The 288,358-nt window shown below is 40.4% G+C and overlaps 6 protein-coding genes across 10 annotated transcripts; 3 read left to right on the top strand and 3 right to left on the bottom strand.

Annotated features, from left to right (window-relative positions):
• The first annotated feature begins 17,313 nt into the window (after window positions 1-17,313).
• LOC139454154 (protein CBFA2T1-like) lies at window positions 17,314-145,298 on the top strand. Of its 5 annotated transcripts, XM_071235685.1 has the most exons (11): window positions 17,314-17,413; window positions 55,213-55,302; window positions 137,801-137,935; window positions 139,718-139,956; window positions 140,364-140,453; window positions 140,628-140,809; window positions 141,249-141,505; window positions 141,671-141,741; window positions 141,879-142,092; window positions 142,570-142,760; window positions 143,009-145,298. In XM_071235685.1, exons 1-11 carry the CDS (start codon window positions 17,314-17,316, stop codon window positions 143,375-143,377), a joined length of 1,938 nt encoding a protein of 645 aa, XP_071091786.1. In that variant the 3' UTR covers window positions 143,378-145,298. The 5 variants fall into 5 exon arrangements, with proteins under 5 accessions (XP_071091786.1, XP_071091788.1, XP_071091789.1 ...); XM_071235687.1 differs by lacking the exons at window positions 17,314-17,413; window positions 55,213-55,302 and adding an exon at window positions 131,958-132,374; XM_071235688.1 differs by lacking the exons at window positions 17,314-17,413; window positions 55,213-55,302 and adding an exon at window positions 131,958-132,374 and having other exon boundaries at window positions 139,739-139,956.
• Window positions 145,299-147,527: 2,229 nt separating this feature from the next.
• LOC139447621 (conserved oligomeric Golgi complex subunit 7-like) lies at window positions 147,528-177,006 on the bottom strand. The gene is made up of 24 exons (XM_071229031.1): window positions 176,910-177,006; window positions 175,121-175,213; window positions 173,475-173,519; window positions 172,969-173,024; window positions 172,069-172,153; window positions 170,578-170,667; window positions 169,321-169,389; window positions 168,791-168,826; window positions 167,415-167,535; window positions 166,686-166,768; window positions 166,133-166,243; window positions 164,761-164,919; window positions 163,566-163,620; window positions 162,111-162,241; window positions 160,781-160,855; window positions 159,692-159,757; window positions 158,740-158,881; window positions 154,033-154,144; window positions 152,896-152,999; window positions 151,018-151,148; window positions 150,495-150,578; window positions 149,796-149,910; window positions 148,625-148,756; window positions 147,528-148,121 (listed from the first exon to the last, which is right to left on the bottom strand). Exons 1-24 carry the CDS (start codon window positions 176,910-176,912, stop codon window positions 147,955-147,957), a joined length of 2,265 nt encoding a protein of 754 aa, XP_071085132.1. The 5' UTR covers window positions 176,913-177,006; the 3' UTR covers window positions 147,528-147,954.
• Window positions 177,007-187,851: 10,845 nt separating this feature from the next.
• On the bottom strand, window positions 187,852-191,074 carry LOC139453370 (mucin-22-like). Its single transcript, XM_071235053.1, has 2 exons — window positions 188,443-191,074; window positions 187,852-187,877 (listed from the first exon to the last, which is right to left on the bottom strand). The coding sequence occupies exons 1-2, from the start codon at window positions 191,072-191,074 to the stop codon at window positions 187,852-187,854; spliced, it is 2,658 nt and encodes an 885-aa protein (XP_071091154.1).
• Window positions 191,075-195,724: 4,650 nt separating this feature from the next.
• Window positions 195,725-211,968, top strand: LOC139447628 (acid phosphatase type 7-like). Its single transcript, XM_071229042.1, has 9 exons — window positions 195,725-195,788; window positions 202,856-203,070; window positions 204,758-204,862; window positions 205,253-205,405; window positions 206,471-206,546; window positions 206,883-207,006; window positions 207,767-207,970; window positions 210,071-210,264; window positions 211,586-211,968. The coding sequence occupies exons 1-9, from the start codon at window positions 195,725-195,727 to the stop codon at window positions 211,966-211,968; spliced, it is 1,518 nt and encodes a 505-aa protein (XP_071085143.1).
• Window positions 211,969-224,102: 12,134 nt separating this feature from the next.
• Window positions 224,103-234,459, bottom strand: LOC139447637 (kelch-like protein 13). Its single transcript, XM_071229051.1, has 5 exons — window positions 234,383-234,459; window positions 228,848-229,968; window positions 227,025-227,202; window positions 225,965-226,179; window positions 224,103-224,426 (listed from the first exon to the last, which is right to left on the bottom strand). The coding sequence occupies exons 2-5, from the start codon at window positions 229,961-229,963 to the stop codon at window positions 224,103-224,105; spliced, it is 1,833 nt and encodes a 610-aa protein (XP_071085152.1). The 5' UTR covers window positions 229,964-229,968; window positions 234,383-234,459.
• Window positions 234,460-234,656: 197 nt separating this feature from the next.
• LOC139447650 (cleavage and polyadenylation specificity factor subunit 5-like) lies at window positions 234,657-284,459 on the top strand. The gene is made up of 7 exons (XM_071229077.1): window positions 234,657-234,784; window positions 238,887-239,087; window positions 240,450-240,513; window positions 242,372-242,461; window positions 245,112-245,187; window positions 248,465-248,579; window positions 283,996-284,459. The coding sequence occupies exons 1-7, from the start codon at window positions 234,657-234,659 to the stop codon at window positions 284,015-284,017; spliced, it is 696 nt and encodes a 231-aa protein (XP_071085178.1). The 3' UTR covers window positions 284,018-284,459.
• The last annotated feature ends 3,899 nt before the right edge of the window (window positions 284,460-288,358 follow it).

Genomic DNA, 288,358 nt, shown 5'->3' on the forward strand with positions numbered 1-288,358 from the left:
CATTCTATAGCCTAAGCCCACAGGTCTCAGTATTTACCATTATATACAGTAAGGGTGAACCAGTCTATAGCCACAGCTCACAGGTCTCAGTATTTACCATTATATACAGTAAGGGTGAACCATTCTATAGCCACAGCTCACAGGTCTCAGTATTTACCATTATATACAGTAAGGGTGAACCATTCTATAGCCACAGCTCACAGGTCTCAGTATTTACCATTATATACAGTAAGGGTGAACCATTCTCTAGCCACAGCTCACAGGTCTCAGTATTCACCATTATATACAGTAAGGGTGAACCATTCTATAGCCACAGCCCACTGGCACTCAGTATTTACCATTATATACAGTAAAGGTGAACCATTCTATAGCCACAGCTCACAGGGCTCAGTATTTACCATTATATACAGTAAGGGTGAACCATTCTATAGCCACAGCTCACAGGGCTCATTATTTACCATTATATACAGTAAGGGTGAACCATTCTATAGCCACAGCCTGCTGGCACTCAGTATTTACCATTATATACAGTAAGGGTGAACCATTCTATAGCCACAGCCTGCTGGCACTCAGTATTCACCATTATATACAGTCAGGGTGAACCAGTCTATAGCCACAGCTCACAGGTCTCAGTATTTACCATTATATACAGTAAGGGTGAACCATTCTATAGCCACAGCTCACAGGGCTCATTATTTACCATTATATACAGTAAGGGTGAACCATTCTATAGCCACAGCCTGCTGGCACTTAGTATTTACCATTATATACAGTAAGGGTGAACCATTCTATAGCCGCAGCCTGCTGGCACTCAGTATTCACCATTATATACAGTAAGGGTGAACCATTCTCTAGCCACAGCTCACAGGTCTCAGTATTTACCATTATATACAGTAAGGGTGAACCATTCTATAGCCACAGCCTGCTGGCACTCAGTATTTACCATTATATACAGTAAGGGTGAACCATTCTATAGCCACAGCCTGCTGGCACTCAGTATTCACCATTATATACAGTCAGGGTGAACCAGTCTATAGCCACAGCTCACAAGTCTCAGTATTTACCATTATATACAGTAAGGGTGAACCATTCTATAGCCACAGCTCACAGGTCTCAGTATTCACCATTATATACAGTAAGGGTGAACCATTCTATAGCCACAGCCTTCTGGCACTCAGTATTTACCATTATATACAGTAAGGGTGAACCATTCTATAGCCACAGCTCACAGGTCTCAGTATTCACCATTATATACAGTAAGGGTGAACCATTCTATAGCCACAGCCTGCTGGCACTCAATATTCACCATTATATACAGTAAGGGTGAACTATTCTATAGCCACAGCCCACAGGTCTCAGTATTTACCATTATATACAGTAAGGGTGAACCATTCTTTAGCCACAGCCTGCTGGCACTCAGTATTTACCATTATATACAGTAAGGGTGAACCATTCTATAGCCACAGCCTGCTGGCACTCAGTATTCACCATTATATACAGTAAGGGTTAACCATTCTATAGCCTAAGCCCACTGGCACTCAGTATTTACCATTATATACAGTAAGGGTGAACCATTCTCTAGCCACAGCCCACAGGTCTCAGTATTTACCATTATATACAGTAAGGGTGAACCATTCTATAGCCACAGCTCACAGGTCTCAGTATTTACCATTATATACAGTAAGGGTGAACCATTCTATAGCCACAGCTCACAGGTCTCAGTATTTACCATTATATACAGTAAGGGTGAACCATTCTATAGCCACAGCTCACAGGTCTCAGTATTTACCATTATATACAGTAAGGGTGAACCATTCTATAGCCACAGCTCACAGGTCTCAGTATTCACCATTATATACAGTAAGGGTGAACCATTCTATAGCCACAGCCTGCTGGCACTCAGTATTTACCATTATATACAGTAAGGGTGAACCATTCTATAGCCACAGCTCACAGGGCTCATTATTTACCAATATATACAGTAAGGGTGAACCATTCTCTAGCCACAGCCCACAGGTCTCTGTATTTACCATTATATACAGTAAGGGTGAACCATTCTATAGCCACAGCCTGCTGGCACTCAGTATTTACCATTATATACAGTAAGGGTGAACCATTCTATAGCCGCAGCCTGCTGGCACTCAGTATTCACCATTATATACAGTAAGGGTGAACCACTCTATAGCCACAGCTCACAGGTCTCAGTATTCACCATTATATACAGTAAGGGTGAACCATTCTATAGCCACAGCCTGCTGGCACTCAGTATTCACCATTATATACAGTAAGGGTGAACCATTCTATAGCCACAGCCCACAGGTCTCAGTATTTACCATTATATACAGTAAGGGTGAACCATTCTATAGCCACAGCTCACAGGTCTCAGTATTCACCATTATATACAGTAAGGGTGAACCATTCTATAGCCACAGCTCACAGGTCTCAGTATTCACCATTATATACAGTAAGGGTGAACCATTCTATAGCCACAGCCCACTGGCACTCATTATTTACCATTATATACAGTAAGGGTGAACCATTCTATAGCCACAGCTCACAGGGCTCATTATTTACCATTATATACAGTAAGGGTGAACCATTCTATAGCCACAGCCTGCTGGCACTCAGTATTTACCATTATATACAGTAAGGGTGAACCATTCTATAGCCGCAGCCTGCTGGCACTCAGTAATCACCATTATATACAGTAAGGGTGAACCATTCTCTAGCCACAGCTCACAGGTCTCAGTATTTACCATTATATACAGTAAAGGTGAACCATTCTATAGCCACAGCCTGCTGGCACTCAGTATTTACCATTATATACAGTAAGGGTGAACCATTCTATAGCCACAGCTCACAGGTCTCAGTATTCACCATTATATACAGTAAGGGTGAACCATTCTATAGCCACAGCCTGCTGGCACTCAGTATTTACCATTATATACAGTAAGGGTGAACCATTCTATAGCCACAGCCTGCTGGCACTCAGTATTTACCATTATATACAGTAAGGGTGAACCATTCTATAGCCACAGCTCACAGGGCTCATTATTTACCATTATATACAGTAAGGGTGAACCATTCTCTAGCCACAGCTCACAGGTCTCAGTATTCACCATTATATACAGTAAGGGTGAACCATTCTATAGCCACAGCCTGCTGGCACTCAGTATTCACCATTATATACAGTAAGGGTGAACCAGTCTATAGCCACAGCTCACAGGTCTCAGTATTTACCATTATATACAGTAAGGGTGAACCATTCTATAGCCACAGCCTGCTGGCACTCAGTATTTACCATTATATACAGTAAGGGTGAACCATTCTATAGCCACAGCCTGCTGGCACTCAGTATTCACCATTATATACAGTAAGGGTGAACCATTCTATAGCCACAGCTCACAGGGCTCAGTATTCATCATTATATACAGTAAGGGTGAACCATTCTATAGCCACAGCCCACAGGTCTCAGTATTTACCAATATATACAGTAAGGGTGAACCATTCTCTAGCCACAGCCCACAGGTCTCAGTATTCACCATTATATACAGTAAGGGTGAACCATTCTATAGCCACAGCTCACAGGGCTCATTATTTACCATTATATACAGTAAGGGTGAACCATTCTATAGCCACAGCCTGCTGGCACTCAGTATTTACCATTATCTACAGTAAGGGTGAACCATTCTATAGCCGCAGCCTGCTGGCACTCAGTATTCACCATTATATACAGTAAGGGTGAACCATTCTCTAGCCACAGCTCACAGGTCTCAGTATTTACCATTATATACAGTAAGGGTGAACCATTCTATAGCCACAGCCCACAGGTCTCAGTATTTACCATTATATACAGTAAGGGGGAACCATTCTATAGCCACAGCCTGCTGGCACTCAGTATTCACCATTATATACAGTAAGGGTGAACCACTCTATAGCCACAGCTCACAGGTCTCAGTATTCACCATTATATACAGTAAGGGTGAACCATTCTCTAGCCACAGCCCACAGGTCTCAGTATTTACCATTATATACAGTAAGGGTGAACCATTCTATAGCCACAGCTCACAGGTCTCAGTATTCACCATTATATACAGTAAGGGTGAACCATTCTATAGCCACAGCTCACAGGTCTCAGTATTTACCATTATATACAGTAAGGGTGAACCATTCTATAGCCACAGCCCACAGGTCTCAGTATTCACCATTATATACAGTAAGGGTGAACCATTCTATAGCCACAGCCCATAGGTCTCAGTATTTACCATTATATACAGTAAGGGTGAACCATTCTGTAGCCACAGCTCACAGGTCTCAGTATTTACCATTATATACAGTAAGGGTGAACCATTCTATAGCCACAGCCCACAGGTCTCAGTATTTACCATTATATACAGTAAGGGTGAACCATTCTATAGCCACAGCTCACAGGTCTCAGTATTTACCATTATATACAGTAAGGGTGAACCATTCTATAGCCACAGCCCACTGGCACTCATTATTTACCATTATATACAGTAAGGGTGAACCATTCTATAGCCACAGCTCACAGGGCTCATTATTTACCAATATATACAGTAAGGGTGAACCATTCTCTAGCCACAGCTCACAGGTCTCAGTATTCACCATTATATACAGTAAGGGTGAACCATTCTATAGCCACAGCCTGCTGGCACTCAGTATTTACCATTATATACAGTAAGGGTGAACCATTCTATAGCCACAGCTCAAAGGGCTCATTATTTACCATTATATACAGTAAGGGTGAACCATTCTCTAGCCACAGCCCACAGGTCTCAGTATTTACCATTATATACAGTAAGGGTGAACCATTCTATAGCCACAGCCTGCTGGCACTCAGTATTTACCATTATATACAGTAAGGGTGAACCATTCTTTAGCCACAGCTCACAGGTCTCAGTATTCACCATTATATACAGTAAGGGTGAACCATTCTACAGCCACAGCCCACAGGTCTCAGTATTTACCGTTATATACAGTAAAAAGGTTGTTATTTCTGTCCAAGGGCGTTCGTTTCGGCCCTCGGATGGTAGCTCAGGGTGATGACGGAAGACAAAACTCAGGGGTGAAGTTTAAGACGACAGCAGCCATGTTTATTGTTGATGGTTGAAAATGAGTCGAAAAGGTACATGTTGATAATAACGTGACAGAACGCACACCGGGACCGAGTGGCCAATCTTCCCGGGTGGGAGAACCGTTCTGTCACTTACCTTCTGGCTGTTCTCTAGGCTGTCTCCCTGACTGACCATGTCAGTCGGGTTTTGTAGAGCGAGGTATTACGTAACGTGTGGCAAGGTCATTGTCCCACGTGTATGTATAGACGTAAGATCCGGCGACGTTAGGAGGTGTTAATTGAAATTTATAGACAGCCCTGGAGATTAAGGGTCCTGCCCGGAGGGGCTTATGATAAGAGGGGATACGTCGAATGTTTGCTGAATATATTAAACAGACAAAGGGCATAGAATTCGGTGCACTTGGAAACATATTGAACCAGTTATGGAATTTAGATAAATGAAATGTTAAATAAAAGTATTGAAACGATTTACACTATTACAATACCCCTGAACGTCGTGGAGCTTTTGTCCTCAAAAGCGTTTTAAAAATAGTGACAATATGGAGTACAAGTACAGTACAATGCAAGTGACATCGACCGGTTGGCAAGTAGTTGCTTCATGCAGTACACTTGACTGAGATGAATGAGATGACATTAGATAAGATATACAGGCGTGTAAAGTAAATAAGTCAATCATTGTCAATATCAGTGAAACAATTATACATAACATTAACAAGTTGAGCGGAGGTACCGGCTCGTACGAACAAAATACAGATGAGCGAAGATTCCGGCTCATACACAAAGAACCTTGGACGAGTTTCCACCGAGCAGCACATCCTGCTCGCGGTCGCCCTTGCAGTCGGAATACCAGACTGCTAGATCACAGGTATCACATTGAAACAGACAATACACATTGTTGAAGTAAAGAAGACGGATGACGTAGGGACAAAAACATAATGTGGGTAAAGCGTTGTCGTTTGCATATGAAAGTAATATTTTCATGATAACAGTAAGATCCTTGAAATTGGGAGTCTTATATTGTGAGCCTAGACTCGACAAGGCTAGCAGATGTGAAGTGTGATCTGCGCTAAAAGGTAGAATGTGTATGCAAAACCTAACCAACTTCAAAAGTCTAAACTGGAATGTAATGAAAAATTCAATCATGTGAAATTGTCTCGAAGATATTTGAACGAATCGTATTTTGTGTGCCAGAGACCATTAACGGTTGATCGCACGAATATACATAATTTTCGCCGGTATCATAATTAAGCACAAAATCACTTTGGCAAAACGAAGAAGTAGGATATAGACTGTATATACAATCTCCACTGAATAAGCTTGGTAAGCAACGAGGCTCCCTAACTTATTATACTTCTACAAACGCTGCTACTACATCGATTTTATCAGTTTTCACAAAGAGTACAAATAATTTCAGTGCTTACATACTCAAAAAGGAATAAATGAAGATATAAGCAGGAAATTTTAGGGTATTGGATAACTTTTTGAAAGCTATTGTCTATAGTAATGGTTATAGGGCCACAAATTAAAAGAAAAATCCTTGAAACCGGGAGTCTGATTTGTATGGGACGACTCGGAACCCGCAGATATCGTGGATCTGCACTAAATGCGTATAAGCGTAGGGTGTAGGACATGAATAGAGTAAGAGCCTAGCCGATTTCAAAAACTTAATCTGATAAGGATGTACCTCTGATAACAATACATAGATTGCAATACATACTCATTATCGAAAAACATGACGAATTTTAAGACAACGAAACAATAATGACTTCATTACATAACATACCTTATATGAACAAGAATGTCCGTGAGAATACGTATGAGCACAATACACGTTGAGAGTTGGAACGAAAGTTCAATTATATTGTCACACGCACATACATCGGTTGGTACTTGCAAAAGAATCTTGACGTTGGTCGACTTGATCTTGAGTGTTTGTAGCATGGTTACATGAATATTGTCTGGATGTCGTTGTTGCTGACGTTCGGGTAGGCTGGGCTGCTGTTCGTTGCTGATAATCGGGTTGGCTGGGCTGCTGTCTGTTACTGACAATCGGGTTGGCTGGGTGCTGTTCGTTGCTGATAATCGGGTTGGCTGGGCTGCTGTCTGTCATCTTCTTCGTTTTCCCGTCAAGATGGCGGCTGGCTTGACGCTGCTTTTGTCTCATATCAACTCTGTACTACCATTTGCTTTGCTGCGAGTTAGGGTAGGGGGATCGTGCGTGAGTCACAGCAAACTCACGCTACCCGGATTATTCTCCATCATCTGTCCAAGGGCGTTCGTTTCGGCCCTCGGATGGTAGCTCAGGGTGATGACGGAAGACAAAACTCAGGGGTGAAGTTTAAGACGACAGCAGCCATGTTTATTGTTGATGGTTGAAAATGAGTCGAAAAGGTACATGTTGATAATAACGTGACAGAACGCACACCGGGACCGAGTGGCCAATCTTCCCGGGTGGGAGAACCGTTCTGTCACTTACCTTCTGGCTGTTCTCTAGGCTGTCTCCCTGACTGACCATGTCAGTCGGGTTTTGTAGAGCGAGGTATTACGTAACGTGTGGCAAGGTCATTGTCCCACGTGTATGTATAGACGTAAGATCCGGCGACGTTAGGAGGTGTTAATTGAAATTTATAGACAGCCCTGGAGATTAAGGGTCCTGCCCGGAGGGGCTTATGATAAGAGGGGATACGTCGAATGTTTGCTGAATATATTAAACAGACAAAGGGCATAGAATTCGGTGCACTTGGAAACATATTGAACCAGTTATGGAATTTAGATAAATGAAATGTTAAATAAAAGTATTGAAACGATTTACACTATTACATTTCTATCTTCAACTCATTGTACTACCACATTGGCCAAGAGGAACAAGGTTGTATTTGGCCTGGCCTAAATGTGCACAGATTGCTCAACTGCATGTACAGCATGTAGCAAGATGTTGTATGTCAATATTCCATTGCCAGTATTTGATAGTGTTTTTACACAAAGCATAACTCATTCTTTACAAAACAGCCTTTTCAAGGGTATGTCTGCTGTGTTGAAACATGTGTTGCTAATCAAAGGTTTTTTTTACTTGATATTACAGAACAATCAAAAATGTAAATTTGAAAAGTTGATGGTAATCGTTGATAAGAAGTTATGTTTCCACGTCACAGTTTGGACAAGAACAGATAACTCTGAAACAATCCTTTCAATCATAGACTAATTTTAAAACAAATATTACAAGCAGGTCTTAAAATGAGTGAAAAAACATTTCATGAAAAGAATTTATGTACTTTTTCAGATCTTTGCATCCATTGACAAGCAATCAGAAACAACAAAGACAGATAATCTTCTCAAGGTAAGATACATATTATGGCCACTATAGAATGAAATATGACTTTTTGGGTGTGAAATTTCATCCTTTTCCGAGGCTTATCTGTCAATACCATTTATTCTGAGGATTGGTTTATTTCCTATCATTCATTGCCAATCATGCCAAGTATTTCAGTGACACCAAACCAGGTATAATACTTGCTGCAATAAATTCTCTGCCGTCATCAAGACATACAAGCCTGAAGTGATTGATGGTCAGGCTGTAGCGTAGGCCATATCTGTGGTGCACACGTGTGGTAGCAATGTGGTGGCGGCAGGATATAGACCTCTGCTGGCGCCATCGGTCTCTGCAACCAGCTGTACAAACCATGTTGAGAAACACAGCACCAGCTTAATTGATCCAAGACCTAAGCGGTTAACTGTACACTGTTACATTAGGGACAGGTTTCTCTTCCAGGCTTGTGGGCATGAAAGAAGGATGACATGGTTGTAGATGGGAGGATGGAGAAGGAGAGGGGTGGTCAGTGGAATTTTTACCATCTCCAGAAGTATACTGCTTCACTGCTCTGGCTTCTGTAATATTAAGCAAGACTCACTCACTCACTCACTCACTCACTCACTCACTCACTCACTCACTCACTCACTCACCAGGGATGGAGAGAGTGAGACTAAGAGACACTTTATGAATGTCATGAACACCACAAACCAGTGATTGAAAGCAGGAGCATCGGTTCATGCCTTTTTGGAATACTGACGTTCAGTCTTGATTCGGTTGAAGTAATGCAAACAATCACTTGGGAATCTACAAGGAGTTATAATTGAACTGAAATTGTAAGTCATCTTCAAATTATCTACCAGACAGTCGGACAGATGGAGGAAAATGTCATGCAGCCCGACAGAAAAGTTAGCAGCCACAGGCAGCAGGCAGTTATTTCAGACATGGTGTATGACTGACTGAGGTGGAAAGTGATGGTCAAGATGATGACTAGAAAATTTTGAGATTACATGGCAGGACTTTTACTAAACTTGGTATATATTGGTTATTGCAAGATTTCAGACTGAATACATTTCGGATTTGTTCAATGTCAGGATTAACAATCTTTCATCAAAACCTCAATACCGGTAGGTGGAAGTAATGAAATGAGAGTTTGTATTTAAGTCAGGAAGTATTATTGCCAGTGGGTTTCAGAAACTCTGTATTCATAGTCACATCCACACCCATCAGTTTCAGCATCCATTATTCACCCTTTCGTATATTTAACTTGAGGAAGACAATGTTTGTGTCTTGTTGTACATTTCATCTTTGTCATTTTGCAATTGGTTCACAACACTCGGGAAATAATAATTTGAACAAATGAACAAAGAAATGTTTTTACAAGAGGATACTTTCAATTAAACGTAATTATATTTCTAGATATTTTTACTTGATCATTTTAGTAAGTTCATCTGTGAAAAAACCCAAAGATTGGTCTGTCCTCAGCTAGTATTACTAGACTTATTAGTGCCCACTTGTTGTTTTTACTACACACAAAACAGACTTATTCCACAACAGTTTCTCTTGGTGTAATGTTTGCTCAAATATCTCCTGTGTTTCCAAGTGAATTCCCCAGCTCATCTCCAAGATGGTCTTATAGTCACTATACCGGTAGTATCCCTAGTGCTGGAAGCTGATGATGCCAGACTTCATCAGCCAGATATTGTCTTTCTTCAAAGATCTGTAAATACTTTAGTTTAACAGTATCATGATGATGCTTCAACTGGCACTGGTAGAAGACATTATGGTCTTCTTGTCTGGAGAAGATTCTTCTGGGAATTGTCTTCAGAAAGTACTTCATTATATTACATCTTGGCATGAAATCAAAATTTACTGCAGCATAAAATAACAATAAACAGGTAATGTATTTTTAAATAAATCCTGGCTGCTGGCAAAGTGTTTTCAATATTGAAGCCAAGTGTTGGTCAAGAGGGCACTGCAATCAATGCCTCTCAGATTAATGTTTATATTAGTTATTGATGCAAGTCATTAAAACGATCACACTTAAGGATATATATATAATACAGATTTGTATCACATGAAGCCATCAGATGCAAGGGTGGCTGTGTTGTCTCTAGCTCTGCAAAATGCAATGCAGAGTTAAACCAATTGGCAGAGTGTTATCAGCTGAATTGGTTAAAACCCAACATCTATAACTTTCATCACTTGAAGCATTTCTTTGTGTTAAGCTGACACACTATTATACAAGCCAGGATACACCTGAGATTTTTGGATGCAAAAATGCTGGCGCATGAAAGAATGTGGTTTTGTTAAAATATATGTCACCAAATAATTCAGTTGTATGATTACTTTATATGTCAACATTATTGGTATACATCAAAAAGGGATCTGCATATGTTATATAGTTAAAATATTGTTAAAAGCAATGTTAAATATAACTCACTCCATCATCTACACATGTCAATCATACTACATCCAGTACAAAGTAAAAATAGCAGTGATTGTCATCACACAAATCTTCTCATCCATGTTATATCATCACACACATCTTCTCACCCATGTTATATGTTCACACACATCTTCTCACCCATGTTATATCATCACACACATCTTCTCACCCATGTTATATCATCACACACATCTTCTCACCCATGTTATATCATCATACACATCGTCTCATCCCTGTCATAGCATCACACACATCTTCTCACCCATGTTATATCATCACACACATCTTCTCACCCATGTTATATCATCACACAGATCGTCTCACCCATGTTATGTCATCACACAGATCGTCTCACCCAAGTTATGTCATCACACACATCTTCTCACCCATGTTTTGTCATCACACACATCTTCTCACCCATGTTATGTCATCACACACATCGTCTCATCCATGTTATGTCATCACACACATTGTCTCACCCATGTTATGTCATCACACACATCTTCTCACCCATGTTATGTCATCACTCACATCTTCTCACCGATGTTATGTCATCACACACATCGTCTCACCAATGTTATGTCATCACCCACATCGTCTCATCCATGTTATGTCATCACACACATCGTCTCACCCATGTTATGTCATCACACATCTTCTCACCCATGTTATGTCATCACACACATCGTCTCACCCATGTTATGTCATCACACACATCGTCTCACCCATGTTATGTCGTCACACAGATCGTCTCATCCACATTATGTCACATATGTTATCTTAAAGTTTACTACTGCCACCCAACTTCATATACATACATCCACCCTTTACTGACTTTCCTGATTCTGTGTCTCTGTGCACCAACTTTATGGATTGTGTCTCATAGTACCAACTACCAGCTTACCTGGCCAGATAAACACCATTGATATTCTTGAGTATTCATTCACTCCATCCCCAAACCCCCTGTATCCAGGAACACCACCCCAACTCTCTGATGACTGTGTCCCTCCATTCCCCACCCCCTGTATCCAGGAACACCACCCCAACTCTCTGATGACTGTGTCCCTCCATTCCCCACCCCCTGTATCCAGGAACACCACCCCAACTCTCTGATGATGTCTCTCCATCCCCCACCCCCTGTATCCAGGAACACCACCCCAACTCTCTGATGATGTCTCTCCATCCCCCACCCCTGTATCCAGGAACACCACCCCAACTCTCTGATGACATTGTCTCTCCATTCCCCACCCCCTGTATCCAGGAACACCACCCCAACTCTCTAATGATGTCTCTCCATCCCCCACCCCCTGTATCCAGGAACACAACCCCAACTCTCTGATGATGTCCCTCCATCCCCCACCCCCTGTATCCAGGAACACCACCCCAACTCTCTAATGATGTCTCTCCATCCCCCACCCTTGTATCCAGGAACACCACCCCAACTCTCTGATGACTGTGTCCCTCCATTCCCCACCCCCTGTATCCAGGAACACCACCCCAACTCTCTGATGATGTCTCTCCATCCCCCACCCCCTGTATCCAGGAACACCACCCCAACTCTCTGATGATGTCTCTCCATTCCCCACCCCCTGTATCCAGGAACACCACCCCAACTCTCTGATGATGTCCCTCCATCCCCCACCCCCTGTATCCAGGAACACCACCCCAACTCTCTGATGACTGTGTCCCTCCATTCCCCACCCCCTGTATCCAGGAACACCACCCCAACTCTCTGATGACTGTGTCCCTCCATTCCCCACCCCCTGTATCCAGGAACACCACCCCAACTCTCTGATGATGTCTCTCCATCCCCCACCCCTTGTATCCAGGAACACCACCCCAACTCTCTGATGATGTCTCTCCATCCCCAAACCCCCTGTATCCAGGAACACCACCCCAACTCTCTGATGATGCCCCTCCATCCCCCACCCTTGTATCCAGGAACACCACCCCAACTCTCTGATGACTGTGTCCCTCCATTCCCCACCCCCTGTATCCAGGAACACCACCCCAACTCTCTGATGATGTCTCTCCATCCCCCACCCCCTGTATCCAGGAACACCACCCCAACTCTCTGATGATGCCCCTCCATCCCCCACCCTTGTATCCAGGAACACCACCCCAACTCTCTGATGACTGTGTCCCTCCATTCCCCACCCCCTGTATCCAGGAACACCACCCCAACTCTCTGATGATGTCTCTCCATCCCCCACCCCTTGTATCCAGGAACACCACCCCAACTCTCTGATGACTGTGTCCCTCCATTCCCCACCCCCTGTATCCAGGAACACCACCCCAACTCTCTGATGATGCCCCTCCATCCCCCACCCCTTGTATCCAGGAACACCACCCCAACTCTCTGATGACTGTGTCCCTCCATTCCCCACCCCCTGTATCCAGGAACACCACCCCAACTCTCTGATGATGTCTCTCCATCCCCCACCCCTGTATCCAGGAACACCACCCCAACTCTCTGATGACTGTGTCCCTCCATTCCCCACCCCCTGTATCCAGGAACACCACCCCAACTCTCTGATGATTGTGTCCCTCCATTCCCCACCCCTGTATTCAGGAACACCACCCCAACTCTCTGAAGATGTCCCTCCATTCCCCACCCCCTGTATCCAGCAACACCACCCCAACTCTCTGAAGATGTCCCTCCATTACCCACCCCCTGTATCCAGGAACACCACCCCAACTCTCTGATGACTGTGTCCCTCCATTCCCCACCCCCTGTATCCAGGAACACCACCCCAACTCTATGATGATGTCCCTCCATTCCCCACCCCTGTATCCAGGAACACCACCCCAACTCTCTGATGACTGTGTCCCTCCATTCCCCACCCCCTGTATCCAGGAACACCACCCCAACTCTCTGATGATGTCTCTCCATCCCCCACCCCCTGTATCCAGGAACACAACCCCAACTCTCTGATGATGTCTCTCCATTCCCCACCCCTGTATCCAGGAACACCACCCCAACTCTCTGATGATGTCCCTCCATCCCCCACCCCCTGTATCCAGGAACACCACCCCAACTCTCTGATGATGTCCTTCCATTCCCCACCCCCTGTATCCAGGAACACCACCCCAACTCTCTGATGATGTCTCTCCATCCCCCACCCCCTGTATCCAGGAACACCACCTCAACTCTCTGATGATGTCCCTCCATTCCCCACCCCCTGTATCCAGGAACACCACCCCAACTCTCTGATGATGTCCCTCCATCCCCCACCCCCTGTATCCAGGAACACCACCCCAACTCTTTGATGATGTCTCTCCATCCCCCACCCCCTGTATCCAGGAACACCACCCCAACTCTCTGATGATGTCCCTCCATCTCCCACCCCCTGTATCCAGGAACACCACCCCAACTCTCTGATGATGTCTCTCCATCCCCCACCCCTGTATCCAGGAACACCACCTCAACTCTCTGATGATGTCTCTCCATCCCCCACCCCTGTATCCAGGAACACCACCCCAACTCTCTGATGATGTCTCTCCATCTCCCACCCCTGTATCCAGGAACACCACCCCAACTCTCTGATGATGTCTCTCTGTGCCCCACCCACTGTATCCAGGAACACCACCTCAACTCTCTGATGATGTCTCTCCATCTCCCACCCCCTGTATCCAGGAACACCACCTCAACTCTCTGATGATTGTGTCCCTCCATTCCCCACCCCTGTATTCAGGAACACCACCCCAACTCTCTGAAGATGTCCCTCCATTCCCCACCCCCTGTATCCAGGAACACCACCCCAACTCTCTGAAGATGTCCCTCCATTCCCCACCCCCTGTATCCAGCAACACCACCCCAACTCTCTGATGACTGTGTCCCTCCATTCCCCACCCCCTGTATCCAGGAACACCACCCCAACTCTATGATGATGTCCCTCCATTCCCCACCCCTGTATCCAGGAACACCACCCCAACTCTCTGATGACTGTGTCCCTCCATTCCCCACCCCCTGTATCCAGGAACACCACCCCAACTCTCTGATGATGTCCCTCCATTCCCCACCCCTGTATCCAGGAACACCACCCCAACTCTCTGATGATGTCCCTCCATCCCCCACCCCCTGTATCCAGGAACACCACCCCAACTCTCTGATGATGTCTCTCCATCCCCCACCCCCTGTATCCAGGAACACCACCCCAACTCTCTGATGATGTCCCTCCATCCCCCACCCCCTGTATCCAGGAACACCACCCCAACTCTCTGATGATGTCCCTCCATCCCCCACCCCCTGTATCCAGGAACACCACCTCAACTCTCTGATGATGTCCCTCCATTCCCCACCCCCTGTATCCAGGAACACCACCCCAACTCTCTGATGATGTCCCTCCATCCCCCACCCCCTGTATCCAGGAACACCACCCCAACTCTCTGATGATGTCTCTCCATCCCCCACCCCCTGTATCCAGGAACACCACCCCAACTCTCTGATGATGTCTCTCCATCCCCCACCCCTGTATCCAGGAACACCACCCCAACTCTCTGATGATGTCTCTCCATTCCCCACCCCCTGTATCCAGGAACACCACCCCAACTCTCTGATGATGTCCCTCCATTCCCCACTCCTGTATCCAGGAACACCACCCCAACTCTCTGATGACTGTGTCCCTCCATTCCCCACCCCCTGTATCCAGGAACACCACCCCAACTCTCTGATGATGTCTCTCCATCCCCCACCCCTGTATCCAGGAACACCACCCCAACTCTCTGATGATGTCTCTCCATCTCCCACCCCCTGTATCCAGGAACACCACCCCAACTGTCTGATGACATTGTCTCTCCATCCCCCACCCCTGTTTCCAGGAACACCACCCCAACTCTCTGATGATGTCTCTCCATCTCCCACCCCCTCTATCCAGGAACACCACCGCAACTCTCTGATGATGTCTCTCCATCCCCCACCCCTTTATCCAGGAACACCACCCCAACTCTCTGATGACTGTGTCCCTCCATTCCCCACCCCCTGTATCCAGGAACACCACCCCAACTCTCTGATGATGTCTCTCCATCAGTCACACTGCATTCTCTCCCCTGCCCCACTGCAGGAGACATTATTGGCCCTACACGCTGGACGATCTGCGTCTGGTCCTGCTATTGATGTAGCATGTTTCCCTCCTCGGCAGCTGGGTGCAGTAATACTGCTGCTCCCCACACAACAACCAGGAGATGGTGTAACATGTGTTGCTGCAGATCACGTGTCAATCATCCAGGTGGGCGGGGTCAGGAAGGAGTGAAGGACACAGTGTACACCTGTCGGATTGATCGAGAGATGGACTAAGTGGAGTAATAAACTCCCCATGCCATCGCCATTCAATGAATGCTCATAGTCATTAATTGACGATACTTGCTATATTGTCTACTTACTGTTTAAATGGATGATATGTGAAATCAGCCAGTATGAAATATACATGACATTAAACAGCAATTATAAGCATTCCAATGGATTCTGATATTGACCAGTTCCTGAGAGGATATGAGAGGGCTTCTGATTCTGTAAAACAGAACAGGTGTATTTTAGCCTGACAAGTTGATGGATATATCTGAAGTTGATATTGAAAAATATTTGAAAGATATATAACTGCTGACACTGTGGAACTAGTAAATATAAACAGTCTCATGATATGACTGGCAAGGAAGGAACTAAAGTAACAGGAAATATGTGCCCTAGAACAATGGATTTGTCAGTGTCTTATAGTAAAGGATGCATGTGACCTGTGATATTGACATGATATGTACGAGTATATATACGATGGTGGAGGGAAGTATACTGTGTCCTACATACACACTGTAGATACATACATGTGATAGACAGATGGAAACAACAGCTGTCACTCAAGTCCTGACAGCCTATCACAGACATTTAATGCTGAAATTAATATTGATTTATTCGATCAGACTGTAACAATTGGGAAGTGATAGCAGATGATAAATGGATGGACAGACAGACAAACTGTGATAAGTGAAAGTGAGCAATAGGACAAAAGAAAGCTTCACACTAATCCTTCCTGCTGTAGACACTGATTTGAAATGATAAATATTTGATGGTATACTGTGAAATGCTTGTATGTAACTTAAGACCCACTCACCCTCATGGAATCTTTTGCTTTGTTTTGTCAATAAGATGGCCAATGAACGTGACGTATTCCAAGACTGCAAATAGCTAAACAGCAACAAACAACCAACCTTTTTTAGTGTCAAATATAGATTATTATTTTTAAATATTCATCAGGTGCACTGAGGAAGACTCCAGAAATGCATCTTCTCTTTTGTGAGATGTATGTAAATGTATTGGTAAAATGTAGTTAATTCATTTTTTTCACCCTGATCGTGATTGTGACAATTGTAGAGCTTCCTTGTTGAGCATCGGGAAATCAGTTTAACTGACAACCACAGTTGCCTCATCGGTTTCACTGGAGAATCTTTGACAGTGTTGGACTGACTGAAATGGGGGAGAGATTGAAGCCCCTAAGCTTGATGAATCTGGTTAAATCAAGCCCCCAGCGATACAATCGGATTCCCTCTCATAGGCAGTTCAACCGAAGAAGTAGGTAGATTTATAATTTTCCACACTGATTTTTTTGTATGAGTTAATGTTTATTTTTTCAAAATTAAGATTGAACAGTAGCATGGCTGTAAGGTAAGAGAAGGCGATGATGATTGTTGTTTGTGACGTTTGTGATGATGATGACTGTTGTTTGTGACGTTTGTGATGATGATTGTTGTTTGTGACGTTTGTGATGATGATGATTGTTGTTTGTGACGTTTGTGATGATGATGATTGTTGTGTGTGATGTTTGTGATGATGATTGTTGTTTGTGACGTTTGTGATGATGATGATTGTTGTTTCTGACATTTGTGATGATGATGATTGTTGTTTGTGATGTTTGTGATGATGATTGTTGTTTTTGATGTTTGTGATGATGATGATTGTTGTTTGTGACGTTTGTGATGATGATGATTTTGATATTGATGGTAATGTGAGATACAGTATTTCACTGTCGTGTAATGTCCCATGTTTACGTGTGTATAGGAGATACAGTATTTCATTATCACTGGCCTAGAGATCCGGAGTTTCTCACTTTTGTTGATTCAATATTGGGTCAGCTGTATTGGGGAATGTACTTCACATTTCGAAACAGAACATTTACTCAGAAATATGTCATGATCTTTGTGAAATCTGTTTTGGCTGTGAAGTAGTTTTAAAGACATTAAAAAGATGAATTAGCATTGAAAACATGCTTGAGTTGAGACAGTCATTATTGTACTGTAATATTGATGTGCTGGGAATATTCTATTTAATATCAGACCAGTAAGTGTTCTATTTTTATAGATTTTCTCAAATGCAGAAGATAACGAAAATGAAGTATTAGTTTACATTGATTATCGCTGAAAAAAAGATAATGTAAAGTTATAAACTCTTCAAATTTTATTCATTTAAATTCTGTGATGTGTTAATATGATACTAGCTCTTTAAATCAAATGTAACAAAAGTTCCTAAAAGTAAAGGTATCAAACTTACTTGCTATTATAAATAAAATAGGAATGATTTTACCTAGGGTAGTTTGTCTATAAAATAAATAAAACATTTACTCAGGCAAATGAAAATAACTGTTTTTGCTGTTTATCTTACAACACCATCAAATCATGGAACGACACAGAATCTGCTCAGAGACTCACTTGTATAGAGTTGGCACCATGCTTAAGATGATCCCAATGATTCTGACAGGTAGTATTACATGCAGAGGATTCCTACTGGTGGACTACCTCTTGAAAGGTCATACTGTTAATGGCTGATGAGATGCTAAACTGTTTAGGCAACGGCATGAGAATATCAAGGTTAAATGTTAAGGAAAACTCACTAGAGGTGTGTTCTGTGAAGACAATGTACCTGTGCACAATTCTGTTGTCACCGTGGCAAGTATGATGCAAGTCAAGATGACATCATTTCTGCTGTGGTGGACTTTTTGCACCACCATGAGAAAGATTTCTACACAAGTGGGATCCAAGCACTTCAGGATTGTTGGCAAGAGTGGGTGGGTGGATGTTAAAGGGGATTAACTTGAAAAATAATTCCATCAATGCTGTCCATCATAGTTAGGCTCAGAACTTTTCAGCCTCCTCTCATATCATGGGTTTCGTCCCAGACTCGCTCTGAATCTGTTTCCCCCATCACTTCAGGCTTTCCTCTCACACACTCACTCACTCACTCACTCACTCACTCACCATGCAATATATAGGACTTACAATCAATTGATGAGTACATTGAGCCTGTTTAAGTTGATGGTTAGGTCTGGGTCTGTTTAAGTTGATGGCTTGGTCTGTTTTAGTCGATGGTTTTGTCTGTTTTAGTTGATGGCTGGGTCTGATTTAGTTGATGGTTGGGTCTGTTTTAGTTGATGGTTGGGTTTGATTTAGTTGATGGTTGGGACTGTTTTAGTTGATGGTTGGGTCTGTTTTAGTTGATGGTTGTGTCTGTTTTAGTTGATGGTTGGGTCTATTTTAGTTTATGGCTGGGTCTTTTTAAGTTGATAATTGGGTCTATTTTAGTTGATGGCTGGATCTGTTTTAGTTGATGGTTGGGTCTATTTTAGTCGATGGTTGGGTCTATTTTAGTCAATGGTTAGGTCTGTTTAAGTTGATGGCTGGGTCTGTTTTAGTTGATGGTTGGGTCTATTTTAGTAGATGGCTGGGTCTGTTTTAGTTGATGGTTGTGTCTGTTTTAGTCGATGGTTGGGTCTGATTTAATTGATGGCTGGTTCAGATTTAGTTGATGGCTGGGTCTGGGTCTGTTTTAGTTGATGGTTGTGTCTGTTTTAGTTGATGGCTGGGTCCATTTTAGTTGATGGCTGAGCCTGATTTAGTTGATGGCTGGGTCTGATTTAGTTGATGGCTGGGTCTGTTTTAGTTGATGGTTGGGTCTGATTTAGTTGATGGTTGGGTCTGTCTTAGTTGATGGTTGGGCCTGATTTAGCTGATGGCTGGGTCTGATTTAGTTGATGGTTGGGTCTGTTTTAGTTGATGGCTGGGTCTGTTTTAGTTGATGGCTGGGTCTGTTTTAGTTGATGGTTGGATCTGTTCTAGTTGATGGTTGTGTCTGTTTTAGTTGATGGTTGGGTCTATTTTAGTTGATGGTTGGGTCTGTTTAAGTTGATGGATGGGTCTATTTTAGTTAATGGCTGGGTCTGATTTAGTTGATGTTTGGGTCTGTTTTAGTTGATGGCTGGGTCTGTTTTAGTTGATGGTTGGGTCTATTTTAGTTGATGGCTGGGTCTGTTTTAGTTGATGGTTGTGTCTGTTTTAGTTGATGGTTGGTTCTGATTTAGTTGATGGCTGGTTCAGATTTAGTTGATGGCTGGGTCTGGGTCTGGGTCTGTTTTAGTTGATGGTTGTGTCTGATTTAGTTGTTAGTTGTGTCTGTTTTAGTTGATGGCTGGGTCCATTTTCGTTGATGTCTGGTCCTGATTTAGTTGATGTTTGGGTCTGATTTAGTTGAAGGTTGGGTCTGTTTTAGTTGATGGCTGGGTCTGATTTAGTTGATGGCTGGGTCTGTTTTAGTTGATGGCTGGGTCTGTTTTAGTTGATGGTTGGGTCTATTTTAGTTGATGGCTGGGTCTGTTTTAGTTGATGGTTGTGTCTGTTTTAGTTGATGGTTGGTTCTGATTTAGTTGATGGCTGGTTCAGATTTAGTTGATGGCTGGGTCTGGGTCTGTTTTAGTTGATGGTTGGATCTGTTCTAGTTGATGGTTGTGTCTGTTTTAGTTGATGGTTGGGTCTATTTTAGTTGATGGCTGGGTCTGTTTAAGTTGATGGATGGGTCTATTTTAGTTAATGGCTGGGTCTGATTTAGTTGATGTTTGGGTCTGTTTTAGTTGATGGCTGGGTCTGTTTTAGTTGATGGTTGGGTCTATTTTAGTTGATGGCTGGGTCTGTTTTAGTTGATGGTTGTGTCTGTTTTAGTTGATGGTTGGTTCTGATTTAGTTGATGGCTGGTTCAGATTTAGTTGATGGCTGGGTCTGGGTCTGGGTCTGTTTTAGTTGATGGTTGTGTCTGATTTAGTTGTTAGTTGTGTCTGTTTTAGTTGATGGCTGGGTCCATTTTCGTTGATGTCTGGTCCTGATTTAGTTGATGTTTGGGTCTGATTTAGTTGATGGTTGGGTCTGTTTTAGTTGATGGCTGGGCCTGTTTCAGTTGATGGGTAAAGTATCAGTTTGTGGTTGGATTTGTTTTAGTAAATGATGAACTTTTCCACTCGTCCAGCTTCTTTACACAGAGAAGGGTATCTATAATACCCTTAAAACTACTCAACCTCTCGTATTTGTCCGCATTATATTTCATTACTCGGCATATGTGATCAAGGATACTTTTGACCCTGTGAAAATGAAGTCTGCAAGCACCTTCAGCACAAATCGAAGCCTTCTATTCTGCTACAAGATGCAAAAACCCTTTGTGACACTTGAGTAGCACACTTGTGAACACTAAGACATTAAAGAACTGAATCACTTTTTTATCTCCTCATTGTTGGTAATTTTTTATGAAACGAGTGAAGTTCATACTTTGTAAATGCCAAATGATTGTTGGTGTTTTGATATTGTCAGAGTATTTATTGTCAGCTAGGATGGAAGTGACAGTGAAGATGTTTGCCAGCATCCATGGCTCGTGGTAGTGACCAGGGGGAGATGCTGCAACATAGCATCATTTTGCCCTAATCTTATCAAAAGTGTACACGATGAAAATGTTAAAATAGAATTGTTGTTATGCTATTTACTTCTTTTACAAACAATTCTTTTTCATTGTCTTTATTCAATCACATCAAATAGACTAAAAAGAGATCCACTTATCCAGATGTCAGACATCTAGAAATCCCATCTGACAACCCCAATGAGAATATTACTTTATCAAAAAAGTATAATTTGAATTTTATGATATTTTTCAACCAAAATAATTAATTATATAAAGGATAAGTCACCTTTTACAGCAAGCATGGGTTGCTGAAGACCTATTCTACCCCGGATGCTGCCTAGAACAGTACATTCAAATGTACTTGGGCGGGTTCTTCCTGTGGAGTGAAACACTGAAGTGATACACGTCATGGTCAACTGAATCCCACAATCTATAGTATGGTTCTGACCATCAAAGATGTGGAATTCGAACTCCCAATATGCAGATATGGACAAGGCCAGGGGAAGCAACTCTTCCTCTTTTGTCCAAAGCCAATGCAGGGCATGCAGTTTAACTGCTCTGATGGACAGTGAGTGAGTATGGTTTTACGATGCAATATTCCAGCAATAACACCATAGGGGACACCAGAAAGAGGCTTCACACATTGTACCCATCTCGGGATTTGAACCCGGGTCTTCGGCGTGACGAGCAAACGCTTTAACCACTAGGCTACCTATCCCCACCCTGATGGACAGAAAAAGTGAGATAGACAGACAAGATAAGCAACAGGTGGGAGGACAAGAACAAAGCAAGAAGTTAAACCAAGTACACAACACAAATATCATTCATTACGTGTGAAAAATGCATGATTGGCGGGTTTGGAATCAGCTGCTCTCTGCTGATTAAGTGATATCTAAAAAATCTGACATTTCTGCTTGCCTAATCCATTTCTTCCACCTTTTAACATAGAGAACAATTATGAATGATTTGGTTGAGCAGCAGCCAGCTTGTCGGGCAGCATCCAGTGCATCAGGCCACACTGAGATGCAGCTCCAGCCATGGCCTTCCATCACGGCACAGGAGCAACATGCACAATCTCTGTGGTATATCGAAATGATCTTTAAACATGTTGATGGAGATAGGGTAGGGATGCTTTGTGAGTCTTCTTGAAAATTTTGGAAATAGTTGTGATTATGTGACCTTTAGAATATTGTTAGGACAAAAAATATATTCAGGATGATTATGAATGAGTGTGTGAATGTTGTTTAAGGTCAGTGATACAGTTCATCTGTATGGTGACCTGTAAATAATAGACAAACCAGGGATTGATATTATGAGCAATATTTCACCAACTAGTACTGTCAGTAGCCTTGCTCCAAGGCTGTACTAAAAGATAAGTCCATGGATGTGTAGTAATTCTATCCTTATATAGGCATGCAAGTCTAGATAAGTGGACAGTAGAGAATGCCATTCTCTTATAAGGACAACTTGTTCTTATTATTTATACAATCTAGAAATTGTGATTTCAACTAATACTTATTGCCTTAGAGACTTGTGCAAGTCTATCCTGTCAGGTGCTGGGAACCTTACGATTCTAGCCTGTGTTCCCCAGTAGGTGGGAGAGTCTGTATCTCTGCACTGGATGGAGTGTTGGCATTCTATATGGATAACTGTGGTTATATTTTATACAGATGAAAGTGCTTATATTTTGTGTAGAAAAAAGGTTCATTTTTTGTAGAACACAGTTTTTATGTTTTAATACAGATGAAAGTGGATATATTTTCTTACAGATGAAAGTGGATATATTTTCATATAAACTGAGGAGCAAAGAAAGTATGCCAAGTTTGTTTTTGATTCAATCGAAAATTGAAAGAATGGTTGATGGATTTGCAACCGCATGACCCTACCATGTTTGAAATATTGTAAATTTGTGCTGAAAAAAGATAAGACGACGAAGATAACCATCAACAGTTGTGTGTTATGAGGAATTTCTTTTTTCACTTTTACAGTTTTAAAGCAAATTGTACTTTAAAAAATAAAGCCATGTACAAGTAATCTTTGAGTGCTAACTAATGTCAGTACAGTTCATTTTTGGGATATATTGCTAACTTGGTTTGCTAACTGTTGAAAATCAGATGTATGATAAAATCAACTGAGAGGTATAGATCTAGTTTCTTTTGCTCTTCAGTTTAGATGAAGTGGTTTTATTTTGATTAGACAAAAGTGGTTACATTTTTATATACCAGTAGATGAAAGTGGTTATATGTGTGTGTAGAACACAATTGTTATATTTTTACATAGATGAAAGTAGTTATATTTGTGTGAAAAACATGGTTGTTATATTTTTACATAGATGAAAGTAGTTATATTTGTGTGTAGAACACTGTAGTTATATTTTTACATAGATGAAAGTAGTTATATGTGTGGGTAGAAAATGTTAGTTATATTTTTATTTAAATAAAAGTAGTTATATTTTTGTGCAGAACACAGTGGATATATTCCTTATAGTTGATTGTGGTAATAGTTCTGTATGGGTGACAGTGGTTATATTCTTCAATAGGAGGCAGTGGATATATATAAGCTGTTTTCTATATTGTATCATCTGATGTATATTTCTTTATCTGTGTCTGTAGAACAGCCTCATATGAGTTGGTATCATTTTTATGATTAAGCGAGCTATAAACTGATAGTAAGTGGTATAGATTTCAGGGGTTGTGAAATGTACAGCCTAATAACAGCTGTGAAGTGTTTATTTTGTAAAGTGAAATTGATTTATTATGGCTATGATTGAAGAGTAATCCTGTGGCAAGTAATAGTGTTATGAGACTTTAAAAAACAAACGGATCCAAAAGCAGTTTAATTCATATTGTTTTGGTGTTCCTATCTATTAACTCCTACTTTTAATAGAAATCACTCCCGAAATAATAAAAAAAGTTAGACACTACGACTTAATTCATATATCTACTTTTAGACTAACATTTAGCCTCTGTAATGAAAATAGTTCAGAATAGTTAGCCCAGATAATCTCTTTTTATAGTTTTATAGTTTAAAAAACACACAGAGTTTTTGCTTACCATTTGGCTTGGGTAGGGCAATATGAAATTAAAAAAGTATTTATCTAGCTCAATATATATTCCCATCTAGTATGGTTGGTTGGTTAAGTTGGAAAATAGAAGATAATGCTATATCAAGGATGTTTACCATATTTACATGTATGTGTATTTATATTTGCCAGAGAAAACTTTACTGTGCTTTTAATTAATTATTATTTCCAAAGTTCACATTTACGCACTTGATTGATTTAATAAAACACAAACAAAAAACATGGTTGAACAAATATAAATATTTTTCTTTTAATTTTTGATTATTTTCTTTGACGAAATAAAAATGTGTCGCATAGTGCAGAAGGGACATACCGGTATTCTACGACCATTGTGTAAAAGACATATTAGGACTGTTCTTGCAGAAAAAAAGTATTGTAGAGCTACCTGTGTAGAAGGAAAATATTCTATACTATTTCAGATATTCCATGGCTTATAATGCATGTAGGAACCATTTTTTAAAATAATTCTTCAGAAAAGAACCATGCTATAACTATTTTAATGGAGAAATAATCCCTTTAAGGCTCACAATCACAAATCACCTAATTTCGTTTATCCAACAGACTCATTAATCCGCCATAATCATATGCAACCAACCATGACGGATTAACGAGACTTGACTGTATCATATATCACCGTCTGTGAAGCGACCCCACCTATCAGGCAAGCACCTTGCCCCATCTACCTGCATTTCCAGCCCATACACAATCCCTACATTTACAATAAAAACATCCTTATTCAACTCTATAGCCTCTCATAAAGACCCTGAAAGAAACATATCCAATCTCCCAAGCAAGTCTGGCAATGTAGATTCATATTCTGGTCTCCTTTCTATAATATTTATAACATATAGGAAGACATTTGAAAGAAGAAACATTTGAAAATATTTCTATTTCAGTGACTAAATGTTAGTCTATAAATCTAGGTTACAAATAGGCTAAGCAATAGGGCATCCTCGTCCCCATACTCCTCCGCATCTTCATGCATGCAGTGACCAGAGCCACCTTGATAGTCACTTACCCATCACCAGCAACCTGCTGTGTGCATCACACAGACTTAATGGCCAGATTATGAAGCTCAACACTCTCAAGTGTTTAAAGAAGAGCTATTTACTCAACTGACCAAATGCCTTGATGTGAGGTACATATGTAGCAGCTGACCACTGATTGATATTCAAAGGGGATGTTTTGTTAAACAGGCTTTGTGAAGCGTCACTGGGTTTAGGCTTAGGAAGACACGAGCTGCTGAACACCTGGAGGAACTAAACATACCAAATGTGTTTTCACGCCACAAAATAATGCCCTGACGGATTACACTTTTACTTATAATTATTTTAGTTTAATTTAGTTTAATTTAGTTTAATTTAATTTAGTTTAATGTGATTAGATGTTAAAATAACATTTTCCCTTTCGTAAAAATATTTTCTTCGGCATTTTTCTACTCTATGTGGATGTTTTCTCAGATGATTTCTGACCTTTGAGATAAAGGACCTTATGGGTGAACACAGGTTTTTACGACCACGATATTATAATTCATATTTGTTACACAGAGACATGGCATCAAACATTTGGTCCTATTTTCAAACTTATAACTGTTGATATAATAATTGCAGTTTTTAGATATAATGTCTGATTAATTGAAAGTAGACATGTATGCAGAAGTTTTTTAATTACACTGCAAACTATCAAGAGAAAAATAAAATATTATGATATATTTATGTTTTGTATATTAGTAAGCTGACATCTAATGTCTTTCTTTATGACACCACTGCACAATTGTATCCCAGCACCATAATGTCCCTTTACTCCTGGTGGGTTCTTGTTCATTTTAATGTCTTTGTCTGAGGATTTGTTGGGATTCTGAGTGAGAGTTGGTCCTCAGCAGCCTGTGTTTGTTGTAAGAGGCATCCAAATGGATCAGGTGGTCAGACTTGGTGGTCTGGTTGATTGTGTGTCATTGTACCAATACAGCGTGGATCGTTGCTCATAATATCAATCACTAGTTTGTCTAGTCCAAACTTGGTTTTTGACAGACCGCCATGACATGGCTGGAATATTGAGGAGGGTGGTTCAAAATAACAAACAAACAACAGATGAAGGCAGTTGACCAAATCACGATTCCAAGACCTGGCTGATTCACTGTCAGATTTTACTCTTAGGCCATTGGTTTGCCTGCTCCAGACATGAACTCTAATACCTCATACACTGCTTAGTAGCATGCACCATTATGATCAACCTCTTCTCTAATATGTAGGGCGGTCGGGTAGCCTGGTGGTAAAAGCGTTCGCTCGTCACGCCGAAGACCCGGGTTCGATTTGGTACAAGGGTACAATGTGCGAAGCCCATTTCTGGTGTTTCCCGCTGTGATATAGCTGGAATATTGCTAAAAGAGGCGTAAATCCATACTCACTCACTCACTCTGATATGTTAGTGATCATCTCTCCTATGGCACTGTCTTGCAGCAAGGCAACAATGGATGCCACAGTATACATTAAGGCCCATCAACAATTGGTAGAAAGGCGGACATTTCTTGAATGTGCAGCCTAGAACATCTCCCTAATGTATTGTTTACAATTTGTAATTTCAAATAGGTTTCTTTCTGATTTAAGCTAATTAAAACAGTACAAACAGAGGTACTGGTGGTAATTTAATTATCTCCAGATAACGTTGGACCACAGAACAGACGGACAGGTTTCTCCTCCCACTTTGTGTTCCTCATTCCTCCAGTACCTGTCACAGGAAGCGTGGTGGCCTGGATGGGGGTTGTTAGGAATTAATCTGTTAACATTTAAGTTCCACGATGAACATGTTTTCTTGAATATTTTCTAGCTTTAAAAATTTGTATGATCAGATTTTATTGCTGATCTATTTATGATCAATTAAAACCAAATTTTAAAATTATTTTGAAATCTCTGAAACGTTATGATAGATTGTAGGAATGCTTCACAGTTCAACTGAATGTAAGTAACTGCAAACATGTTTTGTTGTTGTTGTTTTTCTATAAAATTCAATAAAAATGAAAAATTTGAAATTCATTAAATGGTGAATAGTAGAACTAGATTTGTTTAAAAAAAATATATCATAAGTTTGTCATTCTCTCAGTGCCGAAACAGTATGATAGCTTGGCGCCCCTTTAACTGGCCCATCTAGGCGGCACCAATAGCAGGGTTGCAGGCAGTCTGGCAGCGCAGTGTTACAAGTGTATGTATGTGTGTATCGCTGATGGAAGGCAGAAGGATCCGAGGCCCATGTGTTAAGCAGACTGGCAGAGTTTGGTTTCGCAAGCTGTTTGCCACAATCAAAGCCACATGTTAGGCTTGTACACACTGGCGCCAGCCAGTCGCAGACAAATCTGGAGAATCACTCCTCCTGACCTCAGTCAAAACAAAAATTCTAACCATATGAGTTTGCCATGCCTTTCTAATGGTTAAATACTATACGAGTAATTGGAAAGCCACATGGCCTCGCCTATCTGTTCTCAAGTACAGCACTTGTGCCCCACTCACTGCCGTTCACTATACCCAAACGTACCTCCCGAGGTGCACATTCATCGAATTCTACCTCAATATTGCTTGTTGGCAGGTTTTTTAAGTTCGGGGTATTTTGGTGGGGAGGGAGGAGGGTGTTTTTGTGGTATTTGTGTCCTCTTTGGCGCCAGGAAGAGGCATATCAGCATGCTTCATATCAGATTTTTCACAAAATGTATAAATATGCCGACATTTCTGTCTGTTGGGAAAATCAAAATGATATGATTGAAATGCATTTGTAAATGATAACTTGGTGTCAAGACCACACCTTTGGAGTGTCGTTCACCTGTGTCTGTCATTATAGATAAGAACAAAACGATGGTTGTAATTCACAGGTTTTTTGTACATGGTATTCCTCATGGGTTTTATACTTTGCACAAGCAATTTTCCTTGTCCGGACTCCCTATTCTCATCACAGAAACCGTATGTAGAATTTTCTGTTCTGTCATCCCAATGTACATTGTTATCCAACAACCTGATTATCACACTGAACAACATTGAGGGATGCTGTTGTGATGAATGATTTGTTGAAGACAAGTCATCTTCAATCTATCAGAGGAGTCCCCCGTGTCCTGTTGGAGAGAACACATTCCGAAATGTGGTCCAGTTTCACTAGCAGCAAGTGTCCACAGTCATACAGCTAATCAACCACTGCCGCCATGTGGCCCTGCCAGACACACCTACCATTGCCCCTCCCCCTCCCTGCCTGTCCTGGAATGTCCTGTGGGGAGGGGGTGTTGTGGTGAATTACCCCATCTTGTTTGACAGGGCACAGCTCTGCTTGTTTATGGCAGTGGTTGCTGGTGTGGCGGCTCTGAGGTCACTGCGTCTGTCTCCAGTCAACATTCTGTAGTCTTGAGGTCCAGGGCTATCTGCAAAGCCTGTGTTGTCTTGATGGAGGTCCTGGGCCTGTTCACTGTCATATCTTCTGTTCCTCTGGGTTATAAAGGCCTCTGTTCGCAGTAAGGCGGAACATTGAAATTGGAGGGCAGCTGTCATCAGTCGGATGTTACGTAGTGGATCACTATCTCAAGGTCGCCATATGTTTATGTCTCTGATCGTGGTTAACATTATTGTCCTGTGTGAAGAAACATACAAGGTCACAGGAGTATTTTGAGAGGTTTGTGGTCAGATGACAGAGGTGCCATCAGGGTGAAAGAACATGATCGGGATCAGAAGTGGGCTTGTAAAATTGAACAAGGAGAGTTTGTTATTTGACAGGACCATGTCTGGAAAGTAAGTTTGTTAGAGTTTCCAGGTCTGTTTTGAGGTAAAAAAGTTCTTCCTTCTGTAAACCAGGAATTCAGTTCGACTAACACATTGTGTATGAAATCATTTATTACACAAAAAATTGTGTTTAAAAAAACCCAAGTCATGGTGCAGGGTTTGAAGACTTCCTGTATGTAGTTATGTTAGAGTATGGGAGTTACAAACTCCTTAGCACGAAGAGCTCTTTGTGGAATGAGGCCTAGAGCTATAGGAAGATGTTTGAGTCTGGTTTGAGGTTGCAAGAGGTCTGTTCCCGTGAAGATCCGGGATAGAGCCCATGTGTCTCCTAAGGGGCCACTATGCTTGTCATAAGAGGTGACTAACAGGATCGGGTGGTCAGGCTTGCTAATTTAATTAATTCATGTCATCGTATCCCAATTGCGTAGATCGGACTCAATTATTTACAGACTGCTGTCATTTAGCTGAATATATGCTGAGTGTGGCAGTATACAACACACAACGAACCACAAGAGGTCTTCCTTCTGTACATTAGGAACCCAAGGATTTGTCAAAAGTCAACAGTTCCAGCATCCTGAATGAATATAGAGACTACACTCGAACGTTCATTACAAGTTGGCAGTTTGATTGGAGGGGACATTTATCCATGACAGATGAAGAGTCAGAGGGTGGTTCAATAACGCATCTATCAACAACAAACTTTGATATCTAATCAGACCATCTGGTGATTTTCAGATGTGTATGAAATAACACAACCTCTGGGCAGAGCCAAATCAGAACACATGGGAACACTTGACTATAATATATAACGTTATATCTGGTGACATATATCTGGTGTCATGTGTGCACAAGCCAGCTGCAGTCAGACGTCAACTTTTCTGCAAACCTGGGACGTGGTTGGATCACCTTGAATGGTGGACTAACACTTACTCTATGAAAACATTTTGTTAAAATAGTTGTGATTCTCTTTTTTCAATAGAACCTTTACTCCCTGCTTGAAACTAGACTTGCATTAGTTTGATCTGGATGCCTAGACTTTTAGTGAAAAATAATTAAAACATGATCAATTCCACAGTCATGGTGAAGGACTTGGAATGGGTGTGAATGTGTTATTAACTATGTGGTCTGGGGGGTCTTAAAAGAGTCTGCTCAATCTTGACAAAGTTTAACTAGGCTAATGATCCATTGCTTGACCTCACCTAGTTTCTTCAGTGAGTATGTTCAGAAGGTGTTCTTGGACAGGTTACCGGGACATCTTTCGAACGCGCCAGCTTCGCGGAATCGACCGAACGTAACCTACTTCGCGGAATTCGTATGTCTCCTTGGCAGGTTGAATGTAACAAGTGATTCCTTGAACGTGGCAGATGAGATTTAGGCCTGATAGGAGCAGGACGCATCCCGAGATGCTTCTACTCATAGCTTGCCTGTTTTCAGAGCCCTGCTTGGGCTATTCTTCCATGTGCATACTTCCATACCAGGGAAGTTCAATTTGTACATAATGTGTTTATTGTAAATATCTTGTGGGTTTATTAAAAGCGTTGAATTTCCGTTTTCAGTTAGTTTTCATTCGAGGGGCTTCTTCTCCTCAGAGTGAGTTGCTGGTTCAGTTGTATTCATGGACACATCATCTAGACCTATACAGGTGTCTGTCAGTGCACAGTCTGGTCACTGTCAGGTATTCACAGGCCTGGTAACATGTGTTGCTGCATGGTTGTGGGACGCAGCTGAACCTGGTGTCGTATGGAGGCCAGAACCAATGTTCTCTCAGCAGCTGGAAGATTTACAAGACTATAAAGCCTTCACTTGGAAATTGTGTACCTAATGCCTTCCTGGGATTCATAAATCATATTAGAATTGGTCTCCAGCAACCCATGCTTGACATAAGAGGCGACTAACGGGATCCGGTGGTCAGACTTGCTGACTTGTTTGATGCATGTCATCGTATCCCAATCGTGTATATTGATGCTCATGATATCAATCACTGGATTGTCTGGTCCAGACTAGGTTTTTTACAGACCGCCGTCATATAGCTGGAATATGTTTTTGAGTGTGGCGTTCAACTACAAACAAACAAACAAAAATAAATCATGTGTCAGTTAGATGATTATGTATAGATGAAAGAAATTACAGATTTATCATCCTTGTGAAATAATGGCAAGAGTTCCCAGCCTTGTGACATCAGAATGCCTAAACCTCAGAAATCTGAAATCATCAGACAGCTGGTCTTCTATGGTGCCACAATTTGCTGTACAGAGTTAGGCTTGCCAGGGAGGTGTGCTAGAGGGGCATGCATGGGTTCGAATCCCAGATTCTCTGTGAATATGTTTATTGGTGTGTCAGCACCATACCCATTCTCATGGGTTTTACCAAAGTGGTAAATGTTTGAGATCTGCATCACTTTGGACTTTCCTTCCCAATCAAGCTGACACGTAGACTTGCCCATGTCTGTAAGGCAATAATGATGTTCAAATAATAATTTCTAAATTATTCAAATAATAAAAACAAGTCCCTATAAAATACTGGTGTCCTTAGTACTGTCTGCTTATTTGGACTTGCCAATACACGGATAGAATTGCTATACACCTATGGACTTATCATTCAGTACAGCCTTGGAGCAAGGCTAGCTGACACACTGTGATATAACTGGAGTACTGTTCAAAACAGTGTTAAACCAAACTCGCACACTCAAAATATCGAAAACTGTTATTTCTGAAACCGCTAATAAATTCATGTAAGAGTGGTGTCCCCTCATATTTCCAAGTTCCCATATAAGTAATATCCTTAATATTAGGTGTGTTGACATCTGGATTGAAACACATATAGTTTCTGTAGGATGCTAGATTTAGAAGAACTGTATGTTGCCTTGATGTTCAAGGGTAGCCGATCTAAGTGTCACATGACCTCAGGATAACATGGATGGCAGACATTGAGGTCTGGACATGCCATCTTTTGGGGATACCACTGGATCACATATAACATGGGTAGGAGATACCACTGGATCATATATAACATGGGTCAGAGATACCACTAGATCATATATAACATGGTTTGAGTATAACACTGGATCATATATAACATGGGTAGGAGATACCACTGGATCATATATAACATGGGTCAGAGATACCACTGGATCATATATAACATAGTTTGAGTATAACACTGGATCATATATAACATGGGTTGGAGATACCACTGAATCATATATAACATGTGTTAGGGATACCACTGGATCATATATAACATGGGTCAGGATACCACTGGATTGTATATAACATGGGTAGGAGATACCACTGGATCCTATATAACATGGGTCAGGGATAACACTGGATCATGTATAACATGGGTCAGGGATACCACTGGATCCTATATAACATGGGTCAGGGATAACACTGGATCCTATATAACATGGGTCAGGGATAACACTGGATCCTATGTAACATGGGTCAGGATATCACTGGATTGTATATAACATGGGTCAGGGATACCACTGGATCTTATATAACATGGGTCAGGGATACCACTGGATCCTATATAACATTGGTCAGAGATAACACTGGATCCTATATAACATGGGTTGGGAATACCACTGGATCCTGTATAACATTGGTCAGGGATAACACTGGATCCTATATAACATGGATTGGGGATAACACTGGATCCTATATAACATGGGTTGGGGATAACACTGGATTCTATATAACATGGGTTGGGGATAACACTGGATCCTATATAACATGGGTTGGGGATACCACTGGATCCTATATAACATGGGTCAGGGATACCACTGGATCATATATAACATGGGTCAGGGATACCACTGGATCCTATATAACATGGGTCAGAGATAACACTGGATCCTATATAACATGGGTTGGGAATACCACTGGATCCTGTATAACATTGGTCAGGGATAACACTGGATCCTATATAACATGGATTGGGGATAACACTGGATCCTATATAACATGGGTTGGGGATAACACTGGATCCTATATAACATGGGTTGGGGATAACACTGGATCCTATATAACATGGGTCAGGATACCACTGGATTGTATATAACATGGGTCAGGGATACCACTGGATCCTATATAACATGGGTTGGGGATACCACTGAATCCTATATAACATGGGTTGGGGATACCACTGGATCATATATAACATGGGTCAGGGATACCACTGGATCATATATAACATGGGTCAGGGATACCACTGGATCATATATAACATGAGTTGTGTGTTGTTTCACCCAAACAATGTACATGTGCAAAAGTCTGTTGTTGCCATGATGGTGCTTTCAACTCTTCGAACATCCTCCGTTTTCACCAGATTCCCACCACCAGATTCCCACCACCAGATTTCCACCTCTCCCTCAACTTGAAGAGAGAACTGCCCGGCAAGAATTATGCAAATTATGTACCTTCTGCCGTCTGCACCAGTGGGATCCAGGCAAGAGTGTGCGGACCTCTAGTGGGATTAAGTTGACAAATAATTAGCATTTTATCCAACTCCATCAGCAAAATCCATCATAGTTAGGCACCAAACTTCTCAGCTTTCTCTTGTATCAAGAATCAGAGATACCAAGGATCAGAGATACCATGGGTGAGAGATACTTAGGGTTGGGGGTACCTGTTTCAGTGTATTGGATATGGACCCAACAACAAGAATTAAGATACGGAACTTTAGGGTTAATGTTTGCTTGTCAGGCTTTTAGGTGTATGTAACATCGGCCTAAGGGATGAATGTACTTCTTGGTGAACCCTGCAAGCTGTGATATGACTGCCATGTTGTTATCACTGCAGGAAACATGCATGAAGACATTCATGCACTGCTACACTGTTATGCTGGTGGCTATTTGATATGTGATAATCAGCTAGTGGAGGTAGGCCACAGCAAATTCACTTTTTGTTCAGATGATTCTCATTCCTTTTAAAGAAAACAAATTGGACTACCATTTGGATTATGGGCGAGAACTGATCTTAAGCCCCTATGCTTGTAAGAGCCAACTGAAGCAAAGATCTGGTTGTTACATTTCTTACCTGTATTATCATTTACAGACAACAATGATTTAGCTAGAATATTGCTGACTGTGGCTTAAAATTACATTCAGGGTCTGATTTAGACAAGCTAGCCGCTACTTGATTACCTCAAGTCTGGCTACAAGTGGTTAAAATGATATCCTTGGGATTGTCTCTTTAGGAGTGAGTAAGTAAAAGTTTTATATCACATCGGCAATATTTAAGCCATATAGCGATGAAAACAAGGTATTCAGTCTCTTCAGCAAAAAGATCCAAAGAACTAACAATCATGTTGTTGCAACGGTATTGAAAACGTGTTATGTAGCACATAACTGAAATCTTATTCTTTGTTCACACCTCTTATAGATATTCTCTGAATGATACTTATCGGATCATTGTGACTCAGTTTGAGATGTATAAAATGTTGATTTGAAGAGCAGGGATACTTTTTGACATAATGTGTCCAATACGTTACATTGGCCACATAAATCTGAGTTAATTCCATTCATGCGGATGCAACTGCAGTGCACACAGTAATAACATGTGTGCAGAATGTGAACGCTGTGATCGGCCTGCAATACATTTGCAGCACATATTTTGTAAATCCCTGTGACTTATATCTAGAAGATAAACGTCAGGTTGCAGAGGATGGATTTCAGTCTCTCAAGAATGAAGAAAATAAAAAATGCACAAAGTCTTGATGCCTGTCTTGATGTAGCTCTGACAGGAAGTCAGCCAGTTAGCACATCGACAGAATTTTGCAAGCAATAAACATGTTCTCCTGTGTGGGTGAGATTCAGTATTGGTAGTGTCAGGCAGCATGGATTACACACCTGTTCAGCCACTACCTTTCAAAAGTCTGTTATTGGTCGTCAGCGGGGTTGTTGCAGCCTTTCATCATGGTCTGGTTAATATGCGAACACCTGGTGTCATCACTGATTTTCAGTGATCCATTCATATCATTTTCACAGCTATTTACCCTTTTATGTTCAATGGAATCTGTTTCGGCAGATAATTGAGTTATTCTCTGGCATTGGAGTTATATATTTAGGGATGCCTAGCAGAATGTTGGAGACAGATTCCAACCTGGGTTCCCACGGGATCATCAAATTTAAGTTAGCAGACAAAGTGATTTGTGGATGTCTCTAAACTTGCTAGGACTGCCAATTAGACACAGCGTAGTTCCTCTTTAAGGGTGTTCTGTAATAAGTATGGCCACGGTTTGATCTGGTAGACATTCATGTTGTAATCTAAGACAGGTTTGAACTGGATAGAGAGTGATGGTTTATGAATCCTTCCACTCACATAAATCACAATCTTCCTTTTCCGCTTATTTTACGAGAATGGACAATTAAGAAGCATCATTATTATTTCAAATGGACCATTTCCAGAGATGATTATCCTTACCTACATTACAATTTGATAATTGTAAGTTATGAGTTTAGAAGTTTCTGTATAATGACTGTAATAGATTGAGGGCCATTACGCCCTGATGGTTACCTCAAATACCTTAACCTTCAGTCGGGCTTCCAATCAGAAGTGAGTGATTTAGGTTTAATCTGATTTTAGCAATATTACAGTAATATAATGGTGGGGAACACCGAGAAAGGGCTTCATAAATTGTATCCATCCAGAGACTTAGGGTGAGGTGAAATAGGGTTTAGCGTCGTGTCCAAGATTATTGCACTTACATTGTGACGTGTATGTATGTGTGTATCTACTTATAATGGTCTGGACCAATGCTGACTTTATACTGCTAGCCCACTGAGATATCATGCAACAGGCTCCAAACCGAGGCTTTAAGTCCATGGAGACCACCTCCGTGGTCTAGTAGTAGAACGTCTTCCCGGAGATTGGAAGGTCTGAGGTTTGATCCCCAGCTGCATCATACCAAAGATGTTAAAAGAGGATAATTGTTGTTACCCTGACTGGCACTTGGCATTAAAACAAGGACTGGTTCAGAGTCAGTATACTGTGCCTGAGTGGGGTATTCATGCTGCATGATATCTCAGTAACACTATAAATAAATCGCACGCGCACACACACATTTTGACCAATCTGATGCATTTGATCATGTAAAATATGCCAAATGTACATGTGTAAGAAAGAAAAATTGTTTTATCATATATGACAATTTTCATACAAATAAGGGTCAGTGGGGTAGCCTAGTGGTTAAGGCGTTTGCTTGTCAAGCCGAAGACGCGGGTATGATTCCCGACATGGGAATTTCTATTGCTATTAGCGGCATAAAACCATTCTCACTCAATTCATACAAAGTTTTGGTAAATAAAATAAATAACATTTCCATCGGGCCCAAATTATCTATATTATCAAGTGCTCAAGTTAATAACGGCTTAGGGATGGTGGGGCAGCCTAGTGGTTAAAGTGTTCGCTAGTCACGATGAAGGCATGGGTTTGATTCCTGACATAGGTACAATGTGTGAAGCCCATATCTGGTGTCCCCCACCGTGAATTTGCTGGAATATTGCTAATAGTGAGTGAGTGAGTGAGTGTGAGTTGGGTTTAATGCTGCTTTTAACAGTATTCCAGTTATATCACAGCATGTCAGCTGAATGTGGGATGAAAGCCCGAAGTGATGCAGGTGTCAGATGCCTTCCACTTCAGTGAAACCCAAAACCACGGGTATGGTGCTGACAAACCTAGAAATGTAATCATGGTGAACCGTGATTGGAACCCACAATCACAGGTTTCTGGCGTGCCCAAGGGACGCAACTCTGCACAGCAGAATGGGCGCCTTAGATGACTGGGCTACCCATGCCCCCCACTCACTTTTAACAGCTTAATGGGGACAATGAAACAATCGCTTTCCATTTTTGAAAATGTTAATTTCTTAAATCAAATCCTCATGTGGTCTGGTTATAAGTCATGAACATACATCGCACTGCCGCTGATAGTTGGGATTGTACAATAACACGCCATGTGTATTTTGATATACTTGAGAATGTGATGTACTTGTATCAGTCAGACTCCCATCATAACACACAGAAGTGTAGCATCATCATCAAGATGGTTTGAATTCATAGAAATATCTTGCAGCCACTGCAGCTGCTGAAACCTCTTTTTCTGTCTCCTGAACTAGGATGAACCTCCTTGTAAGAAATGATATCCTTTCTGCAAAGGAAGAAGCGAATCACATTCATTGAAGTGGGCATGAGGCTCAAGCCTAAAGCCAAACATGAATCATACATCTTTTTCTTTCTCCTTGCTCACTTAGTCCTACAATGTCAAGCTGTTTCACAATTACACAACAAATCTGTTTGTGGCTTTTCGTCAGTTGTTACTTTTAACCTCGTGTCGCAGGGGTCCGACTCGAGAATGGCAGTAGACGAGGGAAGAATTAAGAACGGTTCCTGTAATATTTGCACATTGAAACAAAATTGACTTTGCAACAACCCCTACAACAGAAGCATATGGTGTCGGCATGGTAGCAGGACTTGTCCTCCAGGCCACTCTGGGAACAGTTGTCAGCACATATTGCCCGACTCTAGTCCGACAATGCAGATTGGCGTTTTTCTAACGTAAAGCCACTTGAATATGTTTGTTAGTGTGGGCATAGCTCCTTGATGGTGTTCTAGATAATGGTTGATATAACAGTTTAGAAAACAGCAAGGGGGCACTCAAGGCTCTGGAAGTCAGTGGCAGCACAGATGGTTGGCCATCTGGGAAACCCTTTACTCTGTAAAAGGAAATACTATATTTCATAATGTGTGAAATTATTAATTCTGTCCTGTCACATAATTTTTGTATTCTGAGTTTGTTTTTTCCAATTCTTCTTGTAATGAAATCATATAACTTTATGTAATTCATTTATTTTTTGGAATAATTATGGAGTAATTTATTTAGGGAAGGACATTGAGGTCAAATTCATCCAATAATGTACATTAATTTGAAAGTCAAGGTCAGTATTTTGATGTGTGTTCATCTGTGATTTTAGTTTGCAAGAGGGAATACATCCTGCATAATGTATGTTTTGTAAAACATTAATTTAATATTGATAAACAATAATGTTAATTATTTGTTTTCTACGGATTTTCTGTTTATGTACTTTATTATAATGCTTAGTACTCATTTGTCATCAGATATTGTTTGAAAATCACATTATTTCTGCATGTCAATAGCGAATTAGTGATTACTTGTAATATGCAAATGAATCTTCAAGGTCATTGTTGTCGGTGTGTACTTTAGTAATCCTTATTGATGACTGGGCTTAATTTAGAAAATTAAATTTAAATCCATCAGCTGCTGTGTTTGAGCCCGACCATCCAGCCTGTGAAACTGAATGCTAAATCTTTGAAAAAAATGTCACAAAATTCTCATCAAAGACTTAATTTTACTGCAGAATTTCGTAGGTAGAGGCTGCCAGTTTAACTGAAATAACTTCATGGCAAAAAAACATTGTCGCTCTTTTCAACGTGAGGACAGAAAAGTGTCTTCATTAGTCGTATACCAGCTGATCCCAGTTAAATATTTTTCGAATGAACCTTGTCGTGTTTAAACACCTGGGCCCCGTGCCTCCAAGTGATCCAAGCGCTCCCACTATGACCACTCTATATGTTAACATGGTCTTGAACTGGTTGTAGCACGTTATATAAGGGATATCATTTTATGAAATTGTGAGCTGGCCCTTTATCCTATGCATACATATGTATGACTGAGGCTTCAGTGCAAGAAATGACACAGATGCTCGCACATTTCATATTGAAACTGACAAGGGTCTCAACCTATTTAAAGTATTCACATGGCACCAGATGACACATGCAACATTAGAAATATTCTTTTGTTTATTATCAGAATTTTGCCACTTTGTTCAAAAATAGATTTAAATAATAGATAAATTGGCCTTATGAAAGTGCAAAAAAAGTCAGATCACGTGAACAAGGACACAGATATTTCATGGGCTACAGGCATATGTATATAATATTAGGAAAGTTACAATGATATTCTATATTATCAGAAGATGAAATTTGACGTTTTACTGGATTAGCTCCCTCAGTCTCCATGGTAGGCAGAGCTTCTGATGGGGGAGGGGATGGGGGGAGGGGATGGGGGGTAGGGTGGCATGGTGTCCCTGTCGTCTAAGGTGCTGCAGTTCGCTGTGCAGAATTGTGTCCCTTGAGAGCACCAGAAACCTATGGTCATGGTTGTGAATCCAGGTCGCCCTGATTATGTTTCTCATTTAGTCAGCACCATACCCATGCTTGTAGGTTTCACCAAAGTGGTAAACGTCTGGAACCTGCATCACTTCGGGCTTTCCTCACACTTCAAGCTGACATGCCGTGATATAGCTGGAATACTGTTCAAAGCAGCGTTATATATAAACTCAACTCACTCACTCCATCTTCTGACAATATCAGGGGAGAATGGCAGCCAATGGCTGTGTTGACAGTGGATGGATGAAGATGAAGATGAAGGTCAAGATGAGGTTGATCATCAGTGTCATTTGGAGATAAGTGATGAGCTTGCATGTAGACTGGTGGGGATTCTGGGTAAAACAGAATACTTGTGCCTCAACACATCCTTGTGCTGACTTCTGTAACCTGGGTCATTGTACTCCAAGCATGTCCTGTCAAGCACTTTTTTGTTTGCGTTGAGAGTGTAGGTCTCAAAGCTGTAGCTGTAATAGTTCTGAGTGCAACATGAAACAACCTTTTAAATGTGTGGATTGCATTAAAAAAAGTGCTACATGGCATTCAAAGCCTAGAATTCTTCTGGATTTTTAAGTGCATTTGAATAGATTTCTTTAAAAGCATGATTGCTTTCTATATGCAATTTGAAAATGAATATATTATCTGGATTCAATCTGATAAATATCTAACTCAATGGCTTATTTTTGGTTGATATTTCGAGAAAAACGAGCTTGTAGGAATTATGGATATCTGTCCCAACTAGGGGGGCACGGGTGGCCCAGTCGTCTAAGGCGCCACGATTACCTGTGCAGAGTTGCGTCCCTTGGGCATGCCAGAAACCTATGATTGTGCTTTGGAATCCCGGTTTGCCCCGATTATGTTTCTAGGTTTGTCAGCACCATACCCGTGCTCGTGGGTTTCACCGAAGTGGTAAACATTTGAGACCTGCATCACTTCGGGCTTTCCTCCCACATTAAGCTGACACACGGTGATATAACTTAAACTGGAATACTGTTAAAAGCGGCGTTTAACCCAACTCACACACACTCACTCACTGTCCCAACTAAATAAATGGTGTAAGTCCCAAGCCCTTAGTGAGCATTCATTTACAAAGGACAGATAGTCTGTAATTCTGAGTTCCAGTAGGTTATTGTATGTTTTACTCTTTGACATTTTTATAGAAAAAATGAAAAGAAATTTATGGAATGTCAACCCCATTGATCAACCCCACAGACAGCCTATTGTTCAGATGACACCATGTAATTAATTTGTGACGCCATGAACATTGGATGATATATTTTTCTCAACAATGAAACACTGTGATGTATTATGGTTTCAAATGACCAATCAGCATTGAGAATCGAATATGTGCACATGTGCAAGTATAGGAACTTATGGGTAATATCTCAGTATTGTAATAAGGGTATTGTTCGTTTGTCTGGGATGCATATGACATCATTGCATACCTAGTGACATATTGTTTCTACCTCATGGCTACTTGTGTTCACCTAATAACATGAGTGCTGCTGTAAATAACCAAAGACTTTTTTAATTCTGTGTTGATAAACATGTTTTCTTATTTGTTGGTGTTTGAGTATTTGATGCTGTAGAATTTCATTTGGAACCAACAAGGAGATTCAGAGGGAGTGTTTGAAATTTAAAAACATGACCAGGCTGCCATCAGGATCCGCAGACTTTACAAGCTGCAGACGCTGACTAAACTAAACCTGCTTATTGTGACAAATACATTGACACGTACATTTACTGCAGGCCATGAGGACCCATACAGTGTGGAAACTACTTGCCCGACACAAGTTCTGACAGCCACAGGCCTCAGGCCAGCGCATATTTCGAACACTAGTCACAGGTTTTAAATGTTATAATTTCTTCGCATCAAATACTGAATAACTCTTGGCAATCTAAAAACATATAATATTTATCTCCTAAATCACTCGCTCAATTCACAGTGAGGGTCAGTGTCCCCTTCAGTCTGGTAATTTTTGGTTTGCCCGCTCCAAGACTAGATTCAAACTAGCACAATAAAGTTGACTGTTTACCTACTTAGCCATAAAACCTCATTAACTCTCAATCTGCGTGTTACATGTGGACTTGTAGATCTGGATAAGAAGAATGTGGCGCTGGCTTCATGTCATCTGGTACACACATCTCAGTTTTCGTCACATTTTTTTACGAAAGAAGTGAAATGCTTTTATTTACAGTTCATAAAATATTAACATGGCAAGTTTAAGTACTTCTACATTCATGCAGAGAAGTAGTCAATATAATCAGCTTCTAAACAGACATATCTTTTTACAACGACATGAGTTGGACGGCTGTGAAACAACATTGCATGAGAAGTTCCTGTGCTGTTCAGATTATTAATTACTTTGTCGATCTTGTACAAACAATGTCAGAAATTAGAAACACTGCTTCAGTTCTGTCTACTTGAGATAACAGGGAAAAACCTACTATATCAGAGTATCCAATGCATCGTGGTGACATAACTTGGCTAACGGAAATGGACAAGTGCTTATGAGGAACCTGTGCTGTTTATCACCGTGTATATATACTTCCCCCTTTCGTTGGCCCTCTGGACCAGGGCTGAACCACAGTCACATGACTGGCAGGAAGTTGCAGCTTTCCGTTGGTACATCGGCTTTCCGTAGATAGCAGCTGTAGTATTGGATTGTTCAAGCTGATTGTACCATAATAATTCTGTTTCAAATATAAACTTGAAAATATTTCAACTTAGCTCTTATTGTAATTAAGAATTTTCATGATTTTGAAATGAATTTAGCTCTTTAGGCCCTGATGTCTGTTTTATTGATTTGAGGATGATCTTTAACACCATCAGCAAATTGTAAATGCTGTTTGATTGAAACTATGCTTTATATGTTCAAGATGTTTTTAGTATTATTTGTGTTTTAATTTTAAAATATTCCTTTTCAGGAAATTAGTTTCAAATCAACACTGGCAACCAGAAATGTTTCATTTTGCCCCTTGCCTCATGAGATATTGACCACACAAAAACGTAAAACAAGAAATTAAGTTTGTCCTAATGTTTACCAAACCATCACTAAACCTGGAAAAACAGCCTGTTAGTAGTTCACTCATCTGGCACTTCTATATGATCAGACTGCCTCCATGGTCTCGTGGTAGAGCGTCTGCCCGGAGAGGGGAAGGTCCAGGTTCGATCCCCAGCTGCATCATACCAAAAGGCGTTAAAATGGTACTTGTTGTTACCCTGTCTGGCGCTTGGCATTAAAGGGGCTAAAACAAGGACTGGTTGGCTCGGAGTCAGTATACTGTGTCTGAGTGGGTTATTCATGTTAAACTGCGGCATGGTATCTCAGTGAGCTAGCACTATAAATCGGCATCAGTCTGGACTAGTACAAGCAGCCACACATATGCATGCATGCACGTTGCTATTTAAGTGCAATAATCTTGGACGTTAAACCCCATTACATCTCATCATCTATATGATAATGGATCAGGCAATATAATATCAGACAAACAGAAATCATCTATAGCTGTAATTTTTCACAGGGCTACCTTGCCAGGAAATATAAAAAAACTTCAATGTTTGTGCTATAACAAGGTCTTTTTACATATGTTTTTTTTATATTCTTTTGGTATTAGTTTCACATAAAATGAAACATCCAAAATTTATATTTAACTAGAAAAATCAGTATGGGTGTTCACGCGTTGGAAGAAAACTCTCTAAAGGGAACCCCTTTGTTTCTTCAGATTGTTCATGTTGTCAGAATGATTACTAGTTACTTGTAGGCGCTATCAGAAGCTGTCCGTAGCTTTCAATTGCTCCCCTGGGGTTGATGCTTTATGAATATATGCCATGATAATGTATTTTAGGCACTTTGGGTTAATTCATGATCTGTTTGATTGTGAAAATTGCTGTATTTATGAATATTAGAATACACAGTAGCTAGAACTAGACAGTGCTACATATTACTGTTATTAGAATTGATTTGCAATGTAAAATTAATATCAGAATATTTATGTCTTAACAAAAACTAAAGGTCTAGGTTAGTTTGATATGAATGACACTTATGGTATTGCCGGAAACACATTTTAATCTCTGTATTCATCTTGAAAAAAGGCACTCCAGAATGGAGATTACTGGGAGATGAGATGAGACTGGTGAGAAAGGCTTGTGGTCAGTCTTTGAACTGGGCATACACAGTAAACAATTAAACTAGGTGGTATTTGTATGTCGAAATTTTCGAAAAAATACAATGCTTTAGATATCAACACTGCAGTACTGATGTAAGATAAGAAATATAAAAATGGTAATTTGTTAAGTTTTTATTTGGAAGATCTAAACATCTACTGAGGAATACAGATGAGATACTGAAATTTACAATGAATAAAAACACTTACGTCTGCAGTGTACATAACAAATATGTGCTGATGCGGTGTTAAACAATAATCACTCACTCACTCAACAAATATGTGCTGATGCAGTGTTAAACAATAATCACTCACTCACTCAACAAATATGCTACTTTCATGGGTACACCAATTCTAAATAAAAGCAACAAAATTCTCTCCATAATCATAAGAAATCTGGACCCGTAAAGATCCGGGGTAGAATAAGTCTTCAGAAACCCATGTTTGCCGTAAAAGGCGACTATGCTTGTTGTAAGAGGCGCTAACGGGATGGGGTGGTCAGGCTCGCTGACTTGGTTGATGCATGTCATAGATCCCAATTGTGTGGATCGATGCTCATGATATTAATCACTGACTCGATTATTTACAGACCGCTGTCATGTAGATGGAATATTGCTGAGTGCGGCATAACAAACCAGCCAACCATAAGAAATCTGTGCTAAAATGTAAGCATACCCTGTCTCATAGAGTCCCCCATTACAAACCTATTAGATTCACTGGTTATTTTGGTCAATAATTATTACCATTCAGATATTTGGCAAATATTGTAAAGAAAATGTTTATTTTCAATGGATATTGTCAGGAAGGGGAGATTTCTGGATATCTGGGGTCCGGATACCGTAAGTGGATTTGTACAGTTCCTCTGTTGCGGAAAGACTGTTCTTATCGTAATGTTCAGACAGTCAAATCCTGGGAGGAACATGTCTGTCCTATGCCCTTTCCCCAAGGCCAGCTGATGTCTGCCCATCTGAATGTTACAGGAAAACAGCTGCAGATCCCACAATGCTAAATAAGTAGCCTCCTTCTCTACCCTACCTGGGGGACCATCTGATGAAGCCTTTATCACTGCACTATTTGTGTCTATGGATCGGCATGAGGATGGACTTGCTTTGGCTATATATAGGGGTCACTTTTGTCCTCACTGAACCACTGCTGTCCCCTGACCTGGTCAAGTGTGACCTCTAGTGACCTGTGACCTGAGCCCTAAGGACCCAGCTGTCCTAGAAGTTCGTTTAAGGGAGGGACTGTATGGTAATAACCTGGAGTGTCCTTATTCTGGTTGATTGATGTAAAATCTGTTTGGAGAGGACGGAGAGGTCATTGCGATGCTGGTGATGTTGTTGGAGACAGTGGGGAATAATTTCAAGGAGGTGGGGTGGCCTTGTGGTTAATGCATTCACTCATCATGCATGTTGAAGAACTGCTCTTCATTCCTTAGAGGTGTATATTTAGATTAACATTTAGTCCCAGAAATAATGTTATCTTATTAAGAAATATGTATCTACAAAATAAAATAGAAAATAAAATCCAAATGGAGCCCAGAACAATGCTTAGAGAGCTGAGGCAGTCTAGACTTGCCAAGTGATTATTGACTTGAGTTGGATTCCTTTTTTAATTTATAGTTTGGGTCTGGGAGACAGACCAAGGTGTAATGTGTGGAGCCCTTTTCTTCCCAGGCATAATATTGTTGGAATATTGCTGACAGCCATTTGTTGGAGAAGTCTGAGAAGAGTGATGATTGTGCCAAGATACTTATGCAGATGCTAATGACTGTCCTGAGAGAGGGAACAGAATGATTTTGTCAGTCATAATGGAATATATTATTTTGACTCACTCACTCACTCACTCACTCACTCACTTACTCACCTGTCAATGCATCATCCACCCCATCACACCTCTCACCCCCCCATCACACCTCTCACCCCCCCCCCCCCCCCCCCCTGCTCCTCCATCGCTCTGGTTGATGCCTCATCCACCCCTTCACACCTCTCAACCACCCCCCCCCCCCTGCTCCTCCATCGCTCTGGTTGATGCCGCATCCACCCCTTCACACCTCTCACCCCCCCCATCACACCTCTCACCCCCCCCCCCCCCCTCCTCCATCCCTCTGGTTGATGCCTCATCCACCCCATCATCACACCTCTCATCCCCCCCCCCCCCTCCCCCCCTGCTCTTCCATCCCTCTGGTTGGTTGATGCCTCATCCACCCCATCACACCTCTCATCCCCCCCCCTCCCCCCCCTGCTCTTCCATCCCTCTGGTTGATGCCTCATCCACCCCATCACACCTCTCATTCCCCTGCCCCACTCCATCTCAGTGATCAGTGCCTCCTCCTCATCCCCCCATCATCCCCCTGCCCCCCTCTTCCCCCTGCCCCCCTCCAGCCCTCTGATCTGTGCCTCCACCACCCCCACCAGCTGCTGAGGCAGATGGGGAGCAACTCCAGTTCATTATCACCATCATGTCATCAGTGACTGTGGTCACTTTTGTTGCCCTCAAGAGGACCTAATCTGGACACGGGTCAATCACAATCAACCTCTTGTGTCACCAACTGGACAGTCATTCACCCATTGTCATAATTGCAACTTTTCAAGTCAACTAATACAATTTTTATGGCTAATTGACTCCATTTATGGGATTAGATGATGAGGAACTGTCGAGATTTAACACCAGCTAAATACTTGTAATAGCCTTCGGTTGTAGAATTACCTTACTTTCTTGAGTATAGTGCACACCCAAGTATAATGCACACACCCCTCTAGCGGATTCAGTATTTTGGAAAAAAGAATTTGAATATTATGCGTCGAAAAAAATTACACTGTACCCCTTCAATGAATTCTGGTAACTGAACGGGTGATAAGAAACTTGGTCAGTACAAATTTGAAATTTGAGGTACAAAATCACCAGACATGTTGATCTACCAATTATTATTTTCTATGAATTTCAGAAATTATTTTCCGCAATATCTACTTTCTTTCTAAGTGGCATGTAATTATTGTTATAGAAGTTTGACCTTTTCATACAGGTTTCATGAGGTGTATTCATTGTGTCAAGTTATGAAGAACTTGGACAAATATCGCTGAAAAACAAAGGGCCAAGTTTTGTTCAGAGAAGGGAAGCAGATAAGCTCTAGGCATGACACTAGCCTACGTGATTTTAATAACCTCAGTAAAATACACTTGTATGTTTCTGTAAGAATCAGGCCTTTCCGTGGTTTATGTCACTGCTGTCATGACAAACTCAATGAATCTTCTTGGTGTAGCAGGGCATGGAGTTATCCCACAGATCATATCCTTAGTTGTCAGTTAACCTTTCAGATTGGATTCGGATATCTGATGGCTGTTACATTGGCACCCAATGTAGGGGTGAGCATGTTCAATTTTCAGCAAAATTAGTTTCAGTACACCATGTGGCACAGGACATGCCTTCTGTTGACAGCAGTGTATGTAGAAGGCGGTGGAGTGATCCTGCAGATGACATCCTTGTCTTGTCAACTAGCATACAGGATTGACCTCTTCCTTATGTTTTCAAGGCAACAGACCTCAGATCAGAGAGTCTGTGCTTGATTCCCAGGACTGATCAGAGAGTCTGTGCTTGATTCCCAGGACTGATCAGAGAGTCTGTGCTTGATTCCCAGGACTGATCAGAGAGTCTGTGGCTCGATTCCCAGCTTACATGAAAGAGACTGAAAGTCCCCAGCACAGGATCCAGAAAAAACATTGCTGCTACAATGGCTTCAGACATTTATATGGAGGAGTATGAATGTGATTTAGGTTGATGTTGAGGAAGGACCCAACCTGTGCACTTATGCAGAGACACAACTTGCTGCCCTTGGGGTAGTGAGTATCAGTTGTAGTAGCTGAAGGTAGTAGAAGCTTATTTGCGCCCATGGGAAAGAAACTTTAGTTTTAGAGTTATCTCCCTCGGCTGGCTGTACTGAATGTTCATTTGAACTCTTTTTGTACTTCAACAGTTATGAACCATGGTTTACCCGGAGCTCTGATTTCAACTCAGGGTATGAAAACAGCAGTTTTTGAATTAGGTTTATGTTCAAACTAAAAGCAGATAGCCACAATGAAAATAGTTGTACCCCGTCCCTCTCCATTGACTCAAGAACCTGGGGAACCTGACCCCCATAGACTCCAAGCAGAGCTCAGGTTTCTCAAGTTACAATCAAACAGTGCCCAGTCTGTGACAGGTGAAAGTGTCACTATTCTATAGTGTTGTCATCACAAAGTTTACTGAGTTTACTAACTCCACAAGGGTTTCAGACCTAGAATAATGTAATTGGATCCAAATAAGCCCTGATTGGACAATGCACCTCAAGTGTCGACACACAAACACATTGAAATCCTTGGTCTAACTTAGCTTCGTAACTGGGTAGGCGGGTGCGCTACTTAATCCACCCCGTGTTGGTGAAGAGGGGTGTAGGGAAGCCTCGTACGACAAGATAAGGAGGGGGGGGAAAAACTGCGAGTGTCTATACTGATCTCGGTCGCCATTGGTGTTTGTTTTACAACATCTCACAGACAGATGTGAGAGGGCCTCGGTGAATTTTAATGTTATTTTGATAATCTCAAGCTGTTCTGTACCTTACACCTTTAACAATACACTCCGAGTCTGGCTACTCACAGCTTTGACTTACCCTTCACAAAATGGGTTCGTTTTCTCAACAAGATGGATGTTTTAATGCTGATTTAATGGCCACAGAGTTGTTACAATTAATTGAGGTTGTTATGAAGGTGATTTAGAAGTGAGTGAGTATTTTTTTATTTTTTTTAGGAGACTTTGGATAAGTCTGTTTTGTATGGGCTCAACCTCGGGGTCACATGACTCATTATCATAGTTTAGACAATCAGATTATTGACGAGACTGTCGCTTGCTACTGGTGGCGAACAAGAAGTTGGCACCCTCACCATTTTTTTTTTTTTCATAATAATTTTATTGACAATCTTTTGGGAGTCTCAGTTCGGGGAGCTGTCAGGCTGTGTAAGCAATACCCATATACTGAGCCAATTAATTAGTAGCGTCATGCTTGTCGTAAGATGCAACTAACGGGATCCGGCGGTCAGACTCACCTGACTTGGTTGATGCATGTCATCATACCCCGGTATCCCAATTGCGTAGATCGATGTTCCTGATGTCGATCACTGGATTGTCTGGTCCAGACACGATTATTTACAGATCACCGTCATATAGCTGGAATATTTCTGAGTGCGGCGTTAAACAACAAACAAAATTAGAGTAGCTGTGTGTCATAGATTGTATTTGTAATGTTCTATTTTGTAACAAATAGTCATGCCCGAGGTCGAGTTGTGATTCAAAAACAATATTCCAGTCATATTTCTATGGGTACTCAAGAAAGCGTTGTTTAAAGCGGCGTTAAACCCCACTCACTCACTCACTCACTCACTCACTCACTCACTCACTCACTCACTCACTCACTCTGCTTATGAAATATTGATTCTCAAGGAAGCTAGGTGCTAGCATTCAGAATAAGCATTTGTTATTATTATTTTATCATTAACTTGAAGGATATACTTTTTTAATTGGATTAAAGTAACAAATTTACTAATTTTTTTATACATAATGGTTTATTGAATAGACGTTTTTGACTTCGCAGTATAAAAAATGTCAATATGTTTTATTGACATTTTCAGATCAGGTTCAGTTAAAGAAACATGATTTGAGGTTACTTTTGATTGTAGCTATTTGTAGTAGAGGAAATCTACCATGACAGGGTGAAATGTCTGTATTAATCGTTACAACACAATCAACAATCATTATAACACAAAGGGAAAACTGCAGTGTAAGCCAGTTCAGACTCCAGCATCTCAAGGATGTGACATCTGGTGTGCAGTCTAAGACATTTTCAGATCCCTCCATGTAAATAATTGACAAATTCTACACAAAGGCCATGGCCATGTCAATAATTAGAGACATCATTATCAAAAACAGTTATTGATAATCAATTCTAATTTTTTAAGGCATATCTTCGAAAGAACCCCAACAATATATAACGACAAACACTTTTTTTTAATTACTGAGTAAACATCTTGACAATGATGACATTCTAGATCTGTGTTGAAAAAGAAAGGAAAACAGTTCTTGTAGGGTTTAAATATTTTATACGCCAACTCTCAACGGTGCCTCGATTGGCTAATTATAATGGTTATAATTTACAACAATGGGTGGTGCCTCTAATTCTGTAGGACATATTGCAAATAATTACCGTGTCATGTATATTTCAACACTTGTCATTCTAGTTCTTATTGGGGTGTGGTATTATTACATTTGCTAATTAATAGATTTAACGATTTTTGTGTTTGACTGTTGTTTGCTTATAATTGATCAGATGTAACTGCATCTGTTTTACAGCAAAGATTAATGAGTACATTTTAGCTAGAGGCTTTCCAAACGATTGGCTATGTTACAGAATATGGCCATGTCACTAAACTGCATGGTGCTACTAAAGAAAGTGTAAACTAGAAAATTGTACTTGACCAAAAAATTAAAAAACTTTATTAAAACATTACTAGGCTGAAAACAGTCACACAATCACTGCAGACTGTATGTCCAAAACATGATACCCATATCAAATACACCACCATCAAATAACCATTCTTGGTGTGTACTTTCGTTTGCCTAGCAGTTTAAGTAAACATGCAAATCTATATGAATTTGTGTCTTTTTATGTTTTATGCATGTTTTCACACATAAACCATAAATATGTATGCCACACAGTGTCACAAATATTAAACCATATAACGTATTCTGCAGAGTGTCACAAATATTAAACCATATAATGTATGCCACACAGTGTCACAAATATTAAACCATATAACGTATGCTACAGAGTGTCACAAATATTAAACCATATATGTATGCCACACAGTGTCACAAATATTAAACCATATAATGTATGCCACCCAGTGTCACAAATATTAAACCATATAATGTATGCCACACAGTGTCACAAATATTAAACCATATAATGTATGCTACAGAGTGTCATAAATATTAAACCATATAATGTATGCCACACAGTGTCATAAATATTAAACCATATAATGTATGCCACACAGTGTAATAAATATTAAACCATATAATGTATGCCACACAGTGTCACAAATATTAAACCATATAACGTATGCTACAGAGTGTTCACCCTCCTAGACTGAATTCCATGATGTGTCAAAGTGTTTAGTGGATACTGTCAACATCAACATTAAAATGCTGATGACTTTACATAAACATTTTTTGTTCTAGAAATTTCAAGGAAAATGTCACTGAAAAGAATTAGATCTGTATTATTTTTTAAATGAGCAAATGTTTCCTGTGTTTGATGATGCCAAAAATCCACATGTTCCATGTCATATATAAAAAAGTCTCTTCTCAACGATTTGAACATATTTGATCTTTTTCCTATCAATATTTCAATGTTCATTTGAATTAATTAATAGCATATTTGAGTAAAATGATATTTTTATTGTATATAATTTTAATGTTTTCGTTTTGTATACTTCTTACCATCAGCATTAATAGTAAGAATCTCTCACACTATGGAGTATATAAACTGAGTAAAAAACCCGAACGAAGAACGATATTGTTTACAGCAGTTTGTGGGAATTCGTATGAGCTGCATGTTTAAAGTGTGTTTTGATGCAGATCAAGGAGAGAGAGCAAGTGTTATGGAGACATAAACTAAGTGATGTGAATAAGTGCTGGGCCTTTCAAGCAAACAATACCACCCTCGCTATCAAGCTGATCGCAATAGAAACAGCACAATAGTGTTGGACCATGAATCCTGTGCCACCTCGATATTTCACAATGGGGTCATTGTGTGCTGACATGAGGCGCGTGTCGACGTTTCACCCAGGGTCAGCTGGGGTGAGGATCCATGATGACAATTATGTTCCCTGATCAATTGAATCGCCAGCGTTTTTCGCAACAGACTAGCGAGGGCTGGTGGAAACAGCTGGTCTGTCTTTGAGTCGGCCATCATTAACACCTGGTGGTCTGTAGGTTACGAGAGGGCTCTAGACCCAAGGATGGAGGCTGGTTTTGTTTTAACAGCTCTGCAAATCATGGAGGACGGTCTCTGAATTTGTGTATTTAGCTAAATCTGTCCTTAATCCAGATTTGTTTGTTCATATATGCTGTTGATCATTGATTAGGGCTTATTTAGGAGGATTTGATGGTTTAAATGTGCACATTTTTTTTGTTCGGGATTGATGTGAGAGAATTAGCTGGAACAAAATGGTTGGTTAAAAAAATGAATTAAAACATATTCTGAGACTTTGATACATGGAGCTATTTCTTGTCTCAGTGTCAGGGTTTGTGTGTTTGTAAAAGATAGACATATATAACAGAGACCTATTTCCTTTATGAACATAAACAGCCAACTATTTTCGGTTCGATCCATGTTTAGAGGCACTAAGATACCAAAAAGACCAAAAAGCAATATGGTGGTTTGTTTTCTAAATGGACATGAGATATTGTATACTGAATCAAAAGTCTCTCTTACAGATCCCAGAGCACATTTAATCAAACAATCAAAACATTCCATTCTCATTCCATTCTCATTCCATTCTCAGCTCCGGCAGCCTGTTACTCAACGCATTCTCAGCTCTGAAATTATAAGACTTGAGAGTTCCTTAATCTCGAGGGATCCATTATAGAATCATTTATATTTAACCTGATACTTGGCTTTATTTCAGGGCTTTTAGTTAGTTTATAAATCAAACAGTTTTCCAAATTCAATTTACTGATTGTCCTGACTTGAAATGAGTTGTGGAACTCTCCTGTTCTGTGGAGCAATTCACGGTGTGGTGTTACTTCCATCTTCACAATACAACATTCCTCATAAAAATAAACACTGGTCTGTCAGCACTATACCCTTCGCTATATCACCTGCATCACTTTGAGCTTTCTTCTCTTCGAAATGACATGCCATGATATAATAGAAAACTTTCATGGTTTAATAACCAAATTCACTCACTTACTCTCCTGTATCAATTCATCAGTTAGCTATTGGTCTTGACAAATATGTACTTGAAATAAATAGGGTTGACCAAACCAAATATGCAATTTCATATCTTATCTAAGTGTTTTTTTAATATAGGGATAACTTTTTTATAAATTTAATAAAGGATGCCTGTTAGAACAGCCTCTGTTGATTACAAAGATAACTTTTTTTAAAGGTTTATTCAAGTGGGACCAGGACCAATTCTAATGCATACAGTATTACTGCAGATGTGCACCTATGATCCCTCTCTGTTCTAGCCACTGGGTCTTACAGGGCCATACCTACCGGTAGTTTAACCAGTGAAACTAAGAAAACCAATAGTTTTTTGTTTACTCTAAAACAGGAAAAACTATAATCCAAGCTTTATGAAAATTTGGCCATAGGTCTGCCAAAATTTAGAACTGATAATATACTACTCCACTTTTGATAAGGGTGATCAGATATGTCGTTCTATTTAAATATACACTTGACATATTATGAGAATCGTGTTTGTGTATCGCGGAAAGATAACAAATATCCCTATCACAAGGGGAATAGTGTTATGGAGAGATTTCACCACGAATAGAGTACCAGTAAACAATTGCTGATGAAATACCATGGAAGATTTTACATTACAGTTAATCAGTACATTATTTTTCACCAATTCAGAAATAGTGAAGGAGTGAGTTTGGTTTCACGACGCTTTTAGCAATATTCTAGCAATATCACGGTGGGGCACACCAGAAATAGGCTTCACATGTTGTACCCATGTCGGGAATCGAACCCTGGTCTTCGGCATGACGAGCGAACGCTTTAACCACTAGGCTACCCGACTGCCCCCCAATTCAGAAATAAAGAATACACAAATGATCGTTCTTCAAATTGATTACCAAGCGTGAAGAGCATGTGTAGGCTTCTGCAACATGACAAATTCACAGCACACTTTGAAATGCCCAGCCTCGGTGTTTAGTGGTATTTAATTGACACCTATCATCATGTGACTCCCTGTTCAGGTGTCGGAGCGATGCATCATCGTGAATTAATCACTCGCATTTTCATACCATGACATAACTGCTCCCTTGGGGGCCCAGCATTGCTATCCATCACTGTGAGGTCCGTGGTCAGCGTTTTGACTGTGAAATGCATTACAGTTCATAGTGTTCCTCATGAATAATACACCATGTATATATACATGTGTGATGCTTTATATAGCAATAAATATTGAAATTGACTCCTGTCAGGAATATACATGGTGTCAAATGACAGGGTGGTGCGTGTACTAAGTGACTGCGCCAAGGTTATGGAACTGACTGAACTGATGTTTGTGTGTATGTTATGAAGATGTTGGTTTCTTAATTATTTATGATATTTTGGTCAATTTGGTCACTGGGGTCACGGGTTGCAAAGCAAGATAAGTTGTCTGTATGTTATGAAGATGTTTATTCGTTGGTTTCTTAGAGACAGTTATAGATGAAATAAATGGCTACAATGTAACCAGTTCTAATCATCAACATCAGGTTACACAAAACTTGATTTAACAAACATTGTTAATAAAATACATTGTTTCTGTCAACCAATATTCAACAAACATCAAACTGATCTCAGTTTCCGTCAAAACAAATCTGAAAAGATTCATCAGACTTTTCTGGTAAATAATGAAGTTAAATGATCTGATGAATAACATTTACTGACCATTTTTGGAAATAATTAAATTTTTTGTTATATAATATTGTTTTCAGTAATTGAAATAACATATATGTATTCTAACTAGACTTAATAATATATCTGTAAATTTATCTTAAACATTTTAATTTGGAGATCATTTATGAGTTCTCAATATTCACTCGAGAAGATTAGAATCCTTACTTTGTTGTTTCACATTTAAATGTTAAGGAGATGAAAATGATTTTTTAATACAGTTTAAACATCTAAATTCAAACTCTTGTACCCTATGATCTTTGATACTATCTTGGTTGACTTGAAATAAAGACGGTTTCAGATTAAAAGGTCTTAAAGTAACCTATTAGAATAAATGATATACAGATTGAAATAATTCATAGATTAATATTTTCATGTTAGAACACGATAGATATTAAAAGGTGTTTCTCATTTTGAATTCACTGGCTTCCGTAGCCTGTGTTTAATAGTTTAATATAGTTGCCAGTCTACTCTTACCTAATGAAAAAATGACGAAATGATGAAAAAAGTAGAAAAATCAGTCACCCATGACAATATCCTTTCATCAGTTTCGCCTTATACTGCAGTCAGCATTTCACACTTCGTCGCACAGTAACAGCAGATATCCGATCACGGGGCAAATCTATTGACGATAACCCTGATAATAACAAAAAGCTTCTTCCTATGTATTCTACCATAATGAGTATTATCTGTGGGATCGTTTTGTGTTTTCTAACCTTCATCTGCCATCAAGTCGACACTTTGAATAATTTACGACTTTGACTGTTTCAGTTTGGTTGAACTACGCTGACCAGACGGGACGGAGCGGATATCCACTGTTCCGAGGACAAACAGCAGGTCCAACAGCCGGACAGCCAGATTGTAGGTGCTCTTGCTTCATTATTGATGTGATTACGTTTGATTAGTTATTCATAGGCTGGACGACCAACAGATAACATTTGGCTGCAGGCTTGGTGGCGGGGCTGGCTTGGGTGGGGGTGCTTTCAAGGGGCGATGGAACGTGACCAATCAGGTCTCAGCTGACATCTGGCGAGCAGAAGTGTGTCTGTTTGTCATTACAAGGTTATACATTGGTTATTGTTATCGTAGTTATCGTTGGTAAATATAATTTTCTTGAACACATTTTGGGACAGAGTTTACTAAGTGATGAGGCTGAAAAAATTGGAAGAGGTTTTAAATCAGCCGTGTTCATTATATCTGCCTGAAGGATACGGAACATAGAGATGCCATTTAGTAATCCTTGCGTAATGATGGCGATCTTTGATGTAGACTGTTTGATGATGTCATGGCTTTGGTGATGATTGTGAAGGATATTTAATGGTTATGATCATTGGGGGTTTTAAGTTCATACATTTTTAAACAAAATTTAATCCCTGCACTGAATTATTTTCAGATTCAGTTTTTGCAGTTTGAATATTGGTTTCAATTGTCAATAATTGGACTATGTTTTCGTATGATTTCATCATGTGCGAATTGCCAGTTGTTTAGGGCGCTATGAATCACTGTGTGCAAGGAGCGTCAGTGATTAAAGTGTTTGCTTACCACGCCAAAGTCCTGGGTTTAATTCCCCACATGGGTACAAAGTGTGCAGCCAATAGCCTTTCTATTGCTGTAGTGGCATTTCACCCAACTCAGTCACTGAGCAGAGTTGTCCCCCTTAGCTGTTTCAGGAATCACAGATTGTAGGTTTCTTGTCTCTTGACACCATAGCCATGCTTGTTGGGGTCTACAGTACTTTGTCTATGACTTGCCTCACTTTGGCCTTTCCTCGAATCTCTACCCAACAATGGAAATAACTGAAATATTGAATCTGATCGAAGCTGGTTTGAGATGCTTCTATGATGTTTCAATCCCAAATCTGTTCAATGCGGATGTATGTCCTTTATTCTTTGGAATGGTTGATACAAAACACTTTTATCAGTGACATTTAGTGCTTAATGTATTGGAAGGATGCACTTGAAGGTGCAAGATATCATTTCTGTTGTTGTTGTTTTTTATCAAAGATGTAATGGGGATCACTACATGGCCACGGACTTGTGAGTCGTCATTATTGAACACAACCAGCATCTGCATCTACACATAATGCCGTGATGCAACCCACAAAGACACAAAACAGTGACATCATGTCTGTATGTACCGTATATGACCGTAGATAAGCTAATCTCATAGATAAGCCGGGGTATTAACTTGGTCCTTGAAATCTGTATCAAAGTGTTCTGTGCGGTAGATAAGCCGTACCCCCAACCTAAAACTACTTCTCGTCATGATCTGTCATTGGAAATAAAAATATCAACAAATCCATATTGAATTACGCAAGTTAATCCTGTCGTTACACCATCGGTAATAAAAAGTGTTTAATTGTATATCTAGACTCTATATTTGTAATCTACATAATCTTTTCAATTAATTTTAATCAAACTTTCATTCAATAATATTTACATTAATTTCGGTGTCCACTTTAACAAACTTATTTACAGCAACCATGATCATATTACCTCTGTTGACACCTTAAAACAAACCTTACTTACCAGAAAATGGATACATATATCGTAACTGCCATACTTTGACTTGTTAAAAGTAATATTTGTTGTAGTTTGACGATTAAATGTCAACATATTGTTTCTGCGATGGAAATAGCAAGATCGCGCGAAACCTTCACGTTGATTTGTCAAATTGTTCCATGCAAAAGAGTATCCGACAATGCACAAAAGTGCTACCACAAAACCCTGGTAATGGTTATCATTATTAGAAGATATATAGTAAAACCTGCAATTGGAATAACACGATATCAGAATAAATTATTTGTAGAAAAATAGTGATTTAAGAAACTATTTTTCCCGCTCATTGCATCAAAATTCTTTTCCGTTATATTATTTGGTATGTTTTAACATAATCACCGGTAGATTGGGAAAACATGTGTACAGCTGATTGCTATTTCCGGCTTAGTTTACGCGACAATACACGTGGTAATCTTTTTCTGTGCATATAAAACAATGCCTAGCATAACCTGAAATACAAATGAAATGGTAAATCTTCATGTCTGGTGGTGTTTAATACCAAATTTCACATTTTCAAAAACAAAGTTTGTTTTAGCATTGTTCAATCACCTGAAGCGATACAATGTAGTTTTTTGACCAACAGAACAAAGGTTTGATGAAAGTGTAACCCATACATAAACCGACCCCCTTTTACAGAATCTTTTTTCTAGTCTTCAAAATTTGGCTTATCTTCGGTCATATACAGTACACACATTATAATGACATCATGTTTGCATGTACACACAAACCAGTGACATCATGTCTGCATGTACACACAAACCAGTGACATCATGTCTGCCTGTACACACAAACCAGTGACATCATGTCTGCATGTACATACAAACCCATGACATCATGTCAGCATGTACACTCAAAACAGTGCCATCATGATTAGTGGTGGGACTGGTATTCTAAACTTAAGATTAAACTGCTCCCAATGAATACTCTTTGGCAGCCTATACCTCTCTCCCTCCCTCCCTCCCTCTCTATCAGAATTTAAAAAACCTGCATATTCTTAAGAAAACTAATGTGTATTTGATCATGCATTTTCAATCAAGTTAAATATAGTGATACATTGAGAGAAAAAAAACAAAAAAACTTCAAGTGCAACAAAAGACATTTCCCAGAAACATGTTTTTTGCTGCTAAAGCAGTAGAACCGCTAATGGTAGTCTGAGCAGGAAACTTTAAAACTCAAAATCTAATTACAATTGTAATAGAGAACCAAGAGAGTAGGATGAGTTTGGTTTATATTGATGGTTGATTGTTCCAGAGTATTATGAAAATCATCTGCTCTGAAGTACTGGCAGCTCAACAGGAAGTTTTTGTTTTGTTTGTTTGTTGTTTAACGCCGCACTCACCAATATTCCAGCTTTATGACGGCGGCCTGTAAATAATCGAGTCTGGATCAGACAATCCAGTGATTGACATCATGAGCATCAGTCCAAGCCATTGGGATCGATGACATGCATCAACCAAGTCAGCAAGGCTGACCACCTGTTAGTCGCCTCATATGACAAGCATAGTCGCCTATTATGGCAAGCATGGGTTGCTCAAGATCTATTCTACCCCGAATCTTCACGGGTTCAACAGGAAGTAGAGTCATTACATCAACTTGATGTTCAGAGAGATTGACCAATGTCGTGCGCAGAACACACCCACCTCATCTTCATGCTGTCCATTGCTGGCCTGTTTTCAGCAAGGACAAAGATTTTTGTGAAAGTGGGATGCATGATGCTTCGGGTGCTTGACGAAACTAAATAATTCATGAAATAATTTGTAGTCATGGTATTTTTGTTGAACACTTAACATCAAATGAGTTGGTTGTGTTTGATGTTTCTTTCTAAGGTTAGATGTCATGTTTAAAGGGGGAGTGCATCCCCCTCCATTGGGTTTCTGTGTCCTCTGAATCCATGACATAGTTGTAATCAATCTGACATGAACTTGTAAAGTGATGCAGCCAATGACCCAAGACTGACGTATCAAACAAGAAGTCATTCAATGTTCTTTGTATGGCAGGCCCTGAAGCAACAGTGACAGTTGTAGTGGATGAGAAATAATACTGTCTGCTGTAGAATTGATAATGTGGCATCTTGGTTGAAATGTAATTGGTTTGAAAAGACTTAAAATGGTTTTTTTTAACAACTTTAACAGCACGTGACGAGTGTGAGTTATTTATAGTACATGTACAATAAAACACTGCTGGGAGAATAAACCATGAAGGGTGCATCCCGCAGTATTTTATTGTGTAATAACCGAATGGCCATGATACGTTTATTTCTTATATGGGATGTCAACATTATGTACAACCTCCTTAAGGATGTTAGTAAAATGTAAATGCTTTGCAACTATTTACCCGTATTTATATAATGCTGACTCCCTTAATAGAATCCGACCATGGCAACGTCGGACAAGTCCAGTTTATGAACAGTGGGGTTAACATTGGTCTTTCCCACATATTCTGTATATCTGTATCTTTTCTCCCAATACAGATTGTCATATCTCTCCCACTTTTGGTAGCCATCTGTCGGCCACTGCCTTTATCTGCGTAGCCCAGCTACATCTATGGGGAACAACTTACTTGACACTTCCCTCTCAAAAATAACATTGTCCAAAATATGACGTCATGAAGTCGCGAGCGGAAATTTGAATTTCAAGAAAGGACGTCATGATTGAACAATGTTTTATTGTGAAATTAACCACACTTCGTTCTTCACTGCGATTTATCTCATAGCTTCTTATATACATGTATGTATACATAATGAATATAGATATTGGCCAAATATATTGAGTCCTGATTGTGTTGCTTGTCAAATGTAACCCATGAAATTGATATACTACTATCCTGATGATTGGCTCATGCCAGGGGATAGTTATAGAAAACAGTTTTCTGCATATTGTAGTCAATGTAACAATAATTTTTTATATGAGTAAAATTCCAAACATGATTGAAATAAATGAACCATGAAACTTTTTAAAACCATTTTCTGCTGCCAATTAAGAGTTCTGTTTGCATTATATGCACATATGGTGCTAGAACAATTAAGTATGTAAAATAAGTTTTGGGGGCAACAGCTTGGCTGCAGTGTGTGTGTTGCAAGGACAGCACATAATGGTCTATAATGAAACAATGTTCATGTGCAAATGTGCAAGGCAACATATGTTTCTTTCTGAACAATAACATGGGACGCAATGTGTATATGGTGTTTGATTTTACATTTAATTTGAGTATATCTGTATATGTTATAATATTGGCATCCACAGGCTGTGAAACTTCATTCAGACCTGATTAAAGTATACTGTTTATTTGGGTGTGGAATGTCGACAGGTGGGCAAGTTGGCTGAGAATTGTCAGGTGAAATTTGCATGATATTAATGTGGCATATTGTACATTGATATCAGTGTTAGGACACAGCTGCTAACTAGATAGAAGATATGTAGTGTTGTCACCCTGACTTCGGCTGCGCACTCCTCTTAAATTGAAGAGGATTTGTTTGTTTGTTTCTTGAAGGTGTTATGTAGTGATTTGTTTATACACCTTTTACAATTATCATTAATTTACTGGCCGACATATTGTGTATTACTCAGATCATAAATCTAGCTTCTTTTAAATTTTAAAAAGTGGAAAAATGAAAATGGTTTTGTTTGTTTAGTTTGTGGTAGGGCTGGGATGGGTAACTCTGGTACTAGGATTGGGTGGTAGCCACGGGACTAGTCATGTGATGTATAGTTCAATGACAAAAATTCCCTATGACACCATGGTTACATTGCAAGCAACTATTGTTCGCATTTCTTCCGGAGTATGCGTGCATTCCTTCTGACTTTAATATGTTTGAATAAGATAAAGCTTCAGTCAACTGCAGTGTATGCATGACCAGATGGTAGGGTAGGGTTGGGTAATAAGGGGTCGGGGACCCGGGTAGTAAATCTGGACCTGTTTCAGCACTAGTTTGTGGCTCCTGACCTAATGTGTCCATTGTGTATATAAATTGAGTAGAGACACACAAAATGTACATTGTGAGCCCTGTTTCAAGCCAATTCACTCACTCACTCACTCACTCACTCACTCACTCACTCACTCACTCACTCACTCACTCACTCACTCACTCACTCACCCACCCCACCCCACCCCACCCCACCCCACCCGCCCGCTCGCTCGCTCGCACGCCTGCCCGCCCGCCCACTCACTCACTCACTCAACCACCCCCCCACTCAAGATTCCAGGGTAGAATAGGTCTTCAGCAACCCATGCTTGCCGTAAAAGGTGACTAACCTTGTCGTAAAAGGCGACTAACGGGATCGGGTGGTCAGGCTCGCTGACTTGGTTGATGCATGTCATTGATCCCAATAGTGTGGATCGATGCTCATGATATTAATCACTGGACTCCAGACTCAATTATTTACAGACCACAGTCATATAGCTGGAATATTGCTGAGTGCAGCGTTAAACAACAAACCAACCAATCCACCCGCCCAAACGCCTGCCCTCTCACTCACTCACTCACTCACTCACTCACTCACTCACTCACTCACTCAGGACATCTTTCATTTTATACTCAGGTTCCAGATAATGAGGTTTGTCGGAAATATTACGTCCTTATCTTGACTTTCAATTACATCACATTAACCACATATCTTTCAAGGGTATAATATTTTCTGGTTACTCAGTCAAATCACTCTTTTTAGTGTTACAATATCACATAAATCGCTTATATGTATATACAACATTTACTTACCAATTCCTTACTGTTACGTATATTGACTTATACATGTATATGGTTTATGTCATCACTTCAAGGCTGAGGGTAGCCTAGTGGTAAAAGCATTTGCTCCTCACAATGAAGGCCTTGGTTTAGTTCCCCACATGTGTTCACTGCCTTGATTTTGCTGGAATATTGCTAAAATACTTACTCACTCATAATTTTCGTCATTTTATATATGGCATATTTTTATTAACTCTCTCATACGGTCATAATTATAATAATTGATTAGCTTTACTTCTAGTCTTATATATTTTTTTATCAATGTAAAAAGGAAGGTTTGAATAAGTTCATTTCCAAGACAATTTTTGTATTTTTTTGCACCCATTTACTGTAACTCGGTGTGAAGGGTCGTCAGGAAGGTGGCAGGCGTGTGAGTGTTTGAATGTGGAACTGTAGTGCAAACTTGATGAGGGGCGCTCTGGATCAGAGTGGTTAATTTTGCTATTCAATTCATGTCACGCTCATTACAGTGCAAGGAAATCAGCGGCAATTCTTTCAGCAAGATAGGTATCGACGTGGACCTAGCTTGATGGTGATTTCAATACCAGTGGAATTATTTTGCCTAAATGAGAAAGGGGATTTTTTTCGTCTTTTGAGATTGATCCCAAATGACGAGTGAGATCGTCAGATGTTTCTGTCCCCTTTCACGAGCCATGTCCGGCCCAACGTTGGTTGAGAACACTGATTGCGTAGTCCGGGCAGAACACTTGTATTTCCTATGGGAGAATACCACAGCTGTGGTCCGATGGATTTCTTCCTCTGCTTCTAATAGGAGCCCAAAGATTGAACTCACCACTCCAAAACTGTTTATTTGGGGCATGTCAGGTGCAAGAAAGAAGAATTTTCTAAGCTTCTAATCAGAAACTTGGCTAATAAATAATAAATTCTCTGACATTTAATTTTGTTATCAAGGAAGCTTGTCGTGCTTGGTTTTCAACCTGCATGGTGGAAGTGCGTCACTTCAGTGAGTCCAGCTCAGCTGGCCTCGGCGACACATCTGCAGCAAAAAGAATAATTCCTCTCAGTTCCATGTGCTCCTTGCTGGATTCTGATTGGCTGAGGGGCTTTGGGAAGAGGAACTGACATTAATGTTGGGAGATGGTTGCTGTAAAAAGTAACATTGGGTGAGAAATGGGATCTGTTATGAAATGGCCACACCGTAACTTATGTTCCTTCTCATGACATGATACAACTGGAGAGTTTCATCTGGTTCATTTGTTAAAATGTGTACCAAATATAGTTTGTTTGTTCAAATATGTCAAATATTTTTGAAAAATCATTTTACTTTGAATTTTGTAAAAAGAGAGTGACTGTTGTGCATTTGTCGTCCATGTCGACCTGTTCTCATGTCTCCTTTACCTCTCACCCCTTGCAATTGTGTCTGTACCTCTTTTGACCTGTCCCCCCCCCAGTCGTACCCCCTTTAACTTGTTCCCCCCAATGTTGGTTCCTCTGTTGGCCTGTACCACCAATGTCGGTACCCCTTTTGGCCTGTACCCCCAATGTCGGTTCCTCTTTTGGCATGTCACCCCAAGTGTCGATGCCCCTTTTGACCTGTCCCCCCCATTGTCGATACCCCTTTTGACCTGTCCCCCAATGCCGGTACCCCTTTTGACCTCTGTCCCCCCCAATGTCGTTACCCTTTTGTTGACCTGTCCCCTCAATGTCAGTACCCCTTTTGGCCTGTCCCCCCAGTGTCGATACCTCTTTTGACCTGTCCCTCCCCCAATGTTGATACCCCTTTTGACCTGTCCCCCCCATGTCGATACCCCTTTTGACCTGTCCTCCCAATGCCGGCACCCCTTTTGACCTGTCTCCCCCAATGTCAGTACCCCTTTTTGACCTGTCCCCCCAGTGTCGATACCCCTTTTGACCTGTCCCCCCCCAACGCCGGCACCCCTTTTGACCTGTCCCCCCCCCCCCCCCCCCCCCCCCCCATGTCGGTACCCTTTTTGACCTGTTCCCCCAATGTTGGTACCCCTTTTGTTGACCTGTCCCCCCAATGTCGGTACCCCCTTTTGACCTGTCCCCCCCATGTCGATACCCCTTTTGACCTGTCCTCCCAATGCCGGCACCCCTTTTGACCTGTCTCCCCCAATGTCAGTACCCCTTTTGACCTGTCCCCCCACCCCCCCCCCATGTCGGTACCCTTTTTGACCTGTTCCCCCAATGTTGGTACCCCTTTTGGCCTGTCCCCCCAATGTCGATACCCCTATCGACCTGTCCCCCCAGTGTCGATACCCCTTTTGACCCGTCCCCCCAATGCTGGCACCCCTTTTGACCTGTTCCCCAATGTCGGTACCCCTTTTGACCACTTTCCCTTGTACATGTTCCTTTTTCCCCATGTCCCCTTTTTGTCTGCCCCCTTTTTTGCCTTTCTATTGTTTTGCCTGCACACACTGATGGGGTCTATATGTTTCCATTCTCAGCTGTGTATATTTGTAGATATTACAAACCAATCGATACACTCACAGAGTGCATTGATCAATCGATTGGCTATTGATTGATTGATTGACTCCACTTGTGGTGTACTCACCAACAGGCTTGCATTCTAAGAATATTTGCTGTTGGCAAATGAATTTATTGAGTGCGAAGGCTTAGACTTCATATACCCAAATGTACAGTATTTCATAAGTACTTAGGTGTCATTCCTTGCAGTACAGCTTGTCATAACAAGCAACATGATGATTATTATCATTATACAGACAGATAAGACAGGCGGAATAGTTTTTAGCTTTGTTGAAAGTGATGAATATGATTTACCATTTACCTTGAGTAAGTACATTACTAAAGGGGAATATAATTATTGATAATTTATAAAAACAGTATAATCATTCATTATAAAAATAATCGGTTCCCGAATATATAAAAACAACTTGCTTTCGGGTTTTGCTCAAAATAAATCAATGATTTACAGGACATGGCAGATTTTCTAAAAGATAATATGTTTTGAATAAAAAAATATATGGTTTTTTTCCCCATTCCATTTTGAAGCATTGACGAGAAAAATATTCTGTATCTAAAGCATCTGTAGCACCTCCCCCAGAATATTAAACACTACTTACACCTGTCATAATCTGCCTTTGGGGGAACTGGTTTCAGCTCTTCAGTGTCGGTGTAATTTGTTGTGAAACAGACAACCCATGATGAGATTGGAGTTCTAGTTCTAGTAATAGTCTTCACAGACTTAATTCTGGTCAGAGAAGAGCAACATGGCTAAGTTTGCAGGGAAAGACTGATTGCTAATTACACAATTTGTGGCATATATTATAATGTGATGTGCTGGTTCTCATTAGACTTTTTTGGTTTAAATTGTACTTCATAGGGCATGTGTTTCCAAAACCAGACCTGTGTGATTAGAAGTGACGTCATCACACTGGTAATACCTTTACGGTCCTAAAGTTAGAGGCAAGGTATTTACAGGTAATCTGGGGTTGCAGTGTTTAGGCATGCACTTTACTGAAGGTAACAGAAATAACATAGAGCGACATGGACGTGTGTGGTGGCATGGAATGATTTCGGAGGACTTGAATGGCGGTGAGGGGCTGCTTCTGTTTCAGTAAATTTCAGTAAAAGTTTCATCTAAGTGTGAGACTGACATGACATCATTTGAAGGCAATGGTGTTATCAAATATTGTATGACGTCATATGATTCCATGACAACATAACTGCCTAGACAACAGTTATCAAAAAAGTAAGATGAGTGTTTTGTGTCAAACTTTTATTAAATCGATACCATGTTTTCACATTTTGCAACAGGTCAAAAATGGTATTTGACAAGAAAAGCATTAGGGTGGCTGAAGGGTTCTGAGTCTAACTATGATGGACTGTGTAGATGGTGTTGGTTGCTAATTGTATATCAACAGAATCAGCTCTGAGGTCCACCACGTCTGTCAAGGATGCTGAGTGCCTGGATCCCACTGGTGTAGAAGGCTTCCTCCTGGTGGTCTAAAAGGTCTTCCACAGCACACATGACGTCATCATCCTTTGCATAATGCTTGCCAGATAGGTCTTTCGTTAAGTTTATGAAGAGGTGGAAATCTGATGTAGGGAATACGGAGGATATTCATTGAGTGCAAAGCTTTGCAACCATGGCGACAACAGACTTGTGCATAAGCAGATTAACATAATATTGGCCATTTATGGTCTAACCTCTCGGGAGTACCCCAGTCGGATTCTTTTTGAATCCCAGAAAACTGAAGTCATGACCTTGCCGTTGGATGGAACAGACTTTGCCTTCTTTGGAACAGGAGACATAAGATGTGACTGTTGTTTTGTCTCTGGCTGATAGCGGGGCATCCACGACTCATCCGTGGTTACAAAAGCTCAATAAAATCAGCTGGGACTGCTTCAAACTGATGTTTTCTTACTGGAGATGATGAACCTGGAGCTGTTCTGATCAGGAGTCAGAAGCCTTGAAACCCAGCATACTGAACCCTGTCATGCCCCGTTCATTCAGAATGTTCTCAACTCTGTCATCAGAGATGCCTACTGTATTGGCGGCTATGGGACGTGTTGTGAGGATCACCTTCGAGGCTCTCTCATTTCTCTTCTTGAACTCACCTGCCCACCCGTTACAGTAGCAGAGGAAGGAGCATCATCCCCCAAAGTTGACACCGTCTTCGGATGCCTGGCTGTTGGTGTTTTGCCCTTCAGTGGGTGATGCTTGACGGTGTGATTGCCATTGTCCATTTCCATCAACAGAGAATACCAACAGAAATATGCTGCTTGGTTCAAATGCAGCCTGTAAGCATGGAATGTATTCAATCTCATTAAAATCAAATCTTAGTTCTCGCTAGGACTAAACAAAGATCTGGGGACCATTACAGGTCACATCAGAACGACCTTTCATCAGTCCAATCAGAGTGTTGCTTACCAGATCGCGAATGTTTTGTAATCGTGCAACCTCATTATGGGCTGTATGACTGATTTCGAATGCTAGACATCAACTATCTCTGGCTTCAACGGGATAAACATTTACAATGGAAGAGACTTTCCATAACCAGTGGGAAGTACTGACATACAATCTGGACCATTTGTTAGACATTCAAGAATCTTCTTTGGTTCAGTTTTCAAATTTTGAATCACAACAATGTGGGAACAAACATTGTATGAACGTCGTCGCTAACTCCATCATTCATACATTTTAGCCCTCCTGCTATGAAGGTTCATACTTCAATAAACTCACACAAAGTGAAAGGAGAGGAGTCTAACCTTATACGACAACATATTTGGCAACTAAAGACACCATGAACACACAAATGCCATTTAGAAAGTGGTCAAATGTAAGAAATGTTACAAGTTCTCGTACCTTTTTTTTCACCATCCGGGATTCAAACCAACACTGACACCTAATCGTCAGCTTACAAAATCCACTAAGCCACCGAGACTTGTGTGTGCTGGCCATTATGGGCCTCCACAGTCTGGGTTCGAATCACGGACTCAACCAAACAAAAAAAATATGAGAATCTGTACTTTACTAAGAAAGCGTTATCCAAAATATAACATTTGTTACAAATAGTCACCATAACAAATTTATTTGATGGAAAATTTACACTATCCAATATTTTGATCACACATGTCATGTCAAAATGAAAACTTGACATTTACAACCGGTATAAATGACAGAACAAGTGCATGTTTCCGATACAATGCTTTAATGGATATGTAAATGCAAACGTTAACAATGGAATATATAATGCACTAAGTTTAAACAAGTATATTAAAGCTAAAAAAGATAGGAATTTCAATAGAACTACCCATATGTTATCAGAAATCTGTGGACTACTGTAACATCACAGCAGCCTTCTATTCCCTAACAACAGGCGGAGCGGTCGGGTAGTCTTGTGGTTAAAGCGTTCACTCGTCACGCTGAAAACCTGGGTTCGATTCCCGAATGGGTACAATGTGTGAAGCCCATTTCTGGTGTCCCCCGCTGCGATATTGCTGGAATATTGCTAACAGCAGCGTAAAACCATACTCACTCACCCTAATGACAGGCTGCTATCTATTCTATTGTTATGTGATATCATTGGTGTGCCGTTTCTTGGGCTTCTATGGGGTCACCAATTCTGCTCTCTGATTGGTCAATCTCACATTGAGGCATAATAAACACTGATATATATATACACGTGTAGTGATATATAAATTGATATAAATTCAGTGATAAGTATGCAGTGATATATATAAAGTGATATATGCAGTGATATGTATATGGATATATATACAGTGATATATGTATTGTTTGTTTTTTAACGCCTTACTCAGCAATATTTCAGCTATATGACGGAGGTCTGTAAATAATCGAGTCTGGACCAGACAAGTGATATATGTAGTCACTGAGATATATATATATGTAATCAGTGATATATACAGTGATATATCATTCTTTACAAATATATGCCGGATATGATGATAAACGGCATTATCAATTTGTATTTGAACACCTGAGTTGAGATCAACAAACACATGTGAAATAATACAAGCCTGTTAATGATTCTGTGATGTTTGCTGATACCAGACCATGTCTAACCAATAACCAGTATATAGAATAAAGATTAAGTATACACACGAAAACATGCAAGAAACCTGTTAAGTTTGTGTATTTTAAGTTTTTGTTCAGAAACATTTGGGTCTTAATCAATAACTTTTTCAATAATTATAAGACTATTTGTGTAGCTAGCAATTTCCCCACCGTCGCATGAAGGGCCATGGTCCTCGCGATACAGGGAAATCCATCAAAAGGGTCAGAGAGATTCGGAGCATATGTTTGGCCCCCACGGAAATCGGCAGATAGGAGACACAGGCAAGGAGTGATGCCAATAATCTTCCACTATCAGGACAGATCAATTTATGCAAAATTAATAGCCTGCTATTGCATGGGCCACCTTTGTATAGCGTGTGTTTGCTGTTGGCCTGGCGGGGCGATATTGCTGTGAATAATTTACAGAACACCTGGTGAATGCCACCAGTTTTTTCTGCAAATAGTTTTGAGAATGCAAGGTTCCCAACCTATTGTGAAATATGCCGATAATGTAATGAGTTCAATAAAACAAAATTCTCGCCTTGATCAATCGGGAGTCTTCAGGCTGAAAAATTGGAGAATTGATTTTTAATACCTGATGAAACTGACCAGACCATACCTTGTGATATCAACAATGGTTCGTTTCATGATTCTTGCACTAACGAGCATGCGTAATTAATGTTTGATTAATTTTTCCTCCTTTGTTTTGGAAACAATTGATGACATATGGATGGTGGGGCTTGTAACGGAACTTGCTCAATGACGCCCATTACCATCCTTGCTTGTCATGGAGTATAAACATAATGCAATCAGTTGTCATTCATGGCTTGTACATTGCATGACAGCATGTTTGTTACAGGTAGCTATTTCACAGATGCTGTTGTATGTTTCCCTTGATTGGTTGTTTGCCCTGTGCTTGACTCTGGTCATGCATGTGCCCCTTGAGGGCCAGCTAGCTTTACGGAATTGATTACAGGGCTCGTCTTGTTTGATGCGTGATAATCGGTCACCAAACACATCGGAAAGGTCCACTTGCACAAAAACATCTGTGGATCACATAACTAATAAATCAGCCTTGGAACCTAGATTGGTTACCATTTTGATTTTAATTTTCAGTTGCTTTGGGGAAATAATATTTGTAAATTCATGTAAACCAATTCTGTTAAAATAGTCAAAGTAAAAGAGCGTAGTAGAACGATAATCCAGATATACTGTTTGTATTAATGGTATAAGTTTATGTTCAAGATTTTTGTCATTTTTCATCTGGGTCTACTTTATTTGGGAAAACAAGTTCATGATATGATATTTCCATCACTCATTCTTTGAAAGCACATGCCCCCAACAGGTATCAGCTAAAAATAGGTTTATAGGCTTAAACAGTAAACATGATAAAGGAAGTCTGTGTACACATAGACCTGTACTTGTTAGAAAGACATGACAGTGGATGAGGATAGGTTTTGGTGTTAGGTTAACACAAATAGTTTTGTATGAGGACATACGAATAAATATAAGACATATTTATATCCTGTGTTCACCTTTAAATGAGTTTCCAGATAAACAAAACATGGCATCTGTAGATTTGATGCTTCTTTATATATATTCCCTGGGCTTGTGTGACGGCATTGTGGCTGCATTTAGAATGGGTGCTAATGACATCTGTTTATTGTTTTGGTTTTCTGGTTACAGTGTATGGGGGGTGGTCAGGTACCCAAGTGGTTAAAGCGTTCACTCATAACGTCGAAGACCCGGGTTCGATTCACGACATGGGTACAATATGTGTGAAGCCCATTTCTCGTGCCCCCGCCGTGATATTGCTGGAATATCGCTTAAAGCGGCGTAAAACTTCACTCACTCACCCACTCACTACAGTGTAAGGATCTCTTACAGACTACATAACATGTGTATCCCCACTATTTGACTCCTGTGTGTGAAGGTAGAAAGTTTGGGGGTGAAGGTAGAAAGTTTGGGGGTAAAGGTCTTTCTTCATTCCCTTTATCCAGTCTTTCATATCTCCATTTAGTTATGATATATATCATGGATGCTTAAAACAGACATCAAATCAAATTACTCTGTTCTTCAGGGTGAAAGAAGCAGCAATATTACCAGTATGCAGCCATGCTTTTGCGTGCTATGTCTTCTAGAATAAAGAACCCCCTCCCACTGTTTTAGTACTCAGGAAAACATATCTTGTAGCTAAAATATCATTCATAACAATCTTGTGATATGATTGAATAAATGGGGGCTTGCTCGGTCAAGGTCACTATTGTGAATGTCGATCTATGCTGTTTACTTTATAAACGTTCATTATGAGTGAGAGATAATTGTGTTAAGTTAATGATGAGAGCTGGTGAGCTCCCTTCCCAAACAAAGGTAGGGTGACGAGTGAGTCCAAGGTGTATATGTCTATACATCATGATAGAAAACAGACACGGGGTGATCTAGGGGTTCTTATGATTGTTTTCTTGTTTCATCTCGCAGTATCTTGGGAATAATGTGTTATGATTTCCTTCCACTAGATGATGCAGATTTGAATGTTTTCTACAACACGGTCTACTATACATGTATACAGAAACTGATTTCTTTTCAGTGAAATATACCAGCAGATGTGATTTCTTGAATAAAGGCACCTGCTTTGTTTGTTTGTTTGTTTGTTTGTTTGTTTGTTTGTTTATTTACTTCACAATATTCTAGCTATATGATGGCGGTCTGTAAATAATCGAGTCTGGACCAGACAACTCAGTGATTGACATCATTAGAGTAACATCTAGTCTCTGAAATGAACATATTTGACAGAAAATAAAAACAGCAGTTGTTAAATTATAGTTCTAAAATATAATAAAAAGGAGCCCGGAGACTCTCATATTTTCAGAATGCCCCAAGATATTTATTATCCCTAACTTTTTGTATTCAGTATAAATTATTCATTATGATTTAGGATATGAACTCACTCCATCACTCCCTCCTTCCCCCCTCCTTCACTCACTCACTCAAATACACACCCACCATTTCACTCATTCACTCTTTCACTCACTCAGAGGCGACACTTTATGATTAAAAATCCCACTTTCTCCCTCACTCACTCACTCACAATGCACGTGTGCAGGTTTATTGACTGTTAGACTGTTAGAGGTTGCCACTCATTAGCTTTCACTGAAAGGCAATATGTCATCAATTTTTCATTTTCTATGTACGAAGTAGAATTGATTTTCTAAAGCAGAGACCTATAATTTTTGTTTCTTGTAGGTAGAGTTCTGATAACTGGTGGTTGTAGACATTTTCCCCCGTAATGAGTCATGTTGAATATGACAGATCTTTCAAGCAGACCACTTTCATCTTTGCCAAGCTGACCAATTGTGTTCTTGCTCTCTCTTAAAAAAAGCACAATCAATTGATAGCAAAATAATTTATCTTGAGGGAAAAACTCCCCTGATGTTATCATTTTTGACTGATGAAGTTGATGATTTAACCCATTCATATACAAAACATGTATAAAAGAATGATTAAAAAAAATACTTTTCCCAATTCTAAATATTCCTATCCCAGGCAATGCATCCTACAGCATTCAATGTCCAGTGATTTTGTGAGATTCATTGGTGTGCACTAGCACGTATGTAAAAATATTCGCAATTCAATTACATGACACAGATTGTTACAAGTTTCAGCTTTATCATCAGGGAGAAGTGATTGAATCACTGAAACATGTAGGCGAACCATCCTTGTCGTGTAATTATTTTGTAATTATTTTGTGAATTTCTTAAATGTATATACTACTCAAGTTGCAGAACATCCGATTCTTTCATATAACTGTGTTTATCTGTCACGACATGATAGATTAGCTATAGTTACACGAAAACATCAGGTGTCTCTAACTTCTTTTGAGTAGTATCAAAAGAATACAACCTATCTTTTAATCTTAAAAAATATGTTCAAGTGATTTATAATCGGTACAAAACAGACCTAGACTTGATTGGGTCGTGTTGTTCCGTTACATTTGTTTGTTGTTCAACGCCGATCACGGCAATATTCCAGCTATACGGCAGTCTGTTATCAGTGAAGAATGGATCAGATAATCCAGTGATGGACATCATGAGCATTGTTCTATGCAATTGGGATACAATGACAAGTCAGAGAGCCTTACCACCCAATCCCGATAGTCGTCTCTTATGACAAGCATGGGTTACTGAAGATGAATTCTAAACCAGATCTTCATGCATGGCTTTATTCCTTCATAAATAGTACCAAATGGAATACAAAATACCCTTCCATATTTAAAAACCCTGAAGAAAACAAAATTACACAAGTCATTAAAAACACAGCAAACCATCAAAACCATCTTGGCAACTGAAATATATTATTTATCCGAAACAAAGACTGGAAGCAGTCTAGACAAAGACCTGACCTGTGCTGTAATGGTGAGAACGACCAGTAGGACTGACAGGCTAATGAAAGTTTTCAAGACATACTTATGTTATCTAATCAATGGGTCCATACCACCGCATGTTCAAGTCCAGCTAATTGATTATCTCGTCTGCGAGAACACTCCACCTGCTGCCAACCTCTAATCAGTATATATTGATTAAAAATCAATGATGATCAATTTCTTGTAAGATGCGATAAATGCTCTGTGCCCCGTGTGCCTGTGTATTGATGGAGTAAAACGGTAGAAATGCCTTGGAGGATTCTGCTCACAGAACAGGTGTGTAGAGGGTAGTGTACTGACAGGTGTGTGCCGCCCACAGAATAGGCTGTGGATCTAATTGCAAGCGGTGTCATGTCTTCTAGTCGGAGCCTTGCAGGTGGCGCCGAAGTCATTACTGTACCGAGTTGCCAGCATGGTGTAATTGTGAATTGTATCTGAATAGGAAAAACCAATGAAAGTAGTTGGTACATTGAATGCAATGAATTAAGGAGAGAAGGAATCGCAGATGTGTGTATTTTCCAGAAGTGCTAACTGTCATTAATTTCCCGTGCAGTGAAATATGTTTACAGGTTAGTTGTTGCTTTTATTGATATAATAAACATAATTAATTTCTATATATATTGAGGTTTGTATGTATTCATCTGGGATAACTTGATATGTATAAGTATCAATATGGAATTTATGCATTTATTTCAAAATTTATGAATTGTTTTTAGAAATTTAATATTTAATATGCATAAATTTGCATACATGTTAATTTCATACATTAATTTATGAATGCGATATTTTAGGCACTTATATATTATGTATGATGTTTTTATCACATAAGTGTTTTAGGATCCATGTACATATACTAATATTTTAAGGTATGACAGATTAATGGTTTTTGATAGTTTGATATGTGTTTTATTTCATATTTAGTTTATATGTTTTCTATAATATTTGGTAGATATAGATGCAGATTGAAGGCATATGGAGCAATGTTTATTCTGGTATTATTATTAACTTTTGTATAAAGCACAACAGGTGCTTGCTAGTATTCACATAATCAAGTACTGTGGTGTTCATTTCACCCATGACAACTTTAATCATTGAGACTCGATGTAACATCTGAAACACTGACAAGCAAAGCATAATATATATCCACCATAAATTTCCATTTCAATTGTTTCGAGGCTATTATAATTTCGGAAAAAGTTCGGATAATGAACAAGACTGTGGAGTGCAGCAGGTTGTCATTGCCACAGATGTGCGATTGCAGAGATAGCCATTGTTTAAATTAAACTTTCCCTTAGTTATGGCCGGTTGGATGTATATCTGAAACTGGCAACATATGTAACGGTAATTAAAAGTGTCGTCGCTTCATATAGACCATAATAACCCAGTGTCACATGACTGCCTCTGTGACCAGCTGGTACGCACATAGTGATCATTAGCATATCACTAGAGTAGCTGCTGGTGACAATTAGACAACGCGATGGTGATATTAACATTTGCATAAACACCTTTTTGCATTGTTGATCCGTCGTATATTTGAGGCGATTTCGGATAAGGTGTGTCAACGTTTCAAATTTCTGGTTTTGATTTCACTTACTTCATTTTCGACAAGATGTTTTCACTTATTTCATTATCGACAAATGTTGTCAGTTATTTTATTGTCGACAAGATGTTTCATCTGTTGTGTCTCACAAAGGTTTTTTTTAGGGTTTTTTAGGGGTTTTAAATGCAAATTATCTAGTTGTGTTATATGATTTGAATCATTCGATGGTGTTTGCTCTATTTTAACCCTGTGCAGTTGCTTGAGATCTGATTACTTGTTATATGCGGAGGTAAATTGTTAAATACATGTGTCAGCTGGCACTCTATGTATATTTCACTAGACAATACACTATTCACAATAGGTCTGCAACAGTTGGGTCTTGAAACAAAAAATGTTATATTCATGATGTATTTATTCCAATAACATGAAATTGAAAATATCAAATGAGTCTTCCAAACAATGTTTATTTTAGTTTCAATAAGACTTATTACAGTAGAATAATATTTCTGTATTATATATTTGTTTATTTTGTCTACTGATATTTGTGATTTAAAAACTTGATTTATATAAAGTTTTGTATCGGTCTTCAAGGTATCCTCTGCAAAAAAAGAAAGCAAAAGATATTTTAGAGGTATATGTTATATATCATATGAATAATCAACAGATGGTAATTGAGTGTTCAATATTGGCACACATCATTGTCATGGACTTAGGTTCCATATGGCACACATAGAACAGTAGTTTTCAAGATGAAGGTCATCTGTTCTCAATATCTTGTTTGGCCACCATCAGAGTCCAAAACTGACTGGCATTGTCGTCCAATGGAAGCAATCAGATCCCGAATTGTGGCCTGGATAATGTTCACCCACTCTGCCTACAGTACTTGTGCCGACTGTCGGAGGGCCTGTGGTTTTTGCTGATGTGCTTGCAGTCGTTGATTCAGTGCATCCCATAAATGTTCGATTGTTGTGATTCCTGAAAAAGGTTGTCAGTCCTGTTGTCATTCTGGCCATGTGAGGTCAGGTGTTGTCTTGTTGGAAACTGACATTCATTTGGTGCATAATGGGAAGGATGTGTGCCTGAAGAATCTCATCTGTGTAACATTGTGTCATTATATTGCCCAGAACTTCATCAAGCATGTTCTACCAGTGTAGGAGATGGCTGCCCACATCATTACACTACCACCTCCAAATCTGTCCACTTCCTGTAAGCAGTTTCATGCATAACGTTCACTGCGACGCCTGTAAACACGACGGTCTTCCGTATGGTGAAGCATAAGACTGGACTTATCACTAAACCAAACTTGTCTCCATCGCAGTTGTGGCCATACTCTACGACTTTGACACCATTGACGTCAGCAGCCTACTACGCGAAATGACATCTCAAACTGGCCTTCTAACGTGAATACTGTGTTGAGCATGTAAGCAGTTCCTCACTGTCTGGGCTAATATCCTACACAGGGGGCACGGGGGGCCTAGTCGTCTAAGGTGCCGCGATTCGCTGTGCAGAGTTGCGTCCCTTGGGCACGCCAGAAACCTATGATTGTGGGTTCAAATCCCGGTTCGCCCCTATGATGTTTCTAGGTTTGTCAGCACCATACCCGTGCTCGTGGGTTTCACCAAAGTGGTAAACATCTCAGACCTGCATCACTTCGGGCTTTCCTCCCACATTAAGCTGACACGTCGTGATATAACTGGAATAGTGTTAAAAGCGGTGTTAATCCCAACTCACTCACTAATATCCTACACAATCCTGGTCTTGCCGTAGTTGTAGTTGTAGTTGCTGTGATGGTTTTTTCATGTAAGTGATGTAACCTTTTGAATCTGTCCTGTGCTCTCGAAGTGATGCGTGGTCGACTGGATCTTGGAAGGTCATGTGTTGTCATGTGTGTCTGATAACGGTTCCACAGACTTATAGTCATATAGTGCTTGGTGCTACATACAAAACCCTGACTATCTAGATATATTCCTTAGAAGTCTTCACAGAACATAGTATCCACTTGCCCTGTTGTTTTCTCCATTCAAGACTATTGATATGGCAAGACACTCATATTCTTGTATTTAAATTGATTGAAAAATAATTTTTGTTTGTTGAGAGAAAGGAATTTCTTAAAACAAAACCATGGAGAAAAGGTTTGAAAAACAATTAAATTTCACTTATTCTTTTCAAAATTATCTCCCATGTAAAAAAATACACAAAAAGTACATACAACAAGAACATTAGCCAAAGATATATCGTTAATTAACAATGGTTCTTCAATGTTTATCTTTTAATCATTGTATAACTTGATATTTTTTTTCATATCATTTTCAATAGTTCAACGTTTTCCTGAATCATTAATGAATTCACAAAAGTGAGGACAATGATTATCTAAGTAAAAATATGTATACATGAACCGGGATGAATATTGTATGTACATATCCTTTAGAATATTAATTGTTTTAGGAAGATAGTTTCTATAATCACAAAGATTATTTTCTTTAATCATTTTAGGGCATTGATTATTTAATATTTAATGTCAACATCAGAGAATAACCAGTCTCAATTATCTTACGAAACAGATTCCACTGGGATTAAAAGGCAAAATTGTGGTGAAAATTATATGAACGGATCTCTGAAAATCAGTGATGACACCAGGTGTTAAAGCTAAACCCAACTCTGAGATATCTAGGTACAATATACATGAGCAGTTCATTGATGAATGTTCTAAGCATGATTTTGTGTAGTTAGATTATGATTTTGTTTTGTTATTGGTAGATATTTTGCTACTATTTTTCTAAAAATCTCCGCCAGGTTTAACGACATCATATAAATGCACTGATTATTAAAGCATCGCCAAATCACATCATAAATATGATCTAAGTAAAATATACACAGGGCTCTTTGTAGACTGAATGGTGTGTATAAACGACCATCTTAACATGCTTCACATACGATGGGTTTACCAACATCATTAAAAGGCATCCGTCTGAAGGGGCCACCTGCAATAACGGCCGTATTGTGCCATGGTGATAAAAGGATGATATGATGTGCTCACACAATTTGACATTGATCCTAAAATTATTCCCTTGTATCAGCTCATGATAAAAAATCATTTTGGGCCACCTTTTCGGACGTACACATTGTTTTAATTCATGGCTCATAACTGTTTTGTTGATGTTAGTGATTTTCTGAAAGCCCTTTCACAACTAATAGCCAATTTTTCCTCATTATTTCAGATTTAAATGAATTTTTAAGGATAAGTTCTTTTATGAGGCTTCCCTGAATCCTTTAAGGACTGAAACAACAGAAATATGTTGAGTAATAGCATTAACGCAATAAACCATGGGCTTTGTCTCTATTCACAACGGATCACCTTCGCCTTTCTTCGGGCAACACGTACATGTTGACGACCATGTTTTTATCAGCGCTGTCCACACTGCTGCGAGATGTGTGGAAATTACTTGCTTCTTGCCAGCTGCACAAGTATCAATTAGAAAATGTGTTAATTTCGGGTTGCACATTTCTCTACTTAGCTTATCAATGAGAGACACTGCACATTTCCGTCCAGATCGACGGCTGCTGCAGATTTTCCTGGTGTTAGTTTGAGCTTTGACATGAAACATTTCACTTTCATCCCCCTGGGATGCTCAATTTTGAAATAATTTTGGAAGCAGTGCATGTTCAGCCCTCATTGTTTTCATTATGAAAAGTGATTACTTATTGATTTAATATTCTAGGGCTCTCTGGAATCTTTGGAGAACGTCACTTCTTTACTTTGGTTTTGGGTTGGGAATCAGTGTTTTGGTGTTGTGGATGAAGGTGGGTAGATGATGAATTCCTATGAACAGCAGGTGGATGATGCCGCAAGAAGAACTCTCAAACTTTCTGTTTCATTTTACGTGAAACTATTAGTTTCCACCTCAAGGCAGTTTAATAATGACTCTGCTTGAAAAACTCATGATGTTTTGCATGGAAGTGTGAGACACTGTTATGAATCTGGTACTGGTCTGAACTTGTAATTAAATTTCTTGATAAAAAATCAGAAAAGGTGTTAAGATTTTTAATTTTTTACATTGAGACAAATTATATTGGGGATCAGCAGGTTAAAATGGCTACCAAAAAAGGCTTGGTCTTTGAAAGCTAATCTAGAAACTTCCCTGTTAATATGACAATATTTTTCTCATGTGTCACAGTAGCAGGTGAAAGACTGAAGGATTAAGGGTGTGCAGGACTATTCAGCTTGTAAGGTCCTGAACATCCTTCTGTTATCACATGTTACAAATTATCATTCAGAGTTCACAAGTTATGGCGACATGTTTCCTCAACTGTTTTTATCACAACATTACATAATTCAGTGTGGTATCTCAAAGGGCGAACAGGGTCAATTCTGTACGGCATAATAATTTTAAGCACCTCCTGCACTTACAAGATCGACAAAGAGGAGGCGCTTGTTGAAACCATACACAATGTGTCAGATATGTTGACAGAGATCGAGTTGGGAAGAACAGATTTATTTCAAATATCAGCTGACTTGTATGGGTTTTCACATTCGTGATGCAGATGGTTAGATTTTATCACAAAGGATGATAATTAATTTTCAATCCAAAATGATGTAATCATACGAAAATTATTATTTGCTCTGAATCTGTCCTTGAACTCTCTACTGTGACCTTGGTGTCAGTGTTTGGGCCTAGTAACCCTGTTGTGTGGCTATGTACAAGCGTCTGGTTTGTCTGGTCCAAGCATGGCCTTAAAAATACTGTTATACAATCGGTTGCAATTGAATATGTGATTAAGATGTCAATGCATTGCAAATTTTACTTTTCAATTTATGTTTCGTTTACAAACCCAATAGCTTTTCCAACAAAATATATTCAAATTAGGATTTCACCCGCCTTGATTGTTTGGTTTCTGTAGTCACCATGTGGAATTTTGTGCACTTGGTATTTTAGGGGAGTTCTATGCTGATTTGGGATTATTACAATAAACAAACTTCAAAGGGCTTAAGCTCAGTGCACGCCAGAAACCTTAATTTGTGGGTTTGAATCCCAGATCATGTTTCTAGGTTTACTTGTGCTGGTGGGTTTCACCAAAGTGGAAAACATTCAAGACATGCTTTACTTCGGGCTTTCGACCCATGAAGATCCGGGTAGAATCGGTCTTGAGCAACCCATGCTTGCCGTAAAAGGCGACTACGCTTGTTGTAAGAAGCGACTAACAGGATTGGGTGGTCAGGCTTGCTGACTTGGTTTAATGCATGTCATCGTATCCCAAATTGCGTGGATCGATGCTCTTGATTTCAATCACTGGATTTTTCTATCTTTTCTCCAAATTTGTGCCGTACCTCATTCTTTCCACACAAATCCATCTCAATCCATGCAGAAATGACCAATTCATTTTTGCAATTAATATGGTAGGGACGTCTGCAACAGATATTTACGATTTTACTGCTTTTGCGATTTTTTTTGCAGAGTATCTGTTAACCCGGTGGGGATAATGGTAAGAATGTAGGTCCCCAGCAAACTATGCTTGTCATGAGAAGTAGATAATTGATCAGGTTGTCAGGCTCGGTGACATGGTAGATTACTTGTTATTGTACCCCAATAGCTTCAATTGTTGCTCATAATATCAACCACTGGTACTTCAGATTATTTACAGACCGCTGTCATATAGCTTGAATACTACTGAGTGCTGCGTTAAAGCCACCTTACTCACTCACCCACTTAAGCTCAGCATTAGGGATTGGACGAGTCCAAATTTACTACCGGGTAGCTGACACCCTATTACCTGACCCTACCCAGGTTCCTGCTGTACGTCTCAAGAGTTGGGTACAAAATGTGCGATTGGAAATAGTTTGACCCTAGCCCTGGCAAAATGTATTTATATAAGGTATAAAATATTCTGGTCATCCGTACACTCAAGTTGACTGAAGTTTTATCTTTATTCAAACCTTTTAAGGTCAGAAGGAATGGGTGAATAGTCAGAATGAAATGCGAACAATAGTGACTTACAGTGTAATCTCAGAGTTCCATATACCTTTGACATTAAACTATAGGGGCGGTCGGGTAGCCTAGTGGTTAAAGCGTTCGCTCGTCACCCCGAAGACCCGGGTTCGATTCCCGACATGGGTACAATGTGTGAAGCCCATTTCTGGTGTCCCCCGCTGTGATATTGCTGGAATATTGCTAAAAGCGGCGTAAAACCTCACTCACTCACTCATTAAACTATATATCACATGACTAACCACGGGCCGGGTAGTCCTGTGGGTACCCAGGTCCTACTCAGTACCCACCTGACCCGAGTACCCGAGTTTTCAGTTCCAGCCCTACTCAGCATGCACTGTAATGGACTAGGACCATGAAACTTAATTTTTCATTCCGTAGATCAGGAACGCTGTTTATTTTTGCATCATTGGGTGAATAATGTTGAACCAAAATAAAAATCAGCCAAAGATTTATGTCTTCATCACAGTGGCCTTCTTGGCTCCGACATTGCTATTACAGGATGGTCTGATAAAGCTGGATTCCTGATGACTGCGACATAAACAGGTGTTCACACAAAATGTGTGTGCATCCCATCACAAATACATGCAAAGGCAAGCCAATTGAAAGACATTATATATCATATTGAGATTATTACCCTAGTGTGTTTCTGTATTGCAAATATTGTATATTAGGAGCCCTTGGTGAGCATAATACATCTGATTTATTCCTGATATCATTCAGGGAAACAAACAGATCATTACAATTAAACTTGGTCAATACAAATTTAAAAGTTGAGATAAAAAAAAAACACCAGACATGATCATTTACTGATTAAATTGTATTTCCTGTTCTGATAGGCATTGTTTTATATGCAAAGATTAAGATTCAGTGTGTATTTTCTCATAAACTAAGCCGGAAGTAGCAATAAGCTGTACAAACGTTTCTCGGAATCTACTGGTGATTTGATTGCTAATTACCCAATAATGTAACTTTAAAGAATTTTGATACAATAATCAAAAGAATTGAATCTGAAACTATTATTTTATTCGGAATTACACAGCAATATAGGATAACATTGTGTATGTATATATACATGTAAAATGTGACAGCTTGACTAAAACTTACTGAAATAATCTCTATTACAGTCGATGATGGACGTACCCTTTAACAGAATTCAGTGAGCTGTATGTATGAATATGAATATTGATAATGTTTATTATTCATATGTTGAAAATGATTCATTTTGACAAAATGATTATAGTTTTTTCTGAGTCAAATGTTTAAACAGAAAGGTTAAGTGGGCCTTTGTACAAGCAGTCATGTTGTCATAATAAACATCCATCCATATCCATATCCATATCCATATCCATACCCATATCAATAACCATATCCATTACAATAACCGTAACCATACCCATATCCATAACCATATCCATATCCATAACATAACCATATCCATATCCATATCCATATCCATATCCATATCAATATTCATATCCATTACATATCCATATCCATATCCATATCCATAACCATATCCATATCAATAACCATATCCATTACAATAACCATAACCATAACCATAACCATAACCATATCCATAACATAACCATATCCATATCCATATCCATATCCATAACATATCCATATCCATATCCATATCCATATCCATAACATAACCATAACCATATCCATATCCATAACATATCCATAACATATCCATATTCATAACATATCCATATCCATATCCATAGCCATAACCATAACATATCCATATCCATAACCATGTCCATATCCATATCCATATCCATATCCATATCCATATCCATATCCATAACCATATCCATAACCAGAACCATAACCATATCCATATTCATATCCATAACATATCCATATCCATAACCATATCCATATCCATAACCAGAACCATAACCATATCCATATTCATATCCATAACATATCCATATCCATAACCATATCCATATCCATAACCATAACCATAACCATATCCATATTCATATACATAACATATCCGTATCCATAACATAACCATAACCATATCCATATCCATATCCATATCCATATCCATAACATATCCATAACATATCCATATCCATAACCATAACCATATCCATATTGATAACCATATCCATATCCATAACCATAACCATAACCATAACATATGCATATGCATATGCATGTCCATAACCATGTCCATGTCCATATCTATATCTATATCCATATCCATAACATATCCATATCCATAACCATAACCATAACCATATCCATATCCATATCCATATCCATATCCATATCCATAACCATATCCATATCCATAACCATAACCATAACCTTGTGTCAGTGCACATCTACCGGTAATGCATATATGTGAAACCTGTGAAGAGCCGGGGTAGAATAGGTCTTCAGCAACTATTGCTTGCCATAAGAGGCGACTGTGCTTGTCATAAGAGGCAACTAACAGGATCAGTTGGTCAGACTCGCTGACTTGGTTGATGCTTGTCATCGTATCCCAATCATGTAGCTCTATGCTCATGATGTCAATCACTAGATTGTCTGATCCAGACTCGATTAATTACAGACCGACATCTTAAGGCTGGATGCAGCATTAAACAATAAACAAACGAAGCATATATGTAACAAACTTTCTGTCGGAGAAGTGCAGAAGTACAATGTGTCTTAAGGATAGCGCATCTTGAAACAAGCACATGTATGCAACACAGCGCATATGCGGTTTGCTGAAGGCTATATACTTCTTCTAATTAAGCCACTGTGGTCCTCAGGTGCTCATATGTTGCAGAACGCTAATTCCAGTCTGATGTTGTTCCCTGTTCCTGAACCAGCTGATTCTAGTGTCTATTTCAATACTATAAGAAGCTTCCGCATCAGGAAAAAAACGTGTACAATGGAGAGACAAAAAAGTGCATGTTACTCTCCAACTTTGCGATAGACTGACAGGTTTTGAAATAATGAATTTGAGTTTGTTTGAATAGTTATTCTGTGATATGTTTTTCTGTTTGTCAGTCTGCATTTGTTGCAATGTTTCTACAATATAGTTGTTTCCCATCAGACAGAGATGCGGGCTGAAAGGCATCCTTTCCATTGTGGTGACTGTCATGGGTGTCATGACTGATTAAGCTGTCCATGCAGTTAGTTGTCTGTGGTCTCTCGGTGATACACCACTGGCAAATTAAAACATCAATAGCAACATTGACATCATTGTACAGTATCAATGGTTTTATAGACATAATACAGCGATGTATAAACTTATAATCACCACATATAGTAAGTGCCTTGACATCTTATTTGGAACATTTATGTTGTATTTTTTAGAGAGAGTCTTCAGGCCATTCTCCTATTCCAAACTTAGACTCATGAGTTGTCTGAACAATTTGCCTTGATTCCATACACTTCACATTTCCTCCTGTCCATACACTTCACATTTCCTCTTGTCCATACACTTCACATTTCCTCTTGTCCATACACTTCACATTTCCTCATGTCCATACACTTCACATTTCCTCTTGTCCATACACTTCACATTTCCTCGTGTCCATACACTTCACATTTCCTCTTGTCCATACACTTCACATTTCCTCATGTCCATACACTTCACATTTCCTCCTGTCAATACACTTCACATTTCCTCATGTCCATATATTTTACATTTCCTCATGTCCATACACTTCACATTTCCTCATGTCCAGTCCATACACTTCACATTTCCTCATGTCCATATATTTTACATTTCCTCATGTCCATACACCTCACATTTCCTCATGTCCATACACTTCATATTTCCTTATGTCCATATGCTCCACATTTCCTCATGTCCATACACTTCTCATTTCCTTATGTCCAATCCATATACTTCACATTTCTTTATGTCCATGCACTTCACATTTCCTCATGTCCATACACTTCACATTTCCTCATGTCCATACACTTCACATTTCCTCATGTCCATACACTTCTCATTTCCTTATGTCCAGTCCATACACTTCATATTTCCTCATGTCCATACACTTCATATTTCCTTATGTCCATATACTCCACATTTCCTCATGTCCATACACTTCTCATTTCCTTATGTCCAGTCCATATACTTCACATTTCTTTATATCCATACGCTTCACATTTCTTTGTCCATACAAAGGATAGGTCTTCAGCAACTCATGCTTGCCGTAAAAGGCAACTATGCTTGTCGTAAGAGGCAACTAATGGGATCGGGTGGTCAGGCTCGCTGACTTGGTTGATGCATATCATCGATCCCAATTGCATGGATTGATGCTCATGATGTCAATCACTGGATTGTCTGTTCCAGACTTGATTATTTACAGACTGCCATCATATAGCTGGAATATTGCTGAGTGCGGCGTTAAACAAAAAACAAACAAACAAAACTTGTTGTTTCATGAAGCTGAAAACTGAGAGAGTGAGATAAAAACAAATCATCATGACTGTAAACACATAAAAAAATAACAAGTCAGCAACACTGGGGATGATTTTTAGCTATGTCTTTTTGACATTTAGGAATATAACTTCCCAATTGTTTATGATATTTGTTTAAAATTCACACGTGATATATCATAGTGTTTGCAAAGACAGTTATGGTACTTGAGTTCCGTTGTAGCTCATTATGTTACAGTTAAGCCACAGTTGGGGTGAGATGATGTTTTTAGTAGTCCGTCTGTGATTTAACACTGCAGGAGTGTGTGGATGTCTTTGTAGCAGTGTTATCAGCTGATCTCTCCTTGACAGAATTCCATACATTTAAGGGTGATTTAGTGTTCCAGTTTGTGAACTAGGCCTGACTCTTCGAAATTAAAATGTTTCTCTTTATGTAAAATATTATTTCTTCCCATAGAAATCAAGACATTGTTTACAAGTGACTGCATGGTATATCTGGTATACTGGTATAACAGCAATATGCTTTTCAAATGAAACTTTTCTGTGCCCCCGATATATTGGGTAAAAAATATATTACATACAAAATAACATATTTGTCAGTATGCCATTTAACCTAAAATCTCCACAGAAATTCCCTCACCAATGATTGACTAAACAAAGTGAATTTTCTCTCACATTGTTATCTGCCCTATAGGGGGCACCAGTGGCCGAGTTGTCTAAGGCCCCGTGATTCGCTGTGCAGAGTTGCGTCCTTGGGCACGCCAGAAACCTATGATTGTGGGTTCCAATCCTGGTTCGCCCTGATTATGTCCTTTCGTGCTCACTGATGTTCTTAATTGTAAACGTCCTTTCGGGCTCACTGACGTTCTTAATTGTAAACGTCCTTTCGGGCTCACTGACGTTCTTTCGTACACAGTGTTCTTTCTTTTGTTATGACAGTCTTCTTAAGATTTGACTATTAATGTTGCATACTTTTGACCTTTACTTCAACTTTGTATTTGTTTAACCGGCGTCTGTTTTGTTTTTACACCTATATTAGTAACATTTAGTTCTTTATTCGTAATATTTGACCTTTATCTAAATCTAATGATAAAGGGTCACCTGGAGAGAGATGACTGCCTTCACAGAACATCTCCAACATTAGAACCAGCATGATACAGGCTGATGATCAGCATGAGTGACTGCTGAGACATCACAGATGCCAGAACATATCCGTAATAAAACAATAACCTCTCATCCCCAGATCCAGCAACCTATTCTCAAACCCCTTTCCCCCTGTGGGAAAAAGTGTAGGTCATCTTGGTGCTAAGACTGCCATAAGTAAAGGTCATCTTGGTGCTAAGACCTTCATAAGTGTAGGTCATCTTGGTGCTAAGACCATCATAAGTGTAGGTCATCTTGGTGCTAAGACCATCATAAGTGTAGGTCATCTTGGTGCTAAGACCGTCATAAGTGTAGGTCATCTTGGTGCTAAGACCATCATAAGTGTAGGTCATCTTGGTGCTAAGACCATCATACGTGTACGTCATCTTGGTGCTAAGACCTTCATAAGTATAGGTCATCTTGGTGCTAAGACCTTCATAAGTGTAGGTCATCTTGGTGCTAAGACGATCATAAGTGTAGGTCATCTTGGTGCTAAGACCATCATAAGTGTAGGTCATCTTGGTGCTAAGACCTTCATAAGTGTAGGTCATCTTGGTGCTAAGACCATCATAAGTGTAGGTCATCTTGAGGCTAAGACTGTCATAAGTGTACGTCATCTTGGTGCTAAGACTGTCATAAGTGTAGGTCATCTTGGTGCTAAGACCGTCATAAGTGTAGGTCATCTTGGTGCTAAGAGCATCATAAGTGTAGGTCATCTTGGTGCTAAGATCGTTATTAGTGTAGGTCATCTTGGTGCTAAGACCATCATAAGTGTAGGTCATCTTGGTGCTAAGATCATCATAAGTGTAGGTCATCTTGGTGCTAAGATCATCATAAGTGTAGGTCATCTTGGTGCTAAGATCATCATAAGTGTAGGTCATCTTGGTGCTAAGATCATCATAAGTGTAGGTCATCTTTTTCATCTTGGCACATAAGAGCTATGTCTACAATGTGTGTATTTTATCTTAATGCTAAGATTGTCATGAGTCTATATCCTCTCAAAGATCCATGACTATTATAGTGAGTGAGTGAGCAAGGTTTTATGCTGCATTTTGCAATATTCAGGCAAGATGACAGAGAAGGACTTTTCGTCAGTAGCTACAAGTATAATACATGTTGTTATGTTGGCACTGTGACGATGGTAAGTGTATGTCATGTTGTTGGCATTATGACTATCATAAGTCTATGTGAACGTATGCTAATTACTATAGATCACAGAGGCTGACTGAAAAATAAATAGCATATGACTCACCTTGTTACGTTTATTATTATAAAATTCTCAACATTTTATTGTTGAGCCAAACATTTAAAAACGGTCCCGATATCTGGCTTCTCATAACCTGCAGAAACAAGTGCACATGAATTCCTTCATCACGGTGTATACACGGGAGAGTTGTGTTTACGTTGTATAAGGAACCACCTGCCTGAGCAGCCTTCCATCTGGTGTGGTTTACATGGAATCCCCTAACAGATGACACTTCACACAGAAACTGGACTACTTGAATGAGAAATGACACACGTGTGTGGAGACCTATCTTTTTTATAATACTGGATTTTATATTATTATTTCTGCTTTGAAATCTTTTGTATATTTAATAAAATTTGTGATTTTCAAATTTGAAATTCTTTGCTAATTTCTGGTTTTGACATTACTTCTAGCTTTGTTTGATATTCAATTCGTCTGGAGTAATTTACATATGATGCCATGTTACCTGGTTCTCGGATGAGTCATTTGTGATCACATCTATGTATGTATGTAAAGACAAGCAAATAGGTTAAGGTCTATACAAGAGAGATAGGATTGGTACAGTCTGAGCCAGCTGTGATGTTTTACACCAACTGAAGGTGTAGAAGGGGAACATAATGTTTTAGAGTGATGTTATGATCAATAATTATTGATGGCTGATTGACATAATGCAGTGTTTGATTGTAAGGTTCATGATTGATTGTGGAGAAAAATATGATTGAATATTTAACCATTTACCCTTTCATTTTGTCATTTATTATTTATGCTTGAATACACTCATAAGTAATATGCTATTAAGACATTTCCATGAAAGGAATTACATTTTTATAATTTTAAGATATGATATTTGTAGGCTAGACTTTTATTAATACCGCTCCAGATGCCATACGATGTATCAGTTATGATCTCCCATCAAGGGGAAATATTAAGGTAGATAATTGTACAGAAATACATTAGGATATGATATTTGTTAATATGATATTTAAAAGCAGGTAGTTTTAGGTGTAGTGTAGAAAATATTTGTGAACAGTTCACCAAAGAACAGAGTAACAATGATCAATAGTGAAATGTCAATAGATTATTAACATATAAATGACTCTACTAAGGAGTAATATTCAAATAGACAATCAGTGGTAGATTTACAAAATACATGACATATAAGTATACCAGTTGAATACATTCAGGGGAAGGTTTTCCTGTTGGTTTTCAATTTGTTTCTAGTTGGTTTATCATCATCATCATCATCATCATCATTATTATTATTATTATAATTGTTATTGCCCCTCTACATGAAGCCCAGACAGCGAATGGGTTTCGCCCAGGACACGCTGCCTAGTCAAACCCACTCAGAACTTTTTCGGAGAATGTGAAGACTCCCCAACACTGCAGCCTTCTGCATTACCTAGATTGTCAGAAGGGCTGTATTCCTGGTAGCACACCCGGGTACTCTCCGGATGTCAGTCATCAGATTGGGAGGTACCAAACCTGAGGCACCGAGAACAATGGGGAGTCAGACTAGGTGGCACTTGGGATGCAAGTGTTTTTGAAACATTTCGAAAGCAAGGTCTGCATATTTATCCTGTTTTTCCTGAATCTTGTGAATCATAGTAGTGTCAAAGGGGACAGAAAATTCAGTGATATCAATGATTTCATTGGATTTATCATAAAGGACAAGATCAGGTTTGTTGACCTTGATACGTCTGAGGCTGTATAAGGCCTATTCCAAAGAATTTTATATTTATCATCTCCACGACGCCCTCTTCATATTCCGAGTCGTACCATGGATGGACTTCTGTGTCAAAACCACAAGCATGGCGAAGACGGTAATAAAAGGATTGAGCAACTCCATCATGTCACTTAAGATACTGTGTTTGTGCCAAAGTTAGGCATCCACTGACAAAATGTTGGGCAGTCTCATTAAATTCATTGCATAATCTACATTTAATATTTACATTTTGATGCAAAATCACACACTGACGGTTTTGAGTGGCAAGTGACTGGTCCTGAGCAGGAAACAGAAAGCTTCCTGTTTCACTTTTCAGGCCAGCCGACTTCATCCAAGCGAAGGATAAAGGATTATTATTTCTATTATTGTTGTTGTTATTGTTGTTGTTGTTGTTATTGTTGTACTAGTATCTGCTCAAATGTGGTTAATTTGTTTCCCGACCAGTGGATCTGTTTGCATAACAGTTATCATAGCTCTCTCAACTCCCTGGGGAGTATACAACCCATGCTGCCTACGAGCGCTAAAGGGTTTTTAGATCCACCTCACCTATCGTGTACCCATTCCCTGCTGGGTGTACGGAGGCACATTTGAACATTTGAAGTCACTTGCCCAGGGTGACACCACACGTTTTGACACTTGTGTTTCGGGTGTATGTACGTATTCGTGTTTCCACCATCTGGTCATCTACCATCGGACGAGTGGGTTCTTTTGAGTGCACAGTGTGTATGTACTATACACTAGGGGTAGTGACAACACTGTAAAGACCTGTGAATATTGTTGGTTCCAAGGCTGAATAACAACCCGGTCACTAGTGGGATACGATCTCAGCACCTGGTGCTTGCTAGCCTGGCACTTTTGACCGCTTGCCCACCCGCCCCATTGGTTTCTAGCTGTCATTTCCATAATTTTATCTCACAAATTGTTCTTGTTGTCTAAATGTCTTACATACCATATTTGGGAAGGGGTCAAATGTTGCGAATACTCTTTGTCATTTCACTGAAAACAAACAACCTTGTCACGTTGCATCCTTGGGAAGATTCAGAATGAGTGAGTGAGTGAGTGATTGAAAGTGAGTTTTACGCCGCTTTTAGCAATATTCCAGCAATATCACGGCGGGTGACACCAGAAATGGGCTTCACACATTGTACCCATGTTGGGAATTGAACCCAGGTCTTCGGCGTGATGAGCGAACGCTTAACCAACCATCCCAAGAAGATTCAGAAGAAATGGACATGTATTTCAGGATGTCCTAAATGAATTGACATAGAAACTGGCTGCTGCTTCCCTCACTCATTGCAGGAATTGAATGTTTTGGTGGAGTACTAGACAGAGAGGGAACTAGTAAAACTTCCATTATGCTTCTAGTAAATTGCTAACTCAGGATCTGATTACACAGGAGTGTGTGAGTGAGAATATTAACATCTGTGCACATATCATCTTACAGTTACCATGTATTTCAGTTTTTAAATGTGCATGAATATTCCTGTTGCACATGTTGCACCAATTTTATAATAAAATAAAATATTCTCAGCCAGTCCAGTAATGAGTTCAGACATTTCACATCAGTAGTAATAGAACTTTAAAATATGTTTAGGAAATATTGGACAATGAATGATATTTTATTATCTAAACATTTTCCAATATTTAAAATGAATGATTATTATTATAAATTATTTACATTATTCGCCTTTTATCTCGAACAACTGGTGTCAACACTGTTTCGAAGTGATGCATAAACACTTGATCTGATACAGGCGGAATTGTACAATGGACTTACCTTTAAGTCGTGATTTCTTATGATTCTGGTCGATTTCTTATGAAGGATGTTTTTGGTCGCTTTTATTTCAAATAAAATTAACTACGTTTTACATAACAAATCATTTTTAAATTTTTCAAAATAGTTCCAACAAATAAAAAATGGTTATGAACTTTGGAGCTATTTTGAACTGAACGTGCCAATCGGCTAATTAATTGTTAATTACCAGAATATTTCAATAAGGATCAACTGACATCAATATACATGTAGATATCTCCTCATTCATAAAGCCAAATATATGTAACAACTATAACCAAAGATTTCTTAAAAAGCTATGAATCTTGCAGTGTGGTATGTCTGACCATATGGCACAAGCTGGTGAAATTTGTTTGAGAACTTGAAAAGGAATTTCTCAACATCCACTGGCAAAGTCTTTGAAATTTTTACAAGCACCTGCACCTGCATGGCATGTTCAAAGATGACCAGTATTGCTGTACTTTAGATAAAACATCTGCGGTAGGCTTCTCCATGGTGTGTCCATTATCTAGCCTTATCATGGGCAGATAACTCTAATTGACAAAAGTAGAACATGCGGAGACATTATCACATGGTGTGTCTTCATGTGTTAGATTAGCAGACAGGGAGGGGAATTAGTACTCCATGTGCAGTCAGCTTGACTCGTGGGTTAATTGTATTATCAATAAATACAAGTTTTCTGGTGTGTTTTGGAAACAGAGGCTAGAAGTCGCATTGTATATTTGATGTGTTAATCAGAGGGATCATGTTTTGAGTGCATGTTTCCATCTTTCGGAGAAAATAGCCGCACTTGAGAACACCGTCATGAAAGGAATGGAAAAAACATGTCTGATTTTGTGGCAATCTTCGTGTAAAATACTTGACACGTTGACACCGCCTCCATGTTTGTCAGTGCAAACTACACTCTTGTGTTGTTCATTAGAATCGGCTTAAAGTCAATTATTAGATTTTCACATGTGTCAAATTGAAAACTATTTCTGTGTTTTCAATGCTGGGGCAAATTTTGCACATGTCGGCAGCTGATGAATCAACATTCATAGTGTCATCTTAACGAACAGTTAAATATTTTAACAAGTCGTATTGGACATTTTGAATATTCATTGACTTTGAATATATTACATGGAAAATCAGTCTTGGATATCTATTTTTGAATTAATTTTGTGTCTGGTAAAAGAAGTGTTTTTGTTTTTTCCATTATACAGATGAACAGGTTTGTCAACTAAACTTTTCTGAAATGTTTAATCAATTTTCTACTATTAAGGGTCAATTATAATGCTGTGTAGAAAACATATATTCAACCAAAATTTTTTATCAATCAAGAAAAGTGAAAAGAAATTATCATAACTATGAAATTATAAGCAATACATCAAAGTTGTTTTTTTTAAATATAAGATATTTTAAAATGTCATTTTTGCCCAAAAGGATGAAAATATTTCAAAATAATATTTTGTTTTCCAATTTTTTAAAATAACTTTATATAATTGTTATTGTAAGCCTTTCAGTAATAAAGTTTTTTCAGTATGGAATGCTTTTCTCTTTATGTGACTTTGAGTAATATTGTGTAGGGCATTATAGGTAAGATAGTCAACATAAAGCATGGCAAGTATCACGTCTTTACCGATTCCAGTGAAGCAGCTCAGCTGTTGTCGTGGCGATCAACAGGAGGTGTAAAAGTGTTGTGTTTCCGTCACACCTACTGCCGCGCGGAGAACGAAGGGTTAACACAAGCTTATCTCCCTCCAACATTTCCAGAAAATTATATCATAACTTGCTCTATCAGTTTAATACACACCAATCTGCTGTGGAAAAACAGGTGGATTTGGCACCCAAGGGGAATGAAATTAAAAATGTTTGTAGGTAGGTTGTTATTTTATATTATCTACATGAAATGGAGTGGCATCGGTAAACAGGGGTGTCCTTGTTTCAGTTATCGACTGTTCAAGATTTGAAGAAAACTTGGATATGTATAAACCCGAAACTGGCAAACATAAGCTTTTATAAACCGAATTGAGTTCCACACGGGAAAGATTGGCTACACTAAACAACGCAGCCATTGTTTCAATGTATCATATTTTTCTGTGAGAACATTTTTGGAATTGTTTTATTTTTCAAGCATCATGTTTCTTTGCTGATGTTTGCGCTTACTTTGGAATTGACGGCTAAAATGATGCTTTTCTCAAGGTAGGTGAATGGTGTATATAGTTGAAGTGAATTCATGTTTCTGTAATTGTGATTTGCTATTTAATTGTATTTTCGATTTTCATTACTCGCATGAATATTGAGTTTTGTAATGTATAGTTGCCTCTTTTTCAGTTACTTTATTACAATGCCAAAACCATTTGTTGAGATATGACTTCTTACTAGCATTATGTATAATGCAAAAATAATCTTTGTTTGTTGTAAAAAGACACTTTATGTTATGTGTGTAGCAACTTGTAAAATGATTAGATACATGACTAATACAGGAAAGGTCTGTGTCATCTAGTCGGAACTGAGATTAAATCAAAGTCGTAATGTTTCCAACATATGCAATCTGTGAAAGCCATTGCTTTTAATGATTGACGTTTAAGCTGTTGTCAACAAAATATAAATGAAATAAATTCTGTCTCCATTCTGCCACCATTTCCCCTTCTACTCGAAGAAAAGGTTTAAAGAAAACGTTTGAGTGGTTGGAATGAAACAGAAGAGTCAAAGCGCTTTTCTCTGAAACCTTTTTTACCCTCTCCTTTCCACCATTCTAGCATATGTTCCAGGTTAACATTTTCTAGCAAATAGCTTTTATTAGAATCAGCCTGAAGGAAGGAACATATTTATGTATTGAAAAACATCAAGTTTTGTCAATAATCATTTGCAAGGCACAGGGCCCCCCAACCTATGTGGTTCTAACCAAGAAGAAATGGATCTCAGGTGTTGTGGTGCCAGCATGTCTAGTGAAAATCTGGTCCTCAGATTGCCTTTCAGCCGCCTGCTCTGCGTTAGAGAGATTAGAGCTGATGAAGGAATCCTATGGTTATTATAGTGCCAGCCAGCGAAGAGAAACATACACCCGTCAATTTCACAAACATACATGTACATTTCAGATGTGCTGATTTCAATATAAAAAAAGAGTGCTACTTATGAGTTGAGAATAGTTTTGAATTTGGTTTTTCAATGCTCACTTTGAACCATGAAGGTTTAGTTGTCACAGTTTTAGTTTGGGCCACTCCAAGTAGGTTGTGACAAAGGAAGGATATATTTGTGTTTTTGAAACATCTGTAGGCCAATGTAACCTTAATTTTTAGTAAGTGTTTTGTAAAGATGGTATTGGTTTTAATTGAGTTTGGTTCTGGATCTAAGCAGGCATTTTTGGCAATACTTTCTACTTGTCCCTACTTAAGTCTTATGTTTCAGTTCAGGAAAATTACTCTGCTGTCGGTTGCCTTAATGTCTTATAAGGTTGATGACTTGTCAGCGGAGTACCGGGTGACATGCTGGCAAAACATAAACATCTAATTAGATTCATGTTTACTGGGTGATATTTCAATAGAAGAGTCTTGAAATGTTCTGGAAATAGATGCTATCAGTTGCAGGAAGTAAACCATGGAACTATAAAATGGTATGTGAAATCACAATATTTAAAAAAATTATTGTATGTTTTTATCAAGTTGAATCTTTATGATGACGTCCACAATTGGTTTGAATCAGAAGCCCCTTTTTTTAATTGTTTTTAATTAGCAATCACAACATTATTTCATCATATCCGTAATTAAATCTTCTTGAAAACACAAAATGCTTTGGACAACATTACTTTTGGCATTGGAATGCTGTACTGTTTATTTTCAGAAGTTGAATTGAAATGCACAGTCTGAACCCCCAATCCTGAGGCTGTGTTAATTATTTTTCTCAGCCAATCAAATAAGATTTCCACCTGACACTATTGTCACTTTGACAAATCAGAGTTAATCTGGAAAAGCCCTTTCATGTCGGGATAGATTGTTACAGGCACCATTATTGCTTTTAGCATTGTTTTGTTATTTTCAAAACCACTGAAAATATTTTCCTCAGTGTCAACTTTGATATTTATTTTCCATCAAAATGTTTACCACCAACATAAATATTTAGTAGTATTGTCCAAAAATCCATTTTCTCATCAGAATCCTGAATGAGTGGCTGAGAACTCATTGTTGTGACATGACCTGTGTAAATGGGCAGTCTTAATGACAGGAGCTGTCATCGCCAATAGCTCGACTCTATGCAGAGTCAGGCCAACAGTGTTGGTAGTTCTCAGGAGTAGTTTGTTCAGTGCTGACCCTGTTGACTCCACCACACTCCTGAGACTGGGGTCTGCCGGCCAGACCTGGCCAGCCAGTGAATAGATGATGGCCATTCTCATGACAACATTGTCTGTGGCCAGTCTTGCAGTTGACTAGCTGGTGGTGTTTCGATTGCCGACTGAACATCTTGTCTGGCAGGATGAAGGCTGGGTAGTTAGCAAATCAAACAGGCCTATTTCTGCATGTATTGGCTAATTGTAGTCAGTGGACTGTGGCCATTTTGCCTGGTGGGAATGGAAGTGCATGATTGGGTTTTGCATCATTTAAGTTTTATGCTGATGACTTATTCAGGCAGAAGACTTTCCCCTATTGTTGTCTATGTCAATCTTTTACAGAGTCATGGAAGTAGATTTTATAATTTAAAACAAATCTTTGACTTCATTCTATTGTTCAAATGCTCCATTATTTTTTTTAGGAATATGCAGAACTGTTTTCTATACTTTGACAAGTGAATGATCTCAAAGTTTGTCAGGATATGTGTTTGCAAGGTTCAAACCCATGTTGTATGATTTGAGGACATCTAACAGTCAATCTCAGCTACAATGACACATGTTAGTTCATTGTGAAATTAACTATTATATAATTTCAAACATTGTATAATCCTTAAATGCTCAGAAAAAATATATTATAAGTTGTAGCAGGCTCACGAGGGGTACATGGGGGTTTATGTGTCCCGTGTTAGGTTTTATACCACGAGCCAGTGTACCCCAAGTGATCTTGCTACAATGAATTTATTTACAGACATGTTTTAATATGACATTGTTAAATAATTCAAGCAAAATCGAAACTGATAGAAAACAGCTGTTTAAGTGAGCTGAGGTTAACTTGTGCTGTGTCACGTGACTTCCATTGACTCAGAAAGAGCATGCAGCTTTTTGCTTAAAACAGGGTATAAAGGATTTATTCTGCCTCTGAGATATCCACGTGCAGCTTGTATAGCTCGTGGACGGGTATAAGAGATTTATTCCCCTGATAAGAATTTTTTTCATCTTGAGGTCAGGTCCATTTTGTCATGGTGCATCTTGCTGGTGCTTTCTTCCTTGCTGCATCTTGCTGGTAGGTCCTTTCTTCCTTGGTGCATCTTGCTGGTAGGTCCTTTCTTCCTTGGTGCATCTTGCTGGTAGGTCCTTTCTTCTTTGCTGCATCTTGATGGTAGGTCCTTTCATCCTTTGGTGCATCTTGCTGGTAGGTCCTTTCTTCCTTTGGTGCATCTTGCTGGTAGGTCCTTTCTTTCTTGGTGCATCTTGCTGGTAGGTCCTATCTTCCTTGCTGCATCTTGCTGGTAGGTCCTTTCTTCCTTTGGTGCATCTTGCTGGTAGGTCCTTTCTTCCTTGGTGCATCTTGCTGGTAGGTCCTTTCTTCCTTGGTGCATCTTGCTGGTAGGTCCTATCTTCCTTGCTGCATCTTGCTGGTAGGTCCTTTCATCCTTTGGTGCATCTTGCTGGTAGGTCCTTTCTTCCTTTGGTGCCTCTTGCTGGTAGGTCCTTTCTTTCTTGGTGCATCTTGCTGGTAGGTCCTATCTTCCTTGGTGCATCTTGCTGGTAGGTCCTTTCTTTCTTGGTGCATCTTGCTGGTAGGTTCTTTCTTTCTTGGTACATCTTGCTGGTAGGTCCTTTCTTTCTTGGTGTATCTTGCTGCGAGGTTCATCCTGCAGCCATATGGTCCAGTGCTTGCTAACAGCAGCATCCTACACACTAGCTTACTAACTCACTAAAGGACTAACAATTTCATTTTTGATCCATTTATCTTTTAATTTAGGTCAGCTGTACCCAGACATGTTTCTTTAACAAAAACACCATAACTAATTTTAACATAAGACTCTCATAACATGCACTCTACTGTGTCCACCATCTTGATGACAATTAGTGTAACAGACACCAGGTGAGGCCAACACTGTCCCTGGTGGTCAATAATCACTGATGTCATCATTCCTGGCAGCTGCTTCATACCAGTTCATGTGGTCCATTGTCACAGATGTCGTCACGCGTCACAGCTGTCACCACACCGTGCACCAGGGTCTCCCTATAGTGTCGTAACCCAGCTAGTGTTCCAGAAAATTGTCACCAGATCTGGGTCAGTGGGGGCCCATGTGATTCTTATAGTGTCGTAACCCCGCTAGTGTTCGAGTATATGGTCACTAAATCTGGGTCAGTGAATGCCCATGTGATTCTTATAGTGTCGTAACCCCGCTAGTGTTCGAGTATATGGTCACTAAATCTGGGTCAGTGGGGGCCCGTGTGATCCTTATAGTGTCGTAACCGCGCTAGTGTTCCAGTATATTGTCACCAGAACTGGGTCAGTGGGGGCCCATGTGATCCTTATAGTGTCGTAACCCCCGCTAGTGTTCCAGTATATGGTCACTAAATCTGGGTCAGTGAATGCCCATGTGATCCTTATAGTGTCGTAACCCCCGCTAGTGTTCCAGTATATGGTCAGTAGATCTGGGTCAGTGGGGGCCCATGTGATCCTTATAGTGTCGTAACCCCCGCTAGTGTTCCAGTATATGGTCACTAAATCTGGGTCAGTGAATGCCCATGTGATCCTTATAGTGTCGTAACCCCCGCTAGTGTTCCATTATATGGTCACTAAATCTGGGTCAGTGAATGCCCATGTGATCCTTATAGTGTCGTAACCCCCGCTAGTGTTCCATTATATGGTCACTAAATCTGGGTCAGTGAAGGCCAATGTGATCCTTATAGTGTCGTAACCCCCGCTAGTGTTCCAGTATATGGTCACTAAATCTGGGTCAGTGAATGCCCATGTGATCCTTATAGTGTCGTAACCCCCGCTAGTGTTCCAGTATATGGTCAGTAGATCTGGGTCAGTGGGGGCCCATGTGATCCTTATAGTGTCGTAACCCCCGCTAGTGTTCCAGTATATGGTCACTAAATCTGGGTCAGTGAATGCCCATGTGATCCTTATAGTGTCCTAACCCCCGCTAGTGTTCCATTATATGGTCAGTAGATCTGGGTCAGTGGGGGCCCATGTGATCCTTATAGTGTCGTAACCGCGCTAGTGTTCCAGTATATTGTCACCAGATCTGGGTCAGTGAAGGCCAATGTGATCCTTATAGTGTCGTAACCCCCGCTAGTGTTCCGGTATATGGTCACTAAATCTGGGTCAGTGGGGGCCCATGTGATCCTTATAGTGTCGTAACCCCCGCTAGTGTTCCAGTATATGGTCAGTAGATCTGGGTCAGTGAAGGCCAATGTGATTCTTATAGTGTCGTAACCCCGCTAGTGTTCCAGTATATGGTCACTAAATCTGGGTCAGTGAATGCCCATGTGATCCTTATAGTGTCGTAACCCCCGCTAGTGTTCCATTATATGGTCAGTAGATCTGGGTCAGTGGGGGCCCATGTGATTCTTATAGTGTCGTAACCCCCGCTAGTGTTCCAGTATATTGTCACCAGATCTGGGTCAGTGGGGGCCCATGTGATCCTTATAGTGTCGTAACCCCCGCTAGTGTTCCAGTATATGGTCAGTAGATCTGGGTCAGTGGGGGCCCATGTGATCCTTATAGTGTCGTAACCCCGCTAGTGTTCCAGTATATTGTCACCAGATCTGGGTCAGTGAATGCCCATGTGATCCTTATAGTGTCGTAACCCCCGCTAGTGTTCCAGTATATTGTCACCAGATCTGGGTCAGTGGGGGCCCATGTGATCCTTATAGTGTCGTAACCCCCGCTAGTGTTCCAGTATATGGTCAGTAGATCTGGGTCAGTGGGGGCCCATGTGATCCTTATAGTGTCGTAACCCCGCTAGTGTTCCAGTATATTGTCACCAGATCTGGGTCAGTGAAGGCCCATGTGATCCTTATAGTGTCGTAACCCCGCTAGTGTTCCAGTATATGGTCACTAGATCTGGGTCAGTGAAGGCCCATGTGATCCTTATAGTGTCGTAACCCCGCTAGTGTTCCAGTATATGGTCACCAGATCTGGGTCAGTGAAGGCCCATGTGATCCTTATAGTGTCGTAACCCCCGCTAGTGTTCCGGTATATGGTCACTAGATCTGGGTCAGTGAAAGCCAATGTGATCCTTATAGTGTCGTGTATTGCAGGATTAGAATGTGTTTGATGTTGATCGTATGGTAGCAGTGTTTTCAGTGCACCTATGTCTGTTGCTTGCAACTGTAGTGCAGTGCAAAGACGTATATGTGTCTTTGTGCAGGGGTATCCGGGGAGTATCCGGGGGGTATCCGGGTTTTCTTCTAACGTCCTCGACAGCCGCTTGCCAGTGATTAACATGATCCTCACATTAGCCCAGATCATGTATAAAGTGTAAGCTAGCTTTCAGTGCTTAGCTAATGTACTGACAGTGCTTTACCAGTGCATTCTTGTAGACTTCCAGAATCTGTCTTGAAGGACATGTTCAATGATCAAGCACTTAAAGCCAAAAAATGTTATTTTGTTCTGGAATGTGATGGAGATGATGTGGAAGATTTAAACAGCTGAAGGGATCTAACAGACACCTCCGGCAGGACTTCTTCTGGAGTGGTTGAAGGATCATGGTAGCCACTCAACACTGATCCCAGTCTATGATTTACAGAGAAACTTGGTATCACCTGCCCTGCCCGACCCTTGTACTTATCTTTCTATCTGCGCCCCTGTTACCTTCTCACCTCTGTGTAAGTGCAAATGACCATTCCCCCACTCTCCAACTATTCCAGCCACTTCATTTATTTCAGCGGGTCATCAGGCCTACTTGTATCAGTTTCCTTGAACCATCACGAGCCTACACGATGAGGCTGGATATTGTGATCACCACCACTGCCAGTGAACCCCCTCTCAACCAGAGCGACCACCTGCACCAGTGCACCATCTCCCTGATTTCATCACCCCCTGTCACCCAGGGCGACCATCTGTACCATGTTTCTGCTCTGATCCACCCCCCTGTCACCCAGGGCAACCACCAGTACCACTATCTTATTGCTCTGATACACCCCCCTGTCACCAAGGGCGACCACCAGTACCACTATCTTCCTGCTCTGATCCACCCCCCTGTCACCCAGGGCGACCACCAAAACCACTATCTTCCTGCTCTGATCCAACCCCCTGTCACCAAGGGCGACCACCAGTACCACTATCTTCCTGCTCTGATCCACCCCCCTGTCACCAAGGGCGACCACCAGTACCACTATCTTCCTGCTCTGATCCACCCCCCTGTCACCCAGGGCGACCACCAAAACCACTATCTTCCTGCTCTGATCCAACCCCCTGTCACCAAGGGCGACCACCAGTACCACTATCTTCCTGCTCTGATCCAACCCCCTGTCACCAAGGGCGACCACCTGTACCATGTTTCTGCTCTACTCCTTCCCAACCCCTCCCTCTGTCCCCACCTCCCTCCATCCCAACCCCTCCCTCTGTCCCCACCTCCCTCCATACCAACCCCTCCCTCTGTCCCCACCTCCCTCCATCCCAACCCCTCCCTCTGTCCCCACCCTACCTCCATCCTAACCCCTCCCTCTGTCCCCACCCTCCCTCCATCCCAACCCCTCCCTCTGTCCCCACCCTACCTCCATCCCAACCCCTCCCTCTGTCCCCACCTCCCTCCATCCCAACCCTTCCATCTGTCCACATCCTCCCTCTATCCCAACCCCTCCCTCTGTCCCCAACCTACCTCCATCCCAACCCCTCCCTCTGTCCCCACCCTCCCTCCATCCCAAGCCCTCCCTCTGTCCCCAACCTACCTCCATCCCAACCTCTCCCTCTGTCCCCACCCTACCTCCATCCCAACCCCTCCCTCTGTCCCCACCCTCCCTCCATCCCAAGCCCTCCCTCTGTCCCCAACCTACCTCCATCCCAACCTCTCCCTCTGTCCCCACCCTATCTCCATCCCAACCCCTCCCTCTGTCCCCACCCTACCTCCATCCCAACCCCTCCCTATGTCCCCACCTCCCTCCATACCAACCCCTCCCAACCCCTCTCTCTGTCCCCACCCTACCTCCATCAGAACCCCTCCCTCTGTCCCCACCCTACCTCAACCCCAACCCATCCCTCTGTCCCCACCCTCCCTCTGTCCCCACCCCTCCCTCTGTCCCCACCATCCCTCCATTCCAATCCCTCCTCTGTCCACACCCTACCTCAACCCCAACCCCTCCCTCCATCCCAACCCCTCCCTCTGTCCCCACCCTACCTCCATCCCAACCCCTCCCTCTGTCCCCACCCTACCTCCATCCCAACCCCTCCCTCTGTCCACACCCTACCTCAACCCCAACCCCTCCCTCCATCTCAACTCCTCCCTCTGTCCACACCCTCCCTCCATCCCAACCCCTCCCTCTGTCCCCACCCTCCATCCCAACCCCTCCCTCTGTCCACACCCTCCCTCCATCCCAACCCCTCCCTCTGTCCCCAACCTCCCTCCATCCCATCCCCTCCCTCTGTCCCAACCCCTACCACTCTCCTTCACCTCCTGACTGACCACCCAATGCTTACCCATGTCTATCTACATCAGCCAGACTGTCAGAACATAAGGCCTCTGATAATACAGCACACGCTCTGCACCTGGCATTGTCACTCCCCATCCACTTGGTGGGAGCATCGCTAGGTGTGCCAACTGCAGGGACTCAGGATGGATATATATGGGGAGGTAAAGTCCTACAGAAGAGGGTGAGGGGGTTCTTTTTTTAAATAGATTTCTTATTTTCATGTGCCTGAAGCAATTGTCATTCTTGTCAGGCACTTGATAGTTTACGGAAATGATATAATTGCAGATTCATTACCATCCTCATCCTATCATGAATCTTCATTCAGACTCCTTTCCTTATAATTCAAGCTGTCTGCTACGAGACTGTTTCTGTCAATTGTACTAGAGTGCATCCTTGGCTAATGTTTCTGCCCAGTGACATTGGGTTCATCACTTGCAGGTATATCTCATGTCTTGTATGATCCAGCATAACTCTTCTTGAGGTGCCACCATTTGTCGTCCTACTTAAACAGCCTTCTGTTCCACCCAGGTCCCTAACCACACCCCTTTTAGAGACCCAGCACCCCCCATTGTCACCCTGTCTCATATAGGTGTGGGTAATTTGACACAACCCATTGTCCACACCACACCCCATGACACCCCGGCTCATGATAGTCGGCCCATTCATCCTCATCCCCAAGTGTTGGCACTTGGGTAGCCTAGTGGTTGAAGTGTCGGCTTATCGAAGACCTGGGTTCGATTCACCACATGAGGTTCATTCATGGTGTAGCCTGCAGTGAAATTGTTGGAGTATAAAATAAATACAAACACACCCACTGACCCTGTCCTGTGCTCCTTCCCCACATCTTTCAATACCCATAAAGATCCAGGCTAGAATAGTTCTTTGGCAACCGATGCTTGACCTGGTTGATACATGTCATTGTATCCCAATTGCATGCATTGATGCTCATGATATCACTCACTGGATTGTCTGGTCCAGACTCATCTTTTTACAGACCGCAATCATATAGCTGGAATATTGTTGAGTGTGGTGTTAAACAACAAACAAACAAAGTATCTCTCAGAGTGCTCATTGCACGTCCCCTCTCCCTTCTCCCAGCCCTCCTTCCTCCTGTCCATAAGTCATCAGTACTTGTCTCCCGATCATCTACCCCCTGTCCCCAACACTGGTTAATACATCCACCCATTTCACACTCCATCCCTGCCCCCATGCCCTCCGCATCCCCCTCCCTTCTGCTAGCCTGCAGCATGTGTGGAATCAATTACGCGTATGCTACAAGGTGTGGCATTCTGTGGAGCCACCATGTCTGAGGCAGGTCTGGGGAACACATCGGCTTGCCTCTGCTACATACATCAGAAGGGCTTGATGCACACTGACAGATACTACACTGCTGATAGCTGACTGCCATGTTATCCATGCCTGTCTATTTCCTCCGATTAGTTACCCACACATCCAGGCACAGACACACCATTAAAGCACTGGGCAACACCATTGTCAAAATATGTCCCACTCTTAAAATCTGTTTGATGCCACATCAGTGTCAGAGTGTGCACCAGTCATAGCATTGTTAACATCTGTGTGATGCACCTCCATTGTTAGAATCTTTACCCTACCAATTCATCATTGAAATATGTATGATTGTTAAAATCAGGAGCTTGGCACTGTAATTGTTAGCATTTAGCTGTTCGGACCAGGACCATGTGTTTGATGAAACATCAATGTTTGAAACAATTATTTGACTTTGGATACAAGAATTGTTTGGCACTGAATATACCAAAACAGTTAATTTCTTCCATGACAATTTGTTCATTTATTCCATGCCCAATAGTTTATAAGATCCCATGCTATAAATTTATAAGATCCTATGACAAACAGTTTCTTCAACCCATGCTGGACAAATGAACATCCCATGCCAAACACTTGATATATTTATCAAATGTCAAACAGTTCATGTATCTAATGCCAGATAATTATCTATCCCAGGACATCTTGTTCATAAATATTTCATATCCTATGCTAAACAAGTCCTAAATCTCACAATATATATTTTAGTTATCCCATGCTAAGCATATACATATACATCTTTGATATATCCCATGAAAATCAATTCATTTAACCCATGCCAAATAATATATCCAACGCTAAACAATTGATATATCCAATGGCAATATTTATCATTACTGAAATTTCCACATGTGAAGTAACAGTAAAATTAGAATACCATTAGCATTACAAGAGTAAAGTTTCATTATGTTCTTCCAACTTCTAAATGGCTATATGAGACTTCACTGCTGTCTCCTGCTCTCACAATGAATTCCTCATGTCCTTGCAGTGGTCAGTTTGTTGTCATGGCCTGACCTATAACCCTGTTTGGCCGTGTACGATACTGATGGGAGGTGACCACTGTCCCCATGTGGTCTGCCATGTGGCAGCCTGCACAGATAACACTGGCTTAACTTACACTGACACCGATACCCCTTACAGGGCACCTATGGTTCCTATTAGTGATGTAATGATTCAGTTAACACCCTGCTGATGATAATCTGAAGAAGCTGGGCTTTATGGCTGGGAAGCTACCCATATGGACCTGATCAGGCTCTGTGGCTGCCTTCCCAGGCCGTAAAACAAAGCATTGGAATAATTAAAGTAGTATCACATTTGTAGTGTAAACAGTTAGACAGGGTGGAGGAGGAGGTTTTGGGTTACACTAACAGTGATGTAATGCTCTCACGCACAAAGCCTCATCAGCACCCCTCATTAGCATGTAATGGGTCATGTGGTGACCGATAGATGTCCTTACACCAGTTCGTGGCTGACCACTGTGGAAGTACCAGAACAAGGTGGTCATTTGTACAGCCGTGGCCAGGTTCTTCCAATAGCTGTAAGTTTTCCTCTAATTAATTTATAATGTTCAATATTGGTGTTGTAGGGATAATTATTGTAATTATTATTATTTTTTCTTAATTATTTGTTAATTATTTGTTCTTCAGAGTCACTTCATCCTTTTGTTTGATTGGGATTTTCTTCATAGACAGATGTCTAATTTGCCTTTCCGGAAGGATTGAAAATTATATGTTCACGCTTAAACAAATTCAAAATTTCATCTGATCTACAAAACTAGTGATATAGAGAATCTCACCCGAGTGTCTTTTGATATCAAATATATCAACACGAGTTGATAAAAGTGGAAAAATTCCAAGGCTTGCTGAGGACTTTTGCTACTTTTATCAACGAGTGTTGATATATTTGATATCAAATGACACGAGGGTGAGATTTTATTTATCATCCAACATCATTCTTCCAACTTTTTCAATTTGTAGACAGTAATTAGCAGTGTCTTCAGTGTAAAAAGTACTGCCAACAACTTCAGTAGCAGAGCCATTAGTGATGTCATTTGATTGTGACGTTATGGTAACCAGTGACGTCACAATGGTCTGCAAAGCATTGTGATGTAATTTCATTGCAGCGATATCTACAGTGTAGATATCGCTTGATCTAATCCAAGCCATATCTCCTGTGGGAACCAGTTTGGGATGATAAATATATATCATATACGGTATTCCATTTTTTAAATATATTTCACACTAAATAATTTTAAATATATTATCAAAACATGGTATTATGATTGATCATATATCTTTTACAAAAAATAAAGAATTAGACAGCAGTTTGGCAAAGATGTAATATTAACAATGTGTGTGAAAATCTTGACTATATTAGTCCGTTGGAAGTGAAGACACAACACAAACTTGTTGAGAATAACATACTAAGTAGGCATAATTTATGGATAACAACTTGTAATGTTTCGGTATAGATCCTTGTATCTTTTGTCAAGCAAGGACAACGGTATAAGGATCTATACCGAAACGTCACATTTACAGTAAGTAAAGGAGATGTTATCCATAAATTGTGCCTACTTTGTCATCCGTCACCTTCTAAGTAATGCCAAAACCATTAATACGAATCTTGATGAAAAGTGCACCCCCTGGTTTCAAGGGACTAAAAGTCTTCTGTTGTGGTAATAATTAATTATGGATACAGAGTATGTGCAATAAATGTAGAGATGTTCACTTTGTATTTCTACCCCATATTCATGTTTTGTCTTTGTGCAACTAGAATTCATGCGCAAAATGTCTTCGAAACAGTTGTAAAAAAAACCCAGTATATTATCTGTTTTTGCATTCCTGAACCTGGATGACATCAGATGAGCATGTAATTAATTCATTGATGACTTTTCAGATAGTTCATAGTATTTCATGCCATTTCATTTTGAGCTTGATTTAGAACACACTTGAAAAAGCAGTGAATCTTTACGAGATATTATGATAATGTTTTATATATGAAACAAATCTTACAATGAAGTTTTTTATTCGTAGATTAGATTTCCTTTGTGTTTTGATGATAAAGTTTCATTGATATTCCTAGCTTTCAAGAAAATATTTTTCACATATTAATTATGGAATATGAGATTTATAGCATATCACATTTCGTCTGAGATCGCATTTCAATATCTATGTTGTGGTGACCTTCTTATTTCTTTGACTTGTGACATGTTTTACCCATAATGTATGAATATTTAATGAGAAAACAGACATGAACATTCTTGTAACCAAAGAGAAAAATGTGTTTCTCATATTTAAATGATGAGACATTTAACAATGTGGTTTCAAATAAACATTACTGTCTGATGGCTCCTCCAAAAAGCTAATTTAGAGAAAATTATATGGTCTTGTTCTTCCTACACATGGCATTTTAATTTTCATTTTTGTAAGTGCTTGTTTTCTAAGCATTTCTAATGATACATGTATGTTTCCAGTAGGAAAGTAAGATTGATGTAAGATTGACATATAGATGAATAATTGTACGTTCAAATTGTATGTTCAACATACAAATACATCGAATGTTATATCAAGAAGAGTTTTTTTCTTGCAGTCAGAGAACTTACAGGAACAATAACAGTACTTGTAGTTTTAGTTCTAGAGCTCTGTAGGTGTAGTTGTAGGTTCAGAGCACTGTTAGAGCTAAAACGGCACCACTGCCAAACAGCACCACTGCCTAACGGCACCTTTCCCGTTGGCTAAAACTGTACCAAATTTGGCTATAATGGAACAACGTTGTCTGGCAACACTCCTGCCTAAAACGGAACAATTTTTATCTATGTATATAATTTTGAATAATTATTTTGACCATAAGATGTTTATTACGGTGTTAGGTATAAATCACATCTTAGCAATATTTGTTTTGTTTGTTTGTTATTTACTACCGCTCTCAACAATATTTACAGCTATATGATGGCAGTTCTTAATAATAAAAAGACATGAATAATGCATTCATAATTTTGTATTGGTACATGTCATATTGTTTGTCATATTGATGGAATGAAACTCAAGTGCTTCTGATGGTGTGTGTCATACCTAAATATGTCATAAATACACAATCCTTTCATTATATTTCCATATTTACTGTATGTGGTGCCTTTTCGGCCAAGCACTGGTGCCATTTTTACAAGCCAATTTTGTTCTGTTATAGTCAATTTGGTGCAGTTTTAGCCCACTGAAAATGGTTTTGTTTTGCTGTGGTGCCATTTTAGCCTGTATCTATAGTTGTAACAGTGTAGTAAGTACTGTTGTAGTTGTTGCTGCAGAGCTTTGTAGATGTAGTTGAGTTTTGAAGTTGTAGCAGTAGTTGTAGAATCTTCCCGAGGCAAGAGAGTTAACTGACTTTAAAAGTCCAGTTTTCACCTTTGCCAAACTTGGCTGGAATTCCTGGGCTCGATCGTAGCGCCACCAGTGTTTATTACAAGGTACGCCCCATGGGCTCAGTAGTAGTAGTAGTAGTAGCAGTAGTAGTAGTAGTAGTAGTAGTAGTTGTAGCAGTACTTGTAACAGTAGTTGTAGCTGTAAGTACAGTTGTAGCTGCATAGCTCTGGAGATGTAGCTGTATCATTACATATAAATATAGTTGAATCAGCAGTAGTTGTAGCTGTAGCAGTAGTTGTAGCGGTAGTTGTCGCTGTAGTGGCAGATGTTGTCACAGCTACAAACAAAAAGGTTTCAGTAGAGGAGAATATGGAATGTAGTTAAGTTGTAGCAGTGTGCTGACAGTACTAGTACTGTACTAGCAACACCAGTATTACAGTCAGGTTTGCTGGAACTAGTCCCTAGCTGTCTGGTCATTAGCTGCAACTAAATGGATCTGATAGTCAGACTCAGTGACTTGGTTGATAGTGTGTCAGTATACCCCGATGGCATGAATTGTTGCTCATAATATCAATCACTGGATTGTCTAATCCAGGATTGTTTATTTACAGGATTTTCTGGTCAACACGATTATTGTTCAACAACAAACTTACACACCCACATGGTTCTTCATGACAGTCATAACCTGAACTATTCAGACCAAGAGTCACATGGACGAGTTATCTCCCCTTTTCTAATCTCCCAACTGTATCTGCTGCAGGCAAACAGACCCAGTCGGTGGTTTGTAAAGTGTCTTGGTCTGTTCTTTGTAACATAGATACAAGGAGACAGCAGAGATATCTAGGGTCAGAGTAATATTGTCCAGATACAAACAAAAAGTGGCCCATTCTTCACCATTGTTAGCTAAGGAAGTTGTACATCGCACAGAATGTGTCTGTTTCCAGCCCTTAAGAAGTGGCACACAGAATTCCCATAGTGGAACTATTGCCTTGAGACCTCTGTTTCATGGTATCTGTCTTGCAGACCAACCTTTAATTGGGAACTGTACTTGATGAATTTTGCATTTTCAAACTTTTAAAGATTTTTTGGTTGAAGTTTTCGTGTGCACAAGAACAGGCTGTTTTACATTGTGTTAGTTGCAGAGTTTACTTCCTGTGAAAATTAGGGGAATCAAAAACTGAAACTGCTTTGACAGTTATGAAGAAGTACATGTATATGAAAATAATTAATTGAAAGGGGATCGTGGAAACAAGAAACCCTGCAAGGCTGATGAGAGGTGAATAATGAATGATAAAAACATTCATAGAAATCCTTGGATGGACATTCTTGTGTGACCTTTGTGGTAATGGATATACGCATTGCCGTGGAGAGACATCTCATTCTGCTGTTATCATCCGTGAAATGAGAAGTGGGGAAGCAGATATGCATGACATGCCGATTCCTTGTCAAGAACTAGTGGTGGTAGCAGGTCGCCACATTTTGCCAACTTTCTGATTGTGTCATAGTTTTATCAGGTTACAGTCAAGTCTCGTTAATCCGACAATCGGCTTTATCCGACAAAAATGGTGGGAACCGATTCAATCAGTGCTATTTAGACCCGTTAATCCAACTTGCACTCAACTCTGACACACCTAATGTGCAATGAATTGCTGAAATCACTCATTAATCTGTCTCGATAATCTGACACAGTGATCAGCGTACTCTGTGGTCATCTGCCACGAGTACACAGCCCCTTGTTTTGGTGCGAGATGATTCGCAGAGATAAACTTGCTCACCAATAAACAATTACTGCTTTAAATAAACAAAACAGGATTAATCACATGCCTAGATTACCTCAATCACATTTAAATCGGATACAAGTTCTCGTTACCGCTGAGGACATATCCCATTACAAGTCATGTCATAACGTCAGTTTTGTGTTTAACTTTAGAGGTTGCATGATTAGAAAACATATTCCTCTAACAATGTAACATTTCCTTTTACTTTTTTTATTGCAACATGTTTGAATCGTTATCTATCGTTTCCAATTTTCGATCACAAACATTGATACTACCTAACGTCGTTTATCCGACATACTCGTTAATCCGACATAATCATATGCAACCAGCAATGTTGGATTAACGGCACTTAACTGTATGTGGTTAACAGTTTAAGAATCTAATAATTTTATTTTGATATTTCAGTTTTTGGAATCTTTGATTTTAGCTGTGAATGAAGTAAAATGAAATGCACCTAATTAAGGAATCTGGATGTTGTGTTTTCATTGTTATGTAATGCATACTGCATGCATCAATATATGAATCTTCACTTCAGGGGAGGGGAGCCTGAGATTTAAAAGGAGAATAAGAACAAATTGTCTGGAGGTTTTACCTCCCAAATTATGTTGTTAGCCAGACATGATGGTGGCCTTTCTGTGCAGCCCCATCTTTCACAGAAAACAAGTGCGTGTCAACAAACAAAGCATGTTTTGAAGCGTCACTGAAAAATTATCCCATCTCTACCAAATATCCCTGGCCCCTCCCCAGTGTATTACATGGTGGGCCCTTAGGCCAGACAAATTTTGGACTTTTCTACAAATGAGCAAAATGGAAATTTTGCCAAAGTTAGATATTATATAAGAGCTAAATACGATCTCTGAATGAACAAATGCTTATTACAACGATGGTCAGGCCACCAAACATGGATCAGATGAATATAACCGTTCTGTTGTCATACTACCCTGATACGGACGCTACCAACTACTGGTGTGTCTGGTCCAGACTCCATTATTCACAAGAAATAGATAGAACAATGCTGACTGTGGTGTAAAACACCATTCTCTTGTTCTGTTCTAACATGGAAAGTGCCAGAAGAGTTAGTGAACTCATTTCTGAGATGTTCCTTGCTCCTCTCCTTAGGCACAACACAAGATCAACATCATGGGGACATATCCCATGATGCTCTACATTGGTATATAAACAAGGAAATGGCAGCCAAAACCTAGAAAATGAAATGGAAGCTTTTTCTGGAGATGCATTTTGAAAATGATTACCATGACGACATGTTTATTCTTTATGCTTTTGCTGTTTACTCACTACATACAGATACAAGATATCTGTGTGTACATCTAGGAACGTATACTTTATGTTTGTTCACATGGACATTACATAGATTCTCTTTCCAGAAACCTTTTCCAAATCTTGTCTTGTGATAGCATGTGCAAAAGAAACCGACTGTTACCTTTATGAATATGAATACCTGAACTCTCTACTGAGACGTATGAATAACAAAACAGGGATGCAATTTAACCATGGGTAAAAACTTGGCGTCTTCATTCCCTGAAGACTTGCTACTCTGTTATCCCCAAGCTTCAGTTTGGTCTTCACAGACAAGAACAACCACACAGTGGCTCCATTGTTCTGAGAGATGTGAACATGATAATATGTTTTACACTCCATTTTGTTGGCAATCTTACACGCCACTATTTATGTATACAGAGCTAAATTCCATACAGTGTTCTTGAAGAACTCTGATCTGTGCCATTGCTCATATATGGCTTCTATAGAGATATGTATCTCAGTTGTCTTGGCGGGTGTTTGCCCAGTAATACTATCAGTGTATGAGATCAATTAGTTTCCAAGGAACCCATGTCTTGGATGTTTATATATCCTGCTACTGCTTGTCTCAGTATTGTCATGGGGGTTCCAGTTCTCCAAGTTGTTGCAACTTGCATCCCTTTGGTGTGACAGAATAATAGGTTCGAATCCCAGATTTGCCCTGATTAAGATTTTTGATTTGCCAGAACCCCATGTTTGTGGATTTCACGAAAGTAGTAAATATCTAGAAACTGAGTTACTTTGGCCTTTCAACTATCCTGCCATGATATGGAAAAAAGGACATGCTGGTCAAATTGGTATTAAACCCTACTCACTCACTCGCTCAGTCATGCTTTGGCTGGAGTACATGTAATCCAATGAAGTTTATTGTTTGTTTTGATTTTATGAAGAACTTAATGTCAAGCAAGGAATATTTTAGTTTTGGCCTATCATTAAGTCCATGTCTGAAGTGCTGTGTATAGAATGGCTGTTTCACAGATTTCTTCGATGGCTGTCAGTATAATTGTAAGGAAGGGGGCAGTCGGGTAGCCTAGTGGTTGAAGCGTTCACTCATTGCACCAAAGACCTGAGTTCGATTCCTGACATGGGTACAATGTGTGAAGCCCATTACTGGTGTGCCCCGCTGTGATTTTGCTGTAATATTCCTAAAAGCGGCGTAAAACCATACTGACTCTCTGTAAGGAAGGGTTATGTTCCCATGAGGTGTCTGACAAATGGGGTATGCTCAGGGCTAATCCTTTCATCCACTTGGGTAACAAGCATTGAGGGGGAGAACTCAACCATGGCATTTGTTGATTTAAAGGCATTTGACCAATGAATGGGGTTAGCCTGGTGTAGACAAGTGGTTAGGTGTAACTTTCTCACACTGAAGCCCAAGTTTGATTCCCCACGTGGGTATGAAGTGTAAAATATCTTCGTCACCCCACCATGATACGACTGGACAATGGCTGAAAGTGGCGTAAATTAAAAACACAACTAATCACTCTTGTTAAATATCTGTTTATTTATATGAAAACTCAATTTTCCTTTGATTTTTTGATTTTTCTGTTTGTTTTCAGACAATTTTATTAATGGGAATAAAAAAGAGAAGTTGTTAGGTATTTTCAAACCATCATCTCATGGTCTCTGATAATACAAGATCCTATACATTCTTTGCTTCTGTTAATTATATAAATGGTACTAGAATAATGGTGAAGACTGTTTGATGACAGGCAAAACCTCATGTCATCTTAGGGTCTTAGGGTCACAGTGTCAAACTCCTCACACTGCAAGTTCGGTATGCTTGAATTTCAGTCAATTTTCATTATTCATTAGGAAAATGAATCAAATTAGTAAACAAGGTCCTGATTCCTCATCAGAGGTTTGTTTACTAGTGGAGCAGGTATCATGGCTGTGATCAGTACACATGTAGCATCCAGCTTTACTTCCCCATGCGCTGGCAGAGAGGGGAACATATCTGCTCCACAGCTGAGCATCATCAAGCGTGTAGCACACTGCCAAATGTCAGATCGTAGCCAGAAAAAAGACCAGCCATATGTTGAAAAGCTACAAACTCCAGACTACTGGGCGCCAGTCGACTTGAAAAACGATTTGAGAAATCGTAGAGAGTTTACGCAGATGTTGGAATGGAAGCGCTGGTAGGCAGTCATATTGCCTTCCCCCCTTTAACACTGCGTCTTTTTAACAGATTGATAGTTTGTTGTTGTTTTCACTACTTCATGTGTCTTGACTTATGGCCAGCTAGGTTGCGGTAGTCTACTGTAAGGGGGATGGTGTTGACAACGTCGCTGCTGCTGTAATGGAGAAGGGCTGGAACTGTACAAGAATATTGAAATTAATTTTATTTTATTTTTACAGTGATATGAATAATGGTTAATTAAGTTTAATATTTGGGTTATTAAATAATTGTATATTTTCATATATAAATCCTACATTTTTATGTTATTAGTTTTTTTTATAGATGTTGCTAATTGGATTAGGGTAGTAATGTTCAAGTATTTGTTTCAACATATTGTAATGGCTATCAAGTTGGTAATTTGATGTAAATGTTTCAAATTAAGTTGTTTCTATTTGAACTTAATGGAATTTACTCCTGTTTTTAAGAATTGATTTGTTTCTATCTGAAGTACTGTTGTAAATTATGCATCTGGTGATAAATATGGTTTCATTTACATTGCTTGAAGATGCTTTTGAATGTTCTGGATTATTTTGACATCAGCTATCAAGGCAATCTTCATGGCGTTTATGCTTTACACTGATGTGATGAGACTGAGAGTTGCTAGGAGAAAACATGAAACCATTCCACCGTACAGACTCACAGAGTTATTATAATCTTGAGGTTTATTAATGATATAATATAAAAAACATTAATTGATAGATTGTGCTGTTCCTTTGATAACAGAATATACACTTGATAGAGTTCTTAAAAAAGATTATTCAGCATATTTATCCATTTAACATGAATGAATTATTCCGGAATCAAAGATACCACTCTTTTCTTTATCAAAAATATATATGTTGTAAAAACTACCATTTTTGAAACTGGTTGAGGTTTGAATTGTATAAGTAATAGGAAGATGTATTGATAGGATAAATTTACAAAAACTGAGAATATTATTTTTAGACACATCTCTATTATTTCTGTTACTATGGGAACATTAAATACTTATATATCTGAGGTTAGTTATGAACAATATGCTTTGTGCGTTTGGTATTATTTGTTGCAAACTAGTCCGTGATTAACATCATGGTATTGTTTTGTTTGTTTGTTGTTTAATGCCGCACACAGCAATATTCCCGCTATATGAGGGGGGTCTGTAAATAATCAAGTCTGGACCAGACAATCCAGTGATTGACATCATGATATGATGACATGCATCAACCAAGACAGCAGGCCTGACCCATTAGTCGCCTCTTACGACAAGCATAGTCGCCTGTTACTGCGAGCATGGGTTGCTGTGCCTATTCTCTACCCAGATCTTCATTGGCCATATTGGTCACTATAGTCACTACTGACACAATGTAAATATATTGGTCACTCATGACTAATTACACAAGTCACTGGTGACAAATATCATCATGGGTGAGTGTGTGAATTTGGTTTAACATCACTTTTAGTGAGTGAGTGAGTGAGTGAATTGGGCTTAACGCCACTTTGAACAATATTCCAGTTATATCACAGCATCTCCGTTTAAATTGGGAGAAAAGCCTGACGTGATGCAGGTTTCAGACATTTACCATTTCGGTGAAACCCATGAGCACAGATATGGTGCTGACAAACCTAGAAACATGATCGGGGCCGAACTGTGATTCTAACGGCGCCTTGGACGCCTGGGCCCCCTGGGCCCCCTGACATCACTCTGAAAACTATTTCAGTTACTGGTATACCAGTCAGCTTCATGCTTGAGGAAAGTTTAAAGTTATGCAAGTCTTTGACATTTACCACTTGTGAGCACGGGTATGAAATAACTTCAGGTTATTGATCACTAGTGAATGAGAACGCAAAAATCACCTTATACTGGCAACCATTAGTGACAAATAACATCATGATATTAGTCACCAGTGATCAAGAATGTATGACTGTCAGTTAAAAATTTGAAACTACATCTCATGAAGTACATCATTATAGCACCATTACAATTGTCTAGGCATTCACTGTGCATGTATTCAAATTCAGATAGGTGTCACAGTTAAAAAAATAAATATAATTATCTCTTCTTCCCAGTTTGCTGTTACAAAGAACATATTTCAGGCTTTCCAAGAAAGCATAATAAATGGTCTGAAAAAAAGTGAAAAACTTTCCTGAGTATTATTCCTGAGAGAACTATTTTATTAAATGCCAGTGGTATTTGAAGAATGATGAGACCCAGGAGCTGATGCTGGAATGCATGGCAACTTATGATGGCATGTTAAATATTCATTATTATTTTCAAGTCTCTTGTGGAATTTCCATCACACATGCTTTACGGCACCGACTCCTACAATTAAAGACATCAGTGGTTGAATCTAAATTGTCAATCATCATAATAGCAATCAAGAATTCAAGATTTGCAATTACCATAATAATAATGTCAGTAGCTTCCGATTCATCTTGATTGTTCAAATGAAGAATTTGTGTAGCTTCTGGTTCCCGTTCAGATAATATTCCCAGTTTTATGACTTATATTCGGGAATAATCATAGAGCATGAATAACCTAACAGGCATGTTGGAATAATTCTCATTGTCATGTTGAGCAAATGTTACATATGTTTCTGAATTCTGTTGTTGATCAAGTGTAGGACATTTTTATACATTTTTAATGATATCATATTTTTTTCAAGCTAAGGTTGATTTGTAGCAGCAACAATGACAAATGTACCATTTCTGACTTGTCATAAAACAACATGCAATCTGTATTTCCTGTGGCCTTGTAGCCATTGCTAACTGGGCTGTCCTCCTTTCAGTGCAGTCAGATAAATCTTTCTCTGTTCTAAATGGGACAAAAAGCAGCCCCAATGAAGATTTGTGGTTGCTTGTGTTTTGGCCATGTGGTGGAACCACGTGGATGTTCCTGGCAGAGGGGTGCAGGCTAGTTGTTGTAATAAAACATTCTGGTTACAGCCAAGCCAACAGGTTCCTCTTGTGTCTATACTGGAGAGCCTCCTGGGCCCAACTTGACCCCTCTCTGAAACTCACTGGTCCTCACGGAGCTATTAATTCAGGATATCAGAAGTGTTGGTTTACAATGATTGCGCTGTAAATATGATATACAGATAATTACTCTTGGCGAGGTCATTATCCAAAAATGAGGACAGATAAGCCAACCTCTGAGGTCACTTGATATGTTTCTTGTTTAAAGCCGAACTTAGCAATATTCCAGTTATATCACAGTAGTCTGTAAAAAATTGAGTCTGGAGTAGACAATCCAGTGATTGACATCATGAGCAGCAGCAGGTACGATGAGACTTAATCAACCATGTCACTGAGTCCGGCAACCCATTCATTTGGTGGCTGGGGATCTTATTCTAACTCGGAATAGCACTTAGTATGACGACGATGATGATGATGATGATGATGATGATGATGATGATGATTGAGGATCTGATGATCTGATGATCAAGTCCAAAGATGATATTATGTTATATTATTAAGATCCAGCAATGACAGTGATTGAACCTCTGGATGATACAAGTAATGGATTGCTGGTCCTATATTTGATATACAGTGATTCTTGTGCATTCCTTTGTGATATTAGCGTGGGATTCCAGCGATCAGTCATTGTGCTCATGGTCATTTACGTGATATACTGTATTGATATTGCATAGATTTGTGATCCATCATCAACGTACACATTCGGAAAAGTGTTTCTTTTCATTTATTCATTTTAATTCACATTCCTCAGATACCATATACAGATAGAATGTTGAATGTGAGACATTAGAAAGGCGCATTGTCCCTTCATCTTAATTTTCATATACTGGCTTGATCAAATTGGATTACAAGATGTTGGATCATGTTTCAATATATTTTATAGAATTATTTAATATCTATAATAAAAATACTTTTACTTAGTCTTTTCTATTAATTATTTGTGATGTTCAGTAATAGTTAGATTATCGTATCCTATGGTACATGTACACAGATTTCCTTGGGGTAGTCTACGGTTTGAAACAATGCCTCTTTATACAGAAGACCAAATATTGTTTCCCAACACGGTACATTGTGTCAATCCTGCCCTTGGTGCATACATGACTAGTACTGGCACTAAAGCACTCAACTGATTCACAGCTTTCATAAGTATGAAACTAGCCATGACGTCCTCACCACCACAATCTAAACAGCCTACAAAGGACGCATGTGTTTAGAGTTGACCATTGCACCTTTCAAGCCTTCTACAGTTACAGGTATTGAAATCTCATTGGGAGTTCCTAATCAGAAATACAGCATTTCTTTGAAGGCTAAAAAAATAAAAATAATCAAGAATAACACTTGGTAGTCCATGTTCCTTTTGTCTGAAGATTTTGCTAGTTGTAATTTAAGATATGGGCAGTGTACTTTTGGGTATCTGTAGCCGTTCTTGCGGAACTAACCATGCAAGATTCATCTTGGATAGATTTATGAGGATTATTAAAGACAGGAAATAATGAATGGCTTTCAACAGGAGGGTGTAAGATCAGCACTGAACATTGATATCAATCTCTGATAATATCCAGCTTATTCCAGGTATTGGAGAATGGTCTTGTGTTACCAAATTTACAAAGTTTGAAGAAAGTTGATATCATTTAAAAATTGGAACATTAGCTGCATTTTTCTTTCCATTGCTTATAAATTATGGTTTGTCTTAATGAAATGTGTTTTCACAAACTGAAGTGATAGTATTTGAACATGGGTTTTGTTTTTTCATTATAATTTGTTTGTTTGTTGTTTACTCAGCAATATTCAGTTATATAGCAGCAGTTCATGATGTACATGTATCAGCTATGAAATGAACTCCAGTTTCCATAAGCCAACTAAGATCTGTAACTGACAAGTTATCTTTAATTTCCCAATTTTCATGGCTACAGGGTATGAATCACATGGATGTAAGGTGATAAACCCATGTTAACAAGCACTGACCACTGAAAGCCACTTGGAACCCTGGAGATGGGGCATTCAGACAGCTGTCCAGTGGGCAGCTATCACTTCTGGTGTTGCTATATGAGAAGCAGGTGCCCCCTACTGACCAATGTCAGCATTTACTACTGGTGTTGCCAGATAACAAGCAGGTGCCCCCTGATGGGAGTTGAGCTTGACCAGGGTCTAGTTAGCACTACTGGTATATGGCAAAGCCAGGTGCTCATTGCTGGTGGGCCGACTTGACCACTGGGCATTTACAGGTCAGGTCTTTGATGTGATCTGACTTTGCCATTGGCGCCAACAAATGGTAAAACATTCTGAAACCACTTCCAGATGGTTTCTTAGAGTTTAGGGACTTGGTGCTGGTCAGTTGGAATGGTCAGTGTATTTGGGCTGTGAATAGTTCAAACATACTTTGGACCATTTAACTATTAGTGTTAAAGTAGTTAAATATCAAAGAATATGTGTGATGAGCATTGCAGGAGATATCCACTATGTGAAGGGTCTACCCTCTGGCTGATTTATGACTGTACCTTCACTAGGTACAAAGTGTTCTTGCCAGAAAAAGTAGTTATTTGCTCTCTTTGCTTTGATTGCTGCTGTAGCTGCTGTTGTATTTAGGCTGTTTTGTCTATGCTAAAACCTGCTGTTGTATTTAGGCTGTTTTGCCTATGCTAAAACCTGCTGTTGTATGTAGGCTGTTTTGTCTATGCTAAAACCTGCTGTTGTATTTAGGCTGTTTTGCCTATGCTAAAACCTGCTGTTGTATGTAGGCTGTTTTGTCTATGCTAAAACCTGCTGTTGTATGTAGGCTGTTTTGTCTATCTTAAAAGCTGCTGTTTGTATCTAGGCTGTTTTGTCTATGGTAAAAGCTGGTGTTGTATGTAGGCAGTTTTGTCTATGCTAAAACCTGCTGTTGTATCTAGGCTGTTTTGTCTGTGCTAAAACCTGCTGTTGTATCTAGGCTGTTTTGTCTGTGCTAAAACCTGCTGTTGTATTTAGACAGTTTTGTCTATGCTTAAACCTGCTGTTGTATGTAGGCTGTTTTGTAGCCTCTAAGTCAGCTGTTGTATGTACACAGGGAAAGGTGTCCTGATTTATGGTAGATATGTTGATAGACTAAACCTGCTGTTATAGGTTGACTGTTGTAGCCTCTGTATAAGGAGGAATAAAGAGACACAGTTTTACTGCTGAAACATGCCTGGCAATAGGAATCGGTATGTGACAGCGTTTAGAGTAGGATTCCTGATAACACTTGAAGTTTGTGTAATGTCAGCTGATACTATTTGTGAGCAAACATTTGTGTTCAGTTGGTGTTTGTAAATATTCTCCTGTTTGGTCTACAGAAAGTGCTAACCTAACCCAATGTTTAACTAACAGATAGATAAGCACATTATTAACGAGGCATGTCTGGAGGCTTGGTGAAGACAATCTTTGTAGATGACATGTTAAGGTTGTAACTTGACAGTTATGCTTTCTGTGTTTAAATGTCAGTTTCCTTGAGACTGTACATGCTAGACAGAAATAATGCTGTATATATTTATTTAATTATAACACGTCCCAAGTTTATCAACAGCTGCCATCCTACGTTGTCCTTGTCCTAGAGAATTGGAAGGCATTCTTCTGTTAAAGGACAAAATGGACCAACTGCTTAATTGCAGAGTGCCGGGTGCCGTTGTACAAAACATCGTTAGCGTTACGACTGTCGTAAGTCCATGTTAAGGTATGGGAGTTACGATCACCTTAACGCTGACATCGCTTTGTACAATGGCACCATGATATATATTTAAAAAACTCTAATTCAGGCCAATTCAATTCCTTGATATTACTGTGGTTAATTTTTCATGGCATGACACATTAGCAATATACAATGAAAGAATCGACTGGTCCTTTTAACATTTTTGAGGAGTATTGTAGAAATATTGCCGACTGCAGCAAAAAGACATTTACCCATTCTTCACTTTAAGTTAGAGAGTGTTGTTTTACATGAAGACTACCCCAGACAGCTATAGTCACATAACAGTCAGAACACTCTACCAGACTAATATATAGTTTTGTGTTATCCCTCAAGTATTAAGGAACCCTCAAGTCTCTTAATTTCCGGAGCTGAAAGAGATGAAAATGGGATGAGAAAAGGCTGCTGGAGCTGAGAAAGGGATGAGAGTGGGATGGGGATGATTGTTATATTGAATAGAAGCTCTGGGGTCTGTGAGAGAGACTACCTCCCTCCCTACCTTTTACTGTTACTGTGACAAGCAGGGAATACAGTGGTACTTATTCTGCCTTGGAATCCCCTTATAACAAGTCCTGAGTTTATTAACCGCTGCCATTGTATGTGGTTCTTGTCAGAGTGAATTGGGAGCAATTGTTCTGTAAAAGGACAAAATGGACTTGTATTCTTTTCAAGTTGTGCTGTTACGACAAGCCAGGAATACTGCTGTACTTATTCTGACTTGGAATCCCCAGGGGGTTCTTTATTCTAAGTATTAGTGATGGAGGTAAATATTTTATAACTTAAGAGTACCAGTACTCCCCACCTTTTAAGACATGCAAGGGTAATGAGTTTCAGGAGCATGAAGAACAATTTGACTTAGTTTTGTGGAGGAGTTGGCTGCAAACATTGATTTCTGTAGCTGTGGAAGGTTGTGTAGTGTTTGATGTGGACTTGTTTTGTGTACACTTGCAAATGTATTTTTATTCAACATACTTGTAAATATACACTTTTTATATGTTTTTTTCCCCTTCAATTTTAGAACTAAAGTTTCACATTTTTTAAATAATCTTGCTTGTATGAAAAAAAGACTATTTTGATCTATCTATTTGTTTGGACTTTGTGGGCTTTGATCTTGAATATGATTTTCAATGAAGTTTAAAATATTCGGAATTATTGTCTTGTATTCATACTCAAATAAAAGTAGACTACAAGCAGTGACACAGTGAAATAAAAGTAGACTACTTGGACACGATAGAGACCTATAACTGTGGGTTGGAATCCCAGTTTGCCCGGATTATGTTTCTAGGTTTGTCTGCACCATAGCCGTGCTCATGGCTTTCACCAAAGTGAATGTCTGAGACCTGCATCACTTCAGACTTTTCTCCCAAAGTAGGCTGACATATCATGCTATTAGTTTTGCACACTGTGACAACAGGAAGTGTTGGAGTAGTTCGGCAAAATGCAGAATTTAACAGGGATGAATGTGTTCGGTTGCCGATTCTTTCAGTTCCAATAGAAGTGGTGGTTCCAATGTGAACCGATGTGATGACGATAGAAACTGGATGCATCCACATAACATTTGAAACTATTCCTTCACACTTGGTAGCTGTACACACAATATAGCTTACATTAATTCTGATAATGCATCTTTATGAATAAATTAGATCCCTCCAAGCAGGGATCTAACTTTTAAAATTTGACAGTTAGATCCCTAAGGGCTCCATGGTTTAAACCATGTCCAACATTTATAGCGCCTAAAATGCTTAAAAAACATTGTTTTGTTAAAGGTATTTTGAAAGATATTCAGGAACTCTATGCTCAACTGTGAGAACACTGTGTTAGTCAGCCCTGCTCGAAGCACGTGACATGTGTTCTCCGAGTCTTTCGCATGTGCACCTCGCACTTTGCCGATGTGGGTTATGAAATGCATGTATCGGGGCAAGTAAACCATTCGTTTTGGACCAACTCGAGCACATTTATCAATCAACTAAATATTACTTGCCCATGTTGATGGGCCTATTATGAGCAAATATAGCCCTGATCAAGATAATAGTAATTTCTTTTCTGTATGTTTGTTTCGTTAAACGAAAAGCTTCAAAATCACAAGTACTGTACAAATACTAGAATGCATAGAGTAACATACTGTAAAAAAATTGCATAAAACACATTTCGCAGTTTATAAAGAGATAAGTAATTGGTACTGATGTAAATAAATATTTAGTTGTTATTTCACACCCTTTCTCCCATGTTGCCGTGGCAGAAGACTACCGGTACATTCGTTAGCCTTCCGTGCGGACTTCGTGAGTTCGAATCCCGCTGGCGACAAATTTTTTCCATGAAATTGTTCTATCATCAAGACAAATGATAGGGGAAAAAAGAAGTTCCCTCATTGCCAACAGGTGTTTAACTAACAATTCAGTTAGTTAGACCACGGTCAAAGACAAAAGAGCCATGGTTTAATTTCAAATAGATAGCAGGGACTGAAGATGTACACAAGGCTATGACTGGCATAAGCACATAGGTTGGTTGTTTGGTTTGTTGTTTAACGCAACACTCAGCAATATTCCAGCTATATGACGGCGGTCTGTAAATAATCAATCTGGACCAGACATTCCAGTGATTGATATCACGAGCATCGATCCATGCAATTGGGATCAATGACATGCATCAACCAAGTCAGCGAGCCTGACCACCTGATCCTGTTAGTCGCCTCTTACGACAAGCATAGTCGCCTTTTACGGCAAGTATCGGTTGCTGAAGACCTACTCTACCCCGGATCTTCACTGGTCCATAAGTTAATAGAGTTTACCCAGTTGCCTATAGTATTCCTGTGATTATTTACTGAAGCTGGGTCCATTACTGAGGAACAGTCCCAAGAACTGAACCTCCTCAACTGACCACTGATTTTCTTCTTGGCCATCTTCATTATTTAAAAATTTCATTGAAAAATTCAACATATTGATTTATAATACTGTTTTATTCTAGCATCACATGAATGCTTTTAACTACAATCTTCCCTACCCAAACTTCAACTATCTCTGGCTGAGACATTTGAGAGTTGAGAGGCCCTCTTTGTTGCTGGTGCTATCTGAGTCTGTCTTTGATAACACTGCTATGTCTAGGGGCCAGGAGGGAGGGGGAGTGGGAGGGGGTGGGGTGGGGGGAGGTTCCAGGAGTGATGCTGAACAGGTGGGGGCCATTATCCTCTGTCCATGAGACACGCCAGACCCCCAGCACAGATAAGCCCTAATTGACTTCCAACACAGAATAATTTAATTAATATAGCCTAGGTGGCAATGGGAAAATCTTTCTTAAATTTTGAAAATGATGATTAAAATTCAAATGGGAGTCTCTTTATAATTTAAATGTTCTGGCAGTTTGAATTGTTTTTTATTGATCTGTTGTTATGAGGTGAAGGGTATTGGTAATTTTATGGATGTTGAGTATATATAGAAATAGAAAAGCAAGATCAAAATCAGCAACTAAAAAAGGATTATTCATACAGAGGTAATTATACAGAAAAGTTTGTGTTGTCAAAGTTTGGGATTTTGAACATGTGCATTGTATAACTCTTCCTCTATGACAGGGTATATGGATTAATTTGAGTGCTGCCATTGAGATCTTGTAATCTTGCCATTGCGAAGCATTTGTTTGCTTCAGTAAATGTTTAGTATCAATGTTTGAAATAATGTAAATTGGAGTAAATTACGATGAAAAATGTTTATTTCTTTCCTTCCCATGGCATGTTTTGTTAAATTGAAGTCTGTAAAATGTCATATTCGTTTTAACCTAGTAGTTACACTGACAACTTGCAACAGGCTCCATTATGCGTGTGTAAGTTTGTATATACAATTTATTTCTAGTTGTCTGTTTGCAATTATGTTGCTTTTTCCCATCTCAAAGAACAGTATGAAGTGTGCCAGAAGCAAATGGGGTTTCGAAATGGATACATGTAGTTTTTGGCCTGAACAATGCAATTGTACTGTGTATTGTACTGCAGTGTATTGTACTGGCCACATTCGGTTGTACTTGTTAGTTGTACTGTCATTCATTTCACCCATTGTAACATTGTGCTGCGTACATATCATTGGGCGGAGCCTCACTTTGGAACAGGTATGGGACATCAACGCCAGTTTCTTGCCCGTAGCCCCCCACTTGGCGCCATCGGTCTCAATTTTGTTCACACCTGAAGAACATTATGCATTTTCATCACCAGTTTTTAGCAGGCTCGTCGGACAAGTCCCAGATTTTTGTCATTTAGCTATTACTTTTTATACACGATCTGTGTTTCTTATTTGTCGGGTGTGATCAGCTGTGGTCTGTTGCGGTGTGTGTATATCGGCCTGTCAGCAGCCGTGTTTTCTCTTGGTATACTCTATCCCTCACCAGCCAGACCAACATACTGACTTAATGACCAACTGGCGCCACTCATGTTTTCTCTCCTAATCGCTACACATGTGCTGCCTGTATTGTATTTATCTAGCTTTGCCTCTGCCTGCATTTTTGCAGTTGCTCTGGTGGTAAGTAAGTGGGCACATTCGGAACACGTGTTGGAGAAGGGGCATTGCAATACTTTCTCCACTATTTATTTTCCCTCTGCCGGCAGTTTTGACATACTGGCTCACAGTTTGCATTCTTCCATTTCCTTCTGATACCCATCAGCATCTGCAAGACCTTTTTTGATTGGATGATTTTTTGTGTCAAGGACTGTGATTGGTTGGAATTAGATCAGTGACAAATGTGCATCTGAATGTCACCAGCTTTATCTATAGAGATCTGCAGCTGCTTGTTCCTGTAAGAAAGATCCAAGGGGAGATAGGCTGGCGGGGGTGGGGGGCTTGGAGCAGGGAGGGTGCCACACATGTTTCTGGTCAGCTGATCTTCAGGCCAACAACCAGATATCAATCTGTACAAATTGCTGGAATATCTCTCCTATGCTGCTGTGAAATGGAGCCGTTCCATGATACGGCTTCTCACATCGCAGACAAAATGTCTATCTTGTGTGATTTATGTGAATGATGTGATATGGGAATTTGTTCTGTGTACAACAACTCATTTGAGTGTTTTATTTTGGCTTTACAGAAACATCATATTGAAAAATTGTAATGAATGAGGGGATGAAAGTTTCAGATGGCTAAAATTCAGATAAATATTATTTGTTCCTAAAAACATTAACTTTTTTGCAATTGTTGCTGCAAACAAATAATATCTTTTAATGGATGCCAATGAAGTGGGTATTAATGGAATCGGTGGCTATCATGAAATCCTTATTTTCTTTTGTTTCTTCTGAATATAACTGCCTATGAGGTAAATATTCATAAGTGACTTATATAGACTTCTCTTATAAGAATATTGTATATAGAACATCCATCTATTCTTTGTATCATTGTTGAAAAGGTGAACATTTTCATTGAGCACAGGGACATGTTAAAAAGAAATGGTGCTAGCCAATTAATTAATTAAGTGCAAAGCTAAGGATTTCTGATTATATGTTAGGGTGTGTAGAAGGCAGCGTTATTGTTCAGGTTTTTTTTTTTTTGCAGTGATGAAGGGAAAATGGTATTTATGAAACAATTGTACTTATGCAGGGTTTGAGTTAGAATTCATAAAAAACACTCCAAAAATCAGAAAAGGTTAGAAGATTTTCTTAAATTCCAGTCTGAAGTTAAACTGTTTAAAAGCTGAATAGGATTTGATAGAATTAGTGTATTTTGTATAAACCAAACAACAAACAGAATTAGTGATATTAATCTTAATTGATTGCATCGCTGTAGCCCATAATGCCCTGCCTAGGTGTAGGGCTGCCATTTGGGGACATTTTGCAATGAGTAATGCTATCCCCCTGGATCTTCCATCATAGAGAACTAATTCCATTCAACACATAGAGTCCGGAGGTCACGCCACCCTCATCCTAAGTGTATTACTTGAAAGGAATCTCAGACCGGGTATTATTTTAATGAAAAAAATTATTCCGTGGAACTTCGGTCTGATGGGACTAATTTTCTAGCGGACATATGTTCTGTGACTGCCCCAGCTGCCTGAGAAACATCTTTCACAATATTGAACATTTCAATCAGCGATGGTCGTGCACCTGCCATAGTGACTGAGCCCTGAATTACAATTAATTATCTTCATTGATCCTTCATTGCATGCCATTTGTCTCTGGTATCTGGGCAAGTGTTTCAGATACTTACACATGGTTCAGATTGGCGGAGCTTGTCTAGTTCACACGTGTCTTTGTCAATATCGTGTCAGTGTCAGCAAGAGGTCTAGTCATCCGGCATAAGGTGGAACTTCCTAGTGTTCCTAACTCTTGCCATGCTGATGGCAACCATAGCCTAGATCTGAAGTCAGTTTTCAGTTTGTTTCATTTTTAAAGGATGGCCATTTGAATTATTTTGTTTAGGTTTTTGATGAGCCACCAACTTCGGAAAAGTTGTTAAAACATGTACACATTGTGGACCTAGGTGTTTGAAAGTATGTTTAGGAGTTACCTTACAACAGATATAGGTCTATATCTAGCCTTGTTCCAATGCTGTACTGAATGATAAGTCGATGGATGTACAGTAATTCTATCCTTATAATGAGCAAGTCTAGATAAGGGGACAGAACGTCGAAGGACACAGTCTTTGAATGGGACAACTTGTCCTTAATATTTATGTCATCTAGAAATTATTATTTAAACTAATAATCATTGCCTCAAAGACTTGTGCAAGTCTAGCTTATATCTTTCACTTCCATTCGAGTCCTAGATGCCATAATCCACTCACTCACTCACTCACTCACTCACTCACTGAGTGTTAATCCAGGATGACTGGAGGGTCAGCTGATTTGTTTAATGAAATCGCTGACCCCATCTTAAAGAGACAGAACTCAGATGTATGGGGAATTGCTTAGAAATGACTGCTCCCTATGCGCCATCATGAATCAGAGAATTAAACCTAACCCTGGAGCTGCACGCAATGATCGGTCCCTCCAGGCCTCTGCTGGAGTAATTATAGCGGAAGACAGCCTCTGCAAGAGTTATTACATCTGATTTGTTGTCTTTTGTCAAAACAGTATGAATGGTATCCATGATGGCGGCATCCTTTTGTATTTAGCAGCAACTGTAACAGAACAAGAGCAGGGAGCAGCACCTGAAAGATGATTCCACTTTGGGAAAAAATAAATTTGTTTGTAATTTGACTTTTCAGTTTAATTTGTTCTAGTTGTTATTGGCTTTAAGGTGTCATAGTTTCGAAATATAAGCCACTGGCAAACTTAAATCAAGAGTATTGTCCTGAAATTGGTTTTGAGGATAAGAAATTTGTAATTTTGTTTCTGCGATTGAGCTTGATTTGATTGATGTCCTGAAAACGAAACCAGTGAGAGGAAAGAATCCAGTTCTTCTTTTGGGGTTATGTCCAGTGTTTGTCAATACTGATACGTTGTCATCTAAGTAAGCATAAAATAGGAGAGGGTGAAGCTTAGTTGTGTGAGCTGCTTGTGACACCTACAAGAAGTATTTCAGTGAAGTAATTAGTAAGAAGTTCACATGCTACAACACATATTTTCAGTAAAATAATTAGATCTGTCTTTTGACCACCATCAGATATGGTAACTTTGCGGTAACTGGTAACTCGAAGTGAGAACAGAGTTAACTGTGACGTGACAAACAAGTGATGTCACATCAAACATTATGATGTCATGACTCCGTACAAACCGGTTCACCGACTTGTATGGGTTTTTAGAAGATGGTAGTTGGCTAGTCAGATAGCCACATTCTTTACTGCTGATAACAATATGCAGTCCAGACATGATTGCTCACTTGTGCCCATAATAATTACCATATATTGCCTAATAGAGGTACCATCTGATAATGGCTGAAATTGCTTAAAACCAGATCCATTGGAATTTCAGGGCAGAAAAAGTCCTCAAACCTGTCACAACCTGTGTAAACCGGCCACAGGGTGGCTGCTGGGTTTGAATGCTTTTCGGATGGGTGACAGCATGGTATGGCTGATTGTCATGACACACCAACAAAGGTGAAGTTTGCTCAGAGTATTAGTTTGTCTGGTCCAAGGCTATCATGATATGATCGTATGATTGTAATACTGCTTAAGCATCACACCTCCCTCCCCTCCCTCACTTACTTAGCAAGTCTGTACTTGTATACATACACCTGATCAGAGTGAGTGAGTGAGTATGGTTTTACACCGCTTATAGCAATATTCCATCAATATCACGAAATAGGCTTCACACATTGTACCCATGTCGGGAATCGAACCTGGGTTTTCTGCGTGACAAGCTATCGCTTTAACTACTAGGCTACCCGACCGCCCCTCACCTGATCAGAGGTTCATTATTTTGTGAGGCTTCAGAGTTGTGTTCCTTACTCATTCCAGGAACCGATGATTTTGGGTTTGGATTCCCAGATAATGACCCTTGGTTTGTCTGTACCATTACTCTGCTTTTGAGTTTTGAAAAAGTGTTAAACTTGTAGGACCTGCATCACTTTTATGATTTCCTTGTACATTTAAAGGGGCGTTGAGTATGGTGGTGAATGCACTTGTCATCATGCCGAAGAGCTGTGTTCAATTCCCCTCATGGGTACAGTGTGTACTGCCCATTTCTGGTGTCCCCTGCTGTGCTATTTCTGGAATATTGCTAAAAGCTAAGTTGGTTTGTTGTTTTACAAGTCTGGACCAGACAATCAAGTGATTGACATCACGAGCATCAATCCACGCATCAACCAAGTCAGCGAGCCTGACCACCTGATCCCGTTAGTCGCCTCTTATGACAAGCATAGTTGCCTTTTAGGGCAAGCATGGGTTGCTGAAGACCTATTGTACCCCGGATCTTTATGGGTCGCTAAAAGTTATGTAAAAAACATTTAACTGTCACACCGGGATACAACAGAGAAAGTGCTGAAAACAGTGTTAAACCCAAGGCCCAAATTCAGTTGATATGCCTGCTCATCCATTCTGACTCATCACAAACAATTACAGAAATTATTTAGATATGTCTTCATACGTCTGTATGCAACAGATGCATGCAGGTTTAGCGATGCATATTTTGAGTTCAGTATTTGCATGCAGGAATAATGCACCAGCGTCAATTTCACATTCCGTCAAATGTCAGAATTGAGGAATCAGCGGCAAAAAGTGGATTACAATATTTGCTGATTTCTACCCCTTGGATACAGAAAGGTATAGATTTCTAAATGTTGATCAGTTGGTGGCTACAAGATCTCGGCCTGTACTCCTCGGCAGTAAGGATGGGAGGGAGGGAGGAGGGAGGGAGGCCAGTCTGCGAACATACGGAGGCCATCACTGGCAGCACTGCTATCGTGTTCTCCCAGCATTCCACAGTGGTACCAGTCTGTCTGGCCCTTTCTAACGACTTCCAGATGTCTTTGAGACAGGTGGTAAGGCGGGCAGCTGTCGAAAAAACGTAGAACAGACGTACCCGCGCCAGCCTGCCGCCTCCCCTGCTTTTTTAGCTGTCAAAGATTGACGGTTTTCCTTTTAATAGTATCTTTTTGCAGGCATAACTTGGATTTGGTTTTTCAGTTATTGAAATATGTGCACCATGGCACACTATATTTGAGTTGGTGCTGTAAATTAAAATGAATAAAAAGAGCTTTTGGCAATCAGTTATGGCTAGTTGAACATAATTGGTGAATATTTGCAAATTGACAGTTAGAGTTGTGTTTGATATTTACTTTGAAAAGTTCTGAAACATGCGAATAATGATTGTGCATGTAACTGACATTTGTGAATGTTCGTTATTTGACTTCTTCCATATCTTGGTTTTCAAGTTTCGTACCTATTCACTTGCCTTTTGAGGATGCATGAAAAGGACATTCTTAAAATTGTATATTTTCAAACATATTATATAGCATATTACTTGTAACAAAATGTAAAGTATTGTTTTTCCAAGAATTATTTGCTACAAAATAAAATGGATGGAATTCAGATATTTTTGAAGATACACCATAGAGATTCTTTAAAACCAGGACAATCAATTTAGGTTCCTCTTATATTTTTCTTTGGTAACAGTTGGATCCTTGTATTTTCTCGGCTGAGATGATGATCAAATTACAGCTATCATGCTTCTTCAATATTCTGAGATCTGGGAAAGAAAATGTCATCCTTTTGTCTTGAACGGCCATGAAATATGACCAAACTTAATGAGAAAATTAATTAATTCTTCATAAACACAGCTGTGTCTTTAAGAAACATATGATGAATTGCTGTGGTACTCTTGATTGTGCCTGTTTACATTAACACCGATGAGGGCACATCGTAAAGTCTTCTTTATTGCTGGAATGCCACTGCGCCAGTCTGTATTGGAAAAAGCTCGCGCATGCAGCTGAACCCTGTGAGAGGCGTTTGTGTGCAAGCTGGCGGTCAGTTCTAAGGGTGTTGACGATCAGGTCCAATTTTTTTATTAAAACTTGTACATTTTGGTGTGCTAATTCTTTTTCAGATTTGACTATCCTGATTTTACTTTTCGGTAAACCCTGAAAAAATATAATTTTCATGCAATTTGTGTATGTTTCTTTCTGTCACTGGATGATTCAACATAGTAGATCAGTTTTTAAAAAAGCATGTTTTACATGCAACTTGAATGTAGTATTATGAGTATTTTTGTGAAGTCATACCCATATTTATGTAAGCTGGAGGAAGAATGATGTGATTGTGTCATGGCCTTTGTATTGCATTATAAGTATCATGGCTCCCTGAGACTGCCACCGTGGTCTAGTGGTAGAACTTCTGTCGGGAGAGAGCTGAAGGTTGGGCGTTCGATTCCCGGATGCATCATACCAAAATATGTTAAGAGATGGTACTTGTTGTTCCCCTGCCTGGTGCTCAGCATTAAGGGGTTAAAACAAGGACGTGACTGCTCGGAGTCAGTATACTGTGTTTGAGTTGGGTATTCATGTAAACTGCCACATGGTATCTCAGTGGGCAAGCACTATAAAATCGGCATTAGTCCAGACTAGTACAAGCATCCACACACACACACACACACACACACACACACACACACACACATGTGCTTGCACGTCACATATTAGTGCAATAATACCAAACGCGACATTAAACCTCACCTCACCTCACCTCGGTGGTCCTTAACTCATTTTGAGTAGCATTGTTCTGTAATAGCAGCTGGTGGAAAAAGTAAAGAAAAATAAAATTCAAAGCATTGATTTAGAGTGATTTTATTTTCAATGTTTATTTATATATTTTATATTCATTCCCATAGGGAAATTCAAATAAATACATAAATATATGTATATCTCAAGTGTTTGGCCTCCTGGACTTCATCAGGCAAACTCTTTTAGTTTAGCAATACAATACTCAAGATGCTTGTACAGCCATTGCTGCAACTAGTATTTTATATATATATATATATTTATAATAATAATATTTAGTTAGTTAAATATATAGGATTTGTTTTGCTAGTTATGAATATGTAAACAACTGGACTTTCCTACACTGAGGATGAAAGGTTGTAAGAGATTTACTATGAATTGTTCTACTGCCAGTGACTGAGCTATTTACAGTTTCAGAAAGCATTACATGCACTTTGCAAATGTCAAGGAATCAGAAAAAGTGTTTTGTCATGACTTACTTATTGAAAAGATTTCTATAAATGATGTAAGTCAATATGTGTGTGGAAGCATGGTGGCTGATACTGTTTCTCACATTCCAAGCCAGTAAGGATCAGTGAATTAATCATGGGAAGGATTCCTCTTGCTTAAAAGTCAGAATTCTATAATAAGTGTTATCAAATGTTTCATCAACGACCTAACCAGTAACAGCTCAAAATAAATCAATTCTATTACCTCTTAATACTTCAGTGTGTATTAAACAGATGAAATGTTTTGTCAACAAATGTTTTCTGTGTTTGTTTAATTGATTTTTTTCCTAAACCATTTTTATATGACCATATGAATAATCACATGACATGCTATTATTTATATGTTTTTCATACCGTAATCTTCAGCTAAATCAAAGTCACCACTATCTTAATCATTAGTTTCTTTATGCCTAATTTTGATATTCCCATAAACAGTAAACATTCTACAACTTTTGGATAATACTTGATTGCTCAGCCAGAGGTATCAAATTTCAATAAATACCTTTGATTCAAGCAACATTAATGCAAACAAAAATCCTATTCAGAAGCACCTATTTGGCCATAGGCAGGCCATGGGGGATTATCTCTCAGGGATTTGATTTTTGAGGTGTGTTGTTGTGGATTTGACAGAGGTCTTGTCATGCCAAAGACTTTGTTTCAATTCTGCAAATGGGTAAAATGTGTGCAGCCCATTATTGAATATACCTTACTGTAAAATGGCTGAGATATTGCTAAAAACCCATCTCTCTCACTTCACTACTGTCGATTTAATACCTCTCAAATAATTTTCCAATTGAATGCCTTAACTCAAGGTTTAAAATACCCTATTTAGAAAGCATACCTTGGAAATAAGAGGTTCATAAATTTTGAAAATTACATTTCTTGGTGTAAACATAGATTTTGCTACAAATAACATTTTGGATGTGTGTGAGGGTGCTGAGAGTTGTGAAAACTTTATAAATCATGAATCCCACCCAGATGCATAGTTTTAACACCTACAAATGATTTGTTGAATAGTGGCAAGTCATAAAATATCTTCTTAATACTACAACAAGATTTCTATCCTGGAAACATTACCACTGTTTCAGGGACCATTAATATCCCCATCTACAAGACTGTTTAGTACTCACACGGTGCGTACAATATATCTAACGATAAATCAGATCTGGTATCAGTTGTATTTCAACCCATTTTGAATATTTTTGCAAACATGTTAAGGCTAACCATTTGGTGAGCCCATGTGCTCCTCTACCTGTGATTTCCCTCCGCCACCCCACTGTCTGCCTCGCCCCCTAACTGTACTCAGCTGGAGGAGATAATGGCTGCCAGACTCTTCCCGCCAGGTTCCTTGGAGCCCAACAGGTGGTAGTGGTTTTCGGCACCTCTCCTGATGCCTTGTGGGAATGCCCCACACGCCAGTAATATTCTCTGGTTTTACCAGACGAGTTGACAACCTCGAAGAGAGCAGGCATATATAGTTGAGGTCTGTACCAGCATTGTGAATATTGGCGCCTCTGCTGGTGTGATAAGATCGTGTGATAAGCGCATGTACGCTACAGGATCTTTCAGCGGAAAAATCTTGTGTTGTCTAGGAAGACTTTCTGAATCTTAAAGAAAGTTTTACTCTTTGAGTAAAGTTTGGCAGTTTTCTGCTTTGTGTTTGCTGGTCTTGGAGTTTACCAATCTTGGACTTTTTGAAGATCGGCATCTTGGGACTTTGGTACTGTGTTTTAAAACTTTTGGAAGCTTTGGTGGTTTTGTTTGTGGATTTTACCATTTTTGCAATTACTGCTACTGGATACATGAGGACGTGAGGATGTTGCAGTTTGATACGCCGCCAGCCCTTGTGTGTCCCAACTGGCTCATCTCAGGGAAAGGTAGGAAAGAATTAATCAGTTTTAACTGAACTTGAAACAAATAAAGTTGAAATCTACTTGAACAATTTTTTCTTTCTTTCATTATAAGTCCAAAGATTTATCTGTCAAAAATTAATTTTCCATAAGATTTTTTTTTAATCAATAAATAAAATAATTCAAATTTGTTAGATTATTTTTTTTATCATTGACAAGACAAATGGAATAATTTTTATTTTTTTAAAGGAAGTGAAATAACAATTTAGGATATTTGTTTAAGTGTGTTGGCTATTTGTTTCTTTCAGTGTAGTTTGTGTCATATATTTTTGTTTTTTGTTTTTAATTTTCAGTTTTTTAATATACTCTGAAAATCAATCATCACTATATTTCAAATTTTCTCAAATTTGAATACATTTTGATGTTAGGTTTATGAAATTGATCATTTTGTCATGTATACAGCATAATGGTGCTTTAGTCGATGGGTGGAGATCCTCTTTTATTGATATATAACAGCATGTTAAAACCTGCTGCAGCGATTATTCCCTTAGTTTACATGCTGGTGTCAGTCACATCCCCATCTTTCTCTCTCTTTATGATGTGTTCAAACCAACAACATGTCACACACCTTGACACATTTTCACACTGGTCTTCAGGGAAAAATGCAAATTTTCCCCAAATCAGACTCTACTGCAACCTGCTTCCTAAACCCATGCCATAAAAACAAACAAAAAATGTACAATTTGTGTGGAGATCGGCGTGTGCGGAGGCAATCTCGTTGGCCACATCTGCGATGGAGATTTCCTCCCATGTAACACATTGCCTTGGTACAAGACCCCACCTGCACTGCCACTAAGTATGAGCAAGCCAGGCTGGCCGTCAGCCTTTTGTTAAAGGGCCCGCTTCATCGCTGGATAGAGTCACCATGCTACTGCAGTCTTGGCAACTGCGTCCTATTGTAACTCGCCTCTGATCAGAGAAATCACCCAATTAAGTTGAAAAGATACTGGTAGTGATAAATGCTGTCTGTAATTCAGCCAAATCGGGGGTGTCGACAAGAAGTGTGTTGCCGATGCTGTGTTTTCGCCAATGCTGGTATGACGGGATGCTTACGAGGATGAGGGAGACACCAAAGTGAGGCTGTGTCAGTCAATCAGCTGTTGTTGGGCTGTGTCAGAGCCAGCACTTACATTGTGCTATAGCTATCGGTCGCATGTCCGTCTGTGTGTCTGTGTCACGCTTCATCGCTCCCATCCTCCACACCTGACCACCAGTGTTTTGTGAGGAGTCCCAGCTGATGCCAGTGAGAGCCTACTTGCCAGGTTGGTACAGGCAATCTGTGATTGTTCCAGTGAGGCCTGGTAGCAAGGCTGGAATGAGGAAGTGATTGGCTGCCTCTGGGTCATTCAGTCACTGTTCGCCTCGGCAGTCACATCTTTATTGCCGAGCAGTCCCATCTTTATCACCTAGTTGAAGCACCAGTATTTCTCAGTAACCCGGCTACAGCAGGATTGTCATCCTGCCTTCATATTCCATTGAATTCGGATCATCCTCATAGTGTTGGTAACATTTGTACAGTAGCAGACGCACAATAGCAGACGCAAATAGCAGACGCACACAAGCAGATGTATTGTACTGCTGCTGGCTGCTTGGCTCTACCACGACACAATTGCTGGATATTTATTATACAAACAGATTAGTGAAATCAGCTATCTATTCCGGAGACAGTCGCCAGAGGATGCTATTCAGTCTGTTCCATTAATGAAAAGATTCGCTGGTGGAAGTGATGATTCTATGATTGAAATGTTGTGTGTCTGACGCAAAGCATCTGTCTCAGGCTGGACTGTGTGCATCAGTGTTGGGACTCTCTACCGAAATACTGGGATAGCCGTACAGGCTACTTGACTACTTGAATGATTATTTTTGGGATGCGAAAAGGTGAGACTTGGTCCTTTCATTGCAATGTGTGGAAATAATAAGGTGGAATGATTCTAAAACATCTATGTAATACATTAAATTATTATCCGTTTTTACATTAATCAAAATAGTTTGTTGACAAAACTGAAAACGGCTTATACTGAGGTTAAGGGACACAACCTGCAGAACAGAATAATATTTTAGTAAGCCAGTTGTCAGATTCATTTAGCAGGAACATAATGAGAACCAGCTTCCTCAGACCTGTTACATGTAATTAACATGCAGGCGTGTTTTATGTTCAAAAATCATGTTTTACAAGCTGAATATTTCCCTCCTAAACAATAGCATGTGGTTTCTGGCATCAATTTGCACAGTGTCAGAGGGATCTAGTTCTCCCAGAAACAAATAACAAATAAACATACCAGTGTCAGAAAATATTAGTGGGATAATGTGTGAGTTGGTTTCACTGCCAAACCTAGCAGTGCCTCCTGCCTGTGTGTGTACTATCTCTACTAACTATCCACTACCACATGCAGGTAGTGGGTGTGTTGGACTATCTCCCTGCTGTGGGTGGGGGTGTTGTTGATACAGCTTTTTGGATCTTAAGTCCCGTCAGTGTGGTTAGCCTTACGTGAGGGGAAGGTCTTTTATGGGAGCTTCAATACATTTTGTCATTTTGACGATAATGTTCACAGAAGTGTTTGTGTTCAGTGAACTATTTAGCATAAAAGTGTGCTTTGTATTTGTATCAAGTAAGTTGGATATTATTCTCTCAAGATATATAAGGGTCTTGTTATAAATCTTGCATCAAATTCACCAGTCTTCATTTGTTGATAGTACTGTTGTAACAAACGTTTTGGTGATTTGAAGTCAAAATTTAAAACGAAGTAGAGTTAGTTTTGTTTTATAGATAACCGCGATGTAGATGGATGTCAGAATCATGTAAATCTGTAAAGTAATTATTTTATTTAAGGATACAGCTGTAAAAATAGGAAGCCGATATGTAGTCTTCCACACATAACACTTAGGAAATATCACAAATATACTTTTTTTTAAACTGTTTCTCCCGAATAGGGTCTAAAGTTGTTTTAAAGCTGATGTTTTATAATTTGAACTGACGTGTTACAGAAGATCCATTAGGATAAGAGAAATATGAAAAATGGTAATATTTACAATTCATCTAGGCACCAAGTATGGGTTTAGAATAACATCCTTCCAATCATTGACACTATGGCCAGGCCATTAGAGCTTGTGTTCAAATGTGTTCTGTGACAAGCAAATCTGTTCAAATTAATGCCCCCATGCAAGGATTATGTCTGCTACATCAAAGCAACATTTGGGCTAATTATTGTGTCCAGAAGGTTATACTGAAAAAGGTTAAGTCTGTGGGATAGGGGTATATAATAGCAGGAACATGGCCCTTATACAAGACAGCAGTGCCCTGGGGCCGAGCTGGCTCTGCCGTAATTGATGTGATAATTAACAAGGAAGGAGGTGTATCGCTTATAGCAATCTGCTGCGTGTTTGTTTTATGTCACAATGCAAGACTTGCACCTTAATCTCATTCTTGTTATGGCTATAGCTCAACAATGACGTATAGGTTTTAGCACTGAGTTGCGAAAAGGATTTCAGGTATCATTGTAAATGCTGAATTTAATCCTCTAGTAGTTTTAAACTGAATTATTTTGTACTATATTTGTAAATCAACACTTTATTTGTGTTGAATTTATATATTTTGTGAGATAAGGTTTTGGACGTGAAAGTTTGTTTTGGAGGTGAAACTTGTCAAATGTAACATGCTTGCTTGCTGAAATACTCCACAGCAGGAATGCAGCTGACATTTGTTATGAAAGTTCAAATATTGATTATTGTAGTTGACAATTTGGCCATTAACATGACTTTTATCACAGAGCTCAATTGATATTCAGGGGGTGCAACAAGGCGTAACATGGCTTATTGTGTTCATTCAAGCACAATTACAATTGGTCCCACTTGTTTTACAAAGGGAAGTGTTTTAGGGTACTTAACCTTATAATGAGGTAGGAGCTTTATAACGAGGCTGGCTGGTGGGAGCCTGGGGACCAGCTGGCGATGGGCAGTGGTGGTCATCTGGTGGCTTAACAACAGACCCGTAACACATGTTCAGCTGTTAGTGCTGCTACATCATAACAAAGACAGGCAGCCACTGGTAGGCATTTCAGAGACAGCTCGCCATGGGAGTGGATGAACAGACTCAGAGTAGGAACACTTTCATGTACATTTCACCAATTCTGATGTCAATTTCAAAATTGTATCTAATATCTGGATATTGGACATTTATCATTTAGCTTATGATTATATTTTATTATTTTTTTGAATGATTTTGATGTACAGTCAGGGTAGTTGATTCATTTTATTGACTTGTGATTTAATTATTATTTTTAATTTTTTGCTTGACAATTTAAGGCTTTACATTAGTCATTTGGCTCATGGAGTTTTTGATATTTGATGCTCATATCAGGGTTCACTGTGTTCATATTTCTGTGATGTTGGATTCAAACTATTGTTGGTTTTTTTGGATGAGTTTCAAGCAATCAACATTTGCATTTGATTTTTTACATCAATTTTAAAATTGGGTTCTTTCATCGTGGCGTGCATCAGTTTCGGAACTCTTGTGTTTTTCAGACTGGTTGTCAGTGTTAGACCTGCCAATCATTCATCATTTGAATGGAATTTTTTAAAGAATTCAGTGTCCTTTTATGTCAGGTTTAGAACATAGCACTGCCATTATTTCTTCATGTCAAAGTTGGATTTTAGACAATTCATCTTTTTTAGATTTTTGCTTCAACTTTTTAAATACATTCTCATCCTGTTCAGTGTGTAACGTATACTCAGTGGGGATTATGTGGTCTATTGTGAAAACTGTCTAATATCGTCTTCAACTGTCAGTTTGTACTTTCATCAAATCATTCTTACTTTCATTTTGTGTCATAGCTATTGGTTTCAATTTTGAAAAGAATTATATTGGAACATTTTCCATTTTCCCACGGCAGTGAAGACTAATTAATATTTTATACACGTAATAGATGACCTTTTGTCGTGAATGTTTTTTTAATAAGTGACATTACCAGGAGATATGTGGCTTAGGTTTCTGTCTACGCTTTCACAGCATCAATATTTTAGTGTTGCAACAGAATCATGTCATTACCACGGGTATTGCAGGGTTTCATCAGTGACACAATCCTGGTTGACTCATTGCTTCACCTGGCCGTTTCATGTACATTTCATGTCCGTTTCATGTTCGTTTCATGTCCATTTCATGTTTGTTTCAAGTCAAAGTCACAATGACTTTGCATCTTTCCAACGTGTTGCACAACTGTAGAATAAACAGAGTCTTCATCCGATTGTGGAAAAGAGCGTCATCCACAGCATCTAAAGATGCTCAGGACCATTTGAAAAATGCACAAACTGTTATTCTTTTCAGATGCTGATGTCCATTTGATTTTAGTGATGATAAAGGGTTTTTTCAAATTTATTCATGTAGTTTTTTGTTTCAGATTATAGAGATAGTATCATGCCTGACTCTCCGGAATCAAAAGGTGTGACGCAAACAACAAGTTCACCTGCTGTCAGCACGATGGCATCTATTCCGCCAATTACAAGGCCAATATCTAGTGGTAGCACCGCGTCAGGTATGTTGATAACATGTTCATATCACCCAACTGACAATGTTGTGCTGTATCATAAATTGTTAATTACACGTTCATATCACCCAGCTGGCGTTGTCCTGCTGTGCCACACAGACGTTGTATATAAAATGTTCATTTCACCCAACTGGATATATCATCTTGTATCACACATTGTTTATTTCATATTCATGACACATAGTTGGCAACTGCTCCAATTTATATTTTAATTATCTTGTTGTAGAGTTTTAAAAGTCATACAGCTGTTTAGACATTCTTGTAGAACTTAATTGTCAACCCGTATTGTTTAAAGGCAAATATCAATAAATTGCCATATGGTTGTCGGTATCATGTTCGTTGCACAGTTGTATATGACATGTAAATGTCACAGCTGTCAACAGTTCCATACGTCAATAGCCTGTCTATATGGCATGGCAGGCAGTACAGAGCCCCAGTTTCCCAAACTACCTCAGTTATGTACAACGCACAGACCGACAAAATTATTGGACAGTTTTGTCATAGTTTTATTCTATATTTGATCATGTCAATAACACGTCAATATCACATATCATCACAGTATCACTAACAACAGTAGTGTGTAACATTTTTGTAACACACACATAAATGTCAATACATCATGTGGTCAGTTGTTGTCCAAGCAATGTGTGGTCAATAGTTTGTACGACAAGGTCGTATCACATGGCATACAGGCAGGTGGTGGATGTTTACAGATAGCAGATTCTTGGCTCAGCCGAGGAAATTAGTTTGCTCACCTTCACAATTCAGATTAGAATAAAACCTGCTGCTGAGTAAATAACATGATATGCCTTGGGATGAAAGGAAAGTGTTAGGGCATAGGGGTAGATGAGCACTTACAAAAAAAACAAGGGTCGATTCCCAACATGGAAAATATGGGAAGCTCGCTCATGGGTCTCTGTTCGTGGCTCCGATAAACTACACTGACTCGGCCACTTGTGACGACTTGATGTGCATCAGTAGATCCCATCTTTCCTGCAGTAAACATGTTATGAATATGTCATTATGAGAAGAATTATCTCTTTTGCAAAATATTTAATGATTTAAGTAATAAAAGTTGAGCACAAAACAACATTAAATATTTAACAGTTAAGAACTAACTTCAAAATAAATGTTTACAGAGGCATTTATGTATGGATGAAATATTTTAGAAGCCATAACTATGTGACATCATACAGTCAATGTGTAAAATGACTGAAATTTTCACTTAGGCAATTTACAAAAGGCCAAAATATTTAAGTCATTTTACAATTATTTTTCTGTCAGATTGACTGAAAGATATTGGAAGTTCATAAGGGCTTAGAAGCCAAAAAATGAAAAAAAGATATACCTTGACTTTCAGTTTTCTTTTAATCCTATCATTTTCAGTCACTGGGGTGATGAAATAGAGCATAAAAATGTTGGGAATTCCTTAACATTATATAATGAATGGAAAAATATTTGTAAAATGACTGAAATATTTTGGCAATTTGTAAATTGCCTAAGCAAAAGTTACAGTCATTTTACACATTTCCTGATTTTACACATTGACTGGAACATATATTAATGCATAGTGATATATCTGGAATACTGTTTAAAGCAGTGTTAAATCCAACTCACTGGCTCACTTATATAAATGGACTACTTAATGTAAGATGTGGAGTATGTTGTTATCCCAAGTTTATAAAAAACACATTCATTGCATATAAATGGAAACAAATTTCTTCGAAATGGACAGATTTGTTGCAGTTTATATGTGATGTATTTTGACAGATATGAGATTATATTTTACAGGTCTGAATGGTTCTCATTCGCCCCTCAGTAGCATCAACGGCCGCACACCATCACCGCCGTCGATGACCAATTCCTCCATGTGCCAGCAGCTCCCCCCTGCATGCGGCGCCAGACAACTCAGCAAGTTGAAGCGCTTCCTCACAACGCTGCAGCAGTTTGGTTCTGACATCTCTCCGGAGATTGGCGAGAGAGTGCGCATGTTGGTCCTAGGGCTTGTGGTAAGTTGGTTGCAAATTAAAATATCTTCATTCATAAAGTTTACTTGAACTGTGGCCATGTCTCTGTTTCTAGCCTGTTGACAAATACTGTCTTTGGGATTTGGGCCTGATTTTGTCTACCTCAATCTGCAAGTCATGCTAGTATTAACATGATCATAAAGCTATGTTAATGTATGGGTGTCCTGATTGCTTTGTGGAGTCAGGCCATGGATTGCACTAAAGATGTTAACCTGATTTTGAAAGAGAGAAAAAATGTGTTTTATGTTTACTATTATCAGTTAGACAGTTATGTTTGTTTTCTAAAAAAAAAATCAATTTTTATTATGAAATGTAAAATGAGCTTTACATTTGTATGAATGTTTGTGCATTTGTTTTTGGGATATTCATTTGTACTAATTCTTTTTCAGAACTCCCATCTTTCCATTGAAGAATTCCATGCGAAACTGCAGGAAGCAACGAACTTCCCCCTCAGACCATTCGTTATTCCATTTCTCAAGGTAAGGAAGGAATTGAAGTTCTCGTCTTTAATACACAGAGCAGTACATGTAAATTGCTGCAGAGTAAATCATGACGTCCCATCTGTCACAAGTAAAACTGAGATATAATAAAACTTTAGACCTGTTAGTATTGTGTTTCCAACAGTGTAACAAGAGAGTTATCTTTCCTTGCAGGCTAACCTGCCTCTCCTCCAGAGGGAGCTGCTCCACTGTGCACGGATGGCAAAGACCACACCTCAACAATATCTCGCTCAGAATGAACACATCGTGTTTGATCCAGCTCACTCTCCTTTAGAATCCACAGACTCCATCGCCTCTGACATGAATGAAAATGGCAAACGCAGGTCACCAGACAGGTAAATAATTCTCCTGCAACAGTAAAGGGAATTTTCCTGTGTGTCTGTATACTGACTGAGAGCCAAGCAGTCGTTATCCCATTAATCCTGAGAGCCAGACAGAGAAACAAGTACCATCTTTTAACAATGTTTTGGTATGATGAGGATGGGGATCGAACACTGACCTCCTCTCTGTGGATCTTATGAAGTGGTTAAGTCCACAATGGAAAGATTCCTCTCGTTGCTATGGGTGACCACTTTGGAAAGATTTCCTCTTCTTCCTTGCTAAGGGTGTTCATTGTTCAGCTTGAACCAATGGAAAGATCACCATGCTGTCCGTCATCAAATGAAAATAAAGAAAATAAGTCGTGACACTAATTGTCCAGAAGTAATTCTAGATTCTAATACAAAGCAGGAAGCAATTTAAGAGTATTTTTTACTTGAAATCATTTTTCTACAGACCCAAAGAAAATGGCGTGGATTCTTCTCACATGGATTCCATGCACCCAGCCAAGAGACACCACCCCATGAGTCCCATGGGAAGCAGTCGGATCAGCCCCAACGGATCCCTCAACCTCAACACGGGGGGACCAATCAGGCTCGAGGACATCAGCATGTCACGGGAAATTCGGGAACGAGAACGCATCGAGAGGGAACGGATGGACAGAGAACGTATGGAGCGGGAGAGGGACCGAGACAGGCATTACACAGGTTATTGTAAGTAAACATAATCAATAATTTTTGGTGATGTTAATTTTAAAAATGAAAATACTGATAACGATGGATAAGTTTTCCTTTTAAGAAACTATGTACCAGGGTGATCGGTTAAATATAGTTACTATTTTGTTGAAAAGTTTTTAATTATAATTTGATATTTTTCAGCTGGTTACCAAAGAAACGAGCCGTTTGACCCATTGGAACGACTTGATGATGACTGGAGACATGTTGAAACGGTAAGTTGAAATGTTTGCATCTTGAGAATAAAATAGTTAATTAATGGAAGTATTGTAAAAGATCAGCTTAACAGTATTGAATCGAGGTAATGTTATATAGAGTTCACTTGCTGATGACACTGTTTTGTGTGATGCAGATGCTCAACTGTATCATTGGGATGGTGGATAAGACGAAGCGGGCGCTATCAGTGCTGCAGGAGCGCAGTTTGCGTGACCGTGAGGAGCTGTCCGTGTGGATGCGGCGCCATGCAGAGGGCATGGACCAGGATGTGAAGAAACGTACAAGTGACATGATGGCATACACGATGAGACAGACGGAGGACCGGGTCTCCGAGGTCAGGCGTAGGGCAGGTACGTTACACACCTCATGTCTAGAAATATATATAAAACCATCTAGCTCTGGCAATGTTGCAGTATGAATATTTGGTGGAGATTATAACCTTTTGCAAATTGTTATTGCCGAAATAAAATATGGTTTAGGGGCTATATTAATTGCAAAGGCTCCAAACAGTGAAAAATCTTTTTAATATCATGTTGAAATATGAGGGAACATTTATGAATGCCGACTAATTGAAACTTTGGTTTATCCATTTCTGTTGGCCTTTATCTTTCCTGAATCAGCTAAAGTCATGAAATAAGCATGTTTATTTTTCATGAGAATTCTTTCAACACAATTTGGTTTGATAAAGGAATTCATTTCAATATAAAAACAAACAAACAACAAACAATTTGAATTTGTTAATTCTTAGACGGTTTTTATGTTGTGTAAAAAATATTTAGAGTTGTCTCCCCCTGACTTATTTGGTTCCATTCCCATGATTCCTTCAGAAGAAGCAGTGAATGAGGTGAAGAGACAAGCGATGCTTGAACTGCAGAAAGCTGTGACAACAGCGGAACAAAAGGCCTCTGAGATGGTTACGATAGAACGAAACAAGATGGATCGTCAGTTGTCAGATGTGAAAAAACAGACCCAAGAGGAAGTTGTAGCCAGCATCAACCACCAAGAGGAGAGCAGCGAGGTTAGTAGGATAATGTCTCCTCTTACTTTTACAAATAGAATATTCCGCAACTGAGTTAAAATATTTTTTTATCTTCGTTCACCTTTAGAAACATCACAACCCTTGATAAGCGAAATTTGTTGATATGGATTTTTGATGTTAAAGTTAATCTTTTTGAAAATCCTCATGAAAATCCTCCCCTCAGATGGAACTTTGTGGCTGATAAATATGTTTCTGAAATGTTTATGGTGTTTTATTGTGTGTTACAGAGTTGCTGGAACTGTGGTCGCAAGGCCAGCGAAACGTGCAGTGGCTGCAACATCGCGCGCTACTGCGGGTCATTCTGTCAGCACAAGGACTGGGAGAGTCACCATCATGTTTGTGGGAAAGCCCAGGTAGCTAGCATTGCTGAAGCTCGAGATCAGAGGAAGGCGACTAATCGAGAGAGGGGTGACGGCCCACCTGGCAAGATCCCTGACATGGAATCCACACCCACACCTAAGAGCCCTCAACAGCCCGAACCCAGCCCAACTGCATCCGTGACGTCGGTCGCATCAGCAGCCTCTACAGCTAACTCACTAGCAGGGTCAAGATCAAGCACGCCGGCAGAAAATCGCTCATCGGACGCGACCCGATAGATTGCTCACTATTGTTGGTTGGACTAAGATATTGTGTATTATCTGTCGTGTGACGACCGCCTTCAGTATCACATTGTTGTTCCTGTGCGTGTTGGCGATGTTGATATCGGCGTCGGTTTCATGCCAGCGTTCCCAGTGTACTGGAGACTGACGTACGTACTATGAGCTATGTATTATCGGACAGTATGACTGTGAATGCTATGTGTGTACTGTTCACGCTTCACGTGACCTGTCTGTGCACGAAGAAGGGACTTCACAACTCACCTGACAGCAATCATGAGAAATCCCCATTCTTTAAACTGTGGCCGAGGATACACTGACACTACTTCCTAGACTTCAGGGTAACATATTGATCTCAAAGTGAAACGAGATGTGCGGTATCGTGCTATATCTGTCTCATGGTGAAGTGTACGAGATGGATCGGAGGGCTGTTCTCAAGTGTCTCTAGTCAGAATGGGAGAGGGAAAGGATTGTGCTGCCAATGTTTATTCGAATGTACATTTTCATGATTATGTTGATTACCATGATAAGTAATCAGTAATCACAAGTAATGACACATAATCCGTATATCATTCCCTAATAGAAAGGAAATGTGGAGATTGACTCTGAGACATTACAGATACTGTGAGGTTGAGGCACATCCCATAATTCCCTGGCCCACCACAGCCTCCTCCTGAGATTATTGTCATGGCAACAGAATCTCGTTTCCTCTAGTCCCTGTCTCTGATAACCGTCATACCCAGACGTGTATATCTCCCAATGTGCAATCATTCAATCCCATGAGATTTAAGGCTTTAATTTTCCTAACCCACAGGTGATATTGTTTTTATTTTTTTTGTGCATTTGTTAAATGGTATTTTGGGAAAAAAGACTGACCTTATCTTTTCCTGGGTTTTTTTCTACCCAGGAGCTAACCACAGGTGATAAAGTAAGAACATGCTACCACATCAGGTGGTCTGACGATTTAAACATTTCCTGGGGGATTCTCAGGATGCGAAGCTCACCTGTGTATGTTCATGTACATTGCTTCCCAACCTCAAAGATGTGTAAAATATGACATAGTAATATATATGTATATTTGGCATTGCTGTCATGTAATTATGAATATTCTGTTATGTATGTATGGTGGACGAGTGTCTGAGCATGTCAGTTGTCTCCCTTTTGTCATTCTCGGACACCGACATGTTGTTACCATGGAGACAAGTCACTTTAGAATGTATGTTGCCATGGCAACTTAATACACATTGAAATTCCAATGTAATTCCAGGTTTATTTTTTGTGCCAAAGTTAGTGTAGATATTCAATTCTGATTAAAATAACATTTTACTTTAGGTGTTTGGGGGGAGAAATATTACACAGTTTAACAATCATTTCAAGTCAAACTTGAAAATTTGTGTTAAAAAGATAGCAAAGTTACTGGTATAAAATACCTTTATCAATTATGTCCTAACTAAATGATAATTGAAATATTAAACAGTTTTGTTTAACTCTTTGCTTAGAGTATCCTCACACACTAAATTGATTACCGGTAAACCTTCACATTTGTTGATTTAAAGTCCTGTATTTGGTCTGGTTCGAAGTATCTGTAAATTACAATGTTACCATTCAACCACATTCACAAATAACTGCTGCTAAAAAATATCGGATCACATGGAATTTTTCACTCATTTAGAAAATCGACTATTTTTATAGAGTTTAAGTTCAACATTTACGTAACTTGAATTTGCGAGTCCAGAGTGTTGGTAGAATGGTAACAGATTGACTGTAGTGCTCTGTTGTTCTCCACGCGGTGTCCGTCTGTCTGTGATGTGGTGTAGCAGTGACGGACGCCGTTGCTGTCCCTGTCCCCAGGTGTCTGGATGTTGGTGGCATATATTGTACTCTACATGGAACTCATAATAAATACTCAATATGAAAACAACATACAGCTTATGTGCTTTGTTCAACTCAATGCTAAAGGCATTCTTGTATCAGGTGTGAGTAAAACCATTTCGGGACAGGACCCTGGTCTACATGCAAACGTAGCCCAAAGATGTCTGTAACAGGAACTGTAACAGAATGGGCAAGATGGCAGCCCTAGCAAGTTTGGACTCCATGAAACTCATGTTCTCCTCTGCCAAACCATAATGTATGATGCAGACACAATGTCTTAATTTCATTTGGTTGTTTGCTGGTTGATTGATTGATTGATTGATTGATTGATTGGTTGATTGGTTGGTTGGTTGGTTGGTTGGTTGAAACAACAAACACTGGTGAAACCTACAAGCTTGTAAGTGTCAAGCATGTCAGCTTGCTGTGGGAGGAATGTCTAAGGTGCGTCAGGTCAGGTAGATGTTGACCAATGTGGGATTCTGACATGCACACAGGATGCAACTCTGCACAGTGACAGGGGCTCCTACCACCTTTGGTATTGTGCTGACTAACCAAGGATGAACATGGGATTTAAACCAACAATATGTAGATCCTGGCATCAACAAGGGACAAAACTCTGTACTGTGAATGGCTGTGCCTTCAAACTCCACCCTACCCATGTCCCCGTTTGAGAAGGAAGGCTAAATGCTCATAAATTGTTTGAAATGGAAAAAAGAAATAAAACTGACATGCATTACTGAACTATATTTTAGACTGTGGCAGAACTACCACAGCAAAAACACAATACTGCACATAAACTTTTGTCGCTGACTTTCATGGCAATCAATTGGTGGTGGTGATGGTGGTGGTGATATAGTTTTAAGGGCGACTTGGACCAGAAAGTCATTCACTGGTCCACCCGCAAGAGTAATTGCCCCTTAATGAAAGGGAAGTAACTCTAGTCTACGAGACGTCACCTTTGTTCCACAGTTGGTGAGCTAGTTTAGGTAGACAGGAGACCAGTCTGCCAGGACTTATGATGAAATGAAATCGTATGACTCAAACAGCAACAAATTGGAAAACAAGTAAATATCAGACCTTTTCAGGCAGATTCAATTTTTTTAAACTCAAGAAAAGACCAGAAGTCGCCGCAACCTAAAAGTATGTGAATGGTTGCCCAAATTACATATGTCCAATGTTGACTACACTTGTAAACAGCCTCAGTTTGGTGTCAGCCTCAATGTGAGTTGTGACAACTTTTGACATGTAGGGACGGAGCCAAGCTAAAATGGTTCTCTGTTGCATTTTCATTAAAAAAAACCAGAATATCTGAAGCTAACACGTTTTGAAGTGATTGTTAGTCTTGATTAGCAACATTTGTTCAACTAAACCATGAACTAACACGAAGGAAACAGGAAACAGCAACAAAAAAACTGTATTGCCCCAGCCTTTCCAGGTCAGAGAGCGTTATCGATCAAGGTGACTGTCTAACCTGTATCACTTGCATCTTGATGTCACATGTGCTATCAGTATTGGCAGCTTGGGAAACATTAGTAAAAGAAGATAATAAGCAAGGATGACACTGTGTTTGTTTATAAACAATGAGTGACACCTACCTGACCTTTTTTTCAATTGCTTATTTATCTATAAATGACGGATACTGTTTTATCTGTTGGCTTTATTCTGCTGAGAAACCTACCCATTATATAATAAATATGTTGTCATCACTGGGGTGTACAGGGACTCAACATCAGGTCTCATCGTGTACAAGCCCATTCACCTTGTGAAACCTCATCCACACTGATATTACACGTGACCGACTTATTCCACTCAAACAAAACATGCAAGAGAATTATAATAGCAGTGAATCTAGAGTCTTACACCACATGCAGCAAATCCTGGCAGGAATTTGATGAATCTGTCTGCAACTCTGTGAGTGAGTGAATGTCAGACAGCAACATTCCACCCATACCACGACAGCCTGTACATAATTCTGTCTTAGCCAGGCAAACCAGAGATTGACAGCATGAGCATCCATGCTGTGAGGGCACAGTGACATACAATCAATCAGGGGACACATAGTTAACACTTGATACTCATTGGACAGCTCTCCAGGATACCTAGCCTGTGTGTGTCAGATTACACCCAGGTATAACATAAGCTTTGACTACCTTCAGGAGTGTGACTCTAAATGATCCTTCTCTGTAAAGTTTAATGGTGCCCCACATTGACTTGAATTATATACAGACACACCCACACACAGATAATTCCATATTGTTTTTTTTATTCTTGTGCCACAATGTGTCATTATAACAATATATTACACTATATAATGTGTTTGTACAAAAGATAAACAAATGAATAACAATACTAATAAATATGTATACCCCAGGCACAAGTATTTCTCTAAGCATCAACACAAACATTCTGTGTTCCAGTGAGTGACAGAACAAAATAATGACAGCAATGCAGTATTTCAGTAGATGGTCAAGGGGAGGTAACCTTTGACGAGCTGAAATTATCCCCCTTTTCATAATGCTTTTTTCCAAGAAAGTCGGAAGGCAGTCCCCGTTACATGAAATCACTAAGAAGCATATACTGTGATGTAAATCAGGATAAATACACCATAAAGTGTAAGATTTGAAAACATGTCCTCCTACAGATAAACATTTGCCAACTAATCCCATTAACTGTGTTTGTTAGTCCTGATGAGCGTCACGGCTAGCTCAGAGGTCTATGCTCCTCATGGAGCTGATGGCATGGCCGACCCGCTGTGGCATCTGCTCTGCAGCTTCAGTGAAGGTGTCCGGGGTGGCCTTCAGCAGGACGTCGATGTTCCGCAGGGTCTCAGAGGACTGCAGGCCAAGGTCATCCAGCACATTTGTCAAGTAGTCTGTGGACAAAGGAACACACAACTGATTCAAATATATCAGTCCGAGCAGTAAACTTTGCAATTGTGTAACTGTGTACCACTTCTTTCAGTTAGACAGGGAAACAGGTTGTGATTCTATCATTCAAAAGCATAATTACCGGTAAACTTTTGAGCTTTTAAACTAGATGTTGAAGGGGCATGCTACATATACTGTCCAATCAGGACTTCAGGTAATGGCAGACAAACACATTTTAAGGTGGCTTGGTTTACTTGGATGACTTCATGATGTTACAGTTAGAAGAAGTGCAACGTGGGAAAGTATTCCTACGCACAGACTAATTACATAGCTGGTTTTGTAATTCTGATACGCTAACATTGATGCGCTATGAGCGATAAACACTAGAATTTTACTCTCTTTCTTTATCATATTCCTGATCCATAAAGAAAGTAACAGAAAGTAAAGTAAATATACTCTAAATGATAAAACAACTTGCATAAGGTGGCTGTTTTCTACATTGACTGACCTATATCGGTGATGAGCTGCTTGGTGGCATGTGGGGTCAGCTCGTGAATCTTGAGAACCTCCTCCGTAAACACATGCATAGTCCCCTTGGCAACAGACTCCAGCCACAAGTCAGCCAGGTGCTCTGGAGATTCTGAAATGAATTTTACTTGTCTATTATATATATCAGTCATAACCATAGAGCAGTGATCTTTAAATCTATCCAATCTACAGATAAAGAAGAGGATTTGATTGAAAAGTGTGCCTTTATTGTACATCTGTGTAGGGCAGCTTGCTGTGCGATGACCTACCTTGTTCATCTGTGTAGGGCAGCTTGCTGTGCGATGACCTACCTTGTACATCTGTGTAGGACAGCAGGCTGTGTGATGACCTACCTTGTTCATCTGTGTAGGGCAGCTTGCTGTGTGATGACCTACCTTGTTCATCTGTGTAGGGCAGCTTGCTGTGTGATGACCTACCTTGTTCATCTGTGTAGGGCAGCTTGCTGTGCGATGACCTACCTTGTTCATCTGTGTAGGGCAGCTTGCTGTGCGATGACCTACCTTGTTCATCTATGTAGGGCAGCTTGCTGTGCGATGACCTACCTTGTTCATCTGTGTAGGGCAGCTTGCTGTGCGATGACCTACCTTGTTCATCTGTGTAGGGCAGCTTGCTGTGCGATGACCTACCTTGTTCATCTGTGTAGGGCAGCTTGCTGTGCGATGACCTACCTTGTTCATCTATGTAGGGCAGCTTGCTGTGCGATGACCTACCTTGTTCATCTGTGTAGGGCAGCTTGCTGTGCGATGACCTACCTTGTTCATCTGTGTAGGGCAGCTTGCTGTGCGATGACCTACCTTGTTCATCTGTGTAGGGCAGCTTGCTGTGCGATGACCTACCTTGTTCATCTGTGTAGGGCAGCTTGCTGTGCGATGACCTACCTTGTTCATCTATGTAGGGCAGCTTGCTGTGCGATGACCTACCTTGTTCATCTGTGTAGGGCAGCTTGCTGTGCGATGACCTACCTTGTTCATCTGTGTAGGGCAGCTTGCTGTGCGATGACCTACCTTGTTCATCTGTGTAGGGCAGCTTGCTGTGCGATGACCTACCTTGTTCATCTGTGTAGGGCAGCTTGCTGTGCGATGACCTACCTTGTTCATCTGTGTAGGACAGCTAGCTGTGTGATGACCTACCTTGTTCATCTGTGTAGGGCAGCTTGCCATGCTTGAGGGCAACGGTGAGAGTCGAGCTGTCCTGCAAGGTGAAGGGGTCCAGATGCTGGGGTAGAGTCATCAGGTACTGGCCAATCTGAAACATACAATCAGGCCATCGGCCATCACCACAGTGTGAACTGATTGAAGCCTACATAGAAACTTCATGTCGCATCATTCAGCAGATTCTGACAGAATACGCCAGCAATATCCTCCTATGTGTATTAGATACAGCTGGCAGTTACAATCACAACCCACATGACTGCTGTGGGTTAGAGGAGATCCACAGGAACCAATACTGGTTGTAAGAGGTGACTGAAGTCACTGAACACACCAGGTTGTCAACTTGGTGACTTGGTTGATAGAATGTCACTGTTCATAATGTTAGTCACTGTTTTGTCTGATCCAGACAGGATTATTTACAGGCTAAGGCCATATATACCTGTATTGTTATTGAGTGTGGTGTTAAACGAAATAACAAAACAAACAAGGAGGGTTTGTGGCAAAGCTCTGCATGAGGTCTAATGTCACAGCAGAACAAAAGGCCTTCTATAATTGAGAAAATAATTTGTTCCCTGCTGTAATATTCTTGGTGTTGGGGTTCCTGTGAAAGCATGAAACCATGGTTGTGGACTATGGAGGTTGTACGTATTCAATCTTAGAAGTGGCAGGAGTGCTGACCTTGGTGATGTACTCCTGGGGTGAAAGGCTGAAGGTTGGGAGGTCAGAGGTCATGGCCCCACCAGCTGACCGGGAAGTCCATATCTGAAACATCAAGTTCGTGATTTGATCTGTGAGAAATGTGAGAATGGTGAGGTGAAATGGGGTTTAATGTTTATTGGAAATGGGGAGGTGAAATAGGGTTTAATGTATATTGGGAATGGTGAGGTGAAATGAGGTTTAATGTTATTGGAAATGGTGAGGTGAAATGTGGTTTAATGTTTATCAAGGATGGTGAGGTGAAAATTGGTTTAATGTTTATCAAGGATGGTGAGGTGAAATAGGGTTTAATGTTTATCAAGGATGGTGAGGTGAAAAGGGGTTTAATGTTTATTGAGGATAGGGATGTGAGGTGAAATGGGGTTTAATGTTTATCAAGGATGGTGAGGTAAAAAGGGGTTTAATGTTTATTGAGGATAGGGATGTGAGGTGAAATGGGGTTCAATGTTTACCGAAGACAGGGAAACTGAAGACAATGTTTTACCTCCATGTTGGCCAGGTTGCTGAGATATCTCTTCAGCTGGGCAAACACGATGTCAAATCCAAACTTGTGCACCTCCTCACTCAGCTTGCTCATGTCGGACATGATCTCTGTTAGCACGGAGGGCGTGTCACCTGTAGACGCAAGAGAGCAACTCATTATTCACACCTCAACATCCTACCACATGGGACGCACACTGGGAAGTCAGTAGACAAGCAATCAGTGAATGTATGAGCTTTCATACCAATTTATTAAAATATATTGAATGGATTTACTTTGAGATGATGGACTAATCTCACTTCAGCTACCATTGACAGCAGCCCTCTATTGTCATAAGGTTATCACTTTTCTGAGTTGTCAAAGCAAAATTATTTCTTAAATTAGTCTATGGGTACCATATAAAATAACCCACTTGTAACTTGCTAAGACGTGTGGAGAATGGTAGTAAAATGCCCCCAGTGGTCTCCCAAAGTCTACACTCTCAACTAGCCACCTTTCTCAGACAGGTGACCCCTAGTGTACACCCTGACCCACCCACCTTCCCCCAGACAGTGACCCCTAGTGTACACCCTGACCCATCCACATTCCCCCAGACAGTGACCCCTAGTGTACACCCTGACCCACCCACCTTCCTCCAGACTGGTGACCCCTAGTGTACACCCTGACCCACCTTCCTCCAGACAGGTGAGCCCTAGTGAACACCCTGACCCACCCACCTTCCTCCAGACTGGTGACCCCTAGTGTACACCCTGACCCACCCACATTCCTCCAGACAGGTGACCCCTAGTGTACACCCTGACCCACCCACATTCCTCCAGACAGGTGACCCCTAGTGAACACCCTGACCCACCCACCTTCCTCCAGACAGGTGACCCTAGTGTACACCCTGACCCACATTCCTCCAGACAGGTGAGCCCTAGTGAACACCCTGACCAACCCACCTTCCTCCAGACAGGTGACCCCTAGTGTACACCCTGACCCACATTCCTCCAGACAGGTGACCCCTAGTGTACACCCTGACCCACCCACATTCCTCCAGACAGGTGACCCCTGGTGTACACCCTAACCCACATTCCTCCAGGCAGGTGCCCCCTAGTGAACACCCTGACCAACCCACCTTACTCCAGACAGGTGACCCCTAGTGTACACCCTGACCCATATTCCTCCAGGCAGGTGACCCCTAGTGTACACCCTGACCCACCCACCTTCCTCCAGACAGGTGACCCCTGGTGTACACCCTGACCCACATTCCTCCAGACAGGTGACCCTAGTGTACACCCTGACCTACCCACATTCCTCCAGACAGGTGACCCCTAGTGTACACCCTGACCCACCCACCTTTCTCCAGACTGGTGACCCATAGTGTACACCCTGACCCACCCACATTCCTCCAGACAGGTGACCCCCTGTGTACACCCTGACCCACCCACATTCCTCCAGACTGGTGACCCCTAGTGTACACCCTGACCCACCCACATTCCTCCAGACAGGTGACCCCTAGTGAACACCCTGACCAACCCACCTTCCTCCAGACAGGTGACCCCTAGTGTACACCCTGACCCACCCACATTCCTCCAGACAGGTGACCCCTAGTGTACACCCTGACCCACCCACATTCCTCCAGACAGGTGACCCCTAGTGAACACCCTGACCAACCCACATTCCTCCAGACAGGTGACCCCTAGTGTACACCCTGACCCACCCACATTCCTCCAGACAGGTGACCCCTAGTGTACACCCTGACCCACCCACCTTCTCCAGACAGGTGACCCCTAGTGTACGCCCTGACCCACATTCCTCCAGACAGGTGACCCCTAGTGTACACCCTGACCCACATTCCCCCAGACAGGTGACCCCCTGTGTACACCCTGACCCACCCACCTTCCTCCAGACTGGTGACCAGCTGCTCCAGTGCAGACACCTCATCCTCACTCGACAGGAACAGTGCTGCCTGGAACGACAGGGTGTGTCGGCGCTGACTCAGTCTGTGGTTAAAAAAACAGCGCATGACAGCAAAGGAACACAAAAACTGACACAGAGACCATACATTCATCCTACTGAGTGTGTGGGGTTCTTACACTGCAGACACCTGTTCTCCAGGATGCAGTTCTCACACTGTCTTCACCGCAAGGCATTAGCAGAGTGAACACACCACCTCAAGACATCATCAGACATCATAAGTTGTAGTAGGATCACTCATGGTACCGGTACATTGGGTTTTATGTGTCCCTTGTTAGGTTTTATACCGGCTCATATTCCGGGGTATACCAGCCTGTGGTATAAAATCTAATGCGGGATGCATAAAAACCCTATGTACCCCGAGTGATCCTGCTACGACAAGTTTATCTTACCGACATGTTTTAATATCACATTTCAAAAGAATTAAAACAAATTGAAATAAGATAGAAATCAGCAGTTCGATTAAACTCAGTTTAACAACTTATGCTATGTCACATGACTTTCATGGACTCAGATTGCATGCATTTTTTGGCTTTGAAGGGGGGTAAAAGAGATTTCTTCTGCCCCTCAGAAATCCATGTGCAGTCTTGTCCATGGCGGGGTATAAGGGATGTCATCATTCTGACATGGAGGTATGATAATGTATCTTATTAATTTTACTTGGTGTGGGTGGCTCATTGCTTTTGTCACCACATTTACTGTGCCGAGTTGCATCCTATTGTAGTGCTCAAATCAAATGATCACTGGCGTGAATCCCACATTCACCTTGGATGTTTCTAGGTTTGTCAGCTCAATACCAATGCTTGTGGATTTCCCAAAGTGGTAAATGTCTAGCACCTGCATTGCTCTGCTGACATGCTGTGTGATACATTATTATAATGATGACCTTAGTGATATAGTCCTGGAATAACAATCTGAAGGGTATCAAGTCAGAGGTGAATTATTTAACAAGGCTGCAGCTACGTCTTAATGCACTTAAGTAGAGATTGGTCTTATATTTCATACAGTCCTTTTTATAGGATTCTTAAGCTGTTGTGAGATGAAGGAGTCCTACTGCACCTCTTGTCAGCATCCTTGCTTGGGGAGGACGCCCCAACAGTTTTGCCGACTGTGTGTAGGACACAGCTGATGATGTGCTGGTCCAGCTCCTCCACATGCTGTATCAGATCACCTGCAACACACAGGGGAGACAGGCGTCAGTGGGGAACACACAGGGGGAGACAGGGGTCAATGGGGGACACAGGGGTCAGTGGGGGACACACAGGGGGAGACAGGCGTCAGTGGGGGACACACAGGGGGAGACAGGGGTCAGTGGGGGACACACAGGGGGGTCAGTGGGGGACACACAGGGGAGACAGGGGTCAATGGGGGACACACAGGGGGAGACAGGCGTCAGTGGGGACACACAGGGGGAGACAGGGGGAGACAGGGGTCAATGGGGGACACACAGGGGGAGACAGGGGTCAATGGGGGACACACAGGGGGAGACAGGGGTCAGTGGGGGACACACACAGGGGAGACAGGGGTCAGTGGGGGACACACGGGGGGAGACAGGGGTCAGTGGGGGACACACACAGGGGAGACATGGGTCAATGGGGGACACACAGGGGGGTCAGTGGGGGACACACAGGGGAGACAGGGGTCAATGGGGGACACACAGGGGGAGACAGGGGTCAGTGGGGGACACACACAGGGGAGAAAGGGGTCAGTGGGGGACACACACAGGGGAGACTAGGGTCAATGGGGGACACACAGGGGGAGACAGGCGTCAGTGGGGGACACACAGGGGGAGACAGGGGTCAATGGGGGACACACAGGGGGAGACAGGGGTCAATGGGGGACACACAGGGGGAGACAGGGGTCAGTGGGGGACACACACAGGGGAGACAGGGGTCAGTGGGGGACACACAGGGGGAGACAGGGGTCAGTGGGGGACACACAGGGGGAGACAGGGGTCAATGGGGGACACACAGGGCGAGACAGGAGTCAGTGGGGGACACACAGGGGGGTCAGTGGGGGACACACAGGGGAGACAAGGGTCAGTGGGGGACACACAGGGGAGACAGGGGTCGGTTGGGGACACAGGGGGAGACAGGGGTCGGTGGGGGACACACAGGGGGAGACAGGGGTCAGTGGGGGACACACAGGGGAAGACAGGGGTCAATGGGGGACACACAGGGCGAGACAGGAGTCAGTGGGGGACACACAGGGGGGTCAGGGGGGGATACACAGGGGAGACAAGGGTCAGTGGGGGACACACAGGGGAGACAGGGGTCGGTTGGGGACACAGGGGGAGACGGATCGGTGGGGGACACACAGGGGGAGACAGGAGTCAGTGGGGGACACACAGGGGAGACAGGGGTCAGTGGGGGACACACACAGGGGAGACAAGGGTCAATGGGGGACACACAGGGGGAGACAGGCGTCAGTGGGGGACACACAGGGGGAGACAGGGGTCAATGGGGGACACACAGGGGGTGACAGGGGTCAATGGGGGACACACAGGGGGAGACAGGGGTCAGTGGGGGACACACACAGGGGAGACAGGGGTCAGTGGGGGACACACAGGGGGAGACAGGGGTCAGTGGGGGACACACAGGGGGAGACAGGGGTCAATGGGGGACACACAGGGCGAGACAGGAGTCAGTGGGGGACACACAGGGGGGTCAGTGGGGGACACACAGGGGAGACAAGGGTCAGTGGGGGACACACAGGGGAGACAGGGGTCGGTTGGGGACACAGGGGGAGACAGGGGTCGGTGGGGGACACACAGGGGGAGACAGGGGTCAGTGGGGGACACACAGGGGAAGACAGGGGTCAATGGGGGACACACAGGGCGAGACAGGAGTCAGTGGGGGACACACAGGGGGGTCAGTGGGGGACACACAGGGGAGACAAGGGTCAGTGGGGGACACACAGGGGAGACAGGGGTCGGTTGGGGACACAGGGGGAGACAGGGGTCGGTGGGGGACACACAGGGGGAGACAGGAGTCAGTGGGGGACACACAGGGGAGACAGGGGTCGGTTGGGGACACAGGGGAGACAGGAGTCAGTGGGGGACACACAGGGGGAGACAGGAGTCAGTGGGGGACACACAGGGGGAGACAGGGGTCGGTGGGGGACACACAGGGGGAGACAGGAGTCAGTGGGGGACACACAGGGGGAGACAGGGGTCAGTGGGGGACACACAGGGGGAGACAGGGGTCAGTGGGGGACACACATGGGGGTCAATGGGGGACACACAGGGGAGAGAGGGGTCAGTGGGGGACACACACAGGAGAGACAGGGGTCAGTGGGGGACACACGGGGGGAGACAGGGGTCAGTGGGGGACACACACAGGGGAGACAGGGGTCAATGGGGGACACACAGGGGGGTCAGTGGGGGACACACAGGGGAGACAGGGGTCAATGGGGGACACACAGGGGGAGACAGGGGTCAGTGGGGGACACACACAGGGGAGACAGGGGTCAGTGGGGGACACACAGGGGAGACAGGGGTCGGTGGGGGACACACGGGGAGACAGGGGTCAGTGGGGGACACACAGGGGGAGACAGGGGTCAGTGGGGGACACACAGGGGGAGACAGGGGTCAGTGGGGGACACACAGGGGGGTCAGTGGGGGACACACAGGGGAGAGAGGGGTCAGTGGGGGACACACACAGGAGAGACAGGGGTCAGTGGGGGACACACAGGGGGAGACAGGGGTCAGTGGGGGACACACAGGGGGGTCAATGGGGGACACACAGGGGAGAGAGGGGTCAGTGGGGGACACACACGGGGAGAGAGGGGTCAGTGGGGGACACACAGGGGGAGACAGGGGTCAGTGGGGGACACACAGGGGGGTCAATGGGGGACACACTGGGGAGACAGGGGTCAGTGGGGGACACACAGGGGAGACAGGGGTCAGTGGGGGACACACAGGGGGGTCAATGGGGGACACACTGGGGAGACAGGGGTCAGTGGGGGACACACAGGGGAGACAGGGGTCAGTGGGGGACACACAGGGGAGAGAGGGGTCAGTGGGGGACACACAGGGGGAGACAGGGGTCAGTGGGGGACACACAGGGGGGTCAGGGGGGATACACACAAGGAGACAGGGGTCAGTGGGGGACACACAGGGGAGACAGGGGTCAGTGGGGGACACACGGGGGGAGACAGGGGTCAGTGGGGGACACACACAGGGGAGACAGGGGTCAATGGGGGACACACAGGGGGGTCAGTGGGGGACACACAGGGGAGACAGGGGTCAATGGGGGACACACAGGGGGAGACAGGGGTCAGTGGGGGACACACACAGGGGAGACAGGGGTCAGTGGGGGACACACAGGGGAGACAGGGGTCGGTGGGGGACACACGGGGAGACAGGGGTCAGTGGGGGACACACAGGGGGAGACAGGGGTCAGTGGGGGACACACAGGGGGAGACAGGGGTCAGTGGGGGACACACAGGGGGGTCAATGGGGGACACACAGGGGAGAGAGGGGTCAGTGGGGGACACACACAGGAGAGACAGGGGTCAGTGGGGGACACACAGGGGGAGACAGGGGTCAGTGGGGGACACACAGGGGGGTCAATGGGGGACACACAGGGGAGAGAGGGGTCAGTGGGGGACACACACGGGGAGAGAGGGGTCAGTGGGGGACACACAGGGGGAGACAGGGGTCAGTGGGGGACACACAGGGGGGTCAATGGGGGACACACTGGGGAGACAGGGGTCAGTGGGGGACACACACAGGGGAGACAGGGGTCAGTGGGGGACACACAGGGGAGAGAGGGGTCAGTGGGGGACACACAGGGGGAGACAGGGGTCAGTGGGGGACACACAGGGGGGTCAGGGGGGATACACACAAGGAGACAGGGGTCAGTGGGGGACACACAGGGGAGACAGGGGTCAGTGGGGGACACACAGGGGGGTCAGGGGTCAGTGGGGGACACACAGGGGGGTCAATGGGGGACACACAGGGGAGACAGGGGTCAGTGGGGGACACACAGGGGGAGACAGGGGTCAGTGGGGGACACACAGGGGGGTCAGGGGGGATACACACAAGGAGACAGGGGTCAGTGGGGGACACACAGGGGAGACAGGGGTCAGTGGGGGACACACAGGGGGGTCAGGGGTCAGTGGGGGACACACAGGGGGGTCAATGGGGGACACACAGGGGAGACAGGGGTCAGTGGGGGACACAAACAAGGAGACAGGGGTCAGTGGGGGACACACAAGGAGACATGTTTGCTTGTTTGTTGTTTAATGCCACACTCAGCAAGATTCTAGCTATATGATGGCGGTTTGTAAATAATTGAGTCTGGACCAGACAATCCAGTGAGCATCCATCCACTGGATTGGGATATGATGACATGCATCAACCAAGTCAGCGAATCTGACCACCTGATTCCTTTAGTCACCTTTTACGACAAGCATTATTGCCTTTTAAGGCAAGCATGGGTTGCTGAAGACCTATTCTAACCACGATGTTCAGGGGTCAGAAGAAGGCACCAACCATGCGGACACACCAGGGTTTCAGCCTTGAGTGAACAAAGGGACTTGTTAAACCAAACTAACATTATGACATAGACCACACCCTACAATGATTTCTGATTGAAGAGACTGACAAAATTCAGATAGGAACAACTTGGAATTTACCAAACTGATTCATTTCAGTTCACTGCAAGTTAGGTACTGAACCATGTTAACCTGTGACCAACTACTGCCATCAGCATGTCATAGGTCCAGCTCCCCTACATGACTGTGGGGCAGTGTGGGACTGACCGGTGGTCTGTATGATGCGCAGCGAGTGCTGGAAGTGAGACCAGTCCTCCCAGTCCGGGTCCTCGCTGGGACTTGTGCGGCACTTCTCACGAATATTGATCAGCACTCGACGGAACTCTCGGCAATAGCTGGTGAAATATGTCTGGAGAGTAGAATCAAGACACTTTATTTAAAACAAACAAGTACAAAAAGGAGTGAGAGATAAAAGAGTGAGTGAGTGCGTGAGAGAGAGAGAGAGAGAGAGAGAGAGAGAGAGAGAGAGAGAGAGAGAGTGAGTGAGGTGAAATGGGGTTTAACGTTGCATCCAAGATTATTGCACTTATGTCGTGATGTGCATGCACGTGTGTGTGGCTGCTTGTACTAGTCAGGACTGATGCAGATTAATAGTGCTTGCACACTGAGATACCATGCCACAGTTTAACATGAATACCCCACTCAGACACAGTATACCGACTCTGAGCCGACCAGTCCTTGTTTAGCCCCTAAATGCCGAGTGCCAGACAGGGTAACAGCAAGTACCATCATTTAACATCTTCTGGTATGACGTTGCAGGGGACTGAACCCTGGACCTTCCGCTCTCCAGGCGGCGCTCTACTACTAGACCACGGAGGTGGTCTTTTGATGGAATAAATAGCATTAGAACATTTCCATTATGTTATCAACTTTGATAGGCGATTCTTCATTATAATTACAAAACTTGTCCTAGAAAATGAAGCAACCGGAAACTCTCAGTGCCTCAAGAAATGTCAAGTGTCCATACCTATTACATATTGTATGTTTCAGTCATTAATATCACAGCTCTATCAAGATGGCATTACACAACAGAGGCCAGTAACATTTGCAACCATTCACGTCATCTAATCCTAAAAAACTGTTCCAAATTAGCCTAGAATGACCTTGACCTCATATATGAGATCACTGTGACCCTTGCTTGTAGGTAAACCAGTCTTACCTTGTTAGCCTCAAGGAGGCTGACGTAACCAAACCCATTTGTTAGTTTCTGACATCTGTCATTTGCCTGAAACACACAATAAAACATATGTCATGCAGACACTGACAACAACTACATACACATGTAAACACACCCTATACAAAACATAACCTTGCTACACCATTAATGTCACATAACCTTAAAAATGTCTTGACTGTATCCACATGTGTTAATGCATTCAGGACACACCAATAATTTTTTATTAATTTTTTATGTGGTTTTCATCTCGAACCTCAACCAGCAAGAAAGCAAGCGAAACAAAGAAAAACCACACTTGGTAACAGCTCTTAAATTAATTTATGATGAAAATGAAGATCAAGCTGACCTGGGTTTTTTTTAATATGCAACTGTCGGAGTATTTTATTATCAAAACAGGACATAAATTTCCAAAGTGGTGGGGAAAATTGAGACAAGAAAACTTTTTATTATTTTAAGTGGAAATAGAAATTCAAGGCGTGTGGGAGATGGGAATATGGACAGCCGAACAAGGGATAGAATACAGCCCAGGCATTGTATGTACCCTTAAACTATCAATGATACACAGAAAAATGCATGCAGCACTTTCTCTGAGAGTTTTACCTTGATTAATCCAAGGGTCCTTGCAGGCAATAAACTAATGATGTTGCGCAGGGTTCTGTACATTTTGTAAATTTCCTTAGTGAGTGAGTGAGTGAGTATGGTTTTACGCCGCTTTTAGCAATATTCCAGCAATATCACGGCGGGGGTCACCAGAAATAGGCCTCACACATAGTACCCATGTCAGGAATCGAACCCGGGTCTTCGGCGTGACGAGCGAACGCTTTAACCACTAGGCTACCCGACCACCCTAAATTTCCTTAGAGCCTGGAATGAATCAATGATCATGTGGACAGAGGTCATGACTGATGGATCACATGACAGACACCCATAGCTGCTTTTGATACACTGTAGGTACAATGAATATTATTGTGTGTCCTTCAGGACACAGTATATTCTTCTTCTGCGTCCGATCTCAATATTTGTGTGTACTGGACGCACAATTTTGTGTCGCGTGAAACCCTGATCTCTCACCTCATTGGCTGAATGGAAGAGTTTGTTAACTGATTCCCCGAGAAGCTGGACTGTGTCCATCACCTCCTCATGGTCCTGTAATAAAATAACAGTGGTCAGTCGGCTGAAGAGGTGGACATGCATCACTCAGAGTGGTCTGTTGTTTGGAGGAGGGTTCCAAGCAACAAGTCAACAAGGTTTGACTGCTTGGGTGAAACCTTCATGACTTGATCTTGACAGTGATAATGAAATAGGACATAAATGTTTGTTTGTTTATTTGTTGTTTAACACTACACTCAGCAATATTTCAGCTATATGATGGCGATCTGTAAATAATCAAGTCTGGACCAGAGAATCCAGTGATTGACATCATGAGCATAGATCCATGCAGTTGGGATACGATGACATGCATCAACCAAGTGAGCGAGCCTGAGCGAGTGAGTGAGTTGGGTTTAACACCGCTTATAACAATATTTGAGTTATATCATGGTGTGTCAGCTTAATGTTGGAGGAAAGCCCAAAATGATGCGGGTCTCAGACGTTTACCACTTTGGTGAAACCCACAAGCGAGCCTGATCACCTGATCCTGTTAGTCGCCTTTTATGACAAGCATAGTCGCTTTTTACAGCAAGCATGGGTTGCAGCATGAAGCACAGATCTTACAGGAACCATCTGTCCAAACTATATATTTGGAAGCCAAAAGTAACATTTTATACAAATATGCGCTTTTTTTGCTTTGTTTGTGTTTTAGTTATAAATTACAGCCATGTGACGGTGGTCTGTAAATAATCGAGTCTGGACCAGACAATCCAGTGATTGACATAATGAGCATCGATCTATGCAGTTGGGATACAATGACATTGCATCATCCAAGTCAGCAAGCCTGACCACCCCATCTATTTGGTCACATCTTGTGACAAGACTGAAGACCAATTGTAACCCGAGTCTTTATGGGTGCCCTTTTCGCACACAAACCAGTGATAGTGTATCTCTCTGTACAACATCATTATGGAAAGTATCTCACAAACCAAGCAACATAGGAGAATCCTGTTTTGTGTTTTTACATGAAACCCACATCAAAGTTGTGCATCAAGCCTGTTCATCATCAGAGGACTCGTTCTGGGATTTGATAGTGATGGGACAGTGAAGAAGGCTATGTTTAACACAATCTCTTTTGAAATTATGAAGAGCTGAGTGTCGTTTACACAAGCTTGAGACTTATCATACTTTCATGTGATATTCTAACACGATGCTAAAACTACGATAATCTTTCTCAAGAGTCCAGTGCATTGACAGAAGTAACATTTGTTTTTGCTGCAAATTGGAAGTGATAATTAACAATGCTACAAACCAGCCTGATGTTGTTGAGATCATTGCAAAGCTGAACCTCCTCGAAGGTCTTGTATTTCAAAAGGTACGGCCTGTAGGGGGCGTACACTGTCTGCAGCAGTCTCTCCAGGCTGGATACATGGGAGAAGGAGTCTACAAGACAAGGGAGATAATCAGTACATCAATAGATACGGCCTGTAGGGGGCGTACACTGTCTGCAGCAGTCTCTCCAGGCTAGATATATGGAGGAGGGAGTCTACAAGACATGGGAGATAATCAGTACAGTAGTAGATACGGCCTGTAGGGGGCGTACACTGTCTGCAGCAGTCTCTCCAGGTTGGATACATGGGGGAGGGAGTCTACAAGACAAGGGAGATAATCAGTACAGTAGTAGATATGGCCTCAAGACAAGGGAGATAATCAGTACATCAGTAGGTACGGCCTGTAGGGGGCGTACACTGTCTGCAGCAGTCTCTCCAGGCTAGATACATTGGGGAGGGAGTCTAAGAGACAAGGGAGATAATCAGTACAGTAGTAGATACGGCCTGTAGGGGGCGTACACTGTCTGCAGCAGTCTCTCCAGGCTAGATACATGGGGGAGGGAGTCTACAAGACAAGGGAGATAATCAGTACAGTAGTAGATACGGCCTGTAGGGGGCATACACTGTCTGCAGCAGTCTCTCCAGGCTGGATACATGGGGGAGGGAGTCTACAAGACAAGGGAGATAATCAGTACAGTAGTAGATACGGCCTGTAGGGGGCATACACTGTCTGCAGCAGTCTCTCCAGGCTGGATACATGGGGGAGGGAGTCTACAAGACAAGGGAGATAATCAGCACAGTAGTAGATACGGCCTGTAGGGGGTGTACACTGTCTGCAGCAGTCTCTCCAGGCTGGATACATGGGAGAAGGAGTCTACAAGACAAGGGAGATAATCAGTACATCAGTAGGTACGGCCTGTAGGGGGCGTACACTGTCTGCAGCAGTCTCTCCAGGCTGGATACATGGGAGAAGGAGTCTACAAGACAAGGGAGATAATCAGTACATCAGTAGATACGGCCTCAAGACAAGGGAGATAATCAGTACAGTAGTAGATATGGCCTGTAGGGGGTGTACACTGTCTGCAGCAGTCTCTCCTGGATACATGGGGGAGGGAGTCTACAAGACAAGGGAGATATTCACTCATGGCTTTCCACTGTTATGGTCAATACCGATTGAAACAATAAAGGAATGGCAATGTATGCTGCTGTTAAATCATACATAAGGACTTCCAAAATATGTATCACTGCAGAGAAACCAAACATAAAGTTCTATAAACAGTCAACATATTATAGTTGCATCCAAAGTTACTAATTTGAAATTGGCTGTGGGCTAATTTGGTGTCTACCGCGTCTACCGTGTCTACCCAAGCACATATGTGATATAATGTACGCATTTAGTACTGAATGACTGTAAATATATCAAACGTGTGCCTCACCTGTCATATGCACTTCCACTGCACTCTCAATACTCTTGGCGAATCTCTCTGATATCTGCAACAGGACACATGGACACTCAGGCAATACTTGCTGGCATCACTTAAACTGATCAGGAAAATAGGAGAGACTGCATTTGGTCATTTAATGTAGTTGTAGAAGTGACAGAAGTCAATCAGGGCCATTTGTGACAAAATAGTGGGAAAAAAAATATATTAGATAAAAACAAACCAGTTTTCATTCGAACCTTTGACAATATTGAATACAAAAAGGTATATTTTTTTCAATTTTGGATCTGCATCAGCTTGTCTCAACTTGTTTTATGTTGTTTGCCTGTCTACTGATGTCCACAAGTCTAATCTTGTTTAGCTGTCTAATGTGAAGCTGTCCACAGACGAGAACACCTCCATGATGCGACATTAACCCCATTTCACCTCACCTCACCTGTCCACAGACGAGACCGCCTACACGACGCGACATTAACCCCATTTCACCTCACCTCACCTGTCCACAGACGAGACCACCTCCATGATGCGACATTAACCCCATTTCACCTAACCTCACCTGTCCACAGACGAGACCACCTCCATGATGCGACATTAACCCCATTTCACCTCACCTCACCTGTCCACAGACGAGACCACCTCCATGATGCGACATTAACCCCATTTCACCTCACCTCACCTGTCCACAGACGAGACCACCTCCATGATGCGACATTAACCCCATTTCACCTCACCTCACCTGTCCACAGACGAGACCACCTCCATGATGCGACATTAACCCCATTTCACCTCACCTCACCTGTCCACAGACGAGACCACCTCCATGATGCGACATTAACCCCATTTCACCTCACCTCACCTGTCCACAGACGAGACCACCTCCATGATGCGACATTAACCCCATTTCACCTCACCTCACCTGTCCACAGACGAGACCACCTCCATGATGCGACATTAACCCCATTTCACCTCACCTCACCTGTCCACAGACGAGACCACCTCCATGATGCGACATTAACCCCATTTCACCTCACCTCACCTGTCCACAGACGAGACCACCTCCATGATGCGACATTAACCCCATTTCACCTCACCTCACCTGTCCACAGACAGATGTTTCTGACCTGTCTAATGACTCGTAATGTGTTTACCTGACTGACATTCTTTACTTTGTTACCGGACTATTATTTACCTGTTTAAGTTCTGTAAGAGTGGCGAGCGTCTCCCCTCTCTCAGACAGCAGGTTGGCAAAGCATGTGGACAGACCAGGGTCCAGACTGGCCAGTGACTCCGTCATGAGGTCACACACAATCGGGACAGGGTCACTGAACACCTGACCACACCATTTTACCTGTGCAACAGAAAAAAGTAAACCTTGACAGTGTATTACAAATATTCCCAAATGTGCAGTAGACCTGAAAAAGCTGTTTCAAGTGACTTCTGAGGTGCCTCTATTCAACCAACAGTGATATACACATCTAGGTTATTGTTGTATTTCTGTACTTAAATACTAAGATGTACACAGATTGAAGATTGCATAGTCTCTTTGTTCATTTCATACATTTCCATAACCACATCCAAATGATGTGGTCTTACATTTGTAACCAAATTTCTTTTCCCATTTCAATCATACATTATATCACGTTATGACACATGTCTAAGTTACAATAAGCAGGATGGGGCATTTTTGTGTGTAATAATGCACAGTGGATTTGAGGTCTTGAACATTTTCATGCACGTTGTATGTAGTGACTCCAAATAAGTTGCACAATTGTGATGTACTTTGCGTATTTTACACATCTGGTGCTCTGAAGAAGGTTCGTAAAGAGTAGTACTTCATAGCATTTCAAACACACTGATACTACTCACTAGGGTTGGGACGAGTCCAAATTTACTACCCGGGTACCCAACACCCTATTACCCAACCCTACCTGGGTACCCGCTGTAAGTCTCAAGAGATGAATACAAAATGTACGATTGGGACTAGTTTAACCACAGACCAAGCTAAATACACTTAGATACACATCTGGTGTATGCATACACTGATCTGGTCATGCATACACTAAATTTGTCTAATACATTATCTTAATACAAACATATGAAAGTCAGAAGGAATGTGTGCATAGTCAGAGAGAAATGCAAACATTAGTGACTTGTAGTGTAGCCATGAAGTTCTAGATAACTTTTGTCATTAAACAATATATCATGTGACTAACCACGGGTCCAGGTAGTCCTGTGTGTACCCGAGTCCTACTCAGTACCTACCCTACCCAAGTACCCGAGTACCTGAGTTACCCGTCCCAGCCCCACTACTCACTAACCTTAATCTCTACCACTGTCTTACACCATCAGTGAATCAGGGGAATCTGTGAAGGAGTCTTTCATGGTAACTGACAATATCTCAACCATATAACTAGTCCACGTGAAAGATTGCGAACCAGTGACACATGGAAGGAGTTGAGGCCTCATCGAAGGTGCTGTCAACACCAAGCATCACTGGGAAGCTATTTTAACTGAAGTTATTAAGTTGCCCCAGACGATGAACCAAGAGTGTGTTTGCCTACCTGTGAATGCCAGGTGGAGCTGAGGTGGTCGTAGAAGTCGGTCATCCACACCACCACAGTGTCGTCTTGCTTCGTCTCCAGGATGTCCCGCCACGCCTGCAGCAGCTGGTGCTGTTGCCAGGAGACAACAATGATCAACAATGAGGTCAACAATATTCTTGATTCTCGAAAATTCAGGAAATTTGGACAACACACACTGAATGAAAGTATCTTGTTTCTGCTGAAAATTCCCCTCCATGTATGAGGTTGTATCTACAGTAATTTCTTGTGTATGTGCTGGTCATCATGGCTTTTTTCAAAGAGTGAAGTTAATGCTACAACTGCTGTACCCCCCAGACCTAAACATGGATTTAACAGATAGCACTTTGGAACAGAGCACCAGGTTTTTCTTGCCTCTGCACATTTATCAATTTGTTCTACAGTTTCATTAGTGAGTGAGTGAGTATGGCGTGACGAGCGAACACTTTAACCACTAGGCTACCTGACCCTACAGTTTCATTAACACATACTCACCTGTCTACAGGCACGTCAGACGCTGGTGACCTTGACCTACCTTGTGACACTTGTGGTAGTACTTGTACAGCTGCGGCAGTCGGTCTATATTCTCGAACATCTTCGTGTACATCTGGGCAGACTCTGCAGCAACAAAGCATCATCTCTCTAACACTCAACATCCTTGATCAAACTTTCCTGGTGATCGAAATACTGCAGATTTCACTGTACCCAAGCCTGCACTGTTGTCTATTCTTCCATTCTTAGTTTCACTTGGTGCATGCATTTATTTATTAATGTATACTACTCTAAAACGTTAAGGGCCAACCTTTCTTTCATATCACTATAGTTAATCTGTCAGCTTTTTATTAGTGGTATAATTATCATATTTTTCTTCAAATAGATCTAGATACACAGAATCATAGCATACCTAAGGACTAGCTGCCACCTGCTGGGAGTGGTCTACAAGACTAACCTAAGGACTAGCTGCCACCAGCTGGGATTGGGCTACAAGACTAGCCTAAGGACTAGCTGCCACCTGCTGGGAGTGGTCTACAAGACTAACCTAAGGACTAGCTGCCACCACCTGGGAGTGGGCTACAAGACTAACCTAAGGACTAGCTGCCACCAGCTGGGAGTGGGCTACAAGACTAACCTAAGGACTGGCTGCCACCAGCTGGGAGTGGGCTACAAGACTAACCTAAGGACTGGCTGCCACCAGCTGGGATTGGGCTACAAGACTAACCTAAGGACTGGCTGCCACCAGCTGGGAGTGGGCTACAAGACTAACCTAAGGACTGGCTGTTGAATGCTGCCACCAGCTGAGGACTCAGCAGTGCTTCCAGGCGGTTCTTGAGTTTCTCCAGGTGTTGACATCGTGAGGCATAGTCAGGCGTGTCCACCAACATTTGCTGTGTACAGAAGAGTAAGTGAGTGAGTGAGTTGGGTTATACGCCGCTTTTAACAGTATTCCAGTTATATCACAGCGTGTCAGCTTAATGTGGGAGGAAAGCCCCAAGTGATGCAGGTCTCAGACGTATACCACTTTGGTGAAACCCACAAGCACGGGTATGGTGCTGACAAACCTAGAAACATAATTGGGGCAAACTGGGATTCGAACCCACAATCATGGGTTTCTGGCGTGGCCCAAGGGACGCAACTCTGCACAGCAAATCGCGGCACCTTAGACGACTGGGCCACCCCTGCCCCTGCAAGTTTGTGAGATGGGTTGGAACAGTATATCAGGCATATGATGGAGGCAGTAAACATTTATGATTTTAGGAAAAATGTCTTTGAACCCCAAACCAGTAGAAACTGTCATGTAAGCGATAAATTACCCTAAACATTGTAAAACATTTGCATTCAGCAAGTCTTGGTGGGCTAAAAAAACATAGTGTTTATTCCAAATACAGGCTTTTTACCATCCCAAAACACACAAGTGTGATAATCTCTTTATCATATGGGGTCATTCTGAAATTCTATCATCAAAACAAGTATTTTCAATTCTCACAAATAGTATCTAAACAAGTTTTCCTGGAATGTGTGCATTAATATATTACATCACAATGTCAGTGATTAGTCAGTCACATAACTTTATCCGAGATCGCCTTTCGCAGTAATACACCAGTCTGCCTGCTAGAGTAAGTCACTAAATGTCCCTTATAAAAGGGAAGCGACTCTAGTCTATGTCATGTTTGCATTCACCAAACCTGTCTCATGCCTTCTAAAGAAAACCAGTAGAGATACTTAACTATGGAGTATGTACACACCTTCAATAGAAATTGTAACACAAATTACAGACAATGACACAATGACCATCTTAATGATAAGAACCAGACACATTTTCAATGAAACCAAGACCACAACAAACTGAGTGCGGATGCCCTGATCTGATTTGGATCATCCCTGGCTCTCAACAAGCCTCAAGAAGGAATGAATGCAATGTTTTTGTCAGTCATTTATAACATAATTCTATCATTATCATTCTATCATTTGTGTCAGTTAGTGACTGAGTATACAAGGTTTAGCACTATATTATGTTTAGGTAACCCTAATTACTATGACATGAAATTGCTCGCATCACATGAGAACAGTGCAAGCAAACTTTGGACAGCATGAACTGAGTGTGGTCATATCTGGAAGATAACCACCAGAAGATATACTCACCAAGCTTTGTTGCATTCCACTTAGCTTGGCTGTGATCTGCAATGAAAAAGTAAATGGATTATTTTGACACCTTAGAATGGTTTAATATGACACTTTAGTATGGTTTAATTTGACACCTTAGAATGGTTTAATATGACACTTTAGAATGTAGTTTTCAAATATAATCACTTATGCAAATGGCCCTTAGGATTCAGGGCACAAAACAAGCTCTGGTCGGTTCAGTGTCAGTGTACTGTCTAGGAGTGAGGTGTCCATGTTAAACACAGTATCTCAGTGGGCTAGCACTATAAAACCAGCACTAGTCCGGACGAGTACAAGCAGCCACACACACTCATAACACAAACACACACATGTATGTCACCATGTAAGTGAAATAATCTTGATCACAACGTCAAACCCAACCTAACCCCTATCAGATGTCAAAAACAGAACTAATCAAGACCTAACAAAGGGAGAATATCAATCCTGGCAGTCAAACAGTTGACCAGTGCAGGTGCAACATTCACAACTGTTACAGGACATGAACTGACCGTCTGTATGTCCTGGGACTGGAACACGTCCTCCACGTCGGCGCTCAGAGTCGTCCAGTTGTCCGCCTCCTGCAACACAGCATCAGCAGAATGTATACACCTTGATGCAATATAACACATGCCTGGCCAGTCAGGTCTTCATGCCATACACAATAGGATACATGGAAATTGATGCTTGTCATGTTGGTTTGGTTGGTTTGTTGTTTTACACCACACTCAGCAATATTCCATATATATGACGATGGTCTGTAAATAATCAAGTCTGGACCACACAATTCAGTGATCAAACAAGTCAGCGAGCCTGACCGCCTGATCCTGTTAGTCGCCTTTCACGGCAAGCATGGGTTGCTGAAGACCTATTCTACCCTGGATCTTCACAGGTCACTTGTCATGTAATAGGAGTCCTATTTCATTATCAGAGGGAATGATTAGAGAGTCGAAGTTGACCAATTACTCTCTTGCAATAGAGAAATAGCTGGCTCTGGATATAATGACATCATGATTTTGTCATATCCCTATTGACCCAGCTTGCACTTCAAGTTACTGTGCTCAATGTCTGATTAGATCTATATTCCATCACCAACAGCTTACAGTGCATGCTGCTTAAATCCAATAAGTGAGGGAGTTAATAATTAATGTGTCATCAGCATGATTACAGCCAAATGGTGATGGGAACAAATTGTACATTCATTAAAATCATGTACAGTAAAACAATATACAAACTTTGTCTCTGTCACATCAGCACATTTGATAAATCAATGAAAATTAGGAGGGACGTTTCAGATACAAATCAAAATGTAAAAAAACTGACAACTATCAATGATAAAAATTGGCAATCCAAAATACACTTTACAGGCCTTTCTAATCTACTTCCTATGCGAATACTGTAGTGCTTAGAGAAGAAGTGTGACAGTGGTGATTATGGTTACTGCTGACTTATTACAAGAACATGTAGTGTCATTTAATTAACATTATGTAAATTAAATCCCTAATTATTTTTAAATTGTAAATTTTATATTAAATTTAACATTTAATACTCATCCTGTCTTACAGGATGCAATCATGTGACACATGATAAGTAAAAATTCAGAGTCTGAGTGTCAGATAATGAAGAGCTTGTCTTCACATTTGGTGACAAGACGACTTCTATAGATATGAGAATGATAGTAAACATGTCATGACATAAACTCTACAATGCCATCCAAGACTTGCATGTCAATGGTGACTGAAACACACACATGACACAGTAGTGCATACCTTGAGAGCGTCTGCTGTCGTCTTCATCCGGGACTTGATGGAGTCCAGATTGAGCAGGGTCTGCATGGACTGGGCCGTGTTCTGCTCCACCTGCAACACGCCAGTCACGTGGTCTCTCAGTGTCAACGTATCTGTCTACTCTATATCTCAGCCTTCTCCTTACAAGGTTTTTACCAAACATCTTTCAGGGTTTTCTTCAATTGTTCTTACAGACATAGGAGAGGACACTCTCACAGTTTATGTTTGACTGTCCTACACTGGACACCTACCTTCTGGATGTCCTGTTTGACTGTCCTACACTGGACACCTACCTTCTGGATGTCCTGTTTGACTGTCCTACACTGGACACCTACCTTCTGGTTGTCCTGTTTGACTGTCCTACACTGGACACCTACCTTCTGGATGTCCTGTTTGAACGTCCTACCCCAGACACCTACCTTCTTGATGTCCTGTTTGACTGTCCTACACTGGACACCTACCTTCTGGATGTCCTGTTTGACTGTCCTACACTGGACACCTACCTTCTGGATGTCCTGTTTGACTGTCCTACACTGGACACCTACCTTCTGGATGTCCTGTTTGAATGTCCTACACTGGACACCTACCTTCTGGATGTCCTGTTTGAACGTCCTACCCGAGACACCTACCTTCTGGATGTCCTGTTTGACTGTCCTACACTGGACACCTACCTTCTGGATGTCCTGTTTGACTGTCCTACACTGGACACCTACCTTCTGGATGTCCTGTTTGACTGTCCTACACTGGACACCTACCTTCTGGTTGTCCTGTTTGACTGTCCTACACTGGACACCTACCTTCTGGTTGTCCTGTTTGACTGTCCTACACTGGACACCTACCTTCTGGATGTCCAGTTTGACTGTCCTACACTGGACACCTACCTTCTGGATGTCCTGTTTGACTGTCCTACACTGGACACCTACCTTCTGGTTGTCCTGTTTGACAGTCCTACACTGGACACCTACCTTCTGGATGTCCCGTTTTTGAATGTCCTACACTGGACACCTACCTTCTGGATGTCCTGTTTGAACATCCTACACTGGACACCTACCTTCTGGATGTCCAGTTTGACTGTCCTACACTGGACACCTACCTTCTGGATGTCCTGTTTGACTGTCCTACACTGGACACCTACCTTCTGGATGTCCAGTTTGACTGTCCTACACTGGACACCTACCTTCTGGATGTCCTGTTTGACTGTCCTACACTGGACACCTACCTTCTGGTTGTCCTGTTTGACAGTCCTACACTGGACACCTACCTTCTGGATGTCCCGTTTTTGAATGTCCTACACTGGACACCTACCTTCTGGATGTCCTGTTTGACTGTCCTACACCGGACACCTACCTTCTGGATGTCCTGTTTGACTGTCCTACACTGGACACCTACCTTCTGGATGTCCTGTTTGACTGTCCTACACTGGACACCTATCTTCTGGATGTCCTGTTTGACTGTCCTACACTGGACACCTACCTTCTGGATGTCCTGTTTGACTGTCCTCATCTGGTCCTGTAATAGGGAAGCCTCTTGTCTCACTGCATCCACTTCACGCATAACTCTGAATGTGCAATACTTTCTATAAGTCACAATCATCTTTGTAAATGTTTTGGCAATAAAAATGCATTGGTTCATATACTTTTTAAGTCCTTAAGCTTAACACTGATTAGCATGATAAAGAGTTTTGCCAATATCACAGTTGAGCTGTTACATTACACATGTTAGGGATGATTGAAATCATAATGGAAACAATCTTTAACATTCATAACATGTATCCAAAACTGTGTTAAAAATGAATCCCATTTGCAAAGTCTTAATTATTTTCAATTCTTTACAAAGATGGCCACAATTTCTAGAGTGAGTAATGTTCAATGGTGCCGTGTTTGTCTGCTTGTTGGTGTTTAACGCTGCACTCAGCAATATTCAAGCTATATGACAACGGTCTGTAAATAATCAAGTCTGGACCAGACAATCCAGTGATTGACATCATGAGCATCGATCTAGATATCGATTGGGATACGATGACATGCACCAACCAAGTCAGCGAGTCTGACCACTCAATCCTGTTATTCGCCTCTAACAAAAAGCATAGTCGCCTTTTACGGCAAGCATGGAACAATATTCCAGCTAACATAACATCAGCCTGTGCAAACTGGAGTCTCAGACTGGCAAAAGAGTGAGTGAAAGCATGAGCAATGATTCACACCATGGGGGTATAATGACACTCAATCAGCCAGTCACAGAGCCTGAACACCCAATTCTCACATTGGTCTGCTCCTATGACAAGCATGGGATACTGTGGGCCCAATCTGACCCAGATTCCCGAATGTATAGCTTTTCCTGATGTGTGTAAGTGACTATGATCTGTGTGAGCACCTTGGCAGATTCTGTAGTGCCTGCTGACCCGCCTCCTCCAGAATGTTGTTCACTTCCTGCAAAATTATATATACTTTCAGTCAGGTCAGCCCAAAATGAGAAAAGCGTTTTTTGGTTCTGGGCTGAGGTTTAGAATCGGTATGGAGTTTAACGAGTTAACACCACATCCAACAATATTCCATGCATATATATAAGTAAGACTGTCACAGCAGGTCATGTTCATACAGACTAGTGGTTGATAGCATGAGCAATCAAGGATAGACACGGACACTCATCTGTAGGGATGAGACCAGTGAAAATCCAGAACGACTGGTTGTTTTTGACTAAAATCTAGCCATTTTACGTAACCAGTAGTTTGAAATGAGCTGCAGAATGGTTGCATTTTACCAACGGTGTCCACCCTTGCGCAATGCTCCATGCAAGCGGGTTGTAATGACACACTAACAGCCAGGTGACACATTGTGTCTGTGGGCATAGACCGGAGGTTGGAACAGTGAGTGATTTACCTGTATAAACATCTGCAGCTTCATCACCAAGGTCGTGGCATATTGCTGAAGGAAAATACAGGGAATGGTTTGCATGGTAAAATGTCATATTTCTACAAAAGTCTGAACTTCCACAAATCTTAAGGATACGTTTAACAATATAATTATTACGGTTACGTCATGTGAAAGGAACAAAATCTAAGGATCTAAATGTTAAGATAATCATAATAATCATGATGATGAAATTGAAAACAAACAATATCAGCAGACAGTTTTCATCTCCACTGTCTTGTGAACATGTACAGTTGGAACAATTTGGCTGCAAATACCCTTCTCAACCACATATATCCATCAGACTGTCTGTTGCTTAACTAAGTATGTAATATGTTACTGCCGACACATTATTTTGTATTATACAGTCATTTACATAATAGTTTTAAGTCATTTTATACATGTAGTTGTATTAATGTTTGTAATGACACAGGGTTTTAGAATTTCAAGTACGCTATTTTCTATTTTAGCTAATGAATGTTTTTTTGTCAACAATTTTGGTACTTTGAAAACAGACTTTACTCAGAACAAAAGGTTTAAGAGTTTGATCTATTTTAAGCTATATACTTCAGTATCTTTCCAGTTAATTAAGGGTGGATAGGTAGAGTTAGCACATTATTATGTGGCCTGGTTCAATTAATGCTGATTGGATCATTCAAACTACTTATGGTTATTATCATTTTAAGTATACTTGTATACAGTAAAAGCTGCAACAGAAATAACTTGATATTGGAATATATTATTTCTGACAGCATCATAGTTTCAGATACAATTCATCCGATCATTGCATCAAAATTCTTTGGAGTTACATTATTGGGTATCTGTGAAAAAAAAGACGATACTTTCAAAAATACTTTCAAACTTGGAGTGTTGTATCCCTTTAATCTTTCACACTGATTCATAAGTGTGTATATATTTAAACGTTATATGATTTTAATGTTTGTGCATAACTAGTAAATTCAACCTTGACCATGTTCAAACTACCATGACTACAGGATTTAGTTTATAAACGATAAAATAACTTATCTGATCCATTAAAGTAGTTAATTTCGCTAAGCCTTAATTGTTGTGTTTGAATGTTTGATTGATTTCCTGTTTGCGAAGAAGAATGTAAAGATAAGTTTGAATTTGGTTATTAGCCTAAACAGTTTTGGTGTGTTTCATGTTGTTTAGATATGTTTTACAGCACTGTTAAAACTTGCAACCCAGTGCCATACAAACAGTAGGAATCACCTTGTATGTATGTTTGTGATACTGTGAATCACATCTACTGACTTAGACATGCATGTTGCATTAAGACGTCTATGTCTATCATGGTCTATGTACTGCATGAATATTTATTGGATTTGTATGTCTTGAGAGAGTCAAGAGTTATTGCCCCTTGCAGTTACTGCATAGCAAGCACATAAGCTATCTGATTTATATGACATCTAACAAATGTGATGACGTTTTAAACACTGTGCATATTGTATGACCCTGTTTTTATTGTATGGTAAATTAATTGATTCAGGGTTTGTTAAACCTGATGAGGAAATAAACATTCTCACCCCGTAACCAGTGTTCAGGACTGTTGCATATCCACAAATGAACCCAATTAAATCATCAAGGTTACTCACATCTTTGGGCGTGCCAGGATCTCTATGAGTCTGAAATGCTTGATTGACCCATTCTTTGGCATCAAAATTATCATCCATAAACTTTGAGTAATCCTAAAAGAAACACCGAAGATCACTGTATATAGCAGTACACAAATGGCAACACATGAGGCGCAACAGAGAGACAGTTACATAATGATTGAATGAGCATGGTTTTACGTGGCTTTTAGCAATATTCCAGCAATATCACGGCGGGGAACACCAGAAATGGGCTTCACACATTGTACCCATGTTGGGAATTGAACCCGGGTCTTCAGCGTGACAAGTGAATGCTTTAACCACTAGGCTACCCTATTGCCTGTTACATAAAAAGCATTGTTCAGTGTTTGTTTGTTCATTTGCTGTTTTTGTTTCTTGTTCTTTAACGCCGCACTCAGCATTATTCCAGCTATTTGAATGCGGTTTGTCAATAATCGACTTGAGACCAAACAATCCAGTCATTGATATCATGAGCATCGATCTACACAATTGGGATATAATTACATCAACCAAGTCATCAAGTCTGACCACCCAATCCCGTTATTTGCTTCTTACGACAAGCATAGTCCCCTCTCACGACAAACCTTACGCCTTACGACAAACATGGGTTGCTGTAGACCTATTCTGCACAAGCCTGTAACATGGTTTTCATACTGAAAATGGTGTTTACATGAAGTCAACAAGATTATGTCATTTCTGTTACGCCATCACTACACAGCACGATTCACATCAACAAGGTGACAGCGTGTCTGCATTACATCAACAACACTACATGGGAAGTGAAATTATCATTTCACATTCGCTTGTAATATCTTTACTATATCACCTATCTTGAACATGTTGAACTCTATGGATAATTAAACAGGAAACATGCTTCATTCAGTCTTTGGTCATGGCATACAGCTCTTGAAAAATATGTGGGTGACCAGCAACCCCATATCTCGTGCACATGTCCTCTACTGTTTTCATGACATGTCCAGCCACTTACTCTTACATATAATATAGCAAGTGAGCTGGTGAATTAATGTTGTGTTACGCCAGCCAGCAATATTGGCAAGACTGCAGTTTACCTAGTCTGTTTTTCAAGACCCAAGAGAATAAATGAGGAAATGAATCCACCTAAAGTCTGGGATGATTAAGTCTGAAATTATATATTTTGCAAATACCCCTGTGTTATGGGTTTTCCAGTTTCCCGAGGCAGCGGAGTTAAATGACTGTAAAAGTCCATTTTTAGAGTCAATTTACTCCCTTGCCTCGGAAAGTTGATATTTCGGACGCATAAAAAACATTTGTAGTTTTCTAATTAATCACAAGAACAACTGCAAAACATCTTACTCACTTATCAAAGAGGACTTTATCTTAAAATTAAGCAATCATCTGAGTATTTACAATGTCTTGTTACAGCACGAGCTATGATCTGACGATATCTATACCGACCTCTATCATGGGTATCATGTCTATCCGTAGCTCTTGGGTCCCCTTTCTGATTAAACTCCTCTTTAGATCGGATCATTAGGTTTGGGTACCCCTTGCCAATCACCCCATTACGATCCTAAGGGTTAGGCATGTCAGGTACTTAGCGCTGCGACAGGTAAACTGCAATGTTGCCGTCAGAATTAATGACACACTGACAACAACAGTGACAGACATTGGTAGATCTACTATCCCTGTACAGTGTTGAGATCGCTGAGGAAAGTCTACGCTTCCTCAAGTTAGTAATTGAGGTGTGAGTGACAGTGCCTATTAGTGTATCAGCTCTGTAATACAGTACCATAGTAGTGTGATTGATTCCAGTGATGATGCGCTGAAGATGCTAACAGTTTGACCAATATTCAGTAGCACACGTCGACAGTGTTTACATCGGCCATGACACCGTCAAAGGGAGGTAACTCATTTCCTGGTGGACAGTTGTATCGTGTACTCCTCGTCTCAGATGAACAGATTGATCATTTGGCATTAAATATCAATGATTTCGGTATCACAAATATTGGAAACCAGAGGAAAAAATGGTTGCTTTATATACAAATAGCGAGACGCACGGATGGTGATAAACTAACACAAATAAGGGGAAGGTTATTCAAAAATATCCGTATTCGAGAATTCAAGTACAACGTTCTGGCATTTTCAACAGACGATGGTGTGCATGTATTATGATATATTAAAGAGACAAATATATTGACTTTGCTATTTGGCGTAGCACTGTTGTCATTTCCCTACATGGTAACAATTTGTGAAGCCATTTCTTTTTGCTGCTCGTCGTGCTATTGCTAAAAGCGACGTAAAATCACACTCACTCATTCATCGGAATCCACGCATCCTGTGATGGCTATACCAGGGAGACAATGCAGTGACAGAGACGTCCTGGTTACACAATCACAATATATGCTCCGCACAGAATTGCTTTGTTTTGTGGAAGAAAAATATTTATTGTGGTGTCAAGTTCCTTAGAGATAGCTATAAACAAACATGGAAGTGTTTGTATTTTCTAGTAGTCTAGTTACAAAACGGTTTGGCTGGAATCATTGATTAATGGGTGTATGCATAACCCGAAATGCCTATACACCTGTAAATCAAAGATACAACCAAACCGTTTTGTAATTAGACCAATATCTAGTTTGGAAAAGGGACTACTACAAGTTTCGCTTGGAATGACGGAATGCTTACTTGTGATTGAAAATAAGAGAGGTGAAGGTCGTGCACTTGGAATCATTGTGCATTCTTGACAAACTTCAAACAAGAACGATAACTCTCTCTATATATATGTCTGCCTCCGACCATGTTACAGTCGCACTCGCATATTGCTGTGTTTAAAAGAACAATCCTCTTTGATATATTAAAACAAATATAAAAATTAGTTGTTGGAAAAATAATCTAAAGTTATTATTCTCAGCGACTGTGCTCCTTTTACAGATTTCATATTGGTGTATCAGAACTACTTTGAACGATAACTCTATTTCTGTTTGGTTGCAATATAAATTAACGTTACATTATCACTCACACAATTAAGTAATTAAACCACCATCTGTTATATATTTAAACAATGTTAACATTATTCGTTGAAAAAATAATCCAAAGTGCTTACTTAAAAATCGTTTACAGTGAAAAGATATTTTTTTGGTGAAATCAACTTCTTCAAATGCCACAGACATTAAAGAATCGCAAATGTGATTTTCCCTTTTGCTTGGATGGGCAATTAAAATAATGATTTAAAAAACAACAAACTTTTTTCAGGAACATAGCTACATTTTATAATAAAACATTTAGAATGTTCAGAGTTCGGAATAATGGGCTTGTTTCGTTTGGCTTTGCGTATGTGACTTAAGGTATAACTACAAATAAGTCTGAATGTTTATTGAAGGAAACACTGAATTACATATAAAATATCATGCCTGATCAGCAATCTGCTATTAATGTGATAAAAGTACCCAGCTGTGAACAGAACAAAACCCAGAGCAGGCACACGTTGAGGATATGTGCAGGGGGCAACGAACGTCAAAATCGTCTTTTTCTCTCAAGGAATCTTGCACCTTCCTGAGACAAGGAAGTTAACTGCCTATGAAAGTCCAGTTTCCAACTTTTAAATACAGTCAGTTAACTCCCTTGCCTCGGGAAATCTTGAAATCTTTAATGCTTATCTATAATGTTAAAAAAGCACCAGCTGAGCATCTATTTTATAACATGTCTTGTGAAAAAGTATACGTCTTGAATTGTCTCGAGATATCATTATTACATTACGTAATTTTTTTCCAGATTTTACTCAAGGGTTTATATGTGACAATTTTAAATCTATTTAGATATTTAGATAAATCAAAGCCATCATTGGTTCACATTAACCCCAAACAATAAATGTGGAAGTCTGGGTATAGGTAGTATTCCACATTTGAAATCAACGTCAGGGATAAGGCTTTCAAAGACTGATTTTAATAGATCTTAGAGTGAAGGATTAACGGGGAATCACGTAAATGATTTAGTGTACCAGAATCTGATGTCAGCCCAGTTGTCTAAACCTACATGTAACCTAGTTGACATGCCCCCTGCAAAATTTAAATGAATACAGTGAATATAATGTGAATGGCGTGAGAAGCATCCGGCTGCGTTTTGTTATTGTCTTTAATTAAGTTTTTAATATGTTAACAACTCCTTAAACATCCCCATTGTAGTGAAATATAGGAAGACTATTTAGTATTAAACTTAATTAGTTATATATGAATATATACTGTTTTGAAACGCTTAGATATTTTTCAATTACATAACAATATTTATCTCCTCTTAGTTCTTATCAAATTACACTCTTCAAAAAAAAGAAACGCACAGGTAGTATGTAGTTCACTGAACCTGACTACAAAAAAATCCGGTATATGAATTGGATAACGTGGCCATTGTCGATTTGCAATGTCTTAAACGGTCTTGTTGTTTACACGTTTGTTCAAAAATGTCATCGAGGAAAACAGTAAAGCAAAATGCACGTGCAAGTTATGGCATTCGTAACTCGTGGTAGTTGCTATAAAAGGCAAGCATAAGCCAATAAGTTGTCATTTAATTGTTCACATTTTTCAAGTTCGAAAATGCCGAAACTCAGCCCTGGCGATCGGACCATCACCATAGGGCGTATCCAAAGAGGGGAATCGCAATCTTCTGTTGCACGCCACTTCAACGTCCACCACAGCACGATTTGCCGCCTTTGTAACCGATACACACAAATCAACTGCAGACCGTCCGAGAACCGACCGATCAAGAGTTACGGCCCCTGCACAGGATCGCTTCATTCGACTGTTCCACCTTCGTCATCGCAATGTCACAGCTACGGCGACTGCAGGAAGAATCCCGGATTTGAGGAGGATATCGGACCAGAATGTCAGGGACCATCTTCGCGAGGCTGGAGCCCACACACCCCTCCCACCCCTGGATTTTTTTTATTATAGAAAACAGTTTTATTTCAATCATGAAAATACAAGATGGGGACAAGTGATAGTTGTACAAATCAAACTACAAGACATACTAATCAATTCATAATGAGATGTTTGTATTTGGTTTTTTAATTTGAAACATGAATACTTTTGACGGACGACATCTATTCATTTCAAACAGTTTCTGGTTTTCAGACGGAGGCGCCTTTAGGAGAGAAAAGTGGCCTACTGATTTTTAAATGCGATATTTACTGGTTATACGTGCCCTTCTGATGAATATAAGAAGTTCATGAGCGAAAACAGAGTTTTATATTTACAAAGGTTTGAATCGTGTGCTATTTAATGATTTTTTATTTGTGGGCCGATATTGTGGTGATAAACGCTGCAATCATTCACATAATGTTCTTCAGAACCTAAAACTAAACACGACCTACTTCTACCTCGTGACGAGTACAGAACTACTTCTACCTCGTGATGAGTACAGAACAACAACGTCAACAGCACCACTCTTCTGCTTTACGACGATGGATACAGCGACCGTAGGTACTATTAGCAGATGCCGAATAGTCCTCCAATATGATAGTTTCGAATTTAAAGAAACAATTTTCTTATTGACTTAAGTTCTAAATTATCATGCTTTTGAAGATTCCTGTTAAATAAAATGGTCATTGTTTCTCTTAGATCATAAAGACATTTGAAGTAATATGATTAATCCGCCGTGCCAGGACCATGTGTCAGAATTATATCGGGTTTTTTCGTGGTTTCACTAGAGTGGTAACCGTCAACGAGCTATGCTCTTTGGGCTATCCGTCAGCTTTAAAGGTAAGTAAAGTGAAAAAAAAATGATTGCGATTTTGTTGCGAATATCAATTTTCCTAGATACATTTAGTCACTTGTCGAGAGAGAAAAAAATCTTTATATTCGTAGAAAGTATTGAAATGTCCAAGTGAAAGTGCTGAAATCAAACTGTCCGTAATCGGCTTCCAAAAAAACCTATTTGGGGCAGTGGCCATTACGTTACGGGAACAACTTTTTTCGTGGGCTGATATAATTGCTTCGTTTATCTATCTTGTGATTCTCAGCCGCTATACAGACAGACAGACAATTGTTTATTTACGTCTCACCTTTGATTACATCAGAAATAGTACAATAATTACAGATACAAAGTCACTCTCTAAAAGAGTTATGAGAGACGATGTTAAAATATACAAACAATAGAAATATACACATATATACACATATCGAACAGTAAAAGGTTAGCCTTATAAAATATGTCTACGTTTGTGTAAACTTTGTTAGCAGACTTTGGCACTGAAATAACTTTCATCAAAATTATGCAGAATAAAACACAACTTATCATCATTGCTGAAAGTAAAAATGTATCATAATACTCACATTTTTCTAAAAGATGGTTTCTCAGATCCTCGTAGAGGGGGCAAAATAAAAGACCATTGGCTTCAGTTTTATTTTGCATGGGCAATTAAAGCATACTCTATTTTCTTCTTAAATATTTTCAGTGAGTGAATGAGTTGGATTTAACGCCGCTTTTAACAGTATTCCAGTTATATCGCTGCGTGTCAGAAATATTTTCAACAAACATATACTGTTTCTGCTATTTCTTTTTATCCTACAAAAATAACAACAGTGCATACATTGTTGATTATGTGTTGAATGTATGTGATTGGTCGGATGAAAGGTCGTTCTGACGTGACCCCTAATGGGATGTCCTCAGATCTTTGTTTAGCGGTAGCGAGAGCGAAGATCTGTTTTTTAAGAGATTGTACAAACACGGGCCTGGGTCGGCAATGTTTCAGTATATCACAGCGAAGGTTTAAAATGTTATGATCTAGAAATCCAGAAACGAGTCCGATTTGTATGTCCTGCCTGGCACCATACACCAGTTGGTTGTTGCACCCCAGTGGTGTTTTCCTCCCAAGCTTACACACCGTCATAGAACTGAAATATGCCTCAACGTTGCGTTGTTAGCAAACGCTGAAAAAAACAAATAGCTACAATGACGAGCCTCTCTCTCTGATGTTGGAACTCTTTTACATTTGAACTTAGCAATAGTGTACCACGGCCCTCTTGGCTCTAACTCCAAAGATGTTCCAAGTACTTTGACAATCATGATGAAGTTTATGAATAAAATATGTCGCAAACAAATTTGAGAAAGGTTACTTTTAGACACTACATGAAAGGTGAAACAACTTGATTTGACCTTCATACGTTGACTATGTTCTTTACTTACGTACTAAGTTCTCTTAAACACGTCGCATTTCGCTATGCAGAGTTGCTTCCCTTTGTCGTGCCAGGATCGGTTGATTGTGGGCTCCAATACGTAAATCAGACCAGATTCCTATCTTTGGTTTGTCTACACCTTAACTGTGCTCGTAGTTTGCACCATGGAGATTTAATTCTACAGCTTGTCAATGTGAGCGTGTTTATGTAGCGTTCTATTCACCCATGACTTCATGTTATCTCATAGCTCGTTTCGTCGATTATCATAAAATAAGAATACGAGAAAACATGGTGGAATGCATTGAGATGTACTATGCGTTCATCGTCGACTTTTGTTTGTATTTTAGTTTAACACCGCACCCAGCAATGTTCCATTTACATGACAGGGGTCTGTAAATAATCGTGTCTGGACCAGACAATCCAGTTGATAAATTGATATTCTTGAGAGGGTGTTGTATTTCAAGTTTTAAGAACAATAGATAGCCTGAGTGAGTTTACAACTTCGACACGTGAAGATCCGGGGTAGAATAGGTCTTTACAGCAACCCTTGCTTTTCGTGAAAGGCTACCATGCTTGTCGCAAGAGGCGACTAACGGGAATCGGGTGGTCAGGCTTGCTGACTTGGTTGATGTATGCCATCGTTTCCGAATTGCGTAGATCGATGCTCAAGAGAAGAATCTTTGGATTGTCTGGTCCAGACTATTTACAGACCCTCCGTCATAAAGCTGGATATTGCTGAATGTGGCGTTAAACAACAAACAAACAAACAAATCATAGAGCATCAATTTACCAGTACCAAGCTATGATGTGTTATCAAAATGGTTTATCATTTAGTCAGATCCTCAGGTTTGAAATGGATGAAGGTTTAAAGCCAAGCTTTCTGGAGCTTTAAGCCAAGTTTTGACATACATATATAAAGGGCTTAACATATTTAATTGTGTGATCTGTGTCATACAACTAACCCTTGTTGTAAATATCATATTTGGGGAGCGAGGAGGAAAACAAATAACCGGACATACAATGGTTTGTTTACGTTTCACGTGTGTACAATGATCACAATAAATGCGGCGTATACAAGCGAGATATGAGAGATAGTTGAAAACACGTGCCTAAAAGTCACATTGAATATAACACGTCAACGCCAGGTTCTACTAACCAGTCTCGATTATCCTCCGACATAGAGTCCACTGGGCGCTAGTTTGCCTTTTACGCCCAATGGCATCTGTTTCGGCGGATAATCAAGACTGGTTAATTGTCTGGCGTTGACGTGTTATGTTTACTCATTGACATTAACGCACACACTTGCAACCTTACTACCGGTCAGGAATCTTGTGCTATGTATTAGAAAGGATTCATCTACACAGGAATAAGTTGGTCCGAAAACTGCGGTCAATTCACTGGATGTTGGAAGTCTGATGCAGGTAGTGGACGTTTGACCACTTTGGTGAACCCCACGAGTATGAGCATGGTGCACACAAACCTTGAAACATAATCAGGGCGAATATGGGATTCGAACCAATGCTCATAGATTTCTACAAAACCGACCAGTTAATAGTACTCACTCACACTTCATAATCTTTAAGGTGGTCCGGTGGCCCAGTCGTCCAAGGCGCCGCGATTCGCTGTGCAGAGTTGCGTCCCTTGGGCACGCCTGAAATCTATGATTGTGGGTTCGAATCCAGGTTCGCCCCAATTATGTTTCTTTGTTTGTCAGCACCATACCCGTGCTCGTGGGTTTCACCGAAGTGGTAAACGTCACGCCTCGATATAATTGGAATAATGTTTAAAGCGGCGTTAAACCCAACGAACTCACTCACTCACAATCATTAACGGGTTCTCTATATGTCGTCCGTTTTGGTTCGTTTATATTTGTATGTTGTTCTGTAATATATACAGTCATACATCACACGAAACGGTAGACGTAGTTATGGAATTACATGTGCCTGGAATGGAAGAACCCGAGAAGATCTGGGTTAGAACTGGTCTTCAGCAACCCATGATTGTTCCCCGTGAAGATTCAGGTGAAAAGTGGTCCTCAGCAACAAATGCTTGTCTAACGAGGTAACTAACGGGATCGGGTGGTCATGCTCGCTGACATGGTTGATGCGTGTCATCGTATGCCATTTGCGTAGATCGATGCTCATGTTGTCAATCTCTCGATTATTTACAGACCGTGGTCATATAGCTGCAATATTGCTGAGTTCTTCGTTAAACAACATGCAAACAAATAAACAAGAATTAAAGTCGCAGGAGTGTTTAAGATATAATTTGACCTTGGGAATTTGGGGTTCAGGTGACCGGTCTGATCCAGATAACCAGAGAACGTTATTGCCCAAACTGAAAACACCTAATACATTGTTAAGCTCCTGTGTTGATCAGCAGTGAATTACAAGATGCGACTTTCTTCATTGACCTAACGTTGTCGGATAAATAAGTGAAACAGCGGAGATTTATAGGTTTAATGATAAGTCATGGGTCAAGTATTGTATGAGAAAATAGCAACCAATTAATGCTTTTATTTGTAGGAATTGATTATCTGCTAATCTGTCCTAGGCCCTACATTGGTGATTATGACGTTTGGACGCCATTGTATTGTACAGGTAAACTCGTCGTCGGCAAACGTTTCCCTAAACGGATTAAATGAATTAGCATAATCGTGGATGAATCATTAGCTTATTCCATTATGAGAACTGGTCACTATATAACAGACCTTATAGTTTGGGGATTAACGATTGGATCGATTGTTATACATCGATCAAAAACAATTGTGTGACTCTCAGTTAATTGGTGACGAATTCCACTGTTAATTATGCGTAATTCACTTTTACCTTTCCGCCCTGAATGTATTAACGAACATTACACAAAGTGGCTAAACAAAATCAAATATCGTAAACTATTTCCAAATTCTAACTGCTGTTCAAAGACTTGATACGCCATCAACATGGAGGTAATGAGGTAAAATTTGTGTTCCTCATAATAAAGAAGTTGACATCCATAAACCTACTCCTCTTTATGTGTATCACTTCTAAATGCCGTTCAAAGACTTGATAGGACCAGAGACCATATAATAGATAGGACATAAACATCGAAATGATGAAGAAATAGTGTTCCTCATCATAATAAAGAAGTTGACATCCATAAATTCTCTTCGTAATATTTACAAATGGTAAAATATCTACATGAAAGAAAAGTTCCCTAGACATTTGAATGTTATATACAGACACATTCTAACTTATACCATGCTGTACGTCTACTATTGATCTCTTTGTTATTCATGTTACGTATAGTGTAACCTCTGTACCACCGATGGTGGTTATGGAAGGACTGACTGATGCCAAATTAAATATATGACATGGATACCACGCAAGACCTTCGTTGATTTCGATAGACTTAGGTGAAGACATACGTACAAACAGCAAGTGTAGTTTTCGATGTTCTATCTGCTATTCGTTGTCTCTGTGGACATACTTGCAGCCTTTAATCTCACTAATAGCGCCAGCAACATACTAAAATGTGTGTGTTTGTTGTGCGCGTGTGCGTGCGTTTGCTGTGCGCGTGTGTTTGTTGTCTGCGCGTACGTGTGGAAATCGTTGTGCAGGCATACCGAAACCCCTTCGATCGTGGATTCGTATTCAAGTATGGCCCCAATGTTTAGATATGTCAGCACAATGACCGTGCTCGTGAGTTAACCAAGGTGGTAAACGTCTAACACGTGCATCTTTGGGCTTTCCTCCCACATTAAGCTGACCCGCCGTGACCACAGGAACTCGACGATAGCCGTGACATCACTGAAGTAAACCCAAGTCACTCACTCACTTAACCCCCAAAAGGCTGATGTGACAGTCTGTGACATCAAGTTGAAAAGAGATAAAAAATACATTGTTGTTCGGTAAAAGTTCTTCTCGATGAGTAACATGGTCTATGGCCTATATTACTTATGAACAATCTGCTACTACTCATCATACTATCGCAGAACTATTTCAATAATCGCATACCTTCAGCAACAGTATCTCAAACGTGTGTTATACTATTTCGAGGGAAAACGGGTAACCCAAAAGTCAAAAGCACAACAATTCGATGTGCATTGTTCGCATTCCTTGTACCAGGATCCGCTTGGCAGGTGTTTGAATATCAGATTATGATCCTTGGTTTGTTAGCACCATACCCTCCCCTCTATTAGGAAACTTCGATCTTTGCAAAGAAAAGAGACACATAACACACACATACCCTCGATCGTACCCCCGGGTGTAGATGTTATGGAGTTTAGATACGACAGGATGTATGAAACACCCACAGCAATATACATGATATTATAGTGAGGTTTTACTTTAACTCAAAACAAACGAAAAAATCATTTTCAAGATACAGGAATCAGATATGTCTCGATGCTGATAAGAAAGTTCACCTGACGCGACCTCTTAATGTTTCATCGTATTGGATTAATAAAGATCTGATTTGTTTTTGTTTGTTTATTTGTTTGGTGTTTAACGCCGCACTAAGCAATATTCCAGTTATATAGCGGCGGTTTGTAAATAATCGAGTCCGGACCAGACAATCCAGTGATTGATATCACGCGCATCGTTCCCGCAATTGGGATCGATGACATGCATCAACCAAGTCAGCGAGCCTGACCACTCTTTCGCGTTAGTCACCTCTTACGACAAGAATGGGTTGCTGAAGACCTGTTCTAGTCCGGATCTTCACGGCTAGGCATTACCTGCTACATTCACGTCATAAATATTATCATAACACGCGAACAAATTAACACGAGCCTAGTCCTTTGTAAAATGAGTAAGATTGTTTCAACGCCGTTTAAAAAGGTAGTTTAGTTTTATCACCGCATGTCAGCATAAGGTTGGGGAAAAGCTGACAGTGACAAGTTGTAGAATTAAAGCTCCAAGGTGAAAACTTGTAGCACAGGTGCAGACAAACCAAAGATCGGAATATACGCGGATTTACGTATGGGAACCCACAATCAACCGATCCTGGCACGACAGGAATATTTGCAGTAATTCAAATATATTTACGGTTCATGGGGGGCACAGGTGGCCCAGTCGTCTAAGGCGCCGCGATTCGCTGTGCAGAGTTGCGTCCCTTGGGCACGCCAGAAACCTATGATTGTGGGTTCGAATCCCGGTTCGCCCCGATTATGTTTCTAGGTTTGTCAGCACCATACCCGTGCTCGTGTGTTTCACCGAAGTGGTAAACGTCTGAGACCTGCATCACTTCGGGCTTTCCTCCCACATTAAGCTGACAGGCCGTGATATAACTGGAATACTGTTAAAAGCGGCGTAAAACCCAACTCACTCACTCACTCACTCACGGTTCATGGAACATATGCGTGAATCCACCTGAGTCATGAATAGTTCTACAATATGGACGTTAATGAAGTACAATGACCTTGAGACAATGTGACAATGACGGGCCTATTAAGGAAAATATCTAAGGGTAGTGTGTGTGTGTGTGTGTGTGTGTGTGTGTTGTGTGCGCGTACAATGTGTATGTATGTGTGTTAGAGCGCGTGTGTGGATATGTGTGTGGGTGCGTGAAATAATAATGATATAATGCTTAGGCACTCGATATCTCATCAATTCCTACGACGTATGAGGGTCATTGAAAGGTGGATATATCTGTCGTCTTTTTGCCCAAATAAGATCCATAACCTAATGTTAATGCGTTCTGGGTCTTTCTTGGTGTGTATAATGGACATCGAGCCATGCATGCTACCCCACGCCGACACAGTGCTATTGATTCCGTGATGCGTTCACGTCTGGCTTCAGTTCTTGTAAATGTTAGTCATTGCAAGGGAAGGTTCAGGTCAAATGGGCATCCCATGACCTTGGATTAAAGTAAGGGATTTTAATATATTTCCTATTGCCTAGTTTACGGGTCTAAAAGTCAGAAATATGAGGAAAATAAATTAACACCAACCCTGATACTCACACGTATGGATTATACATGACAACTTGTTTCTCTAATTGACCCAGCAAGTGGTATGTGCTCACTAACCCGCCCAAGGTCGCTCAACTTTTATTCCAGTGTTAACCCGTACTCCATATATTTCTGTCAAGGTATGCCTTTTGGAAAATACAGAGTTCTCATCCCAGCAATTGTATATGTTAACAAAAAATAATGATTGAACGTCAATCCTGTCATTACCAACAGTTGTCAGTGCAAACATAACAACATCAGTCTTGTCATTACCAACAGTTGTCAGTGCAAACATAACAACATCAGTCTTGTCATCACCAACAGTTGTCAGTGCAAACATAACAACATCAGTCTTGTCATCACCAACAGTTGTCAGTGCAAACATAACAACATCAGTCTTGTCATCACCAACAGTTGTCAGTGCAAACATAACAACATCAGTCTTGTCATTACCAACAGTTGTCAGTGCAAACATAACAACATCAGTCTTGTCATCACCAACAGTTGTCAGTGCAAACATAACAACATCAGTCTTGTCATCACCAACAGTTGTCAGTGCAAACATAACAACATCAGTCTTGTCATCACCAACAGTTGTCAGTGCAAACATAACAACATCAGTCTTGTCATTACCAACAGTTGTCAGTGCAAACATAACAACATCAGTCTTGTCATTACCGACAGTTGTCAGTGCAAGCATAACAACATCAGTCTTGTCATCACCAACAGTTGTCAGTGCAAACATAACATCAGTCTTGTCATCACCAACAGTTGTCAGTGCAAACATTACATCAGTCTTGTCATCACCGATAGTTGTCAGTGCAAGCATAACAACATCAGTCTTGTCATCACCAACAGTTGTCAGTGCAAACATAACAACATCAGTCTTGTCATCACCAACAGTTGTCAGTGCAAACATAACAACATCAGTCTTGTCATTACCGACAGTTCTCAGTGCAAACATAACAACATCAGTCTTGTCATTACCGACAGTTGTCAGTGCAAGCATAACAACATCAGTCTTGTCATCACCAACAGTTGTCAGTGCAAACATAACATCAGTCTTGTCATCACCAACAGTTGTCAGTGCAAACATTACATCAGTCTTGTCATCACCGATAGTTGTCAGTGCAAGCATAACAACATCAGTCTTGTCATCACCAACAGTTGTCAGTGCAAACATAACAACATCAGTCTTGTCATCACCAACAGTTGTCAGTGCAAACATAACAACATCAGTCTTGTCATCACCAACAGTTGTCAGTGCAAACATAACAACATCAGTCTTGTCATCACCAACAGTTGTCAGTGCAAACATAACAACATCAGTCTTGTCATCACCAACAGTTGTCAGTGCAAACATAACAACATCAGTCTTGTCATTACCGACAGTTCTCAGTGCAAACATAACAACATCAGTCTTGTCATTACCGACAGTTGTCAGTGCAAGCATAACAACATCAGTCTTGTCATCACCAACAGTTGTCAGTGCAAACATAACATCAGTCTTGTCATCACCAACAGTTGTCAGTGCAAACATTACATCAGTCTTGTCATCACCGATAGTTGTCAGTGCAAGCATAACAACATCAGTCTTGTCATCACCAACAGTTGTCAGTGCAAACATAACAACATCAGTCTTGTCATCACCAACAGTTGTCAGTGCAAACATAACATCAGTCTTGTCATCACCAACAGTTGTCAGTGCAAACATTACATCAGTCTTGTCATCACCGATAGTTGTCAGTGCAAGCATAACAACATCAGTCTTGTCATTACCGATAGTTGTCAGTGCCAACATTACATCAGCCTTGTCATCACCGATAGTTGTCAGTGCAAACATAACAACATCAGCCTTGTCATTACCGATAGTTGTCAGTGCAAACATAACATCAGTCTTGTCATCACCAACAGTTGTCAGTGCAAACATTACATCAGTCTTGTCATCACCGATAGTTGTCAGTGCAAGCATAACAACATCAGTCTTGTCATTACCGATAGTTGTCAGTGCCAACATTACATCAGTCTTGTCATCACCGATAGTTGTCAGTGCAAACATAACAACATCAGTCTTGTCATCACCGATAGTTGTCAGTGCCAACATTACATCAGTCTTGTCATCACCGATAGTTGTCAGTGCAAACATAACAACATCAGTCTTGTCATCACCAACAGTTGTCAGTGCAAACATAACAACATCAGTCTTGTCATTACCGATAGTTGTCAGTGCAAACATAACAACATCAGTCTTGTCATCACCGATAGTTGTCAGTGCAAACATAACAACATCAGTCTTGTCATTACCGATAGTTGTCAGTGCCAACATTGCATCAGTCTTGTCATCACCGATAGTTGTCAGTGCAAACATAACAACATCAGTCTTGTCATTACCGATAGTTGTCAGTGCAAACATAACAACATCAGTCTTGTCATCACCGATAGTTGTCAGTGCAAACATAACAACATCAGTCTTGTCATTACCGATAGTTGTCAGTGCCAACATTGCATCAGTCTTGTCATCACCGATAGTTGTCAGTGCAAACATAACAACATCAGTCTTGTCATTACCGATAGTTGTCAGTGCCAACATTACATCAGCCTTGTCATTACCGATAGTTGTCAGTGCCAACATTACATCAGCCTTGTCATCACCGATAGTTGTCAGTGCAAACATAACAACATCAGTCTTGTCATTACCGATAGTTGTCAGTGCCAACATTACATCAGCCTTGTCATCACCGATAGTTGTCAGTGCAAACATAACAACATCAGTCTTGTCATTACCGATAGTTGTCAGTGCAAACATTACATCAGTCTTGTCATTACCGATAGTTGTCAGTGCAAACATCAGTCTTGTCATTACCGATAGTTGTCAGTGCAAACATAACAACATCAGTCTTGTCATTACCGATAGTTGTTAGTGCAAACATTACATCAGTCTTGTCATTACCGATAGTTGTTAGTGCAAACATTACATCAGTCTTGTCATTACCGATAGTTGTTAGTGCAAACATTACATCAGTCTTGTCATCACCGATAGTTGTCAGTGCAAACATAACAACATCAGTCTTGTCATTACCAACAGTTGTCAGTGCAAACATAACAACATCAGTCTTGTCATTACCGACAGTTGTCAGTGCAAACATAACAACATCAGTCTTGTCATTACCAACAGTTGTCAGTGCAAACATAACAACATCAGTCTTGTCATTACCGACAGATTGGTCCTAAACAGCAAGCAAAAAGCCTTCTGTTTCACTTTTCAGGCCAGACGACTTCATCCATGCGAAGGACTCTACAGGGTTGCTGATCTTCTCAACACACTGCACATAAACTCTATGCAGTGGTCGTTCAGAATGCCTCTCCTTGAAAAACTGAATCTGGGCCGATTTGATATGGCACTTCGCTTGGTTGACACTCATTTCTGTACCGTCCAGCATTACAGAACCATCAACAATGTCAACACCGACATTGAGATTATATCCCACATCCTTGGCTCGTTTTTGAAAACTGTGGAATGCCTTGTTTTCGTCTTGACATGCTTCACAAGACGATCATCAGGCAAATAAATGTGTGCAAAAGTGCACATAACAATTCTATCATGAAGAGCCTCAACAATAATCAAACCACGCCCTCCCATCATAATTGGTAAATATAAGCGATTGAATGAAGAGCGAGGTTATTATTATTAGTAGTAGTAGTATTACCTGCTGTGGTTGAGTGAAGCTGATAATTGGATGTCCAGGTACCGGGTTGTCGTAAAACCAACTTCCACTGTACGGACACCGTTTATGTAGGCATGTATAACTTGTATATATTTATCAACGTATGTTATCAACAGATGATATCGGTTATGATCTCAATGTCACTTTATTAGATTTTGTTCAATAATATAATATAAAATTATATGTTATTGTTTGTTTGTGTGTTGTTTAAAGCCGCACTCAGCAATCATATAGCAGTCTGTAAATTATCGAGTGTGGACCAGTTACTGACATCATGAGCATCGATCCACGCAATTGGGATACGATGACATGCATCAACCAGGTCAACGAGCCTGACCACCCGACCCCGTTAGTCGCCTCTTAAGACAGGCATGGGGTGCTGAAGACCTGTTCTAACCCGTATATGAATAAACAACGTCGTTTCATTTTGATTTACCGTATTTGACGTAATAAGCGTCCGGGGCGCTCTCAAAATTAGAAATAGGGGGTTCATATTAGAATATAATTTTTGTGAGAAAAAAAACAGAGTTAAAAGATTGCAAATTTCGTAGTTTATGCTGACAGCCTGAAATGATACAAAAGAAAAGTATGTGCGTATCATACACGACATATAAATTTTCCAGAATTTAATTGCCCGTAAATAAGGGTGCATATAACACACGAGTGCGTATTATACACGAATAAATGTATCTTGCGTACATTGATCAATCGGAAGGGGTGCTAATTGGGATTGTTCACTAGCCAATATGTTAGCAAATATCGACGTGGACGCTTATTAGATCGGGGCGCTTATTACGAATACGGTAATTTTGATCTCATTTTGTACACAGCAACACAACATGTTTCCGTACATTTACGCGAGATGTATCAACTCAGATATACGGCGTGTGTAACTCATTACCGACGTGAGATGATTCATAAGATCTTCCTTCCAGAATCTTGTATCGATGTTGACGTGTCTGCATTTCCTGGGAGGAGCTGTATAGGGTCCGTCCAGGCACGTGAGCAAGCTTCACTTCCGTCACGGGCTTCTCTCTCGTACCACCTCCGAAATGTTAGGATGCCCTAATTGGATATACTCAAACACACGGACGTATATTTCTCTTCATTTCTGTTCGGTTGTAGGCAGCAGATGAGACGCATAGCGCCCATGTTGTGCCAGGGGGCACGAGTGGCCCAGTCGCGATTCGCTTTGCAGAGTTGCGTCCCTTGGGCACGCCAGAAAACTATGATCGTGGGTTTGAATACCGGTTCACTCCGATTATGTTTCTAGTTTTGTCACCAACATACCCGTGCTTGTGGGTTTCACCAAAGTGGTAAACGTCTGAGACCTGCATCACTTCAGATTTTCCTCCCATATCATATCAAGCTGACACGGCGTATTATAACTAGAACTGTGTTCAAAGCGGCGTCCAGCAAACCTCACACTCACTCGCCCATGTTTTGCCAAGTTCTGCATTAAAAGCTGGGTGAAACCGGGACATTGTCCCCGTGTACTTGTAGTAATCATTACTGATGCACGCCATTAAAAGATAACCAGGCAGGCAGACAGCCTGGTGAGGAGGAACATAAATCAACTTTTCTAGGACTGCCTATTTTCCCCGAGACTGGACTCCCTTAAACGAAGTCGTGTTTTCTTATTTGAAGAACAATACAAAACGTCCTGGCCAGAGTATAAACAGTCACGATTATCCGCCGAAACAGATTCCATTGAGCACAAAAGGCAAAATCGCGGTAGACACCATATGAAGGGATAACTGAAAATCAGCGATGATACCGGGAGCCCGCGAACACGGTAAGTATTTCCTGCCCCGCCGTTAGCGCCACACACACACACTTTGCATAAACATGTAAATGTCCATCTGCTGTCTAACAGCAGTATCCCTGCTTTGAGACGGCAGCCTGTAAAGAAACCAGACATGGACCAGTGATGGCCCAATAGTGAAGCGCTACAACTGCTTTTGTTAAAAAAACAAAATCGATAGGTCAATTTTGAACTACGTCTACTATGTCCACGTGCAGAGATTCTGCTGCTTGTAAGTAAAGCAATATATTTAAGAACATGTTCGTTTTGCAACACAGTTTGGCCCAAACATTTCTTTTGCAGTTGACTCAGTATTATTAATAAATGCTACTGAGCTTATAATGCTACTAGTAACCTTAACCAAAAACATTTTTTGGTCCAATTAATTAACTTGTTAATTATCTGATAAGGATCTTTATACAGGGTCTTAACATGTTCAGGCATAACACACTGAGTAGCACACTAAACTATCCTCTCATTGATTTGATTTGATCAATCTTGGTTATCAATTGAAAATATCTTAAGTTAGCGATATTGGACTAAAAAAATAATTGTACTGACGCTTAGTCAGCACTCAAATAATACTTTCAGATGATTTTATTTTTTCGATATAATTTGATTTAAAACTTTTCAAAATTAAAAAACATAAATTCGCATAATACACAACTGCTTAAGGGAATCTTAGAATCTTACCTTGGAAAATATTTTTTTTTGCATTTTGGGGATAAATTTACAAAATTTCAAACGTGGCAGGGGTCATGTTGCAGACTTATTTATTACCCTTGTCTTTTTTAACCTATTTATTTTTACATACAATTAACCAGCCACAAATGGCTTTTTACAAACCGTTGCATGAATGAGTGATGGTTAAATAGACATCATGAAATTTAACGACAGTTCTTTCAATTTTCAATTAAATAAAAACAAACTCGAATTACTTTCTTTTCCCCCTCATATTTGCAGTTTGGCCTGGAATATTATCTAGTATAGTTGCTATGATCAGGCAATAGAAGTATTATAATAAGAAATAGTCAACACCAAGTTAATATAAGAACATGTGCCTCCAATGTGCTGTACTGATCAAATTAAAATGAAAAACATTAGATATCTACTATCATTAACCATTTACAACATTCAATGCCATTTGACTATTGAGGACACCCGTCAAATAATATCATTTTATGAGTTTGTACGGTATACACCTGACGTAAGTTATTGGAGTAATCTACAAAAATAACATTTGAAAACTGACGAGGAGATTTTCAATATAAGTTGACCTAACGGAAGGTATTTATACCGTCTGGAACCTGACGCAGGCTTGTGTGATACCCCCATGGGACTAGGACACAACCACACTTTCCGACCCATGTGCTATCACTAATGTACATATTTCGCATAATGCTAGGCTGTAACGTCAGGTGGTGGACCTATGCTTACAGATGTTGTTGCTAAGACACACGGTCGCTCATGCGTGGTAGGACAATTGATTTTGACCAATAGCTTGCGCTGAGGTCACTGCACGACCAATCGGAAGTGAGAGAAACAGAAAATGACAGCCTCACGTGGGACCAGTGAATAGACCTTGTATATGCCTCAACTCGACTCAAGTGTGTTTCATTGAACGCTTATTTTCATAACATGCACGTTTGGACACAGAATGCTTGACATGAATTGACACGACCATTTGCAAGCAGGTGTTAGTGTTGTGTACATTGTGCTGGTCAACTGTGATGAGGATACAGGAGTTTACAGGAATGGGAGGAAAGATGCATCAACTGAAGATGTACACAATAGGAGTGATGTTTGTTTTGACAACAGGTGAGATACAAAATTCTAACACATGTACTTGTAGTTAAACGTGCCTAATGTGTTTCTATAATGATGACGCTCTTGGAATATAACTCACTTAACGAAATATTAGGTGTTAGTGTTGTGTACATTGTGCTGGTCAACTGTGATGAGGATACAGGAGTTTACAGGAATGGGAGGAAAGATGCATCAACTGAAGATGTACACAATAGGAGTGATGTTTGTTTTGACAACAGGTGAGATACAAAATTCTAACACATGTACTTGTAGTTAAACGTGCCTAATGTGTTTCTATAATGATGACGCTCTTGGAATATAACTCACTTAACGAAATATTAATCGTCAGTGAATAATCAGTCACAATTACCTGCTGAAACAAATTCCACAGAACCTTAAAAGTACAAATATTGGTGAAAATTAAATGAATGTGTCACTGAAAATCAGTGATGAACGGAACATTATTAAATCTTCTTCAGAACTATAAAAGGGAAGATATTACCCTTGTATAATCATCTCAAACAGACAAACTTGAATCACCTGTACGCTACGCGCAGAGACGCACACACTCAACATAAAATATTGATCGTCCAAATCAAAGACTATTGTTTCGTTCGAAGGTCTTAGTCCGTATACAAGTGTAAGTTCGGGATATTTCGCTGAGATGTATAACTCTATATACATGATGTCTGATAACTGTATCATTTGACAACGCCTATTATAAGCTTAATGTACAATCCTCTTAATCGGATTGATATTTAGAGTTAATAATCTCTCGAATTTGTACATTTTTAACAGTGTTAGGGAAATGGTCTGGAAAATACCGCTTCCGTATGGATTATTATAAAATCCTAGAAACTCTGTTCATAGGATTCATATTTAGAGTTGACAACAATCTCTCATTTGTTTTATATATTAACAGTGTTACGGAAGTGGTCTTGAAGACACCGCTTCCGTGTGGATTAGTCGTAATTCTCATGGTCCTATAAACGTCACAACGGACAAAGGTCAAGGGATTATATAATTCCTGACGGAAACGTATATACCTGTTGTAAATTATTAGCAGGTGGTTGAAAACTCGAAGCTGTGACCTGAACACTGAAAGTAAGCTAATACGTGCAGGCCGTTTGAACCTATAAATGCCACTTTGAAGTGCACGATCTAGTGTTTGTATAGCGTATTGACAACATGACTGGGACGACGTACTTTGGTCCTCGGGGTATCCTTAGTCATCTGTGTATGTTCTGCTGGCCAGATAACAGGCCATACTTACAATTCAATTAAACTTATTACTCGAAGAAACACCAATGGTAGTACATGAACTTACATATATTCATTCAGTGAGTAATACAAGCAGGATAACACGACTGGAAAGTACAGAAAGCACATACCCACATTGCTTGTGGTCTATGATACTCCTTGTTGCGGGTTACAGAGACAATTGGTCAATTGCCTCAGCACATCTACCATGCTGATTTTGACACATGATCATTTTAATATCATACCGTCATGTTACCATTGTAGTCATAATAACACCAAGAACAATAGTGATCACGATGATGCAAACATTAGCATGACAGTAATATTAGACCATACTATTATTTTATATTAAATAAAACAAACAGGCAGTAATATTATTTTATATTAAATAAAACAAACACTCCTTCACATTCCATCCCGTATAGCCTCAACTCTAACAACCCGTACGGCTCCCTTATAGAATATATTTTATTATTCAACAGAATATATTTTGTTATTCAACAGTATTTATATCTTTATTTGAGAGGCTATATGTTACTAATATCAATGATCATTACATACTCATGATAATAAAGATGATTGATAAAAATAACAAGATGTCAATAATCATAATGATGAGATTTATGATGTTTCTAATAGATATATTTGAGTCCAGTAGTATTGCATTGAAACGCGTACATGGACATTTTTTTCGAAAAGGACGGTACATTCGACCTCCCTTCCTTGTTTAATCAAGCATGTCATTACGTTACTAATCCACGTGGTCTTCTTCCTGCTTGGCGACACAGGTCGATAACGCACTGACCTTCGATAGTCTCTCGCCACACCTGCAGACTGTTTAACTATTGAATAGACTCTAATTACTTTCATATTGCGTGACCATCATTAGGGTGCGATTCAGCAGGACCGTGTCCCACCCACACCCCGATCTGGGGGCACAGAACATCAATCAGGCCCCACGGGTGATTAATAGGATTTACCTGTACTATTGTCTATTCAAATCGGAATGTGTTAGGCGCACTTGTATAACCAAATTAAAATGTAGTTACCCTTTTTGCAGTTCGTTTTATTCTCAAATCAAAACAATAGCATATATTTATAAAAATTACAAAGCAATAAATAACTTGAACGAAAGTTACATTTACCGTTAGTTCGAAAGGTACGATGTACAATTGCAATAAACTTAGACAGTTTTTTTAACATGGAATATGTATAGTACACAAGAGGATGAGGGATATGAATGACACAGGGATGCATAAGGCTTCCTGCTGAAGCTGAGTCCCCAATAAATCGTATTTGCAAAAAAAAAAAAAAAATCTTTACATTTTGATTAATTGCTTTTAGTAAGACCTCACTTTAGGTGTAACACCGCTGCCTTAAATGATATTCTTAAATATTTTACCTTGTGACAAGTTAAAATGTATATTACAATGTTCTCTGTTAATTTAATTTTTTAAATATTAATTTCAATAGGCATAATATTCTTACATATATGTAGAACTTATTAACACGTGTGCATATTGTAGGCATGTTGTTTATACATGTTAAAACTAGTTGTGTAGTCTTATATATAATTAATATGTAATGTGTTCATGAGTCCCATAGTCGTCTCGCGTTTATTAATGTTAGGATAAGAAACGCGACTTACCAATCAACTACATAGTGTACCATAGACATTGTACATGTATATTGTAATTACAATTCAGTTCAGTGAGTCCTCTCTTCATCAATCATGTTCCCTCTGTTTATTATGCTTTGTGCGTAGCATGTGCCCAACTGGCTGGGTGTCGCACATAAAATGTGTCATTTTATCTTACACAACTTTGACGCTGGAATAACATGTTCTTCTTTTTATATAAATGAAGTCAAATGATTCCCTTGTCACGTGAAGCACGCGTTGTCTTGTCGGACCTTTATTAAATGATGAATAATTATGATAATAACTTAATCGTATGTTTCCTCTTAAGCTTCTTCACAAAGAGGGGGCGCAGGTGGCCCAGTCGTCTTAGGCGCCGCGATTCGCTGTGCAGAGTTGCTTCCGTTGGGCACGCCTGAAACCTATGATTGTGGGTTCGAACCCCGGTTCGCCCCGATTATGTTTCTAGGTTTGTCAGCACCATACCCGTGCTCGTGGGCTTCAACGAAGTTGTAAACGTCTGAGACCTGCATTACTTCGGGCTTTCCTCCCACATTAAGCTGACACGCCGTGACATAACTGGAATAATGTTAAAAGCGGCGTTAAACCCAACTCACTCTCTCACTTACTCACTCACTAACTCTTCACCAAGAACACTCAAGAGGAAATATCCAGATTAAACTATAGTGACAATACAGAATTGACATAATCGTTTGTGGCGTGGAATGGGCCAATTTCTACCCTTTCCTAATAAAATACAGTGACATGACCACCGAAGATGGCTTCGAGAAATGATACGATTTTACGTTAAAGTCAGGAATAGATAATACTGCAAGTTAGCAAGAAATATTTGGTTATCAATGTCAATACATTTTTGCTTACATATCTTTACAAGATTTTTTTATATCAATTGTTTGTCGCCTTTAGGAATGGCTGTAGGATAAAGCATATTTGGTGTTAGTAAGGAAGATGGTATCTCAATATTTGCTCTTTAATTTAACATTTTTTGTTGATTATTCCGTCACGCTTGTCCATGTCGCAGTCCTAATAGGGTCCTCACGACTAGAGAACTGACCCTAAGTAATCCTTCATTTATATATAAGTTGTATGGAAACACATACGCAGCATCAATACCGATTAACGAGATCAATTGTTGATGTTTCCATCCTTTAACATGAATCTTATTCCTAATTCTGATAACGCTTTGATATGCATACTGGCTAGAAAATAAGGTGAATGCATGTCAATTTTGACTATACTATACAGTTCGCCATATTCCGCCTTAATCAATTATTCGACTTCCGTGGACGTGGTCCAGATTAATGACGCTTAGTCGAAGAATATATTACCTGGCGCTTACACCGTCTCCGTGCCAATGTTTCTGTCTCGGTAATAACAGGGTGTGTGTAGGTGGGACGTGTAGTACAATTGACCCCTGACCCCTGGAATATATGTCACGTGGAATCAGTAAGTAAATTCGCAAAAGGACACATTCCAGCTGTCACGTTAACACTCTATTGATAAAATTAATAAAATTAATAAAATTCATAAAATTCATAACGATGTATATATTCTCATTCTACTGTATCATCTAATCCAAGAACTAATCTCCATCACTAATCAATCATTGGATCGTCTGGTCCAGACTCGATTATTTACAGCCGTCATATGGCTGGAATAGTGCTGAGTGCGCCGTTAAACAAACAAAGAAACAAACACTAATCATTCAGTGCATAATGGGAGGGAGTGTACTCAACTAAATAGACAGATACGTGATCCGATGTGGATTATTGCTCATGATGTCAGTCACTGGTTTTCTGGTCCATTATTTTCAGGCCTGGTTGAACATTACCGCAACCGGTTCACTCAGTTTATTGTCTGCTAAAAATCACAATCTAGCTGTCTTTGATGGCAAAACTCCACATGTATATTATATGTAATTAAAGCACGTTGACCACAGAACCAAGTGGTACTGAATAGTGAGTATGGGTTTACGCCGCTTTTAGCAATATTCCAGCACTATCACGACGGAGGACACCTGAAATGGGCTTCACACTTTGTACCGGTGTCGGGAATCGACATGACGAGTGACGAGTGAACGCTTTAACCCCTAGGCTACCTGACCACCCGGTACTGAAAAAAATATTTAGAATTACGTGTACCTAGGCACTACTTGTCTATAAGTGCTTAGCTCTAAGTCTGTCGTGACTACCTTGTCACGACTTTCAAACTTGTGATAGACGCAAGGCATGGAATGATGACGTGTAATGAACTCAGCGTATTATCTACCAGCATGTGTGGTAGGGCGAGGCAAACAAACCATTGAAGACTATTTAATAACTCAATAATATTCTCAAGTGCCCCAGCCAACACACACAAACACACAAAAACACATACCCACCAAAGCATTAGCCTATGCCATTGCTGTGAAGAAAATTGTATGGCTGAAAACACCTTTTATAGACACGTTTCGGTGCAAATGACAACTCATTTCGCAAAACTGTGTATCAGCACTAACCAGTATACAGAGACTTCTATAGAAGCCTTTCTATATTGTTAATATTTATAAAGGCAGCATGGCGCGGACAGGATGTATATTACTCACCTTGACAACCGTGCCTAACTGTTAACCCAAGCGCCGAGGCTTCCATAGATACCACTGGACATGGCGTCTAATTGCTAAATTAAGCTAACTCCCAGATGTTTACTTAAGTAATATATCAAGAAGGTAAAGCTTTCATACATGAGCTACTCAAATGAGCTGCCAGGGACCGACGTTGCCATTGTTGACTTGACTGAAATCAACATACTTGGACAACCGGATCAGCTCATTCAAATCAACTATGGGTAATCAACTTGTTATAAACTTATAATAGAAGATATTTTATATTATGAATTTGAAATATTTTGTGAGCTGTAAAAGAAATATTAATGAAAAAAGAAAATAGATCTATATCAGATTCAGATGAAAATAACTTGAATAAGATGGACGGGGCTGGGGTGGTGATTCGGGGTGGGGACCTTTTTCAGGACATGTTATAATAAAAGCTATATTGTTCCAGTAAAACATGGTTACAACGAATTCCAAAGTGTTGTTGAAATGTCTTTATGATATCTGAAGTGCGTATCAATAGTGAGTGGGTGAGTTGGATTTTAAGCCACTTTTAGCAATATTCCAGCAATATATAAATGTAATATGTATTGTTCACATATAGGCACGACTACAATACTAAGTAGTTTATGTAGACATAAAACCGTGGTTTTAATCCAGTTGACAAATATAAAATGAAATAAAAATGTATGACAATATATAACTGTTGCTCAGAGATCGTACTCGCAGCTCAAGTAATAACGTTGTCTAATTGGGGGCTGTGATTTACGACCGTGTGTCCATTTCATGCTTGGTCTTAGACGTGGTCAGTGCAAAGTATAAAACTCGGACACTGTGTCAGGGTTGTTGATAGACTGATCTCCATCACAGCAAGTGACTCACGTTATCGTGCGCTCTTTCGTAACGTTTTTCTTCTTCAAAAATCCTAAATGGTAGTTAAACCACGGTAATGTACTGAAAGTAAATTTCACTGTGACATATTTAGATCACGTGTTACTTTAGGTCTTCAAGTCTATGGGTATCGCTCAATTGCATCCTATAAGTAAGCAGACACAAACGTGGACTGCCAATTTGCTCGAATCTGGCACGCTCTAATTCTACATTCATATAACTATAACAGAGTCACGATAGTCAAAACATTATTAATGGTTGTTTTAAGTTGGATGGTATCCTGAGAACCCTTAGCCACAAACAGTGAAAATGTCCTCTTGTTTTTACAGAGTAATATTTCTTCATTCTGTTGTGATAGAAAGCCTATACCCAAAATACACTCTAATAAATGTACCCCAATAAAATAAATAAATAAATAATAATAAAAAAAATATAAAAAATAAAAAATAATTAAAAAATACAAATAATTATAAAAACAATAACAATATTCAAGGGTAATTTCCAGTCTCACTAGAAAATACAGTATTTGCTAGACGTTAGGGTTGTTTTCATGGAACATCTCTGAATATAGTCAAGTATCCACGTTAACTTGGTATTATATTTTTTAAACTGAATGGTAAACTATTTACAACATGTATACGTATACTTATAAATCATACTTTGTTTCACGTTTACCGAAAGTATCCATAGTTTAACATGTCATCGGTCGAATGCATCGCTAGTTCGACTAAGTGTGACAGCCTTAACTTAACACAGTGATACGATTGATCTTTGTAGACACCTTACAGTGTTGTACTAGGAACGATCTTCCCAGGCACAAATCAGTAATACCATTGAACTCCGTACAGTGTTGTACTAGGAACGACCTTCCCAGGCACAAATCAGTAATACCATTGAACTCCTTACAGTGTCTTGTCTGGAACGACCGGAACAAGTGCACATCAGCTATGGCGACACCCCCGACCAGATGGTGGTGTTGTGGTCAACGTTGGAAGACGTTAAGGGTGTTGTCCAATATGGCGAGGATAAGGAGCAGCTTACAGAACAACAGAACGGTTCTGCGACCCGTTTAACACTTGAAAGCTGGAATGCCCGACAGTACATACACAGAGCACAGCTGAAGGTAGGACATGTTGGCAATGTACTCATCACCACGATAACACGTCCTTGACATATTCGTAATCCTGTCACTAGATTGAACGGGGTGAAATGGGGGTTAACCTCGTTTTCAACATTATTGCACTTATATATCGACGTGCATACACGTGTGTGCGTGCGTGCGTGCGTGCGTGCGTGCATGTGACTGCCTGTACTAGCCCACTGAGATACCATGCCACATACCCCACTCAGACACATCACTGACATCCGAGCCGACTAGTCCTAGCATTATCTCCTTAATGCCGACCACCAGGCAGGGTAAAATAAGTACCATTTGAAAATTTTTTTTAACCTGGATCTTCACGGGTCCAACTAAAATTCCAATGATACACCTTTTTGTTACCCGTTTTCAAGTACGGCGTTACTTATAACTGAGTAGACAGCTCTCGTTGATCTACTTTGAATGGTTCGCACATAACTGGATAAATAATCATAGCAATAAACGAAATAGAAATACACATTTTGGAGTGAACCAAGAATAATACGGACCAATATTTTACAGCTAAAACTATATACATTAGTATGTATTGATAGTTCTATTATCTAAGTAGTGTTGTAAAATTAGTTTTCAAACAGTTAAACTACTTGATCAACTCGATATATCGTTTAGGTCTAAAGTGTGGCTTGCTAGTGGTTCACCGGGCAGGACATGCCTGGGGGGTGTCCTCAGATGTTGACGCAGAGAAGTATCTTATCTGAGTAAAGATTTGTTTTGATGAGATTTGTAGAATGCTTTAATGACACTGCAATACCTGCACCCGCTTGGAAAGAATTACGGATAAGTAGATATATTTTTAACAATGCCCAGGCCTCCGTATTAACGAGGGTTCACTGTAGAAAGACGCATTTGTATATGACCTAAAGATCAGGGTAATCTTATTCAGTGACGTGATTAAGTTGAGGTTTGACCTAGTGTTGAACATCATTTCAGTGATGTTACAAATCTTATAGGAGGAAGTCTGGGAGTGGCACGTCGATTACTCGCACCTGCACTGGGTAGCAGGCCGTGGGTATGGCACTAGCATATTTGATGTATGACTGAAAGCTGGACAAGAAATGTATTATTGTATCTGAAGTGAAATGGACCATAAATTAGCATTACACAAATTACGCAAAGATTAACATCCTCGATTATCGGTGCATTATGTTTACACTCTGTTTGATTACGCTCTGGACCCATTCGCTAACATTGTTTCCAAATGAGCACGATTCGAACGACACGACGTTAAAATTAGCGGTCCAATCGAGATAGAACAGCGACTGAAGTGGGAGCGAATAGGTGCGGGTGTTTATCACTATAGTCGCCGTATTCTTTCCTTACACAACCGTTTGTTATATTCTTCTTCTGATGTGTGAAGGGGCAGCGGTGTCACGGGCTCGTCACGCTGAAAACCCGGGTTCGATCCTCACATGGGTACAATGTGTAAAACCCATTTCTGGTGTGCCCCGCCGTGATATTGCTGGAATATTGCTAAAAGGGGTGTAGTGAGTGAGTGAGTGAGTATGGTTTTACGCGGCTTTTAGCAATATTCCAGCAATATCACGGCGGGGGACACTAGAAATGGGCTTCACTCATTGTACCCTTAAAAGGGGTGTAAAACAATACTCATTCACACTTCTGATGGAGCGGTAATGTTGCATTATCTCAACAGAAATTGAAAGCCAAGACGAAATACTTCTACAAGGTGACCAGTGTTGACGGCACGACAACGGCGGCATCTCGTATCTTCAGCTTTACGACGATGGATGTGACGACTGTGAGTATTCTAATTTCTGTATTTTCCTTATTGTTTCTTATAAAAATAGAAAATAACTCCCGTCAGACATTTCCATTAGGTAAAGAATTGGTTACTAACCATAACTAGCTGAAACACCGAAAATCGACCCGCAGTTAGCTGTACAAAAGCCACGCTTCATCATATCATTAGTAGTTCTAGGCATTGGCTTAAGCGTGCTCAATACATTTGCTGACAATCCTTAACAGGTGCTTTCAAAAAATAGTCCATTTGTAAATGTAAAGAATTCTTATTTTGCTTGTCTCGGTTGATGTAAATGTTTATGTCGTGTTAAATCTTCCTTGTGTACAACATCTCAAATGTTTGTGAAATTGAATAATATGAATATGGTTTCTTTCTTCAATGTTACAGGCGCGGCGAGCGGCGTTCCTGGTGTACGGCGACCTTGGCGTTGAGGGCAAGGAGACGTTCTCCAGACTTCAACAAGAGGTGGACAGCGGGGACTACGACTCCATCTGGCACATTGGAGACTTCGCCTACGACATGCAATCTAACGGTGGACTGGTAAGTCGTTCTGTCATCGCTAGTCATTCATGCTTGACATGAATTCTTATGGTGGACGTTCAGTGTCGTTCAGTGCGCTTCGCCTATGGTCTGATACGACTTTCTGTCATGGTGTACATTTGACGATTGATACGATTTTCTGTCTTGGTGCACATTTGACGATGACCTGATACGACTTTCTGTCATGGTGCACATTTGACGATTGATACGATTTTCTGTCTTGGTGCACATTTGACGATGACCTGATACGACTTTCTGCCATGGTGTACATTTGACGATGACCTGATACGACTTTCTGTCATGGTGTACATTTGACGATGACCTGATACGACTTTCTGTCATGGTGCACATTCGACGAAGACCTGATACGACTTTCTGTCATGACACGCTCTCTGGTGATGATGGGCGGTCGGGTAGCCAAGTGGTTAAAGCGTTCGCTTGTCACGCTGAAGACCCGGGTTCGATTCCCATTTCTGGTGTCCCCTGCCGTGATATTGCTGGAATATTGCTAAAAGCGTAAAGCCAAACTCTCTAACTCTGACGATGACCTGTTCCGTCGTTTATTGATACCGTGCACAATGGAATGGAATATTATTCTGCCATACGCCTACTCATTTAAATCCGATCTTTTATTCCGACATGGTACCTCTATGCAAGAACATCTGACAAACACTTCAGATGAATCCGGAGAAATCATGGACCGTTCAGTCTAATTAAAGACTGCGTCGGTTTTGAACCAATTAAACGTTCAAGCTTCGACGCTGATTAGAAAGTTCACCGTCGAGTAAAAGATACAACTGCAATGGGGATGGCCATACGGTAACTGACGTCGACTGCACAAACGTTGAGGTCAAGGACGATCTGGTATATTTTAGTATTGTATTCGCACGTTGAACTATGGCATTGTTGATAGCTAAAACACACAAAGCACATCATATATACTCATTGTAACATGGAATAATAGCAAATGTTTATATTGGGCTTCATGGTCGTCGTCAATATTTAGTACAATATAAATACTATCCGCTGACTACGTGAGGTAAACACTTGAACCCTTCGTTACAGGTTGGCGACCAGTTTATGAGAGCCGTGGAAAACATTGCAGCTAACATTCCCTACATGACATCGCCAGGCAACCATGGTCAGTGACAATGGTGGTGGTGATGATGATGATTATTATTATTATGATGACGATGAACATTTGTAATTGTTAATATACATATTTATTCACTGATTCTTTATTTGCGGTTTGATATCCTTGGTTTTTGGTGATACAGGCAAACGGAACCATTAACTTCATTATTTGACATTAAAAGTGGAATTCAGCATGTATAAAGAGCATATTCACTTTAAGGGGTCAATATGAGTATATATAGAGGTAAAATCAAATCACATATCTAAATGCAGTTGAGCTTTTGGATGAATAGACAAGACTTGGTTATATTACTCTAAAGGAACACGTGACTTCCATCCACAGAGATCGCGGGAGCCGAGGAGTTCCTCCACTACCGGACCAGATTCAGCACCCCCGGGACCCCCTGGCCTATCCCCCTCAACTCCATGTGGTACAGCTACAACGTGGGCCCGGTACATTTCATCAGGTAATTCCCTACAGCGACACATGCTGTGTATGTAAATAGATACATATCGGCCGTCCCTTGTGGTGCTTATTGCTTATATGACCACCTAAAGACGTTAAAAGATGGTACATGTTGTAGCCCTGCCTGGCGCTCAGCATGAAGGGGCTAAAACAAGGACTGGTCGGCTGGGAGTATACTCTGGGAGTCTCTGAGTGGGGTTTCCTGTTAAACTGCGGCATGGTATCTCAGTGGGGTGGCTCTAAAAACTCGGCATTAGTCTGGACTGGTACCAGAAGACACACAAGTGCATGCACGTCGCTGTATAAGTGCGACGTTAAACATTTTTACATCACCTCACACGCCCTCGTCGTGCTTATATAAATTTAGTCATTAAGCATTCCGTCAAAGCGGTTCTGAATCCCAAAACGAGGCTGACATTGTCGTGCTATTTTTAGCGTCACTATGGTTTACATTTCTACCTTTAAGTCTATGTTTTTTTGGTCACGTGATACTTTAGGTCTTCCAGCCTTTGAAAATAGCTCGAAGGTTTCTTGCAACATCATCATTGATTAGTTTGTATGTTCTTTAACGCCGCAAAAATCTTTAAAATTGAAAAGATACAACAGTCCTTGCGTATTGAAGCAAGTAAAAACTATGTATGTGACGTCATTATAGGTATACCTACTTCCCTTACGTAGCGTAGGGTAAACACACGTTAAGGGGCACCATTCTAGACACGTTGACGAACACAAATAATCGTAAACAATTTGTTTAATTTCAGTTATTCCACAGAGGTCTACTTCACGCATGACCAGAACTATGTGTGTGAGCAGTATGATTGGTTGCTGAAGGACCTCATACAAGCCAATCAAAACCGTGGGTCCCAGCCCTGGATCGTTGCCATGGGTCACCGGCCAATGTACTGCTCCAATAACAACATCGATGACTGCACAGGAAGAATTTTCAGTGGTTGGGTGCGGAGAAGGTACGGTTTCATCAAATTTCCTTTCCTTTCAAGCTCCAATGGAGAAGGGGCGGTCGGGTAGCCTAGTGGTTAAAGCGTTCGCTCGTCACGCCGAAGACTCGGGTTCGATTCCCGACATGGGTACAATGTGTGAAGCCCATTTCTGGTGTCCCCCGCCTTGATATTGCTTGAATATTGCTAAAAGCGGCGTAAAACCACTCACTCACTCACTCCAATGGAGAATGAAAATAACCACATATTTCAGCATAATTTGTTCAAAAATCCCAAAACAATTATAGACATCAGGTCTTTGAAAGGAATTTAGAAGTGACACACACACGGAAGAGAATTTATGGAGGTCAACATATTTATTAATAGGAACACAATGTTTCGGAGTATATACTTCCACCTTCATCAGGTGAACGAATACCATGAGACAGAGAGCATATATATATATATGTACATGTAAGAACAACAAAAGTAATAACATGACAAGGTGGAACAAACAATGGAGGTTAACAGATAATTGGCGCTGATAGGAGATTAGCAATTGGCAAATGAATTATAGACATAAAATTATCTTAATATGGCCTTTGGGTTGGGGAATACACAAGGATTTCATAGAAAAAAAACCTAGACCAACATTTAGATACTTCAAAAAATGATAAATGAGGACATGGTCACAATTACATTTTTTCTTTAAGTAAACATCTTGTAACTAAATAGCATGTAGAGTGAAAGTCGGAAGTGTTGTTTGTTTATTTCAAAGGGTCTCTCATCTATGAATACTGGGTAGCGTTAATGAAGCGAATGCCTTTGTGGTCCACTGCTGAGCCACACTAGTTAACCCCTGTGAACTACAACAACACGCACATCAAACATTTATCAGCCTTTGAGTTGTATGGCAACAAGGCCGACGTGTATATCTTTCTCGGGGATCGCCTTATCCCACTCGGATCAATTTGTCTTACACGGCTTCCCATATCTAATACCCAGTTGGATTGTAAGGGCCCTCTGCCATTGTCACGGCGACGATGTATAAATACAAATCCGTTGCTTGTATCATATTTTTCTAAATACTAGAAACGGGTATACGCCTTTTGGGAGTAGATTCGTTAGTCGCCGGAAATGATCTTTGCGCATGCTTGTCATGGGATAGTGGGAAATGAATAGGGCAGGGATAGAGGCGGATTTTGCTGCTTGCTGATTCGATAGCATCCAGCGCTGAGTACTCATTATTGGAAGTGTTTGAAAAACACAATTGCCGAAGTAGGAAACCATTTCACAATCTCATTAAAATCAAACCTTAGTTCTCGCTACCGCTAAACAAAGATCTGAAGACATCCCATTAGGGGTCAGGACGACCTTTCATCCGACCAATCAGAGTGTCGCTTACCAGATTATGAAAGTGACAGTCGGAATGTGATTTCTCATCATGCAACCTCGTAAACTTTAACATGGAGTATTCCGAACGATAGTTACGGGTTTAACGACTGAATCCTTACAATCTAGACAATCTATTAGCCATTCCAGAATGTTTTTTTTCAGGTTTCAAATTTTTAATCGAGAATTTGTCAGATTATGTTTCGAAGCGTAGTCGCCAATTTGATTTTGTGCCGTAAAGCACGAGAATGCTGCCTTCTGATTGGTCATTCCATTGGTCGGTCAAAGTTCGCGCAAGGTCGGTCTGACGTGACCCGTAATGGGATGTCCTCAGATCTTAGTTTAGCGGTAGCGAGAACTAAGATTTGATTTTAATGAGATTGAACGATTTCACCTCACCTCTGGTTTTCTCGACGCCACAAGCCTCCACCAACTTCTGTATTAAGTTGATTTGGGACACGGCATTACGTAGATAACACACATAAAAATCCGTTTAATCCTACCTCGGTGGTTTACTTGTTATATATTACTGTGTACGAAGTCCAGTGTTTAAAGTTCAGGAAGTAAATGATTATTGTCTGGGATGGAATAGATATTCGAGGATCTTCAGGATGAGGTGTTGACATTTGGTAAACTTTATATTAACGTCCTCTGTAACAATATCGAGAGTCTGTTTCCCGTTTACCCCTAGCAAGGAAACGCTTAGATTTTGTTTTCTAACGACTTCTTCTGTTCCAGCTTGGAGGATCTGTTCCACGTCCAGGGCGTTGATCTGGTGATTGAGGCACACGAGCACTCCTACGAGCGGCTGTTCCCTCTGTATAAGGGCAACCTCGTCAGGACGGACTACAACAACCTCACCACCACTGTCCACGTCATCTCGGGGGCGGCCGGCAACAAAGAAGGCAGCAACAGTATGGCAAGCAGTTTCAGTGAGTTTTGCTTACGCGAAATATTCGATATATTCTGTTAGCAAATGTAATATAGTCCTCGCCACTTGAATCACGAAATATCGCGATGATTAATTAACGATGATAGCTGCATGTGTGCAAATACTTATACAGTGAAAACAAGCCAGTCCGCCGATAATGAACATTACTTCCAGTATTGACAATCATTGCAAAGTGCGCTTTTCAAGAAATGCCAGTTTCCTTAGCGATAAACATCATCACGTTTTGATCACGTGGTTTCACTTCGGGTAAGAATCCACTGCGATTGGTTATATTTAGCAATGACCTTGGTCAATTGCGCTTTAAATACTTCATCTGCACGTGTTCTTCTTTCAGTTCGTGCTGCTAATGTACGTACTTTTCACAAAAATATAGTCGTTCACAGTCACCTGACAGCCGATCCTCAGTCGATTGATGAAATATGCCCTGTAAACGGCAGCATGGTTCCTGGCCTTCTATGCGCTTGTTCATGTTTGCGTAAGTTAACGAGGCATAAAGAGAGCCGGGAACCAGCTCAGATTACTTTCTTGCTAAAATTTACCGCTCTACGCATGTTGTCGTTTACAGGGCGTATTTGATTTAACACATTTAACTGCTCCAAGCTGTCACCAGCTTTTTCATTAAATAACGGAACGACAACGGCGAGGATTGTAATCCAAATGACTAGGAAAGGGCGAGGCGTAGAAAGGATTACTACGTATAGAAAATGCGTTGAAAATTGATATCATTTTAGCGGTTGGAATTTCAAACATCTAGCCGGTGATAAATTATTCTCAGTCAAATTTAACCAACAAATACGCAAACAAATATCAAATTACAACTGAAACAGCATAACTTGTCGGCTGTTACACCTTGATCAAGCTAAATTTGTCACACCCTATACTTACCATAACTTTAGAACGGTAAGAAGCGTTCTGTTTCAGATGACATATTTTGCGGGATATTAGTTCAGCTCCAGTAGGCTATACTCATCCTATTTTCCGCTCACTAACGCAGAGTTACGTATTTTATTAAATAAAACCACTCTACAAGATATCCCACAAGTATTAAAGTATCTAAATTTTCTAAAACTTAAAATTGGGATGAGTATAATCTATATATTTACTGAAATCCGTCGTCTTCGACATAGCCAGTTCTCGAAGTATTCGAGCAATATATAATTAATTGTACTTTACCCATGACTTTTGACAAAAATCCCTCCAAAACATCTGAGAGCACATATCAAATTCACTTTTCCCTTATATTTTTCTTTCTATATGTAGTCTCATTGTATGGATTTAACCGGTTGCTGTCATGTTTCCAGAGCCCTGGTCCGCTTACCGCCACGACATCGTCGGGGACAACACATACGGTCGCCTGGTTGTCCACAACTCTACCCACCTGCACTGGGACCAGGTGCGAGCCGTCAACGGAGGCGTCATCGACTCCATGTGGCTGGTACAGTACAACCACGGCCCCTTTGTCAGCAACGTGGACTGTGGGGGAAAGGGAGGCCACTCTTCGTGTCACTGTCCCACACCCTTCCACTACCTGACAGCCGCTATCTGTATCCTAGTGGCACTGGTGATGGTATTGGTGGGGATAATTGCCTGCGTCGTGATGTGGAGACGGAGACGGAGAAATAAGACCTACCAACTCATGAGTACTGTTGCAGACGAAGACAATGAGAGTCTCCTGTCATTGTGATCACAAGATGAGGATCTTCTGTCGTTGTTAACATAATATGAGGATCTTCTGTGGTTAACGGCGTTATTGCATAATGAGGATCTACTATGGCTGTGATCGCCTAATGAGGATCTTCTGTGGTTGTGATCACACGATGAAGATCTTCTGTGGTTGTGATCACACGCCGAGGACCATCTATGGATGCGGTCGCAAGATGAAGATCTACATGTGATTGCCCAATGAGGATCTTCTGAAGTTGTGATCGCAAGATGAGGAATTTTACAGTTGCGATAACACGAGACGGGACTCACACTAATCACGTGCACTGAGCGAAGTCAATCTGTGATATGGCTTTAAAGTCACTGTTTGTCATTTGAAAGAACTGAAATGATATTTCTTATATGAAATGAATCATCGTGTTTATTGCACTTTATGTATCCAAACCAAATACTGCTGTGTTACTCCTAAGCGCAACCTCAACTATACTCACTCACTATTGTGCTACATATTTTACCGGATAGTATCAAACTCGAAGGTGCCAAGGCGTATTAAGAGCTGTCATTGAGTAACGTCCCTTAGTAAAAGGATGAGATGTCACGGAGTAACGTCCCTTTGTAAAAGGATGAAATGTCAAAGAGTAACGTCCCTTAGTAAAAGGATGAAATGTCACGGAGTAACGTCCCTTAGTAATAGGATGAAATGTCAAAGAGTAACGTCCCTTAGTAAAAGGATGAAATGTCACGGAGTAACGTCCCTTAGTAAAAGGATGAAATGTCACGGAGTAACGTCCCTTAGTAAAAGGATGAGATGTCACGGAGTAACGTCCCTTAGTAAAAGGATGAAATGTCAAAGAGTAACGTCCCTTAGTAAAAGGATGAAATGTCAAAGAGTAACGTCCCTTAGTAGAAGGATGAAATGTCAAAGAGTAACGTCCATTAGCAAAAGGATGAGATGTCACGGATTAACACCGTGCACTTAGAAACTGGAAGATATGATAGAGTAACAAGCTCCTTCCCTGCGGTGACACCATCATTACACTCTAGGTTCCTTAGTAACAGGAGAGTCTACAAGAGTAACGTCCACTGATGTTAGCAACGGGGAGAGCTACACGAGTAACGTCCATAGTAACAGGACGAGCTGTGACAGAGTAAGGCCTCTTATTGCTGGGACCCAAACGTCCATCCCACAGCAACCTGAAGAACCAGGAGTCGTGTAGTCGCATTTGTATTACTGAGAAGGGAAGGGACCTTCACTCAATTTAATTGTGATGTAATAATCTGTTAATGACAGCAAGGTGTATTTACAATGATCAACGAAGAACGCATAGTTCCGACGAATTGAGTACATCAAGTGTTTTTGAATGTCAAACAAGACAATGTCAAGCAGGAAATAGTTATTGTTTAAGGGGTGACATGTGTTTATGCCGAAAAGATCCTTTCCATTTCACATTTCATAGGTTATTCGATACCATCAACAAAGGAAAATGATGAAATGATATTAAATATAATCTTGTGAAAATTAAGCAAGCCTTTTTAATAGGTTGCGTATTTAATTTCGATTGAGAAATTGTGTTACATATATGTATGTATTTTAAGATAACACTAAACGTGTTGCTCAAGTCACCTGATTTACCTAAACATTTATTGTTGTGGAATCCCGGATATTTTTAAGCCGAGAGTGAAGTCCTATAAAGCATTGTGTGGTTAGAATCCCCTTCATTGTAAACATTTTCATTGTGTCATCCTTTTTCATGGGGTTAATTATTAGGCTCTCCTGTTTTACAAATACACGTATTACACACATCCCCTAGGATATTCTATCTGTACAATATTCCTACAATGTTCATGCCATGTGACCTGCTATTGTATATAACACTGTGTGTGCAAGAGTCACACAACCTACTATTGAATAAGCATTCAAAGAATGAATGGTATATACACTTTATGAAAGGTTCGCCGTATGCCAAATATAGAGTACCATGCATCTCAGGAACCAATATCACCTGCTATTGACTATCATGAATTAAAGAAACGCATGGCATACCGTGTACACAAGGCTGCTATCACCTGATATTGACACACAGTGCATACAAGGTTCTACTAACCTGGATATCATGCATATAGCAATGTTCATTCATAATTTCACCATGTCCTGTCATCCTGCGCGTCTACCAATCAGTTATTTATTATGTATATATAACCTAATGAGCACCTCACGAGTGTTAAACACGTTATTATTTATTTATTTATCTGTCAAAATGCACATTCTTGTTATTGTTGATCATTGTTAGATATGTTTGGATGAGATCTCACTTCCAAGTTTACGGGTGGTTTCCTCTGTAAATACAGATGCATAAACATGCATTAAATTATTTTATTGTAGTGCGACTTTGTTTTTTTATTCTGTTTGTTTGTTAGGTGTTTAATGCAATATTCCAGCTATATGACGGCGTTCAGTAAGTAATCGACTCTGGACCATACAATCCAGTGATTGACATCACGAGCATTGATCCACGCAATTGGGATACGATGACATCTATTAACGAAGTCAGCGAGCCTGACCAGCCGATTCCGTTAGTTGCCTCTTACGACAAGCAGGGTGCATGGCTTGCCGAAGATCACGCCCTGCCGAGATAAGGACATCAGTCTGGACTGCTGAAAGAGATGATTATGTAAGATGGGAAACCAACTGAAATGAGAAGGACACGCCTTCTCCCGGATCTTAAGTAAAATGCGTCCGACGCAGACCGACAAGCACTGTTGTTGTACAAGGATCCTAATGGGAGAGAATCGGGGTATGGATCCCCTAGCCAGCGAATCCTTGTTCGTCCAACTGTGTTGTTCAGCGCGACACAATCCCATTCTCCCGATCCATGTGAGAGTCACATTTTGCGTGGGTGCACGTGCAGCACACAATCCCACAAAATATTCAATGCGTGGTACAAAAAATTTTTTTAAGAGCCCATATCAGTTTGTAAACTTTAGATGTAGTGAACCTGGAAAGAATGATGCCAATGAACGCGTAAATATGTCACATTGTTAGATTCGTTCTTGCCCAAGCCACATAAATATCACACCATGAAAGGTAAGCAATAATATATTACGGGCGCTTCCCCTGCTACCGCAATACTCTGTCGACAAAGCATCGTAGTCCATGAGCCAGACCCCAAAATTTTATAAAGCGTTACCACCTGGGGTGGCAAAATCTCAGTATGATTTTTTGAAAGTCATATATCCATAGATGAAAAAAATCTTTGAAAGCAATCCGGGACTCACAGCTAAGTGGTAGTATTCACCACATAAAGGGGGACCCCAGAGTCGAATCCACGAGACTAGATTTCAGGGTAGGGGAAACCAGAAAGTGAAATAACTTTACAAGCAATAGTCATATGGTGAAGTATGACCACTCAAAATGTTGGTAACCTGATGCTCTACATGTTGGTATGTAATATAGGTAGATCTAGGTCACCAGAGGTCAAAAGGTCACAACATTTGACCTCTGCTTAAAATATTACCACCTGTCAGAAAATAAACTGCACATACCACTACGATGGGACTTTCTTAACCCAAATGGGCTATGATTGAAGCCAAGAAGTACCCACGTCCGTTAAAAGTCTGAAAAAAGTGAAATTTATTATCTTTTGTGGTGTGGTAAAGAACGGTTTTTGGTGCATTTTAAGACAAATGTCGTTTTCCGCTAAAAGCATACAAGATTTGTATGAAGTTGGACTTCCTGAAATATGTCATTATGTTTGGATAAAAAACTACTCCTATTGCTCCTAGCCATGCCCTATATGTATTCAGATGATGGTTAAGTTACATTTTGATGTAATTTGGTTACCACTAATCCAAGAAGAATGCCATCTAGTACCATATATGAACTCGGTTTCAACCTGAATATATTACAAAATATAACCCTTTGAGTTAGAATAAGAAGGGACCATTATTCTGCAAAAGAAAAGACAAACTTAATGTTTTGTACTAAAGTTGAATTTTGAGACAATGACTGCTCGCTTTCAATGGCCTCCTCATAAGAACAAGAACAGGGATGTGAGCCAGAAGCATTATGTGAGCATAGAATCTTTTTTTTCTATTGGAAAACAGTTGCTAATATTTAACTCTACTTATATGGGAAAGTTTAAATGATCAAATACACAATTTCCAAGTCACATTACCGGTACTAAACATTCTTAAAAAGGAATCCAAACAGTGTTGTCTGCTTTTCAAGAGAGATAACTCTCATCTATCGTTTTTCAAAAGGGAGCAGTTAATGTTTTTGAAGTCGTTGCTGAAGGACATTTCCATCGCTCTGGCTATACACTAAGCCTTGAAAGACGCCACAAGCCAAATCTAGTGCTGCTGCAGCTTCCACAGACTCTGTTTCGTGCGACCTTGACCAAACAAATACTCAAATTGAAGAGTATCCATATGATACCTGATGAGAAAAGCAAATCTTCGGACAATCCTGACAAACATTGACTGAGCTGGTCAAAGAAAACCAGAAGTTGAAGGAACAGCTCCTAGCTGCCAAGCAAGACACTTCTCATTTTGATAAAATGATGATAAATGTATTTGTTATGCTTACAAATGAAGTCAAGGGATAAGATGTCTTGGCCAACAGTATCACAGAAATGAAAAATGCATCTGCTTACAAGTTCCCACAGCCTTGCGAGAAGGAATATCCTGTGGGTATACTGACATGGTGTTTGATGTTTATCAAGAAGAATCAATAAAAACAAGCAGAGAGAGGGCCAACAGAGGATCCCAGCATGGCATCCCATTCAGGACCCTTGCCCCCCGAACATTGGGTCATACAGTGAATGTCCTCCTGAACCTAGAGAACAAGGCACACCTGGTTTAAGTACTTGTTGCTGGCTGGAGTGAAGATGAACGGAGAAGCAGACTTGCATAAGACTAACGGTGGAGCCAGTCAACAATGTTAAAGCCTTCAGATGTAGCCAAGAAGAGGCAGACACCAGACTCCTCCTTCATGCGAAGCACTGTACTGATTCTGGCTTTACTGCAGTTGTGATTGTGTCTCATACGATACGTATGTCCTTATTATTGACTTGGCATTACCATCACAGCAACCATCCTCATTTTACATGAAGGGTGGAACCAGGACATGAAATAAATATGTTGACGTCCAGAAAGTTGCTGACACGCTAGGCCTTGACAAATCTGCAGGCCTTCTGGGACTGGATGTGTTTACAAGGGGATTGCCTTAAAGTCGGGCCAAGAAAAGTCGGGCCGGGCCGGGCCAGCGGGTAATACTAAAAATGGATTGCAGAATATTAAAACGAAACATGCATATCTAGGCAGATCGCAAATGTCCACAAACGTATAGTTTTGCTCATTTAATTGAGTTTGAATCCAAATGCATCTTCAACAATGTAATAAACTGATAATTATGACTACATACCGTGAGTCCACGTAGAAAAGTCAGTGTCTTGACTGTGTGTTTTCTTTGATGAGAAAGTTTCTCCCCGACCTTAGCGTGCGGGGGTGTGATGTTCAGGGCAGGGCTGTCAAAATCAACTTTAAACACACAGATGTATCATCAAATGTGTTTATATCTGTAGTTTAGTATTTTATCTACCTATATACCACTTTATAATGTCACAGTACATCGTATTTAAAGAAAACAAGGTGCTCAAATTAAAGCCCTTTTCCCTCTACATTCTCGAACATAGTCTCCATCAGAAGTGTTTTGTCTGTGTTGGGTCAGACTTAGCCGGGGCTGTCAAAATCAACTTTAAACACACATATGTATCATCAAATGTGTTTACATCTATAGACTAGTATTATATCTACCTATATACCACTCTATAATGTTACAGAACACCGCATTTAAAGAAAACGGATCCGTTAAAGTCAAGCACTTTTACTGTATTTTCTCAAGAAAATCTGTCACATGTGTTTGCCGCGACTCGGCCTGGGCTATCAAAATCAACTTAAAGGGGCACTGATCTAACGCAATTCCCCGGACTGGTTGTTGCCTTTGTTATTGTTTTTTTCCCCGTGAGTACCCGGATGATACGAAACGCATCTGAGCGTGACCAGTGACTGGGCTACCGTCTGCAAGGACAGCTAAATAAACTTGGAGGCTGGAGGCAATATTTTTGCATAAACACTGATTGGTTAACTGTGATCTATAAAGATTTCGACAAAGGGCGCATGTTAATTAATTTCTTCAGCCTAAAAAAACAGACAGAAAGAACGGCGGAGCTCATCGGAAGCGTCATTTGGAAATACCCCAGATGGTTATAGTTTAATACTAAAAAAGGTATCCATGCAGTGAAAGCATTTTCGGATTTCGGATTGCGTCGATAATACGATTACTACTCACTTGTCGTCATCCACGTTTTCTGGTATAACCCTACACTTGTGTATATGTATCATCAAATGGATTCAGATGTATAGATTAGTATTATATCTAACTATATACCACTTCATAGTGTCTCAGATATTTACAGAAAACAAGGTGCTCAAAGTGACATAGTCTCTATCAGAAATGTTTGGCTTTTGTTGGGTCCGACTTGGCTCGGGCTGTCAAAATCAATTTAAACCTCACAGATGTAACATCTATAGACAAGTATTATGTCTACCTAAATACCACTTTATAGTGTCTCAGATAGCGGTATTTAAAGAAAACAAGGAGCTCAAAGTGAAGCTCCTGTGTGTAATCGGTTTAATTATACGGTATACATTGTAGACAGACAGACAATAATTTATTAATGTCTCACTTCTGTACATTAATAAAACAGCTTTGTACAAATAAACATTGATAGAATGTACAGAACCATTCAATAGAATTATGAGAGATTATTAACAGAATATCCCACTGCTAAGTATATGATAAATTGTTGAATTACCATTAGATAAGGTTGAGAATTAAGTGTGTGTGTTTTCAATACACCTAAGACTGGTGAGTCGTCTGCTCGATGATAACCAGCCTACTCATATTTTTACCCTGTTCCCCATTGTTGGAAAGTGTGTCGTCTGCTACCCCAGCTGGAGCCATCTGGTAACAATTAATCACAAACTGTCAATATACAATACAGCATAATACATCAAGATGGCAGTTTCCATGTAACGATTAAGTATTTCTAAGCAACTTAAAGATATGTACAATATCTAGATAAATGTAGCTTTAATTTACTTAGAAATACTTAATCTTTACATGAAAACTGTCGTCTTGGTGTATTATTCTGTTTTGTACATTGACAGCTGGTGATTGAGCCGTGATTGCTGCCAAGGGCGGGATACTGAGTTCAGCGCACCCTTGTGGCCTTATGTGACGTGATAATGAACAGTTTTCAATGCCTTTGTACAACGACAACATGTGACTATCGGACTCCAAAATTTAATATTTGTATCTATGATATTAAATTAAATATATCGACTTTATTAGTTTCACTAAATTTACTAACAAATCTACCTATTGCGCATTGAGCGATTATCTCCTTTAGCTGTATGCGTAGTATAGAGCTTTATCTCCCTTACCCGAAGAACTCTTTTGCGCACTACCTTTGCAATGTATCGTATGTTATTAAGGCAGCCAGCGAGAATGATTCCAGTGAGGAATTAAGGTCAAGCATGTAACGCGCACTCAGTCGTTCTCCCTTCACACTGCTATTGCAAATTATTGTTCAACACGATTAAATACAAGGCTTCTATGAAGCATGAATTTGTTCAATAAACAACACATGTAAAATAATGGGTTTGATATCAGATATTTGTAATAAGTTGTCTTCACAATCACATGTATGGTGCTTGCTGTGCAGATTTGAGCAGTTTCAAGTAGTTCACTGTAAAATATGATTCATACCGTTTCATACGGCGGTTTATGGTTCTGCATGGTTTATTGTATTGACAGTTGTTTTAACTTCCTGCAGAGATAATACACCCGTATAAGTTTTTTGCTTCTGGATACATGGGAAATCAACATGTTGGCCCTTAGTTTGCAATTATTCTCCTGAAAGATAATTCGGTTGCATGATATATTCACGATGTTTGGCTTGAACATATTAACATTCTTCTAAACATACTTCAAATTTAAGCCGGAAGTAATCACAACACAAACCCAGATAACCAATGGAAACTGTACACAAGAGTAGTGAGTGAGTGAGTTGGGTTTAACGCCGCTTTGAATAGTATAATTCCAGTTACATCACGGCGGGTCAGCTTGATGTGGAAGGAAAGCCCGAAATGATGCAGGTATTAGACGTTCACCACTTTGGTGTGACCCATGATCACGGGTATAGTGCTGACAACATAATTGGGGCGAACCAGGATTCGAACACACTGTCATAGGTTTCTGGCGTGCCCAGGAGACATCACTCTGCATATCGAATTGCAGCGCAAACGGCGACTTTGGCCAACCTTGCCCCCGTACACAACTGTGACAAACTATCATACAACAAAGGTGTTGAAGATGAGAAATGTATTGGGTAATTGCCCGACTTTTAGGCAATCCCGTTTACAAGCTGTGATACCGTCAGCTGCTTCACTGGAAGAGGAAAGGCTTCAGCCCTCAGGCTCCTCACCAGCGACATACACAGCAACACATTGACTTGCGTAGGCACAAGCTGGAAAGTTTCACCACAGCTGTTCAAGGCACTAGAGTCACAAATGTGCTGTCTATACAGCACAAGGATACTTATTGAGAAGTGAATTGCGGTTCAACCTGTTTTGCGCATAGAAAAAGGAAGCTGAATCTTGGCAGCAGGGGGATGCACCACCTGCTCCTGCGACAGTGTAGGAATTGGTTGCATGTAACTGTTTAAAGAAGGGCTTAGAGGAGAGCTGTACCTGCCTTCAGTATAACATGAAATAAACATACCTTTGCAAATTACAGACATGTAGCAATCAGCAAGTTAAGGACGAGGTTGAATTTGAAGCGAGTGGTGTTGATGATGGTCCAGATGATTAGTAATCAACAGTGTCATATGTGACCACCCTTGTTTCGGTCTACAATAATCAAGACTTAAGTTTCTAACACTAATGTGATAAAAATAGTTTTTGTGTCTAATTGTGTGATATTATCAAATATTAATATTCATTATGCAACAGATAAATGCACTTTATGTGTTTGCGGTTAGCATATCCAATTTGACCCCTATTTGACCTTCAGTTGAATCTTGTGAGGCAAAAAACAGAACAATGTATCTTCAAAACAACTTCTGACTACATCTAGCACATGGCCTTTATAATTTGGAGTTAAGAGTTATGAATTCATGTGAACTTATTTCAAGCAGCCCAACCTCATACAATTTTACATCTTTTTAGCGCATGATGACATTCGTTTTAAGATGTACCAAAAGTCGTTCTGTACCACACCATAAAAAATAATAAGGTTCCTTTTATTTATCAGACTTTAAACAGACTTAGATACTGCTTGGCTTCAATCATAGCACATTTGGGTTAAGTAAGTCCCATTGGTGTGGCATCTGCAATATATTTTCTGGTAGGTGATAATATTTTAAGCAGAGGTCAAATGTTGTGACCTTTTGACCTCTGGTGACCTACATTTTTACTGTATTAGTCCTATATTACATACCAACATTTTGAGTGGTCATACTTCACCATATGACTATTTCTTGTAAAGTTATTCCACTTTCTGGTTTCCCCTACCCTGAAATCTATTCCCATGGATTCGACTCTGGGGTCCCCCTTTATGTGGTGATTACTACCACTAAGCTGTGAATCCCGGATTGCTTTCAAAGGTTTTTTTCATCTATGGATATATGACTTTCAAAAAATCATACTGAGATCTTGCCACCCCACGTGGTACCAATATCTGATCTGGCTCATGGACTATCGGACGTATCAAAGACAAGGAGGGCCGAAACCCTGGAGCACAATAAGACGGGGGCCAAAGAAGCAGTTATGACGCGGGCGCAATCCCCACAAAGCATACTAATCATGTTGACGTATAAAAAAATACATAGTTTGGGGTCATGTTTATTGACTTCACTTTGGCTAACAAACGCAAATTGTGTCCCGAAATCCGTGCTAGCATTTTTGTTTTAAAGCGCACCAGTGAATTATATCTACTTTGGCATTTAGTCATATTTGTTAATGGCGAGTCGGAGAATGCTGAATGGCAGGTTTTTGGAAAATACTGCAGAATGTCCTTCCTCCAGTGACAGACAAACACACACACCGCTCGGATAAATCGATTTGTTTCATTATCAAATATTGGCAGTAGTACGTCTTCTCAGATTTACCTTACCAAAGCGATTTCCAAATATGAATCCAGTCTCTCATCAGCCACCCCGTGGTCGATTATCCATCGTATAATATATCCATTCTATGGTGATAAATACCCAGGGCCCATTAGCTACCATAGCTACGTTTGGGACTGTTTTCAAAAGATATTGACCACGATCGGATCAGATTACACTCATGAGTGATACCGAGAGCTGGTTTCATAAAAGCAACTGAACCTTAAGTTCATTTCGTGAACCCATTAACAGTTATACCCAAGAGGAGAAAGCATTTCAACATAGGTGTAGTCAATACAAGATAATGGAACTCATTTATGTCAGTGCAGAAAGTAAAACATGATAGTTTGTTGTTTATTTGTTGTTTAACATTGCCCTCAGCAATATTCCAGCTATATGACGGCGGTTTGTAAATAATCGAGTCTGGGCAACACAGTCCAGTGATTGACGTCATGAGCATCAATCCAAGCAATTGGGATACAATGACATGCATTAACCAAGTCAACGAGCCTGACCACCCAATCCTAATAGTCGCCTCTTACAACAAGCATAGTCGCCTTTTACGGCAAGCATTTGTTGCTGAAGACCTATTCTACCCCGGATCTTCAGGGTTGGAAACCAGCAAGTACTCAGCCTACATTGTACAAACAGCATTGTTTCTTGCTCGGCATCTTGTGTGACATGTGCTATAGCCTTGTGGTATCCGATCAACACATCGTGTCAATCTGCTGTAACGCACGGTTTCATGCACAGAAAAGGGCTCGTTTGATTTCCATGTTACACACAGTCTCATAACATTAGCTGACTAATCGATCTACGCATTTGAGATACGATGACGTTGCATCAACCACGTGATCGAGCCTGACCATCCGAACCCTTTAGTTGTCTTATATGACAAGCATGGGTTGCTGCAGACCTACTCTACCCGGGGAGTATTCATAAAAGAACATAAGTTGTTTTTAAGTCTTGGAGTATGCTTATATAAAATTTATTTTACGTTTGCTGTCTTAGGTTTTAAGATTTTACTTAAGTCACATTTACAAAGCGAGACGAAGGATTAAGTTTTAGCAATTTCTGTCTTAAATCTCAAGACTGGGCAGGGGTAGGATTAACTTTCAGGAATATGACTTAGTTCGTTTCATCAAGGAAAGCAGTCTTGATGACCGTTTAGATGTAAATGACATTATGTTTTTAGCTAATCTAATTTGCAGGTATGTATCATAACAGAATGGAGACGTAATACATTGGATATCCAGGATGCTGTACCATGGTGGCGTCTAACCTTTCATGAATTTGAAGAGTAAGTGTTGTTTCATGCTGCATTTAGCAATATCCACGCCGGGAACACCACAATGGGCTCACACACTGTACCCATTTGGGGAATTGAACCCCGATGGTAGGTGTGATGAGCAAACGCTTTAACCACTTGGCTACCCCATCACTTCTCTCTACATTGAAGAGTACTGTTATGATGCCGACAAACCCATAAACAATCAAGGAGAACCAGGATTTGAAGTCATGATCTTAGGTTTCTGGCACACCTAAGGGAGGCAACTCTGTACAGCAAAATTGTATGGCCTCACGTGACAACCATTCAAGGAAAACCCCAAAAGGCATTGGCGGTACTTCATTTGAAAATACATTTGTCTTAAACTAGCCTTTTAGAGGATTGAGGATTGAATGTGCTTGTGTGAGCCATAATCTCACTGATGAACACCATCATATTGCTGTTCTCCATATATGTTTAATTCCAAGAGATATCTCTTACCCCAATTTGATCACATAATATAAAACAAATCAAAATGCTTCAACCATTGCCATGTGAACATGCTGAACTGTACTTCAGAAGTTATCTTCATTTTTCAACAAAAACGGAAATAACATATGCAGTAAACTAAAACACAAAAACAATGACATTTTTCGTCTTTTATTTCAATGTACATGATCTTTTGTTTTTCACAAGTTGATCTGCCAAATGCTTGTTGACCTTGACCTCAAGAATGATAGCCTCTCTCTGGTCTTTCCGTCTGCTGTTGAATGAGATGGGCACTTTCGCCCATGTGCACGTTCGTTCACAGAAGCTGTGCATCTCGAGGGTGTAGGCGCGACGCTTGTAGCTGTACCCCCCCAGCACCAATAGTTGACTGGATCGGGGGCGGGAGTATATACTCAGACATGCCGCGTACACACTGGGAAACTCCGCTCGCACCTCACTCCACTGGTCTGTTGTGGTGCTATAACACTCAATGGTCTGTGAGGAATAGAAATGGTGAAATCAGGAAACATATTTCTTTACGTGTTTAATGATAACAAACATTATTTCAAAATTATGACTGTCAACAATCAGCAATGTTCAGTCATTAGGTAGGCTGGATGAAGGCTAGGACACACTGATCACATTGGCTCCTCTTTGTAACCATGGAATGTAGGTCTAACTTTGTTGTAGACACAGCTTAAGACTTCTAGCTTAAGGGAGAACCTCAATATGCCCTATAGGTGTTAGATGTAGTGTTACACCACATGGAAGCATATTACCTTGAATCTTTTTTGCATCTATACAGAGTAAGAAAGGGTGTATGTGTTTGTAGTCTTAACTTGGTGTTCAGCAATATTCCAGCTGTATGGCGGCAGCAAGTAAATAATAGCCTCGGATAGACATTCCATTGATATAATCAGCATAGGTTACTTGGGACCTATTCTAGCTCAGAATTTCCCTGTTGGGATTCCAACGCAGGTCTTGTATTGAGCAAAGGTCTATCCATTGGATTACCCATCTTCCCGAGGCAAGGGAGTTAACTGACTATAAAAGCCCAGCTTTCACCCTTGCTGGACTAGGCTGGAATTATGGAGCTATATTTTGGCTGGACTAACGAGTCCGAAATTAGCACTAGTCCTGTAGTCCTTGCCTAAATGCCCAATAATTAAGGTATCATAAGGACTAGTAGAAATTTACCATTTTTAATGGTTTTGCTATATATCATAAGGACTAGTGAGCTAAATATGTTAGTTTCTACTGCTGCATAGTCCAATCAAAATTGCGTAACAAAACCGACATCTGGTTCGTAAACTGCCGTGCAGATTTGCAAAGCATGCGTGTCACCAACTATGTGTCAACAGAAATTTCCCTAAATTTTGCATGTTTTTAAACAAATGGTCAACTGACTTGAAGAACTTCGCGAAGTAAGATCTGTTTTATCACAATATAGACTTTGATTGATTGTTTGAAGCAAATGCAAGGGATATGAGAGGTGGAATCTGATTGGTCAATAGGAGGGACACAGAAGGGACATAACTTGAAACAGCCATTAATGGCGTTACAAATAAATTGAGCCATGAAATTCCATCGTAGTTCGGCAAGGGTGGAAACTGGACATTTATAGCCAGTTAACGCCCTAGCCTCAGGAACATGAGGGATTACCCTGTCACCCATCATCTATTTTGATAAAATCAGGGTAGAGGCACATCTCACCAAGCTCACACTACTTCAGGATTTAATGTCTACAAGAAAATGAATCCTTGATAAGGAAGAGTCATCAGAAGATGACAAATTACCCTGGCGCCTACAATAGCAAAAGGCACCACGTACTACAGCCCCTGGTCAATACATGTACCAAGTTTGGATGAAATATCATTCACAGTTTTCAAGTTATACTCCTGAAACGAAATACGGAGGGACAGGCAGACCAGATGATGACCTACATGACCTACCCCCCCATGCTGGTTAGGGGGAGATACATATATAGGCTTTGACATAGGACAAGCATGTTATTACCAGGTACTGCACCATACCTGTATTCCATACACTTTGAACCTCTTTATCTTGCTGCCACCAATCACATACAGTCTGTCATTGAGGCGAATCACAGAGTGACATGATCTAGTTGTCAACATCGGGGCACACCGTGACCATGTATCACTTGTCCCATCATACCGACACAGTGTGTCTACATGACTTATCCCGTCATGGCCTCCACAGATGTACATCAACTTGCCATGGCCACAACCTGAAATGGGAGGAGTGAGGTTTTACAACAATTAAATCAATACTCCAACAACATCATGCTGAATATCACTGGGTGTCACACACTGTTCCACTGTTGGTAATTGAAAACCAGATGAGCAAACACTTTAACCACAAGGCTACTCCACTGCAAAAAAGCAAGAAAATCAATTCAAACCTCACAGATATACATATGGGATTGGTATCTGCACAGGTTGGACAACCAAAATGTACACTCAAATGGGCTGTACAGCAGAATAAACTAGGAAGAACATTGGAAATGTGACTTCCAATGTGCATTATAATGACATCATTTGTTTCACCTCATCATAATTATTATTAATTCAGATTTGGAATTGGTTTACTGTACCCCGTACAAAAAATATTTAGATACACGAATAAAACGATCAGGTCATCCATACACTGAAGTCGACTGAAGCTGTATCTTTACTCAAAACATAACAGTCAAAAGGAATGTGTATATATTCAGAAAGATATCCGAACATTAGCGATTTGTTGGTAACCAAGGAGTTAGAGTAGTGATTTTGTCTCATTAAACAATATATCACGTGACTAACCATGGGTCTGTGTAGTCCTGTGGGTACCCGGGTCCTACTCAGTACCCACCGGACCCGAGTACCCAATCTACTAATGAAGAAAAATCACTCCATGAACATGATGAATTCCCTTCTTTCTTTACTTGATGAAATGGTCATATTTACGAAACATATACATGTATATGAAAATCTAATAACTAATTGATTGTGGCCTAGCAATAACTTCATATGTTCATAGTGAAGCTGTGTCTCAGATAATGTTTGGAGGGAATACCGACTTTGTTCACTGTACCTGCATGTTCATGTATTTTATAGTCCAGACTCTGTACAGGGGTCCACAGGTCGGTCACCGGGTCATATTTCTCCACGGAGGACAGTTCCCCATCAATGTTGATGCCCCCGACAGCATACAGCTGCTTAGAGATAGTCTCCATGTGAAACAAACACCTCCTCACCAACATCGGCTTTACCTGGACACCAAACAATAGCAATTTCAGCATTGTTTCTCCATGTTTACTACATTCATCATGCATGCTAAACATTAACACACAATCAGGTCGTTATTTCTAGGGCAGTCATGGTGAATGAAAGTATCTTTCTTGAAGATTTGTTACTTGACAAACAACATGTACATGAGTGAGTGAGTATGGCTTTACGCATCTTTTAGCAATATTCCTGTGGGGACACCAAAAATGGGCTTCACACATTGTACCCATGGGCGTGACGAGTGAACGCTTAACCACTTGGCTACACTATCTCCCCACAAATACATGATAGTCCAGAGCTCCAGATAAGCTGCGTATCTGTGTAAAATATGCATCAGAAATGCAGAAATATGCAGTAAAATAAAATCCAAGCGTATCAAATACGCAACGAACATTACAGATACGCTACAAAAATAAAATTTGTGCGTATCATCAAAATATTGTGAAGTAACCCTGCGTATTCGATTCGCAAATCATCAACTTATTTTGAAATTATAAACGGGCATTCCGTCAACCCTGCCAAACTCCACTATGACAGTTACATCATGATCATTTGCCATCACACTTTCTTGTGGAAGTATCATGGTAATTTTGAGTCCTACAAAGCTCTCGAACCCACACGACACCAGTTTGCAGAGACTGGATGAATAGTGTTTTTAAATATTTAACTTAAATACCCACATGTGTAAAAACTAGTGGGTAACAGAAATTTGAATACCCAGATAGAATTACTGATACCCAATGATTTTAAAATGCATGCGTAAAATACCCACAACACCAAAAGCTTATCTGGAGCTCTGTAGTCACACAGAGTGCACAAGGTGTTAGATAGAAATGAAAGGTTTAATGTTGTCATTTTTCAATCATTTCATGACAAAAACTTGTTTTTACACTCGAGGGGATTCCGGGGTAGAATAGGGTCCATGTACCCCACGCTTGTCAAAGTGGCTGATTGAAATGAGGCTGGGATGTAACAATGTTGGACAATGGCAGATTGAGGGTCACAGTGCCATGCCTGGATCATTGCTCGTTCCCAGCCACCGGTTAGTTGGTTGGTTGGTTGGTTGTTTTACGCCGCACTCAGCAATAGTCCAGCTATATGACGGCGGTTTGTAAATAATCAAATCTGGACCAGACAATCCAGTGATTGATATCATGAGCATCGATCCACACAAATGGGATCGATGACATGCTACAACCAAGTCAGTGAGCCTGACCACCCTATCCTGTTAGTCGCCTCTTATGACAAGCATAGTCGCCTTTTACGGCATGTTTGGGTTGCTTCATGGGTCCCCAGCCACCAGTGTGCCACTGATTTTCAGGGTGTCCAATCACAGTTCCGATACAGCATGGAGCGTTGCTCATGCAGTCCACCACACATGAGCATGGACCTGATTATTTTTCAGGCTGCAATCATTTAGCTGTAACAGTGATGAAAGAAGCATAGGGCAACACTCACTGCAAACATGATTTGACGAAAATGGGAAAATAAGGAATTTACATGGTCTGTTATTTGGACAATAGGGCCATTATTCTGCTGCTGAATCCCCATAACGATGCATGATAAGCAGGGTTCTTAGAACCCCAAAGTTCTTTGAATCTGCATAGATATCATATGAGAGGTAGTTACCGTCGTCCACTGCAGGTTGTCCAAATCCAGGCGGTACATATCACTGACCGCAAACTGACCAGCCAGAGAGTATTTTCGCTGACCACCAGCTACATACACATACTGTCCAAGTGTACACACACAAAACTCTCGCAGAGCTTCACACGGGATGGACGTTGACAACTGATGACTCTCGTTGAACACAATATCCTCATTATTCTCAATACTGAAGTCTTTAGAAAATGAACATGCTCTGTCAAGCTTATTCCCAAAGGGGACTCTCATGGCTAGGAGAATACTCTGACCTCTCCTCTTCTGGTTGTGCAACGGATGACTTAAAATATACTTCTCTTGATCATCATCAATTTCACATATAGCTGTTTTAATTTGATTTTTTAGACATTTATTTCTTATTTCTGCAAGCCGCTTCTCATAATTTTTACAATCTGTTAAAGATAAAATTCTGATGCATTTCCCTAATTCAAATATATTTTTTTCATCAGACTCATTTTGACAATGACTCATAGCCCATTCATCCAAGACTGTAACTAGGTCCCACTCGGAGGAAACATTTGCCTTATTACTTTCTAAAACGCATTTCAGTAGAGGAAATGGCAACATTTTGAATGTTTCTGAATTAAGGATACTACAAACATTTTTAAGCAAATATGACAGAATTTTCTTTTCTAATTGTTTTAGAGTGAAGTTAGTGCATAGATGTAGGAGATAGGATAGATTGTCCATACTGGACTCATGCAGTGAACAAAAGAACTTGTCACAAAGCTTCCTCAGCTTGTGCATGTCCAGGTAGTCAATAGCTGTCAATAACATGTCCATTTCTGACAGGTCTGAAAGCTGTGAGAATATTTCAAACACCTGCAGCTCTGCCTCCATTTCAAACAGTCGACAGGACAATATATCCAACAGCTTCTGGATCTCGGTCATTGTTTGCACTGAAAGCAATTCCAGGCTGATTTCCTTTGTCAGGTGTTCTTGTACATCACTTCTTATCATCGCGGCGAAGTAGCCTGAGTGTTGTACAAATTGTTGTAGACTGATCTCAATCCTTGTCCCATCTGTACATATACATGTCCATCTCTCGTCTGTTTCGTCATTAACTGAGTCTCCCGCATCCATGTTGTCTATAAACAGAAGTTCTGATGAAAATTTACATACAATAACCACGGCATTGACTAAGGCAAACATCTGAAAGAACTAGTCCACACTAATGTCATACTACTGCAGTATTGTCCACATTAAAAAGTATAAATATAAAGCATAAATAACATTAGTTTCTATTTGTTTGCTTTATTTCTTTCATTAATCCAAAGGAATCTGCTCTATTTACTTATCTTTTTGACTACATGTTTTGACAGTGACTATTCACCTTACCCAATGAAACGTTAGTTTGTGGATCAGTAGTGTTTGAATGGGTTCAGGCTAAAACGGTACCTCAACAAAATGTCACAGATTTCTCGGGTGAAAACACCTCATTTGGCGAAAACGGCACCTATATTTATGTCGTAGTATATATGCTTTATTTACATGCTTTACTATGTTATGATGTAGAATATATGCTTATTTACATTGTAATTGTCTTGTCTTCCAGAGTTATTCACAGGTGTTCACAGATGAATATTGTCCTAAGTACAGTTTCAGCTTGACATTGAGTAAAGGTACTTAAAACTTTAAAGCATGTGATGTTTTCACAATAAGTTTAGTTGCTCCTCCCAGTCAAGAGTTGGGGAGTAAATAGAAGAGGCTAATTTCTAATGTAAACCTGTTTTAAGGTGATTATATTCAGACAAATTAGAAGGAAAGATTAACAAACAATGATATTTGTGGGAAATAATGGGCAGAGTGTGGATGATGTAGGCGGGGGCGATAAGCAAGGTCCTACCGCGGACTAGAAATCGCATACAGACCCTGTCGCAGGTCAAGTTGTCCCTCCACTGTGCTTGGCAGACAGGACCCACAGCAAAGATACTGTCACTCCCCCTACAGATACAGCAGGCAGAAGAATTTGGGCTCCCGCTGTAGTTAGCAGTCAGCCAGAGTATCGTACACACACCAGCATGGTGTTACACCAAAGACACCGACTGCACCATGCCAAACAGTCCGTTATTCCTCCAAATATGATATAACGTGTGGATGTCAACGGTGTGCAAAATGTATAAATACATTTTGCACACCGCTGACATCCACACATATTATATTTGGAGGAAATTTTGATGTGGAAGGCAGGGGGTGGGTAAGGGACTGGGAAGGAAAGGAAAAATTATGCGCCTCCCCCAAAGTGAAGTTACATACTTACCCAAACTGTACCTATACTCATAACTAAACAATGTCCTGCATACATTTGTTTTAAAATGGGCCATGCCTGCCTGGTTTAAATGGATTCCCTGAGGAGTATAAAGGGGAGCGTCATGTTTGATCTGAGGGTGGGTACATCTTAGACCCCCCCTCTTCCCTGATCACTCCCGCAATCCGCCTATTAAGCGATTTTCTTTTCAGTTCAATTCTTTTAACATGGCTGGCCCCTTGCCAGGTTTTTCGAGGCAACATGTCTGACCATACCAATTTGGTATTTGGGAGTTTAAGCTGACCGTATGTTATGTCCAGATACATGTTGTCATAAAGTTCTTTTGTCCCCTTTGTACACAGATCGTTTGATCCAGGATGGATAACCAGACACTTCAGCTGGGGATGGCGGGCAACAAGTGTATCCACTGCCTTGCGGAATTCCCCCCACTTCATTACGCCCTTTGCATGCCAGCGAGTACCCGTCAGTAGGGAGACTGATGTAGTCGCCAGATGGTCGTGGAATCGGACCATTTAACTGGACCCGATACACCATACCATCTAAAACTTTAAACACATTAGCAGCATCTTTGTTATAATAACATCTGCTTTATACTTACCTATTGATTTATTTACGGTATTTTTTTATTTACCTGTATGTCTATATATTGGTAGAGTTAGTGAAAAAGATTAAGTAGGAGGTGAAATCGCTAACCGCCGGACGCGTTGTGTTGTTAGGATGACTTGACGGTTGGGGAGTAAAAGTGAGTGAGTGAGTGAGTTGGGTTAAACGCCGCCCTTAACAGTATTCCAGTTATATCGCAGCTGGGGAGTAAAAGTAGTGACGTCATGAGACCAAGGGTAGTGACATCATGGGAGAAATGACATATGGCTGCCATGGGGAGTATTTTTGCTAGGTATTGTGAGAGGAGAATGTTTTGTAAACATATGGTGGAAAATGGTAAATGGGAATAGTTACTAGTATGTATTACAGTCCGTTTGACTCCAAATGAGAACGATGAATTGCAAAATAACTCGAAATCCAGGAAAGTGTATGAAACATCAATACGGTACTTGACCATGACACTGCATGAATACCCTGTACCCAACAAAATCTGAATTCTGTTTAATTTAAGACCCATGACGGATGAAGTTCTTTAAGAAACTATCATGTAATTTTGTATAGAAATGTGTACATGACACGTAGGGGGACAAACCGTGGAAGGAACAGCGCAAGCACGGTCTGCATGTGCTACACAGTGACCGTGTTCATTCAATGACAAGTTGCGCTACTCAGCAGATGTTAAACAGTTGATGTTGAATGTGTATGATTTCTTTAGAAGTGAAGCAGAAAGAGCAAAGCCTTTTTATGCAATTAATAAATTCTTGAAATGAGCTTCAAAAGCTCTTGGTATGTCCCCTCAGAAACTTAAAAATGTTGTTAGTCGACGAGATACAAGTAGTCAGGCCAAGGAGGTAGGGAACATGTCAAAACCATGCAAGGTTGATAAATTAGACAGTTTTCAGAGGGATCAAGTCAGACGTGCAATTGTTAAACTGCACCCAGAAAATAAGTACCTGTCCCTAATAATTTTGAAGAAAGAAACCTTGAAACTGACCATGATTTACGTGTTACAAAGTACAAACTATGGCAGCTGTTGCATACATTTGGTTACAAATACAAAAAGATAACTGGAGAAAATAGGGATGTGTTGTGTGAACGGTCTGACATTGTTCGTCTCCGAAATCATTACCTTCGTACCATCAAGCAGAAATGTGAAGAAGGATATGAGCCCGTCTTCTTAGATGAGACATGAGTAAATGCGTCACACACAGCCAGCAGTCAGTGGGTATCCAGTGGTGACTGTAAGGAGTCTGGTAGAAAGTTACCAATGGGAAAGGGTGAAAGACTCATAGTTCTCCATGCTGGTTCTACTAGTCAGGGTTTTCACCCAGACTGTGACCTCGTCTTTAGAGCCAAGGCCAAAGACAACAGGGACTACCACACAGAAATGAACGGCAATGTATTTCTGGAGTGGGTGAAAGATAAATTAGTCCCTGCTTTGCCTACCAAGTCTCTCATTGTCATGGACAATGCACCGTATCATAGTGTGCAGGATCCAGAAAGCAAGACTCCAACCTCTAATAACTGTAAAGGAGACATGGTTACTTGGCTGCAACGGAGGAACATTACCTTTCCTTCTCGAGCGACGAAACCACAGCTCTATGAAATCATCAAAACTATGAAACCTGACCCCGTGTATAAAGTTGACAGTTACATCAAGGGTCAGGGTCACGCTGTCTTACGACTGCCACCTTATCACTGCGACCAGAAACCAATTGAGTTGGTATGGGGCATCGTCAAGGGTGACGTTGGACGATCGAACACAACGTTCTAATTACGAGACGTTGAACAACTCGTAAAGGAATCCCTTGGTCGGGTAACAGTAGAAACATAGAGGCGTTGTGTGGCCACAGTCGTTGACGAGATAGAGCCACGTTATTGGTCACGAGATGGACTACGGCCAGCAAAAGTCCAACCTATAATAGTGGCAGTCAGTTCAGGCACCAGCAGTTCCGACGACGAGATCTATGGCATGAACAAGTCAGATTGCGACTGAAATTATCATGAGACGGCGCCTCTAACGCTTTGTCATTTCCCCTACCCCAGAACGTGCAGTGCATGTGTGCTTGCGCTGTGCCTTCCGTGGTTTGTTCCCCCTACGTGTCATGTACACATTTCTATACAAAATTACATGATAGTTTCTTAAAGAACTTCATACGTCATGGGTCTTAAAATAAAAAAAACAAAATTCAGATTTTGTTGGGTACAGGGTATATTCATGGTCAAGTACCGTATTGATGTTTCAAACACTTTTCTGGATTTCGAGTTATTTTGCAATTCATCGTTCTCATTTGGAGTCAAACGGACTGTATGCAGAGCTGACCATAAACCGATTTGGCTAAATAATGCTAAATCATATTAAAATTTCCCAATTATTTGTGTTTGCAAGTGACCATGTGAGTTTAATATCATTTATTTCAGTACCAAGGTAAAAAAACAAATTAGGTGCCATTTTCGCCAATCGATTCCATTTTCTCTCTGTGCCGTTTTGGCTATAACCCGTTTGAATGATTTCAAACTTCATGATCCAATAAACAATAGCCCAGTGTTCTAACGGCCTCGAGCATAATCGAAATAATGTAGTAATTGATATGTGCAAGAACATGTGAAACAACTTAATGAAATCTTACATGATGGGACAGAAGAAAGGATTATAAAAACCCTAAACAAACGTTGCGGAATTTTGAACTTCCCACGGGCACCTGCTGATTTATCTCCCTTTGGAAATCCTCCCATACAAAGTTAACGTTTTTATCGAAGTATTTGCTTGTTTCCTTCGCAATTTCATTAACGTCATATTACACTTCTAATATATTTAATTTACATACAACATGTTAATAACCTGAAAAGGTTTTAGCATATGTTAGATATTTTTTTAATACGAAACGTTTAAGCGAAGACAAAATGGCGACACATGGTAGAGTTTCGGGTTGGCCGAGGAAAACCGGACAGCCTGCGGGCAGCACTGGCCCTTCTTTCGGGTCAAAGTATGCAGGATCAGTTGCAATGACACTTGAAAGAACGATTAATCTGTAAGTTGTGTTACTGACTATCCAAATGCATCTGAAATAAACCTTCTGTTTACCACCCCTAAACAGACCATGTAGCCGGCACAACTTTCCGACAAAGAGATGCGTGACTGTTTATACGACCAGCGTAGGATATCATAATAATGACTGCTTTTGCAGTTGTTCTATGCGTGGACATTTTTTTGGTCCTGATTTGAATCTTGCCCGTAATCTATAAGGGTTCTTTGATATGACTTGAGTACGATCTGAAAATTTAAACGGCGCGAACCTGTGATTAGAAAAAAAGTTGGCTTCTGAAGACAATTATTTTTTCACATTTAACTGTGTAATATCTGGGGCATGCTTTATGTATAATATCATTGGTATACAAACTTGGCAATATAATGATCTATATATATATATGCAAGCTAAAAACAGCATTCTGAAGTGCAATGGTGTAGCCGAGAGCCGTGATGTGGTCCAACAGTCAAGACATGACTCTACATCACGGCTGAGAACACCACCATTATAAATCCTATTCAGAGTGTGGTGGCCGATTACCCTTGTATTTTTCTGAGATTTAAAAAATATTTCCAATGGGTTTGTGACTGAAAAGTTGATATCGCTCTACTCCCAAATAATGTCCCTATCGATACACGTATTTGAGATAATAACACACCAGTAACCCGTTAACTTCATGTTTCCATGATAGCCAGGTGACATGTTGACATGGTGTGCACATGCACTAGATTTCTGTAGTCTGTTTCTGCATGGGTTTTCTACAAGCTGAATGAAGTAGTTTCTGCTAGCGGGAAACATGTTTCTTGCTCTTGCAGGATGCACTTTAACTTAATTTGTATACATACCGATGATACTGTACTTCTGTCGACAAACAAATTCTCAGTGGAATTACCTACTCACACAATCTGCTAATGAAGTAAAAAAACATTATTTTTATCAATGTTTCCACTAAGAATTAGAATAACAGTTAAATGAAACAAAATGTTTGCCAAGTTCAAATAACCGAACACATTTCCTGTAATCAAAGACATAAGTTGGATAGTGTAATTACTCAATAAAAATGTTACCATTGTTACAGCCAATTTTGTCAAATTATGTATTTTTCTTTCAATTTATGCAATTTTGACCCCCAGAAAATTCATGCACATGCTTGCAAGCTTACTACCCAATGAAAATTGTGTACAGATACCTCCTTTATCTAATGCAAAAGGTTTAAGGTATACAGGAAAATGTGGGAACGAAAATCTAAACTAAGCCTCTTTTCTGCTTGTGGCCAACTGACTATATTAGAAGGAACATGTATAGAAAGCATGCAAAGAAAAGACGGATTCATTTGGTTTAGTATTTTCAATCTTAATATCAGGTGTAATCACTGGCTTTAAGATGATAATCTTTTACGTTGTCCAAAGTGTTGACAGCTATTACAATCTTGGCATTTTTATGCTAGAGAATAACATGTTCACTACTTCTAAGCACAGGCTATCGAACTTGTAAACATGGTAAAGCCGGAGCTGACAGATATTAACCAAGAAATGTGCATATAATATCTAATAAAACACAAGTATACTTATCAAAGGTAATTCCAATCTAGAACCTGATCAGTTCAAAGAAATACTATCAGTGGTGTACTTTATTCAGAGTTAGATGTTGTGATCATTATCAAGCAGGAAGATGGAAAAATATACCACATTGTTTGTTGTTTGACAAACACTTTTGACATTAGTGATTCGAGTATGCTTAAAATAGGTAACCTTTCAGTCACAAACCCAAGGGAAATACAGTAAACTACAGTTATAGCAAACTCAAAGGGACCACAAATTTTAGTTCGTTATAACCGTAGTTCGTTATAAGCATATAAACAGCATATAGACAGCATATGACAGGGACCTAAAAAACACTTCGCTATATCCGCTAGTTCGTTATAAGCCTGTTTGTTATAAACATAGTTTACTGTAGTTGTAAAAATTCTCAGAAAAATATGAATGTAATCGGCCACCACACTCTGAATAGGATTTATGAGGGTGGTGTTCTCGGCCATGATGTAAGGCCATGTCTTGACTGTAGGACTACAACGTGGCTCTCGGCTATCTATACACATACACAACTTGAGGTAATAACACACCGGTAACCCGTTCACTTCATGTTTCGACGGTAGTGATTTGACATGTTGCCTAGAGGCAAGACTACAGTTTGGCCACTTACCAGTTGTAAGAAGTTTTGATGTGTTATTTCTGAAGTATTTAGGTTCAAGTAACTCAATTTTGCTTGTTTGCATGTGTTTTATAAAAAAAACCAATGCATTAAATATGCATAATCAAGGGACAGGACACATAGACGCATCCAAAATGAATCAGATGAAAACCACATGAATGGACTATGTGAGATATGACAATGTGACAGAGGTTGATCGTGACAGAAGAGAGTGATCGGATTATAACAACCAAGGCACATTTATAATAACATTGTAACCTAGGCTTTGATACACACTGGCTTCTAGTCTAATCAAGCTGGCAATTGGTATTTTGTAACTCACTCACACTCGAAAGGTATTTCATGCATGATTTAAAAACACACAGAGCCATTGATGTACTGTCCCTTTATGTAACTGGTAATGAATAAGAAATATATATATTTGCTGTCTGCTAAGTGCTAACGTATACAGACAGCTAGACTAACACAACAATCTACAAATGCTTATATGATACTCTTAGTAACTATGCTTGCTATATATGTTTTTGAAAAGTACTAAAATTCTGTGTTTAGTTCTTGGGAGAACTGACTGACCATGCTGACAGATTGTTAGCAATAGCCAATAACTGAACATGACAGTGACACTCACTTAGACTACTGGGCACCCTGTGGCCCCTCAAGTGCACATTGCAAATATATAGGGACTAAAACAGAAATCATGTTCAAAGTAGTATTCAACACTAAACCCAACTAAAGCTATTTAAAAAAATATTTAAGGTGTATGGATTATTTATTAAGCGTAATGGAAACATCACTGGCTACACTTCAGATGACATTAATCATGTTGATGATTTCTGTCAATTATACGTAATCAGTATTTGATTCAAATCTGAGGGCATGTATGTAATGGTAACTCAGATTGTAAAGATAAGTCCAACATGTTCATAAGGAAGAGAATATATGGATGTCCACTTCTTTATTACCGGTATAAGGAACACAATGTTTCGGGGTATATGCTTACTCCTTCATCAGGTGAATGAATGCCATGAGGCAGAGAGCATGTATATATACATGTAAGGAGAACAAAATGAATAAGATAACAAAAGGTGGAAAATAACAAAGGGTAGAAACTAGGAAAGGAAGCCAACAGATGATTGGCGCTGATAGGTGATTAGCAAAAGACAATGGAAGGCAACTCTTTACAGTATTTAGCGCTGATGGTAAGGAAGCCAGTACTTAAGTTATCATAGATAATAGGTAATGGACACTGGGCAAACGCGAGGCCGTGGGTAATTAACACTGATAGGTCAAAGAATGGACATAGCAAAATGTTCATGTTTTCAGTACACACAACAAAACATTTGATGGAGTCAGAATGTTGATCAGAACAAGTTGTAAAACCATTTGATGCGTACATAGTGCAGACAATTTGGGATCAAATTGATGAAATGATACCTATTGATACAGGATAAAGTGAGGTTAAATGGTGTTTAACGACGCGTCCAAGATTACAAATATAGCGACGCGCATGCATGTGTGTGTGGCTGCTTGTACTAGTCCTGATTAATGCCGATTTATAGTGCTAGCCCACTGAGATACCATGCCGCAGTTTAACATGAATACCCCACTCAAACACAGTACACTGACTCTGAGCCGACCGGTCCTTGTTTTAGCCCCTTAATGTCGAGCGCCAGACGGGGTAACAACAAGTACCATCTTTTAACGTCTTTTGGTATGACGTGACCAGGGATCGAACCCTGGACCTTCCGCTCACCATGCGGACGATCTACCACTAGACCACTGAGTGGGTCCGATACAGGATGAAACACATCATTTATTGATTCATTTAGTTGGATCTGATGAATCTTGAGTCTTTAGTTGTAGTCTCGTACAACATGATGGTCGTTTGTTTCAGGTATCCACTCAACAATTACACATTTGGAACGAAGGAGCCTCTGTATGAGAAGGACAGCTCGGTGCCCGCACGCTTCCAGCGGATGAGGGAGGAGTTTGAAAAGATTGGCATGCGTCGCTCTGTGGAAGGGGTGCTCATTGTACACGAACATGGCCTCCCTCATGTTCTACTCCTACAGCTCGGAACCACTTTCTTCAAACTGTACGTGTGAGAACATAACATTAGACTAACACATAGCCAGTCTATTCAGAGAAGCAGTGCACAGATAGGAGATGCCAAGTTGAAACGCTACACATGTGAAAACCTTTCACTTACCTGTTAGCACTTAGCTTTTCCTGGACCCTGTGATGTCCATTTGATATAGATGATGTAACATCTCTGTGGAAAGATTTTGATTGTGCTGCAGTGATTTTTAGTTTTCTTGAAGATTGACAATGGTATACTTGATAATTACTTATTCTATTTGACTACAAGAAAACCCCATTCACTCTCATTACCATGTTCAGTTGTACATATAAGATTCAATATTGTAAAAGTATTACTGTATTCGACGTAATAAGCGCCCACTATGATATTTGCTAATATATTGGCAAGTGAATACCAATTAGCACCCCTTCCAATTCATCAATGTACACAACACTTATTTATTTGTGTATAATACACACTTGTGTGTTACATGCACCCTTAATTATGGGCAATTAAACTCTGAAAAATGTATCTCTTGTATATAAACATTTCAGGCTGTCAGCATAAACCACAAAATTTATCTTTCACCCCCTTTTTTTTCCACCAAAATAATATTCTTATAAGAGCCCCCTATGTCTAATTTTGAGATCGCCCTGGGCGCTTATTACATCGAATACGATACAAGTTTCTTTATCATGTGTTTATTATGTGTGTTATTTAACCTAAGATCTACTCAAAAATACATTCACAAATGATGTTTCCCTTTGAGATTGAATGACAGAAATGCGGAAGTGATTAAATTTTATGTTGTTATCTCCTCTGTATCCATGACTACAAAATGCCGGTGACTGGCCATTCTGAGTAATATTTACTGTAGTATGTAGAATGTCAATCAGTGTCAAACACAACCTTAATACAAGATTGAGAGAGTGGAGGCATGGTTTATGATAGTGTGCTGGTTGTACTAAGTGATCGGGGTGACACGAAATGCTTACCTCATGTGTCGATACGTATGACAACAATCGGGTCATTATACAATATGTATTGCAATACACTATTTGAATTATTGAGTACAATTCTCAATGCGCCTTCTGGCCCTGGCCAATGTGAGTTGGTTGATATTAATCCGTTTGTTTTCAACGTACATCACTGGTTATTTGAGGCTTGTTTTGATAGATCATATTAATTCAGCATTTTGTTGTGTTTCGGTAATGTAGTGTTAACCTGTGTAGTTGGGTCAGTACAAAACATAGTCAATACTACTTTCAAAACTTTCCAAAAATTCAGAATTAAGAATATCATCAGGTTGGCACTGACAATGCCGTGGTCTGTCAGGACATCTTATTAAGTGCTGACTTGTGTCCTCTTTCCTGCCAGACCTGGAGGGGAGCTGAACCCTGGGGAGGATCAGGTCGATGGTCTCAAGCGCTTACTGACAGAGGTGAGTAGTACCACAGACTGTTTGAGTTTTTCTCATGGGGACAATTGTGTCCCTTGGGCACGCCAGAAACCTATGATTGTGAGTTCGGATCCTGGTTCACTCCAATTATGTTTCTAGGTTTGTCAGCACCATACCCGTGCGTGAGGGTTTTTACCAAAGTGGTAAGTGTCTGAGACCTGCACCACTTCAGGCTTTCCTCAAACATCAAGTTGACACGCTGTGATATAACTGGAATGCTGTTGAAAGCAGCGTTCAACCCAACTTAGGCACTAACTCTTGATGGGGACATCCTACAGACGAGAGTGAGGGAATGTGTTGGCTTGAACACCACATTGAACAGTGTTTCATACATTAGAAGTTTACCACTTTGGTGTAACTCATGAGCATGGTTCTGACAAACCAAGGATCATAATCAGGTTGAATTATCTGATCCTGGCACATCCAAGATATAAAACTCTTTGAAGGTTAAAATCCTCCAGCAAACTCTCTTAAAAGTCAATTCTTCAAATGTATCTGTTTTCCGTGACATAGAAATATGATTACTGCAAAAGCATGGTGACAGTCTGTACAGCTAAACTCAGTTAACCCTTGGTATTCCGGTATTCCGGTATTCCGGGTATCCCATCCCAGTTTAGTGACACTGATATAGGCTAAGATTATGTCTGTTTTGTTGTCACAACATGGTGTGATAATTATATGTGGACAAGTATTTGAGGTGACTCTGTCAGTGTGAGTTTAACCTTGTTGCTGTCATTACCTCCCCTGTCACATCAAGGGAGGTAACACTGTATGATACGTTAATTTGGTTTAACCATACCTTTGCTCGGGTATGGATATACCATGCCTGGCTGCATTAGAATGATGGACATGAAGCATGTTGCCTTTCAGTTATTCACTAGAAACTAAACTCAAATATCTGAGCTTACTTTGATAGAATGCATATCGTCTCCAGATATCTCGATTTCCTCCCAACATGTCCTCCAAACATATCCTCCTAAACTGTCCACCAACATGTCCTACTAACATGCCCTTTCAACATGTCCCCCAAAACATCCTCCCAAGATACACTCCTAGCATGTCCCCCAACACATCCTCCCAAGATACACTCCTAGCATGTCCCCCAACACGTCCTCCCCACATGTCCCCCCCAACACGTCCACCCAACACATCCTCCCAACATGTCCTCTCAACATGTCCCCCCTCCCAACATATCACCCCCAACATGTCCTCTCAAAATGTCCCCCCCCCCACACACACACACACACACACACACATATCCCCTCAACATATCCCCCAACATATCCCCCCAACATGTCCCCCCAACATATCTCTCTTTCCCCCCCCCAGATGTCCCCGCTCTCTCTCTCTCTCTCTCTCTTTCATGTGAAAGTGTGAATGTGTCATATCTCAATATTGGTTGTCTGCCATTGATGTGAAACTCTTTTGATAGGACCTGACAATGTACTGTATAAATCGACATCCAATGTCTTACCAATTGAAATCCAGATTTCCACTTGTAATCTTTGCCAAAAGGATTAAGCTATTACAGATATCTCTCGTTTTAAACGAACACGATTAAAACAAACTGACCGATATAACAAACTTATATTTTAGTCCCGACAATTTGTTGTATAAATGCTGTATATATGCTTATTACGAACTATGGTAATTACGTACTAAAAGTAGTGGTCCCTTTGAGTTTGTTATAACCTTCGTTTACCGTAATGTCCTTGATTGAAGCAGCATTTCATTGCTGTGCATCAGGTAATACACCAATCCTGTGTGATTACACTGTGATGTCTGAACAACATAGTTATGAAATATGCTGCAAATCTTTCAACGTGACTTTCTGTTGCAGACGCTGGGGAGACAAGATGGAGCCCCTATGGACTGGTTAATTGAAGACACAATTGGCAACTGGTGGAGACCGAACTTCGAACCCCCACAGGTGAAGCGTTATGATCAGCTCAAGTAGTTGTGTAATTGTTGGAACACAGTAACCGTGTTTGGTACATTGCAATGTAAAAGTGTAGTATATACTGTAGCCCACTGTAGCATTACTGTAGCATTACTGTAGTTGTAAATATTGTGGAGACAACCTGGTTTTCCCAATAGGATTTTACAAGAACATAACAGTTAATTCTTTGAACTTGTTGAATACAACACATGGTATGAGATCCAAGTTTACTGCATAGAAAAAAAGAACCTTTCTTTATCTTTGTTAGAATGTTTAGAATATTTTAGAGTGTAGAACTGGTAGGACATCTTATGCCAGGTCAAGCAGGGATTTATGCAGTGTGTGAAATAGTTTTAAAGTCTCGTAACACAAGTCAGTAGGACAGCTGGACAAAACTTGTACAAACTACGTGTACACTCAAGTATGGTCAGTGAGGGGGCTTTGACTGGCCTACTGTACAGGCTGAATGTCTCATGTGGGGTAGTCAGTGGAATTTTAAACACAGATGTATTGTCAGGGATTAATTTAGACTTGCTCAGATTTGCTAAATTTCAACAAGCCAGTTTATGATGCAGTGAGATGGGTTTCTTATTACTTGCTTTACCAATATAAGCCCAAATTACACAACTGTGGAAGCAAAGAAATAAAAGAGTGGGAGCGAGTCTTTTATCATTCTGCCAGGTATGTTAACTAATTTTAGTAACTTCTATGAAAGCCAGTAGGTAAAGGGAAGTAACTCTTTAACATTTCACTTCCATCACTGGTACAAATATCTAAAAAACCAAGTCCCTAAAGTAAAAGCCTGAGCATAAGGCAAGGAGAGAGGCAGGCATTTTGCACACTGCATTTATGAAGCATAATTCCAACATAACCTCTTTGAGAGTCAATTAGAAGTTGGAGTACTAAGTAAGGATAAGATATATGGATGAACAACTTCTTTATTACAATTAGGAGCAACGTTTCGGTACAGGTTCTAACACCATTATCAAACACAGTGTGGTTGACAAGCATAACATACTTACTTACTTTGGAGATTTAACGTGCGCTTTCCGACTGATGCGTATTTCGCACACGGGCGCGGCCAGGCCATTTAATGTGTTTCCGAAAGGGGCGAAAGTGGTCTGTGCAACCCAAGAGGGGGCTTTAGGGGTTGCTTATATAGAATTTGGGAATTTTGAGATTTGGAATAGATGCCGATGGGGTAGGGGAGGAGAACTAAGGGAGCTGGGTATGGTTGATGTTTTTGTGTTTATGTAATTTTGATTTGGTAAGTTATTGTGTTTTTAGATGCGTTTTATTAGTTCCGTTTTGATTAAGAATACGCCTAAGGCCTTGAAGTTTTCTAGTTTATTTTGTGGGTTTAGTATTGCTCCTAGAGTGAGAGCCTTGTTTAGATTGAGGGTGGTTTGTAATGCGGTTCGATGTGTGAAGTAGTGTGTGCAGTAGATGAGTGCGTGTTCTGGGGTTTCTAGTTGTTTGCAGTGTGGGCAGTTACCTGTAGTATGTTTTTTTACAGGTATGAGGCAGTGTTTATAGAGTTGAGTAGATTGGGATGTAGTTACACTGGAGTGGAGGAGCCTGTTATGTACACACAAGGGTAAACATCTTAATCGGTGATGCCAGTACTATAAACAAGAGGATTATGACAGATTGGGGTCTTTGATGAGTTGATGGTACGCAGCGGGTTTGTGATAGCCTTGATCACTATGCTCGATCACCACTACCCCGAACAGCTAGTACAACAGACAATACAGAATATTGCCGAGAAAACCCAGAAATCTCCCAGTCAACAATCTGCACCCTTTGTGATCAGCCTCCCCTACTTTGGAACAGTTAGCCACAAAATCCAGAGACTTTTAAAGAAACAGGCCAACATTGATGTAGTTTTCAAGAGAAGTAACACCATTCAGAACACATTTAAAGCTACAGGGAAACCACCATCCAGCCATAAACTAGAACCATCAGCAGTGTACTACATTTCATTTCAATCAAAAAACTCCAAGAAGCCATCAACATCCAAAGACTCCAACCATCAATCAACCATGATCAATTCTAGTACATCAACTCATCAAAGACCCCAATCAGTCATAATCCTCTTGTTTAAACTACTGGCTTCCCCAGTTAAGATGTTCACCAGGATGGGTGGGAAGCCTAGTGGTTAAAGCGTTCTCTCATCACGCCGAAGGCCTGGGTTCGAATCCCAACATGGGTACAATATGTGTAGTCCATTTCTTCTGGTGTCCCCGACATCATATTGCTGGAGTATTTCTGAAAGCGGCGTAAAACCATACTCTCTCACTCACTAATATGTTTACCCTTTGTGTACAAAACACACTCCACTCCTCTCCAATCTACTCAACTCTGCCTCCTACCTGTACATATACCTGTGAACCATACTCTTCACATCACCTGCTTGATAACGGTGTTAGAACCTACACCGAAACGTCGCTCCTAATTGTAATAAAGACGTTCATCCATATATCTTACCCTCCCTTGTTTCATTCCAGTATTATTGTTCGATTGTATGACTTAGGTATATTTTGAGTAATTGTAAGAGTTGTCAAAACTGATGCCTTTTAAGTAATGGAAGTATGTCATTGTTTGTTTTTTCCAATGCCTTGACACCTTTGTTCATTAACAGTACCCGTATGTGCCCGCACATGTTACTAAGCCAAAAGAACGCAAATGGTTATTCTTGGTACAATTACCGGAGAAAGGTAAGACAGGTGTCGTTTCTTCTTTCACATGTTGCTTGACTTTAGTTTGCTTTCTTATCTCGCAGTATCCCTTTGTGCCACCTCATATAACCAGACCCAAAGAACACAAAAGCTTATGCTTGGTGCAACTGCCAGCCCAAGGTATGTACAATAGGTTTTACACCCTCCTTAGACGGAATAACTCACACTGAACTCACCCTTTCCTTCTATTGGTCAGCTGTCTGAATCTCAGGATGTCAATTTTGGCCGTATACCATGGATATGGCCAGGATAGACGGCAACTACACCGAGACATGACAACCTTTGATACTATTGGCAAGATGATTGAAAACGCAGCATGTCATTTTTGGCAGTTGCCATACCATGGCTACTAAGGCATTGCTGACAACCACACAGAGACACTTCACTGCTTTTTTTACTGGCGAATGGATTGAAAATCAGCATGTAATTCTTGGCCTATTATTATGGTTACGTGAAGAAAAGGAAATATATCATGGACTTGTAAAACCTCTTTCTTGTATTGATGAGATTATTGAGAATCCACTGCTGTTCTTGGATCTGTTACCATGGATACCTGAAGGATGATTTAAAACTACTACGTTAGGTCACACTCTTTTGCTGTCTGACATCAGAGAAATGTTATTCTTGGCCTGTTACCATAGAGATGTAAGGAATGTGAGGTGAGGTGAAATGGGGTTTTAACGTCGCATCTAAGATTATTGCACTTATATAGCGACGTGCATGTACGTGTGTGTGTGGCTGCTTGTACTAGTGCGGACTGATGCTGATGTTATAGTGCTAGCCAATAGAGACACCATGTCGCAGTTTAACATGAATAACCCACTCAGACACAGTATACTGACTCCGAGCCGACCAGTCCTAGATTTAGCCCCTTAATGTCGAGCGCCAGACAGGGTAACAAGAAGTACCATCTTTTAACGTCTTTTGGTATGAAGCATCTGGGGATTGAACCCCAAACCTTCTGCTCTCCGGGCGGACGCTCTACAGCTAGACCACTGCGGCGTTCCATAAGGAATAAGAGAAAGTTGAACCGACAGTTGATAAAAACTAAATACAGGAATATGTCATGTAATCTAAACAGGAAGATGCACAAAAGAGAGGATTTTTGTGATAAAACTACATTCACTTACAACATGTATAACCTTCCACAAGTTGGGACTAGCATAAAGGGGCCAGTTCACACATAAATGTGATCAAAGGAGTTCGTCATTAGTCTCAGTGTCTGTTGTTATTCAGTGATCTGGAATGTTCCTTATACTTTCATTTTGCTTGTTTTTTTATATGTTTTCATTTGCATGTTTTGATCAGTTACTTAATCAGCATGGCTGCCTACAGGGCTTAAACACAGCAGCAAGCTCTTATTCTGTGACAGATTGACATATTGTCACATTCTTATATGTGGTCACACCTTAGTACTGCACACATTGCTATGACTTCACATTCTTGTATGGTCACACCTTAGTACTTCACACATTCTTGTATGGTCACACCTTAGTACTTCACACATTCTTGTATGGTCACACCTTAGTACTTCACACATTCTTGTATGGTCACACCTTAGTACTTCACACATTCTTGTATGGTCACACCTTAGTACTTCACACATTCCCAATGGTCACACCTTAGTACTTCACACATTCTTGTATGGTCACACCTTAGTACTTCACTCATTCTTAGTACTTCACACATTCTTAGTACTTCACACATTCATGGTACTTCACACATTCTTATCTCTTCTCACATTCTTAGTACTTCACACATTCTTAGTACTTCACACATTCCTAGTACTTCACACATTCTTAGTACTTCACACATTCTAAGTACTTCACACATTCTTAGTACTTCACACATTCATAGTACTTCACACATTCTTAGTACTTCACACATTCTTAGTACTTCACACATTCATAGTACTTCACACGTTCATAGTACTTCACACATTCTTAGTACCTCACACATCCCTAGTGCTTCACACATTCTTAGTATTTCACACATTCTTAGTATTTCACACATTCTTATCTCTTCACACATTCATAGTACTTCACACATTCATAGTACTTCACACATTCTTAGTACCTCACACATTCTTAGTACTTCACACATTCATAGTACTTCACACATTCTTATCTCTTCACACATTCTTAATTCTTCACACATTCTTAGTTCTTCACACATTCTTAGTACTTCACACATTCTTAGTACCTCACACATTCTTAGTACTTCACACATTCATAGTACTTCACACATTCTTATCTCTTCACACATTCTTATCTCTTCACACATTCTTAGTTCTTCACACATTCTTAATACCTAACACATTCTTATCTCTTCACACATTCCTAGTACTTCACACATTCCTAGTACTTCACACATTCTTATTACTTCACACATTCTTAGTACTTCACACATTCCTAGTACTTCACACATTCTTATCTCTTCACACATTCCTAGTACTTCACACATTCCTAGTACTTCACACATTCTTATTACTTCACACATTCTTATTACTTCACACATTCCTAGTACTTCACGCATTCTTATCTCTTCACACTTTCTTAGTACTTCACACATTCTCAGTACTTCACACATTCTTATCTCTTCACACATTCTTAGTACTTCACACATTCTTAGTACTTCACACATAATTTCATCACACATTCTTAGTACTTCACACATTCTTATCTCTTCACACATTCTTAGTACTTCACACATTCTTATCTCTTCACACATTCTTAGTACTTCACACATTATTTCATCACACATTTTCAGTACTTCACACATTCGTAGTACTTCACACATTATTTCATCACACACTCTTAGTACTTCACACATTATTTCATCACACACTCTTATGCAATATAACACTGGTTTGCATGGCTCAGACTTTCAGGCTGCTGTAATATTGCTGTAATATTGCTGACCGGTTCTAAAACTGTGTTCACTCACTTTCCAAACAAACAGACAGACTTTTGACTCTTCTGAAGTGAAAAAAAGCTTTTTATCTGTGGAAAGTTCTACTCTTAGCTGCAGATGGTGTGGATTGTTGTGGATTGTTGCAACCACTGGTTTGTCTGTCCAGACACTATGACACTGTTATTTTGCTGGAATATTGCTGACCTCGTGGTAGAATTACAAACAACAAACAAGTGTTCTTGTCCATATTGGCTACCGACACTAAGATAGCTATTGCCCAGCCTGCCTGGTGTCTTATGTCTTATTTCTGGTGTCTGTTATCTGATGTCGGTTTTGTTGTCAGCTTTATTCGCAGTACCTAGGAACTACAAGCTTGTCGCAGCACCACTGTTTGAGTTGTATGACAATGCAGCAGGCTACGGTCCCATCATCTCAAGTTTACCACAAGCTCTGGGCAGGTCAGTGTTCACCATTGGGCGCATGCGGCTCCGACTACAGAACTTACAAAACCACCTTTGAGACTTCATGATGTTGTTTATTAAAATATTTCAAAATGAAATCCCACAAAGATCAAAAGATTAAATAGTGGAAACGAAATATTAATGTATTTAACAAATGATTAAGGTCAGTTGTTTGGTCGGAATCACTTCACTTTTTTGTTTTCCTGTTGTGAAACAGGCTTGCACTATTCATACTGTTAAGTCCATTTATTGATATGTAGTTTTGTGGAAGGGTGGATTTCATTGATACTATGCAGGAATGGTGGTGGAATCAATGGCCATGTTTTCTCAGTGTTGAAACGTGTTGATGATATTAGTTTGAAATGAATACCATCCACAGCCCATAATGAAAGCCTTCATATAAGCCTTCATACAACATAGTGTTGAACAGTGGCCCATTCCTTCCGGACAAAAGTTGACCATAAGTATTGGAGAATCAATAAATTGGAATTTTATTTTGCAAAAAATGAGGTTAGATTGTGTATGCAGTGAATAAATTCAGATTGTCATAAATGTCATCATTTATTATTCCCTGTGAAGATCTGGGCCTTCTGCTTGTCGTAAGAGGCGACTAACGGGATCGTGTTGTCAGGCTCGCTGACTTGGTTGATGCATGTCATCGATCCCAATTGTGTGGATCAATGTTCATGGTATCAAAAACTGGATTGTGTGGTCCAGACTCATTTATGATGAGATTCAATCAATATTCATGATATCAATCACTGGATTGTCTGGTCCAGACTCGATTATGATGAGACTCAATCGATGTTCATGATATCAATCACTGGATTGCCTGGTCCACACTCGTTTATGATGAGACTCAATTGATGTTCATGATATCAACCACTGGATTGTCTGGTCCAGACCTGATTATTTACAGACTGCCGTCATATAGCTGGAATATTGCTAAGTGCGGCGTTAAACAACAAACAAACAAACATCATTTATCATTAATCATGAACTCCTATCAGCATATCTAAATTGAGAATTGGTGATAAAGCTCATCAGGCAAAAAGCATCTGTAGAATACTCTTGCCATCAAATGAAATGACCACAACCATTTTTGAGCCATTAGTATATTTATTTCCAAGATAAATACTGTTTTGTTTTGTCAGCTTTAGAGTGAGGCTGCCAACCTATATACAATTCTGATTTGAGTAAAATTGGTATTTTACAGATATCACATGCCAAAAGCGTATGATGATTTTGATTTTAAAAACATCTTAATCCTATGTTTTCTGACAGTTTGAAAGGGACATAACTCTTACTGCATTGCGAGGGATTGTAATTGGCATTGCTGGGATTACCTCCCTTACACCAAGATAGTCGTGAATACATGTGTTGTAAAGGAGGCTTTTCTGGGACAATCTGCCAACACACTTTATGATTCAGAGTTTTAGAGTATGTTGATATTGATAGTTTATCCATTGGTTTTGCTGATGGAAAGATGTTCGTCTTGCAATCCATGTTTTAGGTGGAGAATTCTCAACCAGTCATAACTAGCATCAATATTTAACCACTTATATAAATGACTGTGTTGAACATGTTGGTTTGCTGGCGATGAAAGAAATCGTGTCATTTTGACTGACAGGTTTATTTTGAACAAGTTATGTAGATATCAATGTAGCTGTAACTTTGCTTTTGACTCTGACATTTTGAGGAGTAGATAACGCTTTGTAAAGCTAACAACGCTCTAACCATGGGTATACCTGCTGCATGATTTGTCTGTGCAGTCTTTAAGTTTGATTTGACCAGTGTGACTCCTGCCGCAACGAGGCACATAAACAGTTCATTGGATAAACCCCACGACCACCATCTCTGGTATGGTAGACAACACCAGATATGAATGCCATTTATTGTCATAAAAGGTTAAGATTAAATAGCAGGGTCACAATATGTGGCGAGAGTTATCGTCGCTGAATAGTAGCCAATCACGTATAAGAAAATACAATAACTGCTTAACGATTGGCCTCGCATTCAGAATTCCTGTATGACGTAGTGAGGAAATCCCCACACATGTTGATTTTTATCTACATCTAATACAAGTGTGGATGTATATTTGGAGACCGATATCATTTTCTAAAAGTGAAAGAGACGACTAAGGTAAAAAGTAGGACGTATTCATGACTGTATTAGTATGCTTTCGAATTTAATTTCATTCCTAATTTTTATTGGTTTAGCTGTACATACACCAATAAGGCCCTTATCTAGAAACTGCTCTGATTACACTTGAAATATGCCATGAGAATACACTTCTTAAATATATTATTCATAGAACTGAAATAATGGTTGATCCAAGTAAATTTGTTGAAACTAGTTTCTTGTTTCTCATGAACCAGTCGGCCCCAGACTTGCATCTCCCTCTCATGTTATTGTTGTTTTTAAGCTCTGTGACAAAAGCACTTTTCCAAGTCATTTTGGGGGGCACCAGATTTTGCAACCACTGTGCCATTCCTAGCAGGTGTTGCCATGGCACCCGTCCATGTCTGCTTATCTGGAGCTGCAGAGGGCTTGGCCCAGATTGGACAAGTGGTAGAACATTAGAAGTCGGTTTACTTTTATAAATTTATAACCTACCAAATAATAAAATAGAGTATTTTATTGGCTGGCCATCAAAGCTGAAATATCCAACATAAGGCTGCATACACAATTGTTAGTGAACATTGTTTTAAGAAGTTAGGAGGGGAGTATGACTCTTGTATTTTTTTATTGAAAACAAAACTGAAGACCAGAATTCAAAACACATCCGGGCACAGACTCAACTTTACCTTGTAATACATTTCCTGTTGTCAGGCATATCATTATATGGATAACAGGGTATGCTTTATTAGATGCAGGAAATTTGAAAACTATTGTATTAGTTGCAATTAAAATGACGGACACTCAGGATTTACAGAGACACCGGTGCCCGAGAAACGTTTCCATTTTATTTTAGCCTAATGAGTCAGTGTTACGCCACATTAAGCTGTCTGGGTCCTACTTTTATTGCCTGTATGGCCAAGTGTGGTGTTCTCTGCCATCAAATGACTGCGGATCACCAGGGTTTGTGATCACTCGGCATCAGTAGCATTGCAGTTACTTTCTACTGGGGTGGGTTGGGCACATACATTTCTTTTTCACCTACTTGTTAGTTGTTTAATGCTGTGCTCAGGAATATTCTAGAGTGTGACGGTGGCTTGTAAATAATCGTGTCTGGACAATCTAGTAATTGATATTATGAGCAACTTAAGTCTGATCTGAATCTGGAATATGAATATAATCAAGGACTTCTGTCAGCCACAAAATACTGCTGCATCATTACGTTGTTTGAATATTTGTGTTCTGTCTGGGTTTTCATCTGAACAAATCTAAATTTCTTAATTGAATGGTAAAAAAATGAAACCAAATCGATTTAAAACGCTGACATTTGGTAGACTTAAGAACCCACACATTCTTTTTTCAGTTTGGGCACTCAAACTCTCTCAGGGTTCATTTGAATCGACCTTGTACTGGATGTGTGGGACACATTGTTCTTGACGTAAGGGGCACATTGTAGTGGATGTGTGGGGCACCTTGTGCTGGATGTATAGGGCACATTGTAGTGGATGTATGGGGCACCTTGTGCTGGATGTATAGGGCACATTGTGCTGGATGTATGGGGCACCTTGTGGATGTATGGGGCACATTGTGCTGGATGTATGGGGCACATTGTGGTGGATGTTTGGGACACCTTGTACTGGATGTATGGGACACATTGTTCTGGACGTAAGGGGCACATTGTAGTGGATGTATGGGGCACCTTGTGGATGGATGGGGCACATTGTGGTGGATGTATGGGGCACATTGTGCTTGATGTATAGGGCACATTGTTGTGGATGTTTGGACACCTTGTGCTGGATGTATGAGACACATTGTTCTGGACGTAAGGGGCACATTGTAGTGGATGTATGGGACACCTTGTGGATGGATGGGGCACATTGTGGTAGATGTATGGGGCACATTGTTGTGGATGTTTGGGACACCTTGTACTGGATGTGTGGAACACATTGTTCTGGAACAAAGGGGCACATTGTAGTGGATGTATGGGGCACCTTGTGCTGGATGTATGGGGCACCTTGTGCTGGATGTATAGGGCACCTTGTGGATGAATGGGGCACCTTGTGCTGGATGTATAGGGCACATTGTAGTGGATGTGTGGGGCATCTTGTGCTGGCTGTATAGGGCACATTGTAGTGGATGTATAGGGCACATTGTGCTGGATGTATAGGGCACATTGTTGTGGATGTTTTGGACACCTTGTACTGGATGTGTGGAACACATTGTTCTGGACGTAAGGGGCACATTGTAGTGGATGTTGGGTGCACCTTGTGCTGGCTGTATAGGGCACATTGTAGTGGATGTATGGGGCACCTCGTGGATGTATAGGGCACATTGTGCTGGATGTATGGGGCACATTGTTGTGGATGTTTGGGACACCTTGTACTGGATGTGTGGAACACATTGTGCTGGATGTATAGGGCACATTGTAGTGGATGTGTGGGACACATTGTTCTGGACGTAAGGGGCACATTGTAGTGGATGTGTGGGGCATCTTGTGCTGGCTGTATAGGGCACATTGTAGTGGATGTATGGGGTACCTCGTGGATGTATGGGGCACATTGTGCTGGATGTATGGGGCACCTTGTAGTGGATGTTTGGGACACCTTGTGCTGGATATATGGGGCACATTGTGGTGGATGTATAGGACACATTGTAGTGGATGTGTGGGACACATTGTTCTGGACGTAAGGGGCACATTGTAGTGGATGTGTGGGGTACATTGTTGTGGATGTATGAGGCACACTGTGCTGGCTGTATAGGGCACATTGTTGTGGATGTATGGGGAACATTGTTGTGGATGTATGGGGCACATTGTTGTGGATGTATGAGGCACACTGTGCTGGATGTATGAGGCACACTGTGCTGGATGTATGAGGAACCTTGTGGATGTTTGGGACACCTTGTGGTGGATGTATGGGGTGCATTGTGCTAGATGTATGGGGCACATTGTGCTGGATGTATGGGGCACCTTGTGCTGGATGTATGAGGAACCTTGTGCTGGATGTATGAGGCACATTGTAGTGGATGTATGGGGCACATTGTGGTGGATATATGGGGCACATTGTGGTGGATGTATGGGGCACACTGTGCTGGATGTATGAGGAACCTTGTGCTGGATGTATGAGGCACATTGTGCTGGATGTATGCGGCACATTGTTGTGGATGTATGGGGCACATTGTTGTGGATGTATGAGGCACACTGTGCTGGATGTATGGGGCACCTTGTGGTGGATGTATGGGGCACATTGTGGTGGATGTATGGGGCACATTGTGCTAGATGTATGGGGCACCTTGTGCTGGATGTATGGGGCACATTGTTCTGGATGTATGGGGCACCTTGTGGTGGATGTATGGGGCACATTGTGCTGGATGTATGGGGCACCTTGTGCTGGATGTATGGGGCACCTTGTGCTAGATGTATTGGGCACATTGTGGTGGATGTATGGGGCACCTTGTGCTGGATGTATGGGGCACCTTGTGCTGGATGTGTGAGGAACCTTGTGGATGTATGGGGCACATTGTGGTGGATGTATGGGGCACACTGTGGTGGATGTATGGGGCACACTGTGCTGGATGTATTGGGCACATTGTGGTGGATGTATGAGGCACATTGTGCTGGATGTATGGGGCACCTTGTAGTGGATGTATGGGGCACATTGTTCTGAAAGTAAGGGGCACCTTGTGCTGGATGTATGGGGCACCTTGTGCTGGATGTATAGGGCACATTGTGCTGAATGTATGAGGAACCTTGTACTGGATGTATGGGGCACATTGTGGTGGATGTATGGGGCACACTGTGCTGAATGTATGAGGAACCTTGTACTGGATGTATGGGGCACCTTGTGCTGGATGTATAGGGCACCTTGTGCTGGATGTTTGGGGCACATTGTGCTGGATGTATAGGGCACCTTGTGCTGGATGTTTGGGGCACCTTGTACTGGATGTTTGGGGCACCTTGTGCTGGATGAATGGGGCACATTGTGGTGGATGTATGGGGCACACTGTGGTGGATGTATGGGGCACACTGTGCTGGATGTATGGGGCACCTTGTGCTGGATGTATGGGGCACATTGTGGTGGATGTATGAGGCACCTTGTGCTGGATGTATGGGGCACATTGTGCTGGATGTATGGGGCACACTGTGCTGGATATATGGGGCACATTGTGCTGGATGTATAGGGCACCTTGTGCTGGATGTATGGGGCACATTGTGCTGGATGTATAGGGCACACTGTGCTGGATGTTTGGGACACCTTGTGGTGGATGTATGGGACACCTTGTCGTGGATGTATGGGGCACCTTGTGCTGGATGTATGGGGCACCTTGTGCATGATTGAGGGGATTGGATGGACACAGTAACTACAGAGTATGAATAATACCTTTTTAACTGGTTTTCCACTGTGAGTGAGTGAGAATTGTGCGAGTGAGAATTGATTCTAATATGTTTTGCATTGATGGAGCTACAAACTACATAAAAGTAATAACATTGAAGTCAATTCGTATGAATATTAACTTCATAGACTGCTCATTAACACAAAATAACCGTAGACAACTATACAAGATCAGTGACATTGTAAGGGCAATAATGCAACACAAGTTCCACCGATTTTATTATCAGTCAGTCAGGAAGCAGTTGTTGGTGTCACCTATTATGTTTCCCTGGCAAGACAAATTGCTTGGTTAGCCAATCAAATGCTATAGAATCACTTGCATTTTTCTTAATTCAGCAATATTACAGCTGTAATATGACATGCTGTAAATAGTCGAGTCTGGACCAGGCAAACCAGTGACTGATAGCATGAGCAACAATCCATGCCGTTACTGCAATCAGCCATATCATAGTCACCAAGCTTTCAGGATTACAGTTTTACCCCAAACTCTCCATTAGATCAGTCAAGAGTGAAGATTTATTGCAAGAACTTCTTCTTGTACTAATTTTCGGTTATCTTATATCATTTCACTTCTGTGGTACATTCGCTCGTCACGCTGAAGACCTGGGTTTGATTCCCGACATGGGAACAATGTGTCTAGCCCATTTCTGGTGTCCCCCGCCGAGATATTACTGGAATATTGCTAAAAGCGGCATTAAACCATACTTACTCACTCACTCTGTGGTATGAGACAGAAATTGAAATTCTTGTGGAATATTCTAGATGTGTATTGTTTTATGTTGCTGATTCCTTGTGTATTGTAGACATGTGACAGTATTTTGTTGCAGTCTGTCAGTTTTCATTGCAAGGCCTGATAGTATATGTTGCACAAATAACAAAATGGTGCCAGATTTATGCTGTTGGTGCCGTTATTGCTGTTTAAACATCATAGAATTGTATAGCAGAGCAGTTGCTTTTTCAGAAGTTTTTGTTTGCTTACAAGAAAAGTCCCCAATCTTCAGAGGCCTTTGATATGCTTTGTCATTAAAATCAATCTTGATTTGTCTGCTGAACATATCTTTTGAAAAATAAACACCTCGTTGAAGTTGAATTTAAATGCCATACTGCTACGTCATTCATTAATTCCCAATGTAAACAGCCCCAAAAGGATATTAATTTGACTGTAATTATGGGAACATTGGTAGGCTTTGTTTACTTTTCCCGGCATTGTTCTGAGGAAACTTGGGACATTTTCTTCTTTTGGCAGTTTGTGACTCACAGACTGTTGAACAGCCCACTGTAAGGCCTCTCCATGCGCAAAACAACACCATGATTGCTTTAACAGATGCATCTGTTTGCTTACAGAAAATACTCCAGAACTTGTAATATAAGGTTCACATTCTTGCCCATTGTGCTGTGTGATTCCTCAGCACAACCAATACTCATTGTGAAGATGTCTGCTTTGATGTCGGCCATTGTCCTCGTGGGTAAGGTTGCGGAGGGGGAGGACTGCCTCGGATTGCCCCGTGGCTGGATGAACGGGCACATTGCAGGTCTAAGATAATCTGTATCATTGTGATTGTCGAACATGCAGGATGTAAGTGAGTGGTGTCCCTTGGACGGGAAGGATCAAAGAAAACAATGCGTCTTCCTGCACGAGACAGCATTGTCAGAGTCAGGTTTCTGGAATCAAATCTGAGGCAGCGTCATTAGGCTGTGTAATATTTCTTAATGTGATGTTTGTCTAATCTTTTCGTGTTTGATGTTTACATAGACAGATTGAATTTATTTTGTCTGCAGCATCTGCTTTGCAATATTTTTTTTTAGATCATTTGACTTATTGCTTTGAGTTTCTGATTAATTAATAAGAAAATGTTCCTCTTGGACTAACATATTTTAAAGTAATTATCATGTATCTAGGACATTTTTGTCATGATCATAGCATTTCTTTGTGGGTCAGATTTGAAATAAGGAAGTTTGTTGACATTTTGCAATTCTTTTTTGGCCATGCACTGATAATTTATTTTCCATAAGATGAGAGATTTGGGGATTTATAATTTAGTCATTAAGGCTGAAAATTATTAATCAAAACATTTGGTAGAATGCTTAGTTTAAGAGATAGGTTGTTGTATGAAAATGGGTTGTATATGATGTAAAGCTATACTTCCACAGGTAACTTTCCTATTTACCCTATGTGCCAGGTTGTATGTAAATGCTTTATCATACTTAGATCAATGAATTCTAGTATTATTAAGGTATCCAGTATCAGTGTGGACCCTTCTCAGAGTGATGCCCCTTTGAATGAAATGTCTGTATTGATGAGGTTTTAGATAAACAAATCATGGATATGAGGTAATGAGGATAGGAGGTAATGTCCCTTAGCAGGAATGCAGGGTTTAGAGAATAACGGGCCAGACTGAAGGAGCGTCAGTATCACAGTCGATAGTGTCATGATTCACTGTCTTCTTGGTATGCCAGGATTTTCACGATGCAGAAATGTACGTCCAGTACACACATATGTAAGAAGAGAATGAAGACAAAATATATGTTTCATCCCAAGGGATGCACAGTAATAATCATTGCACCCAAATCTTGACGGAAACAAATTATATTGACTCAGAAGGGATTCGCAGCAATATTCAGTTTACCCTATTCTTGACAAGAATTCTGGCGTCCCCTGCCGTGATATTACTGGAATACTGCTAACAGCGGCGTAAAACCATACTTACTCACTCACTCTTTCTTGACAAGAAACATAAATGACCTGTAATTAAAGTAAAGATCCAATCTTACAGTACAACACTACCCTATTTTATTTCTTTACAAGACCCACACATTTCTGAAATGACCCCTGAGATTTACTTGTGGTGTCTCCTGGACCTGTAGTTTTGTAGGTCAAGGTATATACCAGGCATGCTCCACCGCCTCGCTGCATCCAGCTACAAGGGCCCTCTATCAGTGTTTTACATCTATTTTGTAAAGATACGCCAAGTGATGTGAAATTTGGCCCATTTCTCAGTGACCATGGTACTGGAAGGAAATGTTGCCATTTTTACATTTGTCTTTTCTGTGCAAACTATATTATGTAACACTCAACACATGGAGATGATAATTATTATTTTTTGGGACGGCGATGCATATATTGACAGCAATGAAAGTTCATTGCTTTCCTCATTTTCTTTCAAAGTTGGTGAAATTTTGTGATTGTCTTCATCTAGAGAGAAAATTGTATCTGTCAGGGATGTTTGCATTTGGGGACTTGGATGTAGTTATGACAATGTTCAATCTGAAGTGTCTGTCATCAGCGTTATTGTGTGCGACAGGACAAAGATGCCTAGCTTGTCTCACATCGGTTCCATTTGAGGGCTGCTGTAAATATTTTGGTTTGGCATCGAAGTGACGTCCCTGTTTGTCCATGTTGTTGCCGAGTGTTTTCTTTTTCGTTCATGATTCATTCCCAGATGTTCCTTGTGAGCAAATATGGCCATTACGGGATGGACGTAATGGTCAGATGATATCATGTGACAGTCGTAGTTTGCGGCGCAGTAATTTAGATGGAGCACTGTTCCTGACATGGTGTCAGAGTTTTCGTTAATTGAAGCAAAGGGTGGTCGTAAGTGGTGTTTGACAGATTTTGCCTTCTGACAGTTTGAAAGCTATCGTGTCTTTGATATGCAGTGATAGATTTTGGTGTGAAAATATTAATATTTTTCAAATTTGTGATGAAATGAATTTGAAACATTTTTTGCTTCTTTTTTTTTTAAATTAAAAAAGCTGTTAATGATGTTCGTCGTCTCATATGTTACATCCTTAGATTTCAGAAATGCAGGTTTATTTTCTTTTGGAAAATGTCTTCACTTTGACTTCTCAACATGATCAAGTTGCAGTACAGAAGTCAGTGTCGTGCACAATGTCCAAACTCTGTTCCTGTCAAACTTCTGACCTAGCAAGTCATCCTTTCAAGGATGTAGCTCGCCTATTTCAATATTTCAGACAACGTTATTAGTATGAAATATAAACATACATAAGCTAATGGAGGATTTTATTTAATGATTATATTCAGCTCAATGAAAGACTGCTTACACTGTGTTGATAATAATGGTAGGATTGTTACATATGTGATACGAATGTTTGGTAGCACTTTCAATTATGTGTGTGTTTCATCAAGTCTTGGATCCAATCAACTATGAAGGGAACCCACCCATACAGTGATGAAACGCCAGTAATTAATTTATATTAGTCGTTTCTGTAGCTACATATCACTCCTGATTACGAACTTCCCCGAAGTGTAATAAAAAGGGTTAATCTCGTAATTATTTAAGAAAATGTTAAAAGTACATGTTATTTTCTTATATATTAAGAATTGGATCCAAATTTACATTAAACAGTTTGTTAATTTGTTTTTACGGGTTGATAGGGTAGTCAACATGATCAAGTACAAGCCTGAGACAGTGATGTTTCTATGTTCAGAAGTCGCTGCACATAATTGATATGGCCTTACCTATTACCTGTAACCTCAAACCAGGTGAAACGTTTGTGGTCAGCATAATACAAAGCAGGCAGGAAGCAAAGAGAAAAGAAATTGGTTTGTGACAAATTACAAAGAAAAAAGTTTATTAAAAGTTTTTTAAAGTGTTTTTTTTTGTAGATAATGGTTATAACACTTTCCAAAGCAAAATGGGGGCTGTGGGGTAGCCTAGTGGTTAAGGTTTTCGCTCGTTATGCCAAAGACTTGGGTTCAATTCCCACATGGGCACAATGTTTGGATCCCATTTTTGGTGTTCCCCATGATACTGCTGGAATATTACAAAAAGCCATAAAATCGGTACTTATTTACTCGCTCCGGAACAAAATGTCTATGATGTAAAAGGTACAAATTTGCAAATAATAACTTGTTTGAATTATTCATATTTTCAGTCGTGTAAGGTTTGGTTAAACTTGAAGTTTCTCTTTCACTTAAAGAATTCAGGGCACGGTCGTCTGTTGGCCTGAATTTAGTTAAAACACAACTGTCTACGGACAATCTCATTATCCTGTCATCCCCGTGATCAGTACATAGCCTGAACAGAGAACTCAATAAATCTTTCTGACCCCGTGATTTATTTCTACAACCATCAAACCAGCGGATCAACAGTCTGGAGCTTCGGTGGATGTCCGGCAGGGAAGAGACACCCCTGACATTAGGTCTGCCAGTCACCGCCGAGGTTCGTCACAAGTCTGTGTTTGGTCTGGAATCTAGTGATGAAGACGGAGGGGCAGGAATTGCTCCCCCTGACAAATGGATGGACAGATTTATTTTGCTCATCATTTGTGTGGACATCTCCGATGTCGTCTTAATGTTGTGAGAATTAGTTGGCGTTGATGTAAAGTCTGTTGGGAATAGGGCCGCATGTCAGGGTTAAAGTTGACGTTAATTACAACAGATGGAGCCTCTGGGATTTACAGTTTTGACTTATATTGTTTTTTACTTGAAATTAATTAAAGGGGGATTTTTAAGTGCTACGGGGACTTGGAGTATCGTGAACTGTAGAGACCATTGAAATTCTGAAATAAGACGAATGGATTGTTTTTACATTTTTGACATGCTCTTATAAGGCTAATTTTGTGAGGACATGGAATTGGTTATAGATTGAGCTCTGTTTTCTAGTTTGAAATGTATGAATGTAATATAGTTGTCTGGATATATCTTGACCATGCCCCGGTATCCTATTCTCATAAGATCCGACTCTCAGGGATTGGGTGGACGGACTTGGCTACTTGGCTGTTTTTCATGACATTGAACCAAATGGTGTGGATCATTGCTGCTGTGTTTGGTCACTTGATTGTCTGGCCCAGACTGGATTATTTACAGATGATGTACTGGGAATGTTGTTACTGCAGCATTGAACTCCATCCAGTCTCTCATCTACGGGATGTGTAGTTGTTCATGTTGTTCGTGCCTGGCCTAGCTTAGCTTTCTGTTTCCAGACAGCGGTGATGGAGCTAAAATATATTGTCGACTTTCGCCCGTTCTCTCAGTTAGACAAGAAATTGTTGAATCCTAAAGCTGCTTCCCCGGCCTGTTTCCGCCGCTTTGATGGATTTTGTAAAAAGACATCACCTGATTGATTGCTGAGGGGGTAGGACCATGTTGTTTATAGAAAGCATGGGGAGATGGCGCTCACTAATTGCTTATGCTAGGAGAGAAAGCTTTTGATGGGCACTTTTTAGACAAGAAACCAGTCTGTCATGATGTATCTATATAATGATACGAAATAGCACATCTAGGGGCTCTATCGACAGGATGTGTCAGAAGAGTTTGGCGCTTGTCATCGCTCGGGCAATTTCAGGGGACCGAAAGGCTGTTCAAATATGAGTTAAAGGAGTGCCCTGCTAATGATGCTGGTGTTAATGCATTAATTACTGCTGCAGACAAATGGATGGTTTGTGTGGATATCTTGATATCGACTAATGTTGTCCTAATATGAGTTTAATATGCTAAATGAGACAGCCGATAATCAGTGTAATGCTAATGCTCTAATTAGGGCTGGAATGTTTCTAGTGTCAGTTGATCAACTCCATGCCAGGACATATGTATCAGGCCTTGTATCAGAACCACATGATACATGTAATCAAGGGTGTTCTGCTATGGTAGTATCCTCATGACCTGGCCTCGGTTCCAAGTGCTGTGATTTGTCGTACTGTAACACAGACAAGTTGTAACTCGGAGATTGCTTTGTGAAATGAGGGATCTGTCTTTCATTGGGAATGGTATTCAATTTCAACATGAAATATCTTTATATGTTTTTGGTGGTATATACAATGATTGTCAGCTAAGTATGCACATTAAAAAAATAAAATAATATATATGAAAAGTCAAGAAAAGTGTTAATCTACAAATTTGGAAGTGGCATTTATGTGAACAAACAACACAGATCAATGGCCAGCGTGGGGAATATATTTATGTCATTAAGAGACAAACAAGTCTGCCTACATCATTTAAGTACACTCTTTGGTATTTATTTATTCAAAATTTACAGAAAAAAGCCTTTTTTCAATTTGTAGTCCAGTTGTCAACGGTGCTGCAATTTACTGTGCCCAGTTGCCTCCCTTAGCTGCCAGGATCCTATGTCAATTGAGTCGTCCCTCCCAAATTGTACTGACATATTGTAATTAGACTGAAATACTTTTTGGATCAGAGAGGAAGCAAACTAACATACTTTTCATCAGGTTCAGAATGGCCAAACATTTTTTTAATTCTATTATTATTATTATTATTATTATTATTATTATTTGACAAATCATTGCATATAAACTTGTCTTGAAACATTGGTGTAGATATTGGTTTTAAAGTCAGCAGGAAGCTGTAATGTGAACTCATCATGGTCCCAGTTTCAGATTTGCAAAATATTGATCTTTTATTTTGTGATTAGGATGATTAAAGCTTTAATTCCCTTCACGGTGTGAAGCAATGAAGTATGCTCCTCGATGACAATCAAACGAGAGAAGTTGGAGAAGCTTGAGCTGAGATCAACACTCTTGGACAGCAATTCTCGGCAATCAACAGACAAATTATCGGACACTGAGCTACACTCTTGTTCGTCTCTCAGAAAATTTGATGTTCCGAATCTGACAGGGCTGCTGTGCAATTATGACAAGCTCCGACAAAGCCCCTCATGCAGTGGCCAATCACATGCTTAAGAGTGCTGTTGTCTTTCTTAGCGGCGTGATGTAAGGTAGACAGTCGCACCTCGTGAGAGTCTCCGTGTCAGACAGACAATGGAGGTGGGGGTGATTGTCAGCCCGCCAACTTTAGCCTGTCACCAGCATCTGTTGGAACCATCCCACTGTGATAGCTTCATCTTGTGTGTACATATACAAACTGATGTTATGTCATGGTAGTGTTTTGTATATATATTAACAGGACAGAGAAATTCATATACGGGTGCATTTAATAATATTCTGATTGGTAGCTTCTTGTTGTTTTGATGATTACTGTACATTATATACATTATATACTGAATAAGCTTAACAGTATTTGTGTGTTAAGTGGGTAAGATCTGTTTTAAATTCTGTTAAATACAATGTATTCAAATCAGGGAATTACTGAGGACGTTTTCTTGCACATGGCTGAGACAATGGTATATTCTCTGGATGAATATTTGCAGACGATTTAGTGTAACTTTCATGAAGCTCTTTCTAACTGAAATTTTTGTTGACTAGATGAATAAGCATATCACATTTATTTATAGTAAAACTATATGAACAAACCAATATTCATAAATTCTTAAGATAAATGTTTCTGACTAAGAAACTTAATAATGGCATTTTGAAAATCTGACTATTTTAAAGAAATTATTTTCACCCTCTGGATAAGAAACTATCAGCCCTGCAGGTATCATAATTTAAAAATTAAAAACAAATGATGAGCAAGCCATTTTTTCCCACATTAATGCCCGATAAACAGATGTTGTTGATTCTTCTAGTGACTGCTTCTGTCAGTGATTATGGCCCAGATCATAACAACAGTGTCTCCTCATGTGGAAGTTGTGGAATGACAATGTCAGTAATTCAGCTCTTCTTGTTTTCAAAAATTGATGCAAATTTACTAAAACAAATCTGCATTATCACACTGTTAATATGCAAAATGTGTCAGTCTGATGATTGGTTATGGTAATATAATTCTTATCTTGGAACATTAATCTAAATCTTTTAGACAAGATTAGCTACGCCTTGGGGCCTATCACAAATAGTTCCATGTCAGCTTTGATAGAATCAGCTCAAGAGCTACCAAGTTGCCTAGGATAACTTACTGCGGAGCTAATCTTATTTGACCTAAGAGGCTAAACAGTACCTCACTTGCACAAAGGAGTCTGCTAGCTGCGATACAAGGATCGGCACCAGGCTAGACTAGCATCAATCATGATAGAAAAGTCTGAAGAAAAATGGTACAATGTCAGGGAGCGTTGTTGGCGACGTCAAACTCACCGGGAAACAGATCACTACACTCAGAGGATCGGATGCTTTGTGCGTGAGCAGATTGAAGTGCCAGGAAGATGCGCAGGTCAAGATTTATGTACAAATATGCCGAGCGGCTGATTACAGCCGGATTATGCTGCTGATCAAACACAATGGTAAACGGTAAACGCTGCCCGATTAACGAGGGCAGTTACCACGGAAATAATGCGATTATCGTGAAAAAAGCCAGTCCTCCGTGGAGAGTGTTCACATTTGACAGGAGATGTGTTTGGGCCGTCCCTCGACACTGTCGGGTGAATCACATTTACTATGGTTCACAGGTGCTGTAATTATAATCAACACATGCTCAGCCGGCCATTTTTTCCAAACGATTCCGACTAGAAGGAAAATGATAAAGATAGTCAAATCTAATTTGAGGACAGTGACAGCTCACTCGGGATGAGCCGAGGTGACTCATTCTAATACATCTGCCAACTAATTTCACCCCAAGTTGTCGCTCTACTATTGTTCCAAGGCAGTGGGTCTAGGGGCCAAGAGATGTGTTTCTGAAGCTCAATAGCCTGCCCCTGTTCCAAATGGCAGGTTTAGACAAAACTTGCAGACCCTAACCTATCATGCTTGACTTTAGGGTTTAAAATTTGCAGTCGTATCTGTAATTTTTAACAATGAAGGCCAGGGAACTTCCCCTCGCTTATGATAATTCTCTCTAATGAACTTAGTGTTGCGAGAGTGGAGGTGTCATTTTGAGGTCTGATCCGTCTGCTGCTGTCGAACCACAGACACAAGATGCCAAACTCAGGAAGCAAGGCCAGGAAGCCTGTTGTATTCCCTGCTGATATTTCTGGATGGGATAAAGCCAGGAAAGTCCCAGTATAAAGAAGTAAGGGGACTGGATTGTGAAGTGTGAAACTTAGCCAATTAGATATAATAGATAGACGGCCATTTTGCCTGATTATAGCCCAGAGTGACAGCTCAATCGACTTAATTATATCCATTTCTTGCGACTCACTCCTGTGTTTTATGTTGTAATTGTGATTTTCTCTCCTCCAGGCTGGGAGAGCGAAAAAGCTCTCGCTTAAACGAGGGTCACGAGGGGTGATCGACAATATTCCATCCCACACCCCAGGGGCAAAGGTTACAACAGTTTGCTTTGTCCTCTAAGACAAGTGTCAGGTCAATGGGGTTGTCGGAGTCTTTGTCCCTGTGAACAAGTCCTTCGACTTGTCAGTTTAGTAAGCTGTTCCTCACACTCACATCAGCCCCCAGATGATAGCATGACACAGCTGATTACTGGACACAATGGTGACAATGTGTCGCTAGGTATCGCGCTTGTCAGTTTCGTGACTCAGGATTCCTTCTTAGCTGTAAGGCTACTAGCAAAGTAGTGTGACTAGTGTTCATTTCAACAGTTATCAAAGACTGGCAATCATTATGAGCTGTTCGCTGACAGGTCTATTGTCACGATGACGTGGTCAGGGGCACTGGTATTGTCTTGTGCCTGATGGGACAACTGGACCTGTCATATATGCAGTAATAATTGCACTTTTTTCCAACTCCTTCGTTGACAGAAAATATGATTTTCCATTGTATGGGGAGACTCTGGCCCACTACTAATGGGGCACATGGCAGTGACGATCTGTTGTTGTGGCAGTAATGCAAGGGTGCCCAATCTGTTCACAGGAGACAAGTGACAAGTTGGAAGGATGAGTAGTTTCCCCCGGAATTAAGTACTTAAACAACTCGTCTCAAATAATTTGTCACTGGTCAGGTTTAGTTCATGGTATCCCAGAATGCTAGGGTGTCGCAATCACCAATCTATTGATGCATCATCATAACATCTCCACATATATATAGATTATGATTTTCCCAAAGTAATGTTTACAAACTTTTGCAATGACCACAGCTGATCACTAGCATTACTTTACCGCCCCTCATGAAATAAAATGCTATATTTCATAAGTTAATTTATTACTATTAGTATTATGCAATTATGTAAATGCACACTCTTGTCACATCTAATGCACATATAACATTGTTCATAATGTGTAACTTCGTATACAATGGTTGTCGTCCATTGGGCATGCCAGAAACCTATGATTGGGGGTTCGAATCCCGGTTCGCCCTGATTACGTTTCTAGGTTTGTCAGCACCATACCCGTGCTTGTGGGTTTCACCGAAGTGGTAAACGTCTGAGACTTAGTTGTGGTGGGTTGGTGGAGGAGATTTGGATGAGGGTTGTTGGTTGGGACTGGGGTGTAGTTGGGGTGGGTTGGTGGCGGAGATTGGGGTTAGGGTTGTTGGTTGGGACTGGGGTGTAGTTGGGGTGGGTTGGTGGTGGAGATTGGGATGAGGGTTGTTGGTTGGGGTTGGGGTGTAGTTGGGGTGGGTTGTTGGAGGAGATTGGGATGAGGGTTGTTGGTTGGGATTGGGGTGGGTTGAGGGAGGAGATTGGGATGAGGGTTGTTGGTTGGGATTGGGGTGTAGTTGGGGTGGGTTGGTGGCGGAGATTGGGGTGAGGGTTGTTGGTTGGGGTTGGGGTGTAGTTGGGGTGGGTTGGTGTTGTATGTGGATCGCTGACTTCCACATTTACTCCCCAACATATCAGGCAGCCTTGATGCAGCTGGAATATTGCTGACTTCCACGTTTACTCCCCAACATATCAGGCAGCCTTGATACAGCTGGAATATTGCTGACTTCCACGTTTACTCACCAACATATCAGGCAGCTTGGATGAGGGTTGTTGGTTGGGACAGGGGTGTAGTTGGGGTGGGTTGGTGGCGGAGATTGGGGTGAGGGTTGTTGGTTTGGAATGGGGTGTAGGTGGAGGAGATTGGGATGAGGGTTGTTGGTTGGGGTTGTGTTTTTGGGGTGGGTTTGTGGCAGAGATTGGGATGAGGGTTGTTGGTTGGGGTTGGGGTGTAGTTGGGGTGGGTTGTTGGAGGAGATTGGGATGAGGGTTGTTGGTTGGGATTGGGGTGTAGTTGGGGTGGGTTGTTGGCGGAGGTTGGTTTGAGGGTTGTTGGTTGGGGTTGGGGTGTAGTTGGGGTGGGTTGGTGTTGTATGTGGATCGCTGACTTCCACATTTACTCCCCAACATATCAGGCAGCCTTGATGCAGCTGGAATATTGCTGACTTCCACGTTTACTCACCAACATATCAGGCAGCCTTGATGCAGCTGGAATATTGTTGACTTCCATGTTTACTCACCAACATATCAGGCAGCCTTGATACAGCTGGAATATTGCTGACTTCCACGTTTACTCACCAACATATCAGGCATCCTTGATGCAGCTGGAATATTGCTGACTTCCACGTTAACTCACCAACGTATCAGGCAGCCTTGATACAGCTGGAATATTGCTGACTTCCACGTTTACTCACCAACATATCAGGCAGCCTTGATGCAGCTGGAATATTGTTGACTTCCATGTTTACTCACCAACATATCAGGCAGCTTTGATACAGCTGGAATATTGCTGACTTCCACGTTTAGTCACCAACATATCAGGCAGCTTTGATACAGCTGGAATATTGCTGACTTCCACGTTTACTCCCCAACATATCAGGCAGCCTTGATACAGCTGGAATATTGCTGACTTCCACGTTTACTCACCAACATTTCAGGCAGCTTTGATACAGCTGGAATATTGCTGACTTCCACGTTTACTCACCAACATATCAGGCAGCTTTGATACAGCTGGAATATTGCTGACTTCCACGTTTACTCACCAACATATCAGGCAGCTTTGATACAGCTGGAATATTGCTGACTTCCACGTTTAGTCACCAACATATCAGGCAGCTTTGATACAGCTGGAATATTGCTGACTTCCACGTTTACTCCCCAACATATCAGGCAGCCTTGATGCAGCTGGAATATTGCTGACTTCCACGTTTACTCCCCAACAGATCAGACAGCCTTGATGCAGCCGGAATATTGCTGACTTCCATGTTTACTCACTCACAGACTTGGACAGGCAGTATTGGCTCGGAAGATTTTAAATTTCAAACCAGCCAATAAAGTGAGTGTTGGTCGTGTCAGAGAAGACATTCTATAAGATTGTAAGTGAAAGCCCCGGAACTGGGGCGGGTTGGGAGCGCTGCAGTTGTGTTTGGCCACAGCATGATAGTTTGATGTCCATTGTTACATCTCCACCTCGGTGTTGACCTCGAGAACCAGGGAAGACAAAGTGATTTGTTCTAGATGAGTAATCGGGGATACGTCTTGCAAAGTGTTTATCAAGTTAACGTCTGTAAATTGTCCGTCCTTGCTTCGCAACGTTTTGTTAGCCCATGCTATTATTTGATTTTCTTCTGAATTAAACAGCCCACCAAAATACTGTCTAGGCAGCCAATCAGGCAAAAATCTTGTATTCTCTAGAGAAAAAAAATATTCTTCAGGAGGATGGAGGCAAAAGGCCAGTCTGAAGTTTGTCCTGTACACTGAAAATTCATTTCTCTAACTGAAAAAAGGGGAGGATCTTTCTTATGGGACTCTGGAATTTAATTTCTACAATTAACCTAATGCATCATTTTCCCTGGGCAATTAATAGTGTCTGATTCTGACACAGCCGTGGTGTAATTTTTCTGCGTTCTCACCCTTTGAAAAGTTATTTGATTATAAATGATTTACCCTGTTCGAACAATATGGCAACCCTGTGAATGTGATATCTTTATTTGACCAGGGGACTTTGAGGCATAAATCAAAATTATAGCCTGATTGTTTTAATTAAAGATTTTTATCCCTCTAATTCTTAAATCAAGATGTATTAAATATTGGGCTGCAGCAATGAACTGGAATAAACTTGATGATGACCTTGGTGACCCCTGATTGGCACAATAAAAAATTTGAAAACAATAACATAACACACAATTGATTATTTTTTTTCTATGCAATGAAAACTTTTGTTGTGCGTTTCCTTACAGTTTTATCATTTTTTGCTGTGATGTTTTATTATTACCCAGCAGTATCAGACACTGGTCTGAAGCCTTAGTCTGGTATCATTAATATCTAAATGTCACTAGTCACGTCTTAATTTTACTTGTCTTGGACTAGCAGACCCTATAACTTCAGCAAGAAATAATCTGTATGTTGAGACAAAGCCAAAGACAAGGAGGGGATTGGGCGGTCACAATGATGGTGATATGAGAATATCCAAGGGCTCACCCATCTGTGTGTCCTCATACCATACACTGTGTCTGTTATAATATTGATTTCGATAGTAAGGTCGCAATATGATACATGATACAAAACACAATATGATACATGAAAACTTGATACTTGTTATGTGAGGACACATTCCTTCATCAAAGAGCTTGAGTTTATGAATGGAACTGTCTTGGGACCTATTGTACATAAGAAGGCAGGGTTAGAAACACATTATTTCACTAGTCCTTCCCGAAGTTAACTTGTCTAAGACCAGTGGACTTATGTTAATTTCAAAGGGTGGCTGAAGAGTTTTGAGCCTACCTATGATGGACGGCGTTGATGTAGATGGTTGCTAATTATTTTTCTACATAATCCCCTGCGAGGTCCACACACTTTGCCAAACAATGCTGCAGTGCTGGATCCTAATGGTACAGAAAGCTTCTTGATGGGGCGGTCGGGTAGCCTAGTGGTTAAAGCTTTCGCTCGTCACCCTGAAGACCCGGGTTCGATTCCCGACATGGGTACAATGAGTGAAGCCTATTTCTGGTGTCCTCCACCATGATATTGCTGGAATATTGCTAAAAGCGGCATAAATCGAACTCACTCACTCACTTCTTGATGGTGTAGTCCTCTACAGTAGAAATGACGTCATCATTCGTGTGATGCTTGCCAGACAATTGTTTCTTAAGTTTAGGTTTAGGTGGAAATCTGGTGAATACTGAGAATGTTCAATGTGTCCACAGCCATGCATTGCAGCCATGGTGACAACAGACTTGTGCACGATTAGCCTTGATTTTCTCACACAGTTGCCTAAGTGGATTCGTGTAGTATTGGTCTTTAATGGACTCACCTTTTGGCAGGTTGTCTACCAGTAGGATTCCCTTGGAATCCCAGAAAACCTTGACAGCTGATGGCACAGACTTTGTCATCTTCATCAGACCTGTTAGATATTTCCACTGCTTTGACTGTCGTTTAGCCTCTGACTGATAGTGGTGAACCAATGGCTCATCCATGGTTAAAAATCGCCCAACAATATCACCTGTTTCAAAACGACATTCATTCGCGTGAGAGATGATAAACCTGGAGCATTTATAATCAAGAATCAGAAGCTTTGGAACCTAGCTTGCTGAAAACCCTTGTCATGCCCAGTTCATACTTCAGACTGTTCTCAACTCTGTCATGAGGGATGCCTACTGTATTGGGTACCGGTATGTGACGTCTGGTGAGTCGTCAATCACCATAACCAAAGCATATATTTTATAGACACTTTCCTCAGTGGTGGCAGTTGGAAGTCTTCCTGATCTTGGATCATTCTCAGGCCTGTCTTCCCCTCTAGACGTCTGCTGCCGACACTGTAACAGTGGCAAAGGAAGAGGCAGCATCCTTGAAGGGGACACCATGTCCGCATGGAGTTTCCCCCCCTTCATTTTGAGATACCAGTTTTTCCAGTTTTGTCAGCTTTCATGTACAGAATACCTAGTCACTTTGGTGCCTGCAGACGTCAGTACAGCCTGTAAGCATGGACAGTTGTGTGCTTAGTACATGCAAACTGTTAGGTGTGCGCTGTATGTACATCCTTCACAGTTGGCTTACAACATTTCAGTCGCCTCTCGTAGTGGCAGATGTTTTTAGTACAACTTTACAAGCCACCTTTACATATATACCACTCAAAAGAACTTAAGGATGACCCGTTTCTTTCATATCACTTTACTTAAACTGTCCTGCCTACTCAAAAGAAGTTAAGGATGACCCGTTTCTTTCATATCACTTTACTTAAACTGTCATGCCTACTCAAAAGAAGTTAGGGATGACCCGTTTCTTTCATATCACTTTACTTAAACTGTCATGCCTACTCAAAAGAACTTAAGGAAGACCCGTTTCTTTCATATCACTTTACTTAAACTGTCATGCCTACTCAAAAGAAGTAAGAACATGCGATTCTTTTATGTTACGATAGCAGTATTTATTCCTTTCTATGTATATGGTTTAGTATCAATACAAGACCTACTGATACAATACAAGTAGCTGCACAGGGGATTGCTATACAATGAATGTTCAGTAAATAGTTACATCCCAAATCATTTGGTTGTCTTGCCCAAATATTTGCAAATCAATTAACAGAAACTTGAGTGACTCCCAATCCACCTTCTTACTGACACCTTCAACGGTATCTCTTCCCGTCTGACTCCTGGTTGATTTCTTTTCTGAGACCTAATGTTATATGTGAAATAATGGTGGTCCCATTAATATGTTTAATCAATGTCCAGTCAGTAGATTGATTAATCAGTTCCGATTGATTGAGATTGATCTTGGTTTGACTATGCCCGTTACATGACAAAGGTTTGTTGCGTGAACTGTGATTAATCATTTGTCCACTATTGGTCGCTTTTGCTTCGAAGTAATGAATGATCTGGATGTTTTAGGATATTTAACTGTAGTGTGTGATTTAACGAGTGAAAACTAATTTACCCTAACATCTGTCACTTTTGAAGTCATATAATCATATTTTGAGGTGTTGTGGTAGCGGAATGGTTGAACATGATATTTAGTTAAAGACCTCAGTTCAATTACACACATGGATCCATTTAGTAGGCCCATTCTTCGTGTCCCCCTTTGTGATGTCACTCACTCACTCACTACCTCACTCACTACCTCACTCACTCACTCACTCACTCACTCACTAACTCTTGCATCAACTCACTCACCAACTGACATGCTTCCTCACTCATCCATCAACTCACTAACTCACTCACTCACTCACAAGCTCCCTCACTCACTCACTCACTCACTCACTCCCTCACAAACTGACATGGTCCATATCCTTTCTCCTCCGTCCATCCTGACCTCCTGCAGTGGGGCTGCCACTGTATTCATCTTCATGATAGTAAGTAAGTAAATGTTTCCACTCTCAGCCTCTTTTCATGTCCTATTATTCCTTCATGAAATGAACTGCATCGCAAAAGTACTTTATGCATGAAAATTCAGGGACAGTTATTTGTCAAGTTTTTGTATGCATGTGTAAAATGCTACAGTCAGATTAATATTTATTCGTCAGACAGGAAATGCTTTCAAATGGGAACAGTGAGTGAGAACCAGGAACATTGTGTTTGCCATTAGTTATTAGACTTATCCGTTTGTTGCCTCTCGATGCCCATTGTGTGTCCTCAACAGGGCCTCTTAGTCATAGCTAAGTTGATCTGTGAGAAGGCATTAGTGAACATCAGTCTTTGAGGAAGTAGTGTTTATTCAGTGATTTTATTAACAAGACGAAACCAAAATAGCCCTTCTGCCTTTGTTTTGAAAATATGTCGAAGTATGTTTCAGGAAGATGAACTTTTACTGGGACCCTAATCCCTTATGTATATACCTATGGAACAAGGAAATGTTTGCCGAGAAACTTAAAATACATTTGGCTTTTACTCGAAGGATTACTGTCAGTTTTAATCATTGAAGAATTTTGTTGTTAGAACCTGCATTAGGAGTGGGACAATACGAGGAATATTTATTTTCTTGGGTAATCATTTGCTAATGGTCATTGCAAATATTTAGGTCTTGGGTCCTGGAAGAAAAGCGATTTTCAGCGTATTAATCATGGCGATTGTAACGTCGTGACTGTCTTAATTTTTGCGAGAGGATCAGGAACTTGTGATTGGGGACATTAGGGTGTTCGTCAGAGTCCATCCATCACATGTTTAATTAAAAAGGACAAAAGACACTTATCTGGGGATTGGGATGGATCATAGTAGGGCTAATATGGGCCCTGGCCTGATGAAGACATGTTCGCCACTCACTTGATGAGCTATTGTCTAGTCGTAGGAACCGTCTTAAAACCGGTCTCCTTCTTCGCCCAATGGCGAAATAGTCAGCTGATTAAAATGATTGTTTTGATTCCATTGTCCCTGCAAGTGATTTATTGGTGAGGGAAAATATTGTATTGTCGCTGGTAGTGTGATATGGAAATGGGACAGACACGTCACCGTTAGAGGGTGTCCACTTGTACTCGTCGTGTCGATGATCCCATAGAGAACTAATACAAAAGCGTGAGGGCTATTATTAACTATTGAACCACGACTTGTAGGAGTTTGTCCCCCCTAGCTTGCTTTTGTTTGGGAAAATTGCTCAAGAACTATCATCCCTCGCAACACGAGGGCTTAATCACCATCGGCCCATGACAGTCAGTCGCCTCACAATACCGTATTTGCATATTTGTTTTAAGTCTTAATTTCAGGATACTAGATAGGGGGATGCAAATGAGGCTGAAATTGTCCCCCCGACTTGGCAAAGATTCTAACCCCCCGCCCTCCATCGTCTCTCTCTGGACTGCAACAGTCATCAATTTGAAAAGCATGATTGATTGATCTGAGACACAATAGGGGGAGTAGTGACATTTACGGCACGTTAGACTGTGTACAAGACAGTGGTGGGCTCTTCCTCCAAAACGCGATGTTGCATTCTCTTCTGAGAAAATGATTCGTTTTGTGCAGGAAACGCGTCTTGTGCGAACTCACACCACACCACAACAAGGAGCAAAGCACTTTGCCATTTTCATGCAGCTTTTGTCGCGTTCATAATAAAATGTGTCAGCCAAACTATGAATGCAGTTTATCTTCAGAGCCACCTTGAACAATGTTGAGAGATGATTTTCTTAATATTGACTTGTAAATGAGAATTGATAGCTATGGTAATGTGCTCCTTCTTTCATTAATACGTTAAGCATTTCCTTATTGTCCTCATGGGTATTGTCGTGATTGATAGCTGAATGTCAAGGGCAAAACAGGATCTTATGTAAACTATAATTTGCAGAGATTTATTTTTATCTTTTTCAAATTCTTTGTTCTTTTATGTTTACAAAAAAGGTATAACTAGAGTTTCCTCGTTGCTGAATGTTTTCTGGGTCAGCTACTTTCTTGCTCCTATTTGTAATCTGATGGATTGTTGCTCGTTAGCCTCAGCCAGGTGAAAACTCACCTGTTGAGGTGAATGTCAAACAATGCCCACAAGGCCAGGTGTGTTGCCCTGGTTACCTGGATGCTGGATTGCTGTGCACATGACAATAGCTGGGCACTGAAGGGGAACACACGCAGTCAAAGATTATATTGTCAAGGCACAAAGACAATTGCCTCACGTGCTGAGTGTAATTTGTGTTTGGCTACAATTTTACCCCTGATTGCGTGTTGATTGTCACGTCACGTGATGGCTGGCCAGAGTGTCGGTGGGTGCTTCGTTAGTTTGAACAGCACAGGAAGTTGGGGTGGGGATGGGTGCGATTAATGAAAAGTAGATTTCCAGATGATGTTGGTGGTGGCGATGATGATGATGATGATGATGATGATGATGATGGGTAGTGATGGGATAGGTTGAGTAATATCAGGTATTTTGATATGATGATGATGATGATGAGAGGGATGGGAGAGGTTAAGGAACATTTCATTTTATTATGTTTTGTTTGTGATGATGATGATGATGATGATGATAATGATGATGATGATAATGATGTTGATGATTATGCAGACTGCAATTTTTAGCTACTCATCCAAATTTCTAGTCTCGTAAAATTCTGTTTAGTGCAGTAAGCTAAGCTAATAATAGTCCGTATAACGACATATAAATCTGCCGAAAGAGACGCAAAGAGCCAAGTTTGGACTGTGGACACACTGATGATGATTGCAGTAGATGCCTAGGTGTGGTGATAATTATGATGATTAGGGTGGGCTGCAGATCATAATGATCATCATCTATAAGTACCCAAGCAGCGACAGACATGGCCCGCCCATCACTGCCATCACCATCCCTTTGACATGTATGTGGATAACTAACACGGAAAGTACAGGAAATCTTAGATTAATCCCACAATCTAGTTTAGCTCGAGCAAGGGCTGATGGCCGCCCTCCCTCACCCTTGTCCCCAGCATGGCCTGTTGGTCTAACACCCAATGTCAGATTCCAAGCCAGGCCGGCACGTGCCATCAATTATAGCCTTTAGGGGGATCTAAGGGCCATGTGTCCGAAACCTGGGTGACCTCAGGAACAATGTCAGAACCTCGGTGACCCTGGGGACAGGGAGTAATTGGAGATGATCAGCTCTCCCGACCATTTGTTGATGAGGATGTTGACGGCTGTATGTTTGGAGTTTTGGTTCAGTGCCACTGTTTAATTTGCCTGATTTGGTGGCAGGGGTAGCCATAATGTGTGTTATTCCATGGTTAGAGCGGCCATAATGGGTGTTATTCCATGGTTAGAGCAGAGGTTTGAGGTATTCTTGAGGTTGTGAAAGGGTGTCTTTACAGTTGATGTATACAGTGGAATTAACATCCCCCAGTTAGAATGGTACATGTTGAAAATGAATGCATGTTGGTTATAAATAATGATAAATGTATGTTACTTAGAGATGTTTTGCATGCAAGGCACATCATGGTTATGTAACTAAACATATAGGTTTATAAGTCTCTCAGAAGTAATATTGATATAAATTTTTACTCGACTTGTCATGTATTCAGAGTTGTGAACCTGTGAAGATCCGGGTTAGAATTGGTCTTAAGCCACCTATGCATGTGGTAAGAGGCAACTATGCTTGTTGTAGTAGAGGCAACTAACGGGATTGGGTGGTCAGGCTTGCTCATTTGGTGGATTGTATCCCAATGGTGTGGATCATGATATCAACCACTGGATTGTCCGGTCCAGACTCAATTATTTAGCTGGAATATTGCTTAGTGGGGCGTTTAAACTACAAACAAACAGAATTGTGAAAATTTGTATGCTTTAAGAAGGTTTATTAGGTGATAGGTGTAAAAACATGTTACATTTTTAGGTGCATATTGTTTATTTTTGACTTCGACCTTAACCCTGATACATTTAGTTATGGCAATGCTGACAGTGCCTCTGAAACACCTTGGTTTATGAAGTAGTTTGTTTATTTGTTGTTTAATGTCGCACTCAGCAATATCCCAGCTATATGATGGTGGTCTGTAAATAATCAAGTCTGGACCAGAAAATCCAATGATTGACATCATGAGCATCGATCTACACAATTGGGATACAATGACATGCATGAACCAAGTCAGACCAACCGATTCCGTGAGTCGTCTCTTACAACAAGCATAGTCGCCTCTTACGACAAGCATAGTCGCCTCTTACGACAAGCGTAGTCGCCTTGTACGGCAAGCATAGTCGCCTTTTACGGCAAGCATGGTTTGCTGAAGGCCTATTCAAACCCGGATCTTCACGGGTCGTTTATGAAGTAGAAAATTGTATATGGACGTTCCAGTTGTTACTGGGTAGCCTCTCATTTTGTGGTAATGTGTAATTACATATACAATGAACTTCTATTCTGTTCACATCTAACATATTTGGGTTTGGGTTTTGACCTGTCACCTTTCTAATATTACTTTTAGATAATTTTGAAATATACAAATTAGGAAAATCAATAAGTCATGTTGAACTACAGAACCTCATGACTCCACGTGTTGTAGTTTTATGATGATAAATGAAATATATGCTGTCAAAGTTAGGTTACAGATAATACAAAATTTGAAACTTTTGTTCCCATTCAGTGAACATTATCATTAAGCTTTCACGTGTGATTTGCTCACAGTGATTAATACCTAAACCCAGTTTGACAAGCTGACATTAGTTGTCAAATGTTACACGAAGCTCACTGGGCATGACCGGGCTGTACGTACTGTATCTCCTTGATGGACGACACTGTTTTATTGGAACTATGGTTACTCTGACTAATTGAACCCCCTTCGTGGGCTTTACTCATCATATCAAGTCATCCAAGACAATATGATGACCCAAACCACAATGAGAAAAAATCGAAGGCGAAAAAAAAAACGCGTGAAAATTCACAAGGGTGTGAAATGTGAGAAGCCCTGTGTGGTCGAATAAGATAGCTGTTCCTGGGCTGTCGGCACAATTAGCCCATAAGGAATGGGACAAGTCCTCGTAGATGCTCCGTCTCGGCTCGACAGTCCCACAAGTTTGTCCAGGGGTTCACTGCATTGGCTGAAGGCTGCACAGAACCCAAGGCCAGATGGCTGGATTGTTCCTTGCATAAATCATTGTCTTGATTGTGGTAGCAGAGCCTGGGAGGACAACACCACACAATGGGAAGCTCCCTAGGGTCACCAGTCCTTTTGCATTTCAATGAGGGAAGCCTTGGCAGACAAAGAGCGGGGCCAGCCAAAAAAATTTATTCAGCAAACTTTACGGAACAATTGAATCAAGACGGGGATGAGGCTAGATGCATCTTAATGAGAAACTTCATAACAAATGTCTTTTTTTTTATGCAAGGTTTTTTCTTTGTCTCCGCTGGCGAGTTTTCTCACGAAAGGTGATGTGTCTTTGAGATCAGGCTTTGGTAACAGGAATTAGGCTCACGTCTTTGACAAAACATTCAAACAGAGAGATACATATTGTTTCCTTGATGGTGTATGATCACTTCCTGTGACAGTTTTGTGTCATTGCTTGAAATATGTAAATCATTATCATCATAATAGCCAAAATTGTTTTGTATGTGTGTAGAAATGTGAAAAATAACAAGCATTATAACAGCCGTATCAGTTTACTTTTCAATATTTAAATGAGAAAAAATTAACTTTTCCTAAATCATTTTAATTTTTTTCTAATATGTATTTGTGGATGCCATTAGTACTTTGACAATAGGTACGTATACTGAACAAGTTGACAGAAGTAATTTTATTGTGGTGTCTAATATATTTGTTTGTTACTCAAATGGGTTCACCTTTGCATATTTATTTATGAAATGCATTTAAATCCGTAAAATTATGATGTAGCATGTTTGGTGTTTGGTGACCAACACTTTCAGTATACATAGGTCATGTCAAATGTTTCTGTGTATATGTGTATATGTGTATATGTATTCCCTTTTTAATTCCCATCAGTATATATAAAATATATATCGTATTGTACATGTATTGATAATCATGAATATAATGGATCACGCTTTTCTAGGCGTAGTTATGAAAAAAATGTGGCATTATTTAAAAACAACTTTTACCAACTGTGCCGGTTAAGCCCATGGGATTGTACCCCATCTAATCAGAGCTCAAATGATTGATTTATATAGATTCTGCATCTGATGACTTCCTTCAAAAACTCTTTGAATCTGGGAGTGAAAGTGCAAACCACATGCATCAAGTTGTGTAATTAAATAGCGATAATAACCCAACAATCTCCCATACATGCCGTCCACATCATAAAAGTGCTATTAAACCTCCCAAGTCTACGGCTAACCCTCCCTGGTCTCTGCCGGATACTGCCGATATCAGGTGCTTAGGTGCAGCCTTTTGTAATTATACAAATTTACATTTTCACGTTGTTATTGCTATTGCAGATCAAAAAACATTTTTGTGCATAATGGATTGAAAAATTGTGTCTTTGTCTGGCAGTGACTAAGCTTTTTGAAATTCAACATGGGCTGGTTATTTTCTAGAGAATAGTCCCACTGTCTTGTGAACAGGCCGTCTATATCAGTTTATTCTGATCACCCATATGTTATGGAAGTGGTTTTGAAGTCAGAACTTGTCGTGGATGGTGATTGGTGTCCGAAACAATTGGCAAAGCATACATGCATCATCCTCAACTGTTATTGTGGTATGAATATTCTAGTGAGGTTAGTCCTGTGGCATCTGCTGGTAATTGGTCTTGTAAGTCGGATGACGGCTGAGGCAGATCTTAAGTCAGGGACAAATTACAAATTGTATTCAGCGAGTGTTGGTGCTGAAGTTGTCTGTACTGTTCACCATCCGTAGGGTGGGAAAGTTTGGTGGAAGAGTGAGATACAGAATTATATGTTATTTTTCAATTAAACATAATGTCCCAGAAAAAGGGAAAAAAGAAAGACAGTAGTTTTGCTCTTCGTTTGTTCAAGATCAATAAATTACATGGTCAAAACAGCGATTCTTTTTTTGCTGTCATAATAATTATTGTCGAAAAACATATCTTTACTTTTATTGATTAAAACTGATTGTGTTTAAGAAATTTAGAAATGTTTGGCCTCTTACAAATGAAGCCATGATATTTATTTAAAATCTTCAAGGGAATAAGAGGGAAAAAAATTGAAAAAATATAACCTCAAACAACATTGTATCAGTCAGTCAGTAAGTTTGCTGATGGCGTTATCAGATGTCCAATGAGTTAATTTCTAAATAATAGCATTTATGCAAATTTCAACAATTTGAATAATCCAATTTACAAGCTAGCCATGAAATCACAGTCATTGCATTGAATGGTTAGTAAGTAATTGAGTTAGTTCGCTTTTAAGAACTTGTAACTTGAACTTCTATTAACGTGGTTAATTACTCTTTCTTTATCAATCGTGAGGAGAGAGCAGTGGAGGGTCTTAATATGATCGGACAGGTTTTTCATACGTGACCATGGAGTGGGGTAGTGGCAGAACGATTTTGTCTGCGTTTTAGAAAGAGAATTATTATTTAATTATCCTGAGGAAAATAAGAGGTCACTGGACAGGTGGTCACACTGGGGCTGACCCTTACTCTTTACATCATGCATTGAAATAACAAGCACACTCCTCTGGTAATGTGCTATGGCAGGGTCAAGCTATTGTAATCTGCTATTTTAAGGTCAGACTGGTCCTTGAGGGGTTGAGGAGACCTTATCATGAGGTCATTAGAGTTCTGAACTGGAAAACTGTTACTGATTGAAATTTGAATTTGAATTTTCGTTTGTTTATGAATATGATGCAGAAGAGGCAGCCAAGTGGATGCTCGGAGGCGGGAATTGTTGGTTGAAAGATGATCGTGTAATTATGTGTTTTTCACATGAATGCTTTTGGATTTTTATCATGCAAATCATATTATGTTTTAATAGGGTTGTGTTTATGGCATCTGGTTTATGAATTTACAGGCTGATATTGATGTACACCCCGAAAGGTTATTGCCATAGACGCTATCTGACAGACACAAAGAACTCTTTTCCCTATTGTGCAGCAAGAGAGATATGCCTTGATTTAGTCCATCCAGAGCAATTACATTTTTTTCTGTCCTGATGAAACAGTTGCCATGTACTGGAAACTCTATATTATCTTGATTTTTGTTGTAAATTTGCATTTTTAATATTATTTTCATCAAGTTCTTTTTCACACAAACATGTTTTAGTTTCATTAAACCCTATTTTCATTTGAATTTTAGAAAAGGTTAAAGATATTTCAACCAATGAGGGATCTGTTCATGCCTGGGGAATAAGAAAATTATGTTGATTTTTTTCTCTCTTTCTGTTACAAGCGTTTTTTTGTCCAAGGAAACTTACTGGCTTAACTTGAAAGTTAATTGTTGAATTATTAATCTATACTTGGTATAAATATTTATTCAAAGCTCAATTGTTTCTATTAAGTTTGATTCATTACTAAATGGGGCTAATTATGACAAAGCCTTGTCTTTTGTGAGTAGTCCAAGATTTGGACGATTTTCAGTGTCAATTTCATGGCCATTTCCCAGAGATTACAAACTGCTTGATGGCGGCGCCTTTAATCTTTTCTTGTCAGATGTTGCTCAATTGAATCAGTCTCCCCCTTGCTCACGACTTTGTTGACCAGTGCTGCTAATAAATTGCTTCACTAATTCAGTTAACTGTTAAATGTGCCGCAAATGGCCTGACAGGTGGCTGGTCCCCCTTTGGTCACTGAGTGGTCACTGTGATTTAATTATGCTATTGTTTCACAAATAGCATCTAATTTGGGCTAGCTACAAGTTCGTGGGTTTTGATTGTTGCTCAGGGGGCCTCAGTTGGTGCCCCCCCTGGAGGGTTTATTTATGGCATCCCCAACTCCATGTGCACGACACTCGGCTCAGTCTAAGGGATCGGAGATTGTCTGATGGACTTTGATGATTTGAGGCGATCTTAGATCATTTGATGGGCCTTAACAAGGCCAAGACCTGTGGCTGAAGAAGTTAGAGTGTTGACAGATTGTGGGAGATCGGGAGATCATGGAGATCACCTTGCTAGGAGGCTGGGAGATCAGTGGAATCACCATTAGTAGATTGAGATGAGCCCTCCTTAGTCATTGTGCTGATTGATGATCGTTGTGGGGCAGAACCTTTGACTGAGATGGTCTGGCCATTGTTTAGTCATTTCAATCACAATGGACCATTGCTTTTGCGGAATTATGTAGATGTCATTTCTTTTTACTGGACCATTAGATAAAGTGCTTTTGTTTTAAATGTCACAACTGCAAATTTCTTGTCTCAGGCAATTAACGGTACATTTCATTTTCGGCATTCTAAAGCAAGAAACGAAGACCAAATTGTAGGTGTCAAAATTGTTTTCCTTTTAAAATGCTTAATGAAAGACAAGTGTTTTTAGCTATTCATAGCCTTTTTTCTCATTTAATTTTTTTTAATGATTGCAATGGAATATTTTGCTTGGGCAGTTATGAATATTCAGTAGCATTTCATGGTCAAGGGAGAATTTTTTTATTTAACTGACAGTAGGCATGAGAACAAAGAGAAAATTTAATCCTTTTCATTATCTTTCATTATATTAATTGTACAAAGAAATTTAGTCAAGATGTTTATATGCAGGTTATTATATCCTTGAAGAACATTTAATTTTTGAATCAGATATAAACAAGCTGAAATTAGGTTGAAAAGAAGTATATGGTTATAATAACTTTCCAGAATGCTATTGAGAAAAGAGTATTTTTGAATCCAGCCAATGATTCTTTTCATGAATCTTTTTAATAAAAGTGGTTAATTTTTCATTTTTTTAACGATTCATTATAAAATGTCATGGGTCGTTGTAAAAGGAGTGAAGGTCGTATAATAGTAATTAAGCAGACCATTGTTAAGGCCTGAGCACTAGAAGAAAGACCCCCCTCATGGCTTGTCAAAGATGACTACATTCTGCTTCCGTGTCCTGCACTGCCCTCTGTTCAACTTTCATTTGACCTTAAATTTGAAAACACATGCAGCAGTTGCTAAACAATACCATGTTCAAGTCCCCAAAGAAGCTGGGTGAAATCTATCCCTTGAAGGACAAATCCATCCGTTAAGGACATTAACCTGTGTTAACAGGTTGGAGAAACTAAACAGGTGGTTGCAGGGTAGAGGGAGGGACAGATGGCAGGCTTATTCTTGAACGGGTAGTCCCGACCTTGTAGGCTTAAACACCCCCTATTGGCCGGCACATTGTCAGCAGGGTATCAGCCTCTGCACATGGAGCTTCACGCCACGATCAGGCTTTGATTTCACTGATAGCACCTAGGCTTGTTTTAGGTCTGCCTGGTCAAGCATCTCGGTCTGTTTGAGGAAGAGATATTGGTATTGATATTTATTGTTTGGCGGTATACGAGAGATTGTTCCGGTGGGCTTTGATCTCCCTTGTTTCAGTATTCATGGTAGTGCAGGGGGGATTGTCATTTTCTGCTCATTTGGCGTGCATTGTTGGGTTCAGTGATTAAGACTTTGTTGTGTGATCTTGCAGATGGGTGATTGATGCTCGGGCAGGGGCTTCTTTATGATATTGTATCTTTACTGTTACTAAATCTGCTCTTATGGCATGATTCACAGCAAAGGGGGAAGGTGGAACAGATGTATATTGATCTAAATAAATAATGTGGGCATGCATGCAGTAAATGGAATTAATCAAGGTCGGACCTTTATCCAGCTGTGCTTTGTAGTGAATCTTTCTTCGTAAATGGTGTTACTATAGGATCTTCAGATGACTGGTTGTTGTAAAAGTCGTGGTAAATGCCCTCCTGTAATTATGTCCTCCTCTATGGACAGCTATTGTCCATAATTTTTGGTCAGATTTTTTTTAGTGCCATGATGGTGTTTATTCTGACCCCCTTTAATATTCAGAGTTTAAGCATCAGATGTAGCCAGGAATGGAAGATTATGTGTCCAGAATTAGCACAACATTTTATGGTATAAATTCTACAAAAGACAGCTTTTGTAATCTTGTTATAGCCTTACATTATTCCATTGTAGTGACAAGAACAATGCAAAACAGTGGTTGTCAAGAACAATTTTGAAGATGTCATGTTTTTGCAGATGCCTATCAAAGATTTAAGACCAATTTTCTTTCTTGTTTCACTAATGATCTTTGTAAATCTGCAAAGAAACAAGACACAAATTAAGATAACATGTGACATAAAATAAACATACAAGCAAACATGAAAGCAAAAAGATGTTTAAATTAGCATATTTTCAATCTGACACAATTTCAAATTTTTGGTACAATTGTATTAAAGACAACAAAATATATTAATCTGGATGTAATATGCGCAAATTTTGATATTAAAGAAGTTGTTTGTTCTATTGTTAGATTTTGGGGGGCATGGGGGGCAGATTTGTTTGAGTCAGTGCAGTTTGCTGTGCAGAGAAACCTATGATTGTGGGTTTGAATCCCGATTTCCCCAATTATTTTAAATATTTTTTTTCATTTTGTCATATACCCGTGGGTTTCACCAGTGTGGTAAACGTCTGAGACCTGCATCACTTTGGGCTTCCCTCCAGCATTAAGTTGACATGCCATGATATAACTGGAATACTGTTCAAAGCAGCATTACTCCTAACTCACTCACCCACTCCTAGATTATGAAAATTATGAATCATTTGATGATTGTTTTAATTAGAAGTTCATTTTGTGATACAGTATTGCCACACATTTATATCCCTGCTGACATTAATTAGGCATGGTGCATAATATTTTATATTTTCTGTATTTCATCTTTGTAATATTACATATTAACTGTTATTATATTAATTTCATGACGTCTTTTCAAAAAGTATATTTTCTGCGTCCAATGTTTAATATGTGCTTTCTTTCATTTTTTTCAGATTCAATTTCATCTACAACTGATCTTGGAACATAATCTGAGGGAATCATCTTTGCACATACAGCTGTGGATCAGTGGTTACCATGGCAACAAAAAACATTACTGCCATACTTGAGGCTCAGGTGTTTGTAAATGGAAAAGCATTCAGTGTGTCTTTTTCCTACAAGCATGCCTGACTTTTTCTTGACTTACGATACAAGTGAAAGACGGAGCAGATAGTGAATGTCCTGCCACTCTCATCATTGACTCCTGCAAGGATTTCACTATCCTATGACCAGTGGCTTGTGTGTTGGGTAGTTCAATTTGTGAAGTTCTTTTTAAAGTTAGCCATGAATGTAGGTTTGAATTGTTCTTTTTGTCTAATGAAATGGTTGTTTGATTTTTTATCAGCGTCAAACTGTAATTTTGATGCATGCTCCCAATCCTGTCTTTGATTCAGTGACTTCAGGAGGATGGCTTTAAATTTTTTTTAAATATGAAGTTTCAAAATTTTAGTATGAGCTAACAAAAAAAAAATTGTTTTAAAATAATAGTGTGAATATTTTTGGTTTTTGAATCTTTATGTTATTTTGGAAGATATGGGAAAATGTTGATGAAGATGAAACACAGATAATGGATGTTAAGCTGCAGGGGTATTTCTGATAGCTATTTTCACCATAGATTCATCCAAATACAGACATGTCATGCTTCATCTAAAATGTAGTGACAGGTCACTGAGTGCCAGGTGGGACTCATCGTGCCTAGATGGTTAACATCTAGGTGAATCACTGTGGACATTGAGCAACCCACCCTGGCTGGAATGTCTACATTAAAAGCATACCATAACATACCAACCATTTCATACACATGAAATGTTCAACTCCAGTCCACTCACTCACACATACCATTATGTCATCCAGGCTGTGGGGATCCCCACCTGTGGAGCTAACAGGCTGAAACCCAAGGGGAGACATTCATCTACATTATTCTCCTTGTACTGATGACGTATTGTAGGGCAGAACCGACAAATGATTATTGGTTTTGTTTGTTTTTCATCAGTTACCAACACACAGGACATCAAACACTCTTGTCTCACATTAATCTAATCATAACAAACATCAGTATTGCAACAAATGTCGGAGGCTGAGTCAAGTTGTGTGATACCCGTGATTCTGCCATGTAAAGGGGATGTGTATGTCTCTAGTTTGAAGGAATCCGGTGTCAATTTTCATGATCATGGATAGACTAATTGTCTCAATGTTTCAGAACCTTTTTCTGGTATTTAAAAGATTTGGCTGATGCTTGATTCATTTCATTAAAAATTTAAAAAAAACTGATGTGAAATGGTCAACTTTTCAGCTGATTTAACAATTATGAACATGTTATTATTTTGCATCCAGAACCTCCCAACTTCATCCAGTTTCCCCCTATTTCCTGTCTGTATCCCAAGTTTGTATTTTCACTTGTATGTATGTCATGACACCCTGACCACAGCAGTCTTTGTATATATCTAGATGTCATTTGTCAAGCATATGTCATGCCTCTTCATTTTAATGATCATGTACACTTCCATTTGAGTTTTACACATTAAAAACTAAATGAATAATTCAGTCTCTTGTTTTATTTTCAAGGGATGTACCTCATTATTTCTTGGGGATGAGGAAAGAGGACTTTTGTACAAGACAAATTATTATATTTTCTTATGTCATTTTTTACATGTTGTATTATTTTTTACTGACCAAGAGTGACACTACCATGTTGTTGGAATGGTTCAATCTTTAAGAAACAGGTGGGGTAGCCTACTTGCTAAAATGTTTGCTTGTCACGTGGAAGGCCCAGGTTTGATTCTTTACTGGGTTCAGTGAGAAGTCTGGTGTGCCCCCACCCTTACATTGCCCTGATATTGCTAAGAGTGGCATAAAACCATACTCCCTACTTTAAGAAACCCACAAGGGCTGTATTTGACAGTGACCTGGATTCCTTGGTTACTGCAGGATCTGCTGACTTCGTATTTGAAATCTCAGATTTGAACAAATCTTGGTTTGTCAGCAGCGTATCCATGCCACCAAGGTGGTAGAACATCCACAACTTTGATCAATGGTATTTATCCAATATTATGATGTGACATTACTGAAACATGGTTCCAACCAGTGTTAAACCCAACTCACTCACCACAAGAATCTCAGCGTTTGTCAAAGTCCTTTTTTTCTGCTCAATTGGAACAAAACATATTATTTCACTTGGTGAGTTAATGTTTTGTAATTTTATAAAAGAAATTTAAGAGGCTTGAGTAGGGATCTCTGTGGAGGATGGGGTTTGGGTCATTCATTGTCATGTCAACTGGAATGAGTGAATGCAATTTTATGCCATAGTCACCCAGTGATATACCTGGATCTGTCAATGCCCAGGCAACTCTCAGTAATACCTTAGAGGAGTCTAAGGTATGAACAGTGTCCCAGGCTGATGAGGTGCCAACTTCAGTGATTTTAAATAATCCCACATATGTGCACATGCTCAGAAAAAATTAGCTTATAATGGGGACTTAAATATTTGATTAATGAACATTTTCCACTGTTTCCATGAAGAGAATTTCTTTACAGAATAAACATGCCAGTTATACGTAACAAACAATCTACAATATTGATTTCATTTGGTTTCAAGGACTCAGTCAATGATTCTGTCACCTAGTAGTCATAATGGACGTTTGCGGCCATTCTCAAATTGTTTGGGTGTGGGACTATTCCAGTGAGTCCGAGTATCAAGCAGACCAATGTCATCATAGGTAGTTGAGAGAAGTCCAGGAAACACTGATGTTCGGTGCGTAGGAAAACGGCAGAATACTTGCTTGAACGGCTACAATGAAATTAGTGATTATTCATGTCCAAATTCCATATTTGATTACATGGTCAGGCTCCAACAAGAATAGCCCTGACATCTCTTCGTCCCTGTCCAAACACAACCCGGATTTGCAGCGTGAATTGTAAACGAAACCATTTATCACGTTGCCCAACTTTAAAAATTTCCTGTAAATAATTTATCTTAAATAACCATTGCCCATGCAAATATTGAATTAGAACATTTAAGAAAATTTTATTAGACAAAACTCCGCGAAGGGACTTTGATTGGATTCTCTGAATTTCCATTACCCAAATTTTGTACAGCTTCAACGCCCAAGGCAAACTTATTTCTAGCTTGTGATTACCAGGGACAAAGTACGTAGACTCTCCCGCCACCCGCTAGGGGAACGCTACTTGGAGTCGGGAGACCGACGAAGCTTCATTAATAAAACGTTAATCAGCCTACTGAATGCTTAGAACCGGAGGCATAACTAGCACTCTCTAAACACTACTCCTTCTCCCCCGACCTTAGGTCCCCCCGACTACACACTCGACTGAATAATTGTAAAATTAGAATTAGCATAATCGTGTGGAAACGGATTTTTGCAAAAAAAAGTGATAAAACGCTTTAATGCCTGCGATTTTTTTCGATGTATTTTTTAAACAACGGACCTGCTTTGCTGTGATTATTCATTTTTAAATCTTAAACCCATGATTTAATATGCTGTAATACAAACGTACCAACGAATAGGCGGTGGTGTATGAGCTGAACTTATTGTTGGAAAGAGAATCGAGGTTACCGTTCCATACACTAAGTATTTATCGCACATGCTTTGTTGCAGTCGAGGGTGTGAGTAGCTCAGGGATTGTTTTTAAGGAATATAAGATATCTTTGATGAATTGTTCAAAAACGAACTAGAATGATCCCTCAGGAAAATTATGTCATAAATTAAACTAATAAGCTGTAGTTAGTGATCGATTACTGGTCTACTTATTGACCTCATAAGAAGTTTATGTTGTGAATATTACAAACATTATTGCTTCTGTTTCATTCACAGTTGTTTTGTCTACAAGGCTGTAGAAAGATTGAGACGACTAACCGATTCTCGAATCTGATTGGTCTGTTAAAGCGATGTTATGATGACGTTTTTTTCATACTGTTTTCTTAAATTTCGTTCTTAAATTGACAATGAGTCATGTATAGAATAACCTACTGTTGTAGATAAAAGCGACAAAACTCTTTCCTCAATCTAATAATCCTAATATGCCCTTAATATCTGCTAAAATAGAGTACATCGTACGATTTAAGCATGTGATTATTAACCATGGATCACTATCAAATAGCGATATCACGTGTTCGCGAAAAGGTGAGCTTATCCTGCACCACCGGTGGCACCCGTCACAAACACATGCAAAGGCAAGGCAACTCTGAATGCAAAAGCTTGGGGCGTAAACCATTCATTCAGTCGGGACAGACAATCCGTAAATCTTTGTCGCTCGTTGGTTATTCTCAAATTAGCTGTGTGTTGACGCTTGGGCGTGTTTCTG

Source organism: Haliotis cracherodii, unplaced genomic scaffold, assembly GCF_022045235.1.
Source record: "Haliotis cracherodii isolate W230 unplaced genomic scaffold, xgHalCrac1.p SCAF_10, whole genome shotgun sequence".
NCBI lineage: Eukaryota > Metazoa > Mollusca > Gastropoda > Lepetellida > Haliotidae > Haliotis > Haliotis cracherodii.

Coding starts and splice junctions, on each gene's coding strand:
- LOC139447621 (XM_071229031.1), bottom strand. Junction 173,025..173,474: donor AGCTGCAGATGTTTATACAG/GTAAATCACTCA, acceptor ATAATTTTGCAG/GAAGTGAACAACATTCTGGA. Junction 149,911..150,494: donor CCCAGGAGTACATCACCAAG/GTCAGCACTCCT, acceptor TGTATGTTTCAG/ATTGGCCAGTACCTGATGAC.
- LOC139453370 (XM_071235053.1), bottom strand. CDS start 191,074: ATGACAAGACTGATGTTTGCACTGACAACTATCGGTAATGACAAGACT. Junction 187,878..188,442: donor GTTTGCACTGACAACTGTTG/GTAATGACAGGA, acceptor CATACGTCGTAG/GAATTGATGAGATATCGAGT.
- LOC139447637 (XM_071229051.1), bottom strand. CDS start 229,963: ATGGATGCGGGAGACTCAGTTAATGACGAAACAGACGAGAGATGGACA. Junction 227,203..228,847: donor ACAACCTGCAGTGGACGACG/GTAACTACCTCT, acceptor TTTGGTGTCCAG/GTAAAGCCGATGTTGGTGAG. Junction 226,180..227,024: donor TAAAATACATGAACATGCAG/GTACAGTGAACA, acceptor CTCCCATTTCAG/GTTGTGGCCATGGCAAGTTG.
- LOC139454154 (XM_071235685.1), top strand. CDS start 17,314: ATGGGGGAGAGATTGAAGCCCCTAAGCTTGATGAATCTGGTTAAATCA. Junction 17,414..55,212: donor TAGGCAGTTCAACCGAAGAA/GTAGGTAGATTT, acceptor TGACTGTTTCAG/TTTGGTTGAACTACGCTGAC. Junction 142,761..143,008: donor ACCAAGAGGAGAGCAGCGAG/GTTAGTAGGATA, acceptor TGTGTGTTACAG/AGTTGCTGGAACTGTGGTCG.
- LOC139447628 (XM_071229042.1), top strand. CDS start 195,725: ATGGGAGGAAAGATGCATCAACTGAAGATGTACACAATAGGAGTGATG. Junction 205,406..206,470: donor TGCAATCTAACGGTGGACTG/GTAAGTCGTTCT, acceptor CCTTCGTTACAG/GTTGGCGACCAGTTTATGAG. Junction 207,007..207,766: donor GGCCCGGTACATTTCATCAG/GTAATTCCCTAC, acceptor GTTTAATTTCAG/TTATTCCACAGAGGTCTACT.
- LOC139447650 (XM_071229077.1), top strand. CDS start 234,657: ATGGCGACACATGGTAGAGTTTCGGGTTGGCCGAGGAAAACCGGACAG. Junction 234,785..238,886: donor CTTGAAAGAACGATTAATCT/GTAAGTTGTGTT, acceptor CGTTTGTTTCAG/GTATCCACTCAACAATTACA. Junction 245,188..248,464: donor GGTACAATTACCGGAGAAAG/GTAAGACAGGTG, acceptor TTTTGTTGTCAG/CTTTATTCGCAGTACCTAGG.